The 288358-nt window shown below is 40.4% G+C and overlaps 3 protein-coding genes, 1 long non-coding RNA gene and 1 other non-coding gene across 12 annotated transcripts; 3 read left to right on the forward strand and 2 right to left on the reverse strand.

Moving 5' to 3' along the window:
* The first annotated feature begins 42819 nt into the window (after positions 1–42819).
* rnf44 (ring finger protein 44) lies at positions 42820–201531 on the forward strand. Of its 6 annotated transcripts, none has more exons than XM_073067602.1 (12): positions 42820–43564; positions 80233–80306; positions 165256–165449; positions 171107–171353; positions 173495–173662; positions 176124–176294; positions 184131–184292; positions 188510–188616; positions 190965–191049; positions 191546–191667; positions 193148–193247; positions 200130–201531. In XM_073067602.1, the coding sequence occupies exons 1-12, from the start codon at positions 43303–43305 to the stop codon at positions 200190–200192; spliced, it is 1755 nt and encodes a 584-aa protein (XP_072923703.1). In that variant the 5' UTR covers positions 42820–43302; the 3' UTR covers positions 200193–201531. The 6 variants fall into 6 exon arrangements, with proteins under 6 accessions (XP_072923703.1, XP_072923704.1, XP_072923705.1 ...); XM_073067603.1 differs by having other exon boundaries at positions 42826–43564; positions 171143–171353; XM_073067604.1 differs by lacking the exons at positions 42820–43564; positions 80233–80306 and adding an exon at positions 116563–116713.
* On the reverse strand, positions 96458–116176 carry LOC140739369 (uncharacterized). Its single transcript, XR_012101613.1, has 2 exons — positions 115895–116176; positions 96458–103887 (listed from the first exon to the last, which is right to left on the reverse strand). It is a non-coding gene; the product is annotated as an uncharacterized lncRNA (long non-coding RNA).
* LOC140739636 (U1 spliceosomal RNA) lies at positions 167576–167737 on the forward strand. The gene has a single exon (XR_012101702.1). It is a non-coding gene; the product is annotated as a U1 spliceosomal RNA (small nuclear RNA).
* Positions 201532–223017: 21486 nt separating the features above from the next.
* On the reverse strand, positions 223018–249528 carry faf2 (Fas associated factor family member 2). Of its 2 annotated transcripts, none has more exons than XM_073067610.1 (12): positions 249418–249528; positions 242743–242832; positions 239555–239623; positions 239149–239283; positions 238543–238619; positions 238074–238212; positions 236175–236260; positions 234913–235004; positions 230279–230456; positions 227431–227602; positions 224873–225016; positions 223018–223893 (listed from the first exon to the last, which is right to left on the reverse strand). In XM_073067610.1, the coding sequence occupies exons 2-12, from the start codon at positions 242809–242811 to the stop codon at positions 223711–223713; spliced, it is 1344 nt and encodes a 447-aa protein (XP_072923711.1). In that variant the 5' UTR covers positions 242812–242832; positions 249418–249528; the 3' UTR covers positions 223018–223710. The 2 variants fall into 2 exon arrangements, with proteins under 2 accessions (XP_072923711.1, XP_072923710.1); XM_073067609.1 differs by lacking the exon at positions 249418–249528 and adding an exon at positions 242919–243363.
* Positions 249529–249620: 92 nt separating this feature from the next.
* cltb (clathrin, light chain B) lies at positions 249621–274296 on the forward strand. 2 transcript variants are annotated; one of them, XM_073067611.1, is made up of 6 exons: positions 249621–249878; positions 259305–259351; positions 260451–260568; positions 267318–267429; positions 269073–269126; positions 273741–274296. In XM_073067611.1, the coding sequence occupies exons 1-6, from the start codon at positions 249689–249691 to the stop codon at positions 273910–273912; spliced, it is 693 nt and encodes a 230-aa protein (XP_072923712.1). In that variant the 5' UTR covers positions 249621–249688; the 3' UTR covers positions 273913–274296. The 2 variants fall into 2 exon arrangements, with proteins under 2 accessions (XP_072923712.1, XP_072923714.1); XM_073067613.1 differs by lacking the exon at positions 269073–269126 and having other exon boundaries at positions 249623–249878.
* Positions 274297–288358: the final 14062 nt, after the last annotated feature.

The following is a 288358-nucleotide window of genomic DNA, read 5'->3' on the forward strand; positions in this document are numbered from 1 at the left end:
TGGAGTTCAACTCAGGTAAGTGTGAAGTAGTTCATTTTGGTAGGTCAAATATGATGGCAGAACATAGTATTAATGGTAAGACATTTGGCAGTGTGAAGAATCAGAGGGATCTTGGGGTCCAAGTCCATAGGACACTCAAAACAGCTGCGCAGGTTGACTCTGTGGTTAAGAAGGCATACAGTGTATTGGCCTTCCTCAATCATGGAATTGAATTTAGGAGCCGACAGGTAATGTTACAGCTGTATAGGACCCTGGTCAGACCCCACTTGGAGTACTGTGCTCAGTTCTGATCGCTTCACTACAGGAAGGATGTGGAAACCATAGAAAGGGCGCAGAGGAGATTTACAAGGATGTTGCCTGGATTGGGGAGCATGCCTTATGAGAATAGGTTGAGTGAACTCAGCCTTTTCTCCTTGGAGCGATGGAGGATGAGACATGACCTGACGGAGGTGTGTAAGATGATGAGAGGCATTGATCGTGTGGATATTCAGAGGATTTTTCCCAGGGCTGAAATGGTTGCCACAAAAGGGCACAAGTTTGAGGTGCTGGGAGAAGGTACAGAGGAGATGTTAGGAGTAAGTTTTTTACACAGAGAGTTGTGAGTGTCTGGAATGGGCTGCCAGCAATAGTGGTGGAGGTGGAAACGATAGGGTCTTTTAAGAGACTTTTGGATAGGTACATGGAGTTTAGAAAAATAGAGGGCTATGGATAACCCTAGTAATTTCTAAGGTAGGGACATGTTCAGCACAATTTTGTGGGCTGAAGGGCCTGTATTGTGCCATATATTTTCTATGTTTCTATGTTAAAAAGCCCTGTACTTTTACCATGTAATATAATTTCCCCATTTGATTGACTATGTCATACTAAATGTCACAAGCTGAAAGGCTTTATACTCTATAGCAGGGGTGTCAAACTCATTTTAGGTCACGGGCCGGATTGAGCAAAATGCAGCTTCATGCGGCCCGGATCAGTCGGACGCGTGCGAACGCAGCTTTCGTTGCCTCCGTTTTTTCAGTCTGCTGTCATGTGTCTCAGTCTCTGCTATAACTACAAAGTGTTTCACTTTACAAATTCCGTTTCTTATGAAGAAGACTGCCGAATAAACACTAAAAACCCGAACCTGGTACCTGAATAAACTCAGCATTAGCCATATCATACGCCATAGGCGCTTCGATTACTGGGGCCAGCTTTAATAGTAATTAGATATTATCTCGCGGGCCAAAGATAATTCCACCGCGGGCTGGATTTGGCCCATGGGCCTTGAGTTTGACATGTATGCTCTATTGACTCCAGTGGAGTATTCTGTCTATTGTTGAGTGCTAAGCCAATAGATCCCCTAAAATGTATTCAATATACTACAATCAAAATACCAGTTGAGGTATACAGAAGGTATTTGTGTATGAATATGTAAATAAGTCATGCAGGGTGTAATAAGATATCATAATTTATATGATGTATCATTTGTTGATTGCAATAAATTATACATTCTTGTTCTGAAACTCTTGGTGTGCTTTAGACATTATTAAAATTTAACAGCTCTGCATGAGTCGTTCACAAAACACTTTCAAGTACACTACACCACCTATCTGAGGAATGGAGATGCAGGAAAACACTGCTGTAAAAACAAAATTAATTGTGTGCCTTCTGAGAGATCAGCATTGGTGGTCGGTAAGTGTGCAAGAGAGGATTCACTGAAGTGAACGGAGAAATTTCCACCTGGCCCTAACCCACCTGGACAAAAAAGACACATACGTTCAGATGCTGTTCATAGACTTCAGTTCAGCATTCAACACAATCATCCCTCAGAAACTGATTGGAAAGCTGAGCCTACTGGGCCTGAACACCTCCCTCTGCAACTGGATCCTAGACTTCCTGACTGGGAGAGCTCAGTCAGTCCGGATCGGGAGCAGCATCTCCAACACCATCACACTGAGCACGGGGGCTCCCCAGGGTTGTGTGCTCAGTCCACTGCTGTTCACTCTGCTGACCCATGACTGAGCTGCAACACACAGCTCGAACCATATCATCGAGTTCGCCGATGACACGACCGTGGTGGGTCTCATCAGCAAGAATGACGAGTCAGCTTACAGAGAGGAGCTGCAGCGGTTAACGGACTGGTGCAGAGCCAACAACTTGTCTCTTAATGTGAACAAAACAAAAGAAATGGTTGTTGACTTCAGGAGGACACTGAGCGACCACTCCCCGCTGAACATCGACGGCTCATCGGTAGAGATCATAAAGAGCACCAAATTTCTTGGTGTTCACCTGACGGAGAATCTCATCTGGTCCCTCAACACCAGCTCCATAGCAAAGAAAGCCCAGCAGCGTCTCTACTTTTTGCGAAGGCTGAGGAAAGTCCATCTTCCACCCCCATCCTCATCACATTCTACAGGGGTTGTATTGAGAGCATCCTGAACAGCTGCATCACTGCCTGGTTCGGAAATTGCACCATCTCGGATCACAAGATCCTGCAGCGGATAGTGAGGTCAGCTGAGAAGATCATCGGGGTCTCTCTTCCTGCCATCATGGACATTTACACTACACGCTGCATCCGCAAAGGAAACAGCATTATGAAGGACCCCTTGCACCCCTCATACAATCTCTTCTCCCTCCTGCCGTCTGGGAAAAGGCTCCGAAGCATTCGGGCTCTCACGACCAGACTATGTAACAGTTTCTTCCCCCAAGCTATCAGACTCCTCAATACCCGAAGCCTGGACTGACACCTTGCCCTACTGTCCTGTTTATTATTTATTGTAATGCCTGCACTGTTTTTGTGCACTTTATGCAGTCCAGTGTAGGTCTGTAGTCTAATGCAGCTTTCTCTGTGTTGTTTTTTTACGTAGTTCAGTCTAGTTTTTGTACTGTGTCATGTAACACCATGGTCCTGAAAAACGTTGTCTCATTTTTATTATGCACTGTACCAACAGTTATGGTCAAAATGACAATAAAAGTTGACTTGACCTGAAATGTACAGTAGTTCTATCAGAGCACCCAAATGCTTCTCAGCTGTTTCATTCTCTGTAATTCCACCTACATTCAACCTCCCACCCCCACAACATCCCATCCATAAATCTCCTCACTGCCCCACCACACTAAAACTTAGATGGAAGTCACTTTACTGGGAGTAAAAGTAGAGTGCAGCCAATATTTCTAGTTCTTAACCAGGTTGCCCTCTGGTGGCAGAATATAAAACTACATTGCTCAAAGCTCAGGTTTCACAGGTCTTCAAACTTCTATTAAAGAATTCCCTGAGGGAAGATAGAGACTGTGGATTGTTTACAAATGCAAAATACCAGCTAATAATATTCAGATCTCTGAGTGCCTGTCAGGAAGAGTTTAGTACTGCACTTCATGCATCCTCCATGAACAGGACAACCTATTATTATGGTGGATGAAAGTTCAGAGAGGATTTACTACTATTCAGCTGGTCACAATTCAACTATCCAGCTTGATCTTACTTTCCACTACTTAGCTCCTAACTCTGCATGCTCTTCACTTACTGCTTAATGTGATGAGGATTTCTGCCTCTCCCATTCTTTCAGGCAGTTATCAAGAGTTGTCAAGACAATCAGTGAGAGAGACACCAATTCAGTCGATGACAGTCTATTAGTAACTGACTGCTGGCACCTAAAGGATATGAAACCTGAGGCAGTGTTTACATTTATAATTTTTTTTTATCACATCTGTGGCATAAATGAAAATAATTTACTTTTGAAGCATGGTCTATTCCTATTCAGGCTAATTGCATACAAAGGTAGGTGAATTGACTGATCTTTCTTGCTTGTTGATTTTGGGTAAGGAAATATTGGTTAAGTGATCTAAAGAAGTGGCTGCTCTTCCTTGAATGATGTCAAGCAGGATAATCTGCCTTCACCTGAACAGATAGGACCTCGGTGTATTATTTCATCTGAAAAATACTACTTCGTTCTAAAGCAAGTTGTCAGCCTGAATCATATGCTCATTCTGGAATAGTGATTTAATCATCAGCCTTGTGATTCAGAGGTCACAATACCAATGAAACAAAACTGCCCTTTTGCAGAAATAAGAAAAAAAATTGCTGAAGATACTCAGCACATCAGACAGCATCTGTGGAAAAGAGAAAGGAAGAATATTTCAGGGTGATAATAATTCATCATATTTTTAGAACAACTTGTTTAAATGATATCTCTTTATTTATTCTGATAACTTCATTGGAATAGCCAAGCTGTATGGGAATAAACAGTTTTTATTCATTTCAAAGAACTATTAAACAAAACAAATCTTGAGTCGGTTCTTCAGATTATTTACATTCCTTGATTTCAAGAGTAAACTTTTAAGATGTGCAAATATGTACATATTTTTAACATTTCAAAAATAAACTATTTGCTAAAATGTACAAGAAATAGAAAATAAGTCTTTATATTTATCTTTATATTCATAGTGTTGCTCGGTCTATGTGTTCATAGAGTTTTTGCTTCAATACATTCAGTAGTGTGAGCACATTCTGTGTACAGAGCACATTGCCAGTCATGTGGCTCATTTTGGCAGGACAAAACTTTTAATGTGTGAGGGGCATCTGCACAAGGCTTTAACCTGTCGACGGCCAGTAGACTGGATTCCTTCCCCACAAAACCTTTACGCTGGCTGCACCAAACTCCAGTGCATTCCTCAACATGTACTCCAGCAGCCTGGCATGTGCCAGTTGGCAGTGTTCCTATATGGACATTTTTATTGTACCGGCAGACCAAAGTGATTCTTACACCGAGCTGATAATCTTCTACCAGCACTTCATATTTGTTTTGCTGTGAGTTCCTGGAAACACAGATCAGAGCAGCTCCGCGTTGCTAAGCAGCCTCAAGTTGCTAAGCAGCAGCAAGGGGTGAATGTCAAAAAAGGACTCTTGAATCCTTTTCCAGACCCCAGTCCACAAAGAGCCGGGTGTTTGTCTCCTCCTTAGCACAGTCTCAAGGGCATCAAGTGCTGTGGGTGAGATGCTGACCGTGTAGGAAGGATCTGAGGAGGAGGGCTCCTTTCATTGTCAGCCAAGTAAAGTCTTAATGCTTGTTCTGACAATGAGGTGTGCTGCCAAGTAGTTCTGGCACTCTTCTTGGGAAACTATCGTATCCTATTCGACGGGGCCTGCAGGGCAGTCCATGCTAACCACAGCCTGATGGACATTGTCAAAGGTGTTTTTCTGTAGGAACTTTTCCTCACAGAACATGAGGTGCAGCAATATCCTACTAAACGGGGACAAGTACAACCTCTGCACATAGTGATACTTGGTGCCAACTACTTTGGTTCTATGTCAAGGAGCAAGGATCAGCTTTCTTTGCCATATACGTTTACATGTACATGCTGGAATCACATTCTAGTGTGTTTCAAGAAATCTGTTATTACTCCCATCCCCAAAAATATCAAAGATCTCCGGACTCAATGACAATGGGCCAGATTCACTCACAAGTCATCATGAAGACTTGTGTAAGCCTAGTCATGTCATTTCTTAAATTCATGACTCAAAATTTTCTAGATTCATTGCAGTTTGCCTAGAGATCCAACAGATTAGTAGATGATGCAGCTAATATGGGTCTTGGGTTCATACCACAGCACCTCGACTCCCCTGGTACATATATCTAACAGGCCTTCAGTGATGGGTTAAGTGCAGTGGGAGAGACACAGACACAGAATGAGCAGTTCACAGGGCTTTAATAAGAATTCTACAGAACAAAGAAAAATAATAAACACTAGGCCAATAGGGTCACTAACTAAAACTCTCAAACTAATTAAAAATCAGTATTGTCATTGTGGTTCAAAAGCAGTAACATAGAACTAATTTAATATCCCTCCTTTAACAGCATCTATCGAAAACACTAATCTTCTTTCCAGGAACGTAGACTAAGTTGAGCAGGGAGCATTGTCATTGCTGTGTTTTGATCAAGAATCAGAATCAGGTTTATTATCACCGGCATGTGTCGTGAAATTTGTTAACAGCAGCAGCAGTTCAATTCAATACATAATATAGAAGAAAAATATTATTATTAATAATTAAATAATTAAATCAATTATACATATATTGAATAGATTAAAAATTGTGCAAAACACAGAAATAATATATATTTAAAAAGTGAGGTAGTGTTCATGGGTTCAATGTCCATTTGGGAATCAGAAAGCAGAGGGGAAGAAGCTGTTCCTGAATCGCTGAGTGTGTGCCTTCAGGCTTCTATACCTCATTCTTGGCGGTGAAAAAGACTGAACCAAAAGGAAGAAAGTTAAATACAATTACAAAGAAAAACTGACTGGCTGGAATGCGTGCATCCTCACATGCATGATTGCTGTCTTCTGTAAGTGGCCCACCTTCGAGAGTTCCCAGACTCTGTGGCAGTGTCTGCAGTTGTGACAGGGCCTCCCTCCTGAGGCGCCAGAGGCCTGTGTGTACCGGAAGAACCAGATGAGAAATTTGTCGAGCCGGAACCAAAGGACAATGCTTTGGCCCATACCTCTCCCAGTCAATGAGGTATTAGATACTCACCCACATCCACTGAGATTCCAGGATGCGCTGCACTGAATAGACGAGGGATCTATCCACCAAGTGGGGAGGAAGGGGAGGGAGAGAGACGGGAGCAAGGAGGGGGTGGAAGTCATCCTTGAGCTGGGAAACATGGAACACTGGGTGAACCTTCATGGATGATGGCAGGCACAGATTATAGGAGGCTCTGTTGATAGCTTTCTCCACTATGAATGGTCCCACATAACATGGGGCTAAATTGCAGCTCTCTACTGTCAGGAGCAAGAACTCCCACATCAGTCTCTTGGTCAGTGAAGAGTGTAGTTGGAATCGCTTTTGGCATTCAAAGTGGGGCATGCCAGTGGGGGACAGCTGAAAGTTATTGTGAGCAATCTGTGCCCAAACCAGTTGGGAGCTCTAGGATGCGGATTCGGAACAGGCAAGGCAGCACAGGGCTGTCTCCTGCCCCTGATTCACTCTCTCTGCCTGGCCATTAGGTTGGGGGTGGGAAAGCTGATGAGAGGCTGGCTGCGGCTCCCAAAAGAGAACAGAAAACCTTCCAAAAATGGGACATGAACTGTGGTCCTTGATCAGACACCATGCCCTGTGCAGCATGAACACGTACTGAACCATGAGGGTGGCAGTCTCACGAGCTGATCGGAGCTTTGGAAGAGCAATGAAGTGGGCAGCTTTAGAGAACCGGTCCACAGCTAACAGAACAGTAGTGTTTCCAAGTGACGGAAGCAGACCAGTGATGAAATCCATAAAGAAGTGGGACCAGCGGTGATGAAGCATGGGCTGTGGGCAGAGCAAACCTACAGACTGCTAACCTAACATCATGTCCGAGCACAAGTGGTACAGGCAGAGACAAAGTCGAGGACATCTTGGGACATAGATGGCCACAAAAATCATCTCTCATGAATCCTAGGTCTGCTGAATCCCCGGGTGGCTGACCAGACAGGAAAAGTGACCCCACTCCAACACTCTGGGGTGCACAGTGGAAGGGACAAATAGCCAGTAGTGCAATGTCCAGAGTGTTCTGGAGAGCCACAGTAGAGGTAGCAATCGGTTCAATGCTGATCTTGTTCGTCCAGAGATGGGTGCAGTCCCGCACAAAATGTGTACTGGGTGATGGGAGAGAGAGTGAGTACAGAGGGTAATCTGATCAGTGGGAGGCTTGAGGCTCTCTTGCTGCTGCCTGGTGGTCTATTTCAATGCCGAGATTTATCAGGTATTCAAGGCCATCCTGTTCATCACACACTTCGATTTCATGCTGGACCTCTGTGCTCAGCCCGCGCCGGAGAGCATTGATGAAAGATCTCTTGGTCCACCTTGTCTCAACTGCAAGAGCGCAGAACTTCACTGCGTAGTCTCTCACTGTCCGTCTCCCTTGGCGCAGGTCCACGAGTCAGTGGGGATCTTCCTGACCCTATACTGGAAGGTCAAATACTCTCTCTTGAACTCAATTACAAATTACTGGAAAGACTGGGCTGCAGGCTGTTGAATAGGCTGAGTGGAGGTCCATCTAAGGGATTCACCATGTAATCCAATTTACATGCATCATAACTGAGCTGACTTGGCTTGGCTCACACTGGGTAATGAAGTTTCTGCAGCTGTCCGGATCACCAGAGTATCTGCCCGGTGGAGGATTGCTCGGTTCCGGACCAGAAGTAACCAAGGGAACTGGGCATTAGTGTCTCAGGTTGATGAGACTGCGATGGAGGAGGATGGAGGAGATGGGGCTGTCCTGCCAGAGAGGTGCATAAGAAGAGGCCGTGAGAGCAGTAATGACTGCCATCTGATCCTGGCTGTCTGTAGTGAGCTACTGAACTGTCCATCATCGCGAGTGCAGACATTCGTTCTTCCAGCTTGGACTGAGCTTGCATCTCTGAAATTGGCTGTCACACTGTGGCAGCCATTTCTGCCAGCCTAATCTCCACTGACTTTGAGCTCTCCCCCATCTGACCAACGAAATTCAGGTCCAATTTCAGCTGTTCGCATGCCACTCCATCCACTTTGATGGTCAAGTCTTACTGATAAGAGTTAGGTGATGGCCCAAGGGCAGAGGGAGAGGCACAGAGACGGAATGAACAGTTCACTGGGCTTTAATAAGAACTGCACTGAATTAAGAAAAATAACAAACTCTGGGTCAACAAGCCGGCTAACTAAAAACGCTCAAACCAACTAAAAATTAAAGCCATCACTATGGCTTGAAAGCAGTAACTTTGAACTAAATTAATATTGTTCCTTTAACAGCGTCTATCAAAGTCACTAGTCTTCTCTGCTGGAAAGTGGACTAAGGTGAGCAGGGACCGTTTTCATCACTGTACTTTGATCAAAACTTGACAAGACTGAACCAGAAGAAAGAGAGTTAAATACAATTACAAAAGCTGGAATGTGTGCATTCTCACACGCATGGTCGCCATTTTCTTTCAGCTTCCACCTGTGGGAGCACCCAGAACCCATGTCAGTGTCTGTGGGGGTGTCAACATCAGGATTCTCTTTGCTGATTTCAGTTCAGCCTTCAATACCATCATCCCTGAGCTTCTGAGAGAGAAATTCTCCAAACTTAACCTATCAGACCCAGCTACAGGCAGATGACAATCTTCCTTTCTGAAAGTGTGTGAAACTAGGCAGGCACATCTTCACATCCTGCTCAGTTAGCACTGGTGCTCTCCAGGGTTGCATTCCCTCCCCTCTCCTATTTTCCCCATGCACCAGTGATCCATCAGTTAAACTGATAAAGTTTGTGGATGACACCACTGTCATTGGACTAATCATCAGAGGCGACAAATCCAAGGAAGTAATGATTCGCAAACCCTGCCAGAACCAATGTGCATCTGATTCAGTCTTTAACCACAATCAGATTTGTCTTTTTGCTCTAAATATAACCTTCTGGCGGTCGTACCTTGACTTCTTGTACAGTTACTGGACAATTGGTCTTGATTGCCACAGATCTATCCCTCAGCAGACTATGAATCTCTGGTTCATCCACTGCTTTTAGTTTGGGTATGTCCAGTATGTTCTCAAAGGCACACACTCAATCATACAAGTTTTAATTAAGTCAATGACAATCGTGGCGCATTCATTCAGATTTGAAGATGAGTCCCTCAATACTTTCCAGTACACCCTTTCAAACAGTCTTGTAAGCACTCGTCCACCTCCCTTGATCACATTTTCTTAGTCCTGATAGGGAAGGCATCAGGGAACATTGTTTCGTGCCTGTTAATTATGGGGCTCAGACCTCCAGTGCCAATCTGACATTGGCCTGAGGTGGAATATACACTGCTACCAGGATGATGGCAGAAAATTCCCTTGGCGGATAAAAAGGATGAGGTTTGACCGCTAGATGTGCCAGGCCAGGACTGAGACAGAACCACCACAATTGTGCACGATGAGTTAATCATAAAGCATACTCCACCTGCTATACCTTTAAAAGACTAAGCTGTCCTGACTTTGCACCACCGTCAGTAAGACCGATTGATTGTGGACTTCAGGAAGGGGAAGTCGAGGGAACACACACCAGTCCTCATCGAGGCATCAGCAGTGGAAAGGGTGAGCAGCTTCAAGTTCTTGGATGACAGCATCTACCATGGGCCCAACCTATTCAGGCAAACACGAAAAGAAGACACAACAGAAGCTATATTTCATTAGGAGTTTGAGGAGACTTGGTATGTCACCAAAGACACTTGTAAATTTCTACAGATGTACTGTGGAGATTATCCTAACTAGTTGCATCATCATCTGGTATGGAGGGGCCACTGCACAGGATCTGAAAAAGCGACAGAGAGTTGTAAACTCAGCCAGCTCCATCACAAGCACTGGCCTCCCTGGCATCGAGGACACCTTCAAAAAGCAATACCTCAAAAATGTGGCATCCATCATCAAAGAACTTTATTACTCAGGACATGCCCTCTTCTCATTGCTACCAGCAAGGAGGAGGTACAGGAGCCTGAAAACACGCACTCAGTGGTAAAGGAACAGCTTTTTCTCCTCCACCATCAGATTTCTGAATGGACAATGAACCCACGTACACTACCTCACTATTTTGTTTTCTCTTCTCTTTTTGCACTACTTATTTAATTCAATGTTGATATATACTTTTATTTGTGACTTATATTTTTAATTATTTATTGTAATGTACTGCGGCTGCAAACAACAAATTTCACAACATATTCCAGTGATATTAAAACCTGATTCTGAGATACGTAATATGTATTGCTCGAAACAGCCACATGCAAAAACAGCCATCGGGTGAGAGCAACGTGACTACTTATTTCCCTGGCAAATTGACACATTGGACACATTCATTCTTGGATCCCAGATGAAGTACAAAGTGGCTCAGGTGACAGCCACAGGAGAGGAGTGGAGGAGAACAAAGTACGGGTTGCACCTGCTTCCTGTCCACCAACACTAACACCACCTCACACCTAATGATCATAATCATGCCAATCATCAAGAGGGAGCACCATTCCCACAGTGCAACTTCTTATTTAACTTCATCACTCCACACCAGCCATTTTTTGTTATTGCCTCAACCCTTCCAAAACAGATCCCCATCAAATTCAGGTTGACAGACTGGATGGAGAAACTTGTAAATGTTAAAATATAGTGATATAATTGATTGATGGAAGTGAAGGTGACATCATTCTACAGTGCTGTTATCCCTCATCTTTTCATATCTCTTATTATTTGAGGTAACCAGATTTAGCTTCAATTAATTAAGTACCAAAGGGCAACAACTTTACTGAACATATACTGTTTTACTCTACAAGTCTCTATCAACATAAATAGACAGATAAGATGAGGCGGGGTGGGGGGGCAAAAATGAAGGAAAACTAACAAGTTGAAGGGAAAGATAATTCCTGACCATTTGGATTGAGCTTTGGAGATCCAAAAACTGGTCAGCTGAGAAAAGTGATAATAAGCAAAGTTATTGAGGATGGTTTAAATAAGAAAATATAAACAAATGTACTTCGGAAGTTTTGAGGTCACTGTATAACTTCATTGGAATTGGCAAAACCAGTGTTGCTCACTTAAAAGAATACAAGTTTTCTTTTCCTTAACTTTGAACAACATAATCCTGAAAGGGTCACCAAGAAGCATGAAAAAACAGGAATTCCACTGGAACAAGGTATAAACAGCTTAAGTAAAAGATTAGACGGAACTTCTCAAAATAGCTAACTTGCTGAATATCCTTAAGTTTTTAGTTTATAATTAGCAGCAATGGTGACAGAAAACAGTTTGCCCATTTGTCCAAAGTAGACTGCTGCCTGGGATAAATGCAGACATTGTAAGTACATTGTTCACAGGCTCTGCACCAGACACAAAATCCTGCAGAATTATCTTGTTAGAGTTCTTCATGATTGATTAGTTCAACAGTTTTGCCTCAAGTGCAGTGAGGTAATATCGTGGTGCTATGCAACCCTGGTTAGACCACATTTGAGATATTGTCTTCAGTTCTGGTTGCCTCATTATAGCAAGGATGTGGAAGCTGTAGGGAGGGTGCAGAGGAGACTTGCCAGGATGCTGCCTGGATCGGAGAACATGTGTTATGAGGATAGGTTGAGTGACCCAGGGCCTTTCTCTTTGGAGTGAAAGAAGATGAGAGGTGACTTGATAGAGGTGTACAAGATGATAAGAGACATTGCTGGAGTGGATAGCCAAAGACCCTTTCCCAGGGCAAAATGGCTAATATGAGGGTGTGTAATTTTAAGATGATTGTAAAGATGATGAGGAAAGAATAGGGGATGTCAGAAGCAATATAGCCAAAGTGCTGGAGGAATTCAGCAGGCCAGACAGCATCAATAGAAAAGAAACAATAGTTAATGTTTCGGGCTGAGACCATTCATCAGGAGTCCTGACAAAGGATCTTGGCCCAAAACATTGATTGTTTACTCTATTCCATAGATGCTACTTGGCCTGCTGAGCTCTCCAGCATTTTGTGTGTGTTACTTTGGATTTCCAGCATCTGCAGATTTTCTCATGACGGATGTCAGAAGCAAGTTTTTTCACACAGGGAGTGGTGGGTGAGTGGAAGGTGTTGCTAGGGCTGGTGGTGGAGGCAGATACATTAGGGACATTTAAGAGACTCTTAGATAAGCACGTGGATGATAGAAACATTAATGGTTTTGTGGGAGGGAAGCATTAGATTGATGTTAGAGTAGGTTAAAAGTTTACATCAAAAATGCCTGTACTATGCTTTAGTATTCTATGTTCTACATTCTCAAGTAACCTTTTACTGTTTATAATGGATATGTTAGTAAACTCTATGACAGGTTAGGAATCGGACTGTGAAGATGTGAAGATATGACAAGCATACAAATTTTGTTCCAGTCTGAAGCGCCTATTAAGGTTTCAGCTGCCACTATTTACTTCCAGCTTTCAGGATCAACACGCATTTCTGATTTAATTTATATTTTGCACATCAGCCGAAAAGAGGGTTATGCCTCTGTGTGATCATTCCTCGAGCTGGATGCTCCATCTGGTGGCTAAATTGTAAAAAGGTGCACAAATCCCTGGGGCTGTAGCTGAACCAACATCTTTGTTACTCAGAGCCAACATGACATCAGCTGCCACATGTTTTAAGCCTGGTGGAAGGAGGAGAAGGTGGAGTCAAGAATAAGCAAAAGCCTATATTAAACTTGCTTAAAAAGGGCTAACCACCTTTCATTTTACATTCAGCATAGTTGTACTCATACTAGGTGCACCTCGTGTCTCCAACTAGCTTGGAGGCCATCGCAGTTACCTACGTTCCATGTTTCCAACGTTATTCCTAATGCGGCACGTGCATGCTGTTTAAAGATGATAACTTGAATTCAACCAATGTTTCCATACTTATTCAAATTTGAGCCATTCATCATGAACAAATAATCAGTTTGACAATTTTGGAGCAAAGACAGAGACATTGAGCTGGGATCTGTCAGCGCACCAAGTTTCTGTGAACATATCCATGGAGCATCAAGTAGATGAAGAATACATACCAAAGATGCATGTCTGAACAATTGTTAACATACAACTGCAATGGTAATGAAAGTGGCATGGATACTTGCATGAAGTTATCACCTGCTGCAGCAGCTGGGTGGATGAAGAAACAATTGCATTTGTTTTAGTTCCTCCTAAGAGTAAGCAAGTTAAAATTCAGTGAAGGAGACATTAGGAACTGATCTGCTCACAGGCAGCCATAGGCAGTTAGTGCTACAGCATATCTCAAACTGTAGTTCTGTAAAGGGTTCTGCAAATTTTCATTAGAAACTAATTTCATTTCAGGAGAAAGAATGAGAACAAGAAAGCATTTGATTTCTTGAGAAGTATTATTGGCTGCTAATTAATTCAACAGCATCATAAGCTTTATGGCCATCTTCCCCACTAGTAGTTAACATCAGCTCTCATCACCCAGCTGTTCTCATGCTTGAAGTAACAAAATTAGCAGTTGGTAATGCAGCATAATGATATTAATGGATGTCAGTGCTTCACCTTGCCAGCTTCTAGGCATCCCCAGCTGTGTGCCTCTTTATATGGAGCTTTCTTTGGAAACAGTGTAAAAAAAAGCAAAGGGTATATTAAGAACAGAGTATTTATCTTTTAGGGAGCTGTACAAAATCCAGTTTATGTTTTCTTGTCCAACTGTCACCAATACTTAACCTGCTGACATCCTTGGAGTTTCTTGTTTGGATGAGAACTTCACTTAATAGGTAGCAATAGTTGGATCAGGGGTGTCACCATGCAGTCTTATGCTTATCTCTAGAAAAGGGTATGGGCCAAATTTGGGCAAATGGAGCTTCCTCAGATGGGAAGCTTGGACGAGCTGGGCTGAAGCACCTGCTTCTGTAGTAAGTCACCTGCCTTTGGGAAATACATCAATAAGCTTGAAAGAGTAAGAGAAATCACACAGATGTTCCCCGGAATTGAGGACCTGAGTTACAGGGATAGGGTGAACTCTATTCCCTGGAGTTCATGAGAATGCGGGGAGATCTTATACAAAATTATGGGGGGGGGATATAGATAAAATGAATGCATGCAGGCTTTTTCAATGAGTCTAAAGCTAGAGGTCATAGGTGACATATTTAAGGGGAATCTGAGAGATAACTACTTCATTCAGAGTGTAGTGCAAGTGTGGAACACATAATTTACAAGTCAGCATGCTTCCATTGTGAAATTTCAGCACTGCCTATGGAAGTGGTACTTGCAGGATCAACTGTAACAGGTAAGAGAAGTTTAGTTGGGCACTTGGGTGACAGGTATATGGAGGGCTACATTCTAGGTGCAGGTAGATGGGATTAGGCAAACCAGGCCAGCACAGATCAGATGGGCTGAGTGTCCTCTTTCTGTGCTGCAGTGATCTATGGCTTAAAACAAGGTGTTCCAAGAATCCTACATTCATAAGATCGATCAGTTTGAGAGTGAAAAAATGAGCCAGTAGGTAGGGGTATCTGTACACACAAGTGCTGTGTGTGTGTGTACTAAGATCTACACAGCAGAGCCTTGTCTCCAATTCTCTTCCATCTCCTTCACCAAGATCTCACTTTGTTCAGCCTTTGTGGCAGCCAACGTGAAACCCCATTTAAAGGAAGTCACACACCGACAACTTTCACTTTTTAATATAAAGTTCAGAAACTCAAATATCAGGACCTTAATGAATAACCTCAACAGTGACAGCTGAACATCGCTCAGGAAATGGAACACTTTGATAGTATTACCTTGAGTAAAATGTGGGAAGCAGTAGACGGTCGACTCAAAGAACAACAGCAGATGCTCCTTCCTTTGGAAAGCCAAACATGAAGAGGAACTCTGTCTTCAAGCAGTGAGCAATGGCATGAAAAATAAGCTGATCTGGTTTCTCAGTGGTCTGTCTGTGGGATAAGCAAAGGTTGCATGATCCCCTTCTTCACTGTTACATGCAATCAATATTATAGGCACTATCATAAATACCCAAACCCTGGAAGTCTGGAGGAGGCCACAAAAGACATCAACCTTAAAATATCACACGCTTATATCTGGGAGGAAGACAAGCTGATCACCTTAAATATCTTTAATTATGGGCAGAAAGAATTGTATCTTTAAATTACACCACCCAGAATTATTTCGCCTGAATGATAAATACTTTGTTCAAAAACATACTTAAAATCAGATAAGGCATAAAAATTAAGTGCCAATAAAATCTATTTTGCAGATGTAAGTTGAAAAAGTATTCAGATATATTCCCAAGTTACTGTACAGGAGTTTGTTATGAAATTATTACTTGATCTGCTGCAGTCTAAGCCCAAATTTCAAAGACCATTTATCAATCCTAATGCTTGTCCCCTTTCCTGTGGTAGTTTTGGGCGTTTCAGAATTTTTTTGTGTCTTCTTGTTCATTTACATCGGTGTCTTCTGCTTGAAATTTGTACCAGATTAAGAACAGAACTTCTATGAATCACGTGTATCCTTTCCTTTCAATAAATTGAAAGACAAAATTAAGAGTGTAACTGAGACTTTAATTAATTGATCAGGAAAAAAAGGAAACAGAAAATGTAAGAGTGATATTACAGCATAATTATTCAGCAAAATAAATATTAAATGTGCATTTTGTGGATCAATTCCATTCATGGCATTTCCTGGACACTTGTGCTAAACAATGTTAATTCAACCAAATCCAAAAGAGATTTCCTTCAGCTTTGCTATACTCAGAAGAAGCTGTAGAATCACTTTGTCCTAAAATTCTCATAAGAAATCTGAAACTATTCCACAATAACTTACATGAAACTTCACAAGATAATTAACAAAATTACTGAAGCCAATCAAGGAAAAAAAAACATAATCAGGCTATGTAATTTACAAAGTCAGCATGTTTCCCATTATAAATTTTCACCACTTGTCATTAATTTGCGTTTTCCCACATTTGTGCTTAGGAGTACCATTAGCAGAAAAGAAACCAGAACTCCAAATTAATGTGCCGTAATATTTTGCTGGGTCTTTTCACACACAGCCTTGGCCATGCATCATCTACTCTGTGGCATGAACTACTATCAATTCACACGTTCAAGTATTTTGTAGTGTACTATATTTTATACAAATAGTAACATTTTCAATTTCTGCAAAATATTGGACCTTATATGACATTTTGTGGTCACAAAATGAAACCCGATTAATGGAGTGCATTTCCTTAATAGGATTCAGAGCTCACTTAATAAAGGGTACATTTTAAAGAAATGTGCAATTATCGTAATAATTCACTAATGACATGTTGGTCCATTTTCTTTTGCCGCTTCATTGTAGGCTCCAATGTTATTTCTACAAAATATGAAAAATATGTGGTATGTGCCATCCAAATGAGAGTTATCACACAAGATTAAAGACAAACAAGTGAAAGAGCAGTATTGCTGACATAATGTGTCATTCCCCAATTATGGCTGAATATATAACAAGTTTGTATTGATATTATAAAACTAGTACATCCAACACATATTTCTTCCTTGTAAGAGAGTAGAATAGAGCAGGAATGAGCAAGCAGTCCATCTGAGCAATAATTCTTCCACCCCAATCATACTGAAAATCCCTTAAACCTCCAGTGTCAATCAAAGATGTATCATTCTAATTCTTGAATATGCACATATGCACTACCATCTTTTCCTTTACAGAATGTTGGCTTTTCTGACAAGGAAGACACTTATTTGCCATGCTACATTGTTCTTGAAATTGTGATAGTGAGTGATTGACTCCAAGGTGGAGTTTTCCAAAAAGTTAACAACTTCATGATGAGTAAAATTCCTATTAATCATTGACCTCTTATCCTGAAATGTGCGGCACTTCTCCCCTAACTGGTCAAGTGAAACACTTTCTCAGCATTCACAACTGCCACCCAGTGGCACTGACACCAATCATTAAGAAATGCTTTGAACGGTTGGTATTGGCACATATCAAAAACTCCATTCCTGCCACACTGGACACTCACCAATATGCTCACCGACAGAATCGCTCTAAGACGGATGTCATGCATCTGGCCCTGACTCACCTAGAAAACAAGGTCACATGTCAGAATGCTGTTTCTGGATTTCAGTTTGGCATTCAACACTGTTGTCCCACGAATCTTGGTGAACAACTCTTGCTCCTTGGTCTTAATGCACCGTTGTGCAACTGGGTGTTGGATTTCCTAACCAACAGATGACAGAGACTCAGAATGCACAAATGCTCCTCCCTCCCTATCATCCTCAATATGGGTACCACCAGGGCTGTGTGCTGAGCCTATTGTTGTACACTCCACTCACTCATGAGTGCACGGCCAAACACCCGAGTAATCATTTTGTCAAGTTCGCCAATGCCAGAACCAGTGGTGGGGCTCATCAACAATGATGAGATGGCTTACAGGGAAGAGATGGAAGAGCTCGAGGCCTGGTGCCAGGCAAGTAACCTCTTCCTTAATGTAAGCAGATGGTTATTGACTTCAGGAAGACTTATACTCCTGTTTACATCAGTGGCACAGCAGTGGAAACTATGAGCAGTTTCAAACTCCTGGGAGTGCACTTCTCGTACAACCTCTCATGGTCCCAGAACACATTCCACATAATCAGGAAAGTTCAACAATGCCTCTACTCTCTGAGGAGGCTGAGAGATGGACCATGTGCATCTATATTCACATAGATGTGAGCATCCTAGCAAGCTGCATCAGTGCATGGCACAGAAACTGCACTACGGTGGATAGGAAGGCTCTAGAACGGGCAGTTAAAACTATCCAAAGCATCACTGGCACCAGTCTACTCACTATCAAGGGCATGTATGCAGAAAGGTGGCAGAAACATCATGAAGTATCCCACCCACCTTGCTCATGGTTTGGTTGTCTCACTCCCATCACATAGCATCCATGCCAGGACAATCAAACTCAAAAACTATCTTCCCCAAACGGTAAGGCTGATCAACACCTCCACCTACTAATCCATCCCTCCACAATCCCAACCACCACCACTTCATCATTTCCTGTCAGTCACCTTATGTACAGATACACCTGTGCCTATCATCACTTTATGGACATAAAATCAATCTTATATATTTATACTTAATTATGTTTTTATTATTATTAAGGTGGTTTTATTTTATTGTTTGTGGTTTTGTTTGTGCTGCATCAGATCTGGGATAACAATTATTTTGTTCTCCTTAAACTTATGTACTGGAAATTACATTGAACAACCTCAAATTTTCAAACTTGAATCAAGCCCTCCAAGAAAATTATATGTTTCAATAAGATATGTCCTCATTCCTCTAATTCCTGAGAAAAACTCACCACTCTTATCCAGACATCATTACAGCCGTGTGTAAAAACATAAAACATAACATCAAACATAAAATAGTACAGCACAAACACTGATGTGGAAACTTTTAACATACTCCAAGGTCAATCTAATCCTTCCCTGCCACATAGATCTCCATTTTTCTATCATCTCTGTGCCTATATAGGAATTTTTAAAATGTTTCTAACATATATGCCTCTACCACCTCCCCGGTAGGACATTCCAAACACCCATTACTCTTATCTCTGATATTTCCACCCCCCCCCCCCCACACCTATACCTTTCTCCAAACACCATTATAACCCCTGGTATTAGCCATTTCCATCCTGTGAAAAAATCTCTGACTGTCCACTCTACCAACACCTCTTATCATCTTGTGCACCTCTATCACCTCTCATCCTCCTTAGTGAAAAGCCCTAGCTTGTTCATAAAATTGTCTAATCCAAGCAGCGTCCTGCTAAAATCTCCTCTGCACTCTTCCTAAAGCTTCCAAGCTCTTCCTGCAATGAGGCAAGGAGAAATGAAAATGATACTCTAAGTGTGGTCTAATCAGAGTTATATAGAGCTGCAACGTCACCTCTTGGCTCTTGAACTTAAACCCCTGACTAATGAAGTTCAACAGCCGTGCACTCTATTAACCACCCCAAAATTCCTCTGTTCCTCCACACTGCTAAGAATCCCACCATTAACCCTGTACTCTTCCTTCAACCTTCCAAAGTGTATCACTTCACATTATTCCATCCACCACCTCTCAGCCATCTCTGCGTTCTATCAATGTTCAGTTGTAACCTACGCCAACCTTCTATGCTATTGACAAAACCACCAACCTTCATTCATCTGCAAACTTCGGAAACCACCATTCCATTTCCTTATCTGAGTCATTATAAAAATCACAAATAGCTGGAGTCACAAAACAGGTCCATGTGGAACACGACTGGTCACTGACCTCCAGGCAGAATACATTTCATTTACAACCACCTGTTATATTTTGTAACTCCAAAACATTAAACTAATTGAAATAAATCACAGAGCTAGGAATAATATGTATACTCTAGTTTTGTTTTTACTTTAGTGAGATGCTTAAATACGATGTGGTGGTGTGATCATCTGTACCATTTACATATAACCTGTAATAAAATGCTCAAATATCAATAAAATATTAAATGCACAACACTTGTCTCCAACTGAATATAGAATGAATTTAAACTCAAATATGTAACATACGGGGGGGGGGGGGGTTGTGGTGTGTGTGTGTGTGTGTGTATATATATCTATCTATATATATATAGGGCAATTTGAAATTTACTATGCTGTGGACATCTATATAGTACTTCTATTACATAGTAGATGCAATCGTCCATCTCCGTCTTGAGGTAGGCTTCAGCTAAGTCCACTTTGCTGAAGTGTTTCCCTCCAGAAAGGTGTGCAAAGATATCCTCTGTCCTGCGCAGTGGAAAGTAGTCTACTTTCAGTAATGGGTTGCTGATGATCTTAAAATCACTACACTTCCAGATAGACACAACTCTTCTTGGCAACTGGGTCCACAGTTATTTCCCATGGACTTCTTCACTCAACTTTGGAAAGAATTTCTTCAGCATCAATACGAATCTAGCTCAGTGGATAAAAACACAAAATGCTGGCAGAACTCAGCAGGCCAGACAGCATCTATGGGAGGAGGTAGTGACGATGTTTTAGGCCAAAACCCTTCATCAGGAGTGAAGTAACATGGGATGGTCGAGGGGGGATAAGACGTGGGGGGAGGGATAAAGTAGAGAGCTAGGAAGTGATAGGTTGGAGGGAAATGGGCTGGGGGAAGGTGGAGAATTATGGGAAATAAAAGAGAAAGAAAGGTAGGGCTGGGGGGAGATTATAGTGAGGGGGGAAAAAAGAGAGAGAAAGAGAACCAGACTAAAATAATAGATAGGGATGGGGGTAAGCGGGGGCAGGGGTATCAATGGAGGTCTGTGAGTTGGATGTTCATGCCGGCAGGTAGGAGGCTACCTAGGCAGGAGATAAGGTATTGCTCCATCGACCTGCGTGTGGCCTCATCTTGACGGTAGAGGAGGCCATGGACAGACATGTCGGAGTGGGAGTGGTCTGTGGAATTGAAGTGTGTGGCCACAGGGAGATCCCGCCACTGCTGGAGGACTGAGCGCTTCTCTGCACTCTCTCTATTTTGTTGACATCTTTCCTATAATTCAGTGACCAGAACTGTACACAATACTCCAAATTTGGCCTCACTAATGCCTTGTACAATTTGCCATTCACTTACTTTTACATATAACCCATAATGAATTATGCAAACAACAAAGAATGACTACTCATACAATATATTTACAATTTTACTCAAATATTACTGAAATATTAGATACACAATATCACCCTCTGCTTTCTGTGGGCAAGCCAATTCTGAATCCACACAGCCAGGTTTCCTGGATCGCAAGCCTCCTGACTTTTTGAATGAGCCTTCCATGGAAAACCTTGTCAAATGCCTTACTAAAATCCATGTAACATCCACTGCTCTGCCTTCATCAATATATTTTCTCAAAAAATTCAATCAGTCTCATCAGACATGACCTAACCCTCACAAAGTCATGTTGAATATCCCTCTGGAATGGACAATAAATGCCAACTTTGTCAGCAAAGCCAATATTCTGTAGATAAAATGAATCTTAAAAATTGATTTCCAGTAGGAGTAGTGCAATGTGAGAATATCCTTGACAGTATTTCCTCTCCATACACCAACACATTGACAGCAAAAAGAGCTTCCACCACTGCTGGGAATGACAGCAGCCCAAGAACTGAATGGAGAAGTTCTCTAATCTGTCTGTTTCAATATCACCACAAATAAATGATCCCCGAATTCAACCATCCCCTATGCTCACATGGTATTTCTAAAATTATAGAATCAAATTCACCTGACAAGTGACAACTGTATGACTTGAGATTTGTGCTTTTTTTTGTTAGTGCTGTACTGAGTCAAGTAAACTAAACTGTTTAATTTGGATATTTATACTGAGCTCTCAACTTTTAAAGAACTGGAATATAACTAACTCTTTGTTTCCTATGGAACATGCTGCTGAGGAGGAGACCTTCATATTCGAAATGAACTATGTTAAAGTGCAATTTCTGTCAAATTTTCATGCTGCCACCTGTTTCAAACAATGAAATTGCAATGGGGCAACAGAGTTTGATTAGCTTTCTCTTTTCTCTTTGCAGTGTTCTATTCTGATTTGCTTCGTTCAGACATAGTGAAAATAGTACAGATTTAAAACAGTTTGGCTTGACCGGAACAGGGTATTACCGACATAATGTATTTTAGTTCATGAAATAAACCTACTGGTGATTTCTAGCAAATCAATATATGTAGCCCATTCATTCAAAAAATATACTCCACATTTTCACTGAGAAAAAACAACTTCAATTTAATATTAAATTGGATTATACCCTGGATTGGTATATTATACAATTCATTTTGCTTTCTCAGTCAAACACTGTTTGATATATACAACATCATTCAGGAAAATAGAATGGTTCCCTTGATTATGTATGATGTAGATAGACATTGCAGTCAATATGTCAGTCTTATACTCACTGTTAGGTCACAGGAGACTAAATATATTCAGTGTGGATTTACAATAATGTTAACTGCTAATACTTTAGCGGCAGCTGATCTAAGTTTAATGTTATTGCATGTGTTGTCATTTATTACCAGAGCAAAGAATCATTAATAACTCAGAATTCATTTCTGAAAATGAAGAGGATGTAATAAATATATTTCCTTAACACTTAATGTTCCTTAATTCTATCATCTACATGAAAGCAAAACCAACTTCTTTTTAAAAAGCATGCTCCAGCTAATCTTACTACATTATGGTGCAACAAAAAAAAAGTTTACTTGGCAAACTAAAGCTTGGCAAGCATTAATTAATTCAACTACAAACAAAATGCAATTTAAATTGGTGATCCAATTACTTTGCTCTTGGACTAAAGTTAACAGCAAGGGCAACATTTCCTTCTTTAATGGCCCAGTATTTCCATTCCATTCGGACGGCTATGCTGGTTGGAGAGGGAGCAGGTCTAAGCACACTTCAGGAAGCAGGGAAAGAAAGCTTCTGGGCTACCTTTTGACTGCTTACTGGTATCTCCTTATAAACCCCCTGTTGGCAACGTTTATTTCATAAAGAATATGCAAAATACCTTGCATTAATCATGTCTACTATGTAAATACTGTGCAAGTTGTCCTTACACTGTTAAATTAATCTGGGTTTCAAATTGCACATTCAATGTATCAATTTGTGTGCAGTAACAAAAATGAGTACACAATTTGTCTTCAATCACATCTGCCACACCCTACAATTAGGGCGAATTTAATCATTGTTCCTCACTAAGCATATGCAATTAAATTGCAACAATTCTTCTGACATGTTTGTATCTGTTGATGGGATGGCAAATCATTGGTTTGAATGCTCAGATTTCTGTCAAAAACTAACATTTTTTTATCTCTGTAAAATCATTTTCTACAGAATACTGAAAAATCAGACCCTGTAAACATTCTATAATTAAAGGAATGTTAAGGAACACAGGTAATTAAAATTATCTTTGTTTTTTTGTTAAAGTACAGGACGCACTAAATGGGAGTGCTAATGCAATCCAAAATTTGCTCCAAAGTTGGCAGGAGAAATTGAAATTCTTGATTTATTTCAAACTGGCAAAGTCTTTGCTGAAAATTGTAAGTTATGCCATCTTTTCCTTCATCATTCATGAGGAAGTTGAGATCTCAGCAATTTGATTCTGATTCAAAAGTTTGGGCAGAGCTGAAACACTCGATGTATGAAGAGGCTTTTCACACATTCTGAGCGCATGCACGTTGGCAAGCTCTTGTTCTCGGGAGTAAAATGAATAAATTAAAGCTCTGCCTGAGCAAATATTGATGAGGATTTAAGGTTGATAGTGGAAGACAGACTCCGTATAGCTTAAGTATTTGGACAGATAATTAAACTTTTATGTATGATTCCAGAATAACTCACTTCGTAAATTTTCTTTACTTATAACGTTATATTCTTTTTAAATTACGTCTGACTCGTCAGATAATCTGACAATATATTTTTAACATTGAGCGTTTGCATGTTGCTTGACGCTGAAAATCATCAGTTTAAAACTAATCCCACAACTATCCATCATTACTTTTACCTGTACGATAACGACTCTTGAGTTCTGAAAGCTGGCAACTGTGTTGATACTTACATTATTGGTCCTGCGCTGGTAGCAAAAGTTATACTCTCTTCTGTGTCAGGTAATAGGAGTTTATAATTTGTCTTTAAAACTGCAGGATTAAAATTGAGTATTCATCTCGGTTTTAGATAAATCCATCGCAACTACAGTAGTTTATTTTTAACATAGCATTAGTTGTTGCAGCAATGAATTTACATATCTGGGCCGTTTAAAATATCGGTAACACTTTAACAAGGTGGAAAGGCTCTTAAGGATATCAAAGAGAAAACTGCTCAAGCGTTTACTTCTTGTAAGACTATAAAGACTTAGAATAATTTTTTTTCCGCTAAAAACGTGTGCAAATTGTTGGAATTATGGGGGTTTATTTAAAAACATATCAGTCATTTTTCCTCACAATTGCTTGCAGAAATCACTTTCTGCACCTCCAGTCGTAAACCAGATCCAGTTTCTCAGGAGACTGCATCGTTAAACTGAATAAATAAGCATTTGCAGACGCCACCTCTATCAAACAATATAGGTTGGGGGCAGCTGTCTCGCCTGTTCTCACCCGATTGAATTGCTGAGATTAGAACATCCCACAAATTGTGCTGTGGCTGTAATCAACTACCGTGCCCATCAGAAGATAAATGAGCGGATAGAGACCCACAGATGGTAACCGACCGGCCAGCCTAGAGCAATCTACTGTCAGAGGATCGATCAAAGGCCAGGCCCGGGGCTGGGGGGAATGGATGCATGGGGGAAGTGGTTGGAATGCAGAGGGAATTAAGAAAAACCAGCAGAGAGGTAGCAAACTCCAACTGATTGAAGAAAAGAAACAGGGAAGAATTTTTTCTTTTAAGCTGATGATAGAATTCCCAACGTGCACTATAGGAGTTGAAACACCTGCCATTTTACCTCTTCCCAGAGACCTAAACATGTCTTCCAGGTAAAAGAAAATTCATTTACACTTTTTCCCAAACTATATATGGTTCTGGTGCTTACATTGAAGAATCTAAACTCAGATTGGGCCCTCATTTTGCAAAGCAACTTCATTCAGTTTGCAAGTTGAACTAATAGATGCTTTCATCTTACTTACATATCCAACCCTAATTTCTGCCTTTGGCCTCACAGTGATCCAGTGCAACTCAATGTAAAACATACAATTGCTTATGTAAAACTATCAGCCCATAGCACTAACAGTTTTTCTCTCTGCAGAAATGCCACCTGACCTAAGTATTCTCTTTTATTTCCATAATTCTAGTGATGCACAGTTCATGGTTCCATCTTTCAGGCAGGGAGAAGAGAGGGAAATCTCCCTCTCCCTTTTTATGGTGGATCAACTATGATGACTGAGCCTTTACAACCCTCTCTCAGATGTACAGATATAAATTCCAACATAATCCTCACCTCCACATGCACCATTATCCGAGGACCTAAAGAGTCCTAGGTGAGGGAAAGGTTCACATGCATCTCCTCCAACCTTTTCCATGGCTTTCAGTGGTCCTGATGTGTCATCCTCCTCATCAGGAAGACCAAGCATACAACTGGTGACTGGTTCCCAGGGCAGTTCTGGTCAGTCTGCAATGGGCTTCCCAAGCTCTCAGTTACCAACCATTTTAACTCTTCTCACCACTCCCACGCTGACCCGCCCACCTCTGGCCTTCTCTACTGCCATGACGAAGCCCAACACAAACTGGAAGAGCAATACCTTATATCCCAACTGGGTAGTCTACAACTTCATGGTATGAATATTGAGCTTATAGCCCCCACCCCCTTTATTTCCTCTCCACCACCCATCTACTGATCATCTAGTCATCCCATTTTTGTTCTCTTCCACCCTCTCTCAACCCTCCTCCCACCCATCTTTGTCCCCTTCCCCTCCTCCATCCACCAACTTCACACACTGTTCCCTCTCCACCACATGGTTACATCTGTCCTTTGCCTCCTTTACTTATCAGAATCCACCACAAATTTTCCTGCTCATCTCCCTCCTCCCTCCAGCAAATGTCTCCCATCTTCACATTCCCCTTCCTCCCACCTCCCTCTGTAGCAACACACACAAAAATGCTGGAGGAACTCAGCAGGGCAGGCAGCACCTATGTGAATGAGTAAACAGTCAACGTTTCAGAGCAAGACCATTCTCAGAACTGGAAAAGAAGGAAGAAGATGACAGAACAAAAAGGTGGGGGAGGGGAAGAAGGATAGCAAGTGATAGGTGAAGCCAGGTAGGTGGGAAAGATAAAGGGCTGGAGAGAAAGGAATCTGATAGGAGAGGAAAGTAGAACATAGGAGAAAGGGGAAGAGGAGAGGACCCAGGGAAAAGTAATAGGCAGGTGACAAAAGGTACAGGACCAGAGTGGGGAATAGAAGAAAAGGGGGGGGGGGGTTATTTTTTTTTACCAGAAGGAGAATTTGATATTCATGCCATCAGGTTGGAGGTTACCCAGAGGGAATATAAGATGATGCTTCTTCACCCTGGGGGTGGCACAAGAGGAGGCCGTTATGGCATCACATATTGGAACGGGAATGGGAATTAGAATTAAAATAGTTGGACACCTGGAAATTCCGCTTTTGGTGGATGGAGCGGAGGTGATCGACAAAGTGGTCCCCTAATTTACAATGGGCTTCACCAATGTAGAGGGGAACGCACCAGGGCATCAGTCACAACAGACGACCACAGCAGATTTGCAGCTGAAGTGTCGCCTCACCTGGAAGCACTGTTTGCAGCCCTGAATGGAGGTGAGGGAGGAAGTGAATTGGCAGCTGTAGCACTTTGGCTCCTTGCAGGGATAAGTAGCAGGAGGGAGATTAGTAGGGAGGGAGAAGTAGACAAAGGAGTCACAAGGGAGTGATTACTGGAAAGTGGAGGGGGGGTCAAGATATACTTGGTAGTAGGATCCCTTAGGAGATGGCAGATGTTGTGGAGAATGATGTGTTAGGTGAGGAGGTAGGTAAGAACAAGGGGACTCTATCACTGTTAGGATGGCGGGAAGACTGGGTGAGTGTGGATGGTTGGGAACTGGAGGAGATACAGGTGAGGGCATGGCAGTACATCTGCGTTGCAAGAGATTCTGCAGATGATGCTAGAAATCTAAAGCAATACACACAAATGCTGGAGGAATTCAGCAGGTCAGGCAGCAAATGAATTATCTACGTTTGGGCCAAGACCCTTCATCAGATGCTACCTGGCCTGAGTTGCTCCAGCATTTTGTGTGTTTTACATCTGTTTTTCCCCTCGCTCATTGTCTGCCTCCATCTACCATTCACCTGTGTGGTAGAAATGGTTAAAACTAGTGTATGATGGGATATTTGACGATTCTGGAGCAACTGGGCTTAAGACTGCTGATGTGTGTCGAGAATAACCTTGGATGATAAGCACAGCACCGGGAACTTCAATTAATAGGGTACTAGGCCCCTGGAACCAGGAGAGAGGAAGCGTCTGGGGGTAGATTATGAGCCCTGATAACAGGGAACAAAGAGGACTGTTAGACTCGCACTGAGAGAATAATTGACATGTCTTTTAAGTGATTGATCATGTACTGACTGTGGGATGCCAAACAAAGTTATGTGAAGTTGTTTGTCCTGCAGTATTAATATGAGCTCTGTAGAACCTAGAAATCAGAGTTCTGGTAGTATTGGTAGAGACTGCTGCAGACTCTCCAGGATATCACGTTAATAAACCCCTTAAAACAAAACTCAAAGTCACTCTCAGTGTTCTTAGTTAGTGTTTCCACGACAACCTGCCATCCACACTTCCAACTCCACCCTCATTGCCATCCCCTACCTGGCACTACTTACCAATCATTTTATACCCTTCCTCAATCCCCCAATCACATTGCAGTCTTTTCTTCCACTTCCCTTCACCTCTCAATGTTGACTTTATTGCTTCTCCACTCTCACGTGATGCAGACTTTCAGCCTGAAATATTTCTTTTCTCCCATCAATGCTGCTTGACCCATTCAGTCCTTCCAGCAGGTTATGTGATGCTGTTTATCTCTTTTGATAAGAACCATTTCTAGAATCCACAAAAGGATTTAACAATATTAAAATGTGAACAATGGGTAAAGATGAATATGTTCTTGGGAAGGGAATGTATATTTCATGTATTACATGGGTAGCAGATGGCAAGAACAGAAGTCTGGACTTTTTTTTAGGAGAAGGCTGATAATGACAGATTTGAAGAGGATGAGGCTGGTGGCTAAGTGCTGATATGAGGTCCTGGAAGGGAAGATGCATGGTCATGAAGTGAAAATAGCAGTTGGTGGTTCTCATGAACAGGATGAGCTGAGAAGGCATAAAGAAAGAACTGGAGGAAACTGGGCAAAAATGCAATGGCTGGGTCATACAAGTTTGATGTGAAAAGTGAAATAAGGTAAGCCAAGTGGACGTGACTGTGTAGATAACCCTTAATTTTATGTCTGGAAGAATGTAAGCTCCCTGGATTTGAAATAAAATGATTATTTTATGGATATTGTCATTTAGCCCAGATTAACCAAAGGCATTGATTTTAATCTATTTACTATAGCATGAACATTGTTAATTAAGTCACAAATTTTAAAAATATTAATTTTTTTGTAAAAATGTTTTTTACTGTCCTTATTAACATCCTTAAGGGAATAAACACTCACGTTCTCACCCTGTCTGGTCTACATATGATTCCAGACCCACAGTAATGTCGTTGACCTCTCTCAACAGGCTTAGTGACACTTTTGATATGTCAGACTGGTAACACCTTAATCATCTAGTTCTGAGTACCTGACGTAAATGACCATCTTACAGACATACAGAAAAAGTCATTTAAATATAGGCCTTGCCACCAATTACCACATTCCAGGAGAAAATAGAAGAATAATTTCAAAGAACATTTTCCAATGGCAAAGTGGACTGAGATATTTGAGGCAATGTTGTTAATAAAGTTCATAATATATGGAGAAATTTTACTATGCATTCTTGAATCTAAAGCTGAATGACTGGAGTATTATAAACATTGTCAATATTCAATTAAGACAGGTGCTGAGAATTAAAAGTACTTATGGACTTATAAATGTGCTCAGGCTGATTTTACCCCCTCCCTACATAACAGTAAAGGAAGAATATTTAATCAGGTAAGGTTTCCCCATAAACTTCTGTTAAACTTTAGTTCAATGACCACCATTAAAGTGAAAATTTGTCCAAGTCGGGAAGGTTATCAGATATGTAATGCAGAACAGTATATTTTAAATATGATTGTTTCTGGAAAAGTATATGGGAAGTGAAGGAAAATAAATGTTTATAAGGTCATGTGAAAGTCCAGAGCAAAGTAATACCAGATCTTCAATATAGAAACATATTTCAATTGGTACATTTAATGTCAGAGGAATGTATACAATATACATCCTGAAATTCTTTCTCTTCGCAAACATCCATGAAAGCAGAGGAGTGCCCCAAAGAATGAATGACAGTTAAAACATTAGACAGCAACCCCCCCAGCTCCCCCCTCGTACATACAAGCAGCAGCAAGGTAACAAGCCCCCCACCCCCTTTAGTTTAATCCAGTGTTCCCAACCTTTTCAGCCCAATGCCCCCCTAAAGCACCTTCTTACTTTTTGATGCTCTTCTTAGGCACAATATACTTTCTGGTTCCTCCTTAGTGTAAAAACATATCTACCATATGGTAACAGGAGAAAAATAATTCTACTTTAAATTTTTATTTGACTTTAAACCTAGCTTATACAGAATCTGTGCACTGCACAGCAGCTTCAATATCAATGTGATGTCAGGAACAGGGGGCCGGAAAGGACCCAAATGCAGGACGCAGACACTGAAGTACTAGGGGTAGGACAGGATGGGGATGCCATGGCATGCAAGCAGTAAGGCAGGTGGGGCTGATGATCCCAGCGTTCGGACAAGGCCGACAGGAGGGGCCTAATGTTCAGGCAGGGCAGGGGGATTCCTCATGGTGGGCCACATGGATCCCAGGCAGGGCCACCTCCCAGGCAGAAACAGAGGCCTGGGCCAGTCACAGACACCTGGGCAGGTGCAGGGCACAACCCTTAGGGAGCAATAGGTGGAAGGGGCAGAAACCCCCACCGGCCAACGGCAATCCAGCCAGATCTGCCCAATGGAGGCAACAGATAGGAAGGGGCAGAACCCCCACTAGGCAGCAGCAGTCCAGCCAGATCTGCCCAATAGAGGCAAGGGATCAGAAGGAAACTGGGTCCAGGGTGAGCAGTAGGACTACCATGATACACCGGTAAATTGGGAAAAGCAACCAACAGCATGGCAGCACAAGCAAGACAAATAAGGCTGAACAGCAGGACCAGCACAGAGGAGAGAAGCAGGGGAACAAGACCAACCAGATAGAGCATATACAGAACAGGGCAGAACAGGATTCCAAGCAGGGCAGCAACCAGGGTAGACCAGGATTCAGAGCCAGCAGGACAACCCCACAACTAGGCTCAGTCCCCAAGCCCCTTATAAACACCTGCCCCCTAATAGGCAACAGGTGTACCTCCTTAAGCCAAGATGTTCCAATGGCTCCGTGTGACAGGAGGGCTGGCTGCAAGGCCCGGAGTCCAGAGTCCACAGACCGGAGCAAGACCCGGAAGGCGGGCTCCGGACCGGACCCCAATATGTGATCCTTGGGCTTGATGGTGTTTAGCAAAAGTTGAAATATCTGGTTCAAGTTGTGATAGCAAAAACCTGAAGTCCCCACAGGTAACAATGTCCAAGTGGTTTCTGTTTTTTGTGAGTGTGTGGTTCACTGCACTGAAGCCTCTTTCAACAAGGTAAGAGGATGGAAATGTACTAAAGAATAGTTAGGCTCTTCTTCAAAGACTAGGAAACTTCGTATGACAGTGTAGCTACATACCACAAAAGCTGACATTTTTGAAAAGCATTTTGCAAGCTCTCTTCCTGTCCTTCCACGTTGTGAAGAAATGGGTTAATTTCCCAGTTCTGAATTTCCAGATCATTCCAATCCTTGAAATGATTCTGAAAATCCTTCTTCAGTGACCGCAGGTGTAAGTGGTACTCGTACAGATCACCATCTGTGAAAGAGAGTGCCATTCTTTCCATCCAGGGAAACTGCGCCCATCTTGGGTACTAGCCTATAAAGTACCCAGGACATCTTCAGGGAGCGGTGTCTCAGGAAGGCAGCGTCCATTATTAAGGATTTCCAGCACCCAGGGCATGCCCTTTTCTCATTGTTACCATCAGGTAGTAGGTACAGAAGCCTGAAGACACACATTTAACAATTCAGGGACAGTTTCTTCCCCTCTGCCATCCGATTCCTGAACGGACATTGAAGCTTTGAACACTACCTCACTTTTTTTAATCTACAGTATTTCTGTCTTTGCACATTTTTAAAAATTGATTCATAATATGCAATTGATTTACTTGTTTATTATTATGTTTTATTTTATTTATTTTTTTCTCTCTGCTAGATTATGTATTGCATTGAACTGCTGCTGCTGTTAACAAATTTTGCGTCACATGCCGGTGATAATAAACCTGATTCTGATTCTGTCATTCTTCTCCGTGTGTTTTGCTTACATATTTCCAATCTTCAGATAGAAGTGGACACTGCAATTTTTGCCTGGATTAAATTGAAATTCACACCCTTCATTTTCATATTTAGAATGTTCATTTGTCGTACAGATTGGCTATTTTGCCACATCTCCATGTAGAAGTTCAATGTTGTTTCCCAAGCTCTTGTCAACTTTGAGCAATAATTCAACAACAGTGTCAAAAAGATCAGAGAAACGTTTTCAGCAGCAGCCTTTTGACAGCCGAGCACTTCATTATGAAGAAGCAAGAGTTTAAACTCTTCATCATTATCTTGGCATAAGTGGTGAAATACTCAACTTTTTAATGGATGAGCTTTAATTTTGATGGTAGTCGATATTACAAGAGTCATGCTTGAAAAAAGTCACTGGCTGTGGATTTTGGCTGTGAGATGTTGACGATGAATTACACAATGGATTGCAAGGAGACTCGGAATTTCCACTTTCATAAATGTCATTAAACTAGCATGGCAACCTGTCAAATATGGTGCTCCACATGTTGCGCAAGAAACCATGTTCCTAATTAGAATACTTTTATCCTCAATATACATTTTGTGGTCATTGTAGATTGATTCTCCATTGATATTTATTTTTAACTTCTTACAAAAGATAATCTCTTCATAAACCTTTCCATTTTTGATAAACCGTACATATGCCATTACCAATGCCTCATTGTCTTGCACAGTTGATTCATCCAATTGTATCCCTAATTCTGTTTTTTGTAGCTTTGTGCATAGTTGGTACTCAATGTCTTCACTCATTTTGTCAATACGACGAGCTAGAGTTATAACTCCGAGGAATTGATTTTAAAATACGGGTATCCATTTTGAGAACAGTAGTGAGCACTTCTAATACAGCAGGCATTATTAATCTTCCACGAATTGTATGAGATTTTCCACACTTTGCTATCATTTTTGGAACTGTTATAAGAAGTAATGAGATCACTGTCAAGGTCATTTTTAGCTCCCTTGGCAAATGACTCTAGTGTGCAAAGCTTTTCAGATGCTTCTTTCATCTTCTGGAACTGAGTAATACCATAAGTAGCCTTTTCAAGGTGTCTTTTACGGAAGTATTCCTGCAATCTTGGTGGCTTCATGGCTTCATTAGATAGTAAAGTATTATAGATAAAACACACGGGGCGTTGCTGATCTGATGGGAATGGAATAAAATCATACTCCAGACATGTAACATTGTATTGATGCACTTCCTGTAGTTTCTGTTTCTTAGCAGGATTAGAATTCAAGGCATCACTGCCTTCAGACTCATAGAGGTTGTGCCATATGTATTTATCCATCAAGGCTAAATCAAAATAAAAAATTAATAGAAACAGGGAATGCCTATCAGATGTTGACAATGGCAGTGAGTTGACATGGTCAGTCAGGTCTCGTGCCTCAAGTTAAGGTGCCGTTTACTGCAACCCCTCCCCCCCCCGCCAAGAATTTTGAATACCCCCTGACAACTCCTATTTCCCCTAACCGCCCCCAATGGGAAATCACTGGTTTAATCCATTCTTTATTCTGTTAGAGTTTGTACAATCAATGACCAAACTGCTTTAAAGAGTTAATGTATTGTGTAGTAGAGGAAAAACATAAGGTTAGTTCAAATCAATGAATTATGTGTAAGCTATTAGAAAACAGGAACACTCACAGTTATGACGGATGAGAAAACACTCCCATCAAGGAAATCACTTCACATGCCATTCCATTATACAAGCAGAGTTAAAAATGGTTAAACATATACAAACAAAAATAAAAGTTGAGAATGTCAATGTTCTTATTTTCTGCTTGGTTGACCAGATAATGGTACATTCCTTATTATTGATTTAAATGTGCAAATACCTAACAGAAACCGTCTACTGTGAATAGTTTATTTTTATTGTTTCCGTGATAATATTTGCAGCAAGATATTATTGTAGATATTAAGGTTTTAATGTTCTAAATGCATCTTATATTGATACATTAACCTCATATCAATATAATGAAATTATATCTTATATTGATATTGCTTATTTCCATAAATAGTTAATAGTGTAACAGAATCTTGATCAATTATGTTTACAGCCATTTAACAATGCTAAATTGATTCTCTATACCCAGGTATGAAGAGCAATAAATTATTTTGCAAAATTGTAGTTGATGTGGACTGCTAACAGTAGAGGCAAGGAGCACTCATACTGATCTTCCCAGGCTCTTCTAGAAGTTGGCTTAAAAACCCATCTATTATCTTTTAAAGTTCATTGATGGATGCTGAGGAATTAAGGCTTGATGCCTGTTCTTATCCAATTTCATCGATGCGACCTAGAACGGGTCTTGTGCCCTTCTTTTGTCTAAGGGGCTTAACTCCCACTTCACTCTTCCTCCATGGTTTGATAAATGATTCAGCCCAACTTGTGGTTAACTATCTTTCAGGCATTCGCAAGGTTCCATGGTCCTTGTTTCACTGAAATTCAATGAACAAAGTATAAATCATTTATCTTCCTACCCTCAGTAATAGTAGTCAAATGCCCTAAAATTATGTTTTATTACAAATACTACTGTTAATTAAATGGTAATATTTAGGACATGGATTCTCGTTCTTGGACCATACGGATCTCTTCTGGGGTAGAAGCGAAATGTACAAGAGGATTGTGTTGCACGTGAACCACGGACGGGCTGATATCCTTGCAGGGAAATTTGCTGGTGCTACTGTGGTGAACTACATATACCTGTCTGGACACGCCCCCCTGCTGACTGCTCCTGTGGCTCCTCCCACAGACCCCAGTATAAAGGGGATTGGAGGCACTGCTCCTCCCTCAGTCTCCAGGATGTTGTGTGATGGTCTCTTGCTGCTGACTGCTCTCTTCCAGCTAATAACAGCCTATCTCGCCTCACGTCTCCGAGAGTTATTGATGGTGCATCAATTTTATTAGCTAGAATTTTAAAACATGGAAAGTATTTTACATCCAGAAAAATTGGACATTGATCCTCAAGCTCCAGAAGCAGCTATTGCCTTTGAACTCTGGCTTGCATGCTTCCAATCGTACCTGGAAGAGATTCCCGCAACTGAGCGCTGGTCGGTCAGCAAGGTGAACCTTTTGCTGGCGAGATAGTGCCTCCAGTGCCTAATAGCTTCCACTATGGCCTGGGCTTCTTTCTCCACCGCGGAGTGCCGAATTTCAGGGCCTTGAAGGGTACGAGAGAAGAATGCTACTGGCCTGCCTGCCTGATTGAGGGTAGCAGCCAGCGCGAAGTTGGAGGCGTCACTCTTTATACCCAACTGACACCGCGCACACCAAGCCCTACACAGACTCCTCACAACACTCCCATACCGGGCGCCTCGCACACGCATGAGGGATCACTGACGCCTAATAGGCTGACACCTCAAGTCAGGCCGGAACCAGCACAACCACCATCTCCGGTGCAATCACCACCGTCTCCGGTGCAATCCCTGCCGGTGCTACATAGATCGCAGCGACAGATTTGACCACCCAATAGACTTAACCTGTAAATATACTTGTAAGAAACTTCGCCACCTGGGGACTCTCTTTTAAAACAAAGGGGGGGTGAATGTGGTGAACTACATATACCTGTCTGGACACGCCCCCCTGCTGACTGCTCCTGTGGCTCCTCCCACAGACCCCTGTATAAAAGCGATTGGAGGCACTGCTCCTCCCTCAGTCTCCAGGATGTTGTGTGATGGTCTCTTGCTGCTGACAGTGCTTTCTTCCAGCTAATAAAAGCCTATCTCGCCTCACATCTCCGAGAGGTATTGATGGTGCATCAGCTACATGGGAGGGTTTAAAGTAGTTTGGCAGGGGTTTTGGGTTCTGAGCAGGAATAAGTCATGGGTTAAAGCAGTAGCCTGTGATATCGTTCAATAATCAGGATAGCTGTGGGCGGAGTAATTGCAGAAAAAGGAATAATTGATTAAACTGTATTTATTTAATGAGGATGGGTGCTGCATTTTTGATAAGGGGGGCATAACAGCAGTGCATAGAGATGACTTTGACACTGAAGTTTTGCTCCCAGTGAGGATGAGAGAGGTCGTATAGGAAGGATGAGCATGAATGTAGCAACGTGGTTCAGGAAGCCATGAATTCAAAGGGTGGAGAGAAGAGAAACGTAGTTGTAATTGAGGACAGCGTAGTCAAGGGAATAGACACTATTTTTAATCACAACATTGAGTGTCCCAAAGTCTGTGTTGTCTGCCTGGGTTTGAAACATCTCAACTGACCTACAAAAGAATTTGGATAGATCCAATTGTCAGGGTTCATGTGGGTACCAGCAGTGTAGGAAGAACAAGGAAAGGGGTTATGCTGAAAGGACTTGAGCAGCTGGGGACTAAATTAAAATACAGAACCAAAAAGCCAATAGTCCCTGGATTGTTAAATGTGCCACAGGAAAATTGGCACGGGGTTTATTTATTTATTTGCCTGTGTTTTTCTATATTTATTTGTTTCTTTATTTGCATATTTACATATTTAGAGATACAGCGCAGTAACAAGCCTTCTGCTCAATGAGCTCATGACACCCAACTACACCCATGTGACCAATTAAATAACTAACTCTGGGACATGAAGCACCAGAAGGAAGCCCTAACAATCAGGGAGAGTGTAAAAACTGCTTACAGACAGCAGCAGAAATGCACCTGGGTTGCTGGAACTGTAACAGCATTACACTAACTGTTATACTATGACGCATAAAATCAGAGATAATGCGTGGCTCAAAGACTGGTGTGATAATAGTATGATTAAATTCATGGGATACTGACACCGGTATTGGGGAAGGAGGAAGTTGTTCCAGTTGTTCCTGAACCATACTGAGACCAGGGTCTTGGTGAATTACATCACTGGGGCTATGGATAGCGCTTTAACCTAAATGGAGACAGATTGAAAAGTGTGCTAAATTCAGTGCTGTATGTGTTATATATGAATGCATACAGTATATGAAATAAGGTAGGTGATCTGGAGTGCAGTTAGAAATCGGCAGATATGACATTGAGGCATCACAGAGTCATGGTTGAAAGAAGATCACAGTTGGGAGCATAACATCCAAGGACACACACTGTGTAGAAAAGACAGAAGGATAGGCAGAGGGGTTGGGATGGCTTTTTGGTTAAAAAGATGAAATTAAATCCTTAGAAAGAAGTGTCATAGTATCAGAAAATGTAGAATTCTTGTGAGTAATGTGAAGAGACTACAAGGTTAAAAAGACCCTAATGGGAATTACACACAGACCTCCAAAATGGTAGCTAGGATGTGGGGTACAAATTACCACAGGAGACAGAAAAGGCATATAAAAAAGGGCTACAATATGACAGTCATGGGGGATTTCAATATGCAGGTAGATTGGGAAAATCAGGTTAATGCTGGATCCCAAGAGAAGGAATTTATAGAAGGTCTGTAAGATGGCTTTTTAGAGCAACTTGTGGTTGAGCCTACTAACGAAAAGGCAATTCTGGATGACGGGGTGTTGTGTAATGAACCAGATTTGACTAGCAAGCTTAAAATAAAGGGACAATTAGGAGGCACTGATCATATTGAGGTTGAGGGGGAGAAGCTAAAATTCAATGTATTGGTATTACAGTGGAATAAAGCTAACTACAGAGGCAGGGAAGGGGAACTAGCTGAACTTGATTGGAAGAGGATAGTAGCAGGGATGATGGGAATTTGGAAGACACGGGATCAATTCATCGTGAAGAAGAAGCAGCATTCTGGACAGAGGATGAGTCAATTGTGGCTGATGAGGAGAGTCACAGACAGCATAAAAGCAAAAGAGAGGGCATATAATATAGCAATAATTAGTGGGAATCTAGAGGATTAGGAAGCTGTAAAAAACAACAGAACGCAATTAAGGAAAGAAAAGATTAAATATGAAGGTAAACTAGATAAGATATAAAAGAGGATACCAAATGTTTTTTCAGATATAAGTATAAAGAGTAAAACAGGAAAGACTGGATATTGGACCCTTGGAAAATGATGCTGGAGAGGCTGTAAAAGGGAACAAAGAAATGGTGGACAAACTGAATAGGTATGTTTCACTATAGAAAACAGCTGCAATATAGCAGAAATTCAAGAATAGTCAGGGGGCAGAAGTGAGTGTAGTCACTATTACTAAATAAACTCAACCAGATAAATTAAACCCCAAGGTTCTGAAAGAGGTAGATAAAGAGATTGTGGAAGCATTAGTAGTGATCTTTCAAGAATCACCAGATTTTGGATTTTGGTGGACTTGAAAATCATAAATGTTACTCCACTTTTTAAGAAGGGATGTAGGCAATAGACAGGAAATCATAGGCCAGTTAGCCTGACGTCAGAGGCAAGGTGTTGAAGTCTATTATTAAGGATGAGGTTTTGGGATACTTGGAGACACATGACAAAATAGGCCTAAGTCAGAATGGTTTCATTGAAGTCAAACCGTACCTTACAAATCTGTAGGAATTCTTTGTGGAGATTACAGGCAGAATAGACAGAAGAGAGTCAGTAGATGTTTAGTTGGATTTTCAGAAGGCTTTTGATAATGTGCCACACATGAGGCTACTAAACAAGATAGGGGCCCATGGTGTTACAAGAAATGTACTAACATGGACAAAAGATTAACTGGTTGGCAGAAGGCAGAGTGAGAATAAAAGGTTTTTGTTTTACTGATTGGTCTCTGGTGACTATTGGTGTTCCACAAGGGTCAGCGTTGGGTCTGCTTTTCATGTTGGTAATGATCTGGATAATGGAATCGATGGCTTTGTGGCCAAGTCTGTGGATGATTCAAAGATGGTGTTGAGAAAGCAGGATGTCTCCAGAAATACTTTAACAGATTTGAAGAAACGGCAAAAAAAAATGACAAATGTAGTACAGTGTTGAAAGTGCATTTTGTTAGAAGGAATAAATGCATAGGCTGTTTGAGGAGAAAGAGAAGATTGGTAGCTTGGGTTGGCTGCTTGCCTGTTGACTGATGCTCACTGAGCCTGAAGGTTTGGTCACAAACCTTCCATCACCAGTCAAGGTGACATCATCAGTGTGGAATTGAGTGTTGTTTCTGCTGAGTGCTCGCGTTTATATTGGTCTGACCTGTGATTCTGATTGGTTGGTTGTTGCGTTGCTAGCTAGTCTCCACTGGATCTCGGCCAACCAGATAGCTAAGTGATTTCCGCTGGCCTGTATGCCTGGTTAGCAGTCGTTGTGAACGTTGGGTCCTCTACAAAAATCCTGGAAGAAGCACAACACAAGAAATCAAGAGAATTCTTAGAAGCTTGGTTCTCAACAGAAGATTCTATTAGCAGGCATATTGTGGCATCTTTGGGATCAGTGTTGATAGGTGTGCCGCAGACACTTGTAATACCCTTGTTGAGATATTTGTTTCATTGTTAGCCACATGTGAAGTTCATGCTAATATTGTTCCATTTTTTAAGAAGGGTAAAAAGGACAAGGGAACTACAGGCCATTCAGCCTGACATTGGTCATGAGGAAGTTACTGAAGGGAAAGCTGAGGTACAGGATCTACCAGCATTTGGATAGACATTGTCAGATTAGAAGGAGTCAGCGTGGCTTTGTGCAAAGTTGTGCTTGATGAATATTTTAGAATTTTTTTTAAAAAGGTAACCAAAAAGGTAGATGAGGGTAAGGCAGTAGGTATTGTTTACTTGGACTTTAGCAACGTCTTTGAAAAGTTCCTATAATGGTAGGTGGACTGGAATGTAACGTCCCATGGAATAAAAAGAGGGCTAACTGTTATGAAAATTGCGGGCCTCTGCGGCATACCATAAAGTGTTGGACTTCTAGATTTTTTAAGCACCTGTATTTACTAATTGTCTTAACAAGAGTCATTAAGCCCTTGTGTTTTCCATTTAATCTTGTTGTTAATTGTGATGGGCAGGGGTTTTCTGCTTTTTGTAATTATTTAAAGTGGACTCCCTTTCAGCACTTTTCATGCAGTCCGTGTGTTAGGAATTATTTGTTCAGTCATACCACCAATGTTCTGTTGGCATTCCTCTGTAAAACTTCTTGTTTCTGTCTCTAAGTGGGAGTATGCCATTCTTCCGCACCTGGGTTCAGTCGATGACAGCATTCACCATGACACTAGCTAGGTAGATTCAAAATTGGCTTGGAGGTAGGAAACAGAGATTGGTGGTTGAAGGTTGCTTCTCAGAATGAAGGTATGACTATCCAGTCAAGATGACACCGAGCTGTAATGTCTACCAATGGCTTAGACTTCGTTGTTTTAAGCGTTTATAGTGATGGTTTTGGACACAGCATGGCAGTCAGGGTTTAGGGACAGGGAATGAAGAGTCAGGGGTAGGAGCCTGTGTTTGGAGTTCAGGTCGGAACACTCTATGGTTGAAGGTCAACAATCCTGAAGGGCTGAAGGGATCTGCAATCCACAGGTTAGTGAACTCCAAGTCAGAAGCCTGCTGATCACCCAGGCAACTGTAGTCAGAGGTCCATGTGAATCAGGAAGGCAAGGCCTGAAGCATTCCATGGCCTAAGGTTAGCGATCCTGGAAGTCAGATCGGTGGTGGCAAACCCATGATCAACGAGTCCTGGAATCGATACTTAGAGGTCGGCAAAGGCCAGAGGGCAAAGCAACAGGCTGAAGTCCAAGGCTTGGCAACTCCAGAGGTAGAAAGCCCGAAAGGTTGAAGACTGAATTCGGTGAGACTGGGAATAGAGGTCTGTGGTTGAGTCTTCAATTCTGAGCCAGGGACTGGAGGTGGATGTCCGATACTCAATGTCTGTGAATCTGAGTTTCTGAGGCCAAGGACTTAGCCTGTGCTGGGGCTGGTGGCTCGTCAGTGTGTGTGAGGGGGCGGGTGGGTGAGAAAGGGACTTGTTCTGCTGATCTTGTCTTCTTTTATTCTGTTGTTGTTGTTGCTTGTGTTGTTCTGCAGAATATTGTGGGCGTACTATATTAGAACCAGCAAGTGTGACAACTGCACCTAGCTCATCGTCCATTGTACATGAAGGGAATGGACTAAACACAGGGAATTAGAACTAGCTGGGTCAGAACGGACTGATTGGGCCTCTATCTCTGCTGTTAACTTTATAAGCAATTAAAAAACAAGCCCTAAACTGTCTATGTGTATGGATGTTGTTTGGAGGTGTACACTGTTGATAGGATTTTTTTAAAATATCTAACAGACACAATTAAGCAACATAAATCAGAATGTTCCGGTTTATTTCCCAGTCAGGGCTGGGTTAACTCATGTCAAAGTCATTGAACAGTTTTATGAGTGATACAATGATTCTCTCTGAAATGCCCGTGTGCACAACCTAGATCAACTATAATGTTCCTGTGGATAAAATTGCCTCTCATATAAAATAGTGGCATCAGGAATCAGCAGTTTGAACCACCAGATAGGAAAAAGTAAATTTATGGGTGCAAAGCCACATTTTAGCATACTTAATGAAGCCTCCACATTTCAAATTTCAGAAATTTTAAAGGTATTTTTAAAACATATTTTCCAATAGCTTCCATCTCATATTTTGGATAGCCAACACTGAAACTGCCAAATACAACAGAGTCAGTTTACTGATTTATTTTGGAAAGATTCTTTGTAGTGTCACCAAATTGAACTGAAAAATCAATATATGTGATAGTAAACTGTCTGGCTAAATTAATGAAGCAGTTGTCGAGCTCTTCATCGAAATGGAAAGGTGAACATGATGTTGTCTTAAACATCAGAAAATCAGCTCAAATGTGCAGAAGAAAGAGTAGACTGGTTTGCCTCAGAATCAGAGGAAATCTACCACTGGGGAAATTGCTGGTGGAAATATCCTTTATGCCAGCAGGTTATGTTGCATCTAGAGCTATGGTGTCAATTACTGAACTTATCAAGGTAGAGAGGTGGGTTGGGGAGACAGGCAGAGGTGACCAGAATAAATGTTGTGGCCCGTTTGCGTTACCCATGACCATTTGTTTTTGCTGGCATCTAGTTTGGTGATTGCCAGGGTTCCAGATCAAATGTAGGAAAGGAGGGGGAGAGTTCAAAAACATTCATTGATTTAAATATGCCACGTGTCTCTGCCTCTGTCCCCTTTTCAGACAGTGAGCTCCAAGCCTTCTTCCCCTCCCCCCCCCACCCCAATCTCTCTACCAGTTACCTCAAATGTTCAATGAAATGAGTCACTAGACAACAAATTTATTCAAAAGTGTTGCTTCCTCAGAATTTTTTTTGGTTAAGACAGACTGCTTGAGGTTGAACACAAATATAACTTCAGACTACTTGTATCACATAGGAATTTGAAGAAACAAGTAATTAACTTTTATTGAATATAATGCATTTAATGGCATAATGATGCTGACACTTTGCAACATTTCAACTAAGCTAAAAATGTTTTGTTGATATTTTTCATTAGTACTCAGTGACTGAGGCTTCTCGCTTAAGTGCCCAAAAAATAATCTGCCAGCATTGATGGATTCTAGTTGCCCTGATACCACTTCTCTATGACTGGAATGTCCTGATGAAACCTTTCATCGTGCTCATCACTGACACTGCCAAGATTTGCAGGGAAGAAGTCTAAATGGGAATGCAACAAACGTGAGGAGCCCAGGCCTTGTCTCGGTCACCAATTTTATACCCAAAGTAAAGCTCATAGGTTGTCTTCATTAGAGGAGTTATGCTCTGTCTTGAGATTTAACCATGTATTTGCCACAAATATAACAAAGTATTGTTGCTGTTGCAACATTGATGAGGCATTTTGCTATCACTAATACACCTGAAAATAAAATTACATTGAGTACACACAATACGCTATGAGTGTAGAGCACGCACATCAATGTGATCACAAACTGATATACGTGTAAACATGATGTATAGAACGGTGTGCATGTGATGCTTTTATGGCCTTTCTAAAACCTGCCCTCCCATGCAGCATCCACTCTGTCTGGCAGGGCAAGACAGAAGACTTCAGCCTACATCGTGGGCAACATTTTAATTGACTTGAATTATGAATTGAACAAACATAGATTACAAAAAAAATGGTATGTGATAAGGAAATTTCAGGGTGATTTTAATGATCAACAGTCCAAAATCCATAAAATACGCCCAAAAGTATTCAGGAAGCAAAATCTTTGTTGTCCCATGCTGTTATAGATGAAGGAAAGCACAGGGTACAAGATGAGAGCAGAAGATCAGCCATGACGGGATAGACTGAATAGCTTGCTCCTATTTACTGTTTTCGTTGTGAATCCTTAATAGGGTGAGAGGATGAGGTTTAAAACGGGCGGGCGGTGGGTGGCCTGTCCATATGGAAACTCACCCGGCATCCGGCGATAGAGAATCGATGTGTCGAGTCTGAGAGTGGATCTGAAGCGCTAGTTCCGGGAATGTTTGGCTGAACACAAAGTATCAGCAGAAACGGTGGGATGACTGTCTCCGTCTGAGCCGGCATCCTAGTACAGGCACACTCTGACACACGGATAGCCAGTCCGGTCACGGTGACATTACACATGCCTCCCCAGTAACCGGGCTGTCTCCGGCGGCGCCCTCTGTTTTTACACACACGTACAAGTTATTGGAGTCACCACAAAGTTTCTGGCTAGATTTCCCAGGAGAGAGGCGGAAACTCCCGTCTTTTTCTGAACCGATCGGGTTGTGGTGCGAGACCAGAAGCGGCTGTAAAATGTTGGTGACACTGGATCATTTTGTTTGCACTCGACTCTGAAGTTTGGTTCACGCCAAGGTCCCGGGTTATGTTCCGGAGAGGGGGTCGAAAATACACCGGTTTAATGAGGCAGCGCTGCGGCTGATATGATGGAAAGTTTGACGCCTGCGATTAAAGACTGGCTTTGAATGGGGGGCGGAGTATATTTAAAGCAATTACAAAAATATGCCAAGGATGAGCGGTGCCCAGCCAAACGGAGAGCCCCGGCTGCGCTCCCGCTTCACAACGATGCTCTCAGCCAAGCGTGGTGCACGGTGCCAAGGGCGAAGTATTCTGGCTGGTCAGCAGGAAGCCTCTGACGGCGAGCAGGCGCACCTTCCGATGGAGACTTTAGACGGTGCAGCGGGTCGGCGGCCCCAGAACAGCGCTCCGAGCACCCGCTGTAGCCCTGGGCCGCTGCGGCGGAGCACCAGGCTCTCCTCGCCAGGTAAGCGGGTTGTTTCAATAGCAGTCGCCCGGAGGGGGCTGAAAGGGATGTCAAAATCCACGCTTGTTTATCTCCTTCTGATGGCTACCTTCTCAATTTTGCTCGCAATCCTTGTTTAATACAGTATTATCTTTATATAAATCAAGGCTTAAATGCGAGTCCAGAAACGCAATGGACGCGTCGGCGCTGCTTCCCATGTTTAGGTGTTTTTTATATACATTAAAGTCACCTTTGAACTTCTTACGAAGCCGGGCGTGCAGTGATCGGCTGGGTCTGGCCAGGAATTTTCCACAGATCCCCGGACATGAATTTGTTGGCGTAATGGGTATTTTACATTTGATTTCCAAATATGTTTGGATGATTTCATTGCTGGCAGGTGTAATAATGTAAGAATGCAGTGCCGCGATTACGGTTGCGAAGTTCAGTGTGTTGAGATATTGCCACTGAAAAGTTAAATTCAATATATTTGTGCACAGAGTAAGACAAGTTAGAACGGGGTCAGTAAATTCAAACTTACCACATTAATTGAAGAATTGGTCTAGTTGTGTGGAATACTTTCAGTAGAGCATCTCCACAGCAGACGGACGAATAAAGATTCAAACAGAATGGGACGCAGAATTACAGAAATGCTGGCCAGCGGGGGAATTAGCCCAACATCAAAACTTGAGTTATACATTACCGAGGAAGCAGTAAAGCTCTTTCTCCCTTCAGCCCAACTTGTCGACACGAAGTTACTTCTGATTGTTAGAATAAGTTCCGGTAGTTGTCCGTCCTAGTTCGTAATTCCAACCATAGTTAAACAACTAAGATAATGATATAAAATCAAAGCGTTTGTAAATACTCAGCATCCGGCGAAGCATCTATGGAGAAGTAAATAAAACTGGGTGAAGACTGATAATCTTGCAATGTAACCCGCCATTTCTGATACAGAACTAATCAGCTGGTTATTAGAATTGGTTGCCATGGGGCTACCATGTACCATGATGGGAGATGAATTGCCATTTCTCACGTTCCGGTGGTTCTCATTGGAGCAGTATGGAGAATTGAACTGGCAGTGACTTAGGGTTGCCCTGGCCGACTGAACAAAGTGCTCTTCAAATAGTCATTTCTTTGTTTTGTTTTTTGCATTATAAACAGGACGACATCACCAACACTAAATACAGTCCACTAGATTGTTGGAAGTACAGGTGGATTGCTGCTTACCAACACCGTTTGAGCCCTGTGGATAGTGGGAAAGAATGAGATAAAAGGGCAATGTAATATCAACTCTTCCCACTGCTTCTGTGTTGTGTCCCTCACAGTTCCAGCATGTGATTTAGTTTTCTTATTTTCAAATCACACTCACTCAGTTTTTAAGTAGATGGCCCCAAAAGTTTTTGAAAACTTTTGTTTGAAAACTGAATGTTCTTGAACATTCTTGTGGTGTACCCTTGTAACACATTTGCTAGGTTACCTGTGCTACATCAATCAAAGTTTCTTGTCAACCGTGCCATTGGATTGAATTCATGCTTTTATGTTTCCTGAAATAACAAAACATAGTTACTTAAACTTGAATAATTTGATAAAGCTCCTGCACTTCTGTCCAACCAAAGAGAAACTATTTTTGTAGTAGTTTTTAACATGTGCCTTGGTACCTTAACAGATGGCTGACAACAAAAAAAAGGGATATATTCAGATCATGTAGAAGAGACCTGAAATGCTCATAGAAACATTTTGTGGGTAATATAGCCAATCGTGAATGTTAATTTTACAATTTATTAATTTGTACATCCATATTTTACATCAGTTTTATTCATTTATTCAGAAGGTTGATCAAGTAATTTTATGTTATTGAGCTTGCGGGTGCCTGCTATTTTCAGAGGTGTCATATCTACAGAATGCTTACAATTCTATATGATTTTAAATAGAAATTCAAAAATGAAAACTTAGCAAATAAAAATAGAATTCCCTCTACACTGAAGAAAACGATCTAATGTGGAAAGGAATCACAGAAGCCATGCTACAGCAAAAGATATTGGAATCATTGGGGGAGTAACTTTTTTATAATTCTGCAGCATCTGAAGAGTGATAACTGGGAGCTAAATGGATCCTGGGGCAGCACAAATTGCAGCCAAAAAGAGGCCTCTGCCCAATAACTGTTGCCAAATACCCATCTAGCAATGGTATGGTTTAATGATATAATTTAGTTTAAACCTAAGTGATAACCACTAACAATAATGTATAAAAGATAATTGGTGATTGTGATTTATAATGGGTAATTTTTGTTTGTAAGTTCTAGGCAAGCCACCATGAATAAAGGTGATTCTGTTTTCTTACCAAAAAAAACAAAATTTGATGCTTATTTTCCATGTTTCCTTGAGTTGAATGGCATGGCCTGTGAGCTAATATGTTTTTCTTAGTCATTCTTCCTCCTGACATTATAGATAGTGGCCAGACTCTGAAGAGCACAGGAGTCCTCTGTATAATAACCTCCTGTTGCTATGGCAATGGTTAGCTACTGTGAGATACAACTGGGAAAATTGTGCAGTATCTTAGAACAATAGCCAATTCACATATAACTTTAATTTATTTTCATTTTCAATTTTACATTTTTGTGGAATATTCTAAAGAGTATCTTGAAAGTTGTATGGCTATGGAGTGCTTCAATTCCAACTGGGAGAAGATTGGCAGAAGCTTTGGTGAGCAACTCTATTTCTAAATGTCTGCTTTGCAGAACTCTTTGAGTTATGGGGCCTGGAGAAGTGCAGAGTCCAATAGAATCCTCTCCTCACTGTAAAAGGTAGCAGAATACATGTTGACTTGTATCTTAAGGTCGTGACAATTGGCCGGGATGTAGCAGTTCAAATTTTACTATGACAGCTGGGAAAATTAAATATAATTATTAACCAAAGGAGAGTTTTAGTAAGTTTGAACATGAGTCTGCAGATTTCTTAGTAATACTCTCCACATTTACCACCAGCAGGAAGAACATCTCCACTCCTTACCCACTCTGATCTATCTGTGACCTTAGACCCAGAACAATAGCTTTTAATTCTGATATGGTTGAGTAAGATGCGACATTTAGAGAAAATTAGAAAAGAATACTAGGCAGCAGCCACCATATTCGACAAATTTTTAAAAACATAATTAATGTTTGATGTAGAGTCATTAGTTGGAATGGCCTTGCCAAGGGATGTTTTAAAAATAAATCACATCTTGCACCTTCTCTGGGCATATTTTCCTTCCCTATAGTTTGTCTCATAATGAACCAATAATATTTTCACCTTAACCAAAAACTGAGCAATACACACAAACTACATGAGGAACTCAACAAGTCAGGCAGCATCTACAGAGGGGAATGAACATTTGATGTTTTGGGCCAAGACCATCACGTCACGGTCCTGAATGGTTATTCCCTGGTTCCCTTTAAATTTCCTTTGTGTCATGATCGGGACTGTTGACTCCTTGTTTTCCGTTAATTCAATGTTTCCCTGTGTTTCTTGGGCTCTATAATTAAAGGCACTTGACTCTCAGCTGAACCAGCAGTATATAGTTTCTGGCTTATGGCTTCTCAGTGCTAGCTCGTCATCAGATGTCACCTGACGTCACCGAAGCAAGTGTGAGCAAGTCAAGTCTTCTCCCCGAAGCAAGTCGCCTCTCCTCACTGGAGCCAGCCCATCAAGTTACCGTGCCTGAGCGAGCCTGCTATACTACCTCGCCAGAGCGGGTCCATCGTTAATCTGCCGGAGTGAGTCAAGAGCCACTGTCTGTAGTTCCGAGGCCAAGTTGAGAGCTCGCCGCTACTTGGAGCCAACCCATGCCAAGATAAACAACTGTCTATCGTTGTGTGGTTTTGTCTCCTCATGTCCTTGTCTCTGCTGGGTAGGTCTGGCCGTTTGCCGCTACCCTGAATTGGGAACTGTCTCTTCATGTTCTATGTTCTGTGTCGTGTGGCCAAAAAGAGTCCTAGCTCTGTGTCCGGTGTCCAAGGAAGAGTCCCGGCTCTGTGTCCGGTGTCCAAGGAAGAGTCCCGGCTCTGTGTCCGGTGTCCAAGGAAGAGTCCCGGCTGTGTGTCCGGTGTCCAAGGAAGAGTCCCGGCTCTGTGTCCGGTGTCCAAGGATGAGTCCCGGCTCTGTGTCCGGTGTCCATGAAGAGTCCTGGCTCTGTGTCCGATGTCCATGAAGAGTCCTGGCTCTGTGTCCGATGTCCAAGGAAGAGTCCCGGGTCTGTGTCCCGTGTCCATGAAGAGTCCCGGCTCTGTATCCCGTGTCCAAGGAAAAGTCCCGGCTCTGTGTCCGGTGTCCAAGGAAGAGTCCCGGCTCTGTGTCCGGTGTCCAAGGAAGGGTCCCGGCTCTGTGTCCGGTGTCCATGAAGAGTCCCGGCTCTGTGTCCCGTGTCCAAGGAAGAGTCCCGGCTGTGTGTCCAGTATCCAAGGAAGAGTCCCGGCTCTGTGTCCCGTGTCCATGAAGAGTCCCGGCTCTGTGTCCGATGTCCAAGGAAGAGTCCCGGCTCTGTGTCCGATGTCCAAGGAAGAGTCCCGGCTCTGTGTCCGGTGTCCATGAAGAGTCCCGGCTCTGTGTCCGGTGTCCATGAAGAGTCCCGGCTCTGTGTCCCATGTCCATGAAGAGTCCCGGCTCTGTGTCCGATGTCCATGAAGAGTCCCGGCTCTGTGTCCGGTGTCCATGAAGTGTCCCGGCTCTGTGTCCGGTGTCCATGAAGAGTCCCGGCTCTGTGTCCGGTGTCCATGAAGAGTCCCGGCTCTGTGTCCAGTGTCCAAGGAAGAGTCCCGGCTCTGTGTCCGATGTCCATGAAGAGTCCCGGCTCTGTGTCCGGTGTCCATGAAGAGTCCCGGCTCTGTGTCCGGTGTCCATGAAGAGTCCCGGCTCTGTGTCGGGTGTCCATGAAGAGTCCCGGCTCTGTATCCGATGTCCATGAAGAGACCCGGCTCTGTGTCCGATGTCCATGAAATGTCCCGGGTCTGTGTCCCGTGTCCATGAAGAGTCCCGGCTCTGTGTCCCGTGTCCAAGGAAGAGTCCCGGCTCTGTGTCCGGTGTCCAAGAAGAGTCCCGGCTCTGTGTCCCGTGTCCAAGGAAGAGTCCCGGCTCTGTGTCCCGTGTCCAAGGAAGAGTCCCGGCTCTGTGTCCGGTGTCCAAGAAGAGTCCCGGCTCTGTGTCCCGTGTCCAAGGAAGAGTCCCGGCTGTGTGTCCGGTGTCCATGAAGAGTCCCGGCTGTGTGTCCGGTGTCCATGAAGAGTCCCGGCTGTGTGTCCGGTGTCCATGAAGAGTCCCGGCTGCGTGTCCGGTGTCCATGAAGAGTCCCGGCTGTGTGTCCGGTGTCCATGAAGAGTCCCGGCTCTGTGTCCCGTGTCCATGAAGAGTCCCGGCTCTGTGTCCGGTGTCCATGAAGAGTCCCGGCTGTGTGTCCGGTGTCCAAGGATGAGTCCCGGCTCTGTGTCCGGTGTCCATGAAGAGTCCCAGCTCTGTGTCCGTTGTCCATGAAGAGTCCCGGCTCTGTGTCCGGTGTCCATGAAGAGTCCCGGCTCTGTGTCCGGTGTCCATGAAGAGTCCCGGCTCTGTGTCCGGTGTCCATGAAGAGTCCCGGCTCTGTGTCCGGTGTCCAAGGAAGAGTCCCGGCTCTGTGTCCGGTGTCCATGAAGAGTCCCGGCTCTGTGTCCGGTGTCCATGAAGAGTCCCGGGTCTGTGTCCGGTGTCCAAGGAAGAGTCCCGGCTCTGTGTCCAGTGTCCATGAAGAGTCCCGGCTCTGTGTCCGGTGTCCAAGGAAGAGTCCCGGCTCTGTGTCCAGTGTCCAGGAAGAGTCCCGGCTCTGTGTCCAGTGTCCATGAAGAGTCCCGGCTCTGTGTCCCGTGTCCATGAGGAGTCCTGGCTCTGTGTCCGGTGTCCATGAAGAGTCCCGGCTCTGTGTCCGGTGTCCATGAAGAGTCCCGGCTCTGAGTCCGGTGTCCAAGGAAGAGTCCCGGCTCTGTGTCCCGTGTCCAAGGAAGAGTCCCGGCTCTGTGTCCCGTGTCCATGAGGAGTCCCGGCTCTGTGTTCCAAGGTTCCGAGTTTCAAGTCCCAATTCAAATCCAAGTGCGGGTCGCGAGTCCCAGGCCAAGCCCAGGCGCTGAGTCCCAGTCTAAGTCCAGGGTCCGAGCCCAATTCCAGCCACGCATATTCCTGCTTCCGCTTCATTCACTCCTTGATGTCTCTCTGTACAATCCTTGCTTCCCTGCTTTCCTAGAAACTATTAATAAACTCTGTTTCTGTTAACGCTACAAAACGTGTTTGTGTGCTGCATTTGGGTCTGCCTGTGCTCCACACTTGTGACACATCGAGACTAGAATGAAGGGGGGTAGAAGCCAGAATAAGAAGTTGGAGGGAGGGAAGACTTACAAGCTGGCAGGTGATAAGTGAGGGGGAAGGTGGGTGGGTGGATGAGTGCGAGGGAATGAAGTAGGAAGCTTGGAGGTGATAGGTGGAAGAGGTGAAGGCCGGAAGAAGAAGGAATCTAATAGGAAAGGACCATGGAAGGAGGTGGGTAACCAGAGGCACGTGATGAGCAGGTGAAGAGGAGAGGTTTGAGAGGATAACCAGAATGGGGAGTGAAAAGAGAGGAGAGTAACGTTCACGCCGTGGCATTGAAGGCTTCCCAGGTGGAATGGGAGGTGTTGCATCTCCAACCATTTCCCTCCATTTTCCACACATCTCCCCTCGGCCCATCCTTCCATATGACTCCCTTGCCCCTCCTCACTGATTTCCTTCCTGGCACTTATTCCTGCAAGCTTTTTAAGTGCTACATGTGCCCCTACACCTCCTCATTCACCACCATTCAGGGCCCTAAACAGTCCTTCCAGGTGAGGCAACACTTCACTTGTACATCTATTGCCATCAGTGATTGTATTTGGTGCTCCCAGTGCCCCCCACCCCCAACATCAGGGAGACATGGTGTAGATTGAGGGACCACTTCATTGAACTGCTTCACTCCGTCCACTGTGAAAGCCAGGATCTTCCAGTTGCTACCAATTCAGTATGACGTCCCATTTCCATTCTGACATGTCTGTCCATGGCCTCTTCTACTGCCACAGTGAGGTCAAACTCAGCTTGAGGAGTAATGCCTCCTCTTCCATCTGGGTAGTCTCCAACCTGATAACAAGAACATAGATTTACCTAACTCCTGATAATTACTTCCCCTCTCCCTTCCCTATTTGTCCATTCCCTAGTCTGATTATTCTCTCACCCCTACTCTTCTCCTCACTTGCCCATCATCTCCCTCTGGCACCCCTCCATCTTCCTTTCTGTTCACTGTCCTCTCCTATTAGATTCCCTCTTCTTCAGCCCTTTTTCCTTTTCCACTTATCCCCTCCATTATTCTTACTTCATCTTCCCCCACCTTCCCCTCACTTATCAGCTGCCAGTTTGTATTCCTTCACCTCACCCCGCCTTCAATTTCTGGCTTCTGCCCTTTTCCTTTCCAGACCTGATGAAGCCCAAAGTGTCAACTGTTTATTCTCTCCGTAGATGCTGCCTGGCTTGCCGATTTCTTCAGCATTTTGTGTGTGTTGCTCAATGTTTCCACTTCTGTGTAGGCCACTTCTAAAAATAATATATCGATAGCTTCAAATATCCTGGACTTGTACCAGATGTTGTCTTTTCCTACAAACTTTTTTTCAAGAAGAAATGAGCATCTTCCAATTCATGCTCAACATTATTCAAGATTGCTTAAAGTAATTTTCTATACACAAACGTAAGAACAAAATCATTGTTACCCTAGATCTGATGCAGCACCAAAAACATACAAAATATATAGCACACAATAATAATAATAATAATAATAAACTATAAATATAAATACATAAGATAGCTTGATTGTGCAGTATATCCATAAAGTGATGCTAGGCTGAACATAAGATGACTGCTGGCAAACAATAAAAAAGCAAATGAAGGGAATAAATATTTCTTCCCTTTGTCAATTGATTTGTTGTATAATTTTCATTGACATTTTTGATAATTTGGCAGCAAATCAACACTTACAAATAAGTATCTTCTTAATCACACTACCTTAAAACAATTAAGAGCAAATTGGATCATACTGGATTTTAAAAGAATGAAAGGTGATCTTATTGAAATCTAAAAGATTTTGAGAGGGCTTGACATGTTAGATGCTGTGGGAATGTTTCCTCATATTGGGTAGAGATGGTGGTGGGTTTGGCGGTGGTAGTGCATGTCATTCGAATAAATGGCTGTTTTATTTAAAACTGAGGTAAAATAATATTTTTTCTCTTTAAAAATGGTACAAATCTTTTAATTTTCTACTTCAGGAAGTGGAGTCATTAGTATATTAGCTGAAATGGAGCTTAGAGCAAATCAAGTGTTTGTGGAAGTACAGTTGAGGTCAAAATCATATCAGCCATTACCTTGTTGGTTCAAAGATGGATAGCTTGTTGTTGCTCTCATCTCTAATGTTCCTGCATTAGCTTCAAGCTAGCTTTGACTTATGTGAATCAAAAAAGCATTTAGTATTCTTAACATGTCTAGATGGAAGTAATTTTGTTTTGTTTCATCCCATCTCAAATAAAAAGTTTATTAAAAATCTGTAAGAAAAAAGTGTTCAAAGATATTTTGTGGAACGTCTGTCAACTGAGCAGTACAATGTATAGAGCTGGATTAATATTGTGCTCTATGTGTATTCTATGTATTTTCTCAACAAATTTACACCATGGGACTCGTTCATTATTTCCTTAAGTTATCATGTTGTTTCAAAATATCTCATAATTTTTCATTTAAATAGGAATATATTTTTCACAATCTGTTTACTTTATAATTATAAATTAAAACTTTTTCAAGCTCAGAAGCAAACTCTGAGAATAACTGGACATTTATTCAATGCACTCACTACTATTCAATCTAAAAATTACATGCAAGTCCTCGTGTATTAATGCTAAAACTGTAGTCACACAAATAGGACAGTAAATAACATTTAGGATAATTAATGCAAAAGTGAGTTTCAAACATTGTCCATACTACCCCCCCCCCCACTTAATTTTATGAACCACCTATGAGGCCAAATTTATTTTCCTCATTGATGACATTTGATTAGCTCTTCATTATTGTTCATCATGTCAATAGTGGGTCAAGATATAAATCCAAAATCCAACTTCCATTCTTAATGCACTCTGTATTATGGTATTTATCATAAATACCATAAAACCATTAGATCTTAAGACATAGGAGCCAATCAGCTCATCAAGCCTGCTCTGCTATTCAATCATGGCTGATTTATTTTCCCTCTGAACCGCATTTTTCTGCCTTCTCCCTGGAACCTTTAATGTCTTTATTAATCAAGAACCTATCAGACCCCACTTTAAATATACCTGTTCTCTTGCCTTTCACAGCTGTATATGCCACAGGTTCACCACCCTCTGGCTAAAGAAAGCATCTGTTCTAATGAGATATCCTTCCATTCTGAGACTGCTCCATCTAGTCCTAGTCTCTCCCACCCATTGGAAACAGCCTTTCCACGTCCACTCTATCTTAGCCTTTCAATATTCGATAGGTTTCAGTGAGATTTCCCCTCCTTCTAAACTGCATGAGTACAGGGCCAGAGCCATCAAATGCTCCTCATCCTTTAACCCTTTCATTTATGGGATCATTCTTGTAAATCTCCTCTAAATCCTCTCCAATAGCAGTGCATCCTTTCTTAGATATGGAAACTAAAACTGCTCACAATACTCTAAATATGGTCTCAACAATTCCTTAAGACAGTAAGACATAGGAACAGAAATAGGTCATTTGGCACATCAAGTCTGCTCCACCAATACATCATGGCTGATTTATTATCCCTCTCAACCCCATTCTCCTGTCTTCTCCCTGTACTCTTTGACTCCCTGATTAACTAAGAACTTATCAACCTCTGCACTAAATATACCCAAGCCTTGGCCTGCAGAACTTTTTGTGGTAATAAATTGCACAGAATTACCACTCTCTGGCTAAATATATTTTTCATTATCTGTGCTTAAAATGTATATCGCTTGATTCTAAAGCTGTGCCCTCTGGTCCTAGGCTCCCCCACTAAAGGAAGCATATTCTCCACAATGCTTTATCCAGACTTTTCAATATTTGATAGGTTGCAATAAGATCCCCCAACTCATTTTTCTAAACTCCAGTGAGTTCAGACCCAGAGCTATCAAATGAAACTCATATCTTAACCCTTTCATTCCTGTGATCATTCTTATGAAGTTCATCTGGACCCTCTGCAATGCCTGCACAACTTTACTTAGATAATGGCCCAAAACTGCTCAGAGTACTGTACTCCCAAGTAATGCCTTATAAAATTGCCCCAGCATTATATTCTTGCTTTTGTATTTTAGTCCTATTGAAGTGACTGCTAACATTGTGTTTGCATTTCTTACCACCAACGCAACCAGCAAGTTAACCTTTAGTGAATCCTGCACAAGGACTTTCAAGTACCTCTACCTTTCTGATTCTGGAATTTTGTCCTAGTTTATAAAATAGTCCATGCCTTTATTTTGACACGTACCCCGTAATCATGCACTTCCCTGCACTATATTCAATCTGCCACTGCTTTGCCTGTCCCCCCGATCTGTATAAGTCCTTCCGCAGACACTCTTGCTTCCTCAACACTGCCTGCCTCTCCACCCAGCTTTGTATCATCTGCAAATTTGGCCGCAAAGACATAAATTTCTTCATCCAAATCATTGACATAAAATGTGAAAAGAAGTTGTCCCAACACCAGCCCCTGCAGAACTCTACTATTCACCAGCAGCCAACCAGAAAATGCCCCCTTTATTCCCAGTCTTTGCTTCCTGCTAGTCAGCCAATCTATCCATGGTAATATCTTTCCTGTTACACTATGGGCTCTTATCTTGTTAAGCAGCTTCATGTGTGGCAGCTTGTCAAAGGCCATCTGAAAATCCAAATAAATAGTATCAACTGACTCTCCTTTGTCTATCCTACCTGTTGTTTCCTCAAAGAATTCCAACAAATTTGTCAGGCAAGATTTCCCCTTTAGAAAACCATGCTGACTTTAGCCTACTTTATTGTGTGCCTCCAAGTATACTGAAACCTCATGTTTAATAACAGAGTCCAACATCTTTTCAACCACTTAAGTCAGGCTAACTGGCCTATAATTTCCTTTCTTTTGCCTCCCTCCCTTCATAAAGAGTGGCGTGGCATTTAAAATTTTCTAGCCCTCCAGAACCATTCCGGAATCTAGAGATTTTTGAAAGAACATTACTAATGTCTCCACTATCTCTTCTGCTACCTCTTTCAGAACCCTGTGGTGTAGTCCATCTGTTCAGGTGATTTATCTACCTTCAGATTTTTCAGCTTCCCAGACGCCTTCTCCTTAGTAATAGCAATGACACTCACTTCTGTCCCCTAACACTCGCATTTCTGGCATTCTACTCATGTCTACCACAGTGAAGACTGACACAAAATACTTATTCAGTTTGTCTACCATTTAATTGCCCCCCATTAGTACCTCCCCAGCATCATTTTCCTGCAGTTGGATATCCACGCTCATCTCTCTTTTACTTTTTATATTTCTGAAAAAAACATTATCCTCTTTTATATTATTGGCTAGCTTACCCTCATATTTCTTCTTTTCTCTTTTTATGGGTTTTTAGTTGCCTTCTGCTGGTTTCTAAAACCTTCCCAATCCTCTACCTTCCCACTATTTTTGTTATATTATATGCCCTCTCTTTTGATTTTAAGCTGTCTTTGACTTCCCTTATCAACCACTGTTGCCTCATCCTTCCCTTAGATTACTTCATCTTTGGGATACATCTTTGCTGAGCTTTCCGAAATTCCCCTACAAACACCAGCCATTGCTGTTCTGTCATCAACCCTGCTAGTGTCCCCTTCCAATCATAGAAACATAGAAAACCTACAGCATAATACAGGCCCTTCAGCCCACAAAACTGTGCCAAACACGTCCCTACCTTAGAAATTACTAGGCTTACCTATAGCCCTTATTTTACTAAGCTCCATGAACCTACCTAAAAGTCTCTTAAAAGACCCTATCATATCTGCCTTCACCACCGTTACTGGCAGCCCATTCCATGCATTCACCACTCTCTTGAGTAAAAAGATTACCCCGACATCTCCTCTGTACCTACTCCCCAGCACCTTAAACCTGTGTCCTCTTGTGGCAACCATTTCAGCCCTGGAAAAAAGCCTCTGACTATCCACACGATCAATGCCTTTCATCATCTTGTACACCTCTGTCAGGTCACTTCTCATTCTCCTTCACTCCAAGGAGAAAAGGCTGAGTTCACTCAACCTATTCCCATAAGGCATGCTCCCCAATCCAGGCAACATCCTTATAAGTTTCCTCTGCACCCTTTCTATGGTTTCCACATCCTTCCTCTAGTGAGGCGATCAGAACTGAGCACAGTACTCCAAGTGGGGTCTGACCAGGGTCCTATATAGCTGCAGCATTACCAATCATCCTGGAGCATCTGCTTTTCAGCTTTCTACCTAACTCCCTATATTCTCTTTTCAGGTCCTCATCCTTGTTCCTACATGTGTCATTGATACCAGTATGTACCACAACTTCCAGCTGTTCACCCTCCCCCTTTACAATGCCAGATCCAATCCAAGACATCACTGACCCTGGCACCTGGGAGGCAACATACCGTCAGGGTGTCTCTTTTAAGTCCATAGAATCTGCTTTTTGCAACTCTAATTTTTGCAACCCTATCATTAGAGCACTACTCTTCTACTCCTCCTCTTCTAAGCCGCAGTCAGATTCAAGACCAGAGACCTGGTTGTCACCCAGGGTAGGTCATCACCACCACCCAATTGTTTTCAAAGTGATATACTTACTGAGTGAAACAGCCCTGGGGTACTCTGCACCTGCTGTCCATTTCCCTTTCCCTCTACTGACAGTCACCTAGGTACTTGTCTCCTGCAACTTAGAGGTGACTACTTCGCTGTAGTTCCTATCTGTCACTGTCTTGTTTTGCCATATGAGCCAAAGGTCATCCAGCTGCAGCCCCAGTTCCTTAACATGGTCTTTAAGGAGCCGTAGCTTGGTGGATTTCCTGCGGATATAGTTATCAGGGAGACTGAAGGTCTCCTAAATTTCACACAAGAAACAAACCACTATTTTTGGATCCATTCTCAGCACACTAGCTATGTAATAACAGAGGGGAAAAAGAATTTACTGGAAACTTTCTTGCTTACTTAGGACCTTTGCCTGTTCCCGTCCAAGCCTGTTGAGTCAAAGCTGAACCAATCTAACACTGGAAAACTCGAACAATGTCTGATCCACTTACACCTCCTTTCTTCTTATTGGCCCTTCATTGATGCGTCACCTAACAAATGACCTCTGACTTTGATTTCAGCCTGTCAAAAGAAAGCAGAAAGCTCCCAAGTTCTTTTTAAGCTCTGTGCTGCGTCACCAAAGAACCACCTCTTGTGTTGATTGAAGAGCACCGAAAAGAAATGCCTTGTAAAGACTTAGCGTTACCTCCTTGCTTTTAGATTCTAGTCCTCTAACTAACGACAAAACATGCGGTTAACCTTTTGGAAATCTTGCACCAGGTCTCCCAAGTCCCTTTGCAACTCCAATTTCTGAATTCACCCCACCCCTTTAGAAAATCAGTCTGTGACTTGATTCCATCTACTAAAATGTGTGACCATACAGTTCCCTACACTGTATTTCATCTGCCGTTTCTTTGCCCACTCTCCTAATGTGTCCAAGTCCTTCTACAGACCCTCTGCTTCTTCAATACTACCTGCTTCTTCACCTGTCAACCTAGCCACAAAACCATTAATTCTGTCATCTAGATCATTATCACATAGCTTGAAAAGTAGTGGACAGATTCCCATGAAACACAAATAGTCACTGGCAGAAAAAGGCCCCCTTTATTCCCACTCTTTGCCTTCTACCAGTCAGCTAACCTTCCATCCATGCTGGTATCTCTTCTGTAAAATTGAAGGCTCTTATGTTGTTTAGCAACCTCATGTCCTGCAACTTGTTAAAGGTTTTATGAAAACCCAAGTAAACAGCATCCACTGACTCTCATTTGTCTATCCTGCCTGTTATTTCCCCGAAGAAGTCCAACAGATTTATTAGGCAGCATTTTCCCTTTAGGAAATGATGCTGACCAGCATATTTTATCATGTGCCATCAAATATCCTGTCACTTACCCTGTGAACGGGTTACCGGACCAGCAGAAATGGAATACACATTGGAGTCTGGTATTACTGTAACTAATAGTGTTTATTAGTAAACTAAGTAATACAGTACTATAAAATGTAAATATATGAAACAGGTTAGCAATGATATATACAGTAGTGTGGAAATGAGAATCAAAAACCAAGCTCTTTCAAAGTCTAGGGATAAATGAATAGTCTTATGATGATGCGGAGTTCAGTTTAGTTTAGGTCGAGGTAGTTCTGGTGTAGTGTTGGAGAGAGAGAGAAGTGATGCTGTTGCCGTTGGACCTTCCGTTGTCTTCCTGTCCTGTTATGGTCACCGATTGTGACCCCGTACCAGGCATGACCGTTCTTCAGTGGTAAGCCTGTCACCCAGGGAAGGGTGGACACACAAACAAGCCCCCACCAGTCACACCCCACCTTCACATGGGTGCACAACGCTCTTTCAGTGTCCCGTGGTGTGTCTGCTTGTGTCTCAGCAGACCTACTTTTTATCATCACTTGCAGGGCACTGGCCGTCCATCACCTGGTCCTGCTTTGCTGTCTCAGCAAGAATCTTACAAGCAGGCAAAAGTGTCCTTGGAGCAAAAGTAAATAATCAGCCATGCAGCCATAACTTTAAATCTTTGTCTCTCTCTCTCACATCTGCGCTGGGTGCCTCCCCCCTCTTCTTTCTCTCTCATTAGCAGCATAGTTCACTGGGGGGGGGGGTCAACTCTGGACCCCTCCTCAGCCTGGTTTACTCATCACAATCCCAAAACCTCACCCGTGATAATGGACCACTGAAGTCAGGCTATCTGACCTATAATATCCAATCTTGTGCCTCTCTTCCGTCTTAAAGAATGAAATGATACTTGCAATTTTCCAGTCCTCTGGAACCATTCCAGAATTTAGTGATTCTTGAAAGATCACTATTAATGCCTCTGCAATCTCTTCAGCTACATCTTTCCAAACACTGGGGTGTAGTCCATCTGGTTCAGGTGGCTTGTCTACATTCAGACAATTCAGTTTCCCAAGCATCTCTTCGTTAGTAATAGCCACTACATCCTCTTCTGCCCCCTGACACTCTTGAATTTTTAACACGCTGCTTGTGAAGACTGATGCAAAATACTTTCTGAGTTTGTCTGCCATTCTTTGTTCTCTATTACTCCCTCTGCAGTTTCATTTTCCAACAGTCTGATATCCATTCTTGGCTCTCATTTACTCTTTATATATCTGTAAAAACTTTTGTTTTGTTGCTTTTAAAAGCTTCCCAATCCTCTACCTTCCTGATATATTTTGCTATATTGTCCCCTTTGCTTTTATACTGTCTTTGACTTCCGTTGTCAGTCATGTTGCTTCTTTCTCTCTTTAGAATGCTGCTTCTACTTTGGGATGGACTGATCCTGCATCTTCCAAATTACTCCCAGAAACTTCAGCCATTGTTGCTTTATGGATATCCCTGCTAGGATCTCCTTCCAATCAATTTTGGCCTGTTCCTCGCTCATACCTCTGTAGTTCCCTTCACTCTACTGTAACATTGATTATGAAATTTTAGCTTCCCCTTCTCAAACTACAGGGCAAATTTAATTATATTTCGATCACTGTCTCCTAAGGATTCCTTTAGCTTAAGTTCACTAATCCAATCTGGTTCATTACACAACATCCAATCCAGAATTGCCTTTTCCCTAGTGCATTCAACCATAAGCTGCTCTAAAAAGTTACCTTCTCTTGGGATCCAACACCAACCTGATTTCCTCAATGCACCTGTATATTGAAATCCCCCATGAACTTTTTACATGTCTTTTCCATCTCCCAGTGTAATTTGTACCCCATATCCTAGCCACTGTTCAGAGGCCTGTATCTTATTCCCATCAGCAGACATCCCACCTCTCCCGGAAGTTCCAGGAGTCTCCCACATATTGATAGCAGCTCCCTGATGCCTGAAAATTATACACAATATCCTGGAAATCGATTTTTTTTTTGAGAGAGAAAGCGAGCGAGTGACAGATGTAGTGAGAGAGTGACAGAGAGCATCCTGATTGGTCTCTCTTTGTGCTAAGTAGACCAATCAGTTTTCTCTGTGGACGGGCTTTACAGTCGACCTCTCTCTCTCTTTCATTGTCCATCAGTTCAGTTTAGTGTCCTGCAGTGCTATGGCAGAGTGTTCCAAATAAAGAAAATATAAAACATACTTCACTCCAGACTACGCTAAAGTGTACCACTGCCTAATAGGGGTCAAAAATAATGATGGCGTTGCTCGCTGCTCTGTTTGCAACAGTGACTTTTCTATTGCCCATGGTGGGTTAAATGACTGTAAAAGACGTGTTGAGGTGAGTCTAACAGGTGTCATTCATTTATTAGCATAGCTAACATTATTTAAACTAGCTGACTAGCTGCTAAGGAGCTACTCTACAAGGAATATATATATATATATATATATATATATATATGTGTGTGTGTGTGTGTGTGTGTGCGTGTGTGTGTGTGTGTGTAAATAGTTTCAATATATGATAAAATAAATTGTTGTGTTCTTTCATAATCAAATGTCCTGTATACACATACACACTTGGAGTTCGACCGGGGGATGGGGGATATGGGGTTGTGGGGGGCGGGAATGAAATGAGTTTTTGCAGGGTGAGGTGCCTGCATCAGAGTTTCTTTAACCTTGCAGTTTTTTAACTTACACGGATCCTACATGTTCTGATCCATATCCTGTGTCATTTCTTTCTAAAGATTTGATTTCAAGATTGCGTTACTGGGATGAGTGCATCCATTTAAACCACATGTGAGCTGTTACTTTCAGCCTTCCTAATACAGGGAACTTTCAGACTGGACACACAAATAAGAGAAAATCTGCAGGTGCTAGAAAATGCAAGCAGCACATACCAAACACAATCAATTTCCCAGCTCTTTTCGTCAACCCCCCCCCCCCCAACCCCAGTTTCACCTTTCACCTTGTAGTTCTGCCCCCTCCCCCCACTTTCTTATTGTGACCCCTCATCTTTTTTACCAGTCCTGATGAATGGTCTTGGCCTGAAATCTCAACTGTACTCTTTTCCATAAATGCTGCCTGGGCTGCTGAGTTCTTTTTCTGCAGAATTGTACCCAATACTGAGTCACGCTTATCCATCACACTTGTACTCTTCATGTTTTCTGGGATCTCAAATTTAAATCGCTCACTACTGTGTTTAAGTTTGTTCATGACTTTTTAAACTTCCTGCCTTCTATAATCCCTTTACCTCAACCCTGCTAGTTTTCTGCATTCCTGAAATATTTTGAAGCCCATTAACACAGCTCTGTTAATCTCTCTGTATCATTCTTTCTCCCCCTCCCCCAACCAAGCATTTATTGACATCATCGTGCTAAGCAATAAAGTGCAGAGGGCACCTGACTTGCGACGTTCTGTTTTGCAGCAAACATTGTCAATTTAATGGGGGGAGAAAAGTCAGTTTCAAGAGCGGTAGTGACAGAATTGACAGGAAGTTTTCCCAATAACAGCAGGATAATTATTCAAAAATTGCCGTGAATGGAGGACAGTAATGTATAAATTTAGTGCAAAAATCAATCCGAGTGCCTAGTAATGTCACTCGATGTAGCTTTTGTCAAAAAGAATTCTTTGACTAACATTTTTAGTCTTTCCCTATTTTCTTTTGCTACTTGAGTTTTTATCTGCTGCTTCTGTCAAGTACATTAGGGTGTCCTACCCACCCCCACCCCCTCTACCGCAATGTCTTTTTATTTAAGGAACATTAATGAACTGCAAAATGACAGGCATTTTAACAATTAAAATGCAAATGTACAAAAAGACATGCTTTGACATGAATATTCATTTTTATCTCTCCACTTTCAGAACAAATAAACTTTCACTATTTAATGAATGCTGTGTTGGAAATAAAACATCACAGTAATGAAGATATGTTTAGCAAGCGTTTATGCCACTTGAAATTTCTCGCACAATCTTTCTAATGGCACAATAAGCCAGTCTGCTGCAGCTAACTTTTGTACTTCAGAAATAAATAAATAAATTGTGCATGTACCTTTTGAAAAATACGCTCAGTAGCCACTTTATTAGGTACACCTATACAGCTGCTCATTAAAACAATTATATAATCAGCCAATCACATGGCAGCAACTCAATATGTAAAAGCAGGCAGACATAGTCAAGAGGTTCAGTTGTTGTTCAGATCAAACGTCAGAGTGGGGAAGAAGTGTGATCTAAATTACTTTGACTGTTGAATGATTGTTGGTGCCAGATGGGGTGGTTTGAGTATCCTAGAAACTGCTGCTCTCCTGGGGTTTACATGCACAACAATCTCTAGACTTTACAGAGAATGGTGCGTTAAACATCCAGTGAGCAGCAGTTCTGAGGGTGAAAATGCCTTTTTACTGGGCGAGGTCAGAGGAGAATGGTCAGACTGGTTCAAGCTGTCAAGAAGGTGACAGTACGAGGGGTGTTTGATAAGTTTGTGGCTTAAGGTAGAAGGACATGAATTATACAGTACTCGTTACATGCACATGCAGATCAACTCTGAGTGATTATGCAGAAAGTTTGAATAACTCATCTCCTTCTACCTTAAGCCACAAACTTATCAATCACCCAGATTTGTTATTAACTGATGAGTTATTAACTTCAAACTTTCTGCATAATCACTCAAAGAGTTGAACTGCACGTGCATGTAACAACAGCTGTATAACTGATCTCCTTCTACCTTAGGCCACAAACTTATCAATCACCCATCTGTGCACACTTTCTGGAGGTCCAAGATCCATATGCTCCACAACGCTGGACTAAGTGTTTAAATGTAGGAGGGGACTATGTTGAAAAATAAATGTGCTAGGTTTTCTAAAATAGACTCCTTCTACCTTAGGCCACAAACTTATCGATCACCCCTTGTAACTTGAATAACCACATGTACAACAGTGGTATGCGGAACAGTATCTCTGAATGCACAGCACATCGAACCTTGAAGTGGATGGGTTACAGGAGCAGAAGACCACAAATATTCTCTCAGTGGCCACTTCATCAGGTACAGGAAGTACCTAATAAAGTGACCACTGAATGTATTTCTCTAACAGAGAATGGCTTGGCTACATAGTGATTGAAAATAGTTGGATTCATATTGTAAACCTTGATGTAAAATAGGTTGTATGCAAGTTAAGTTCTTTGTATTTAAGTTCTTGTTTAGATCAGGATGACTATTAAAATTTCTCACATTCCTTGCTTGTTGGAACGTTTAATGGGCCTTGCATGCAAAAAATTATGCCACTTGTGGTACAGCCCATTCTTGGAACTTTGGTTTATCATTGGCCCATGTACTGAGGGGTAGTGAAAAACTTGTAAACCATTTATACAGATCAATTTGCTGCAACAGCACATTGGGATCACACAAGGTAAAACAAGAATAGAGTGCAGAATGAGGTTTTACAGGGGGAATACAGTCTGAGTAGATAATAAGGTGCAAGATCTTTTTTCTTTTTCAATCTTTTTATTAATATCAACATGATAAGATTGATACATAATTATTGGGATTACAAAATGACAAAATTAAAATGAGCATAAAAGGATACATAGCAATAAGTACACTATAGTTAAGTCTTCCCAAATCATACATGATACAAAGATAGTATAGACAAGACAAAAAAAAAACTGGGTATATCAATATAAAAAAAAAACAGAAAAAGAAGAAAATGAGAAAAAGAAAAAAATTATAACCCCCAAAAAAACAAGAACTAATCTAACAAATTGACCACTAACTAATAGAAAAAAAAGAAAAGAGAAAAAAAATAGGCTGTTTACAGTATCTAAGAAAAGACAAAAAATCAATAGTGTCACCAACTCTGATCCTTTCTACCCATATAAAATCAGAACAAGAAAAAAAAATAGGATTGGAACCGGGTCAAATTACATCATGTGAAAATATCGAATGAACGGCCTCCAGGTCTTTTCAAATTTAATAGTAGGATCATATATGACAGTTCTATTTTTTTCCAAATTTAAACATAACATAGTTTGAGAAAACCAATGAAATGTGGTAGGGGATTAATTTCTTTCCAATTCAACAAAATAGATCTTTTAGCCATTAATGTAAGGAATGCAATCATCCGACAAGCAGAAGGAGATAAATGAATTGACTCCATCATTGGAAAACCAAAGATTGCAGTAATAGGATGAGGTTGTAAATCAATATTCAATACCGTGGAAATAATATCAAAAATGTCTTTCCAATATTTTTCCAAGGACGGACATGACCAAAACATATGAGTTAGAGAAGCTATCTCAGAATGACATCTGTCACATATAGGATTTATGTGGGAATTAAAATGAGCTAATTTATCCTTGGACATATGAGCCCTGTGCACAAATTTAAACTGTATCAATGAATGTTTAGAACATATAGAGGACGAATTAACTAATTGAAGAATTTTATCCCAATTCTCAATAGGGATAGTAAAGTTAAGTTCTCTTTCCCAATCATTCTTATTCTTATAAAAGGACTCTGAAAGTATTTTCATAATTATATTGTAAACATTTGATATTACACCTTTCTGAAAAGGATTTAGGCTACAAATTTCTCCAAAATACCCATAGAATCTAGATTTGGAAAGGTAGGAAGTACAGTGTTTAAAAAGTTCCTAATCTGTAAATATCTTTAAAAAAATGAAATCTGGGCAAATTATATTTATTAGATAATTGTTCAAAAGACATGAAACAAGTATCCAAAAATAAATCAGAAAATCATAGTATACCTTTAGTCTTCCAAGCTAAATAAGCTTGGTCTATAATGGAGGGATGAAAAAAGAAATTGGATACGATAGGAATTGCTAAAACAAATTGATTCAACCCAAAAAATTTCCAAAATTGAAACCATATACGTAGAGTGTGTTTAGCTATCGGATTGTCAATTCGTTTATCTAATTTAGAAAGAGCAAAAGGAAGAGAAGTCCCTAAGATAGAACCCAATGAAAATCCTTGTACGGATTTAATTTCCAAATTTACCCAATGAGGGCTAGGAGATAAATCCAAATCCCTTAACCAACATTTCAAATATCGAATATTAATGGCCAGTAATAAAATCTAAAATTTGGCAATCTACCATCCTTTTTTGACTTCCGTAAATATCTTTTACCTAACCTAGGATTTTTATTCTGCCATATATATGAAGAAATTTTGGATTCAACATTGTCAAAAAAGGATTTTGGAATAAAATTTGGTACCGCTTGAAATATATATAAAAACTTAGGTAAAATAATCATCTTAATAGCATTAATCTGACCTATCAATGATAAAGACAATGGTGACCATTTAGTAAACAAACATTTAATCTGATCAATTAAGGGTAAAAAAAATTAACCTTAAATAAATTCTTAGGTTTTTTTTGTGATTTTAATCCCTAAGTATATAAAATAATCATTAACTAATTTAAAAGGTAAATTTCCGTAAATTGGAACCTGCCTATTTAGGGGGAACAATTCACTCTTATTAAGATTCAATTTATACCCGGAAAAATTGCTAAACTGAACCAACAATGATATAACTGCAGGAATGGATTTCTCAGGATCGGAAATGTATAATAACAAGTCGTCTGCATATAATGATAACTTTTGTATATCCATTCTGCGAGTAATGCCAAAAATGTTAGGTGATTCTCTGATAGCAATTGCCAAAGGTTCTAGGGCAATATCAAATAATAATGGACTAAGAGGACAGCCTTGCCTGGTACCCCGAAATAAACGAAAAAAGGGAGATCTTTGATTGTTAGTAAAAACCGAGGCTACTGGAGTATGATATATCAATTTAATCCAGGATATAAATGTTGGACTAAAGTTAAACTTCTCCAGCACAGTAAATAAATATGGTCATTTAACTCTATCAAATGCTTTCTCCGCATCTAATGAAATGACGCATTCTGAGGTGCTATGTGAAAGAGTATAAACAATATTCATTAATCTCCTAACATTGAAAAAAGAATAGTGGTTTTTAATAAAACCAGTTTGATCCTCCGAGATAATTTAAGGTAATACCTTCTCCAGCCTGGACGCCAGTAACTTGGAAAAGATCTTGGAATCTACATTCAACAGGGATATCGGTCTATAGGATGCACAGTCAGTAGGGTCTTTATCTTTTTTCAATATTAAAGAAATGGAAGCTCTATTAAAAGATTGTGGTAGTTTACCTAATCTAATTGCTTCTTCAAAAATACTACATAACCAAGGAGAAAGAGTAAAGGGAAAAAACTTGAAAAATTCCTCTGTATACCCGTCTGGACCTGCTGCTTTTCCAGAGTTCATTGAAGAAATAACACCTTTAATTTCTGCATCCGTAATAGGAGTTTCTAATATTAAATGTTCTTCAGATGATAATTTTGGACAATTCAGTTTCCCTAAAAAATCATGCATGGTATTAAGATCATGAGGAAATTCAGAGTGATACAGAGAAGTATAAAAATCTTGAAAAGATTTGTTTATCTCATCATGCTTAACTGTCAATTCACCATTCTGTTTAGGGATCTTAATAATTTGACATTTAACCGAAGCATTCTTCAGTTGGTTAGCTAACAATTTGCCCTATTTATCACTATGTATGTAAAATTCACTTCTGGTTTTCATTAATTGATTTTCAATCAAAGATGTGAGTAATAAACTGTGTTCCATTTGAAGCTCAACTCCTTGTTTATATAGCTCCTTCCTAGGAGCGATCGAATATTTCTTATCAATTTCTTTAATCTTATCAACCAATAAAAGAGTTTCATTCTTAATACTCTTTTTCTCAAACCAACAGAATAGGAGATAATCTGTCCATGTATATATGCTTTAAAAGTATCCCAAAGTGCTCCACAGGAAATTTCATCCGTGGAGTTAGTTGAAATGAAGAAATCAATCTGTTCCTTCATAAATTTAATAAAATCCGGATCTTGCAGTAAGGTAGAATCAAATCGCCAATGCTTAATACTAGGAGCTGTGTCCATTAATTTAATAGAAGGTTTCATTGGAGCATGATCAGAGATGGCTATAATGTCATAATTACAATCAATTACAGATGGAGTAAGATGAGAGTCAATGAAAAAGTAGTCAATTCTCGAATAAGAATGATAAACATGTGAGAACAATGAAAACTCTTTGTCCTTAGGATGTAGAAATCTCCAAATATCGAAAATTCCAGAGTCAGTCAAAAAAGAATTGATATAAGTGGCCGACTTATTTGGTAAAGTCTGAATGGATATAGATCTATCCAACAAAGGATTCAAATAACAATTAAAGTCACCACCCATTATTAACATGTATTCATTTAGATTAGGTAGAGAAGTAAATAAAGACTTAAAAAATTCAGGATAATCCACGCTTGGAGCATAAACATTAACCATAGCGACCTTATTACTAAAAAGTAACCCAGTAGTTAATAAAAATCTACCATTCAGATCCGAAATAATATCATGTTGAACAAATGTAATAAAGGAGTCAATAAAAATTGAAACTCCTTTTAATTTAGCATTCGAATTCAAATGGTACTTTTGACCCTTCCAAATCCTAAAAAAAACATTGATTGTCCTCTTTCCTCACATGAATTTCTTGTGCAAAAATAATATACGCGTTCAGTCTTTGGAATACAAGATCATAATGAGGTAGATTGTGTGGTTAAGGATCTATTATATTATATGAGGCAACTGTTCCATAGTCCTATACCGACTTGCGGGAATAGAAGCTGGCTTTAGGTCAGTGTCTTCATCGCTTGGTTTTAGTCAGAGATATAGTTGTAGATTCTTTTTAAGTTACAATTTGTTGAAACTTTTAACTTTTCTCATTACACTGCTTTAAGGTACAGTTGCAAGAAAAAGTTTGTGAAGCCTTTGTAATTATCTTTTTTCTACATTAATTATTCATAAAATGTGGCCTGATCTTCACCTAAGTCACAATAACAGACAAACACAATCTGCCTAAATTAATAACATACAAACAATTGTATTTTCATGTCTTTATTGAACACATTGTTTAATCATTCACAGTCCAGGCTGGAAAAAGCATGTGAACCCTTGTACTTAATAGCTGTTAGAACCTCCTTTAGCAGCAATAATCGCCACCAAACGTTTCCTGTTGCTGCTGATCAGACTTTTGCAACAGTGAAGAGGAATGTTAGAACATTCCTCCATACAAAACTGTTTCAGTTCATCAATATTTCCAGTATACTTTGCATGAACAGCCCTCTTGAGGTCATGCCACAGTAAGTCATTTAGGCTAAGGTCTAGACTCTGACTTGGCCATTCCAAAACATGAATTTTCTCCTTTTTCAACCATTCTGTTGTTGATTTATTCTTGTGTTTCAGACCTTTGGTTTGTTGCAACATCCAACTTCTATTAAGCTTCAAGTGATGGAATGCTACACCGATATTCTCCTGTAAAAATGTTTTGATACAATTTTCAATTCATTGTTCCCTCAGCCGTTGTAAGTTGTCCAGGCCCTGAGGCAGCAAAGCTGCCCCAAACCATGATGCTCCTTCCACCGTACTTCACAGTTGAGATGAGGTTTTGGCGTTGGTGTGCAAACATAGTGGTAGGGATTTCCGCCAAAAGGTTCAACTTTTTTCTCATCTGTCCACAGAACATTGTCCCAGAAGTGTTGTGGAACATCCAGGTGGTCTTTTGCAACCTTGAGACATACAGCAATGTGTTTTTTTTTAGAGCAGTGGTTTCCTCCGTGGTGTCTTTCCATGAGCACCATTCTTGTTCAGTGTTTTTCTTATAGTGGACACATGAACAGAGACTTTAGCAAGAGTTAGAGATTTCTGCAGGTCTTTTGCTGTTACCCTTGGTTTCTTTTTCACCTCCTTCAGCATTGCGCATTGTGCTCTTGGTGTGATCTTTGCAGGATGTCCTTTCCTAGGGAGAGGATCAACTGTACGGAATTGCCTCCATTTCTATACAATTTCCATTAATGTGGACTGATGACCACTTGGGTCTTTAGAAATAATTTTATAGCCTTTTCCAGTTTTATGTGTCTCTACGTTGCTTCTTCTTCTAAGATCCTCTGAAAGCTGTTTTGATGGAGGCATGGTGCACATAAACAGATCTGTCTTGAGATGAGCAGGCTCTGTCAGTACCTTGGCTTTATGTGTCTTTTTTATAGGGCAGGGTACCTCTACCACCCACACCTCCAATCTCATCTCATTGATTGGAACTCCTGACTCCAAATAGCTTTTGTAGAAGGCATTACTCCAGAGGTCACATACTTTTTTGAGCCTAGGCTGTGATTGTTTAAATGGTGTACTCAGTATTGACAAGTACAATTGTTTGTGTGTTATTAGTTTAGGCAGTTACTAGTTATTATTTTGTCTATTATTGTAACTTAGATGAAGATCAGACCACATTTTATGACTAATTAGTGAGAAACCAGGTAACTGCAAAGAGTTCACAAACTTTTTCTTGCAACTATAAATAAAAATAGGTGAGAATTTAAATGTGTTTTATATTTTGTGCCTACAAACCTCATATCTTCACTTAAGTCCTTATCGAGTATAATCTAACTAATGTGTTTAAAATGAAGAAGTATTTCGACATGGTATAAAGCACCTTGATGTTCAAGCAAAGCCATTCAAAAGTGAAATCAGGAAGTATATTCTTACTTAAATGAATAGTTGAACCCTGGAACTGTCTTCCCAAAAAGGAGAAGATGAATAACAATATAACAATATTCTCTTATATTAGTAGGTGAATTGTACCAAATTAATTTCAAACAAGAGAAAGCCTGCAGATGCTGGAAATTCAAGCAACAGACACAAAACACTGGAGGAACTCAGCAGGCCAGGCAGCATCTATGGAAAAGAGTACAGTCAACATTTTGGGCCAAGACCCTTCCGCAGGACTGGAGAAAAAAAATGAGGAGTAGATTTAAAAGGTGAGGAGGGGAGAGAGAAAAACAAGGTGACAGGTGAAACCAGGAGGGGGAGGGATGAAGTAAAGAGCTGGGAAGTTGATTGGTGAAAGAGATACAGGATTAGAGATGTGGGAGTCCGATAGGAGAGGACGAAGGCCATGGAAGATAAAAAAGGAGAGAGGAGCATCAGAGGGAGGTGATGGGCAGGCAAGGAGATGAGGTGAGAGAGAGAAAAGGGAGTGGGGAATAGTGAAGGAGAGGTGGGGGGCATTACAGGAAATTAGGGAAATCGATGTTCATGCCATCAGGTTTGGGGCTACGCAGATGCAGTATAAGGTGTGCTCCTCCAACCTGAGTGTGTCCTCATTGTGACAATAGAGCAGGCCACGGATAGACATATCGGAATGGGAAGTGGAATTAAAATGGGTGGCCACTGGGAGATCCCACTTCTTCTGGCGGATGGAATATAGGTGCTCGGCAATATACAGGAAGCCACACCGGGAGCACCAGACACAGTAGATGACCTCAACAGCCTCACCTGGCCCAGTCCCAGTCACTTCCACAACTCTGGGGGAGGTACCTGTTGTCCTTATCCCAGTCACTTCCACAACTCTGGGGGAGGTACCTGTTGCCCTTATCCCAGTCACTCCCACAACTCTGGGGGAGGTATCTGTTGCCCTTATCCCAGTCACTCCCACAACTCTGGGGGAGGTATCTGTTGTCCTTATCCCAGTCACTCCCACAACTCTGGGGGAGGTACCTGTTGCCCTTATCCCAGTCACTCCCACAACTCTGGGGGAGGTATCTGTTGTCCTTATCCCAGTCACTTCCACAACTCTGGGGGAGGTATCTGTTGCCCTTATCCCAGTCACTCCCACAACTCTGGGGGAGGTATCTGTTGTCCTTATCCCATTAACTCCCACACTTCCAGGGAGATACCTGTTGTCCTTATCCCAGTCGCTCTCACAACTCTGGGATTCTCACCCACTGCCTGTAATGGACCTGTCCGCTACTTTATCCTCCACCGGAACCACTCTTTCAATTGCTGGTTCTTTGACCTTCTCATGTCCTACAAGGATTGGAAGATCGCCCGTCTACAGACACTGAACCTGACATCTCCAAAGCCGGGAGGTGCAGCTGTGTCCAGACTGTGATCTTTGCTACCGATCTACAGCTCTAGCGATCCAGAGCAGATTCAATCCGCAGACTTCACTGCCATCAATGTGGTTCCAACGACCTAGGAGACCTCCAAAGTGCTGATTGTGCAATCTCCAACTCTGACTCCAGCCTTGACCTCCAGGCTGGGTCTTCAAGCGCTGCCACTGGACATCAGAGTCAGGTTTATTATCACCAGCATGTGATATGAAATTTGTTAACTTAGTAGCAGTTCAATACGATACATAGTATAGAAGAGAAAAAATACCCAAGATGGAGCTGACTAGGTATACAACCCTCTGCAGCTTCTTTCGGTCCTGTGCAGTAGCCCCTCCATACCAGACAGTGATGCAGCCTGTCAGAATGCTCTCAACGGTACATCTATAGAAGTTTTTGAGTGTATTTGTTGACATGCCAAATCTCTTCAAACTCTTAATATGGTATAGTTGCTGCCTTGCCTTCTTTATAACTACATCAATATGTTGGGACCAGGTTAGGTCCTCAGAGATCTTGACACCCAAGAACCTAAAAATTCTCACTCCCTCCACTTCTGATCCCTCTATGAGGATTGGTATGTGTTCCTTCATCTTACCCTTCCTGAAGTCCACAATCAGCTCTTTCATCTTACTGACATTGAGTGCCAAGTTGTTGCTGCAACACCACTCCAACTAGTTGGCATATCTCACTCCTGTACGCCTTCTCGTCGCCACCTGACCTTCTATCAACCATGGTTGTATCAGCAAATTTATAGATGTTATTTGAGCTATGCCTAGCCACACAGTCCTGTCTCCCCTTCCCCTACCACCATTCTGCAATCCCGTCTCTCTCAGGTCCCACCTCCAGCTTTGGGGCCCTTGGAGACGCCATCTTCCTCTCACCCAGCATTCCCAAACACCCCAAACCTCAGACACTACCAGCCCCCTTACCCCTCTCTGATCCTAGCTCTCATCTGTACTGGGTTTTCACCATCCCCTCTGATCTTACCCTCTCTAAGGCAGAACATTCTGTGCTCAGTAAGGGCCTTACCTTTATCCTTCTGCATCCACCTTCTGCGTGGAACTCTCGCCCACCATGACGCTGAGCTCTGTCCGCTGCCTTCGTTTCTGAGCTTACTTCTTTGACAAGAACTCCCCAGCCCACAGCAATGACCCCTTCTCCCACCTTCAACCCTCCTCTTCCTGGACACTCCGCTCTGGTCTTCTGCCTGCTCTGGATCTTTTCATTGCCAACTGCCGACAGGACATTAGCTGTCTAGACTTTAACACTCCTCTCTCCAATTCTAACCATACTCCTTCTGAACACACTGCTCTCCACTCCTTCCGCACTAATCCTAACCATCAAGCCTGCAGGTGAGGGGGGTGCTGTAGTAGTCTGGCGGACTGACCTCTTTCTTGCTGAGGCCCAGTGACATCTCAGACATTCTTCAAACAGGACCCCATTAAGGGTGACCAGGCCATTGTCACCCACACCATCACTGACCTTATTAGCTCTGGGGATCACCCATCCACTGCCACCAACCACCCCACACCTCCTATTTCAACCTCCCACCCAAGATCCACAAACCCACTTGTCCAGGTAGACCCACTGTTTCAGCTTGTTCCTGCCCCACTGAACTCGTATCTGCATACCTCAACTCTGGTTTATCACCCCCCACCCCCCTGTTCAGTCCCTTCCAACCTACATCCATGACACTTTACATTCTCCAGATCTTTTCAATAAATACAAGTTCCATGGCCCCCATCACCTTATTTTCTTTGTGGATGTCCAGTCCCTGTATATTTCCATCCCCCAACAGGAAGGCCTCAAAGCTCTCCATTTCTTTCTGGACATCAGACCCAACCAGTTCTCCTCCACCACCACTCTCCTCCTTCTAGGGAAGGGAACTTGTCCTTAGTTTTAATCATTTCTCCTTTGGCTCCTCCCACTTCCTTCAAACAAAAGGGGTAGCCATGGGCACTCCCGTGGATCCCATCTAAGCCTGCCTGCTTGTCAGCTACGTGAAAAAGTCTATGTTCTAAGCCTACACTGGTGTCCAAACCACACTTTTCCTACGCTATATCGACTGCCTTGGTGCTGCTTCCTGCAACTATGCGGAGCTCGTTGACTTCATCAACTTTGCCTCCAACTTCTACCCTGCCCTCAAATTTACCTGGTCCATTTCCGACATGTACCTCCCCTTTCTAGATCTCACTGTCTCTATCTCTGGAGACAGTTCTCTACTGATGTCTATTATAAACCCACGGATTTTTACAGCTACCTGAACTATACCACTTCCCACAATGTTACTTGTAAAAATGCCATCCCCTTCTCCCAATTCCTTTGTCTCTGCCACATCTGCTGTCAGGATGAGGCTTTTCAATCTAGAATGAAGGAGATTTCCTCCTTTTTCAAAGAAAGGGCCTTCTGTTCCTCCACCATCTACTCTACCCTCAACTGCATTTCTTCCATTTCATGCATGTCTGCTCTTACCCCATCCTCCCGCCACCCTACCAGGGATAGGGTTCCTCTTGTCCTCACCTACCACCCCAACAGCTTCTGCATTCAGCACATAATTCTTCAGAACTTCCACCACCTTCAATGGAATCCCACCACAAAGAACATCTTTCCTTCCCCCTCCCCCCACAGATTTCTGCTTTCCGCAGGGATTGCTCTCTATGTGACTCCCTTTTCCATATGTCCCTCCCCACTGATCTCCCACCTGCCACTTAACCTTGCAAGTGGAACAAATGTTACACCTCCTCCCTCAATACCATTCAGGACCCTAAACAGTCCTTCCAGGTGAGACGACACTTCACCTGTGAATCAGTTGGGGTGATGTACTGTGTCTGGTGCTCCCGGTGATGTACTGTGTCTGGCCTCCTATATATCAGTGAGACCTGGTGTAGATTGGGAGACCGGTTCGCCAAGCACCTATGCTCCATTTGCCTCCAAGCCGAATATGGCCTCATCGTGACATTAGAGGCGGCCATGGATTGACATATCGGAATAGGAAGTGGAATTAAAATGGGTGGCCACTGGGAGATCCCACTTCTTCTGGCAGATGGAGCGTAGGTGCTTGGCGAAATGCAAATTATTGTAATGTTTAAATTCAAGAACCTGCACACTTTCCCATAAAGTGATGAAATTAGCGTGGAGTAAATTTCTAACATCATAGAGTAGGAAAACTGTGGCTGCATGAATTTATACCTTCATGTTTGGATTGCTCCAGTTTCCACCCACATTCCAAAGGCTTATGGGTTAGGGTTAGTGAACTGTGGTCATGCTGTGTTGGTGCCAGATGCATGGTAATGCTTGCAGGCTGCTCCCAGCACATCCTCGCTGATTTGATTTGAAGCAAAAGATGTAATTCACTGACGCAGGGTCTCGGCCCGAAACGTCGACAGCGCTTCTCCCTATAGATGCTGCCTAGCCTGCTGTGTTCTACCAGCATTTTGTGTGTGTTGTTGTTTGAATTTCCAGCATCTGCAGATTTCCTCGTGATGTAATTCACTGTATGTTTTGATGTGCAGGTGACAAATGAAGCTGATTTTATCTAATCTCAAACGTGACATGCTTATCTTTGTTACCATCATGGTAATGGGGAGTGAGTGAGGTTCTGAGATTTCCTGGCTGGGCAACATTGAAATGATATTATGCCTGAATGGGATCAGAAATCAGTGAACTATCTCACTATTAAATGTGGATTAGAAGATCCTTTTTTCAGGCATTGCTAGCTGAGCTCAGTTTGCCCTGTTGCTGATGGAACAGCTACGTCTTACACTTAAATCATAGCCTCCCTGTACATGAACAACATCACAATCTTCTCAGCTAACTCAAGGTCAACAGATTGGTCAGAATCCTTATCTGGTTTGAAGTAAACTAGGAGTGGTTGAGTCAATTTCAGAAAAAGTGTGTTCATGTTCTTTGGACCATGATTCCCTTCACCATATCCAACTACCTGCAGGTCCCAGCAATCTGGCTAGGAGAAGTTGAGATATGCACCAGGAATTAGCTGGAATGAAACAGAGTTTGGGAAAGTGAGTATGGTGGTCCCTCTCAACGGTGAAAAAATGCTGGTCATCAAGTGTGAGGTCCCCTTGTTCTGGCCCAGGTTTGTTCCATCCTCTGGTGTGGCATTCTCCATTTCTTCTGGAGATTCAAAGTGGATCATATCTGTAGGATTGTGATGTATGGCTTGCCAGAGAAAAAGGTGGGAAAACATGCCTAATTTAGATGGCTTTCAGGATGAGGGCTTTGTGTAATTGCTGTTCATTTATCTGAGGGCACACTGAGTATTGCATCATGCTGAGGATCTATCGATCCCTCGTGTTATGAAAGATGTGCCTGGCCTCTTTTCCATGAAATATTCCATTCAGTTAGATTGTGCTGCACCTTCAATCTGTTGTTGTAAAGTTTCTGTGGAAACAACACTTCTGAATGCAAGTTCTTCAGGCAGTGATATGCACAGAATGTCCTGGAGGCCCCCGCGACATAAGTTGATGATAGATCCTGTCAAATGGATCCCCACATTGACAGTTTAATTCATTTTGTAGAATACCTCATCACCAGAACTCTCAAACAAGCACAAAGACCTCATTTCCAAGGCCTGTGGAAAAATAAGATCTCGAACTATTGAATAGAATAGCATCCATTTATAAAACGTGGAGGCGTTCTGCCACAGTGTCTTCTGTGTTTCTAACTTGAGAAACAGAGCAGAACAGCACCTATGGTTCTTCCCATCTGCAGTGTGGCCTTGTTGCCAAGGTAGTATGTTTTTCTTCGTCAAATGGTATAGACTGATTATCATATCCATTGCTATGCTTGGGACTGACAAGATACGGAGACTCCGGCAAAGCTGGCTGTATTAGAAGTTCTTCCCAACGGAACAAAAATGTTCCCCAAACACTTGTTAGATGCAGATAGTGACAAATTGAGTTGCATATACTTCGATTTATTCAGGCTGATCAGTGTGAAATTTGGTTGATCACTGGCTAGCACACAAAAGTGCCATTAGAATTGGCCATGGTTGCTCTCACATGGGAAAGGGGAAAATTTGAAACTCTTAGTTTTGATAGCTAATTGGCACCCTCTGTTGGTGGTGTACTTGTGTGAAAGTTCAATAGCAAGAGGCTGTTGAGTGGGAAGCTGAGCAACACACGCAAAATGCTGGAGGAACTCAGCAGGCCAGGCAAAATCTGTGGGGAGAAAAGCACAGTCGATGTTTCGGGCCGGAACCCTTCAGTAGGACTGGAGGAAAAAGCTGAGGAGTAGATTTGAAAGGTGGAAGGGAAGGGAGAGAGAATCACCAGGCAATAGGTGTAAGTTGGAGGGGGAGAGATGAAGCAAAGAGCTAGAAAGTTGATTGGTGAAAGAGACAGAAGGCCATGGAAGAAAGAAAAAGGTAGGGAGGAGCACTAGAAGGAGGTTAACATGGGTAAGGAGATAACATGAGAGGGGGTAAAGGGGATGGGAAATGGTGAAGGGGGACAGGGGAGGCATTACCCAGACAGAATATAAGGTGTAGTTCCTCCAGCCTCAGTGTGGCCTTATCATGACAGTAGAGGAGGCCATGGATGGACATATTGGAATGGGAATGGGAAGTGGAATTAAAATGGGTGGCCACTGGGAGATTCTGCTTGTTCTGTACATGACCCCAACAGTGTGTACAGTACTCCTGGTGTGGCCTCCTGTATATCGGTGAGACCCGACATAGATTGGGAAACTACTTCGTCGAGTATCTACGCGCTATCCACCAGAACAAGTGGGATCTCCTAGTGGCCACCCATTTTAATTCCACTTTCCATTCCCTTTCTGATATGTCCACTTAGGTTGGAGGAGCAACACTTCCTATTCTGTTTGGGTAGCCTTCAACCTGATGGCATGAGCATCGATTTCTCAAACTTCCAGTAATGCCTCCCAACCCCTCCCCCACCTGCCACCTTTACCATTTCCCATCCCCTTTTCCCCCTCTCGTTATCTCCTTGCTCACCCTTAACCTCCCTCTGATCCTCCTCTTCTCCCCCCCCCCGTTTTTCCTTTCTTTCACCAATCAACTTCCTAGCTCTTTACTTCATCTCTTTCCCTCCAAGTTTCACCTATCGCCTGGTGTTCCTCTCCCCACTCCCCGCACCTTTCAAATCCACTCCTCAGCTTTTTCTTTCCAGTCCTGCCGAAGGGTTTCGGCCCGAAACATCGACCGTGCTCTTTTCCGTAGATGCTGCCTGGCCTGCTGAGTTCCTCCAGCATTCTGTGTGTGCTGCTCGGATTTCCAGCATCTGCAGATTTTCTCCTGTTTGTGAATGGGAAGCTGTCCTTGGCCAATTGGCATCAAGGCTCTAGCATAAGTAATAGCCACTTAGTGACCTGAGAATGTGGAGCCACCTACCATCAAAGAGGCAATGGCTTCACATTTGGAATAGAGTAGAAAAATGGAATGGTAAAACCAGTAAGAAACATAAAGGAGAACTTAATCCAAGCAGTGAGTATTTGTACAATTCATTTATATGGTTATTTACAAGTATTTAGATCAAACTACTCAGTTTCCACAGGGCTTCACAGATTATTAACTGTTCCAAATGTTAGGTAACCAATGTAACATTCTTTAAATGGAGAAGTCTAAAATATCAATGTGTGTCCTGGCTGTTTTGTTTACAGTTCGTTGAACTGAGACAGCCGATGACTTATGAAGCTTAGTACATTAAAAATATCTGCAATAACTACTTGTTTATCCCTTGGGCTGTAATATTCTTGATGAATAAAAGCAAAGACCTGTGGATTTTGAAATGGTAAACTATTTAAAATTGGAGGGGAGAGGTCTGCCTGGTAAAATATTAAACTATTTTCAGGTCATAAATTACTAACACAGAAATGAAATGAAAATACACATATACCAAGCAACACAAATGTCAGATCAAGTCGATGTTCTACAACAGTTTAAGGAAATTTATAGTCGAATCACTGGGTAAACCTCTTAAATTATGCAAGTTTTAAAGCGTGTTCTTCTGTAATGGATGTCAACATTTACTTTGCTCAGAATACATGGGATATAGGAGCCAATGGGATGATAGAATCATGAATTTAGTATTTTCTTCTCTCTTGATCCAATCCAGTAAACACCATATCAAACAGGATGACTGGAGTCTCAGGAAAAGGTGATCTTGAAAGAACACTTCCCTTCCCCTCGAGCTCATGAGTTCCATGCTCCTGTTCCAATGTGGCTCAATGTGGAATCAGGGATAGCTTTGATCACACAGTGCACACTCACGCACTGTATTTGTTTTATGCCGCGACGGTTAAATCTGCAGGAAAGCATTGTTGTATTCAGATCCATTATGAGTGTGTTAAATCTAGAGCATGGATTCCTGCCATGCTGCTGCAATCTGGATGCATCATCTTATCTATTTTTTGGTCTTTTAATGAGTTTCACATCAATTCAATTAAGATAATTTGTGAAAAGATTCAAACTTGATTTTATGACTTTCAGAACTGATGATCACTGATATAATGTTGCATCCATCCAGATACATTTTTCCCTTTGTACTTCTTGACGGCAATGAATCATGGCAGTGTGCAGTTTTTAAGGGTATTGACAGGTTTTCAGTAATTCTGTCAAAAACTTTGTCACTCAATGTCAACAGCATCAGTCCTGGTATTCATATACAGAGACAATTTAACTCAGAGGCCATGAAATGTGAATCATGCTGCTTATCGTTTTCCCTTTCTACTGACATGGGCATTTTAAACTGAACCGGGGATCACACTGATGGTCTCTGTTGTTTCGTATTGAAAGATAAGCTAACGGCAAAGTAGATCAAACTGAAATGTATTAGAACATTTCACCTAAAATATAACCTTAAATCTCCTCCAAAACTTCAGTGTATTAAATTTGTCCTGACCTGTCTTGATCTCAGCCAAAATGGGCACGGTGACACTTTAATAAGCTTTAGCATCCCCTAGTTATGGAGGGTAGAATCAGATAGGCTAATCTACCCCTTACCCACTCTCCCGCCCTGTGACTATTTTAGTGACCTATGCTGCAAAGTTGTATGTGTGGACATCTGGTTTGGATGGAATCAGGTTTAGCTGTGACAATTCACAAAGTCCGCTGACACTCACTGTCTGGGTGCACACTAAAAACAAGCTGCAGAGTGCCCAGTGATGACTCAATGCCAGCAGCAGAAGAGAAGCACAATGTTTTGTGGGAAGGGGAGGGAAAGAACCATAAATAACCGGAAAGAGAAAAGCTAGGAGACAACAGCTTTGAGGCGAAATGAAACAGTGATTTGCAGTTTGACTTGAGGTTAAACTACCCAGCTATATAAAGTAATTTCTTGAAATCTATATTTTATGTTTTATTTGATTAAAGACCAGTACACACACTAACATCCATTGTGATCTTAATTGGTAAAAAATATCACATATAAAAACAAAATAATTGTTATATTATAATCAAGGATGCTAAGATTGCTAATAACCTGGAAATTGTAAACATTTAACTACTGAATTTAGCAAAGCTGTCTTTGGGAATATTTTTGCTCCACTCTGCAATGACTTTTTAAATTATTTGATGTATCTATTCACAGAATTTCTACTGTGACATGACCGGGGAAAAATTATCCAATGACAGCAGTGCTATTATCTGAAACTGAATGCTAAATGTACCAGTTTTTTCTCTAATCTTTTATTGGAGGTGATGGCAATGATGGGGGTGGGAGGACGTGGTGAACAGGAGGAAGGTGAATGTCTAAACAAGTGCACACTATTTTTTTCATGCATAAGGGTATTGGGTTTTTATTAGTATCAGAAAATTGGGACCTAATTCCTCTAATCCAGTAAGTTCCTTTGTTATCCTAGTGAGCAGAAATGACAGACAATTTAATCAACCTATGATTTGTCACAGAATGCACAACTCCGACACCATGGGGGTGTCCTTTTTTTAGGCTGCAGTTTTTAAAAAATCATATTTATTTGGTGCAAACTCAGAATTCTTATTTCTTTAACCTACTAATTTTTCCAACTCAAAGCATTCTCTTATAAACTGATTATTCTGGAGAAGAAAAGTGATTCTTTAATTAGTTGCTTAATGAATAATGGAGTCTGCCTATCTGCATTATGCCTGAGTATGAATGCATCTGAATTCTTCAGAACTATGAGAATGACTGACACTGGAAAAGCAATTCATTTGAGATGGTGTTTTTTTCTTTTGAGATTTAAAACCATAAAATATTTAGCAACTAAATAGCCAAACCATATATTGGCTGAGATACTCTGTGAAGACAAATTATTTTGAAAGTGCTGGACCTACTCAAGATGAAAAAGTAATTGTCAGTTTTCCAAGGCAAACTGAATCTAATTAAGTTTCAAACAGTATTTTGTAAGATGTGTTAGTTCAGATTGAATACTCTAGTGATTTTTGTTTTACTGTGTATTTACACAACTAACATGAATGATTGCATTGAACAGAACTTTATTTAGATTGATTACAGCTTTATGTGTTCGTACTTTTATCTTTCATTTTGTCTAAACAGGAGAGCTGACTGGATCCTTCCATTACCAGCCAAACCAAGAAACTTATAATTGTAATGAAGGTGGTGATGACAAGGTAGGTGCTTCACAATAATTTTAACAATTAACAATTTCTATCAATAGATAATTTCAAAATGTTGTGAGTGGGGAGGGAAATGACACTCCTGATCACTGTTACTATCAATGCTGTTAAGGACAGGATTTGTTGATGAGAATTCAAAATTTAATGAGAAAAACTGAAGAATAAAATGGTGTAATTGCCATTTGTGTAAAAATTTAAATGCAAGGTCTGACTAAACTTTATTGACAAACTACTGAGAGTAAAATGAAATTTTATGAATGACAATTAATCATCAATTTTAACATTAAGCAGAGAAGAAATCTCTTCGAATCTTCATCACATTTATCTTTATTGATACTTTAATATGATTTTCCATTAACTTTTTCAAAGTCCTATGAATGGACAATGCAATAAACGTTCTGAAGAAGCCTATTCAAGTGCAATGTTCTAATAGTTATACACGAGTGTGTCCATTTCATACACATTTCGATTTAAATTAAATTTGGAGGAAAATTCACAATCTTTCAGTGTAGAAATAAATGTTGGTAATGTAGGAGCATATTAAATAAACACCATTTGAAGCATTAGTATCATCTTCTTGGTATTTTGATTGTGATCGAGTATATACAATTTATTGTTATCCTACTGTTAAAATGGTAAATGAGGGTATAAATATTGATCTTGGATTGTTCAAGTACTAGTTTTTAGTCTGGTACCTCTGCTTTCTCCAGCATTACACATACGAAAATCAATGTTCATTCTGGATTGGAATACCAGTTTCCAGCACTCAAACTATACAAGTGGTGACATTCATTTAGATATTGCTCATCTCAGGTTGTAATTGCAAAGACTTTTTATTACATCAGATGCACAAGTAATGATAATATTTCTGGTGTAACACAACCTTGGACCTGGCCAGGAGAGATTAGATTACTGGGATCCAAACAACACCATTGGGCATTTGTGCAATCTAACCTCACTGCCATGCATTGCACTGCTACTGTAACGTGATTTAAAATGGATTTCCCTGAGAAGGCCCCAGCACAGTGTTTTGGGGAAACTGACTCAGGTGAGCCCCTTTACCTCATTTATAGGACTCCTTCATCCCCACCAGCCCTCGTAGCCACCTAACTGCCTCCCAACTCTTATGTAGGCTCACAATGCTGGACTCACCTTCATATCTCCTAATTCACAAATCTATCTCCACCTTCAGCTTTGAAGTTAATGGACATGGTAGGAGTGAGATCAATTTGCTGTCTGAGTGGTGTCACAATACCAAGCTTGCACTCAACGTGAATAAGAACAAGGAAATGATTGTGGACTTCAGGGAGGGGAAGTCAAGGAAATGCACACCAGTCTTCATTGAGTGATCACCAGTGGAAAGGGTGAGCAGTTTCAAGTTCCCGGGTGTCAACATTGCTGAAAATCTATCTTTGACTCAACATATTGATGCAATTACCAAGAAGGCACAATAGTGGCTATACCTCATTGGGAATTTGAGGAGATTTGGCATATCATCTGCAGATGTGCTATGCTGAGCACTCTTAAGTGATTGCATTTCCATCTGGTATGGAGGGGTCACCACATAGGGTCGCACAAAGCTGCAGAGACTTGAAAACTTAGCCAGCTGCATCATGAGCACTAGCCTCTGCATCATTAAGGACATCCTCAAAAAGTGATGCCTCAAAAAGGCGGCGTCCATCATTGAGGATTCCCATTAATTTATAGTTCTTTTATGAATTGCACTGTACTGCTGCTGCAAAACAACAAATTTCACAACATATGCCGGAGATGTTCAATCTGATTCAGATTCTGATACATGGTGTCATTGCAAAACATTCTAAAGTGAGGAAAGGCCTTTCCTCGTGTGAGTGAAGTTTCAGCTTTACTCAATTTTCACAGAACAGTCATTTGTGCATCGTGCAGTGACTAAATAACACATCATCAGAGGTACCAATGGCTTCCTTATCATGTGTCTGCTGAACCAGAAAATATTCTGAAATCTTCCATACCACCATAGAGCTTTCAAACCTACTGCATGGGACTGTGCCAGGATCCTGAGGATTTGACTGCCCTGCACCTGTTATATATTAAATGATAGGTAAGTGTTGGGAATTAATGGAAAACGGAATCACTTAAGATACCAAATGGGATTTGCATGATTAAGCCAGAAAATGCCACTTCAATTTTCTAATAATTTTAAGGCAGATTTTGGGTCTCCAGATCACAATTTAATAACTAAGTCATGTAAAGGAAGCTTGTGCCATTATGAGTAATTTGATTGTTCTTGTCCATAAGCCAACATCTTGGCAGGCAGATTAAATGGTGGTGTGTCATTAGTCAGATACTACACAGTTAGCTTTTAAAAAGGCACAGCATTTTCTTTAATGATTGTATCTATAAAACTGTTGATTTCCTTGATTATAATTATCTGTATTGGCTGTAAGAAAAAGGAATCATTGATTTATTTCCAAAATCCATATTGTACTGTAGGAATATAATAGCAATATAGGCAGCTACACCAATGCAACAACTTGTACAAGCATCAATGTGAGCATTGTCTGTATGGACTGACTTTCTTTGTCATTAACAATAATAATAACATTGGTCCCTTTAACTCTTTAAAAAAAAATCCCAGTTGCTTTACTGTGGCATTTAAAGAATAGCTACCCAAGCCAGGATGAAAGGTATAAGAAGATATAACCAATGGTCACGTGTAGGTTGGTTCGGATATAAAGAACAATTGGGTAACCTGCTAAAATTGTCGTTTCCCTCTATCTAAATGTCCAAGTTGAAACAACCATCTCTGCTGAAATTTCTAATGTATTTCTCTTTTATTCTTTTACCACGATACAATGGCTGCAGTTCACTTTCAGTAGACTGTATGCAGCTACAAAAAGTAGTTTTATCTCTATTAATCATTTTTTAAATTTCAAAAGTAAACTTCATTCATAAAAGCTGTACATGAAATATGAAACAGTACATGGCTTTCTGTTCATTCACAATGGCATCCAGTCTGTACATTCATAGTGTTGTAACACTACATATTCAGGTTAATACATTCTATTAACAAAGCAATAACGCCAGTCGTGGCTTCTTTGAACAATACAACATTGAAGTGGTTATTGGTCTTTTACATGCACTAAGTCCCTCAGTATCTAGTGCAGACAGGAGTTTAGGTTGTAGTCCTTCTCCATAAAGTCTTTTTGGTAGCTACACCCAAGTTTCCATGCATCCTTGAACAAGTCATCCTGCAGCCGGGAATGTGCCTTCTAGACTGGAATACCAACAAGTTTTGGACAGATCAAAGTGCTGCTTTTACTGAGTTGATGATTTTCCAGCAGCACTTGATGCTTGTCTTGGTCTGACAATGTGGTTGGTGGTGAAGAGGAATGCCGTGGATCTACAGAGGCCATAGGCAATGCAGAAGATCAACGGCCTATAAATTACAAACCTCTCTCAACTGATCAGGACTCTTGCATCTTTTTCTGGACCCTCTTTGCAAATGCACATTCCACAAAAAGGTGAACTTGCCACAGCTGTGTTGCTTTATTCAGATTTAGATTCAATTAAAAAATAGAGGGCAATGTAGAAGGGGAGAGCTAGACTGATTTTAGAGAACTTTAAAAGGTCAGCACCACATCATGGTCGAAAGGCCCGTACTGTGCTATTACGTTTTATGTTCTATTTACTTAAAACATGTATATTGAAATGAAATTACACATTTGAGTGAGACTCCAACTGTGCAGGAGGGATCTGACTGCAAGGGCTACTCTCCATGCTAGCACAGCAAGGTCTTGGTGCTCCATTAATCTCGGCTCAATTTGAGCCCAGAGCTTGCTAATGAAAGGACATTCTGTTCATTTGCAACATAAGCCAGCCTCTCTCCCTCTCTCTTGAGGTTGTAAGTTGACAGTGATTATTTATATTGCTAACAACTTTACTTTCAGAAGGACATCAGTCTGAGTGTTTTAAGCCTAACAATATCTTTTACCTGGGCTGATAAGTATAATCCGATAGCTATGACTGTAAATAAGAACAGATATTTTGAGAAGCATAGCATATGATTGATTGCACCATTATGAAGTGGCCTGCACTAATTAGACTGCTGGGATATACAGTAGCCACTTGGCCCACAACTGCTCTAACATATGCTCTATTGTAAAGCATCAGCAGGTACACAAGAACAAATGGTGAGCTGGTTCTTGCTATTTTTATGTAAAGGCCAAGTAAAACAACGGTTGTAATTTGATAATCAAATCTCAATTAATTATTTTTACTTTGCCATTCTACCTGACCTTTGACTCCATGGTTTGCACTTTGTGGCTGAATCTATATTGAGTTAAAAAGCATTATTCTAATTTTTTTTTAAAATTAACATTTGCTGATCAAGATCAAAGTATTCCGAAGATCCCTGAAATTTATAGAAGGATGCAATTCAGCCCATTCTGCCTGTGCTGGCCCTTAGAGAGAGTTTACAATTTAGTCCCACGCCACAGATTTCACCCTTTCACACTATAAATTACATGCCCACTTGCCTTTGAAATTTTTCATGGCTAGCCCTACATGTACATGTCGGGGTTGGGGGGGGGGTGTGGAATCTACTCATTATATTTCCATACTTCTGCATTCACTTTAAACCTATTGTTACTGGCATAGTTGGCTGGGAAATCCCTTAAATCTTTGAAAGCTATAATCCCTTTAGTCATTCTTCACTTTAATGAGAACAATTCTAACTTCACCAGTCTTCCTGCCAAACTCCTTCTGGACCATACTGCAAATCCATAAGATCAAAAGACATGGGAGCAGAATTAAGCTATTTGGCCCATCAAATCTGCTCCACCATTCCATCATGGCTGATTTTAAGAGAGCTATAATAATGTATGATACTAGAATCTCACAAAATATTTTAGACAAATTGGCTATCTCCTGATTGGCAGGAGATAGCCAACTGACAGAATGTCACTTTTCTACCGATGCTGAAGACGTACCCCCTCCCTGGAGAAAGCAGGCAGTATGTCTTAAGCATCGCCAGAAGTACAACGTTAAAGCACTCAAAGACCTCACAAAGCCAGTCTTTTCTTACACAGTGTGTTCTGGCCATTAGAGGTGCCGTTTGTTTTGTATGAACATCACTTCCTGTGTGTAAGCTGTTTATTGCATCATTTCCTGCGCGGGTTAATTTGGACTTCAACTTGAAGCACAAGGTAGAAAGATGTCGATCTACGTCCTTTCCTTATTTGCCCTTGAAACAGCAATATCTTTTCACAAGTAAGATTATATTAAAACCCAACCCCTAAAGGAAGTTTCGGCCTCGTGTGATCTTTGAGAAGATGTTTAACTCGCTGCACGGCTTCCGAGCTGAGCAATTGCCAAGAGCTGGAACTGAGGTCAGAACGTGGTGCATCGATCGCGTCACGGCAATGCTGGAGTGAATCTACAATTAGCATATCTGCAGCACGAGCTGCAGCAGAGCCAGAACGGCAGCTAATGTTAAATGCAAAGTTAAGAAGCAGACAGAGAAAGCTTGCCTTGGCATGCATAGAGCACGTGTAGGCATAGAGAGAGCGCGTGTTGAGGCTACTCCAAATGCACTCAAGGAAGGGTGTGAAGCTGAGGCAGAGGCAAAGGTGTAGGAAACAGCAGTCATCTTAGACAGTGTTAAGTCTACAACTAGGATCAGTCATGCTTTGCTGTCACGAGAGCCAAATCAGCTTACTAAAGAATATGTCCAAATCCATTTAGGCTACAAAAACATGTTCCAGTTCTACGACGAGTAGATGTGCGCACCACACAGCTAACATGCCTTTCACCGAGTCCAGGTATTGACAGTCAAAGTCTACAACAGCAAAGACATACAACATCCCCTTCTGCAGTTTCATCACAGCAAACACCGCAGTCAAGAGTTGTTACTGATACCAATCCTAACTGCACAGACATGGGCAGACTAAACTTCCACCCACCTCAGCACACACATTTGCTAAACCAGTCTCCACAAAGCCCTCATTCAGGGCATTAGATTTGGTTTGGTATCTGACTTGTTAAGATGTATTCACAGCAGGACTAAAAGTGTTGGACTACCGGTTAACTGTCGTGCAAGTTACACTTCCGCAATGGCATGGAAGAACTAAGTCTCAAACCGAGTGAAGAGCTCGACCTTCGTTGCAAATGGCGGGATGGGGAATTACTGCAACATGTATAAGAAGGTTAGAGCAGTGCATGTTAATAATCCACCTATGGGTATGGACATACTGTGGCGGGTTTGGAAGTGCTTTGCTTCTCCAGAGGCAATCGAAGAATCTCGCTTCAGCAGACTCGATAATTTTGCAAAGCTTTCACACAAAAATCCCAGAAGCTTTACTGAACCTTGCAGATCTGTTGTTGGAATTGCAAGCCGCAAAAAAATGAAGGTGACATACTAGGACTGAGTTTCTTGGACACACCCTATAGTGGAGAAACTACCAAAAACAGTGGATAACTGAAGGGTTCAGGTATAAGGTGAAACATCATGCTCCCTGTCCGCCATTTTCATTCCTTGTGAAATCCATCTGCTATGAAATGCCCCTACTTTATGCACTCAACTTTCAGTACCATGTCATTCAAAGAGAGATCTTCAACAACAGCATGGAAAACCAACACCCCTATCACAGTCAAACAAAACTGGAGTAAAAAACTCCATCATGAACCCAGATAGACAATACTAGTCCATAAGAAACCTCACCCCTTAATGAAATGCAGAAGATTCAGAGAAAGTCCGCTTGCAAACTGGAGACACTTTCTAAAAGAGCACTCAATATGTTTCAAATGTTGTGCTTCAAATGAGCACCAAGCAAAGGACTGTAAAGCTACTATACACTGCACAGAGTGCAACAGTGACCAGCACATATCAGCACTTCATTCACGACCAGCACTTTAGGCTACTACTGGTCCCAGCACACCCGCAGGAAAGCACGGCGGGGGCCAGCTGAGCATCCGCATGCACAGAGGTACAGTATGTGGGAAAAGCTTCCAAGGCAAGTTATGCTCTAAAATTTTTCTAGCCAACATCTACCCAAAAGGACATCCTGAGCAAAAAATAAAGGCTCTGACGTTGGATGATCAGAGTCACGTGCCATTGGCAAAATCAACATTCTTTGACACATTCATTATTCGTGGATCTGTTACCTCACACACTCTACGGACATGTTCTGAGACATCAAAAACTGCCAGATGAAGAGCCAGTGGATTACTCATAGAGTCAAGAGGAGCGGAGGTCTGCTTATCCTTGCCAACTGTCATTGAGTGTGATTCACAACATCAGGGAAGAAATTCCAACTCCGGATGCCACAAGAGGTCTCCAAGCTGATCAGCTCACCCTCTCCTCATGGTTATCTGGCCCAGCATTTCTTGCTGATTCCCACCAGAAACATAATCAAGGCCTATATTTTCGATGTGAGAACAATTAAAGACTGTGTAATAAGACTGTTTTTAAGATTAGTCTCTGAGACTATCTTTCCTTTAGCAAGGACTTAATGAAATGATCATGGCTTTTGTTTTAATAGTTAAGTTTGACATATGGATGCCAAGCGGGAAGTGTTTTGGGGAGCGGAGGTGTAGTTCTTTTTACATGTCCATTACTATCTGTACATAAGAATTTTTTTTATAATTTCCTGTGCGGGTTAATTTGGATTTCAACTTGAAGCATACAGTGGAATGTCATTTATCTCCATCCTCCATCCTCTTTTTATTTACCCTTGTAACAGCAATATCTTTCCTCAAGAAAGATCTCATTAAAAATCCCAAAGGAAGTTTCTGTCTGGGGTGATCTTTTAGAAGGTCTTTAACTCATTGCATCGCTTTGTATATCTGCCCTGCAAGGACAGTGGACGGTATCCCAAAGACAATTTGCCAGCTCCCAGTCCATGAGACCTGCAGGATGCCCGCAGCTTGCGGGCTGCTGTGAAGTCCACCATAATCGACACCTGTTAAGAGGCTCTTGGCTTTGATATTTATGAAGAGCTTGGTCTGGTTTGATGAATGACAGGGGGAATTCAGGGGCTCATTAAGCAACCACAGAGGTACAACTGAAATGACTGATGGACAGACTGAACAAAGGAGTCTCAGTAGCTCACTGACACCCAAGAAGACAAAGCCCATCCACTGGCAAGGCCCCATCCTGCTGACAAACAAGAATGAAGCTGAATTAATCAGGGATTAGGGAGATTGTTAACACCTGTAAGAAGGAACATTTCAAATAATTGTAAATCACTCTTTGATTCCATCCTATAAAGAATTATTATCCAGCATTTCTGCTATTCCTGAAAGGCAGTCAGTCAAGGCTGTGCCTAATTTAAAAAGTATGACAAGGCCTCTAGAGCAGACATTAACCCTGCTGATTTTCTCCCATCCTTGACTTTGGACACCATGTGTACCTAGGATAACCTCTCCTTCAGCTGCATTAGCATAGCTGGTCAACTGACTTAATAACATATTAGCATGCCCTTGTAATTTTACCATAAAGTATTTTTAAAAACCACAAAACAACAAGACAAATTGCTGCTATAAAAACATACCTGGATTTTGCAATATTTGGTGGTCACCATGAAACTGGCAGCAATTTAGTGATTTCCAAACCTGGGACATCCTAATTTTCCAATGAATGATTTAACATGCCTCTACAGGCTATATTCTTCTCCAATGGATCCATGGAATTGCCCTACTAAATACCAAGGAGCAGATGCTGAAAATATCAGATAAAATAGAATGGAAGAAGATTAGGCAACACCTGTGTGGAGGAGAAGGGGGGTTAATGTTCTCTGATCATTACATCTAGTGTTTTGGAGAAAGGTCATTGACCTAAAACTTTGACTCTGTTCTTATTTATTTATGATTAGCCTGAAATATTTGAAATAATCTTATTGAAATTAACTCTGTTGCATACCATCCAATCAAGTGGTTAATTATTACTTTGCTTGGTCATGAAAACTTAATTTTATGTACATAGACTGCAATTCACTTGCTCCTTAAAATATAATTTCTTCAACATGGCGCCGAGTTGTGGTCTCCGTTGAAGTCATGGCTCATAGACAATTAGTTTTTTCAGATTTTTTGATTTTTCAGGGATGGTTTTTGAGGCCAGAGAGGGTAGTTAGAGGTTAATTTAAGATTTGGGGACAGGAATGTGGGGGAACTGGAGGACAGGCCACAATCTACGCTTCCATTCCACATTCAAAGGCCAGCGGCTTGGACGTAGTCAAATGTCAGACTAGCAGAGTGGTGAGAGCATTCAGGGACCTGTCATTAATGAGTCCGGTGATCAGGCTTTCATCCAGGACATTCATCATCAGCTTTGAATTCCGGGTTGACACAGAAGATCAAAGCTCAGAGAATGATAGGAGGCCCCGATCAAAGTCTGAAGGTCGATTGGAAGCTCAGAGTTCACAGCCCAAAGGCCAGAGCCCTACATCTGTGGATCTCTGTGGGTCGGGGCACACTGTTTGTGAATCCACAAGTCCACCGGAGGCTGAAGATAGCCTGTCCTGGGATTAGAGGACTGTGTATGTGTCTGGGTGGGTGGCTGAGTGAGAGAAAAGGGGGAAGTCATTGCTTAGTGTGTTCTGCTTTGTTGTGTTCTGTGATGTTTTGCTGAGCTTTGTGGGCAGGCTAAGTTTGCACTGGAATATACCCCTAACACGTCCTTAGACATATTGGTTGTTAATATAAATGACGTCTTTCACTGTATGTTTCAATGTGATAAATAAATCTGAATTTCACATTTATTTAAAAATGTATTTAGATATTTTTGCTTTTAGCTCAATCATATGTAGTTATCTAGTATTCTATTAAAATTATGAAGATATTTAAAAATGTTTAATTCCATCCCAAAGAAATCTATTAAGTCCCTATTTCGTACATTTCCTGCATGGGAGTTAAGTCAAAGGTCATACCTAATTTCAGAAAAAATAACAAGGACTTGAGAGCAGACGGTATCCCTGCTGATTTGTACTGTTTCTTCATGTTGTGTTGCCTGTGGAAAATATCTTCCATGCAAAAATACAGAAAATTATGGAAACACTCAGCAGGTCAGGCAGCATCTGTGGAAAAAGCAGCTAATGTTTCATGTTGAAGACCCTTCGTCAGTTCTCAAAAAGTATTCTGCAGATGCTGTGATCAAATCAACACATACAAACAAGCTGGATGAACTCAGCAGGTCGTGCAGCATCCGTATACCGCCCGACCTGCTGAGTTCATCCAGCTTGTTTGTATGTGTTGACTTAATCAGTTCTGCCTGATCTACTGTGTGTCTCTTTATTTCAGGTTTCCAGCATCTGCAGATGTTTTTTGTATTTCCATTCACTGATATATATTTGTTTTAAAATTTGATACCCTAAGTGAAGTCCCAGATCCTGTGGTGCAGTTTGGAAGTAGTATTTGAGGTGGTGGGGGGGAAAGCGGGGGAAATCAGCAAAATAGTGGTTGGGTTAGTGGTCCTGCTAAGAATAAATCTTCATAATTTGTATTCCTACTCAATTAGGAAAAAAACCATAAAGAATAAGTTTTACATTTTTGAGATTCGGAGAAAGATTAATTGCAGAGGGGAATGATTCAGAACAGAGCAATTTGGCTGAATGGCCTATTTCTGTGCTGTTTATAGTGTTTTTCCTTGTCTTTATCCCTCATCTGCACCTCCCTAACTCTGACCCAAACTCATTCCTTCCTACTGTGATTTTCACACCTGCCTCTTCACCATTCCTTCCCTTTATTTTCCAGTTTGTTGGAGCTTTTTAAATACCTAATTCCCAGTTCTGATCATTGTGGTGTCATGTGTTTGGGATGGCTTTTAACTCAAGCACGCATTTTGTTATTTGTTGCACTGGTTATGCAATTCTTTTTAAAAAAAATGTCAGCACCTTGAACTTAAAACACAATGTCTTTTCAACGTTTTGACATTTTTCCGTAAACTGACTGACTGTTTAATAATGCACTATCACCATCACACTCAATTCCTTGTCTCACTCTGCTAGTCATTATTTTTGCTTGCACAAATCTTGACTCCTCTCCTGCTACTATGAATAGTTAGTGTAGATAAATTGTAAAGTCGATTACCAGAAATCACTTGTTTCTAAATTTTACTTTCCTAAGATTAGTTACACTATTAATGTTTTAAGATGACCATTATTTCTTCTTCCTTCCCTCCCTTTGAGAGGAGAGGTCGTTAGATTATGGACACCCTCCAGTGCTCCACTCATATTGGCAATTAGTGAGCCTACACACATTATTACATACATAAATCTGCACATCTACACTTTAATAATCAATCTTCAAGAATTTTGATTAGCTTTCCCCTTCCATGACCTAGTCAATGGTAATATTCCTGCTGCCATTTTGAATGACATTTGTTAATCCAGCACAAATCATTTCAAAGTTGGGATGTAGCTGTTTTCAGCTAAATTCACCTTTGCATCGTGTTTCTGGTTTATTTCATATAATGTAGCACTCTCTTGTTCTCTTTCTCTTTCTCCATCTCTCTTTCTTTCCCTGTTGCTCTCTCTCCCTTCAATGTGAAGTTCCTGGATGAAACCTGGACTCGGGATGAGATACTTGGAGAGCAATTGTAGAAATGTATCAAACTGAATGCTGTGTTCTGAATATATGTTAGCAGTACCTATCAGAAAATGACAAGCATTGTAAAATCTACCCTCTGTGCCATCAGATGTTCAATATACACTATGTTTAATTTTAAAAACAATCAGCATCACAGTCAAATAATTAATTGGCACTGTGCTTTAATTTCAGAGAACAGCTTTGAGCAGAAGTGCTTGTGTAACTGAAATTCTCACTGCCAGCTTCCAATTGACATATACAGTGCTTATATTTATGATCCTGTGTAGCTCGCCCTATTGTTCAGATATTGACTGAATTTTAAACCCTTCCAGCCTCTGTTTTCATGAATGATCTAAAGTCTTTGACAACTGAAGGAGTGAATTGATTTTGAAAGCCTTTAAATTGTTCTTCTTTCCTCGTTGAGGTAATAAAATTTATTGCATACTAATGTCCTAATTAGCACAGGGGAAGATGACTTGATTTTTCAGCATTTGAATTGTTGCCTCATTATAACATTCTGGTGTACATGTCTATATTAACAATAGGCATTTCCACTGAATTACTAGCATCCTGCCCAGTTATTTTTATTGCTTGATTGCCCGCCTCAACAATTATCAGAAATAATGATCAGAATCGTTTTGGATTTACGATGGCTTTGCGTTTTCAAGGAACACTGGCTGTCTGAGAAATTATTTTATCTATAATGAATAAAGGGAAATTAAATGAATTAACAAAATTACATTCAAGCAGTACACAAAAAAAACCTGTTTAAAAAAACTAAAGCTACTTTAAGGTTTTATTTTCTAACACACAGATGGGAGACATTCCCTTTGCATCTTGCAGCCTTGTACTGCCACAGCCCTACACTGCCTGCTTTTTCTTTCCCAAGCTCCACAAATAGAAATGTCAGGACAACCCACTATTTCAGTCAGCTTTTGCCCTAATTAATTAATTTCTTCCCCACTTGACTCCATGATTTAATACTGGTTTGCTCCCTCCCAGCTCCATCAATATCACTTCAGATGTGTCTGTCACTTAGTTCCAACAGTCCCTCTATGCCACCTTTCCTTTTCCAGAATGGAGGTCCACACAGTTTTCCTCAATCAATATACTCATTCACTTGGCTAAACACATCCTTGCAATGGACAACTTCTTCAATTTACTCACTTTCCAGATAGAAGATGCAACCATGGGCATTCACATGGGCCCAAGCAATACCCACCTTTTTTTTGATATGGAGTATGTCGAACAGTCTTGATTCAGTAGAAGTTGGGAGCCCTCTAGTCCAGTATTTTGTTTGTCTTGCCTACCCCTTTCCTCACCTTCATTACAACTTCTCCCTCCCTTTCACAATTCAGACAAAGGGTCTACAACTGAAACACCAACTCAGTTTTCCTTTTTTCAGATACTCCCTCACCTAGCATTTTCTGTTTTTGCATCAACTCTCTGAAATCAGTGATTTTCAAAATTTGTTAATTTCCCTGTCTCCAGTTTTAATCACTAGCTTTGATAGTGATACCTACTGCTGGTAAGCCCTGTGCTCTGGAGTATCATGTCTATATTTGTGTCCCTTTGCCTATGTTCCCTCTAAGCTGTGCGCGTGCACACCTTTTTCAACCAGCGCACAAAGGAAATTTAATATGCACAAAAGGTTAGTTACCTAAAATAATGTAGTGATTAATAATTACACTTACTGAAGATAATCTTTTAGCTAAATGTTTCTGTTAACTAGTTAGTCGGTTTTTCAAATACCACAATGCACGTCACTAATTTACGTCACCTCACCTTTCCGGTTTGTACGGCTGCATCACGGCGGCAGCCATCTTTGGCGGACATTGTTCATATTGTAAAGTTTACAAAGATCTGTTTCAATTCCTATAGATAGTGAATCTTTTTTTTTCAAATAAAAACTTAATAAGCTATGTCGAATTCAAAAGAAGTGAAGGGCGTGAAGCGCAAAAGAACTGCAAATTTGTTTAAAGTTGAATGGCTTAACGAAATAGTAGAAACTGCTACACTAAAAGCTTATGAGGTCATGAACGTTCAGCTACCAGAAATATTTATGTATGATTCGGAAACTGGAGTTATCTGTTTGTATTGTCATGATGCGAAAGTTGCTGGAGATTTTGCTAGTGGAAAGAAGTGGGATGATATTTGGAAACTTGACTTTTTGAAGCGTCATTTGGCAAGTAAATTGCATTTGGATGGCGTACAAAAGCTCAGGCAACAGAACCTGTCATTACCCGTTACAGGAGTGCTATGCATGTTACGGTTGAGTGCAGATGAGCAACAGCAAAAACAATCAAACCCAGAGGAGATCAAAGTCTAAAATATCATGATTTTCTAACTGAAAATACTGTAATAGTTAGACAGTTTAATAGACAATAGACAGTAGGTGCAGGAGTAGGCCATTTGGCCCTTCTAGCCAGCACCGCCATTCACTGTGATCATGGCTGATCATACACAATCAGTACCCCGTTCCTGCCCTCTCCCCATATCCCTTGACCCCGCTATCTATAAGAGCTCTATCTACCTCTCTCTTGAATGCATCCAGAGACTTGGCCTCCACTGCCTTCTGGGGCAGAGCATTCCACATATCCACCACTCTCTGGGTGAAAAAGTTCTTCCGCATCTCTGTTCTAAATGGCCTACCCCTTATTCTTAAACTGTGGCCTCTAGGTCTGGACTCACCCATCAGCGGGAACATGCTTCCTGCCTCCAGTGTGTCCAATCCCTTAATAATCTTATATGTTTCAATCAGATCCCCTCTCATCCTTCTAAATTCCAGTGTATACAAGCCCAGTCACTCCAATCTTTCAATATATGACAGTCCCGCCATTCCGGGAATTAACCTTGTTAACCTACGCTACACTCCCTCAATAGCAAGAATAGATAGATAGATAGATAGATAGATAGATAGATACTTTATTCATCCCCATGGGGAAATTCAACTTTTTTTTCCCAATGTCCCATACACTTGTTGTAGCAAAACTAATTACATACAATACTTAACTCAGTAAAAAAAATATGATATGCATCTAAATCACTATCTCAAAAAGCATTAATAATAGCTTTTAAAAAGTTCTTAAGTCCTGGCGGTTGAATTGTAAAGCCTAATGGCATTGGGGAGTATTGACCTCTTCATCCTGTCTGAGGAGCATTGCATCGATAGTAACCTGTCGCTGAAACTGCTTCTCTGTCTCTGGATGGTGCTATGTAGAGGATGTTCAGAGTTTTCCATAATTGACCGTAGCCTACTCAGCGCCCTTCGCTCAGCTACCGATGTTAAACTCTCCAGTACTTTGCCCACGACAGAGCCCGCCTTCCTTACCAGCTTATTAAGACGTGAGGCGTCCCTCTTCTTAATGCTTCCTCCCCAACACGCCACCACAAAGAAGAGGAGGAAGAATGTCCTTCCTCAAATTTGGAGAACAAAACTGCACACAATACTCCAGGTGGGGTCTCACCAGGGCCCTGCACAGCTGCAGAAGGACCTCTTTACTCCTATACTCAATTCCTCTTGTTATAAAAGCCAGCACGCCATTAGCTTTCTTCACTGCCTGCTGTATCTGCATGCTTGCTTTCATTGACTGATGTACAAGAACACCTAGATCTCGTTGTACTTCCCCTTTTCCTAACTTGACTCCATTTAGAGAGTAATCTGCCTTACTGTTCTTGCTACCAAAGTGGATAACCTCACTTTAAACCTTAATGATTTCATATTTTCTGTGCAAGAAAAAATTAAATCCAAACTGATTTCAAACTTTGCTCAAATGGTGGCATTTGTACTTAAAAATGAACAGTTTTGCGACCTTGCACAGTTGATGGACATTGGGGGAAACTTTCTTGTGTCTAGTGCGAACTGTGAGCGAGGTCTTAGCCTAACGAATCAACTCAAAAACAAGCTGAGAAACTGTTTAACATATACAAATGACATTCACCTAATGAGAATCAAAAGCTTATCAATTGGATGGAAGTTCTATTAGTCTAGATAGAGTTTACAAAGAATGGGTAAATGTCAAAGACAGGAGAGAGAAAAAATAACTGAGTGACTTAAATATTGTTATTCTGTGCAGTTTTATGTCAAATATTTTGTAAACCTACATAAACTGTGCCATGTGTGAATTCAGTGCCACATACTTTAGTCACAGGAAAAAAATTTGTACAACATAAGATTTTTGCGCACATAGACTACTAAAAGTTAGAGGGAACATTGCCCTCTACCTACCTTTCCACTTAAAATGTTCCTAGAAAGCTACGACTCTGACAATTCATCAACAACAAAATGAAGTTCTCTGAAATTTGTTTCATTACATTGAAGTAACTCTGCATTTCTTATAAATTTGATCTAGCAATTTTATGTATTAAACTCAGCTTCCACCTGGAATTGAAAAGTAAATAAAGAACTTCCATTAGAGTTTTTCAGCATTTTTGATCATCTATGCCAAGATGAAGAAGTAGGATTTGCTCTCTACCTATCCTAGAAGAGCACCTTGACTTACTTTAAGTGTGTATGTAGCGAGACATCCCTGCTGGCCCTGATCAGTAACACTTTGAAAGCACTTCATGTGCAAATACATATATACAGCATTCAACTTTATTGAAATGTTCAGTGAAAATATTACAACAGGCATTCTACATAGTTTCAGTACTTAATACTATTTCATCTAAATTTTAAATAAAATTATCTTGTCAAAACTAGAAAAAATCAAAGTGGAGAACAGCATGGACTTGGTTTTATGGATTACAGACTGCTAAAATTCTGAAAAAAAATCAGTAATGATATATTCCGTTTATTCAACTGTGAATGGATTCAAAAGTTCTCTAATATAAAACCATTTCAGATTCATACAGGTCAGTATTGGAAAGTGAAACATTATCAAAAGTATGTCAGTGATAATAAACCTGATTCTGATCTGCAGTCTCGTGTCTATTATGATTTTTTTTAGTTTTACAAGAAGGCAAATTTGTTATAAAGCTGATTAATTCTTTAATTGAAGCATAGTAATAGTAAATACATAGAGAAATCTTCTATGTGTTTGCACTTATGACAACCTTGACCTTCTTTGGGTGTCAAAGTATCAGGAATTAATGTTTTAAGTTAGATTATGTCGGAAGTGCAAAAGATTTTCTCTTAGCTCATCGTTAAAGTCCAAGTTCCTAAATAGTTTAAATTTCACTTTAAGCTGCACAGTAAAACAGAACACAAACTTGCACGTGTAAATAATAGTTGATATATTTATCTGCTTGGCCTTGTGCTTATTTTAAAAGAAAAACATAGTCCAAGTTTAATTTGATTTATTTTCTATGCCCCCTGGCTTTTGTTAGAAAAATAAGCAGATGTAATATTAGCAATTGAGAGGGGCATTATAACTGAGCAAGTTTAGATGTCATTAGTGTTCGCTGGGGAATATGTTTACAGCTTATATTGTCAAATCTGCTTTCCCATGTAAAGGCAAATCGGGCTTCAGAAAAATGGTTTTAGGTAAAAACTATAATGAAATAACGTGAAGGCAAGGACAATTCAAGCTAAATTTAACAATTTTACTTCAGCGGTATCTAGTATTGAATTTTGTTTCAACACTGACACAAGATAACATTTTTGTAACAAGTGTGGTAATTCACTTCATCAGGAAAATATTTAGACTTTTGTTTTCGAAGTGATTACTACATGGGCACTGGGGGCACTGATATTTGCTGCAACAGGCTTTGATTACTCTAGTCTAAATTTGTGGAAGAGCAACATTTTACTCCAAATATCAAATCACTGACCTTTCCACTAAAGTTAACACATGGAATTTACATGGTAAATCAATGGCTATTAGAGCACCAGCAAAAGTTGTGCCAAAAATTACTACAATCAAATATAGAGTAATTGCTTAGCTAATGTGCTGGGATTGTTAACCAGAGTAAAATGAGGAGGAAATTATATTTTCAGAAATGGATTTTTGTTAAAATCTTTTCACAGACTGTGGGAGTTGCTGGTACAACTAGCACATTAATCACCATTCCAAAGACTTTGAAGTTGGTGACCTGCCTGTGGCTTTGCATTGAAGGCACTCATGATATAAATGAGCTAGAGCACTGAAGGATTATATACGCATGAATGAACAGTCAAAGTCAACTTTGTCATACTGTATGCAGAATACATGTATGGACAGGCGCAATGAAAAACTAACTTACAACAGCATCATAAGTGGTATTCACAAGAAAAACAAACTGTAGTGACACACACAAAATGCTGGAGGAACTCAGGTTGGGCAGCTTCTATGGAAATGAATAAACAGTCAACATTTCGGGCCAAGACTCTTCGTCAGGACTGGAAAAAAAATTCAGAAGGAGACGGCGAGGGGTAGGAAAGGTGTACAAGGTAAAAGCAATAGGTGAAGCCAGGTGGGTGGGGGGAGGGGGTGAAGAAAGAAGCAAGGAGGTGAGATGTGGAAAAGGTAAAGGGCTGGAGAAGAAGGAATCTGATAGGAGAGTAGACCATGGGAGAAAGGTACAGAGGAGGGGTACAAGAGGGAGGTTGTAGGGAGGTGAGGAGAAGAGATAAGAAGGGGGCCAGAGTGAGGAATTGAAGGGGGACGAGGAAAAATCAGTTGGAGAAATCAAAGTTCATACCATCAGGTTGGAGGCTACCCCAGACGGATTATGTGATGTTCCTCCTCCAACCAGAGAGTGGCCTCATAGTGGCAGTAGAGGAGTCCATGGAATGACATGTCAGAATGGGAATGGGGATTGGAATTAAAATGGTTGGTCACCGGGTAGTTCTGCTTTTTGTGGATGGAATGAGCATGCTCGACAAAATGGTCTCCCAATCTACGTTGTGTCTTACCAATGTAGAGAAGGCCAGATCAGGAGCACCAGGTACAGTAGACAACCCCCAACGGACCACAGGTGAAGTGTTGCCTCACCTGGAAGGATTGTTTTGGGGCACAGAATGGAGGCGAGGGAGGAGATTAACAAGCAAGTATAGCACTTCTTTTGCTTGCAGGAGAGCGATTAGCAGAGAGGGATGAATGGACAAGGGAGGAAGCAATCCTTGCAGAAAGTGAAAATTGGAGAAAGGGAAACACTCTTCTTTGAAGACAGATGACATCTCTGATGTCCTGGAAAGCTTCATCCTGGGAACAGATGCGGCACAGGCAACAGAACTGGGAAAAGGGAGTAGCATTATTACGGGAGACAGGGTGGGAAGAGGAATACAAGATAACAGTGGGAGTGTGTAGGTTTATAAAATATATCGGTGGACAGTTTGCCTCCAGAGATGGAGACAAAGAGACTAAGAAAAGGGTGATAAGGGTCAGAAATGCACTAAGTGAATTGAAGGGCAGGGTGGAAATTGGAGGCAAGGTTGATGAAATTGATGAGCTCAGCATTGGTGCATGAAGCAGCACCAATGCAGCACAGGAAGAGTTGAAGAGCAGCACTGGAGAAGGCTTATCCAGTCTCAGCCCAAAAAGTTGACCGTTTATTCATTGCCATAGATGCTGCCTGACCCGAGTTCCTCCAGCATTTTGTGTGTTGCTCTGGATTTCCAGCATATGCAGAATCTCACGTTTAAAAACTGTACATTTTTCCCCCACAAGAATGAATACAGGGCAAAAGAGAGTCCATTATAAACACCACTCAATCAAAGAGTTGTCCTACTAAGCAGTGATTAGAGTTGTGCAAGTTAGTTCAAGGATAGAATGGTTGAAGGGAAGTAGTTGTTCCTGAACTTGGTAGCGTGGGACTTCATGCTTCCATACCTCTTGCATGATGGTAGCTGTGAGAAGATGGCATGGCCTCATGGTGAGGATTTGTAAGGACAGAAGTTTGCCGCCTTTAGGCAGCATTTCATGCAGATACTACCAACAGCAGGGAGGGATGAGTGTTTAATATGTGGGGCTGAGCTCATTGCTCTCTGCAGCTTCTTTAATCCCTGTGCTTTTGAATTGCTGTACAAACCACAATGCAACCACTCAGGATACTTTCAATAGTACACATGTAGAAGCTAGCTAGTGTTTGATGTCATGACCATTCTCCTAAGAAAGTAAAGATGCTGGCACACCCTCCTGTGATTGCCTTTATGTGCTGGGTCTGGCACAGGTTAACACCCAGGAATTTAAAGCTGCTGACTCTCTCTCATACCAATCCAGTGTCGAGTTGGTGTGCATTCACCCCACTTCTCCTTCCTGATGGCAACAATCAATTCTTTAGGTTTACAGATGCTGTGTGAGTTGTTACAGCACCACTCAACCAGATGTCTTATCTTGCTCCTGTATGCTGATTTATCACCACCTGTGATTTGTCTACTGACTGTGAAGTCATCGGCAAATTTATGGCTGGCATTGGAGCTGTGCTTGGCCACACAGTCATGTTTATAGGGAGTAGAGCGGGGGCTGAGCATCTAGCCTTGAGGTGCACCTTTGTTGATGGTCAGTGGGAAGACGTTGTTACCGGTCCTCATTTTTTCCCCATAGTAGAGGAATTAAGGGTGATATGGAAAAGGCAGGTAGGTGGAGAGGAGTCCATGGCCAGATCAGCCATCATCTTATTGAATGGCAGAGCAGGCTTGACAGGCCAGATGGCCTACTCCTGCCCCTATCTTTTATGTTCTTAATGTTCTCACTCATAGAGTTTTGTGGTGAGAAAGTTGAGGATCCAGATGCAGAGGCCTATGTACTGAAGCTTGATAACAAATTCGGTTGGAATGTTTGTATTGAACATTAAGCTGTTATCAATGAACAAAAGCCTGTTTCATGTTGTTCAAATGGTCCAGAACAGTGAGGAATCAGAGAAATTGCATTGGCAGTTGACCTATTGCAGCAGCAGGCAAATCAAAGCAGATCCAGGTCACCTCAAGACAAAACTGTGCTCTCAAAGCACTTCACTACAATTACTGTAAGTGCTACCAGACAGTAGTCACTGAGGCAGGTCACCATGACAAAGGCTTCAAGCTACCTCGATTAGAATTGCATACCACAATGACACAAGCATCCAGGTACGCTGCTTCACTTTTGCTGATTATACACTCAGTTCCTCAGTGCCAACTTAATGCCCGTCTGAGATGAGACGTAAACTGTAGCCATGTGACGGCAGAGAACTCCCAAGGATTAATTGACTACATCTAATCAAATTGAGCTTGAAATTCATTATTGTACAAATTAATTTTTACAATATCAGAAATATTAAAATTAATAGTTTTACAAATCTGAATTGATCTACTCAATATTTTAAAATTACAAGAAATACAACTGAAAAAGGATCCAGGAGATCTGCAGCTGACTCTTCCTGCTCCTGATTTTGCAATTGTTTATTTTGACTATGGTGAGAGTGTTCAGTCCTAAAATAATACCAACGTTATTTCCAAATTCCAGGAAATGACAGTGTAGAAGTGTTTCTGTAACTTTTTTTTAAATAAAAGGACAGAAATAGAAACTGGAGTAAGCTATTCATTTCCTCCTGTAGCAATCCTATAGTTCCCTTATTTGCTGAGAATCTGGTGATCAGCCCTAATATACTCAGCCACATCTCTAGAGCCTCTTGGGTAGAAAATTGCAAACATTCTCCTCTGTCTGGGTGGAGAAATCTGTCATGCTGTACATCTTGAATGGAGATCACTTATTGAGATCGTCCCATGGTTGTGGCCACTGTAACACACTGTGTCGAAAGAGCTGGTCATTGAATTCAGGAAGTGAGAAGGTGAGGTGGGAAAAAGAGTGCACATGCTCATGTTTACAACAGTGCTGAAGTTAGAGGATTGAGTGCTTCTGGTTCCCAGAAGTGAACATCACCAATAGCGTGTCCTGGTCCAAACATAGAGATGCCAAGGCCAAGAATGCTCAGCAGAACCTCCATTTTGCCAGGAGACTAAAGAAATTTGGACCTCACCAATTTTTTTTTTCAATTGATGCACTACAGAAAACATCCTATCTGGATGCATTATAGTTTGATATGGCAACTGCTCTGCTCATGACCACACAAAAACTGTACAGCGTTGTGTCCGCGTTATAGAAACTAGCCTCGCTTTCATGGACTGTCTAATTGGTAAATTGGTTTACTACTATCAGATATATTGAGGTACAGTCTTGCATGCCATTCATACAGATGAATTCACTGCAACAGCACAGTAAGATCATACACAAGGGAAAACAATAACAGAATGCAGAATAAGTGTTAGCCACAAAAATACAGTGCAGGTAAATAATAAATTCCAATGTCATGAGGTAGATTATGGGGTCAATTGTTTATGGTACTAGGGAACTATTGAAAAGTGTTATATCAATAAAATAGGAACCGTCCTTGAGCTTCGTGACATCTGCTTTTAGGCTTTTGCATCTTCTGCTCAGTGGGAATGGAGAGAAGAGCAAATGTCCTGGTTGGGTGGGTCTTTGATTATGCTGGATGCTTTACTGAGTGAGCAGGAAATACAGTCAGGTCCAGTCACAGGCAGAACAGTTAGCATACCAAGCCTTGATGCACCCAGACGGAATGCTGCATTGAATAGAAATTGGGAAAGGTCAAAACAGGCATGCCAAATTTCTTCAGCCTCTTGAAGAAGTTGTGGTACTGAGGTTCTTTCTTGGTGATGCCTTCAATATGATTGGACTAGGACGGGCTGCTGGTGATGTTCACTCTCAAGAACTTGAAGCTCTTTATCTCAGTGCCGTTGATCTAGACAGCAGCATATACACCACTCCACTTCCTGAAGTCAATGACCAGCTCATTTGTTTCAATGACATTGAGTGAAAGATCGGGGTTATGTCACTAGGCTCTCTATCACTTATCCATACTCAGGCTCATCACTATTTGAGATATGGCCCACTAAGTTGGTATCACCTGCCAATATGTAGATGGAGGAGAATCTGGCCACACTGTCACGTATGTATAGGCAGCAGAGTAGGAGGCAGGGGATGCAGCCTTGTGGGGCACCATAGTTGAGGATAATCATGTTTGAGGTTCTGCTGCCTATGCTTACTGATTACGGTCTGTGGTCAGAAAGTTGAGGATCCCATTGCAAAGAAGATGTTGAGTCCCTGGTCTAGGAGTTTGGAGACAAGTTTGCTTGGAATTATAGCATTGACGGCCAAGCTGTAGTCAATAAACCCGAGTCAACATAGGAGACTTTACTGTCCAGATGCTCCAAGTATGAGTGTAGATCAGGGAATTGTCATCTGCCATAGACCTGTTTCTGCAATCGGCAAATTGAAGTAGGTCGAGGTTGTCTGAGAGGGTGGACTCAGTGTGTTCCATGATCAGTCTCTCGAAGCACTTCATAGTGGCTGTCAGAGCCACTGGACAGTAGTCATTAAGGCAAGTTGCCTTGCTTTTCTTGGGTATTGGTATGATAGTTGTCTTCTAAAAGCAGGTGGGAACTTCAGATTGAAGTATGATAGGTTAAAATAGTCAGGAAATGCCCCCTCAGCTGATCTGCACAGGGTCCAAGAGTACAACCAGGGACACCATCAGGGCCAGATGCTTTCCATAAGGTTCACTCCCCATAAGGCTGATCACACATCCCCAGCAGTGACTGGGGGCCAAAGTGTGTCAGAAGCTGCCAAGATGTGATGTTCCAATCTCCAACTTTCACAAAGTTGCCCTCTGAAGCTTTAAATGTAGCTCAGTAGACCAATAAAGCTTTCATGAAATTACAAGCTCTGGTTTGTTCAAAGGTTTGTTTTTAAGTAAATAAATTAATTACCTAAAATTAATACAAATAATGGTGAATGAGAATTCAGTGTACCAGCATTTCACTGAACTTGAAAGTGAATGTATTATACTGATGAAGGTTGATATCAAGTCAATTACGACAGATGGGTTTCACAACATTTTTGGTTTTAGTTCCCCTAAAACTCTGATGATGATGGTCAAGACTACGTACCTTTCAAGCTTGCGCCACTGTTCAAAGTATTTTAGTTTAAGTCATCAGTTTTTTTCTGGCTTGAGATCGTATTACTTGTCCATTGGCAGACGCTGATGATGAAAATGTGAGTGATGTAATGTGGAGGAATTCATCAGTAACTCGCATCTGTTAAACACATTTGATGATATTAAAAAATTGAGGACGGCTGTTCTTATGTTCTGAAAAGTTTAATTAGAGTCGTACACTGCTTTGGAGAACAATTGGGAACCTGCCAATATGGAATTGGATGACCAAATTATCAGCAAGCCCAAGGTTGGCGTGCATTGTCTTGAAGTTTATGCTTAGTTCCACACACACAATTTCTAAACTCTCCCACAAGCCCAGACAGCAGCAGCCAATAGGAACAAGACTGCTCTAAGAAAAAAAATTAGAAAGCAGAAAAAATGCTGGAAAAGTTTAGCAAGTCAGTTAGTATTTGTGGAAAAGAAATAGCATTTCATGTCCATGACCCTTTGTCACAACACTGACTGCTTCACTTTCTGAAGATGCATCTAAAACCTGCTGGGGTTTCCAGCATTTTCTATTTTTAGTTTCATTAACTGAATGTTCAGTCACTGATGTTAGACCCTTGTGCATCATAATTCCACAGTAGTTTTGTTAAAGACCTAGAATAACCTGCCAATCTGCTTTGATTAAGGAACAGCTATTAAATCACCAAGAGATTCTGGGTGTGCACAGCATCATTTATTTTCTTCAATAAATAGCCATTTGTCTTCCCTCAGGAAATTTAAAGTTTAATAACCTGGACCCATTTCAGTTATTGCCCACCACATATTGTCTTTTCTTTTATCACCACCGAGAGCAAGTTTATTTTCTATCATTCAGAACCCTATCTCGCGGTCAAGCTGTCCTTGATTAGCCTCAAATCTTAACTAAAATTCAAAACAATCCTTTCACTGTGAATAAACATTTTAAAATAGTGGACCCCACCCCCCATAAGTGTGTACATACACACACTTGACCAAGCTCTCAAATTCTTTGCAGTCTCAAACCAATATACAAATTTGTTCCATTCACATCAGGCATTAGTTCACGAACTAATGTTAAAAAACCTTCACAATGATGTGTATCTTTTGCAATTAAAGGTCCCAGCATAAGGTTCTTCAATGGATGTTTATGTAGAGCAACTTTAACCGCCAAGAACATTCTCCCACCTTTCTATCCAGTCTGCCTTTAAACGAGATACTTCTGTCAAACTGCATCCCACTGCTTACTTGATGCACCCACCATTTGAACAATCACAGCTTCTGCGCTTCCCCATAAAATATCCACTCATGCTAAAGCAATACGGTCTATCATCGAAGACCCTGAGACCATTGTGGGCCAATCTAGACTTTGAAAAGTTGCGGTAGTGCTCTGACAGAGTATGACTTCCTCCCCACTCTCTTCCAAAGAATAGAAAGTCATCATCGCATTTGCCAAATCACACCTTGAAATTTACCCCAGTCCACTGCTACTTTCCTTGTTCCATTGCTCTCATCTCCTTAAAAATCATAGTCATAGAACACTGAAACCCAGAAGCAGGCCCTTTGGCCCATGTAGTCTGTGCTGAACTATTAATCTGCCTGCTAGGCCCATCAATCTGCACCCAGACCTTAGCCCTCAATATCCCTCCCATCCATGTACCTATGCAATTATCTCTTAAATGTTGAAATCGACCCTGCATCCACCATTTCCGCAAGCAGCTCGTTCCACACTCCCACCACCCTCTGAGTGAAGAGGCTCCCCCTCATGTTACCCTTTAACATTTCTTCTCCAACCTTAACTTGTGACCTCTGGTGATAGTCTCACTCAACCTTAGTGGGGGGGGGGGGGGAATCTGCATGCATTTACCCTATCTGTACCCCTCATAATTTATCAAATCCCAACCAGTTCAACCTTTCCCTACAATTCAGATCTTCAAGGGCCAGGAACTTCCTTGTAAATTTTCTGTGCACTCCTTCAACCTTATTGACATCTTTCTTGTAGATAGGTGATGAAAACTAGGCACAATTCTCCAAATTGTGCCTCAACATCAACATTTTATGCAATTTCAACATAACATACCAACTCCTGTCATCAGTATATTGATTTATGAGGGCCAATATGCCAAAAGCTTTCTTTACAATCCTATCTACTTGTGATGCCACTTTCAATGAAATATGGACCTGTATTTCCAGATCCCTTTGTTCTACTGCATTCCTTGGTGCCCTAGGACTTACTGTGCAAGAACAACCCTGGTTGGTCCTGCCAAAGTACAACCCTGCACACTTGTCAGCATTAAATTCCATCTGCCATTTTTCAGCCAATTTTTTCAGCTGGTCCAGAATCCTGCTGCAAGCTTTGATGGCCTTCCCAGGTGTCCACTACGTCCCCAATCCTGGCGTCATCCGCAAATCTGCTGATCCAGTTTACCACATTATCATCCAGATCATTGATACAGATTACAAACAACAATGCATCGATCCCTGCAGCACACCACCACTCACAGGCCTCCAGTCAGAGAGACAACCACCTACACCACTCTGTGGCTTCTCCCACAAAGCTAATGTCCAATCAAATTTACTATCTCATCTTGAATGCCAAGCAATTGAACCTTCTTGACCAACATCCCATGCAGGACCTTGTCAAATGCCTTACCTTCAACATCCACTGTCTTGCCTTCACCATCTTTCCTGATAACTTCCTCAAAAAGCTACTAGATTGGTTAGACATGACTTACCATGCACAAAGCCATTTGACTATCCCTAATCAGACCCTATCTATCCAAATACTTGCATACATATCTGGTTGCTTAGTAAAACTTACAATAACTTTGCCACTACTGATGTCAGGCTCACTGGCCTACATTTTACTGGCTTATTCTTGTTCCGCCATCCTCCAATCCTCTGGCATCACATTGTGGCTGTCTGTTTTTAAAATCTCTGCTAGGGCTCCTGCAGTTTCTGCACTAGCCTCCCACAGGGTCTGAGGGATCACATTGTCAGACTCTGGGGATTTATTCACCCCAATTTGCCTCAAAACAGGAAACACCACCTCCTCTGTAATCTTGAAACTTAATGGAATCGTTATCACTAGATGCAAAGTTCTGTCACCTGCCCTGTCTCATTCCCCAATGTGAGATCTAGTATCAGATTCTCTCGAGTTGGGACTTGTATGTACTGATTAAAGAAACTTTTCTGAACACATTTGACAAACTCTTTCCAACTCAGCCCTTTTACAATTTGGGATACTGTCGTGGTTTCTCGTGCCCCACAAACGACCAGGAGATGCAGAAGATACTTCAAGAAGTATTAAAATTTGCAAATCAAAGCTGAGACAGTCATTGAGCTAGTCGCTGATTGCCCACCGATCCTTGTACATAGCATTTTTAATAGCAATCTCCTGGTTTAGTTGCATTAGCATATCCAATCGGTCTACAGTTGCGTATCACAAGTACATCCGCCACTATTGTTTCTACCCATTGACTTAATCCTGTTCTAATCTACATCTCTTAGCTACCTCTCCTTAACACACCATTGTCTTCTACATTCTTAAGATTTCATTCTCCTACTAAATTGGATACATACATAGCAAATAGCAAGTTCAAAGCTGACTACATAGTTTTGGTTACACAGCAAACAATGCAACTTTTACACTCCAATAATACCCAGTCCATAAGTGGAAAGATAAAATCACCTACTATCACAACCTTATGTTTCTTGCAACTGTCTACAATCTCTTTACAAAATTGCTCCTCCAAATCCTGCGTACTGGTGGGTGGTCTATAACACAATTCCATTAACGTGGTCATACCTTTCTTATTCCCTGTTCTGGCCATGGGGTTTCACAATCTCCCCATTCTTTGCTGAATGAGCTAGGCTGTAACATTTTCCCTGACTAGTAATGCCACCCCTCCCCCCCCCCCTTTAATCCCTCTTTCTCTATCATGTCTAAATAACAGAACCCCGGAACATTGCTAGTCCTGCCCCTCCTACAGCCAAGTCTCATTAATGGCTACGTGCTGATCCATGCCCTTCTGAGCCACAGAGTGAGACACAGTGCCAGAGACCTGACCACTGTGGTTTTCCTCTGCTAGGTCATCCCCCCCTCCCCCCAAAACAGCATCAAACAGGTATACCTGTTGCAAGTCAAATGGCCACATTGCCTGCACACCCCCTTTCTCCTGCCTGATGGTCACCCAATTACCTGTGTCCCACATCTAGGGTGTAACTAGGTCCCAGTATGTCCTGTCCATCAACTCCAAATGATCCGCACCTAACTCTTTAACAGTCTGTTAGAAGCTGCCGCTGGATGCATTTCCTGCAAGTTATGTTGTCTGGGATTCTGGAGGTCTCCCTGCCTTCCCACCTCCTGCGAGAGGAATATTTCTGTATCCTGTCTGGCATCCCCACTGCTTTACGTGTGCCATAAGAAAGAAATAAAGAGTAAAGAATGAAATATCTATGTATAGCATACACCTCTCCTAAGCCTAGATAAGCGAAAATCACATCTCCCCACACTAACACTGGTCCACTCACACAATGGCAACTCCACTTAAACCCAACCTCTTTTTATTGGTCCTTGCTAAATATCAAATGATGCACAATCCAATGTCTCCTTGTGAACTGTGGCACCTAGAAAGTACCGGTTGCCTCCACTCGCTTATCTTAAACTCTCCCTTTAAGCAATCTGGTGTCTCCTTGTGACTGTGGCACGCATAAGTGCAAACTGCCCCTGCTTGCTTCAATGATTCATTGATTTTGGATCATTAAATTCCCTCTGCACTGAGCAGCCATGTCAAATCCACTGCATGGAAATCCTTGTTCTGTAACAATATTACTATCAACTTTACTAAAGCTGGATGTGTGTGAATACCTGCAGCATCTGGTGACCCTGTGAGCTCCGTTTCTGAGGCCAACATCAGAACATCTTTCAAGAGAGTGAATCCCCACAAGGCATCAGCCCTGATGGTGTACCTGGTAGGGTTCTGACACCTTCAATCTCACACTGCTACAGTCAGAGTTTCCCACCTGCTTCAAAAGGGTGACCGTCATACCACTGCCCTATACGAGCAGGGTGAGCTGCTTCAATGACTTTCGCCCAGTGGCACTCACATCTACTGTGATGAAGTGCTTTGAGAGGTTGGTCATTGCTAGAATCAACTTCTGACTAAGCAACAACCTGAACCCACTGCAATTTGCCCATCCCCACAATAGGTCTACAGCGGATATAATCTGTCTCTCCACTCAGGCTTTGATCACCTGGACAATAGTAATACCTATGTCAGGTTGCTGTTTATTGACTATAGTTCAGCATTCAACACAATCATACCCTCAGTTCTAATCAACAAGCTCCAAAACCTGGGCCTCTGTACCTCCCTCTGCAACTGGATCCTTGACTTCCTAACAGGGAAACCACAGTCAGTGCAGATCGGAAATAACATCCCCTCCTTTTGACAGCCAACACTGGTACGCCTCAGGGATGCATGCTTAGCCTACTGCTCTGCTCTCTCTATATCCATGATTGTGTGGCTAAGCACAGCTCACACAGCATCTGAAAATATGCAGATGACACAACTATTGGCAGAATTTCAGATGGTGACGAGAAGGTGTGGGAGTGAGAAAGATCAGCTAGTTGAGTGGTGTTGCAGCAACAACCTTGCACTCAATGGCAGTAAGACCAAGGAACGAACTGATTGTGGACTTCAGAAAAGGGAAGGTGAGGGAAGACATACACCTCATCAAGGGATCAGAAGTGGAAAGAGTGCACAGTTTTAAGTTCCTGGTTATCAAATTCTGAGGATCTACCCTGGGCCCAATTACAAATAAGGCACAACAGCAGCTATATTTCATTAAAAGTTTGAGGAGAATTGGCATGATACCAAAGATACTCTCAAATTTCTGCAGATGTACCATTCTAAGTGTTTCCATCATCATCTGGTACAGAGGGGCCACTGCACAGGATTAGAAAAGACTGCAGGAAATTGTAAACTCAGCCAGCTTTATCATGGGCACTAGGCTCCCCAGCATCCAGGACACCTTCAAAAGGTAATGCCTCAAATAAAAAAAGGCAGCATCCATCATTAAGGACCCCATTACCAGGACCTACCCTCTTCTCACTGCTACCATCAAGGAGGGAATAGGGGGTACAGGTGCAGGAAGACACACACTCAATGTTTCAGAAACAGCTTCTTCCCCTTTGCCAACAAATTTACAAATGAGCAATGAACCCATGAATACAACCTCATTATTTTTCCAGTCTCTTCTTGCACTACTTATTTAACTAAATTTTCTTTTTAAAATATGAACTTCTGATTGTAATTTATAGTCTATATTATTATGTATTGCATTGCACTTCTGCTGCAAAACAACAATTTTATCATAGCCAGTGATGTTAATCCTGATATGACAATGTTGATTCATTACAGCTCCCTGAAAAAGCCACTTAATTGAGGTTGAAAAGCAAGCGCTGCCTTTGCCACTGACATCCACAAAGCACGAAAAGAAAAAGCCTCTGTCCCTATTAGTTCCCAGAAAATTTCAGATAATCATCTTCCATCCCCAGTACAAACTTGAGACCAGACCTCTAATTACAATTCACATCTAACCACCATTCGGTAGTTCTGACAAGATATTCTGGTTTCTGATTTTTCAACCATTTTCTGCACTTTACACCACTTTCCCGTGGCCCCTGCCATCAATTTAGTGAAGCATGCCTTCCTTTGCATTATCCCATCACTAAGACAACAGCATACTTCCCTCGGGGCCCACTTTTAATATCACCTCTTTCACCAAACCTTTGATCATGTACTAATCTACCTTAGTACATCTTCTCCCCCAAGATGTGTACATATAAAAATAAACATCATTTCTGGCCATCTGGTTTCATTGCTGGTAGTGCCGATTCCAGAATGCACCATATAATGAAATGACAACATTTAATAGTTATTAATCTTATGCACTAATTTGCAAATCCGCTGAGAACTACTTTAAACCCAAAATGAGATTATGAAACAAGTGAAAGCAAACATGCAGATCCCTTTTAGTATTTGGGTACTTTATCCAGTACACAGCTTGAATTTCTTATTACTTTTCTCAGAAGTGACAGCAACTCAATTTATCCATGCTGGTTCTGGTGCTTTCCTTTGCTGCTCCATGCTGGTTCCCAAGAACGGAACCAATTCAGCATTAAAATAACTAAGTGACAATCAAGATGGTGCTGGTGAACCACGGTGACGGTCTGAGGGCTGCGGAAAATACTTCTAGCTGCATCTTTCAAATTACTCTCACTAAGTAATTTCACTTTAAACAATGTACTTTTAAAACAATTTAATGATCTACAGATTTCATGATCTTCTGTGGGACTCAGCAGAAGCAGCGCCTTTAAATGGACAGAAGTTCATTGCCATGGCCGGAAGCAAGGCAGGAGGAGAGGGGAGGACTCCAACCTAGGCTGAAACGCAGAGGGAAGAGGCACCCTCTACCCAGCATCTTGTTAGCAAATGTGCAGTCGCTGGAGAACAAAATTGAGGAACTGAGGGCAAGATTGCTGTATCAGAGAGAAATGAGGGATTGTTGTATTCTATGTCTCAGGGCATGCCAGGTACAGCAGTCAGACCACAAGGCTTCTCAACTTACTGGATGGATCAAATTGCTGATTCGGAAAAAGGCAAAAGGTGGAGGTGCGTTTTTCATGATGAACTCTGGTGCTCCGATCTGACAGTTTTGTCAAAGTCATGTTTCCTCCCCACCCCCCCCCCCCCAACCTTGAATACCCAATGATCAAATGCCATCCGCCCATTTCACCTAGGGGTTTCTCCTCCATGATCCCGACTGCAGGTTGCACACCACCAGCAGCAGACTATAATCAAGCGCTCGAGATATTGCACGATCCCATCTCCAAACAAGAAGCAGTTCATCCCAGTGTATTTCAAATCATAGTCAGGGACTTCAACCTGGCTTGTTTGAAGAAAACCCTGCCCAGTTACTATTAGCATATAATGTGTAGCACCAGAGGCCTAACACACGAGATCACTGTTTTACCAGGATAAGGGATGCCCACCATACCGTGCCCAGACTGCATTTCAGGAAATCTGATCACTTAGCTGTTTTTCTCCTACCTGCACACAGGCAGAGGCTAAAGAGCAAAGCTCCAAAGATTGGGATATCAAAGAGGTGGTCGCAGGAGGCAGAGGAGTGGCTATGTGATAGCTTTGAGTTGGTGGACTGGGCCCGGTTCAAGGACTCATTTGTGGATCTGAATGAATACGCTATGGTTATCATGGACTTGATTAAAATAATTGTAGACAAGTGCGTCACCATAAAAATCATTCAGTCTTCCTCAGTCAGAAGCCCTGGATGAACCATGAGATCCATAATCTGCTATGGGTCAGACCGGATACATTCTAGTCCAGTCTGGTGACCAAGGAAGTTACAAGAGGTTCATGTACGATCTCTGGAAAGCCATCTCACAGGTTAAGGTGGCAATTCCAGACTAAACTGGAATCAACAAAGGATACTCTACAGTTGTGCCAGGGCTTGAATACCATCAGCTCTTATGAAGTTAAATCAGGTGACATAGGCGACAGCAGGGCTTTGCTTCCAGATGAGCTCAATGCCTTCTATGCCCACTTTGACTGTCAAAACATGAAAAACCATCACAAACTCCCACAGCCCCCGATGATCCTGTGATTTCGGTCTCCGACACCGATGTGCGAATAGCCTTCAGGAGGACGAGCCAACAAAAAGCATCCAGCCCAGACATGGTACCTAGCCAGATACTAAAGACCTGTGCTGATCAACTGGCTGGACCATTCACTGATAAATTCTCACTATGGTAGCCAGAGGCACCCACCTGCTTTAATTTTACCAGTGCCTAAGAAGAACGTGGTGACCTGCCTCAGTGACTATCATCCTGTAGTAGTTATATACACAGAGATGAAGCGCTTTGAGAAATTGATGATGAAACATCAACCATTGCTTGAGAAGCAACTTGGATCCGCTCCAATTTGCCTACCGGAGCAACAGGTCCACAGCTGATGTCACCACATTGGCTCTTCACTCAACACTGGAACATATGGACAGCAAAGGCACATACCTCAGGATGCTCTTTATCGACATCATCTCAGCATTCAATACCACCATCCCTTCAAAACTAATCAGTAAGCTCCAAGGCCTGGGCCTCAATACCTCCTTGTGCAATTGGATCCTCAGTTTCCTCACTTGCAGGACCCCAGTCAATTCAGATTGGCAAGGACATCTCCTTCAAGATCTCTATCAACACAGTTGCACCACAAGTCTTTGTGCTCATCCACCTGCACTAGTCAGTTTACACCTATGACTCTGTGGCTAAGCACAGCTCCAGTGCCATATTGAAGGTTAATGACATCACCGTCAAAGGAGGTGATGAATCAGCATATAGGAGGGAGACTGAAAATCTGGCTGAGTGGCGCCAGAGTAACAACATATTACTCAATATCAGCAAGACCAAGGAGCTGGCTATTGACTTAGGAGAGGGAAACCAGAGGTCCGTGAGCCAATCCTCATTGAAGAATGAGAGGTGGAGAGGGTCAGCAAAATCCTCGGTGTTATTATCGCAGAGACACAGCACACAAGTGCAATTACGAAGAAAGAATGGCAGCACATCTTCCTTAGGAGTTTGCAAAAATTCTGCATGACATCTAAAACTTTGACAAACTTGTATAGATGTGTAGTGAATAGTATATTGACTGGCTGTATCACAGACTGGTATGGAAACATACTGTCCGTGAATGGAAAATCCTGCAAAAAGCAGTGGATACAGCTCAGTCCATCACAGGAAAAGCCCTATCCACACTGAGCGCATCCACACAACGTGCCATTCTCTGAAAGCAACATCGATCATCAGAGACCCCCCCACCTCCCAGGGCATGCTCTCCTCTCACTGCTGCCATCAGGAAGGTGGTACAGGAACCTTAGGACTCACACCATCAGGTTCAGGAACAGTTATTACAATCAGGCTCTTGAAATAATTTCCCTATCCCTGAAATATTCCCACAACCTATAGTCTCACTTTTAAAGACTCTTCATCTCATGTTCTCCATTTATTGCTCATTTGTTTATAATTATTACTTTTTTGTATTTATAGTTTATTGTGCTTTGCCCACTGGTTGAACACTCAAGTTGATGCAGTTATTCTTTGATTCTGTTATGGTTATTATTTTATCGATTTATTGAGTAGATCCGTAACAATGATATCAATGTTGTATATTGTGACATATACACTTTAATAATAAATTTACTTTGAACTTTAAAAGGCAAATCTTTTGGATTTGTCCTTTCTACAACTTTGAGGGGTGGGGTGTTGGAGGAGGAGGGAAGGAGAGCAGAATCTCATGTCTTCTTTGTTGTTTCCAATGACAACAAAACAGATTCCCCTCCCCTGCTCCCAACAAGAAACTCAATTACAATAACCTCCAAGTCAAAAAGCACCAGAAATTCAACTGAACAGTCCAAACAGTATTTATGCTAATGAAGAATTTTGGACATCAAATTTCTCTCCATATAACACCCCTTTAGATGACAGCTGAAAAAAATTAATTCTCATTGTTCTGAAGTGCACCTGTTGCTGGACACTCAGAACAAGACTTTTTTTGACAGCAGCGGTTTGATTTTAAGGGAATCTCCAAAAGCAAATCCATGTCAAGTGCTGGGACTTTCACTTACATAGGTTTTTTTTAAACTCAATATCTTGCTTGTTTTTTAAAATAATGAACCATTCACCTCCTAAACTACAATTCCCCTTCGCAAAAACTGAAGCTTCACTCCCAGACGTACTTACTATTTTCCTGAGTGCATCTGCAGCGGTAGAATTGGAATGCAAGGGGACCATTCAATGACGTTGATGCCACAGACACTAAATGAAAATTAAACCTCAGGCTCATGACCAAATCATTCTGTTCTGCGCAAAGTGGTAAAATTTCTGTGTCAGCATGTGTTTTATTGTAAGATAAAGTTTTGTATTTTGAATTATTTACTCTTTCAACCCTTTCATCTCCAGACATGTGTTTTGTTTAATTTATAGCAATGAAGCTATTGAAGTTTCTTCCAATAAAACATCTGGAAAACTAAAGATATGGTCTTCAATTCCTGCTACAGACAGTACTCCTGGCAACAATTACGGATGAAAAGGCTGTTTACAAACTCAGTATACATTTTAGCTAGGGATAATTATTAGAGCACATATCCTCTCCATCACCAGGATCTTTTGCATGACCTGTTTCATCTTCTTCCTCAATCAATTTTTGGCGGCTGGGGGGGGGGGGGGGGGGGATCGCTTCCATGCCTTTTATCTTTGACTAGGTATTTCCATACTTTGCTAAGCAGCCTCCATAAACTCATCCAAAACTCTTGCTTGTTTGAGTTCTGTGCACTCAAAACCCCTGTGCTCTGGTTATGGTAATTCAAGCAAAGATCCTCACCACCCAGCCTCTGCCATCTTCTTCCGGCTCCCATTGAGCAGGAGGTACAGAAACCACATCAGCACGCTCAAGAACAGTTCCATCCCTTCAATCATTTGGTTCTTGAACCAACTGGCATAACCCTTAATTTGGCAATAGCGACCACGTTACACTAAAATGGGTTTAATTTTTTGCTCTAGCTGTGTTTTTTGTAAAAAGTGTCTAATTTATATTTTTTTGTGAATGCTACAAGTTTTTCGTTGCACCTGTGCATAGGATTATGAACTTAACAATGCTCTGATATTTTGAAATGTTGGTTGTTTTTTTGAAATCCCTACAAGATCGTGATAATCGCAGTCACAGTAATCTCCTCCGATCTGGAAACGCATTTTTGCTGCCCTAATGTGACCATGGCTGCTGTGTATGTCTTTAGCTATCAAGACGTTCAGTTGTGTAACTCCCACCCCGAAACTCCCCTCCCTCCTTCCGTCCTAATTTCTTTAAATGTCGTATTAATCTTTGATAACGAGCGCTTTAGGACGATTTACTACAAGGGCACTAAACATAAATTAAGGTTGCTCGTAGTCAGTCGTAAAGCCTCGTAGCGTCCAACTCCTCTCCGGTAGTTTCCAATGGATATAGAGAATCGCGAATGAACGACGGATGTGCTTTGAAAACCATTGCATAAAATATAATTCAACAATGCGAGCTCACCATTGGACACGCTTAAAGTCGATGTAATGTCAATTTCAAGAGGTTGTGTCGTCTTCGAGTTGCAGGAAGCAACACAATGGGACCAACCCATGTGCAAATCAGATGTTCGAGCTTAATTGCCACTTCTTCAAAATAAGTGCCTCCCACTTGTATTGCTGTTATTCCTCTGCACGACTGAAGGAAATGTTTCAATGCAAAGGTAAACACGACTTTGAAGTAATCTCAACAAACTCACCCGGCTTGTCACAGACTGAGGCACATGACTCATTGGTACAGACATCCAAACATCTCGCCTGATCAATTTTACAGAAGTCCTAGTAAGGTGGAGCTACTATTAGAGCCGTACACGTTGCCGACCATCCGCAATCTCTCTGGAACTCCTCGCTCGCGTTGTGGGCTGTCAATCAGCCGCGCTGTATGTCGTAGTCAAATTCAACGCAAGCAAGCTACACATCGCGGAGGAAGCGAGCCTCTGGCAGCAACCGCAGCCCGTGCCGTCCGGAGCCTTTTCCAGCAGCACCCGCTGACTGGGTCCGCTCACGGCCTCGAACAGGAATTCAGAGTCCTCCTGGGAAAGAAGGATCGGCGAAAGAACCGCATTGGTGTAGAGCGAGCACGATTACTTACCTATTTATGTTTGGTCACGCCCCTGGACGGTTCCATTTTGAGCCTTGGAGGACCAGCAGGGAAAAAAAATCGAGAGAAAGAAAGAGAGCTCTTAGATAATAGAAAAGCACTGAACATGTAGTGAGAGGTGAAGGAGGATGAAGTGGGCAAGATCAGCGGTTAAAGTGATGTCAGATTAAAAACCTAAATCAGGTATACAAGAATGCTCTTAAAGGCTTTTGCATAGTGTTGCGCATATTTCGAATAGCAATATTTGGGCGTATGTTTGCATTGAACGAAGGTTGCAGCAAGCTGGCTTTGCTCCGATTGCATACGAGTCTCCAGCCTTGGCTCGCTTTTGTTTGTGCTTTTTTGTCGTGCACTGCCGTCAGATCGCAGCCCCCGCCTTGTTTTTGTTGGTGCTTCCTTATATTTTTATTTCCTTATTTCCTCCCCCCTCCCACCCCCACCCCCCTTTTCAGTGGTTGCTCGGGCTACGCGGCGACTTTGTACGTCGGTTATTTTTTTGTATTGATCGGGATTATTGCATGGTCAATGTTGGGACGGTTTGCTTTTCTTTAAGATCGTGCCTAGGCCTGAATTGTAACTGTACATTTCTGTCTGCATTGCAAAGGATACAAAGGCTCTCGGCCTTGTACTGTTTGATGTACAGTAATTACAGATGAGCAAGAGTGACGAATTTTAGTGACCCAACAAAGCTTTAGCGCACTGTTTGGCTCTTTATTTATATATTTATTTTAGGAAGGGTGGACATGCTCTTCCGCCTGCAATTGTATCCATTAAAATAATATTTTAGAACTCTTGCATCGTTAGCTCTTTGTAGTTAAAATGCCAGTTCTGGCTGATAGTGTGCGATACAATTTCGTTGCACAGGCTTTCTACGGCCTTTGGGTTTTCACTGCTGATGTTTGGATTCTGTCGGTTTCAGAAACTTTTAAGAGTCCAGATAGAAACCGGAATCTTATCTTTCCATTGGCAGTTTTAGCTTGGACTTTTTATTGCTACGTAGCAAGCAAGCACAAGTTTGTATTCTTCACTCAGGCTCAACTTCTGCAAAAGTACTTTCTCCTCTAAAAATATACTAGATTGTAAATATTAACCTTTACTTCAAAAGTAAATTTTAAAATAGCTGTGATATATTAAAAATATTCCTTTTTTTTTAAGCCAACAGTTTAATGGTACAAAATTAATGTCCAAAAGAATACTGTCCTCCCAGGTGAGAAGATGATTACAAAGGTTGATTAGCTTCAATTCTGCTTTTGAACAATTAAAATAGCATTAAAAGTAGGCATGCATTATCCAAGTACCAGAGGAAGCTCCGTTCGATATTATCATTTATAAATGTTGTCATTTTTTTTCCATTTTCTGGAAAACCTCAATATTTCTCATTTGCTCTGCTCAGGTGTGAACTGATCTTTTCTCCAAAGTCCAACATGTGTCTGGTTTTTCTTAGTTCAGGGAAAGTGGAAGCTAGAGGAATGACTTATTATTTAACAAGAATGAGGGGGTGAGAAGGGGGAACATTGATCAGATAGATGTTATGTATGTTAAAAATTAATAATTTGATAGCAATTTAAGATAAATTCTCAAGTTTTTAACTTGTGGCAAATGTTGGGTCTGGATTTGTGCAATATTGTTTGGACTATTGACCTCTTGCAGTGGGACGAGATTGTTTTTGAAGTTACAGTGGGTATCTGTTGTTTCTCTGTGGAAGTACAGTAATGTAAGTTTAGTTGTATGGCACTGGAAATGCTCATTTGTGTTAATTGATCATTTGAAACAAAGAATCTCTTTGCATACCCTGAGGTGAAACAGGAATACAAGAGAGATGGTCTTGGAGATTTTACGTTCCTGAAATGGACTGCTGAGTAACTCCAACAATCAGTTTGATAAATGATGTAAGGTGTAATATACTCATCATCTGAATAAGAAGTGTGTAGAACTGAACCTTGCAATCTAAGTTTGTAGTTTGACATATGTCCAAGGGAGTAATTTTGCTAAAGGCGTCATGTTCTGTTCCAATAATTCAACTGAATGGTTAGAGTTCCATGGTTTTATTTGTAGTGTTGGGAGCTGTGTGTCAATATCAACTCTTTCAACCAACTCTATATGAACAAGTCAGACATATAATATGATGCTGTGTTTCTCAATGCCAAAACATTTTTTTGAGCATAAGGTGCACATTAAATTTAGATTTGTACTTATTTGCTCATACTGGGTGTTTTATGTTCAAATTGTGCAATCAGATCACAAGCTGAAAAACTCACCATTTTACACATGGTGCATCTCTTGTCTTTTGTGGGCCAAATGTTTGTTCGATGGGTAGATTTGATGGTAATTCTCACAGTGTAATGTGAGAATTAAAAATGACAGTGTGCTTGGTGGATGATTACTTAGAAGTCCGTTCTGTATTCTGTATGACTTTTCAATTCAACTTTAATGTCTGTTCTATTGATTGCACAATAAACAGCAGAACTACCATAGTGCATTCTGCTTTGATTTTACAACTTGGATATGTTTACTTAACCTACTTACCACTTGGAATTTTATTTGAGAAATGTCCCTTTCCACAACTGTCAAATAAAACTATTGTTGGTATAATATGTCGTATTCCTTGTATTGCAATTACTTTTGGTTTAAAAAAAACGAACTGGCAGAGGAATATGTAGCTTCTTGGTTCTCACGTGCTGTAAATTTGTAGGGAAATATCTCAATAGTTTGTTATCAAGAAAGCATTTGGCAGCATTAAAAAAAACTTTTCCCTATAAAATGTATCCATTTAATACTTTAAGACAGGAAGGCAGTTTCCTTTTGTATTTTTCTATTATAATCTTTAATAGTGACATACTTGAATTATCCGCTTAGAGATATAAATCAACAGGGAACAAATCAATATTCCTTATCTAACAAATAATGAACTTAAAGCTTTTTACGCTGATACCTATCAAGGATTATTTTTTTCTGCTGGTGTGAGTTTTGTGCATAGAATATCTTTCTGATATTGGAATGTGCTCCATCTTCCACCTCTTCTGATTTTGCTTTCACTTATCCATTGCTAAATTTTCTCTTTTCAGTTTAAGGCTTTATAAGTTTTTTAAAAAAAAATACGTGTGTCTAATTATTTTCACTATCGATATTCTGAATATTAAAATCCCTTACTAACTAAACATAAATATTTCTATATATATATATTTTAGATGAGTACACAAAACTTAAGGCAAAACAACTGTGAAGCAAAGAAAAAGGATCCAGAACTTTGATATCATTCTGCTTTCATGATCAAGTGTTAACGGCTGTGTTTTAACTGTTCCTAACAAATAATTTAGGGTTCTGCATTCTACAGAATACCTTCCCTCACCTCTCCAAACCTCCTTCACCTCCACCACCTATTCCTTTTGTTTAAGAACATGACAGCACAGGTTTTTTTCCTCTTTGTTGAGTTTATTTAATTGTGAAAGGTTTGGTTTTGGTGGTGGGTGCCTGATAAGTTAATGTATAAATCAGAATGCTCAGAGAATCATGGTATTTTCTCCAAATTTCTACATGTAATGCTTAGTGTCAGTCTTCTGTTGATAAGATCCATCAATTTCATGAACAACATTACTGATGTTGCTTTTGTAAATATACTGTTGTATATCCCTTTAAAGGTTCATCTCTTTTAGAATTCCTTATAATTACTCAATCAAGCTTTTTTCATTTCTTTCTCATTCAAGTTTCTGAACGTTTTTAAAACACTCGATTTTTAAAAAAATCCTGTATCACTGTGTATATAAAGGCTTGTTAATTATTTACCCAGCTAATAGGTGTGTTTCTAATCGATTGTTAAGGTAAACAAATTTTGTATTCTACTGTCTTTTAAATTTTTTTTAGTTTAATTCCTTTTTTGCTGACAACAGCCTCGAAGTCTAGTTTTGCCTTTGCTTGGGGAGATTTCATATCACTGCTAAAGTTCAGGCAGTACATGAAAGAGAGGCCCAATAGGCAGAGTCACCCAAGAGGTCACGTGAGATTTGATCAGAGAATCAGCAGCTGGTTGGGGAAACAAAAGAAATGAGGCCCCAAAATTGTGTGTGTGAGACCTTTGTAGGTTTTTGAACAAACATTAAGAGTCTTGGGCATGTGCAGACTCCAGCAATGTTTTTGCATGGGGTTGTGTAGTTTGAGCGTATTCAGGAAAGTGTGAGATGGATATTTACAAATGTTTACTCATTGGCTCAAATAGCTTTTGTCATGTTTTTTACTTCAGTCCTGGTTGTACATTTCTTATTGTTAGAATTGATGTTGATAAGCTAGCTTACTGTAACTCTCAAGAAAAGAGTACCAACATTATGCAGGGTTGCATTCCTACAAAATGGTCCAGATTGTCATTTTCCATTACACAGGGCTGCTTCACAGGTGTGTGCATCAGGAAATGAAAGTTTAAAAAAAAACAAGATTTTTGTTCCTTTCTTTACACTTTTTTAGAAACATAAATTCTGTGAGAGTGAATTATATTCTATAGCTAAAATTTTTGTGTAGTAATTTGTGAATTCTGTAAGGCTGAATTTTCATTACCTGTGCAGTTGTGATACAGAGGTTGCATGTACTTACAATAATAATTTTAGTTGGTATATCTACTTGAAATGTTTACAATGTTAGTGATAACAGTACACTGAAGTGCACTATTGTTCAGGCATTGTTCCTTAAATATTGGGACTATTTTTTCTCTCGAGCAGACTAATTACTATGAAAGTAAGTTAGACTTGTGTGGCATATTTATGTCCTTGCAATTTGCCTTACAATAACTCTAGAATTTGGAACCTAATGATGTAGCACTAATGGAAATGGGGTTACTGAGTCCTTAGTTTCCAGACAGATGCCAAATACATTGAAAAGTAAAGGAAGGAAGGATTTGGGTAGGAAAGACAAAAGGTTTACATTCTAACCTCTAGTTAGTGTAAAAGCTGGAAGGAATAAGACTCCCCATTCATAACAATTATTTTTCTGATTCAGACATTGAGAGCTAATAATTACACCTTATTAATGGAGCATAAAGCCTGTAATAGAAACGAGTTAACTGTCTGTGGTGTGCTTGTATCTGTAAATGAATAAAAATGGTAAATGGATGGAGAAAATAATTACAAAACTCAATGGCTCTTGTATGACTAACACAGCATGATAGGCCAAGTAACTTTTATATTTGTGATGAAGTTTATGCTGTCAATAGAGCATATGTGATGATTTTACAGTATAGACATGGTTTTAGATTACATTAGTTGTAAGAAATGGGATGTGAAAGGAGACAAACATGCATATGCAATAGCATATGGACAAAGAGTGATGAAGTTACATTACTCAAATAACTAACATACACACAGTGTCAAATGCCACCCCCCCATATACAGTGAGATTCTATTTTACTGTATAACATAGTAAGTAGCTTCATGTTTTTCTGTACAGCAAGGGATGGGATTTCAATTTTGTTAAGATAACAACTCAGAGTCAGAGGCATATCTCCACAGGCTTTTGATTTCTTGGTCTCAGAATCGGGATATTCTCACTGACATGTGTCATGAAATGTGTTGTTTTGCGGCAGCAGTACAGTGCAATATACAATATATACTATACAATAAGAGATGTATATACTCTGCTTACTGAAGTTGTTTATAAACTTCCCATTAGACTTGCTGTTATTTTGACACAAAGTTGTTACCCATTAATCTTGTTGGTGGCCTACACGTTCCTATTGAAAAGTCTGCTAAAATTAGGTTTTGCTGGAATGTTGTATAAAATCAATCTGACACAATGGGGAAGGCCTTCTGATCTTTCCTGCCTTTATATTTCATGTAATTTAGTACTTTGACAAAGGGAAGAAAATTCTGCTGGTAGATCTGACCCACAGCATTCTGTATGCCTTGAAATATCTGGTTTGATACATGAGTAGACACCCTGCATCTACCACACCTGTTGGGAAATTACAGAGGAGAGGCAATAATTTATTAAGCAGTTGAGCAGTAATAAATTTTAAACTTAACAGCATCTTGTAAGAAAGTTATAAAAGCCTCCTGAAGTTCTGTGAAATGATGTGAATTTCATATATAGTTTTGAATGACTGGATTGTTTAAAGCAGAGGTTTTTAATTTTTAGGTCACTGCTCTCTGCTTCAAAGGAATTTGATCTTTCTTGCATACCCTTCCCCATTCTTCTCTTACAGTCATAAAAGCCTTTTTTAAAATAATTACTGTATATCCTGTTTCTAATTTTACCACTACACCCATTTTGGAAGTCTAGAGTTTAGAGTTAATTCTTTGCTCTTAATTCCAACAAGGGATTTCTTTGTCACAAAGGTAGGACAATTCTTTCATCTATCTCTACATCTTCCACCTCTTCCCTTAGACCACCAAATCTATGCTGTCCCATCTCTACCCCTGAGACCTTGTGTCTATTAATATTCTACAGTTTCTTCTCAGGTTCTGTCCAAACACCTTTCTTCAGATGAATTTTCTCACTGAACTCCATTCTCACTCCTTTGAATCCATTTCCACTTGGCACTGGCCATCCATTTTCGTGCTAATTCCTTTGTTATCTGGTACTCTAAATGTTGGACCTAAACTCCCTTCCCTATCACCTTGCTTTGTCCAGTTCAATTTGGAATGTTCTTGGCCTCAGCAATTAAATTGCAACCAGAAGTAGGATGCCTTCTCATTGTCACTCCATTATCTCAAAATGTTTGCAAACCTCAGCAGCCTACATTTCGCCTTTGTAAAGATTGCTATTTCCATCCCAAAAACATCTGTCTATTCTGTCTTTACCTAACTGTTACAGATGTCATTGTCTCAGGATCAGAATCAGGTTAATATCTCTGTCATATATGACTTGAGTTTTTTAAAGTTGCAGCACCAGTGCACTGCAAAGATATAAAAATGCATGTCCCCTCTGTACATTTATCACTTCTAGATTTGACTACTCCCATCCTTTCCTTGATGGTCTTATTTTGTGAAAAGTCCCCGGTGTTGCTGCCCCACATTGGCTCCCTGTTTCCCTGAAGTTTCAGGTTAAAAATTTTAGTCTCTTTGTTTTAAATCTGGAGTTCCCAGATCTTAATAACAGCAGTTACTCCCCAGTTTCATCCTGTACTTTATCTAAGCTCATCTAAGACTTAGGATGTGCTTCAGGTAATTCCATTCCTAATCTTGTTCCCAATTAAAACTATAACTGTAAACCATCTAAACGCTGTTTCTTCTCAACATGCCTTCCTATGGATTTCTTTCTTTCCTCAATGCTCATCCAGCTTTCTAATCCTACTTTCAACTATCCAGATGCTAAGTACCATTTTTCTATATCATTACATCTCTCATCTTTCTTTGCCATTTACTGTCCTTTTTATAGAGTCATAGAATTGCCTCGCATAGAAACAGTCCCCTTGGCTCATAACAGCCATGTCGACCTTTTGCTCCTGTACACAAATCTTATTTTCCCACATGAGGTCCATATCCTTCTATGTAAGTGCCTGTCTAAAGTCTCTCTCATTGAAATGCAGTGATTGTAACTGACTTCATCTTCTCCTCTGGTGGCGAGTTACAGTGTAGCAATTAGTGCAACACTATTACACCTCGGTGTTCCAGATTTGGAGTTCAATTCCTGTGCCATTCGATAAGGAGTCTGTATGTCCTCCCCATGGAGCACATGGGTTTTCCCTGGATGCGCCGATTTCCTCCCACAGTCCTAAGACGTACCGAGTAAATTAATTGGTCGATGCAAATTGTCCCATGATTAGGTTATGGTTAATTGGGTTTGTCGGGGAATGCTGGGCTGGTTTGGCTACTCTCATCCTTTCCTTGATGGTCTTATTTCGTGAAAAGTCCCCCGGTGTTGCTGCCCCACATTGGCTCCTTGTTTCCCTGAAGTTTCAGGTTAAAATTCTTTGTCTCTTTGTTTTAAATCTGGAGTTCCCAGATCTTAATAACAACAGTTACTCCCCAGTTTCATCCTGTACTTTATCTAGGCTCATCTAAGACTTGGGATGTGCTTCAGGTAATTCAGGTAATTCCATTTTTAATCTTGTAGAAGGACCAACTTTGTGTTATAATGTTAAATAAATAAAAACCATTTTCTGTTATTGTTTTCAAAAGAAATTTCTCCTCAAATCCTTTTTAAAATTCATTCTTCTCACTTTCCATAAAGTATAGTAGCAGAATTAAGCCACCAGTCCATTGAGTCTATTCCGCCATTCCATCTGGGCTAATTTGTTGCCTCTCTCAACCCCATTCTCCAGCCTTCACTCTGCAACCTTTGACATCCTTACTAATCAAGAACATATCAACCTCTACCTTGATTGAGCATTCACAGCTGTCTGTGGCAGTGAATTCCACATATTCACTACCCTCGCTAAATAAATTCCTTCTCATCTCTATTCTATTCTGAGACTATGTCCTCTGATCCTAGATGTTCCCACTATAGGAAACATCCTCCATGTCCACTCTTTCCCAGCCTTTCAATATTTGGCAGGTTTCAATGAGGTATCTCCCCACCCCCCATTCTTCTAAACTCCAGCAAGTACCAGCCCAGAGCCATTAAGCGCTCCTCATACATGAAACCTGTCATTCCCAAGATCATTCTCATGGACCTCCTCTGGACCATCTCCAATTCCAGCACATCCTTTCTTAGATAAGGTACCCAAAACCACTCACGACACTCCCAAGTGTGGTCTGACCAATGCTGTGTAGGGCCACAGCATCACATCCTTGCTTTTATATTCTAATTCTCTCAAAATTAATGCTGGCATTGCATTCGCCTTCCTTGCCACTGGCTCAACCTGCAAGTTAACCTTTAGGAAATCCATTAATAGAATATTCACAAAGACCATCATATGTAAATCCCAAAGAAATCTAATCTTGCTTAAAGCAAAAATGCCCAGTTCATAGCTGAGCCTAGGCAGTCAACCTTTGCAGACTGGGCACAGACCGAACTACAGATAATGTGTGCAAATTAAAATGTTCAATTTTTTTAATGCCTTACTGGTTAAAATCATTTTATGAAGGTGCTTAATAACTAAGAGTCAAATCGCTATTATTTGCATCTGATAACATGTGCTTCAAAAAGATACAAAGAATCTCAAAGGCTTTCTTTATGATACCACTTGTAATCAGTGATATAAAGTCACTACCAGTTTGTTCTTTCACCCCATGCTTGAGTGTTTTTTTTAAATTTGACTCAAGTTCAAAATCCTGTTTGTTATCACTGACATATGTCATGAAATTTGTTATGTGGTAGCAGTACAGTGCAAAACAAAAAATTACAAGAAGTTACAAAATAAATAAATAATGCAAAAGAGAAATAACAAGATATTGTTCATGGACCATTCAGACATCTGATGGAGGAAAGCTGTTATTAAAGCATTCAGTGTGGGTCTTTAGGCACCTGTCCCTCCTCCCTGATGGTCATAATTCAAAGAGAGCATATCCCAAATGGTGAAGGGCTTTACTGATGAATGTCGCCTTCTTGAGGCATTGCCTCTCGAAGATATCCTCAACGATGAGGAAGGTTGTGCCCAGGATGAAGCTGGTTATGTCTACAATCCTCTGCAGCCTCTTTTGATCCTGTGCATTGGAGCTTTCATACCAGGTGGTGATGTAAATGCAGCAGAATGCTCTCCACCATACATCTGTAGAAATTTGAAAAAAGCCTTTGGTGATGCACCAAATCTCCTCAAACTTCTAATGAAGGAAAGCTGCTGGCTGGGCCTTCTTCATGACTGCATCAATGTGCTGACCCCAAAGTGGACCCTCCAAGGTGTTGCTGCTCAGACAACTGAAGCTTCTCACCACTTCCACCGCTGTCTCTTCAATGAGAACTGTTGGGTGCTCTCAACTTCCCTTCCTGAAGTCCACAATCAATTTTTGTTTTGCTAATGCTGAGCATGAGATTGTTGTTGCAACACTTCTCAGCCAGTATGATACCATGTTAAGAATCATTAATTTTAATAAAAAGTCAAATACTAATCACAACACCAAATGAAAATAGTCAATTTACAATGTAATACAAACGGTCTGAGTTAAAACCAACCTTTGCCGTCTTCTTTTTGATATCCATTCTATGAGAGAAAGATCCTGGCTGTCTATCCTATCAATGCCTATTACAACTCTATATACAACGTTCAAAGTAAATTTATTTTCGAAGTACATATATGTCACCATATACTGAAAGTGAATCCTGGCGATTCATTTTCTTGCAGGAACAAAGAAATACAACAGAATGGATGAAAAACTACACACAAAGACTGACAAACAATGTGCAAAAGAAGACAAACTGTGCAAATACAAAAAAATAAATAAATTATACTGAGAGCATAAGTTGTAGAATCCTTGAAAGTGAATCCATAGATTGTGGAGGTGACATAGACACTGTCCATAGACAATGTTGAAGTGAGTGATGTTATTCACACTGCTCAGGAGACTAATGGTTACCTTTCAGTGTTTGTTCCAGGGAAAATAAACCCACCCTATCCAATCCTTTCCCATAACTCAAGACCTCCAATCCAGGTAACATCCTGATGAATCCCCTCTCTCTCTTTCCAGAGCAATAACAGTGTTGACAATATTTACACAAAATGTGGTTTAACCAGAGTCTTGTAAAGTTGAAGCTAGAGAAAGTCAAATTTCTTAGACCATTCCAGTGGCACACATCCTTTTTTAAAATCAGTTATGGCTTGTGTTGCGTGTTCTAGGCGGTGAAGAAGCTATACTGGAAACAATTTCTTCCTTTTCTGAAAGATGTGTACTGAACTGCTTTATGGCTAACTTGAGGAAAGCGGGCGACTGATCTAAACTTGCACTATACTCCGAAAAATGTTGGCTCATATAATCGAGTGTTGTTGACGAAGGTATAAGGATGGGCAATTTTTACTGCCATGAATTTTTCTGCAACCACTTAAAAGCAGAGAAGATCTTGTTTTAATTGTCTCATCAAAAAATAATGCTCCCTCATAATTTAAAATAAAAACTGAAAAAGCTGGAAATATTCAGCAGATCAGGCACTTGCCGAGTAGGAGCACAGGTAACATTTGAAGTTGGAAACCCTTAACGAAACAGGATTTCTGACCCATAATATTAACACATTTCCTCACTCTGCACATGTTGCATGACGTGCTGAGTATTTCAGCATTTTCTGTTTTGATTTCACATATCTAGTATCTAAGCTTTTTAATTTTCATTTAATATATTAAAGGATTTCAATTTATAAATATAAATCAAAATATCTCTTCAAATCATTAAAGTGATTTGCAAATTCCTTATTTATTAATAGTGAAAAATATCACCAAATTGGTGTGGGTCAGTCAGTGCAGTAAGTAATTTTTAAGTAAGTAATGGCTGACTATGCATTTGAATAGAAAGTGTTTTTGGTTAATTGTGAGAAAATGTTATTGATCATTTGAGTTAATTCAGTGCAGTGATTGTTTAAGCAGGTATATGATTACAGACGAAAGGCTGAATGACTTCAATATTATAATTTGAAGAGTTTAAGTTTAATTATATAAATAAACTAGTGCCACTTCATTCTGTAAAAATAATGCCACAGCTTTTGAAATTATTGCCTTCATCGCAAACTTTGTTCTTGTGCATTATTTTTGTACCCTATGTGCTAAAGATTTATCTGATTTAACCTTCCTGACCATTTTATTGGAAAAGAATCTGCAGCAGTATTCGCTTTGCAAGGCAGAACTGAACAATGCTGCTGTCCGTATTTTATGGTAGTTGAGCATGGACGTACAGTAAATGAAAGATTCCAGTTAGTTTAAAATCGGATTTTTAGCTAATGTTACAACTTAGCAACATACTTTGACACTCTGGAAGATCCATGCTTCTGTACTGTTCATTGGACACTTATCCTGTTTCGTATTTACACTGTGCTTATCCTATTTCTTATTTGCTCTGTATGCGTTGTATATCAATTTTCTCCAGTGACAATGAATATATGGCAGTATGGAATTGCTTTGAATTTCCGTGAATGCACATACGTGTGTATTTATCTTGCATTGTGTTTAGCATTTGATGCAAGAACTTGGAATAACAATCGGTTATTACAAGGCTTTTTTGATAGTCTACAAGCATGCAGATATATAAAGAGGCTCTACTTCAGTCTAAGTACACGTTGTTCATTTGTATTTGTGATATGTACTTTTATTCAAGTGTGTATTTGCAGTATCAATTAATACTGGAAGCCTCTGCAATCAATTCAATGTAATCTTACACACTAATTCTCTTTATAGCTGAAAACCCAATTACAGGTCAAAGCTGACTTAATATGAATTTGCTATAATCAAATATTCTAAACTAAGTACTTACTTAACATCTGCTATTTTCACCAATTTAATTGAAGGCTACAGATAGAAGCAATAGATTGAAATGTTTCCTCTTTAACCAGTTTAATAACTGCATCACTTCTAAAAATCCTGAAATGTCAAGGTTTTCCCAAAAAATAAACTCCCTTTCCAGCTTTTTCCTGATGCTGGAAAAGAAAATCTATGAGTTGTTTTTGATGAGTGCCCAGTAGCTTTCTTTATAATCCCGATTTAGTTCTGCTTTTAACAAATAGTTTAATAATATTTTAACTTAATTAGATCTATCAGATTCTTCAAATACTAGAGTAATCTAGTAAGTTAATGTGGTCTATTGCAGTCTGAGTTCAGCAACACAAGCAAAAATTTCTGTTTGATCAGCTCCTCTACCAGGTCTGCATTGCTGAAGATTTCGGAGGAATTGGAAAAAGGTGGGATTTACCCTCCTGAAATTCTGGGATAAAGTTACTTTTCTTGTCTTTCCTGTTGCACCTCATTTCTGGCATCAATATTGATGTCCACAGATTGGATAATTCCTCTCATAATTTAAAACAATGTGCTCTTCTTCAATGTGGATTAAATTTGTTTTGGGGAAGATATTGTTGCAGGCAAATAAGTTTGAACATTTTTGTGGCTTAATATCTAGTTAAGTTTTGCTTTACCCATGTTGGACTGGGCTGTATCCACTACGTTTCTGTTTGAGGGCATTGATGTTTCCATACCAGGCTGTGATGAAGCCAGTCAATATGCTCTCCACCGCACATCTATATAAGTTTGTCAGAGTTTTTGATGACTAGCTGAATCTTCACAAACTTCAAAGAAAGCAGAGGCGCTGCTGTGCTTTCTTCCTAATGGCACTTACGAGCTGGACCCGATCAGACCCTTTGAAATGAAAATACTGAAGAATTTGAGGTTGCTGATCCTCTCCTAAGGACTGGCTCATGGGCCTTTGGTTTCTCGGTCTTGCTGTCATTGAGTGAGAGACAATCTCCCTCCTGTATGATGACACATCACCACCTTTGATTCGGCCAATGACAGTGGTATTGTCAGAAAACTTAAATATAGCATTGGTGTTGTGCTTAGCCACACAGCCATAAGTATAAAACCAGCAGAGTAGGAGACTAAGCACACAGTGTTGTGCACCTGTGCTGATCGAAATTCTGGGGGAGATGTTGTTACAAGCCCAAACTGACTGGAGTCTGCAAGTGAGGAAATCGAGGATCCAATTGCACAAGCAGGTATTGAGACCTAGGTCTTAAAACTTATTGATTAATTTTGAGGGGATGTTAGTACTGAATGCTGAACCGTTGTCATTGAAGAGCATCCTGATGTATGCATCTTCACTATCCAGCTGTTCAAGGGTTGAGCAAAGAGCCAATGAAATGGCATCTGCTGTTAACCTGTCGGGATGGTAGGCAAATTGGAGTGGACCAAGTCACTTCTCAGGCAGGAGTTGATATGTTTCATCACCAACCTCTCAAAGCACTTCATCACAGTGGCTGTAAGTGCTGCTGGATGATAGTGAGGTGGGTTACCATGTTCTTATAGGCACTGATATAATTGAAGCATCTGGGTACCCCATACTGCTGAAGCAAGAGGTTAAAGATATCAGTGAACACTCCAGCCAGTTGATCAGCACAGGTCTTTAGTACTTGGCCAGGTACCCTGTCTGGGCTGGGGGACGGATATCACGAGGTTATTGGGGGCTGTTTGAGTTTGTGAAAATGCCTCCATGCTATGACAGTCAAAAAGGTGTTGCGCTCATCTGGGAACAAAACCTTGCTGTCAGCTATGTCACTTGGTTTCACTTTTTAAGCCCTGACACTGCTTCTGAGTGTCCTGAAATGTTTCGGGTTTGGTCCGGAGCTGCCATCTTGCAGGTGAGATGGCTTACCAGAGATCATACCTGGACTGCTTGTATTTTACTTGGTCACCTGATCTGGCCCTCAGCAGATACTGATCTGATGATTCATCCAGGGTTTCTGGTTGGGGAAGCCTGAATGATTTTGTGAGGGCTCTACATGGTGTGGAATGTTAGACTGAACTTGTTTCACCGGAACTGAGAAAGATTGGGAATAATAAGTTTTGAACATGAAGACGGAAGGGAGGAAAAAACTTAAAAGAGTGTTTGTGGAAAGCAGTGGGGAAAACGAAGAGATAATGATGCATTTGTAATAATGAAAATAAATGTCAGAGATACATGTCCAACATTTTTTTTGCTTAAAGATTCAAAAGCTGAGTGCTAAAGAAAGGAAAACAAATAGGAATTACAAAATTGAAATCTAGAAATTTGTTAGGGTGCTTTATAGAATTGAAAAAAGTAACAAACTTAATTTAGATTTTCTATTAGCTTTGTAAAAATTATGAATTTATAACGCTGTAATATAACAGCATTTCATTTGAAACAAACAGTTGCCTACTTTCTTGACGATCTTGCTGCTTTTGTGTGGAAAAAATGGGAGGCAGCAAAACAATCAAAGCCAGAGGATCATGACCCCCATTAGATACTTAAATACGTTCAGAGTGTCGGTGCAAGTGACTGTAGGGAATGACTTCAACTGTAATGTACCGAATCTTCCCTCCTCCCGCTAATATTTGATCATGTCTGACCTGCTTCGGGTACGTACTGTGAGACTGTGACTCCTCCAAACACGCGGCTGGGCTCCTTGAACGCGCTGCGGGAGCGCGCTCGCTCCCGAATGTTGTGAATCAAACTTTTTAAGGTTGTGCCCGTTCGGAGTCGGGAGTTTAATCTTACACGTAGCGACAGCGGGAGAGGGAAGCGGAGCTTGCAAAAATAAAACGCACGGCGTAAATAATAGCCATACCGAGCCAAGTGGGCTGGAGGGAAGTAAGGCGAGCTGAGGTAAGGTTGTTGCGGGCTGGAGAATCCAGAGGCGAGGGAGAGCGCGGGGTTGGATACATTGACCTCGATACATTGTTTCAGCTGGAGCGGCTCTTCCTGATCAGTAACATCAGGTAACAGCGCGGCTTCTTCAAACTGCCCGTCGAGCTGGGCTCGCCTCCGGCGCTCTGTCTCTCTCTGACTGTCGAGGTGTTTATTGTGATGGTTTTTCTTTATTTATTGATCTGCGGTGTGCCTTTGGACGGATAGAGCGTGGTCCATCTGAAACTGAATCCAGTTTATGTTTGTTTTCTGGGGGTGGAGAGGTTGTGGGTAACGGGGTGTTATTCAGACTTCAAACAGCCGATTGGCGAGGGGGATAAAAATCAAGCCCCCTTTTTCCCCCGGCACCGGGAAGGGGGCGGCAGAGGCAGTGGGCTGTCGTTGGTGTTAAGGTTGCTGTTTAACTGAACTCGCAATGATTTGGTGGTGGCTGTTATTTTGACCCATTGTTTGGCTTCTGGATTCGGGAGCGGTTAATAGATTGACACGGAAGGAGCTGGAATGGTCCCGTTTATTACCCTCGCTCCCACCCAGCCCCCCGTGGCCGATGAGACAGTTGGGATTGTTGGCAATCTCGGAGCGTTTCGGCTTTGCCTCCTCCCGTGGATTCATTGTTGCTTTGTTCGGCTGCGAGCACGTGGTGCTCTGGCGGCGCGGCCCTGACTCGCTGCTCCACTTTCATCCTTGCATTGTATATCAAAGCAACCCCACCTGGGGCAAGGGCTTGGGGGGGGGGGGGAGACCCAGCTTTTGTATCTGCTGCAGAATCTAAGCGCAGGCTGATTCCCCCCCCCCCCCCCCCCCGTCCCGTGCTTTACTGTGCTCTATCGCTTAGCAGAGTAACCCGTGTGGTTTTAAGTGGGACATGAAGCAAAGAAACATTGAAACATTGTACCCTTTCGACCGCTGGTTTTCACAAAAATATATATCACGGCCTCAATTGGGAAGATCACCCGGCAGTAAGTTCGCGATCTTCTAAGTTTCGAAATGGATATGAGATGTAAATTGAAAACTTAGTGCATGCAACCTTTTATTCTAGGCGTTAGATCACAGCATATGGCCTTCACCCACAGCCCCAGTGTTAGCCAAATGCTCCCCTTGTCCATCTGCCAGTGGACTTGGCACATCCTAGACAGGGGCGGTGATCCTTTTTTTTGAGAGCGTGCACTCAAATTTAAAATAAAATCTCGTCTGCCATGGTAATTTTAATCAGGGATTATCATTGATAATTAACGTTAATTTGAACTTTTTTAAGGAAAATCGATTACTCCTGTTGCTTTCTTACACGTATCAGTTGTTTTACTATTAAGTATAACAGAGGCAGATTGAAATAAATGAAGCATTTTAGAAAATCCATTCAAATAATTAATATTAATTATTTAAATAGGCAAGAAAAAAATCATCATTTCTAAATAGTACTGTTATTGTACCTCATATATAACATAAGTAATGTGAAATTAAATATTCATGGAGGTGCTAAACTGCTGTATTTACCATTATTACCACGAATATCCAGTGTTCAAGCACAAACGCAGCAGAAAAATTGTAAGCAGAGCTGAATCATTTACTACCCAAATACTGGTGTGTACACCAAGACTGCGAGGATTTCAAGATGCAACTTCCAACGTCACATGTTCTCACAACTGTCTAGTTAGCGGCAAGCTGGTGTGAGACGTTTCCTGTGAAGTCATCTCACTGCTCTTGTGTTGTTTAAAAAAAATCATTCCCTGCTCCATTTGTCCGTAAAGATGATCATTGTGCATGTTATTTTATTATGGGTGGGTTTTAAGAGTCAAGGGCGGCTCTGCAAGCCGCATGTCAATACAATTTATGTGCCTAGGCTCGCCAACCCTGTTCGGCATATCTCTGCACATGTGATAGGGTTAAGGTGAGCCCTCTGTTGATGGATTGTAACTGGTATGTGAATTTAAAGTGTGCTTTATCTTGAAAAAATATTTCCCGTCTGGATGTGAGTGCCTTCTATACTTGAGAGCAGTTAAAAAGCCTGATAGGTCAAAAAGCCTGAGCAATAACTGAGATGGTGAGATATTTTTCCATGTAGTTATTTCTTGGATGGGTTTATGTTTGCTGACATTCTCAACTAGTGGTCAGTTGACAGAACTTGACATTTTGCTTTACAGTCATTATGGTCATTATGTGCCGTGGCGTATGACGTGGACAATCATGGTCCCATGACCATGATTGATCTTTTGCAAATTTTTCTACTGAAGCGGCTTGCCATTGCCTTCTTCTAGGGAGTCTTTACAAGATGGGTGGCCCCCGATCATTATCAAGCAACACACACAAAATGCCTCCAGCACTATGTGTGCATTGCTTGGATTTCCAGCATCTGCATATTTTCTCTTGTTTGTGACCCAACCATTATCAACACTCTTCAGAGACTGTCTGCCTGGCGTCAGTGGTCGCATAACCAGGTCTGGTGATAAGCACCAGCTGCTGGTACGACCATCTACCACCTGCTCTTGTGGCTTCTCGTGACCCTGATCGGTGGGGCCGAGCAGGTGCTACACCTTGCGCAAGGGTGATCTGCAGGCGAGCAGAGGGAAGGAACATCTTCTACCTCCTCCACCTGCCACCCCTGCTTTACAATATGCAATAGTTAAACATACATCTGAAGTATGTCATTTTCCTGTGCTCTAGATGACCAGAAATGAAAGCAAAGGTTTTGGAGAGTTGGAATTCCTGATCCTCTCTGTATCTGTGAAGGTACATAGGACTTCGAACACAATGTAAATAAAACAATCCACTGATAAAGCTCTGGTGCAGGGTTTTCACCCAAAATGTTGATTAAACCCTTCACCCATAGATTCTCCTCAACTTCTTGAGTTCCTCCTCCAGACTGTTAATCCAGATTCTGGCATCTGCAGTCTCTTGTGTCTCCGTTAGTAGTAGAAGTGAGCAGTGCTATTTGCAAATACTCTCAGTAATTGGGAATGGAAATTCTAATTTAGCAAAACTATTTTGTTTTCCATTTGGTAGAACAATGCAACAGTGTAATGGTACTTCTCTTTCACAATACCAATGTAAATAAAGTAAAATTAACTAATTCCAGTTCATTTAAAACATTCCAGGTCATTAATTAATTTGTGCGCATCTTACAAATTGGTTAAAGATTGTACACCATAGTAATGTAACCAAGAAAAAATTGTTCTCATGATATGATTTAGATTTGTTCAACACCAGTATTAAGTTCTGATGATAGGTCAAACACCTTAAAGTTTAAAGTTATGGGTTGCATCTCAGCCACTATTCTGAAATGTACTAAGTGTTGGCTTTCAACAAGGGCTTTCAACATATTCTTCCTAGGAACCAGAGGAGCTTTTCTGGTAAACATCAGTAAAGGGTAGCTTGTCAGTTTAGACATGGAATGGCAATCATTTTTAAAAAAAAAGCTTGGCTTAATCATGGAATGTTAATGGTGGTAAGAAGCAAAGTCTCTTGGGTAACTTTTTTTGTAATGAAAATGTTAGAAATCCGAAATAAAAGCAACAAGTGCTGGAAGGACTCCGCAGGTCGGGCGGTATCTATAGAGGAGGATAATGAGTCAGCTTTGCAGGCTGAGACCGGGCATCTCTTTTGATTCCTAGTTTTGATAAAGGCTTGCATTCCCAGAAACGGCAACTGTTTCTCTTTCCACAGATGCTGCCTTACTTGAGATTTTCTAGCAGTTTACAATTTTTGTTAATGCTTGATGCATCTTTTGGCTTGGTTTAGTCTGGAAGTTCATGCTGAGCAAAAGAACTTGGCTCTGAGTAACATTTCTCGCCTCTAAGAAAGCATCTAAATGCTAAACAGCCTATGAAATGGTGTTGAAACAAAATAACTTTTCTAATAACTATGTAACAAACTGCATTGAGATAAAGATTAGAGTTTCTTAATAAGATTGTTGAAAAATAAATATTAGGCAAAAGATTAGAAGAACTTGTTTCTAGATGGGTCTTGATAAGCTGTGATGTTTTGATTTAATGAAAACAGTGCATGCAGAATTATTTGTAAATATTATGGAAACTTACTTCAAGTTCGCTACTATTTAGAGAAGTGTGGTGTTTGAGAAAGAAAGCCAAACAATCAGAAGAGAAGCAATTTTGTATCATTGGTCCCTTTATCAAGTTTTCATTTTGATGCATTACTTGGAATGGAGGGACAGTGGCTGAGCCTTTCTCCCTGAACTGAGTGCATGGTGCAAATTCATGTCTGTGATTCCTACTATATTACCCGACTGATTGATTCTTGTGGTTATGACCCTAGAAGTTGTTGATTCAAATCCACTCCTGGGATCTGAATCTGTAATCTAGATTTAAACTACAGGAATGAAATACCATATCCTGTAGGCATTGCCAGTGATCCCCTTCTTTCTCAGGCAGACTTTAAAAAAAAACCCATTACATTATTTAAAGATCAGCAGAGGAGTTTTCCAGGTATTTTGATGAACAGTTATCCTCCAACCAAAATTTACCACATTTTGTCGTTTAATCATTGCTGCTTTTGGGGGCACTGATGTTTGAACAGTGGTTTCTGTTGAGCGCTACAGTGCTTTACAATGCACTGCCATCATGAAAAAGTTTTTTTCATTGACTAGACTACATTTCCATATCATCAAATGAATGGTGACTATCCAAGAACAGAATTTCTTTTTAACTTCTAGTTTATATAAGTCAAAGTCTCATCATCGCTCTTAAATTTGAAGTTCTGGTGCTTAAGCCATTGCAGTTATACAATATTTGTATGATAATGGTGCAATATACATAAGGATCGTGTGATCCTCCCCCCCCCAGGTATACTTGGAAAAGTGGGTCTTGGTGAAAGGAGCCTATGGACATGTATCAGAAACTATGCCTATGATTTACACTGTTGTTTCAGAATAGTAATGGGAGTGGCTTGTGAGATACCTTTTGCTCCCTAGCCTAATATCACAACATTTGCCTCTGTAAAATATAATATGAAAATACCAAGTTTTTAAAAAATTTACTTTGACAAACGCTATGAAATTTACAGTCCTACAATTTGAATGGGATATTAAAATGAATCATGTGGTTCTGGTGACCAGTAAGGATGTTTATGATGGGATCTGGAGGAAACCGAGGTAGTTTTCTGGAGCCAGAGTGAATATTCCTTTCTCAAGCGAGAGCACCACAACCACATGAGCTGGTCATTAATTTTCTTGTGGGATGTTCTGTGCTAAATAATGTCAGCATGACATTTACGTGAAAACAATTACTGCAGTTTTAGAATTAGAGTTTTGGGACATTTAGCAGAGAAACATTTATGTAACATCCCCTGTTTACCTGTTTATGTTTTGCATACTTGATATCCAGCAAAGTCTCTATTTTGAAGATTTTCCTCTTTAAATTTAGAATGATTGTTTTTTGGTTACAAGGCTATTAATTTTCATTAACTAGCAGTTATGCTGGCAGACAATGAAGCAACAGCATATTAACAGTCCAGTCTCAGTCAGTTTATCTGAAGACAAAGTGTGTAATCAATCTAAGGAATGTAATGATCAGTTGACCCTATCTGATAATTGTCATTAATAAACTAATTTACCTGTAGTAGATTTGATTTCAGATTTACTTATCACATGGACGTCGAAACATACAGTGAAATGTGACATTTGCTTTAACAACCAATGCACCCAAGGATGTGCTGGAGGTTGTATGCAAATGTTGCCACACATTCCAGCAACAACGTAGCATGCATGCAATCCTCAGCAAAGTACCACAGAACATACCAAGCAACCAAGCAACAAAGCAATAGCAGGGAAAAGAACCCCATTCTTCCCTCCACCCAGCCATGCACATACATGGTCCTCTAACCACAGTACAGGCCATCTTTGGTTTCCAGTCTCCAGCATACTCGTGGCTTTGCAGACATCGGGCCCTGACTCCCCCAGTGGACTTGCAGAGATTCACAGTGGGGTCAGGTCATTGAAACTCGACTGGACGTCTGTTAGATATTTTGGGGTTCAGTCCGGGCCGCCGGCTGCCCTTGCAGCTTTGATCTTTCTTTGGTATCAGGGCTCGCAAATGAGGATGATTGAGGAACCTGGAAGAGTGTCTGAACTCTAGGCCTCAAACGGCGAACTTGCAGATGTGGGGACCCCAAAAACTAGGCCTTGAACTCCAGTCTCACTGCTGGTCTTCAAATGCAGAGTTGGGGCTTAGACTTCACACTCGGGCCTATCCTCCAGTTCCCCCACATCTCTGTCCTTGACCACTAACTCCCCTCTCTATCCCTGTGAAGCTTTCAGAAAAAATCTAAAAAAACTAACTAAATCTGAACCGGAACTGAGCTGGAAACTGCGGCTCAGCACCATCTTGAATGGACATTTACATGTGTCATTACACAAGTTTTCTCTGCAGATAATTTTGTATAATGATCCATGTAAACATCTTGACTTTAGTTTGCTCAGTCATGATTTCATATTTACAGTGCTTAAATAATACAGTGGTTGCATTTTATCTCAATCCTAAGTTGTCTTTGTGATTGAATAACCTGACAAAATATTATGTATCAGGGATTTTGAAACTATGTGATGACCAAGATGCACTAGATTAGGATACAGTCTGGCTTACAAACTCTATCCACCTGATTGCTCAGAACCTTTTCAACTGATCTTCATCTCGTTCCCGGTCCACAATGCGGAATTGTCCTTAATACAACCCAAATTTGGAGATAATTTGGAGATATCTTGGGAAGCTGTTAGTGTGGCTTGTGAAAAGTAGAAAAAAAACACACGATTGCGATAATTACTAGTCAGTCAGATGTGGAGTTGGGTATAGGTGAGAGAATTTTACCACCAGAAATATCTTGCAATCTCCTTTTGCTGCATTTAAATTATTTCTTGTATAGTTCCATGCGTTGTCTTAGAAATTTATTCTGGTATCTCCGTGTGAAAAGGATCTTGGTCGGCCTAAACATGATCTGTTGCTAATTTGAGCATATGCCTCTGTCCTATTCCCATGGTTTAATTAGAAGTAATGTTCTAAACTATCCTTTGTAAAATTATATCTTCTTTCCTGTCCATGATATTGAGCTCAATTCTTTTCTGTCAGATGGGTCCCCAATGCATGCAATCTGTTTTGTGGCTCAGCTTTACTTTGCTTCCAGTATTTGTATGATTCTTTGTCTTAATCACTTCAACTGGATGCAATAGTAAAGATGTTGCTGTTAAGTTCCTCTCTGTACCTTGTGTCGCATTGGGGGGCAACCTTGCTGTTTCTTTAGCATTTGTTTTTTTTTGTGTGAGCGCAAGTTGCCAGCTTGCCACTCAACCCAGTACGGATGGAAAGTGTGCGAGGAGCCGGCTGGATTCGAACCCGGGACCACTCGCCTCGAAGTCTGGTGCAGGTGCCACTGTCTCAGCGGCTGGCTTAATAAAGATGTAGTACATTGTATAAACTCTGTGGTTAACTAGCATAGAATGATTTAAAAAATTCTGAATTGGGTCTTGCTGCATCCTAATCTAGGTGCTAAATTTGAAAAGAAAGCGAGCAAAAAAAGTTCTGTTTCTTAGAACAAAACAGCAGCATTCATTTTGATAAGAAAGATAAAATCAGTTCTCATTATTTCTACTTGTCCACCACACGTAAATAGATGTGGAGATAACACAAAAAACGCTAGTGTTTATTTGTATGAGAAACTTCAATGTTATTTGCATTTATGCAATTTCATTTCAGAATATTGACCTGCTTTGATATTTTCCTCTTTAACTAGTACTGTGTGAAAATGAATGTAACTAAGTATCATGTGTGGGTCAAAATCAATGTATCCAAAAATACTGTAAATGAAGTATTGGTAGTTAGTGCCAAAAATATAGTTTGTTCTTGTGCACAGTGATATTCAAAGTGATTATTTTTTGCCCTTCAACAGGTTTGGGTAAATTGATCAACATGATTTGCAAAACAAATTGTAACTGGCACTGTATATTTTCGGAAGTATCGAGCTCATCTCTCAAAGCCTGTGTACTGCTCATACCTGGCAGTCACTACTAATCTATTTTACACCACCAGGTCAGTACTTGCTTCCTGGAAAAGTTACCTGTGATGTTGCCTTTTTTAAAATCCGTAATTGTGGGTTAGGGCAGTGGAGGCAAGGTAAGAAATTACTTAGTTTGACAAGATAATTCAATTTACCAAAAATGATTATCAGAATATCTGCCCTTTGTAAACTTAACAATCCTGTGGCTCATCTAGTGAGAATTATAGCTCAATTAAAAGCTGTAAAATTCTCTTTTAGAACACTTAATGCAAATTAAAGTGGTTGCAATTTTACGCAAATCACTAGTGTTAAGGGCTAAAGTAATACCTCCTTTTGTGGCAGACCTCGCCCAGAGTGGCTGGAAGCTTTGGGTTCATGACAGTCCCCCGGACCACAAACTGAGTAATTTTCAATTTTTTATTCACTTGCTGTTCTGCAACTCGAAGTCGCTCGAACAGCTGTTCCTCCCACACCACTAGGAGCATGTGCTCCCTTTGTCTGAGTGACAGTTGCATGTACAGTTTGAACAATATGTTTTCCTTCACTTACTTTAAAAAAAAGTGCTCAAGGGTAAATTTAGATTGTTTTTATACAGCATTTCTTGCTTTTGCAAGCTTGGTCCTTTGCAGTTTAATTGGTGCTTGCTTCTTGATGTGAAATTAGCTTTACCTGTGGAATTGAAACCAGAAACCCAACATCATCTCTTTCTCGCTGTAATAATTAATCAGACCATGAAGACTCAAATTTTCTTTCTGCGCACGTGATTCCTTTCCACTGTTGTTCTTTGATTAATACAGGACCTCAGATCTCTGGAATACTTTCAGTTTAAGATTTAACCAGCCGGCAAAAATCAGGTATCATTTCTGATTTTATACTTCCATTCCGGCTGCTCCTTTCCTCCTTTCCAGTCCCAACGAAGGGTGTCAACCCAAAATATCAACTGTCCCATTTCTCCATAGAATCTGCCTGACCCACCGAGCTTCTCCAGCATTTTGTGTGTTGCTCCAGATTTCCAGAATCGGCAGTCTTTTTTTGTGTCTTTATTTTGCTTCTGTACTGTGAAGCGTCTTTGAGGTATGCCTGCCTTGAAGATGTTTCCCTCTTCTCACCAGGAGCTCTGTGAGACCCTCTCACTGCTGCCTAACTCTAACGTCTGTTCTGTTGGGCTCTTCACCACCCTCCCCCACCATTCTATACTAGCTTCTCCCTGTTTTTCATTTCCATTTCTAATGAAGCCCCTCGACCCAAAGCATTGACTGTCCACGCACTTCCGTATATGCTGTCTGACTTGCTGAGCTCCTCCAGTATTTTATGTGTTCAAGATTCAAGATGTCATTTCCTGTGCACAAGTGTAAAGGAGAACAAAACAACTGTAACTCCAGATCTGATGGAGCACAAAATAATCCACTAAAGATAAAGAACACAATAATAAAAAAAACACAAATTTAAATGCATAAGACAGCTTCTGTACATAGATTGATTGTATGTCCATAAAGTGACACTAGGCTGTAAATAAGGTGTTGCTTCACATTTCCAGCTTCTGCAGTCTCTCGCGTCATTTATGATTTCCAAACCTATTTATATTTTAATTGAAAATTCCACAGTATTGTCTTTATAAATCTGTACTGAAATAAAGTACATAACTGATTTGGAAAGATTAAGACACAATTATATTGAGAAATGTTCATTTACAAATGGGTACATTTATGATTTCCAAATCTGATTTTTACTTGCTGGTTTAGCAAATTATATAGTTTAGGTAAGACTAGATCATTCTGGTTACACAATACTCTATTGTTTTAATCTGTTAAGAGGAATTGTGCTGTCAAAAACTCACAAACCTCCAAGGACAGATTTCAAACCACAGTTTGGTCTTTGTGAAGGATTATCATGAGTTTTTAAGTTTTCATAAATCTATAAATGATATCTGAATCCTTTCAAATCATTGCTTCTCTAAAATGTATAAATTGTTTTATGCTTAAGTATGATGCCTCAGGTTTATGAGTTACAGTTGGATAGGACTCCCTGTAAATTAAAAAATGAGTGGATTAACACTCATTTAAAAGTTGCTTTAATAAGTGACTAATGATTCCCTGATCCCTTAGTGCTTTATGATCAAAATTATGATTAGATCTCCAAAGCACACATACCCACTAAAGGGCTGGGTAAAATCTGACCAACAATTCCAGTAGCGTCAAGAAGAGATCCAACGTGAACATCAGTAGTTATCAAAGCTGCTTTTTCTTTCTGTTAGCCGCATTAAGATCCTACCACCCCCACATCTTCCTCTCACCACCCCTTCCCACCTTGACTACCATCCAGTGACCTAAGCAGCCCTTCCACGTGTGGCAAGGATATCTATGTGCACCTCCTCCAGATTCATCTACTGCTTTTGGTTCTCCTGGTGTGTCAAAATCAGGCCAAGAGGCTAAGTAGCAGAACACTTGTGCACTTTCCAGTCTCGTGCTTCCAGTTGCATACCATTTCAGGTCTTGCCATCTCCACATCAACTTGTCTATCCTCTGCCTTCTGCACTGTCAGAGTGAGGCCCAGGGCAGACTGCATGATCTTCTATTCCACTTGTGTAGTCTCCAACATAATGGTATGAACATTGTATTTTCTGACTTTAAGGTAACCTTCACCTTAGACATATTTTCTCCTTCTGTCTCCCTGTTTCGTTCATTCCTGCACCACCACCCTCCCCACCCCGCCACCAGCCAATCTAGTTTTGGCTCCGATGCCCCTCTGTTATCTCCTTTCTGACTGGGAGGTAGCCTGTGTTCTTGCTTATCACCCACTTAACTGCCTCCACCCTCCACTCCCACCACCTGGTTCTATCTGCCTATCTCAAAATGTCTTCCATCTGCATTTGTCTCACACCCCCTCTTCCATTTGCCTCGATATGACCATCATCTCTTGCCCCTTCTTGGTCCCCCAATCATCCACTGGCCTCTGCCTCACTACTGTTTCTTTTATATACTGGTTATCTTCCCTTTCCATTCTTAGTCCTGACGTGAAATATCAGCAATTGCTTTCCAAATCTAGCTGGTACTGCCCAACCAACTGAATTCCACCTGCAGATTGTTTATCGCTCCAGATTCCAGCACTTGTAGTCCCTTGTGTCTCCTTTGTGTCTAATTTGCATATGGATATAACATTCTTTAACCATGAGGAAAAACAGACACACATGAAACCTGAAGGGATAACGGGTAGATTTTTAGAGACCTTTTAGAAAGGTAGTTTGGCATCAGAATGATGCATTCTATTTCATTTTAACTAACCACTACCATTTATATAGAACACAAACAATAAAGATTATTTGAACAGCAAAATGCTTTAAAGTTTAATGTGATACTTCGATTTTCAATTAAATCACAACTTACCTAAATGTTACGTCAAGTGTCAATCATGAACAACCAAGCTTCCCTACTTCAGCTAAAATCTAATCTCTATACCTTCTGCCTTGGTTCAGTGACATTGCCTGATTCAACACAACCATCTTTTTACATCAGTCTTTTACGGGGCATAAGCTTTCCTCATTAATTTATCCTGCCACAAGTCTGCTTCCGCCTGTGTTGAAGATGAGCCTTCATTTTCCATTCCATCTGATGCCGCCATTTCTTTCCCACGGTCATTTTGTCATTCTTGCTTCTACCCTGCCTATACTGCTGTAGATGATAATTGCATTTCTGTAGCCTTGACTCCCATTCGCACCTTTATTTGCCATTCAATTGCATTAACTGCTTTTATTTATGTCGCTGTAGCATGACTGTCTTCACACAATCCAAAGTAGACAAAATTTGACACCTAGCTAAAAGAGGAGTCGTGACAAATGATTGCTAGGGGTTAGATTCCAAAGAGGGTGGGAAAGGATGGGAGGCCTTGAAGAGGAATTCCTGAACCTAAAGACCAAATGCTCCGTGCCAGTGACCGAAGATGCACGTGACCAGAATCTGATGAGGAGGGCTAAGTGACGATAAGAATAAGAATTCTAAAATGGAGTTTTTGATGGTCCGCGAGTAGGTGATGCTAGTGAGTTCAGTTTCAGATTCATTTATTTATCACATTTACATTTAAACATACAGAAAAATGAGTCATTTGCTTTAACAATTAGAACAACCGAAGGGTGTGCTGGGGCCACATGTTCTAGCACCAACATAGCATGCCCACCAGCACTCTGTTCATAGTTCAGAGTAGGTATTAGTGGACAAAGAAGTTTTGATAAAATACATGCGATTCTGCAGATACTGGAAATTCAGAGCAACACACGCTGGAGGGACTCAGCGGGTCAGACAGCATTTCTGAAAGAGAATAAACAGCTGAAGTTTTGGCTGAGACCCTTCCCTTCCATAGATACTGCTTTACCTGCTGAGTCATTGAAACCTGCCTTTTGCATTGTCCTGGAGAGCACAATTCCTGCAGCTGTTGTATTGGACTGCTGCCTTCAGTCTGCACTTTCTAGTAGTAGTCCGGGATTGCTGTATATTATAGGGGAACATAGTATACGAACAATACAGAACAGTATGAGTCATTCAGCCATAGTGACTCCTTTATCGAGCTAACCCTCCCTTCCTACATTGCCCCCTCCATTTTTTTCACCAATGTATCCATCTAAGGGTCTCTTAAAAGTCCCTAACGTATCCGCCTTTACCACCAGCCCTAGCAGTGCATTCCATGCACTTACCAGTGTCCGTGTAAAATAAACGTAATCTGACATATTCCCTATCATTTCTTCCAGTCACCTTAAAATTATGCCCTCTTCTATTAGTCACACCTGCCATAGGAAAAGGGCATTGGCTGCCCACTCCACATAATCTTTTATGTCTCTCATCCTACTATACTCCGATTTAAAAAAAGTTCTAGCTCACTCAACTTTTGCCCATAAAAGATGTTCTATAATCCAGGTACCATTTTAATATACAGCATATCCTCAGCACCCTCTCTAATGCTTCCACATCATACCTGAACAAAGCATAATACTCCCAAGTGTGGTCTGAACAGAGCTTTATAGATCTTCAATATTATCTCGCAGCTCTTGATCTTAATCCCCCAAATAATGAGGCCCAGCACACCATATGCCTTCTGAACCACTCATTTAACTTGTGCAGCTGCTTGGAGGGATCGGTCGATGCGGACCCCCAATATCCATCTGTTCTTCCAGACCGCTAAGAATACGGCCATTAATCTTATAACCTGCCTTCAGATTTGACCATCCAAAGTGAATCACTTCACACTTCTCCAGATCAAACACCATCTGCCACTTCTCAGCCCAGCTTTGTATCCTGTGGATGTCCCATTGTAACCTATGACAACCTTGTACACCGCGAACCTTCGTGTCATCTGCATATTTACTAACCCACCCTTCCACTTGCTCACAAACAGCAGGGGTGTCAGAATAAATCCCTACAGAACATGACTAGTCACGGACCTCTAGGCAGAACTATGCTCCATCCTTAACACCCTCTGCCTTCATGTGGGCAAGCCAATTCAATGCCTCCTAACTTTCTGAATGAGCCAACTGCAGAGAACCTTGTCAAATGCCTTCATAAAATTAAAATACACCACATTCACTGTTCCCCCTTCATTAATTTGTTTTGTCACTTCCTTGAAGAAGTCAGTAAAGTTTGTGAGGAATTATCTACTCGTCACAAAGCCCTGCTAGACTATCCCTAATCAGACCATGCTTCTCCAAATGCTCATTAATCCTGTCTTTTAAGAATCCTCTACAATAGTTTTCCCAAGACTGATGTAAGACTCACTGGTCTGTATTTCCCAGGATTACCTCTGTTACCTTCCTTGAACAAAGGAAAAGCATTTGCCACCTCTGGTACTACTTCTGTGACCAGTGAGTACGTATAGATCATGTCTACTTCTAGCTCTCTTAAGTCCCTTCTTAACCTGCTTCCTGGCTACTGTATAACTCAAGAACTTGCTTCCCAAATCTTCAGTATGCTTCCATCTTCCTATAAGTACTTGAGCAGTGGTCCAAAAGTATCTGCTCTAGAAGTAACAGAAACAGAAGAGCCACACAGCTTGACTTTAGTAATAATGCCAGGAGGGAGGGTGGGTGAGATGGATAGGAATACTGCTCTAATCTAGGCTGATCTTTGTCAGCAACTGCTCGCACTGCCCCACAAAACATTTACTGTCAACAATAAATCTTGCGTTCTTTGCTTATGTGTTCCAAGCAGATGACCAATTTTGAGGCAACAATCATAATTTCATGTAATGCCTTTAAGTACAAGGCCACAGGCATGCTTTCAGAGAAACAACTCTTAGGAAATGGTCCTCTACTTTTATGGAATTTTCTTTTTACAGTAGTAACCAGAGCTAGCATTTCTGTGGGAATTGCTTGTAATTTCGAGTTCAGTTCAGTCTGAGAAGGTTGCTGAGGTTATGTGACGAACGGACAAGAAATTGTATTTGGCTAAATTACACCAAAATAGGATTTGCGAACTTGGAACCCTAATGAAAACTTGTCCATTTGTATTTTGTTTAGTCTAAAGTTGGATTTTATCCAATCTGCTGAGGCAATGAACAATTTGAAAATAGTTTACTGAATTCTGACTTGTGGTGCTGTGATCAGATAATTAATTTTAGAAGGAAGGTCCATTTTTTTTAATGCTTCACTTTTTAAACAAGCATGCATGTAAACACAAACGGGTAATTGTTTAGATTTCAATAAATAATCTAGCTCTTCAGTTTTGTGTGGGGAAATGGGAGATTGGTTTACTTTGTCAGTGTTTGGCAAAAGGCATCTAGGGCAAAAAGGAATGTTAGTTGGAAGACATTGGATCATATTTCTAGAAACCACAGATGTACGTTAGAATTTACAGGGGCACTTGGAAGGAGTCTTCTTTACCACATAGTGGAAAGCTGAATTGAAGTATGAGTCAGTTCTTTGTCATGGGTTTCTGCAGCTCAGAAATAGACCAATGACTGTGACCACCTTCTATCACCTATTATACAAATCTGTTTGCCATTCTCCCCAAATTCCTTTTAGCTCTTCTCCACCCCTCCCCTTTTCATTCTACCTCTTTCTTGTACAATAGGGAAAATTTACAGTGGCCATGTCTTTAGGATGTGGTAGGAAACAGAAGTGCTCAGGGGAAACCCATATGGTCAGAGGGAAAGTGGAGACCAAAGGTAGGGATTAAACGTGGGACTGTGAGGGAGCAGCTCTATTCAAAGTTTAAAATGAGTTTATTGTGAAAGTACATACATGTTTCTATATACCGCCCTGAAACTCATTTTCTTGCAGGCATTCACAGTAAAAAAAAAGAAACGCAATGGAATCAATGAAAAATGCAAACAAGCAGACAAACAACCAATATGCAAAAGACAACAAATTGTGCAAATAAAAAGTACATAATAATAATATATAAACAATAAATACAGAGGACATGAGATGAAGAGTCCTTGAAAGTGAGCCCATAGGTTGTAGGAACAGTTCAGCGATGGGGCAAGTGAAGCTATCTCCTCTGATTCAAGAGCCCGATGATTGAGGGGTAATAACTGTTACGGAACCTGGTGGTGTGGGTCCTGAGGTTTGTGTACCTCCTTCCTGATGGCAGCAGTGAGAAGGGAGCCTGGGTGGTAAGGGTTCTTGATGGAAGCTGCTTTCCTGCTCCAGCTATCCTTGTAGATGTGCTCAATGGTGGGGATGACTTTACCTGTGATGGACTGGATTTTATCCATTACATTTGTAGGCCATTGGCTGTGCTACTGTCCTGCTTTTACTTTCACATTCCAGTGTATATCTGTGCTCACTGATGAGTGAACATCTATGTGTTGTATTGCCAAATACCAATTTGAAGCTGTGGCCCTCCTGTGAAAAGCTGAAGCAGTTTTAAGAAATAATTCCAGAAATGGAATATGTTATTGTAAAGGATTTTTTTTGCTTAAAGAAGCACTATTGTTTACAGATCAGAGTATTGTACAGAATGAAGCAACACCTGAGTTTGGACATCTGTGTATGAAAATAGTCACCGGAAACATGAATGCTTACCTTGGAGATGGGAAGGCACAGGGACTGCTTGCTAAGTTCCCAAGATTCTTTTTGTTCCTGATAATTTATCTCTAAGTCTGCTGACAGTTGTATTATCCGATGAGCATACAAATATTTGGGAAGGGAATATTTCAGCAGCTCAAATCCTAGTGAATCTGAGATGATAATGGAAGAAGAAATTCTTAAAATTTCTAAGAGTAAATGTAAGAGAGAAATAATGGAAATAGTCAATTACACTGAAGGAGTACTTTTGCTATTAATCAGGTGGCCAGCAATTAGAAATGTGGAGAAGACAGAAATATTCTAGTTCCTTATTGCCTGATTTTGTTTTGAAGTTTCAAAGGATCATGTTTCCAAGACAGGAAGTACTCTTGGGTCACATAGTAGCTACATCAGAGGTAACTGAAGATAAGAACCTTCTTGATGCATTGACAATCGTTAAGCATCAGTGTGAGAATGAGCCTTTTTTCTGTTGTCAACAGAAGTTACCTATGTTCCTTTTGAACTTGCTGACCTGGTTGCTGTAGGTTGGTTTGAGTCCATCAGGAATTGGTTGATGTTAATCCTCGTTCACTGCAAGTAAATGTTCAAAACTTAAAGGATCAAGTAGTTCACATTCCATGTGACTCTTTTCATGTCCTTATTAAGCCCAAGCTCATTTCATACCCAGTGAAATATTGTTGTAATATATCAATTTGCAATTTTCATGCAGAAACACTAGACAAAAAGAATGAATTAAATGATCTTTTTTTTCTTAACAGTGGTGCTGATCATTGGCCAATGGTTTGTGACCCGTTTTGCCGCTAAACAGATCTTTTGCATGGACTGAAGAAATAGATGACCTTTAATATTCCTTTTGGAAAGCAACCTCTCCAGTGTTCGCTCAATATGGCAATGAAGTGCTAGTCTTGTATTATGTGCTTCATTCTCTGGGTTTACGCTTAAATCCTTTGATGCTGAGCTAAGACTTCTGCTATAGATGCAAAACTAAACAGAAGGAAGAGCGAACACCATATATTTGTATGTCCAAATTTTGTTGCAGGATTAGCTGATGCATTCTGCAACCTCAAAACATGATCTGAGGTTTTTGCATCAATGATTTTCCTTGGCATCACAACAACAGAACAGCCTTGCAATGGCATCATGATGCTTGGGATGCGTCAAATGGAAGAAAAGGATTGATATTGGGGAAACAGCAGGCCAGGCAGCATCTATAGGAAGAAGCACTGTCGACGTTTCGGGCCGAGACCCTTCGTCAGGACAAAGGGTCTCAGCCCGAAACATCGACAGCACTTCTTCCTATAGATGCTGCCTGGCCTGCTGTGTTCCACCAGCATTTTGTGTGTGTTGTTTGAATTTCCAGCATCTGCAGATTTCCTCATGTTTGATATTGGGGAAACTTCAATTTTAAATGGGAAAACTCATTACTTCATCTGTTTTCAGAAATATGCTGGTACAGCTGTTGGTGTTGCTGACACACCGCTCCAAGGGTTTTATAGGGGGGAGGTAGCCGATGTAAAAAGGTGGAGGGAAGGAATAGAGCATGGACTAGCAAGTGATAAGTAGTTCCTGGGGTGGAGGGGACAACAGAAATAGTGCTAGAGGCTGGCAGGTGATAGGTGGAAGTGACAAAAGGCTGAAAATTATGGAATCTTGATAGGAGAGGAAGATGGAGCATGAAATAAAGGGAGCCAAGTGGAAAGGGCTGATGGCAGTAGTGTAGGAAGGAAACCAGTGTAGGGCGATGGGCAAATGGTGAGTGTGAAGGAGGGGAAATTCTCCCCCTCTGTGCTTTATCCCATGATTCCTGAGCTACCTGGCTTTCATTGCCATCCCTCCCCTGCCCCATCTGCCTATCACCACCACCGCCCTTGATCCCCTCTGTTTTTCAGTCCAGTGAGGGATCTCAACCAAAATATCTTCTATTTGATCCCCTCCATAGATGACTTACTGCGTGCCCCCAGTGCTTTGGGTGCAGCTCCACCTTCGAGCATCTGTAGTCTCCTGCGTCTCCACATTGATCCTTTAAAGGACCTGTTCTCTCCCTAGTCATCATTTTGCTCATAACATACTTCACAAACCTCTTGGGATTCTCCTTCACCTTATCCGACAGAGTTACCTCATTCCTTTTTGCCTTCTGGATTTCCCTTGTGTACTCCTACATTTTGTTTGTATTCCTGAAGGGGTTTATTTAATCCCAGTGCCCTATAGTTGTTGAATGCTTCCTCTTTCTCCCCCTGATCAGAGCATCAGTATCTCCCGTCAACCATTATTTCCTATTCCTACCAGCAATGCCCTTCGCTCTAACTGGAACATGCTCTCACTGACCTCTCCCAATCTTACTTTTAAAAGTCTCCCACTTGCCATATGTATTGCAGTGGCCTTCCCTAATAAGCCCTTGCAAGTTCCTGTCTAATGCCGTCATATTTGCATTGCCCCAATTTAGACTACTGTCTTTCTCCATAACCGTTTTTAAACTAATAGAATGATGGTAACTGGTCCCAAAGTGCTCCCTCAATGCCACTTCCATCATCTGTCTGGCCTCATTTCCCAATAGAACGTGCAGTGTTGCACCCTCCCTGGTAGGGTCACCAACAGATTGTTTGAGAAAACTGTCCATCCCCATCCAAGCCCTTAGCTCAACAGGGGTCTCAGTCCAAATAAAACAAAATCGTTTACCTCCACCTCTGTAATGCTGCGGCATCTGTGCCCTGTAACGTTGAGGTGCCAGTCCTGATCTATGTTTTTGTTATGGTTTAAAAAAAACCCAGTCCCATGTGCAGATTTGTACCTGGAGTTCCTACGCCTTACCTGTCAGGTTTTCTACAATTCGGTCTATTGTACCTCCCTGTCCCATCTACTGAACTTGCTTGCTTTAAAATTGCTATTTGCCTTAACTTTCCCATCTGCAATACTGCTCACCCCTGCCAAACTAGTTTAAACCCTTTTGAGTAGCACTAGCAAAAACCTCTGCCAGGGTACTGGTTTCCCTCCAGTTTAGGTGCAATCTGTCCCTTTTGTACAGGTACCTAACTCTGGAAGAGAGCCCAATGACCTCTGACTTCTGCACTGGTCTCCATGATCATTTATTTTAACTGTACTATGTTCTATTTCTTGTCTCACTAGCTTCTGGCACTGGGTGTAATCCTGAGTTTACTACCCTAGAGGTCCTGTTACAAATGTACTACTCAACAATAAATTCTCTGTGCAGGAACTTGTGTCTCTTTCTGCCTGTGATAATGGCAGCGTTGCAGATCGTGATCTGTATATTATGTGTTGACAACATTGTAACACGTTTGTATGTTCAGCTTAATTATCAGGAGTCAGACTGTAGGAGAATGGAATTTGCTTTGGAATTTTTTTTCCCATATTTGCATCAAAATCCTGTGTTCTGGTGAATCAGGAGCTGCTTCAGCATAGTACTGTCATTTCTGCATATTTATCATTTGTGTGTATAATTTACTGCTCTCACTGCTTCGAGCGAAGGTACCTGCTCAGACTTGGGCTAGATTTTAAAAGCATTCTTCCAAATGGTAACTTTTAAAAAAATATAGTATTGGCATATTTAGTTAAATGCGCCCATACTATGTTTTCGAAAAGAAAAGGTTAATATCTGGAAGAATGTTTTGACCAATTGGCCACATTTGGTCAAAATTTCAACCAGGTGGCTTCACGTATATCTATGGACCAGCTTTGAATTTGCCTCGCTAAGTATTCACAGGGAGCTTGACAAAAGCACAGATTCTTCGCTCTCCACTAAATCTGTTGATTTCTGTTCTCCAAGTCTACGATGTAATGTATTCTCTAGGTCTTCGCAAATCATGTAGCAGGGCACAAGGGAAATGCAAGCTCACGCATACACTCTTACAGACTTGAATGGAGTTGGTTCCGTCATAGAATGAAAGTAAAATTTCTTTCTCCCACCTTTCCATGCTTTCATCAGTGAATACATTTGTGTGTAACAAATCTTGCTGTAAGTATGATTTGTACATAATAATTTGTTTTGGGGGCTCAGGGGTAATGTGCATTGATAAGATCAAGAAATAGATTCATGTGGGAGTTGGAGTTACATAATGAACTTAATTGAGTAGATCTTCAAATGCATACTGAATTTATCCTCTCAATATATCCCAGTGCACCTGCCAGTTTGCTGAGACTGCAAAACAATTCATAAGTTTATCCTAAATCATTTTGCATGACTCTGGAATATCTGAGCATTTGTGAAAACGCTGCTGTAAATGTGTCAATTACAGACAATTGGACAGTCCGCTGCATCATGATTAAAACCTTTGGTGTCCAAACTCATCAATTTTCTGCATACAGGATATCTGATTGGTGCACAAACAGATGAATGTGGCCAGGTTTAAGCATGTACAAAGAGGAATTTTAAAACGATACAAACAGCAAACTGGAAGATCACACAGTCATTCAAGCCTACTCTTCAGTTCAATAAGATTTGACTGTAAGCTCATCTTCTCACCGCCAGCAATCTTTCATTGCTTTATAAGAATATATGGACTTTTTACTTTTAAAAAAAAATTTGGAGACTTTTTGGTTCCTTTTGTGTGAAGTTCAAAGTCTAATGACCTAAAGTAATGATAAGACAGTGATTTTGAGTGTTAGCTGGAATATCACATTCTGGTCTCTGGATATTACCAATAATTTCACTTTTTGAAGATCATGCTAGTAAAGTTGAAAATACAGAGGCTCCCCAATTTACAAATGACTTGACTTGTGGGAATTAAATGATGCACAAATTTTCTGTGACACTTTAAGGCATTTTTGAAGCTAGTATTAGTAATAAAATTTTAATATAATTCATTACTAACTTCATATACACTCAGTGGCCACACTGTTAGGCAGCTCCTATACGTAGTAAAGTGGTCACTGAGTGTACGCTCGTGGTTTTCTGCTGCTATAGCCCAACCACTTCAAGGTTCGATGTGTTGTGCATTTAGAGATGCTCTTCTGCACACCACTGTTGTAATGTGTGGTTATTTGAGTTACTGTCACCTTCCACTCAGCTTGAACCAGTCTGGCCATTCTCCTTTGATTTCTCTCATTAACAATGCTTTTTTGTCTATAGAATTGCTGTTCACTGCATGTTGTTTGTTTTTCATACCATTCTCTGTAAACTTTCTTGTGCGTGAAAATCCCAGGGGAAAAGCAGTTTCTGAATTAGACCGCCCTATCTGGCACCAGCAATCGTGCCGTGGTCAAGGCCACTTTGGTCACATTTCTTCCCCGTTCTGATGTTTGGTCTTAACAACAAATGAACCTCTTGATCATGTCTGCATGTTTTTATGCATTGAGTTGCTGATTTATATATTTGCATTAATAAGCAGGTATGCAGGTGTACTTGATAAAGTTGCCACTGAGTGTGTTCCGTTAGCTCAATAATAGATAATGTTAGGGTGATGAGTCACTAAAATGAAAGAAGTATAACAAGGGTGTGTGGAGTGATATGGTTTGGGTTACAACAGAAAATGGACATTTTTGACTTGTGGAGCAATGTACTGACAGTTCTCAGGATGGAACCCATCCAAAACCCAGGGAATACCCGTATAAGCAACAATTTACAATCTAGTGTTATCACGTCCCCTGGTGCCCCTCCTTCCCTTTCTTCCTATTGTCGTGGTTTCTCATGCCCCACAAATGACCAGGAGATGCAGAAGATTCTTCAAGAAGTATTAAACTTTAATTTGCAAATCAAAGCTGAGACAGTCATTGAGCTCGTCGCCGATTGCCCACCGATCCTTGTACATAGCATTTTTTATAGCAATCTCCTGGTTTAGTTGCATTAGCATATCCAATCGGTCTACAGTTGCGTATCACAAGTACATCCGCCACTAATTGACTTAATCATGTTCTAATCTATATCTCTAAGCTACCTCTCATTAACACCATTGTCTTCTACATTCTTAAGATTTCATTCCCCTTCTAAATTGGATACATGCATAGCAAATAGCAAACTCAAAGCTGACTACATAGTTTTGGTTACACAGAAAACAGTGCAACTTTTATACTCCAATACTATCAGATTCATCTGTATCAGCTCCTTACCTTTTCCGCCTATCACTTCCTAGATCCTTGCTTCATCCCCCCTCCCCCATCCACCTGGCTTCACCTATCACCTTCTAGCTTGTACTCCTTCCTCTCCTCCCACCTTCTCATTCCAGCTTCTTCCCCCTTCCTTTCCAGTCTTGATGAAGGGTCTCAGCCTGAAACATCGACTGTTTATTCCTTTCCATTCATGCTGCCTGGTCCTCTTGAGTTCCTCCAGCATTTTGTATGTTTTACCTACAGTCTAGTTGTATTGCTCTCATAAAGCAACCAGTGAGAATATTTAAAGCCTGTGGAATTATTCTGAAGAGTTCGAACTTCATAGCAAAGTTGTTAGTGTGCAGTAGTATTATGAATGGTATATAAAATATGATCATCTCACTCCATCTTTTGCATTTAAATACAAGTTTCTCCATGCAAGTATATTGTCTTGTTACCGATACTGGCCGCATATACCAGCCATGATATTCACTTTCACAATTAAGCCTATTTTAACATTTTGTGTCTTGAGAATGTAGCTCCTTTTTTCCCTCTGTTCACATCCTAAAATATATTTCGAGAAAGAAAATTTGTCCTGTGCTTTGCCTGTACGTCCATCTGAAACCTTGGTGCAATTTGGCTGTGGGAGCTGAAGGTGATTATCAACTAAACCTAATGCTGCTTTTGCATGACTTTGCATTTGCTCCCTGCTATCGTTTAAGAATTTTCAGCATTGTTATCATCCAGAAAAGATGATAAAGTTACTACGAACATAATAAATGCAGGTAACTGGATGAGTATTGATGTGGACTTAAGGAGAGGTCAGGGACAATTTCAGAATATTGGGAGGTACAAAAACAAGTGTTTGCTATTTATTGGAAGCATCTAACCTATAAAATGACCCTCTGGTGGCAATTCATGAAAGAGATGTATGTGACGAATCTTATTGCAATAGCCCCAAATTCAGGGGCAGTTCATCTCGTGCTGTTAACTTGCAACACTGAGCTCATAAGGTTCAATCCAACCAAGAATATCTTATCAGCAGAAAAATGTGGAGATTTTTAGGTTGCCATTAAATTTCAGTTGATCCAAGCAAATCTCCCCTGCACGTGACTCCAGTCACACACACTGCACAGACAATGCATGTACAGTCGGATTTTCAATCCGTGGACATCCACACCAGTTACCCTGGAGTTTGCTTAACTTGTGCTTGATTTTGTCCTCGTAATTTGTTTCATATGTTTTACAATTTTTACCATCACAAATTTCAGAAGTTCAGTTAATAATGATTTGGTTCAATTCACACTTACTATAAACGAGAACACAGATAAGTCAATTTTAAATTGGTGAGAAATCTCTGCATGTATTTTGGGACCTAGAGTTTGTGGCCCCACTATAACTTAACATGTGCCATATAAATTTAGACTTGTTCTTTTGCATGAACACACACATCAGTACTTTAGTAAATAGTATAGAGTATGTACAAGGAAGGTCATCCTTCTGTCATGTTTATATGAATGCAAGCGTGGCTTACTAATTCATTCCTCTATTGATAGCTGAGGCAGATTTACCTGCATACACAGATATTTTGTGAGGTTGATAATGTTAAATGTACAAAAAAGCTAGATGAACTCAGCAGATCGGGCAGCATCCGTTGAAAGAAGCGGTCAACGTTTCAGCTTGAGACCCTAAACGTTGACTGCTTCTTTCAACGGATGCTGCCCGACCTGCTGAGTTCATCTAGCTTTTTTGTACATCTTGACCACAGCATCTGCAGTGTACTTTGTGTTTAATGTTAAATGTATTGTTTAAAAGGAAAAACTACACTGATGTGTGAAATATGGGCCTTGCAGGTGAGAATTTTTTTTCAGTAGACTGAATGTAGGTTACTGTTGGTTAATTGACATAAAAAGATAAATATAAGATGGGATAAAGCTTGTAATCCCATATTTTTATTAAAGTCAACAGGAGGAAATCTGCAGAAGCTGGAAATTCAAGCAACACACACAAAATGCTGGTGGAACGCAGCAGGCCAGGCAGCATCTATAGGGAGAAGCTCTGTCGACGTTTCGGGCCGAGACCCTTTGTCAGGACTAGTCTCGACCCGGAATGTCGATAGGGAGAAGCACTGTAGATGCTGCCTGGCCTGCTGCGTTCTACCAGCATTTTGTGTGTTTCTTATTAAAGTAGTTATCGTGTGCACTGAAGTCTTAAAAAATAGGAAAACAGAGCAAATTCAAGTTATTTTATTTCAATTAGCAGAACAATCACCATAAGTACTTTTTTTGCAATTTCTTCAGTGCCCTTCCAGTTTAATTTTCTTGCATTCCTGCATAAATTAGTTTGCTCAGTACCATCTTCCTTAACTGTTGACAAAGCTCGAGGCAAATGCATTGATTGTGAGTCTGTTTTTCTTTTTCTCTACTCTCTTGATTCTTCCTTACAGTCTCCTTCCCAACCATCCTCCCCATTCTATTTATCAACCATTCCTTTTTCCATCAACCTTGATTCTTGATATGTTTCTCTTGCTTCTCCTTTTTAAAAACTGAAATTGCAGTAATAACTCCCTGCATTTTTAATTGGACATTGCATTCATGAATGAGAGAACGTGCTGATGGACGTTGCTTCTCCAGACAGTAATCATTGTGCACAAATCGATTTGTCACTTATTGTATTAATCTTTGTCTCTTGTTTCTCCACACATGCACGGACACTATGGATAACTAATGCATCTCAAACTGCATCAAACTGTTCATAATCTTCCCTTTTAAACCGTATATCGTGCTCACAGCTGAGAAATGACCTTTTTCAGCACTCCTTGCCCATGTCAACTGGGATACCCATCTACATTAACCCCATATTCTTCCATGCTTTTCCCACCCAAGCACCTGTCTTAATGCCATTTAAACATCATAATTGACTTCCACCACCTCCTCTGGTACCTCATTTCAGATAGCCCCCATCCTCTTTGTGGAATAAGTTACCTTTAAATTTTTCTCTTCTCACTTTAAACGTGCTTTCTAATTACAGACCTCCCCCCCCCAGCCCTGGGAAAAAGACTGTCTACATCTATCTATCCCCCTCATAATTTTATGGGGGGGTGTGTGTGCGTATATGATATGATATAGAGGCCTACTGCTAGATCCCTGCAATGATTGTAATGAGCATCCAGCAAAGCACAGCTAGAAAATGTCCTCTGCAGAGCAGAACTCCAACAGCTTAGTTACAGTTATATGATGCAATCTTTTCTTTCTGAAACATAAGAAGCAGTTCTTTTTAATGCTGCCTAATGCCTCACCTTTAGCCCACTGCTATGTAACTTTTCTCCCCTTCATGTATTCTATTGTTTTCAAAAGCCGCTTTTTTCACCCACTTCTACCAAGAGGTCAGTCAGTACATTCCAAGTAATGAAAGCTTGCTGAATATTTTTCCCCTTTGTTATCTTTGGTTAAATGCTGTAAATCTCTATTCTCTGTCTGTAATTCTGCAATTCTATCACCTAAAGTGCTTTAGTTTTATCTTACTCTGTCAAAAGTCATGATTTCTTCCAAATCTCCTTCTGAGATCAGCTGTGGCTTCTATTATCTCTGTGCACATTGGAAGTTCTATACACCTAGAGCTGTTTTTTTTAAAAAGTACCTCAGCAAGACATTGATGCCTACATTTTGTCTTGATATGCCAGGTGGGACTTAACCAGCGTTTTCTAAAGGATTTGTTAATATGTGATTCAGTTCATAAAGGCATATATCCCACTTCGCTTGCAAATGCATTCTCATCAAGTATCTAAGTGTTTGGTGAATCTTCACCTGTTGATCTTATTGGTGGCTCTTCATATGATAATGGTTGGTTTTAACACTTAGGAGGGCTCTTGCTTCTGTGCCTTTTTCAGTACCAAATGCTTCAGCTTTTGTTCTGAAAGCTTAGGGTGAGAGGAATATCCAAAATGAAATATTTGTTGTATTTATATAAACGTTGGATTTCTCTGCTGTGTGGAAAAGGACACACCTGTTTCTCTGCACAAATACAATGCCTGAGTCATAACCACAATCTCAGGAAACCCCAAACCCTACAGCAACAATGGAATGATATTGTCTATTTGAAATGACTTAGCGAATGTTTTGTATCAGAACTGCCATTCAAGGTGGCGTCAAAGACTGACAAGCTAGTGCTGATTATTACTTTATCTTCTTTAGACAAAGAAAAGATTAGCACAGATCTGTGGGTGAACATAAAGTGAAAATCTGTTACACGGTACGCCGACGTTTCAGTCGCTGCTCTTGGCTGTTTGAGGATAACTGAAGACCATAAATACTGTACATAGCATATTTTTTAAAACATGGATTCATCCAGACAGTATGTAAATTCATATCCTTGGACAACATATGATGTGACATGAGTAAAGAATAACAGGTTTATTTTTAACTCGTAAGATGCTGACGACTGTCATACTCCAGGTCCTAGTAGGCTTGTCGTGGACTTTCGGCCAAATGTCAACCTAGCCGAGATGGAAGAGCAAGTGAAGTGAAAGACTATTTAGAAGCGTCACTAAATTGATTACTGATGTTTGCTGAGATTGTTCTGTTGATTATCTTCAAGGTTCCTATGTTGGTGCTAAAATCTCATTGACCAGTATCTCTTGTGAAAAGTTTTCCCTGCAGAGATAAATAATACCATTACAGCAATAGTGTGACACATTTCCCAAGGTGCCTGGTCATGAAAGGAACATTGTGAATAATTGAGGATGCTATTCCAGGCTGGTATATGTTTTTATTCTGCAGCGTCCCTCTATAGCAGAGATAAGAATTAAGATGTTATTGTAAAACAGGACCTTCCATTCTAAACTGCAGTGCGTGTTAATGATGCGAGGTAGACAGCACTTCTAACTTTACAATGGAAAGTAATAAAATGTAGTAGTTTCAAAACCAAAACTTGCTCAGTAAATTCATAATGAATGCCCCTCACCATTCACAAGTGATTTTAAACAGTGTAAAATATTACTCTGGTGCCCTTATCGCAAGGTTTTGATAGAAGCTACTTATCCACTCTGTGCTTGCGAACAACTTTATTTGTTTATTGAGATGCGGCACACAATAGGCCCTTCCGGTCCTTCGAGCCAGTCTGCCTAGCAAATCCTGATTTAACCTTAACCTAGATATGGTACAAATTTCAATGACCAGTTAACCTACCAACTGGTACGTCTTTGGACTGTGGGAGGAAACTGAAGCACCCGGAGAAAACCCACACATTCCAAGGGGAGGACGTACAGACAGATGATGTCAGAATTGAACTCTGAGCTCCACTCCGATCTATAATAGCACACTCTAACCGCTACACTACTGTGGCACCCTGTAGAAACAAGCTTTTAAGTTACCTTGTAAAAAGCTGTACGTATTCTGTGGTGGAACATTTTATTGAATTGCTCTCTTGGTTTGTGAGTGAACAGGCCCTGGGATTTTTTTGATGCCTTGTTCTGTTAACACATTAGGTTTAACTTGAACTCAAAGTGAGGTGCTAAAGATTTCACTTGAAATTACAGAGTTATGCAGATATTTTCTGTTTCCATGTTGTTAACTGTGTTTATTCTGTGTGGCCATTGGGGTGGTGACTGCTGAGGTGAAATGAAATGCAAAGAAACCTCACTAAATGATTTTGCAGGTGCCAGGAATCTTTGCTCCCGCGTTCATATTACTTAAGATTTTGACTGGTTATAATAACAACAACTGTGCTCACTCTTGTTTAGACGGGACAATGCTTTTATTAACCTCAGACACCCGATTTCTGAACTGTTATAAACTGTTTGACCAGTCAGTTTTGTTCTGCATTTGTTGTAGCTAATCACTGTACTATGTATGTGCAAAATTCAACTTGATATCACTAATTGTGGTTGACCAACTTATTATTAAACATTGAGGTGGATTAAAATTATTTAAAGACCAGAAGAAGTCTGGATATCCAGCAAGTTAGGCAGCGTCTGTGTGAAGAGAAACATTTAATGTCAGTGAAATAGTTGCCAGTGAACTGTTGTTCTGATTGCTGTCTAATCAATTTTGCGTTTTCCAGTATTTCCTGTGGGTAACTCCAATTTTCAGCTTTTGCTGTTTTTGGGAATTTAAACGATTTATTAAGTTTAATATTTTATTGAGTAGAGAGCAACCTGTGTGTTCACACCAAGGCCAAGAAGTGCACTAGTGGCTCTGCTTCCTCAGGAGGCTAAATAAATTTGTCTTGTCCCCTTAGATCAGGAGTTCCCAGCCTGGGGTCTACAGACCTCTTGCTCAATGGTGTTGGTCCACAGCATGAAGAAGGTTGAGAACCCCTGCCTTAGGTCCTCACCGTTTCATAGTCAGAGCACCATAGAAATCATTCTACCCGGCAGCATCAGGCAGTGTGGTAACTGCTCTGCTCGTGATGCTAGAAGCCACAGAGAGTGTGGGCACAGCCCAGTATATGACAGAAAGCAGCCTCCCCCTCCATCGGATGGACACCTTACCTCGTTTTGGCTTGACGACTTTTAGTCTATCTGCGCTGCATTTGCCTTATAACCGCAACAGTTTATTTTGCATTCTGCTATTGTTGTGCTGCCTCGATACACTGTTGTAATGAATTGATCTATACAGATGATATGCAAGAGAAGTTTTCCAGTGTACCTCAATGACGATCATGAAGTAATATCCCAATTTAAGAGGCCAGGGAGAACATTAACATTGTAAATCTGAAAGATGGGCACTGATAGTGCGTTCATGTCCCACATATGGTTGTTGGTGGAGTGAAAAAACAGATCAGTTTTAGATTTCTGTGATACAAACAGTATTTACATCCGTCAATATTGTATTGGTGCAAGATCTGAACTGGAAAAAAGGAACTTTTTCCTGCTTGATAGTACCTGCCAATTTCCAATCCACTTTGTTCCCTCTGGAACATAATTCCAAGTGGAAGTAAGCTAGGCCAATTAGTTTAGTTCTGTAAGGATTGTAAGAAGTGAAGTTAATGAAGCTGTGTGTGTTTGGGGGGGGGGGCTCCCACAAGCACGCTAAGTTGCATTTTGCCCCTTTACATTTTAACAGAACGGTCTGAGGTGTTTCCTTGGTTACTTCAGCAGAACTGGTGGAAGCCACCTGGTATGGCTGGAAGAACCGCTGACGTGATTGTGGCATCAGTGGTCAAGACTTTGTAGTCTGCTGCTGCCGTGGCAACTTATACCAGCTGTCTTTCCGGCAAGGGATTTATATAGGCTAAGGCTGTGGCTAAGAAGCAGATGAACTGACAACCTGTTATACCATAGTGTGCACTGTGCTGCTGACGCTTCCACTGATCCGCAGTGGTGGAGCAGACAGAAGGCAGGCAATACTTTGAAATGCCCATCCACCAGATCCTAAAGACAGCACTTTGTACCCCTCACTTTGATCATCAGAAATGCATTTTAAAAAAAAGCTCTGGTCTTTCTGTTGTAATTATTATATAAGTGTACTTCATGCAAAATCTGCATTTGTCTCAGCAATGATTTCTACAATATGATACAAAAGAATTGAAAACCAGGAACATGATGTCAGAGATGATAACAGAATTAAGCCTTGAAGGCAAGTGTAACTCTTAGCTTCTAATAGTCAGAGTAATGAATTGATCAATATTGATGATATCAACATGAACAGGGACCTTAGGGAGCGGATAAGCGAGCTAAACTTGAAACAGCAAGGTTAAATTGTCAGGGAGGTATTTGATGACAAATGTTATTGCAAAGTTAATAGGAAGATAGGAAAGTAGGTACATTAAATCCCAATAAGGACTATAGTCTCATAAAAGTTCTAAAGTATGTTTTTCCGAAAACTCAAGTCTAAATTTAAAGTAGTAAAATTAAAATTGTGATTCAATATAAAAGCATATTTCAAAACATGCAAGTTGTTACATGGAGAAAAGATATAAATTCAAAATGGAATAATAACTCTATCAGCAGGTGCCAGAAGTGGTGAGAATAAGAATTAGCTGTGCTTTCAGTAAAGTAATTGGTGAACACATGTACATTACTTGTAGAGATGGTGGGAATTAATGTTAGGAATTGGAAGGAGCTTTTTGTTTTCCATCCTGTGTATTGAAAAATAAATTAGGAAGAGAACTGAGTCAGTGACTAACTGAAAACTGATAATGAATTGAGCATCTCGACAATTAAACTGGCATTTAATTGACATACAAATGTATATTCTGGTGTCTGTTAGTCATTGAGTGCACAATTGGATCTTTGTTCTATTGAGTCCATGCTTATCACCAAGCACCTATTTGCACTAATCCTTTGTTTTCTCCATACTCCCATTGACTCCCTCTAGATTACAAGGCAGTAGCAATTTACATTAATGAATTTACCTAACCATACCCATGATTGTGAGGTGTGAGAAATTCTGAGCACCCACTGCAAGTTGCCTGGCAGAACTTCGCACAGACTTCACCAGAAGTCAGAATTGAAACCAGGTTACTTACGAGCTTGCTGAAATTTTTTGAGTGAAGTAAGTTCACAAAAATAAATGAGGTCATGCTATATCTGTTACCTAAGGAGCATATTCAGAATTGGGTTTATTATCACTGACATACACTCATCGGCCATATTATTTGGTATCGCCTGTACCTAATGTGGCTACTGACTGCATGTTTGTGCTCTTCTGCTGCTGTAGCCCATCCACGATAAAGTACCACCTGCCGTACATTCTTCCACATGCCACTGTTGTAATGTGTGGTTATTTGAGGTACTGTTGCCTTCCTGTCCGCTTGAACCAGTTGATCTCTCTTTGTTAAGAAGATGTTTATGCCCACAGAATCACTCATTGGATGTGTTTGATTTTCGCACCTTTCTCTGTAAACTCTGGAGACCTTTGTATGTGAAAGTCCAAGGAGATCAGCAGTTTCTGAGATACTCAAACCACCCCATATGGCACCAACATTCACTCTGCAGTCAAAGTCACTTAGATCACATTTCTTCCCCCTACTGATGTTTGGTCTGAATGATATCAGAACCTTGTGACAATGTTTGCCTACTTTTATGTATTGAGTTGCTGCCACATGATTGGCAAATTAAATACTTTCATTAATGAGCAGGAGTACAGGTGTACCTAGTACAGTGCATGGGTGAGTACTCTTAGCCAAAGTAAATGACCTCCCATTATTTCTTACTAGACTCACTTTGCTATGTGCTCACCCATTCACCATATCTCCATGCGGCTTCTGTGTCCACCTTACCTCTCACACTTCCAATCAGCTTAGAATCATTGGAGACCTTGCACTTGACCTTCTTATCCAAACATCCACTATTTGCCTGTGCTGCAGCTATATCTAGAACCGTCCCACTTCCTCTTTCCACACCAACCCTTGCACTATATATAAACCTCAGCTGCTTAAGTGAAAGCATACTTTCACTGAAATAATTGAGTTGAACCAATTAAATCAGTAATCAAATGGATAACTAGGATAGCTAAACTAATCTCTTCTGCCTACACAATGTCCATATTCTTCTATTTCCCTCATATACACGTGCCCATCGAAACGTCTCGTAAAAGTCTGTAATCTTTCTGCCTCTGCCATTATCCAGGAACCTCCGCTCTTTGTGTAAAAAAAAAAGCTTGCCACTCACATCTCCTTTGAAATTACCCCCTCTCACCTTAAATGCATAACCTCTGGTGTTAGACATTATAAACCTCGGAAAAAGATATTGCCTGTCTTTTCTGTCAATATCTCTCATAATCTAGGGTTTTATAAAGCTGCAACATAACTTCCTGACTTTTGAACTTAATGCCTCGACTAATAAAGGCAAACATGCAGTATGCCGCCTTAACCACCCTATCAAGCTGTGCAGTCACCTTCAGGGAGCTATAACCTTGCACCTTTGGCTCATCAATGGAGTTATGGACCTTGTCCTTAACAGTGTACTGTACACTTACATTTGACCTACCAAGATGTAACACTTCGCATTTGGCCTGGTTAAACTCCATCTGCCATTTCTTCACCCATGTTTGCAACCAATCTGTATCCCTTTGTATTTGTTGTCAGTCCTCTACGCTGTCCACAACACCACCAATCTTTGTATTATCTGCAAACTTACTAGCCCATCCTTCTGCATTTTCATTCAGGCCATTTATATACATGACAAGCTGCAGAGATCCCAGTACAGATCCCTGTATAACACCTCTAATGACAGTCCGCTAGCTGGAACAAGTCCCTTCTATCACTACTCTCTGTTTTCTATCGGCTAGCCAGTTCTGAATCCAAACAGCCAATTCACTACGGGGGATCCCATGTATCTGAATTTTCTAGATGATCTTCCCATGAGGGACCTTGTCAAACACCTTACTAAAATCCATCTAAACAACATCCACAGCTCTACCTTCATCAATTATCCTCATCACTTCATCAAAAAAAACCTCAAGTTAGTAAGACAAGACTTGCTCCACACAAAGCTGCGCTGATTTTCCCTGATTAGGCCATGGTTTTTCCAAATGCTCATAAATCCTATCCCAAAGAATTCTCTCCAGTAAGTTTTCTACCACTGACATGAGACTGACAGGTCTATAGTTTCCAGAATTATCACTGGTTCCTTTTCTTGAATAATGGAACATATTAGCTGCTTGCCAGTGCTCCAGGAACTCTTCTGTGGCTAGAGAGGACACAAAAATATTGGCCAAGGCCCCAGCAATCTCTTGCCTCTGTCAATAACCTTGGGACCTATCCACCTTACTGCTCTTTAGGAGACCGAACACTACCTCCCCCTTTACCTTGAAATGCCCTAGCCTATTAATATGTTCAGCATTGATCTCCCTATCCTCCACATCCTTCTCCTTGGTAAACACAGATGTAAAGTACTCATTAAGGACCTCACCCACATCCACAGCACCTAGGCAAATGCTCCCCCCCCCCCCCCTTTATCGATGAGTGGTAAGTATTTGCGTTATGTTTCTGATCAGTGATGACCCCAACACAGAGGATGTTGAATGTGCTTCAATGACGTAAATGCTCCTCAATATGAGGGGAAAGTGGATATATGTTATATTTTATCTTGATTGAAATAGCTATTGCCTGGAAAGTGTGGAACAAATTAATGTTAATTGCATGCCTATTTCATTTATTTGCTATGGTCTATGAATTTATGACCAAATTTTCCACCTGTCTTCCTTTTTTGGAAAGATTTAATCCAAGTGATATGTTTTGCAGCTTCACCTACCTAATAATACTCGCTCAAATTTGAAAACAGTGGCTTTGATGTCATTCAAAGACAAAATTAAGAGTAATCACTCAAGCCACATTTCCTTGAATTGAAATAGAATGTATGCTGTCTAACTTTTTTAAAATTCTTTAATGGTCAGCTGATGAAATCTCATCGAAGAACATCTTTGAACATCTATTGCCCTTCTTTTCTTGTCCATGTGTATCTTAAAAGTTTTGTGGTTCTTGGATTACATTGGTGGTTCCTGTGTTGTATATTGCAGAGTGACGAAAGTCCCAGCCCAAAGCGTCGGCGTCTATCTCATTCTGTCCTCGAGATCCAGAGTGCATCTCCTCTCCCGACGCCACCAATGCGACCATGGGAAATAACAGTGAATAGGCGGCCTCCCTCAGCCCCTTTCAACCAGCGACGATTCTCAGGGGAAAGGTGCAACACACCAGCACATCACAGGAGAAGGTAAGTGCTACATTAACAATGGACCTCCAGTATCTCGAGGTATTAGTGGTTGCTGCGGGACTGGTCAGTAAAGGGAAGGGATTAAAAAAAAATAGCATTACTATCAACTTCAATGTCCAAACACAATTGCATTGAGTTTCTTTATTGGCTTACATAGGCATACACCTTAAAGGATATGCTTTCTTCTTTCTGATTTTCTATATTAGTCTGATAAATATTAGCTTGTACCTTAGGAGCAATCTGTGTTTGCTGTATACAATCTTAAATGGGGTACACTATTCAGATGGAGATCAAATAATATTTTGACCTCTATGCCCTTTTTATTACAAGGAATAAAAGCATTGTGGAGTAAAATCTAAAATTGCCTCGTTATTCGTTTGCAAGGTTTTGTGCCTTTACGTAATTCTTCAAGTGAAAGGACGGCATTGGTCCAAGTATTTGATCCAATTGTCTCCAACTTGCTTTTGATTGTGGAACAACTGCTGCTTGTCTTCCCTTTATTGCTTTTAGCTCCCTATGTAAATCTACCTTGGTTTGTCTGTTCCACTGTCCCATTATTAATCTTCCAAAATGTCAAGTCTTTTATGTATTAATGCTCTTATCTAATCAGTGTGCCTTAGCCTTTAAATCATCTTGTTATCTTAATTTTCCTGATCACGAGTTTTCCATGCCCATGAAAATTGGGGAAAAAAATCTTTTCAACCTCTGGCTCCGAGGGCAGTTATCTTTATTCTTATCTTTGTCCTTTGGACTTAGCTGAATCAGAATTAGCTGAAGAGTTCTTTTCTGAGCACATTCAGTGATACTACATCTTTCCAACATTAGATGCATCACGTTTGTAAGTTCACCCCCAGGTGAAAATCTTCAATCTCTGTTCTACTTCCTTAAGCCTGTAGGTCCGTTATATTGCATTTGAGTTTTCTCAATAGCAATAAATTAGCTGACAATAGAGATCTGAAAGACAAAAAGAAATTCTAGAAATACTCAAGAAGATGTAACAGTATTCATGAAGAAGGAAAAGGTTAACGTTTCAGATCAGTGTTCTTTCTTTGGAACTAACATGTTAGAAAGCAAACCTATTTTAAGTTGTAATTGCAGAGAAGGGTGAGGAGGTCATAGGAAATGTCAACAATAGAGCAGAGACTAAGGCACAGGCACGGACACTTGCGCTCGTTCCCCCTCCCTCCCTCTCTCCCTCCCTCACTTAGGACCCTAAATATTGATCATCCCTTTGTTTCCGTGCACTCTGCCAGACCTCCTGAGTTCCTCCAGCAGTTGCATTTTGCTCCAGATTTCAGCATGTACACCTCTTGTTCAAAGTTCAGAATTTTAAAGCAAGTTCATTGTCAATGTACATGAATGTCACCATATGCTACCCTGGGATTCATTTCCTTGCGGGCATTCATAGTAAATAGAAAGAATCACAATCATGTCAATGAAAAATGCACGTGACAGAGACGGATAAACGGCCAATACACAAAAGACAACAAACTGTGCAAATACAAAAGAAAAGAAAAAAATTAGTGAGAATAAATAAATAAACAATAAAAACTCAGAATACAAGTTGTGGAATTCGTAAAAGTGAGTCCGTAGGTAGTGGAATCAGTTCAGTATTGTGGTGAGTGAAGTTATCTCCAGACACACTCTTCACTTCCCGTCTGATCTTCTTTCCAAACAGATGTAAGCCTTCCCCATCCCCTGTCAGCTGGACCCCCACCAGTTCTTTCCATTTAGTTTCTCGATCACAGACACATTCTCTTTGTTCTCTCCTTCCCTGCAGTATAAAGATTGCTTGCTTCCTAACTTGGGTCTTTGGTTTGAAACATCAGCTTTAGTTTCTCCTTCCACAGATGCTAGTGATAGAAACGTTTTCTTTTTATGTACTGACACTGAGAATGGTATCTCTGTATTGCTTGTGGGAAATAGAGTTCAGTGTTGAGTAGGGGGAGGTAAAGTGCTGAGAGGGTGAGGTCAGACAAAGCAACGAATGAGTAGTTGGTATAGAGAAAGGTAAAGACAGTGGGATGGGGCTGCGGAGGGGCTGTTACGCTAAAACAGTATGAAACACGTAGAGCTTATCACGTTGGAAATCAGCGAGGCACTAGAATATGGAGACAACTCATTGCACACTTATCTGCCAGGGAACCAACAGTGATCGGGGGGCCAAGGTTCCAGGACGAGGCTAGCCCATTGCACTTCAGGTGTGCTGATGCCTGCGATATCCTCAGATACAGGATATTGGCTGCAGAATTTGTGGTAGTGGCGGGACTGTGTTCGTGCTACTGTTAAGTGGCAGATGGTGTTCAACCCAGATAAGTATGAAATGGTTCATTTTGGTAGGTCAAATTTGAAGGCAGAATATAGTATTAATGGCACTCTTGGCAGTGTGGAGGATCAGGGGGATCTTGTGGTCCAAGTCTGTAGTACACTCAAAGCTGCTGTGCAGGTTGACAGTGTTGTTAAGAAGGCATAATGTGTAATAGTGAGATTGAGTTCAAGAACCATGAGGTAATGTTAAAGCTATATAAGACCCTGGTCAGATCCCACTTGGAGTACTGTGTTCAGTTCTGGTCACCTCACTACAGGAAGGATATGGATACTATAGAGCAAGTGCAGAGGAGATTTACAAGGATGTTGCCTGGATTGGAGAGCACGCCTTATGAGAATAGGTTGAGTGAACTTGGCCTTTTCTCCTTTTGAGCGACAGAGGATGAGGGGTGACTGATAGAGGTGTATAAAATGATGAGAGGCATTGATCATGTGGACAGCCAGAGGCTTTTTCCCAGGGCTGAAATGGTTAACATGAGGAGGCATAGTTTTAAGGTGCTTGGAAGTAGGTACAAGGGGGATGTCAAATGTAAGTTTTTCACTCAGAGTGGTGGTGTATGGAATGCACTGCCAGTGACCGCAGTAGAGGCAGATACAATAGGGTTTTTTAAGGGACTCTTAGATAGGTACATGGAGCTTAGAAAAATAGAGGGCTATGCAGCAGGGAAATTCTACAGTTTCCAGAGTAGGTTACGTGGTCGGCACAACATTGTGGGCCGAAGGGCCTGGAATGTGCTGTAGAGTTCTATGTTCGATGTTCAGATAGAAAGCGAGGAGCAATCCATTTCCTTGGGGTCTGAAGTTTTTCAAAAATTGAAGAGCATCATAAGTTTCAGGTGGTCAGTTGTGGAAGGAGGAAAGTTGTAGAAGAAAGATAAGAAATGGACTATGGAATATGTTTTAAGGTGCATTGTTTCTGTTCTCTACCACATCAGAAACATTCCCTTTCTCTCTTCATCCCTTACCTGCACTTTGCTCTGATGACAGGTTTATGACATGAAATGTTAACTCCTTTTTCTCCTTCTGCAGACACTGCCTGATCCACAGGTTATTTCAAACATTTTTTGGTTTTGTTTCATGTTTTAACATGTGTCCTTTCCTAAGGCTACGTCCACACTAGACCGGATAAATCCATAACCGAAGCCTTTTCTCTTCGTTTTGACCCTCCCTCCCCACTGAAACGGCATTTTCCTCCCCCGAAAACGGAGCTTTTCTAAAACGCCCTCCAGAGTGTGTAAATTTGAAAACGCCGGATTGGGCAGATCAGTGTGGATGGGGTAACTGGAGAAATCAAAAATCGCTGTCATGACGTGCCGGAACAGATGGTGACGGCAGCACACCATTTCATTGTTTTCTTGAATGCAACCTAACAATTTCAGAACAGACGGCAACGAGACTGAAGCCAGAAGAGTTAGGCTACGTCCGTACTAGACGGGATAATTTTGAAAACACCGGTTTCGCATAAAAACGATAGGCGTCCACACCAAGTGTTTTTGAAAATACCTCTGTCCACATTAAAATGCGTATTTGGGCGAATCTCCTCCTACTGGCCATGCGCAGGACACATCTGCTGAAAACAAGCGACATGCTTAGTGTCGTATCTCGCAGTGAAAGACTTGGTGCACATTTGTCCAGTTACAGATCAGAAAAACTTAAAACGAAATTGCCAAACGACGAACAGCTGTTGGCTCTCGCGCAGGAGAACTTAAAACTGAAAAAACAAATACTGGAGCGTACGGAGGCAACCAACAGGAAGTTCACGGACAGTATGACCCGGCTGATGATGAACATTGAAAAACTGACTAACTCTGTTGCATTAATAAATGTATTAATACCTTGTTAAATGTATAAAACATGTCTGCATCAGTATTGTCTTGTATTTCCATACAATGTTGCATTAGGCTGTTACACATCTATTGTCAGAGAAGTACTTGTATGAAGGTGATTTTCCTATTTATGCAAGCAAGGACAGAAAACAGGGCAAAGTGAGTATACTTATTTATTTAGTAAGTTATGGGTCAAAGTATTTGGTGGGTACGTTTCTAACTCTTCTGGCTTCAGTCTCGTTGCAGCGTTTTTTGATTTCTCCAGTTACCCCATCCACACTGCTCTGCCCAATCCGGAGTTTTCAAATTTACACACTCTGGAGGGCATTTTAGAAAAGCTCCGTTTTCAGGGGAGGGAAACGCCATTTCAGTGTGGACGGAGGGTCAAAACGAAGAGAAAAAGCTTTGGTTACAGATTTATCTGGTCTAGTGTGGACTTAGCCTTAGAATGTACTCACCAAGTACTTTGACCCATAACTTACTGAATAAATAAGTATACCCACTTTGCCCTGTTTTCTGTCCTTGCTCGTATGAAGGTAGTTTACCTATTTATGCAAGTACTTCTCTGACGATAGATGTGTAACAGCCTAATGTAACATTGTATGAAAATACAAGGTAACACTGATGCAGACATATTTTATACATTTAACAAGGGGCTTTATTAATGCAACAGAGTTAGTCAGTTTTTCAATGTTCGTCGTCAGCCGGGTCATACTGTCTGTGAACTCCCTGTCGGTTGCCTCCGTACGCTCCAGTATCTGTTTTTTTTTTAGTTTTAAGTCCTCCTGCGTGAGAGCCAACAGCTGTCTGTCATTTGGCAATTTTGTTTTAAGTTTTTCTGGTCTGTAACTGCAGAAACATGGACTTGCACAGTGAGATTCGACCCCAAACATGTCGCTTGTTTTCTGTAGATGTGTCCTGCGCATGCCCAGTAGGAGGAGATTCGCCCAAATACGCATTTTAATGTAGACGTAGGTATTTTCAAAAACACTTGGTGTGGACTCCTATCGTTTTTACGCAAAACCAGCGTTTTCAAAATTATCCGGTCTAGTGTGGACGTAGCCTCAGTTTATGAGAGGGTATTGCTCGGTTTGGAGAATTTTTGCCATGAGGGAAAATGGGGGTGATCTTCTTTCTAACAGCAGGCAGAGAAAGTGGAAATATTTTATCAAGTGGCCTCCAGAACTGTATATATAGAAGAACTGGAAATTTGAAATTTAATTTGTATTTCGACAGACTTCTTTTTATAGTTAGTAGTTCTGTTCATGCAGTATTGTGAGTTCCGTTGCTAAGATCTTCCCAGCAGGCCAAAGTAGCTAAAAGAAATGATTTAGGGATAGCTAGGTGTTGTGTGCTGGGATTGTGAGTGGGTGGCGTCATAAGACGTCTAAGACAGCAAAATCTTGGGGTGGTGGGTGTGACTATAGATGAGTAAATTTCAGAATGAGATTGTAAAGCTTGTGTAGATTCAGTGTATATTTTAAAAATCTTTTCTCTTTACAGTTTCAGTCTTTTTACATTCTTGCCGGTTTGTTGCAGTCCTCCAGCGCGACGCCAGTGGGGTAGGCGTGACAGACCTTTGCATAATCCCATCAACCAGGATGAAAGCTACCACCACCCTCCATATTTACAACAAATGCCTATAGATGAAAATCGATCTTACAATCATACAAACCTCCCACCACGTATGCTTCACCCAGCTGCTCATCCTCCGCAGCAAAATCCCGTAATGGTGGATCTGCACGAACAGGTTAGAACTGCTCCATTTTCTTCATCGGCTGCTCTTTCGATAATGGCGTGTGTCAGCAAATCCTTTGGCGCCGTTGTGAGTTTTCCGACCGAAAGCACACAGCCTAATATTCTTTAAATGAACGAGGTGTAGGGCGGAATAGCAGTTCATTGTGCAAGTTTCCACAGGCCTTGCTACGTGACCTACCCTGAGCATGTAAAAGGCATCTGATACTTGGGCCAATGCATTCAGTTCGTCAGGTCTGTGCCACCTCGTCGAGGAAGAATCCCATTATCTTCCTGATACCTGCGACCTACTCTTCCCCACGTCTGCCCATGAATCACCACCTCCTTTGATTCTCTCTGCCAGTTAACATGCACAGGTGGGTCATTTACAGTATCCAAATTTACATCCCTGCACGCCTTTAGGATGTGGGGCAAAACTAGAGCGCCCAGCCAAAACCCATGGTCAGGGTCAAGCCCAGATCCCTTGAGGTGTGAGGCATCAGCACTAACCGCTCATATCTACCAAGAAGCTGAAGGTCACGTCCATTTGGTGTGCCGAGCATGCAGTGTGCATAGCGCTAGTGCCTGCCCAAAAGTCCCAGACAAATTCCAGAAACTGGACCAAAGTACATGAAGAGCAGCTCCTTCGCAACGTGCATGCAGACTCCTCAGGAGACTTCGGTTCACAGGTGCCATGTCATTGCTGTGCCAGCTGCTGGAGGGGAGGGAAAATGCAGGATTGGGGTAGGGCGCGTTTCTCCCCAGTGTGACAGAGGAGAAGCCTGAGCCACTCCAGGCTGATGACTGACTGCCTGTAAAGCGAAAGTCTGAGGGAGAAAGACAATGACCGGTGAATGGAGGAGCAGTAAATCGCTGAACATGTGTGACTATAGACCCTTTTATTGCCATCCTACTCCTGAGCCTTGTGCAATATGCCTCTGACCTTATTTTTTTGTTAGATAAGAACAAAGATCATAGGTAACCCTACTATATGAGTGCAATGGAAGAAATGTGGGGCTTGACCTGTGATGTTGTTAGCTGTTTGATGGAAGCAAAACTAACATTAGCTGCATGACAGTGAATTATCTAGGCAAATTTCCTGATTGTTACTAATTGACCCCAAAAATAAATATCTAGTGTGATTTTGTGTGCAGTTGTGCATACAAAGGAGTGTAGAGAATCCAATTTCTTTATAGTTGTGTACATACCAGAACAAAGAATGGAGTTGAGAGCTGGAACCTGAGTCAGAGGATGAAGTCCCTCACCTTCCACTGTGTTTTCACCTGCCAAGTGTGCATTGCCTTTTAGAAACCTTCTTTAAAGTTCCTTCAGTCCCGTTGCCATGACGCTTACTGTCCTGAGAACTGAATCCAGGATTTCTCAGCGTGTTCATTTCTTTCCCCACACTCTACCCTGGGGAAAAAAAATGCCATACTGAGATCGTTGTTACAGTATTGCTAAATCTCAAAGGCCTATTTGCATTGCTTCAGTATCCCAATGCCACCATTTCATTATCAGCATTTCTGATAACAGCGACTGGTGTAAACACACTTTGTCTTATAAACCTCAGGTTTGCAAAAAGCAAAGAGCTCATTATCTCTGTTTACCCGTTGCACAAGATCTTTCATCCCTGATGGTTCAGTTTGTTCGCAGATGCTGGCAGCTGACTTCCTTTGTTGTCCAGTCAGGGATTAACAGTAATATTGGTGTATTGGCTTTTCAGCTAGTGTATTTCAACTTTCTGAGAAGATAATTTATTTTGTGTTGGCAGAAAGAGATGTAATAAATAATAAGATATTGATTACCTACTACTCATAATATAGATAATACCTGATTCTCAGCTGGATTTTGTTAATGGTTATACAGCTACAGGCAATATTTGACAAGAATCCTTGTAGAAATATTTCTAAATAAAGATATTAAAATGCCAATTAAATGTACAGTTTGTACATTGACCAACTTATTAAGATTCTTAGATAAATATTTCATTTCTGATTCTTTCTTCTTGTTGCATGCAATAGGCATGGTATCATTAACTTTACCTAGATATGCAGATGGTCATGAATAGGATGTTCTTGCTGCTGGTGATTTTTTTTTAGAAACACTAAATGCTGTGCTGTTGCGAATAAGAATACTTCCATTTCCGTTGTGTTCTAGATGCATCAAGGAACAGTCCCTGTGTCCTATACTGTTACCACAGTAACGGCTCATGGTTTTCCACTCCACGCGGGGCAACACATTCCAGGGTGCAACACGCAACAGGTCCCAGCATGCTCAGTAATGTTCAGTGGACAGCACTACCCAGTTTGCTGCGTTCCACCACCTGTAAGTTTCATGGTACAATAATCGCTAATCTGTGTAAAGTTGCTCCGAAGAATAAGAATTTTAAAAAATCTTGCAGTGTCCGTAATATTCTTTAGTAAGTGCACAGCTTCCCGAGTTAAAGTTTCAGGTAGTCCTGTTTTCACTGCTGTACACTCATCTAAATTTAGAAACCATTTCCCAGAAGAAATGTCCTGTGAGATAGGAAACCCTGAGTTAAATTCTAGCACTTTTGTTCAATGTGACTTCAGTAAGTTTGTGATGACATCTGAAGGATGCATTGCTATCTGCACAACATATCCATAAGTGAATAGAATTGTTAATTTTGCACGTTATTGTTGAAGTGTGGATGGAGCATGTTTAATGGCCTACATTTATAGAATGCTCCTGAAATCTGGTCTGATACTACAAACCAATAATTTTATATAAATGATTTATTTTCCAATTTTTGTTGTGTTTTCAATTTACTGTAAAAATATTCTACTATCTTTTTACTACAGGACACTGTCTTTTGTGTTTATCTGTGAACTCTATCAATTTTTTTTGTTTACTTTTATCAGAATTACTGAGGCCGAGACACTCAAAACCTTTTAAAAATCGATTTGCTTTGTAGAGATGTCTCCATTTAATGTTTGCATTATGTATTAACAATACGCTGAGTTCAGTGCATGAACTGAAGCTGTTCAAGCAGAGAACATAGTGTAATAGTATTTAACCATTGCTTCTTTTATAAGAACAGCAGTGTAATTAATCCCTTTGCATAAACAAGAGGACAAAAAGTACCACTTCAATCAATTTTCCTTCTGTTTTTTTAAATCCTCAATTTCATTTGCTTTAATTAAGCAGTTTAGGAACATAAGTTACATTATTTTGTAACTTTCCTTTCTGTCTTCAAGTGGGGAAAAAAATTGGCACCATATTCTGCAGAGATACTTTAGCTTTTAAATTTCTATCAGATTCTAAACCAAATGGTAGCTGCAAGGGAGTAATTTTATGGTTAAAGTTTCTAGTTTGACAATCTGTATAAACGATATCTCACTGAAATATGAGAATGGCTTGAAGTTGCTGCAACTATATCATTGGCTAAACTCACCAGGAAAGTATTAGATTAATAAATTTTATTTTTAAAAATGTAGATCAATTTACACTAGTTAATGCCATACGATCTCCATGACACTGAAAATTCACTTGTACAAGTTTGACTTCCATTTTAATTTAATATTTCTTTAATTAATTTTTGCTGCATATCTTTTATCTCTGCCTTTAATAATTCGCTTATATATAATTTAACATTGAAATAAATACTTGTATATGATCAGTGTTGCTCATAAACTATTATTAGTTGGTGTACCAGTTAAAAAGATGCATAGTTACTTAAATTAACAAAATATCATTAATTACTTGCTACTTAGTTAAGACCCTGTTGTTACAGTTTTTCATGGTTAGTGAGGTGCCCAGCAGAATAGCTAGTTTCACTTGGTGCAGATCCCTGAAGGGGGCACTGCACCATTTTAGCTGTATAATCTCCAGTTTGTACTAGAGCAAGATCCATGCGGAAATCTGGGCAAGTGTAATGAATGGTCAGAATAAACCATTCACCCCAAGAACAGAATCTGGTCCTTTACACTTATTGTCCAAAAACAGCAATTTCTTTATGAATGGATTATTTTCCATAGTATTGGTTATTTCTGTAGTGAAGCCACAAATGACTCAGGTTATGTATGCACTTCTTGTAAACGAGTCTATGGAAGATCACATTTAACCAGGTGTGGCTGCAAAAATAAATACTTTAAAAAAAAATGTTAATATAATTTAATATTCTGTGAAGTTTGCCAAACGCCGTGGTTAACAAATAAACCACACAGTCCCAAGTTTGACCTTTGCAGATTTCGCAGTATGTAAATGGCAGTAATGTGAGCATAGAAATAGTCTCATTGGAATGATGAACTTACTGAAGCTTCCCCCTCTAGACTATCTAGTAACTGCTGCTGGAATTGTAGCCTGGAGCATTAATTGGTGATAGTTTTAGACTTGACTGTGATACTCTGTTGAAAGAGCTCACTGCCATCATCCATGTGAGCTCAATACGGATTTGAGTATGGAACTGTAGTATTACTGGTATCATGCACTATGGCAGAAAAGAAAGGAGATTCTTAAACGACTGAAGATCTGCACTATTCTTGAATAACAGGAAAACATGCCAGAATATTGCACTTTGGTCTTCAATAGAAACACTTCAAGCTATGTTTCTCAAATGACACAGAAGAAAATTGTTCAGAATGTATTGTGGAATACGTTGTAAAATGTGTGACTGTTCTATTTAATCAAACTATACACTTTTAACAACTCTACAGATGTTAAAGTTTGATTGCCTCTGTAGCTGTTATCCATCTAATACCATTTGTTTTTCTTCCAGGTATCACTTTTTTCCCCCTAGTAAATGTGTCTTTATTTTGTTTTTCAGCTGATTCATGCATGCACAATGCAGCATCTGCCAGTCTCTTATCAAACCTTCCCCCCTCTTATCTCCAGTGAACATTTTATATTACACCCTCCCCATCTGCCACCTCACCAACATCCTCACCTTCCCCCTTTGAGCCAGTTTGTTCCAATGCAGCCACAGCATCCACGACTGGTAAGTAAAACATTCAAAGAAAGAATGACAAGTTTTTTTTCCATACTGTGTGTTCTGCTGAATTTTATTCATTGAGGTTCTTTCGATGCTTGATTGGTAGTGGGGTTCAACAGTGTGAAGGCAATGAATGATATTGCATCTGTCATCAGGTCTGCATGGCTCTGATATGTAATTGTATTGAAGTTGATCAAGAACAGACTATTAGATAGGATGCTTAACCGGCAGCAACTGCAACACTGCACGTTTTTATTGCCTTGCAAGTTTTAAAAAAATACTGCTTTTGGGATGTGAGGAAATAATACAGTCGGCCCTCCTTATCAGCGGATTCCACATGCGCGGATTCAACCAACCGTGGATCGGGAAAACCCGGAAGTTCTCTCTCTAGCACTCATTGCTTGAGCATGTACAGACTATTTTTTCTTGTCATTATTCCCTAAACAATACAGTATAACAACTATTTACATAGCATTTACATTGTATTGGGTATTATAAGTAATCCAGAAATGACTTAAAAGTACAGGCAGTCCCTGGGTTATGAATGAGTTCTGTTCCTGTGTCTGTCTTTAAGTCGGATTTGAAGTCGGAACAGGTACATCCGGTATTATTTAGCGTCAGTTAGTCAAACATTTTTCTTAGTATATAGTACATATTTTACCTTTCTATGTATATAAAACACTTAAGAAACACATGTATTTCAGTAATTAAACCACTGCGTTGCTTAGTAATAATTGTAGCTTTCATCGGGTCTGTACCTTACACATTCTCCATCAAAATTGTTCCGATCATTGACTGACTGTAGCCTGACGCTTTTCCAATGACCGATGGCGTTTCACCTCTTTCCGGTTGCGTTATTACTTCCACCTTATTTTCAATCGCGATCGTGATTATTTTCATGAACAGAAACACTGTGGATTCAGAGCTGTGCCGCCAGGTCGTAATGTCCACCGCACGGAGCCATGTTAAATAAATTCCGGGGTTCTGCTGGGTCCTAAAGACCACCGCATTGATACATGTTAAATAAGGGACTTGAGCATCCGCGAAGTTTGGTATCCGCGGGGGGTCCCGGAACCAATCCCCCGCGGATAAGGAGGGCCGACTGTATCTATTTACTAGGACTTCTTTTTACATCGACACTTTACTCTTACTGATCCATTGTCAAAGAAATCACATGGTCTCTTTAATAAAAGTGTATTAACTAGCAAGTACTGATTCTAATGGGCAGTCCATTCTGATGAGCTAATCTTGTCAGAATTGATACTTAACAATCTCTGTGCTAGGAAGGCAATGATGGTTGCTTTCGTATTCATCAACTGGAAACTGAGTGTGTGATTCCTTAGCTCGGTCTCCTGGTCATTTTCCTTACTTGGTCAGGAGGACTGGGCATCTGGGTGAATCGTAAGCTGGTTGGAAATAACGCTGGAAAATGTGTAGCTCAGGTAGTTGATGGTTGGGTTGAGTAGTTCTCCCATCTTGACAATCCATTTTTGTGCTGTCTGGAAGTTTGCTTGCATTCGTGGTTCTCTGCAAATAATTCTATAAACAGACACATAGATCTCAATCCCATTTATAAGCCAGTGTAGGCAAAATTCCAGTCAACACACAGAGTTTACCACGCAACCAATCGGCAACGAGACCCCCCCCCCCCCCCCATGTCACAGTGGGGTTTCCATAATGATGACCAATCAACTGATTGTTAAGTATATAAAGGCCAGGCATTTGGAGGATGCACCACAAGTGACAGCTTATTGAGGGTGTTCCCTTGTATGGTGACGTAACGTTTGTCAATGGATTGTAAAATGGTTTCTAACGAACACAGTAGCCGTATCAGGAAGCTAAAAAGGTGCAGATTGTTGCAAACAAAAACCCACTGCTCTTCCATGAGCTTTGTGATCGCAGTGTACATGCCTCCATCGGCCAGCTGTAATCAGCCACTTCCAATACTGCGTGCTGCCGTCACCAAACGAGAAACTGTCCACCCCGATGCATTTCAAATCATGGTCGGGGCTTCAACCAGGCTTATTTGAAGAAATCTCTGCCCGTTTCCCGTCAGCATATAACCTGTAGCACCAGAGGTCCCAACACATTAGATCACTGTTACACTAAGATGAGGAATGGCTACAGTTCCATGCCCAGGGCACACTTCAGGAAATTGGATCATTTGGCTGTCTTGCATACAGGCAGAGGCTATAGAGCAAAGCTCCAGAGATGAAGGCGACAAAGAGGTGTCCTGCGAGGCAGAGGAGCCGCTACAAGATTGCTTTCGTCAGTGGACTGAGCTGAGTTCAAGGACTGATCAGTGGATCTGCATGAATACACCGAGATTGTCACTGACTTCATGAAAACAGTTGTAGGTGTGTGTGTGTCCCCACAAACTCATTCAGGGTCTTCCCCAACCAGAGCCCTGGCCGAATGATAAGATTCGCAAACGGCTGAGGGCCAAATCAGAGACTTTCAGGTCTGGTGACCAAGTAAGATACAAATGGTCCGGGTGTGATCATAGGAGAGTCATCTCACGGGCAAAGTGGCACTTCTGGGCTAAACTTGAATCACTGCAAGATGCTCGACAGCTGTGCCATGGTTTGAATGTTATGACAAAGAGAAATCAAGGAACATAGGTAACAACAGGGCTTCGCTTCCAGGTGGGCTCAAAGCCTTCTATGTTCGCTTTGTCAGTCAAAACGTGGAGAAACCTTTGTGAACTCTAACAGCGTCTGATGACCCAGTGCTGTCAGTCACTGAGGTCAGTGTGAGAGCACCCTTCAGGAGGGTGAACCCACAGAAAGCATCCAGCTCAGATAGGGTACCTGGCTGAGAGCTAAAAACTTGTGCTGATCGACTGGATGGAGTGTTCGCTGATATCTTTAACCTCTCACTTTAGCGGTGTTATGTAACCACCTGCTTCAAGCTGGCCACAATCCTACTGGTCCCTCAGTAGAATATGGTAACCTGCCTCAAAGACTATTGGCCAGAAGCATTTTTATCCACTGTGACGGAGTGTTTTGAGAGGTTGGCGATGAAACACATCGACTCCTGACTGAGAAGCGACTTGGATCTGCTCCAGTTTGCCTACTGGCGCAACAGATCCACACTTGGATGGCGAGATGCTTATAGCAAGATGTTCCTTATCAACTACAACTGAGGAATTAAATAATATCACCCCCTCAAAATTAATCATGGCTTTTGCCTTGATACCCCCTTGTGCAATTGGATCCTCAGTTTCCTCACTTGCGGACGCTATTCATTTTGGGTTGTCAACATCTCCTCCACAGTCTCCGTCAGCACTGGTGCACCACAAGCCCTGTGTGCATAGCCCCCTGACAGTGTGGCCAAGCACAGCTCCAATGCCATATTCAAGTTTGCTGACGACACCACTGTCGTTGGCCAAATCAAGGGTGGTGACGAATCGGCATATAAGAGGGAGATTGAATATCTCTCTGAGTGGTGCTACAGCAACAATCTCTCAATATCAGCAAGACCATGGAGCTGATTATTGACTTCAGGAGGGGGAACTGGAGGTCCATGAGCCAGTCCTCATTGGGGGATCAGAGGTGGAGAGGGTCAGCAACTTTAAATTCCTCAGTGTTTTCATTTCGGAGGACCTGTTCTGGGCCCAGCACTCTCGTGCAATTACAAAGAAAGCACGGCAGTGCCTCTGTTTCTTTTGGAGTTTGCAGAGATTAGGTGTGATTTCTAAAACTTGGACAAACTTCTGTAGATGTGTGGTGCAATGTATATTGGCTGGTTGCAACACAGCCGGGTATGGAAACATCAATGCCCTACAAAAAGTAGTGGATATGGCCCAGTCCATCACTTGCAAAAGCCCTCCCCTCCACTGAGCACATCTACCCGGAGGAAAGCAACATCCATTGTCAGGGACCCCCCACCACCTAGGTCATGCTCTGTTCTCGTTGTTGCTGTCAGGAAGAAGGTACAGCAACCTCAGGACTTACACCACCAGGTTGAAGTACAGTTATTACCCCTCAACCAGCAGGCTTTTAAACCACTAGGGATAACTTCATCCAACTTCATTTGCCCCTTGATCTGTTCCCACAACATATGGAGTCATTTTCAAGGGCTCTTGAACCTCATGTTCTTGATATTGATTGTTTGTTTGTTTGTTAATTAATTAATTATTCTTTTCTCTTTTGTATTTCCACTCTGTCTTTTGCACATTTGTTTTTTGTCCGCACTGTTGGTTGCAGACTTTCATTGATTGGATCTATTATAATTCTTGGGTTTGCTGAGTATTCCTGAGAAACAATGTATCTCAGGGTTTTATATGGTGACGTTTATGTACTTTGATAATAAGTTTAATTTGAACTATGAATTGAGAAACATTCTTCCACAGGAGCCAAATATATACTTGAAAAAGAGAAAATCTCATAACATTGAGGAATGAGCATCAGAGTAGAGAAGAACGCAATAATTGCAAACAACCACCATGGAGTTGACTTCATCATATACAGTTGCAGGAAAAAGTTTGTGAACCCTTTGTGGCCACCTGGTTTTCTGCATTAATTACTCATAAAATATGGTCTGATATTAAACTAAGTCACAATAATAGACAAACAATCTGCCTAAACTAATAACAAACAATTGTACTTTTCATGTCTTCATTGAACACTTTGTTTAATCATTCACAGTCCAGGCTGAAAAAAGTATGTGAGCCGTTGTATTTAATAAGAACCACCTGTAGCAACAATAAACTCCACCAAACATTTCCTGTAGCTGCTGATCAGACTTGCACAATGGCAAGGAGGAACTATAGACCATTCCTCCATACAAAACTGTTTCAACTAATCGGTATCTCTGGGATACCTTGCATGGACAGCCCTCTTCAGATTCACAGCAGGTCGATTGGTTTAAGGTCTGGACTCTGAGTTGGCCATTCCAAAACATGAATTTTCTTCTTTTTAAACCATTCTGTTGTTGATTTACTCTTGTGTTTCGGATCATTCTCTTGTTGTATCATCCAACCTCTTAAGCTTCAGGTGATGGACCACTACCCTAGCATTCTCCTGTAAAAAGTCTTGATACAATTTAAAATTCATTGTTACTACGACGATTGTAAAATGTCTGGGCCCTGAAGCAGCAAAGCAGTAACAACCCATAATACTCCTTCCACCGTGCTTCACAGTTGGGATGAGGTTTTGGTGTTGGTGTGTAGTGCCCCTTTCGCTCAATACATAGCAGTGTGTATTTCTACCAAAAAGTTTAACTTCTGTCTCATCTGTCTACAGAACATTGTCCCAATGTTTTGGAACACCCAGGTGGTCTTTTGCAAACTTGAGACATGTAGCAATGTTTTTTTGGAGAGCAGTGGTACTACTGCGACAACCATTCTCGTTCAGTGTTTTTCTTATAATGGACACATGAACAGAGACTTCAGCAAGTTCGAGGGACTTCTGCAGGTCTTTTGCTGCTACCCTTGAGTTCTTTTTCACTTCCTTCAGCATTGCATTTGTAGCCTTTTCCAGCTTCATGCATCACTACAATTCTTCTTCTAAGGTACTCTGAAAGTAGTTCTGATTGAGTCATGTTGCACATAAACAGATCTTGTCAGTAACCCGACTTTATGTGTCGTTTTTATACTACAGGGCATCTCTACAACCCACGCCTCCAATCTCATCTCATTGATTGGAACACCTGATCCAAATAGCTTTTGTAGAAGGCATTACCCCAAAGTTCATATACTTTGATGAACCCAGATTGATTGTTTAAATGGTGTACTCAGTATTCATAAGAAGAAGTACAATTGCTTGAATGTTATAAGTTTAGACAGGTCGTGTTTGTCTATTATTGTGACTTAAACCACATTTTAAGAGTAATTAATGCAGAAAGCCAGGTAATTGAAAAGAGTTCACAAACTTCTTCTTGCAACTGTAATTGTACGAATTACAAATACCTACAGTGCTTTTATGTTGAGAGCAAGGCCTCCAGTTGGGACGTCCTGCAGAGTATATACACAGATGTTGAGTATTTTCCCCACCTTTGATATATGAAAAAGGTTCAGTGATTCATTGCTGATGAAGTTGCTGAAATTTCTATTTTTTTTTTCTTTCTTCTGTGCCCAACTGCACATGGGTAGTATATATATTTTCTGTTGCTTTACACCCCGGAGGTTACTCTCGGGCTCAGTTTTGTTGTCACACTCACAGGTGCAGTGAGACCTTATGGCAGCAGCCCAGGCACAAGAAAAACATAAGTCATGTCCAGGTTTACAAGAAAATACACAAAGTCCATTTTAGAGCGAAGTAGTCAAGTGATCATAAAGCTGCTCAATTAGTGATTGGTGTTTTGCTGGTTGGTTTAAAAACCGAATGGTTGAATGGAAGTGGCTGTTCCTGATCCTGGTGTTGGGCTACTTCAGGCTTCTGTACCTCCTGTCCAGTGGCAGCTGTGAAACAATGGCATGCCGCAGATGGTAAGGATCTTTGATGATAGTTGTTTCGTTCTTCAAGTAGCGCCTCCTTTAGATACTACCTAATGAAGGACATGCCTGTGATATATTGGGCAGAGTCCACTAATCCCTGCATCTTCTTACTTTCCTGGGCATTGGAATTGCCAAACCAGAAGATGATGTAATTAGTGAAGATGCTTTCAACAGTACATCTGTAGAGGTCTGTTAGAATGTTCAGTGACAAACTGAGCCTCCATAATCTCCCAAGAAAATAAAGATGCTGGTATGCTTCCCTTATTAACAACCTAAGCCCGAATGTGGAGAAGACCAAGGAAGTCATTGTGGACTTTGGGAAAGTGCAGGTGCACCATCTCCCTCTGCAAATACATGGCTCCTCCACAGAGAGAATGAAGTGCACCAGGTTCCTGGGAATTCACATCACAGATGACCTCGCCTGATCCCTTAATACCACCTCCCTGAACAGGAAGGCGCAACAGCACCTCTGCTTCCTAAGAAGATAAAGGCAAGCAAGGCCCCCACCCCCCCCCCCCCCATCTTAACTGCATTTTACGGGAGCATATCGAGAGCAACCTAACAAGTTGTATCTCCACCTAGTATGGGAGCAGTCGAGCATCGGACCAGGACTGTGAGAACAGCTGAGAGGATCACAAGGGTCTCCCCAGCATCCATCGGGAACATTTATCAGGAGCACTGCATAAGTAGGGCCCTTAATATTATTAAGGATCCCACCCGTCCATCCAGCATCCTCTATGACTTTCTACCATCAGGCAGGAGACTACGATGCATAAAAATAAGAATACTCAAGATGGGAAATAATTTCTTTCCCCAGGCTACTAAGCTTCTGAACTCCCGGCCGCATTGTATTCAAAGTGTCACTGGTTAATCTGTTCCATACCATACCATACAATATTTAATATTAATGCTCTTCAGTTTGGTATTTATATGTGATTTATCTGTAGATTTTATCCATATCTTCATAAGTTATCGTGTGCTATGTGTGTTATGTTGTACTACTGTGCTTTACACCCTGGTCTGAAGAACATTGTCTCATTTCTATATACATTATATGGTTCTATATGTTATATACATGTATATAGTTAAAGGACAATAAACTTGACTTGTTGTGTCTGACTGGGCCCAAAACAGGTCATATGATTTTTTGATGGCCAGGAACCAAAAGCTGCTGACTGTCTCAATAACAGAGTTGATCTGTGGGTGGAGAATTGTTGGCCCTGTGGGATCTGGTAATATGGGGTCACTGGTTCATTCCCAATAAGACTTCAAAATACTCTTCAGAGATCAAAGTTATGGTTTTTGTTCAGTAGTCATTTCAAATTTTGTATATCTTTTTTTTTCTGTAAATAATTTTGTTTATGGAAGAAATGCCAATGAGTTTACCACCCATTTCTCCATAGCCCTTGCAGAGGATAGAGAATGAAGTTGAAATGAGAGGGGACCAGCATCCAGTTGGGGGTTTTACATACCCCCCATCACATCATCCCCCTGCCATGCCTACTTCTGTCCCTCTGCAATATCTTCCTCATGACCCTTTACATCAGGAGTTGCCATTTGGAGTGGTGAGTGTTCTCTCCAAGTGCTTATATAGTAGTGTAATTTAGAATTTCAGATTATTTGACAAAGGTCACAGCAAATCAAGAATGATCTAAAGTCACATTACCAGAAAAGTGTGTGATTTCAGAATAAATGCTATTGTTTCTCTGTCTTAATCTGTGCATTATCCATTTGTTGCTGCAATTGTTATCACCATCTCGTTATCTTTTTTAATGAATAGCAGTGACCCATTTAATTTAATTCCAGAATCAACCATTTCCGGGTTGTTGGCAATTAATATAAAGTGAATTGCTTTAAGCTGGTGGCTAGTACATTGTTGGCATTCTCCACTGTTGTGGGCTCATCATAATCGTGTCACCATTCTCCGTAACTAATGAAATTGATGTTATTCAGGAGATGTTTCACACTGCAATTAAGGATCTGATTACACGGGAACTAATTCTTTGTGGCAATCTAATACCAGTGTAGAAGGCAACCATCTGAGGAATAGGAAAAAAATCTAAACATGATAGCAGTATTTTAATAAAAGCAATGATATCACTGATAACTGTAAAATCATGAGTTTTACTTGTTTCTTGCGTGCATCATTTAGAAGTAATATGGATACCACAAAAAAAAGTTTACAAAAATGTCCAGAATATTCAAGGAAAGATAATGTCACAGTTCTTTAACTTTGCCAGCAAAGTGTGTTATCTACTGCAGATAGGAAGAGTATCATGTTCATTTGGCCCTGAGAAAATTCACACAAATACAAATTGGGTTGAGTGACTGAAAATCCATGGCTGCCTCTTTACGAACAGTGTTTTCCTAATTTACTTAATTCATTGCATCAGTATTCTGGTGGTAGACGGAAATGTGGAGGCACAATTGACCACATAGAACTTACTCTTGTACATTATCTAGTGCGGTGAAGTAGAGGGTCAGGACTGCGGAGTTATAGTTAGTACTTGTACTGGACCAGTGCACTTGTTTTCACTTTTATTTGATGTCTATACTCAGATGAAAGATCATTACAAATGACAAATTTGCAGTCTAATAAAATAAAGGGCATTCAGTTCTTCTAGTGGTCAGTGATTTTGTGTATTGTCCAAGTGAATCTCATCTATAAATTGATTTCTGGTTGCAGCCAGGTATTTTTTTGTTTGTGTTTGAGGTTCTTCCAGATTCAGAACCCATAGGTGCGTGATGTGCATTCCCATACAGGTTGCCAGTCATGAAGGATGTCTGTGTGCATTCAAGCCACATAAACTGCTCCGGTTACCCCTACTGAACCAGGCGCTGGCTAGAGAGTTGAGGTCAGCTGCTACTGCTGGGACAAAAATGTCAATATTCAAATATTTCCTTATGTAAATGCATTCTTTGGTCTTCACAACTCTACCACCACCCTGCCTAATCTCAGCTTCCATCTTTACACCAACACCTTGAGGACCTCCACTGCTTCCTGTCGGTTGGCCATCTGCTTCCTGTCTTGGTCTCCGCCATTAAAACCCAACTGATGATCTGGCCTGCACCCTCAGATAGTGTGGTGACCCACTGACCCAAAGCATCTGAAACGCTCCTCTCGCATTGACTGCAGACCTGATGTTGTCTGAACCAGCCGAGCCCCATCCCTGCTGATCCATTTCTCTGTCCAGGTACAAAAACTGACTCTCAACAGTGATTTGTAGTCCCTTATGCTTTAAGTGTAAAGTTTCTGGTGTTTAGTGCTGGAATCCTCCAGAAAACTGCCACACACACAAATGCACGCATGCACACCATTCTCTTCTTTTGATAAAGGTTTTATTTTAAATGGAAATGCACTTTTTTCCCTTACATTTTTCTATTTAAAAGAGTTGTACTATTTTTCAAATGCTTATTGATACACATGCACTTCATTATGTCCAGATACACTGCCCCATTAACATGCTTTCAAACATTTTACTGCAAGGAATCCCATGGTGGTATGCTGAATGGAGATGTGTAAGTATAAGATGTTAGAATGAAGAATGCAGCAGAGGGGAATTGGGTTTTAAGTCCACATCCAGCATATGCTGGCAGGCATCCATGTTTATCCTGATTGGTACTAGTATGCAACTTGTCCCTGAGGTCGGTATTGTTTACATGGATGCTGATTCAGAACTTGTTCTTTGAGTACTAAATGGCAATTTGACAAGAGGAGAGAGGGTGGGTGAAGCTGAATATTGGCAGGAAGCAGTGTCAAGTTTAATCTAATCAGCTGATGCAGTTCACTAAATTGAATGTAAGTAAAACAGGGAAGGTTGTTAATTTAGTCCTCAGCAGCAGCTTGTTGTAAACGCAGGAGGTCATGCAGATGCTGGAAATCTTGAGACACACACACACACAGTACTGCACAAACTCAGCAAATCAAGAGGGGGAGTAGACAAGCCAATGTTTTGGACGGAGACCCTTCATCGGGACTGGAAAGGGAAGGGGAAGAGGTGGTGGGGAAAGGAGTACAAGCTGACTGGCTTCTGCTTATACCCCTCCATTCATGCTGCCCCACGTGCTGAGTTCCTCCAGCACTTTTGTGAGCAGCTTGTGTAACTTCCATACAACGCTGGACAGCTGGAAGGACTGCTGTCTCGTGTCTTTTTAGTGACCTGGGTTCAGTGCAACTTTGAGTGCTCCCCATGTGGAGTTTCCATGTTGTCCCTGTCAGCAGGTGGGTTTTCTCATCTACCAGGGCTCTGAAAGAGGTTATGGAGGCATTAGTAGTGATTGTTCAAGAACCAGGAATTCTGCAAAGGTTTCAGAGGACTGGAAAACTGCAAATGTCAGTCAGTGTTTAAGAAGGGAGAGAGGCAAAGGACAGGAACTGACAGGCAGCATAGACAAAGGGGAGTCAGTGGACGTTCACTTGGATTTTTAGAAGACCTTTGACAAGGTGCCACACGTGAGGATGCTAAACACGATAGGAGTTCATGGTGTTACAGGAAAGGTGTTACACAAACATGAATTTGACAAGAGGAGAGAGGGTGGGTGACTGGCAGAAAGGCATGGGGGGGGGGGGGGGAATAAAAGAGGCCTCTCCAGCTTGGCTGCCAGTGCCTAGTGGTGTTCAGCAGGGGTTGGTGTTAGGTCTGTTACTTTTCAGAGTATATACTAATTATCTGGAAGACAAAATTTATGGCTTTGTGACCAAGTTTGAGGGTGATAGAAAGATAGGTGGAGGGGCAGGTAGTGTTGAGGAAGCAGGGAGTCAGCAGAAGGACTTGGACAGGTTAGGAGAATGAGCAAAGAAATGACAGATGGAGAAAATGTAGGGAAGTTCATTGGAGTTCAGAAGAATGAAGGGGGAATCTCACTGAAACCTACCAAATATTGAGAGGCCAGATATTGTGAACGTGGAGTGGCGGTTTCCAATAGTGGGAGAGTCTAGGACCAGAGGACATAGCCTCAGAATAGAAGGGTATCCCTTTAGATCAGAGATGAGGAATTTCTTTAGCCAGAAGGCGAATCTGTGGAATTCATTGCCACAGACAGCTGTGGAGGCCGAGTCCTTGGGTGTATTTGAAGCGGAGTAGATTTTGATTAGTAAGTGCATGAACGGTTATGGCAAGAAGCTGGAAAAGTTGGTTTGAGAGGGAAAATAAATCAGCCATGATTGAATAACAGAGCAGACACAAAGGACTGAATGGTCTAATTGTATTTCCACGTCTCTTGTTCTTATAGTTTGTGTGTACATTGCTCGTTTAATTGGCTGCCATAAAATGCCCCTAGAGTGTAGGTGAATAGCAGGAACTGGGAGAAGTTGATGAGAATGTGGAAGAATAGGTTTTTAGTGAAAATTAATGAGGAAAAGTGATTGCTTTGTGTGCTAGTATAGATGTAATAGAATGAAGTCTCCTATGTTGCAAAGAAATATGGAATATATAGCTTTAACGTTGATCCTCATTACTTGGTTCTAAATAGAGGGTTTGAATTTGAGCCAGTCAACATTATTTCTGCATTTATAGGACTTGTAGATTTTAAATTTAAATATTTTGTTGCAAGAAGTTACCTGATAACTTAATCATATCATCTGTGTTATATAAATGCTACATTTTCTCTTCAGAGCCACAGTGCCCACTGTTCTTGATCATTGTAGATTGGAAGTGGAATTCTTCTGTTATTATATTGCACTAAGTCATCTGACAGCATTCTGATAATGGTCTGAAATTACTGTCTTACAGGGAGAAGGTTTCAGTGTTTAATTAAACCTACCATGTCTTTATTTCAACAGCCATACCCACATGTTATGCCGCGGAGAATGACTGGACAACGATACCGCTTACAGCAGCCTTTGCCACCACCTCCACCCTATTACCCCAGCTTCCTGCCATATTTCTTGTAAGTGATCCTTTTGTGAAAGCAAAGACAAATGGGTCTCTCCTGAATGCTGCTAGGATTTGAACAGTAAAGTAAAATAACATAAGCCAGAACAGGCGGTGTTCAACGGGGCACCTTTAGTCTATGGATTTATTTTCAGTGTTTTTAGCTACAGCCTGTATTTCTGAACAGTAATGTATACCTAATCTAAGTATGAAAGAGGGGGAAAACTTGATTTGATTAATGTTTATTTTTTATCACAATTTTTAAGGTATTTTGCTGTAGCCGAACCAGTCTTTGAATATGTGTGATGTTTGTTCAGACTGATCTGTTCAGTCTGGTTGGATGTATTTCAATAATTGGCATTGTTTATCTTTGCATCACTGCCAAGATTCTTGTAATTTGTTTTTTAACGTACTTTGATCGTAGAAAGGCAAGGGTTTTGTGGTATCAGGAATATAAATGGAAGTGACAATCCTCAGGCCTTATGCCTGTGAGCTGTAACAGCAATCAACCACACAGCCATTATATTCTTTGAGTACAGTACCACCTTATGTTTTCTGGTCATCATAGCAAGGATCACTTGCGCCTTAATTCGTCTAATCTCATTACTTAGACCTTGCAGCATTTACATAAGTTCTGGTCCAGCAACATTTCTACAGTAACACTTAATAAAAATATCACTGCAGGTAAGGTAGTTAATTAGTAAAGGACTGTAGAAGATTTCTGTACCTGTCATCAAATTTTGCCCTGTAGGCAAAATAAAATCAGACAATTTCAAGAAACATGTTTTGCAGATACTGTTTTTGGAGATCTGCATCCGGGTGGATGATTAGTACATTTATTACACATTTGTCCAGTTGACAGGAGTTGTGCGTACTACAGTTACATAGCAGGGTTTCCTTTGCTCCATGATAACGCGACAATAACTAGAATAGCTGAGGCAACCACCTTCCAGTGTGAATGAAACCGAATAATAAAATGCTCTTCAGTAATCTTCTGGAAACAGCCTTAAACTGTGGTGTTAATTCTATTTAATGTTTGATTTTGATTTGTCTATCCTGTTAGAATTTTCCTTGGTGAGTTTTTTTTTCAGCCTGTCTGCTTTTCTCCCTTTCTCCTCTAGGCTTATCTTAAATTCAGCGAGAATATGGCCCACGGATGTCTTTCTGTGGCTATTTTTATGAAAATTCTCAACCAATAGATCCACTATCTCTGCAGCCACTTCCTTTGAAACCTGAGCATGTCGTCCTGCTGACTTGTTCAGCTTTAGCCCCCTGAGTTTCTCCAGTACTTTACTCCTTATAATTGGGATTTTTACCATATTATTTGAAATTAGCCCATTTGATAACTAATTCAAATTGAGCTGCTATTTCTTTGTTTACACTATTATTTCTTCAGCCACATCTCTAAGGGCCACATGTTAACCCTAGCCGCCTTCCTATGTACAGTATATATCCACTGAAACTTCCACTGGTTATTCTTATGCCTCATGCAAGTTCTCTCTCAAAATTCATTTTCTCTGTTTTTATGTACTAAGTCTTCTGCAGAATCCTGAAAACTTCCCAGTCCCCTATTCTGCTACTAGCCCTCTTATATCCTGGTTTTTAATTTAATCCTTTACTTCCTTAGTTAACCACAGATTGTGTCTCTCTCTTCTTGAATCCCTCTTTTATGTTCCTATGATCCATTAAAGTTCTCCATTTTCCATTTTTATTTAAATGATTCATGACCATTATTGAAAATTTACAAATGGTGGCAAATTAGTGAACATTGTACACTAAGATGTGCAGAAGGGCTTAAGTTCGATGATATTAACAGATGACAGAAGTTCTATACAGATAAATGTCGTTAAATGCATTTTAGCAATAAATCATATACACTAAACATAAGGTTTTTAAGAGCAAAGAAACAGATGTGGTTGGAAATGCAAAGTGTTCGTGAAATAGGAGAGCCATAAATGGGCAAACTTAATTCCACATTTTATTGTAACAATGTCAAAAATAAGGATGTTGTACTGGTCACAAAACGTAATTGTAAATCTGAAGTGAATGACAAAACTACCTTATAAAAAGGTTAATACAACCGCTTTTTTGGTTCACTGACAGAGAAAATAAGGGAAGAGTCCAAACGATCTCAAAATTATAAAGATGTTTCCAAAGATTAAATAATTAAGATTTTTTCTATTGGCTGAAGTATCAGTTATATTTAAGTTTGACTTGCTGGGACCTAAATTCACTGCTTATAGAAGAGGATAAAAGTAAACCCAGAACCACCCTTACAGAAAATCTGTCTTGAAATGAGGGATTTGTTTTGATGCCTGTTTTCATTTGGAAAATCAAATTAAATTCTTGTTTCCTCAAACACAGATCAATGCTTCCAGTGCCTCCTGCTGTGGGACCAGCTATCAGTGTGGAGCTCGAGGTGGAGGATGTGGAAGTTGAAAACTATGAGGTGTGTAATTTCTGCACCGTTAAACTAATCTATTCTCAGATGGGCTTTCAGTTAATTTTCAGTATTTTCTTGTATTGTCAAAGAGGAAGCCTTTGTGGCCTATCGCTGTGCCTAAGGTCTCTCCCTTTTGATAGTGCCGAGGTTTCTGCACGTGTATTTCAGACTATCGATTTTTTTTCCAGTCTTGCGGTTCTTCTACTCTGTAGAAGTCTTGCCGTTCTTTCTCGTTTTTTGTGCAGGGGAGGAGGGAATTGGGGGCCGGTGTTCTCATTGTGTTTCATGCAGGGGGAGGAGGTTCGGGGGGTTGTTGACCAGCTTGGTGGGTTTGCTGTTTCTCTCTGAACTGACTTTCATGGTTTCTCTTTGTTTTGTGGCTATGTGGAGAAGAAGAATCTCGGAGTTGCATACATACTTTGATAATAAATGAACCTTTGTTGTGTTACAGTTCAATCTTTTGACTCTACCTTGTACTATCATTGGCCTTGTATGTTTGCAGGCACTGCTAAACTTGGCCGAGCGACTGGGAGAGGCTAAGCCGCGGGGGCTCACCAAAGCAGACATAGAGCAGCTTCCGTCCTATAGGTTTAATCCTGAAAACCACCAATCAGAACAAACCTTGTAAGTAAAATTTATACTGCTGGCTAGCCTTTCATTCCGATCTGTTTCCCATCCCAGCATACAGGAAAAACGACCATCCATATAGAGTTGGAATAAAGAATTTCCACAGATTTAAAATAAACACCACGTACAGTGCACCATTGCCAGTTTATCTCTATTATGGGAGCAAATAGAACAGTGAGTTTGAGTGGGTCTGTGCTGCTAATAAGGATTCCTATTGTCTCCTGTAACAAAGCAGTTGATTGTAAAGCTTATCTGTAGAAGAATGCTTGATGTTTATTCTGGTACTGTGTTGAAATTCCATCCTTTATCTGTGTCCATTTACACAAAAATCGAAAGGTGTGCCGTTGCTGAAGTAGTATTAGCAATATAAAGAGCAATATCTCTCAAATAGAGAAGTAGCCTGCGTCAGAGTTCAATAGACTCGGCAGAGGTGTATATTGCTTGCCTGCAATGACAGTGTGCTATTAACAAATTAATACAGCTGGCAATTACTGTCTAAACTACTTCCTGAGCCAGGAGAGTTATTTCTGTATTGCTCTTGCTGCACTTTGCTGAGCAAGATGCCTGTCACTTTCCATCATCATCTGTCATGACCTCCAGGAGTTTGTCTGAAATGGGAGCTGTGACCTGACACTGGAAACTCCAACTTCTTGCTCACCTTGGCACAATGCACAGCAGAGGAGAACATCAAGATTTTCCAAGGGTATTTGTAGATCAATGGACGTTCACCTCCACTTTTGTACTTGAGCATTGGAAGTACTTTCCCAGGGTATTGGCCTCATCTCCTATCTCGGCCTCCATCTTGAATCTGGATGTTTCTTGTACTTGGCATAAGCACACTGGAAGTAGATTAGTCATGGGTAAATGGAAACCCAGAGATAAAATTCACTTCCTCTCTGAAGTTCACATACTCATATTGGCAGCATTGATAAAATTGAAATAATAGTGGAGAAATATCTGTGCAGTTAGTTATAGATGTAGTTAAATTCATTTTGGTTAACAAGATATCGGAGGGGGTGGTGTTGGGAATAGTTAAGGGTCTTCATTTATTTTCATCAACAATAGTCAATTAAAAGCATCAATGACATGAAAATTGCAATCTTATCATGTACATATCGTAGCAGCACAGTAGAGTAGTGGTTAGCACAACGCTTTACAGTACCGTCAACACATGTTCAATTCCTGCCACTGTTGATGAGGAGTTTGTACGTTCTCCACGTGACCGCGTGGGTTTCCTCTGGGTGCACCCGTTTCCTCCCACAGTCCAAAGACGTACCGGTTGATAGGCTAATTGGTCATTGTAAATTTCCCATGATTAAGCTAAGGTTACATCAGAGGTTGCTGGGGGGCATGGCTCAAAGGGATGGAAGGGGCTGTTCCAGACTGTTTCTCATAAAGAAGTAAATATCTGTGATTCCAACGGTCACTGTTAATTTAAGCATATTATAACTGCACATTATTTTTATACTCTGTCTAGGTGTGTAGTGTGCTTTAGCGATTTTGAGTCGAGGCAGCTACTTAGAGTCTTACCCTGCAACCATGAGTTCCACGCCAAGTGTGTTGATAAATGGCTGAAGGTAAGAAGATTATTTTGAATGAGCCAAGTGTTTAATGACTGGTGCTTGTTAATTCCTTTAGAACATGTTTGGATCTCTGCTATAATCAAATACAGACTGCTATCATCAATTTTGAGAAAATTATGAAGAATTAGATGCTCATCAAATCATAGACAAGTTAGTCATGTCAATAATTGATCCATTAGCAGCAGAACTTAGATCCGTAAGTCTGTTGTTTTTCAAATTGTCTCAGAATTATTTTTTCAGTTGCATCAATCTGCATTGTCAGATGATGGTTCAATATAAATGGAAAAGTATTAAAAGGGTCTTTTCTTCTGCCTAAGAATGTTGCATTTCTGTTAGAATCTACTTCCATTGACACGTAATGCATTCTGCAATACCTCTACCAAGTAATTATTAATCAGGTTGAATGGTGATCTCCAGCTGGAGGGGCAAAGGGTGAAAATCACAACTTGCTCAACCTTGTTCTTGCCCAACAACTCAGTACAGTCAATAGGCATCACAAAGCTGCAACCAGAAATGGGTGCTGGGGTGATTCTCCTTCTGTGAGAATGGGGATCAAGCTTAGCACCTTCCAAATCTACATGGTGCTAATGTTCCTGTGAACAACAGAACTAGTTTCCTCTCTCTTTCTGTCTGTCTCTCTCTCCACTTTTAGCAATGGTCCTTATCAATCTTGTGTTTTTGATGCCTTTCTTTACAGTGCTATGGGGGTATGGTTACCATACAAGTGATTATTGTGTATTTTTTTACTTGGAGACAAAGTAGACAAGGACATCTGTAAAAACAGAACCTGTTCGTTAACTAGGAATGGCCTGCTAGACATAGAGGGAGCACTTTTTTGTTGTAAAGAACAGCATCCTGTGAATTTAAAGTTGCAATTTAGTTTCAGGGTTTAAAATACACACTTGTGGTTATAACATCATTAGAATTACTTAATTGATTATAACCATTTAATTCTCTGCAGGGGTTCTGCTCTATGTTTGTTGTGAGAGGCTGAGAGACAAGATGATTGCTGCCTATAATAATCATATTTCTTTGAATGATGTTTCCTCTCTCTCCTTTGAGGGGCAATAATTGCTTGATGGTCAAAGAATTTAAAAAATGCACAGCAGAGTTGGCTAGGCATGGGAGATGCGTTCTTCACGTTGAATGTCCTGTAGTGTGCCTCTGCATTTTTAAATTCCCAAGGGTTGTTGTCTATCTGAAACAGTAAATGATTATTATAAATTTCAAAATCTGACTTCTTGGCCCATCTCTGCATGGTAATTCAAAGATTCAGTATTGTGAGAAAATTGCGGAGAGGGTCTTAAGTGCCGTGCAGTGTAGATGTACACAGTAGCTTGAAAGATGCCAGGCTCAATTTTTTCATTGTCAGTGATTAGCATTTTTTAAGTTCTAGTTTATATTCTTGTTATCCCAAATACAGATCATTTTTCACCTGTCTGGAAAGCATTGCTCAGGCATGGTGTCATTGTTACCCATTCTTCATAATGGGATCTAAGTTACATTTGTTTGATTGGAAGTAAATTTTGGAGAAGAGGGTGCATTAGTCTTGCTGTTGTTTAACTCCACACAACTTCTTTTAGACTGGAGTTAACCACGTACAACGGTAGATGCAAACCTCAAGTCTTTTTTGTTTTGAAATCCTCAGTGTTTTATGCTGCAGTTGAGCTCTTCAGACTCTGACCACAGATCAGAACTTGGCAATTCTGTTGTATAAATGGATAAGTAAATACTAGCATGTATTTACAATGTAAACAGCCTTATAAAAAGAGATTTAAAGTATCTACAGTGTAGTGGTAGGGTAATAGATGGGGGGCTAACTAGATTGGTTGATTTGATTAACTGCCTGGGGAAGGAACTTTTAAGATGATCTGCCACATTTGTTACCCTGTGTATGAGTGGGCTGTACTTTTAATTACATCCATCTGTTTGCCTGAGTTTGATTTGCATTGACCTTGGGTGTATTTTGGGGATTGAGTTGATCAGGATCCTGTTATGTAGTGGAATAATTTTGTGTGCATAAGACCACTCCTGGATACAACCTTGTGTGCCAGTTCACTGCTGAGTTCTGTGTTCTGAAGGTTCTTGCCTTCAGAATAGATATGAAATTGAGAATCTCTGCACATTGACAGAGAAACTAATTACTCCATTACACAGCTCCAAAAGGTACAGAAAGGCATGCTGGCTGGAACTTACCCCTCAGTCATATATTTCCTAGGGAAGCAGGTTTACCTTTGGCGGAAATGCTTTTGACTGCACACATGTTGCATCCAAATTTTCACAGAGTAGAGCACCAGAGGGTTAGGGGCATCACATACTACCTTTGCTCGAAACTGGAACAGAAGCAGTTTTCCTCATCCTCATTGGTTGGATAACACTAAAAGGAGAGTCATACAGATGAAATGCTCACTGTCACCAGTCCCAGTGTCTTTCACTCAGTGGCTTCATAGTGAAGGGGGTTATCTGCTGATGACTTGTGTGTAGGACCCTCACAAACATGTGCGTGATCAGATGATGCTGCCACTCAGATCCGATCTATTTCCACCTGCTTGCTAAGCTCATGCTCGGCCAAATGGCCGTGAAAAGCTGTTGGAGCCTGCAGTACCCTGCACAGCCTTGTGATCCTGAGGGGACAGTAACGGCGTCCAACCCCGCACAAAGCAGCCATGGTACGGAAACAAGGGGAAGGAAGGAAGAGCCATACAGATTTGTTTGTCCCACTATGTCTGAAATCCTCGTAAGTCTGAAACGAGCATCTGCAAGCCAGATTTCTCGGGCACCACATAGCTGCATCACAACTACCCACATAGCCACATTGCAAATTTTAGTGTCACCACAACTTAACTTTCCAGACTAAACCTAGGAATGAAATCGTAGCATGTTGCATGTACAAGTCCACTAATTTTCCCAAAAGCCTTTCCCTAGAGCTGGTTTGCCGCTTCCTGTACTCTGCTTTGCCATAACTCGGTGTGACTGGTGGAAGATAGTTGAATATGTGGAGGCAAAGGCAGTTTTTGCTGAAGGTGACGTGTGCAGATCCAGGCATGCTCTGAACTGCAGCACCCGGGCACAAGAAGCAGCATATGGCCGACGGGCAACAGCGAGAGCGGCAGATAGCAGAGTAGGGGACATGCGTGCTGCCCTCCTCAGAGACTTCAGCATGTCTGCATTGCATGAAGCCTCGACCCATGTTCATAGAGACTCATTAAACCTTTGGTCCAGTGGAGGACAGGACGTTGGATTGTTGGCATCCCATGGCTTCTCCACTTTTCGCTATTATCAGAGCCATTCCATCAGTCCCATTTCCCCACTCATTTCTCTAAGCTGTTGTCTCCCCATTCTCAAACAACCACCTACACAAGAGCTCATTTACACTAGTCGTTTAGCCTACCACTCAAATGTGGCAGAAGCCAGAGCACCCAGGGAAACATCCATGGCTGCAGATTTCACAGAGGACAGCGCCAGAGGTTAGGATTCATTTGGGATCACTGGAGCTGTGAGACAAACTCACTACCTGCTAAACCATTGTGCGCCTTCTCGTCTCCTTCCTCCACAGTGGGATTTGCGTGCGCAGGGAGGTTTTCAAAAAAGGTTCACGAAAATGATGCTAGGATTGAGTGACTTGTCATATAAAGATCATTTGATGGCTCTGGGCTTGTATTTACTCGAATTCAGAAGAATGAGGAGTGTCCTAATTGAAATCTATCAAACGGTGAAAGGCCTTGATAGAGTCGATATGGTGGGAGTGCCTAAGAGCAGAGGGCACAGCGTCAAAATAGAGTGGCGTCCTTTTAGAATGGAATGAGGAGAAATAAATAAATAATATTGAGAACATGAGTTGTACAGTGCTTGAAAGTGTGTCCATAGGTTGTGGAATTGTGCATAGGTTCAGGAGCTTGATGGCTGAGGGATAATAACTGTTCCTGAACCTGTTGGTGTGAGTCCTGAGGTTCCTGTACTTTCTTCCTGATGGCAACAGTGAGGAGAGAGCTTGGCCTAGGTGGTGGGGGTCCTTGATGGATCCTGCTGTCCTGCAGCAGCGCTCCATGTAGATGTGCTCAGTGGTGGGGAGGACTTTGTCTGTGAGGGACGGAGGTGTATCCGTTCATGGGCATGGTGTTTCCATACCAGGCCATGATGTAACCATTCAGTATATTCTCCACCTTGTGTTTATAGAAGCTTGTCAAAGTTTTAGATGCAAACTTCTAAGAAAGCAGAGGTGCTATTGTGTATTCTTTGTAATGGCATTTACTTGCTGTTCCCAGGACAGACTTCTGAAATTAGAATGGCAGAGAATTGAAAGTTACTGTCCCTCTCCACCTCTGAACCCTTGCTGAGTACTGGCTCATAGATCTCCAGTTTCCTCGCCCTGCAGTCAATAATCAGCTCTTTGGTTTTGCTGACATTGAGTGAGAGATTGTTGTAGCCAGATTTTCTGTGTACAGATCAGCCAGCAGTTGAAGTGTGCTGTCTGTTCAGTCTAGAAAGGAAAAATAGTGTATCTAAAAGACCATAAGATATAGGAGCAGAATTAGGCCATTTGGCCCATTGAGTCTGCTCTGCTATTTCATCAAGGCTGATCTAATTCCCCCTCTGTCCCAATCTTTTGCCTTCTCCCCGAAACCTTTCATGCCCTGACTAATCAAGAATGTATCGATCTCTGCCTTAAATACATCTAAAAACTTGACTTCCACAGCTGCCTGTGGCAATGAATTCCACAGATTCACTACCTCCTAGCTAAAGGAAGCCCTCCTCATCTCTGTTCTAAATGGACATCTCTCTATGCTGTCTGCACCCTCTGGTCCTAGACACCCCCACCATAGGAAACATCCTCTCCACATACCCACTCTATTGAGAGCTTTCAAAATTCGATGGGTTTCAGTGAGATTTTCCCCCTCATTCTTCTGAATTCCAATGAATGCAGGCCCAGAACCTTCAAATGCTCCTCGTATGATAAGCCCTTCAATCCCAGAATAATTTTCTTGAACCTCCTTTGAACCCTATCCAATGTCAGCAGATCCTGTAGTATCATACAATATGTGTAGATGATTTAGTGCCACTGATTGGACAGCTGCCAGTGTATGCTAACTGAAATATGGGTGTGTGACTTGAGGCTGGGTTCAGTGTATAAGTTCTGGTTGATGGAGGTTGTGGGTAGTGTTAGGGTGGGTTGAGTGGTGATGGGGCCTGACGAGCTGGTTTTGGACTTCAACACACACAAAATGCTGGTGGAACACAGCAGGCCAGGCAGCATCTATAAGGAGAAGCGCTGTCGACGTTTCGGGCCGAGACCCTTCGTCAGGACTAACCAAAAGGAAAGATAGTAAGAAATTTGAAAGTAGTGGGGGGAGGGGGAAATGCGAAATGATAGGAGAAGACCGGAGGGGGTGGGATGAAGCTAAGAGCTGGAAAGATGATTGGTGAAAGTGATACCGAGCTGGAGAAGGGAAAGGATCATGGGACGGGAGGACTTGGGAGAAAGAAAGGTGGGGGGGTGGGGGGGGGGGGGGGGAAGCACCAGAGGGAGATGGAGAACAGGCAAGCAACTAAATATGTCAGGGATGGGGTAAGAAGGGGAGGAGGGGCATTAATGGAAGTTAGAGAAGTCAATGTTCAAGGTTTTGAACTTGCTTGGATGTGCATCATTGAACCTTTTGCATTGAATACGGCCTCCAGGCCCCCAGAAATTGACTTGTGATGGTGGCCACAGTAAGTCTGCACCAGCGCTTCTGAACTGTACTTGGAGGTCTGCCTGGCCCTGTGCTGATAATGGAACATTATTCCCACTTACACCACTTCAGCAAAGCATCTGAAAATCTTGGCGGACAGTTCCTTTGTCATTGTAATTCTCTGCAGTGTTTCCTACACTCCCTTCAAATGGTAACCGTACCTTGTTGAGCTACATGGCTTGATCTAAACAATGCAGCTGATCTTAAATGTTGAGCATGTCTTGAGCTGGCTGGATACTGAAATCCTTGCAAAAAAAAAGTGTCGCAGTTAATGGACTCATATCAATTATTGCAATCCAGGGCTACCGTCTGCCTTGGTCTTCAAGTTACATTGAATCAGCTGCATTTCCCTTTGTCAGCTAACATTTAAATTCTGAGGGCCGAGGGGGAAATATCTGGTAGATTTATCAAACTGGTTCTTACTGTACACCCAGTTGAGATAAGGATCAACTTTATTCACCATATAAATTTTCATGTATTAGGAATTTGCTGTGGTGTGTTGGTGTGACATGCAACAAAAAATCTACAGCATTCAATAAATATAAAGAATGATATAAAAATCAAGTTAGTAGAATGAATATGGAATAAAATGTGCATAAATACTGGCATGTATTTATGAAGTCAACAGCATCATAATAAGTGGGTTAAAGAGTTTACAGTGTGGTGACTGAGAGGGGTGATTAACTAGATTGGTGGATCAGACTTCTGCTGAGATTTAATTCTCTTCCCTGATGCATTCTAGTATTCTTACTCCATTTTAACGTCTAGCATGCATCTACAGATGGATGTTTCCTGCTTTGATGAATTGACATCACATTTGATGCTGTCTGTTGTGTTTCCATATTGTATGTGTAGTGTTATGGTGAATTTCATTTCCTTCATTCCGTGCTCTGCTATTGAACTAGTGGCAGGTTGTAATGTCCTTTAGCCATCGTCTCTCTGTAGATAACATGCCTCTGCAGTTCAGGGAAACATTGGACAGTGTATCCTTCTGAACAGCCATCAGAAGAGTATCCTAAGTTACTGAATTTCTACTATGCTGTCAGTTGTGAAGAATTTGCTGGTTTTTATTAAGCCATGATTTTAGTAAATACGATGCTTGTTCTGCAGTGATCGTAATAACCCATGTAATGTTTTCTTTACCTAGACCAATCGTACATGCCCTATCTGTCGAGCTGACGCTTCTGAAGTTCACCGAGATTTAGAGTAAAGCCATTTCCGCAGCACAATATTGAAGACGTTACCTAGGTGACGTGGGGGGAGCACAATGTTCACCCACGCATCCGTGTTACCTTAAGCCTTCCCCTTGAACAACAGCAATCTAGGATCTTATCTGGAGTCCTGTTACCTCTGTTTGCACCGTGCGATTTGATGACTTCAGCAAACACCTGGTATCTTCGCTTAGAAACAGTTATGGAGTTGTGTTGTACTAACATTGTGTTCCAAACTCCAAAGATTTTAACCTGCGTGTATTTTGATGTGTATTAACATTTTATAGTTTGTACGATCATTCCAAGTATTGACACGAAATTCGAGGGGTTGTGATTTCATCATATGCTCGAAAAGAAACAGTAGGTGGAAGACGATGGGGTACTCTGCCCGATAAACCCTCCAGCATACTGTACTGATGGAGCAAAGTAGGATGGTTGAGATGTATGTGCGCGCGCGTGTGTCTGTATGTTATCCGTATACTGTCTGAATGTACCTATCCATGTTTTCTTGGATTTGAACCATACACTGGTCTAGTTCTCCTGTGTGCCTTTGCACACACTATCCTAACCACTTCCAAAATATTTCCTGTATTGTTTGCATGAACAAAAGTGCGTGAATGTGTTTGAGTGAAAGACTAGAGGAGGGAAAATATTTAATGTGCACATATGCATGCGTGTCCAGCCAGCTTGGACTGGTGATGACTAGCTCTATCCAGCTGTGGGTGGGGGTGGGAATCTGTGCTCAGCTATTACTGCCATGCACTGTACTGCACACATACCTAAGCTCACAGCCTTTGTGGTGCAAAAATTATTCCAAGCAGCTAAATTATTTTAGGATTTGTGGTTGTTGATTGCTCTGTAGATGCCACCAATTGTTTACCAATGATTTATGTGGTGGGATAGTGGATTGTTTACTGTTTTAATTAGTCCTGACCTAAGGGATGGTGGACTCTGTAGGAGACCCATTGGCCAGGGGCCAGGGCCGTGTTCTGTGTTAGGAAGATTTTTGCTTTGGTACTTGCACAGTTACAGTTACCTCATTTTGCCATGTATGTATTTGAAATTTGCTAATATATATATAGGAAATGGTTCTGATGCTAAACATTTTGTGTTTTCATCCCATTTGAATCATATTGTTGTAGCATTTAACATAACTAGTTATAATGTATTATACATCTGTAAACCAAATTGTTTCAGAGACAAAATTTTTAACAGATTTGTACTTTTTTTATGAAAGTTGCTAGTTATGCTTTACCAGGTAGTGCAATCATTTTTTATTGTTGTGGCTGATTTGAGAGGGTTGTTCACTAATAAATGTATGATGTATACCAATATAAACACGTTTCATGGCTTAATTTAATTTTGCAATTTGAGAATTTACAATTGATGCCTTGCCTACAGTAAAGTAAGTTGGTTTAAGCTGTTGATTGACAGCATAAAGCTGAGTCATGGGCATATTATTACAATGTCCTGTGCATATACAGTATGAAAGAACTCTTTACTTCCTCTTCTATTTAGGTTATACGTAGTTATTCATCATTTATACCATTTGCACATTGGCTGCCATAGTTGCTGCAGTACAACAGTGACAGCCTTCCATTTTTATTTATATTTTTCCATTTCAATTGCTTTTAATCATTTAGCCATTCCCCAAGGTCTTCAAACACGCTCATTAAATGTGCGTGTGTTTGAACAATGATCCAGCTTAATCCAGTTTTGATTGATGCCTGTAGACTTCAAGAGCATTTTTCAAGGATGTTTTGAGAACATTGTTGACTGTTTTCCTCAGACAGAGCTCAGAGGAGGTTCTCAAAAGCTCCCAAGCAAAATAATGCAATTACCCCTCCTTGCTCCTGGGAATGTTTTGTCCATGACCACTCAATGTGGAGAAGCGACGTTCAGGATGGCATTGAAAGCCTTGGCCATACATCTACAGCTCACAGAAGTCCACCATGAGCAGTGGAAGGAGCACATCAATTCCCAACCTATTCACCTGCCTGGCCTCTGGGGTAACATCTGCTCCAGCTAGTGAAAGAATCTGCAGTGCCCACATTAGCATCAGAATTCTCCTCACAGGTCCCATGGAAGTGGCATGTAGGCCAGTCAGAAGCATTGGCAGAAATGGTGAGAGCATATGGTAAGTGCTTGCAGACTGTATTGGTACATTAACAACCCAATTGTCACTTGGTAAGATGACTGTTTTATTAATCTGGTTTAACCATATTCTGGCATGATCACATTTTATGTTTCAGTCAAAATGCTCCCAAGTACTTTAAGGTCATTGGTTGATTTTTAGTGGCTGAGCTCAAAAACGTTTGTGATTTTCTTTGATTTTTTTTATTGTTTATGCATGCAATACCAGAAATCGTTACATTCCTCACCAACACCATTTCCCATCATGAATAGATGTATGAAAGTCCCACTGTGAAAGTGATAAATTAGAGCAACACACGCAAAACGCTGGAGGAACTCAGAAAGCATCTATAGAAACAGTCGGGCTGAGACACTTCATCAGGACAAGGAGCAACTTGATAAAATAATAATGAAGGCACAACTGGAGTATTTATCCAGTTATGTACAATTCTGACTGTCACATTACTAGAAGGGCAGTGAGGAGATTGACCAGGATGGTGTCTGGAGTGGAGTGCCTTCATTATAAGTAAAGATTGGATAATCTGCCTTTGCTTTCTTCGATGAAGGGTCTTGGCCCGAAACGTCGACTGTTTATTCTTTTTCATAGATATTGTCTGGCCTGCTGAGTTCCTCAGCATTTTGTGTGTGTTGCTTTGGGTGTGTGGCATCTGCAGATTTTTTTGTGTTTGTGAATTAATTTATCGATGAATTGTCACTATTCTTCGCCTAAGGCTTGGAGCCGTGTCCATGGATCTCTTTATCCATTGTCATCCCCCATAACTCAACCCTTAAATTAGAACAAAAAAATTTGAAATGGCCAATGAGAGCCTGAAATCCACATAAGTGAATAATTGTTGTAAAAATAAACACACGAAACACTCTGAACCTAACTTACTATAAATGAGTAAAGCTTTATTTGCAGAAGAGATTTAACAAATATTTAAATGACCTTGTGCAGATGTCAACAGTTTCTGAAGAAATCCTGACAGAGCCCCAGTGGACATGATGCAGTTACTTCTAAACCACCCTGTTGCTACTGAAAGGAAAATTGTTAGGATTGAAATAATTTTTTTGTCAATTAGGATTTAATAACAAATAATGACTTAGAACTACTAATTTTACTTTCAGGACATCTATTTGCTTCAACTGTGTTTTATCATGTTCCTATTTTCTCTGCACAATTGCTTCCATCCATCACATCAGCCAGAGTATTTCAAATGCTGAATCAGTGCTGAATTATGTAATTGTCGTGCCTTGTTTTTGTAGTGTGATGTCATCATTTTATTTAAATGATGCACTTTACCAGAAACCTGAACCAATATTTGCAATTAATCTTAAAGACATTTTAATCACTACTGTTCTAGTATTTGGACTCAGAATCACAGAATAGCAATGGGTTTTTGAACTAATGGAGTCCACACTTCAATACTTGCCATTCAATATAAGTGAATGCCAGAGAATACAGCCAAACAAAACATTACTCTGGGGCCAAGTTGCAAAACAGTCACACAAAACACACATAGCACATACAAGAAAGCAAGCACACATAAGGTACGGCCACACAATAAGAAAGTAGTGCAGCTCCTGAATACATGAATGCTGCAGAAATCTGCAGTCGACCACAATACAGGATGTCTTTGGCAGAGTGAACACAGGAGGCAGCATGGACTGCAGCCTTAACGCACGCCACACTGCCCCACATTACCCCTTTAGTAACCTAGCTGTTATCATTCCAATGCAAGTTCTTCCCAGTACTTATCCAACTCCATACTGAGTGCCACACATAAATCTGCCTCTACTCCTAGCCCTAGCAGTGTAATCCAGATCCTCAACATTAATTGCATAACAAGTGTTTTCAAGTGTCACTTCTGTTTCTTTCACCTGTCATCTTTTGTTCTATTGTAACACATGGAAAATGCTGGAGGAACTCAGCCGGTCAGGCAGCATATATGGAAAGGAATAAAGAGTCAACATTTTGGGCCGAGGCCCATCATCAGTCCTGACCTGTTGCGTTCCTCCAGCATTTTGTATGTGATACTCTGGATTTCCAGCATTTCAGAATTTCTTGGAATTAAGCTTTATTCTAACTCCTCTTTCTCAACTCTTCACCAATGTGAAGTCTCCATCTACTCTGTCCACTTTTAATTTCAGGTTCCCTCACAGGCTCCTCTTTTCTCGGAACAACTTAAGTCTGTCCACTCTCCTTATGTAATTCATACCTCTTCCCTTGGATTATTACAAAAAATCTCTTCCATGCCTCGTCCGAGGCAATCACATCTTTACAAAAATGTGCCTAGATAAATAAATTGTTAAACTTCAAGCAAGAGGATATTTGTCACCCTTCTCATGAGGCATAACATATTTGATTTCAGGTGTACCCACACATTCTTTGTGGGATGCAATATGTAGATTTAGGACTAAAGTATGAAAGGCATGTAATGTATTTTCATTAACTTAAGTTGTTGACAGAGGGAGTGTTAATACTCCATTAATGAAAGAACACAGAAAAAAAAACACTTTTTCAAATTTCCTAAGTCTGTTCAATAAAAACAGACTACTAAGTAATAACTTGAATAAATAGAGCTTCAGTACTTTTTATGATATCAGGAAATATCATAAACAAGATGTGATCTCTGGCCTAATAAAACAATTAATTTGTACCTCTTTGGAGTTCCTCAACACCTGTTTTGTTTGTGATAGAGCCCACTGTAATTTTTTTGTGACACTGAATATTACAAAGTGTACCAATGTAAATCACTATTCATTAGCCTGGCCTTTTAAGCGAGGTTGTAAGTTTGAAATTGTTTCTATCTGTTCTATTAATGATATGAGTCTCATTATCAACAAAGCAATATTATTTGAAAAATAATGAAAAAACTGTTTAAAGTAAACTAATAAATGTCACCAACAATCATATTTTTAAGTACTTCTGAATAATGTCTTGCATTAAAACTCCATGCTCAGATACTTGGAATGGCATTAACTTTCCCTGCAGGAGGATTTGAACACAAGAGTAAAGACATCATTCCACCTAAGTACAAGGTCATGGTGAGACTATACCTGGAATATTAATGTGCAGGTCTGGTCTCCCTGCCCAAGAAAGTACAATTGCAATAGCTTAAGGAGACATTAAGCAAACTGGGTCTGTGTGCTTTTGAGTTTGGAAGAATGAGAATGTGTCATTGAAACACAATGCATTTTTAGAGGGCTTGGTAGAGCAGATGTAGGGTGGAAATTTCCTCTGGTTTGGATTACTCACATTTGGGGGTCACAGTTTTAAGGGATAAGGCACATATGATAGAAAGTAGTGAGAGGACTCATTATACAGTATGGTATTAAAGGAATCAAAGGGTAAGAAGTTAGTGTTCCTTTGGTAAAAGATCAATCATGGTTTAATTGAGTGGTGGAGCAAGAAGGAGGAGGCAAATAGACACTTCATCTTCTGTTTCCTATCTTCTTTTAATACTTTAGGAAAAATAGAAACACGGGGAGGACTTCGGCTGACTTGATGTAGAGGCGTAAACTAGCTGCTGATCCAGATCAAAGTAGGATGGTCATCATGATGGGTGCAATGACAAACAGGAGAAAATCTGCAGATGCTGGAAATCCGAGCAACACACACACAAAATGCTGCAGAAACTCATCAGGCCGGGCAGCATTTATGGAAAAGAGTATACAGTCGACATTTCGAGCGGAGACCCTTCATCATATGTGTGGCACAGTTGTATAACAGTAACATTGTATAATTCAGCCATGGGCGGTGGCCATGTGACAAGATGGCTATGTAATGGGGGCTCGTCATTGCTTAGGGCAAAGGTAGCAGCTTTGAGCTTTCCAAATTTTAACCAGAGATGCTTAACTTGCCTGAACCTGGATGCAAGCAGAATTAACGAGAGCAGCTAAACTTGTGCATGAATAGATTTAGGTTAGTTATATGGAGCAAGTATTGGGGTTTCAGTGCCATCAGCAGCTCCAGGTCAGTATGTTGGATCCCCCTGTTTTATTCAATGTTCCTTCTCAATTCATCTGACTTTGAAATGAGTTACACTTGAGCATTAGAAATACAATGTTAAACATAGCATTTAATATCCATATGTACATATTATTTCATACTTTTCAATAATGTGGGTGGAATCAAAAAAATTACCATTCTTATCCAGATTATTATCTATTAGTCTAAAATGTTTGTTTTTTTGTAATTCAAATTTTTATTATTTATTCTTATTTTGATCACCACCAGAAAATCAATAAACTTCAACTAAAGTTTATCTTTTAACTTTTTAAGGACTTAAATGTTATTTGTTCTAACGACCTTAAGACAAAGGTAATATGGAAATAATGAGTTTGCAAAAAAATATGCCAGTTCATTGACTTTGAGAAGACAGATCTGACTAGCTTTGATTGGATCAAAATTAATGCTGATTATATAGGATTTTCATAATGTCAACAAAGTCAAACAATATTTTATAGCCAGTAATCCATTTTAAGTGTAGTCACTGTTACTGAAAATAAAACCAGATGGCTAATGATTAAAAGGAGCTATTTGCTGCAGTATGCCATTCAGCAGCATTAAGGCAATATCACTCAGATGAAACTTTAAAATTAGATATTATTTACTGCATGTTTAAATTTAGATCTGTTTTGAAAAAAAAATCTCGTTTGCTGTCTCTGCCAAACAATTTCAAATGTTTGAAGCTTTTAAGTTAGTTTGCAAGCTTTTTGAAAACATTTGTTCCCTTGATACATCAAGAAATAATCTTTAAATACAGCAACAATACTATTGATGTGAAAATCAAATTGAACTTAATTAATTTGATATCAGCAAAGCTTTGATAAAGAAAAATACTGCTATTTACAAAATGAAAAATGTAAGAATACCGTATCCCCTACACCCCCCTCCCCCGAGTCCCAAAGTGAATAATTGGAACATAGGTTTGAACTCCACACAATTTTAGAATATTATTTTTCAAAAGATAAAGGGATTTGCATTTTTCATATTTGTTCCTTGTTTAAATATTGGCTGGCATAAAATTTCACCAAGTTCCAATGTCATGGATACAAATTGGTTTAATTCCAGACTAATTTCTTATTGAATTTAAAAGTTTCTTAATCAATTATTTTAAAAATTAAAGAATTTCAATTATAAAACTCAGTGGCAAATGTAGTACTTAAGTACTCTAAAAAATTTTGCAGATCTCTCTTAATTGTGTATGTTACATTTTAAATGCACAAATACACAAAATAAGTACTATATCATTCAATCTTGATTCAGTCATATCCAAGTAACAGACAAGACCAGAATTTTAGCAATATCTACCTCCAAAAATCAGTCAAACGTCTTTAAATAGGTCAGAACAGGGGTTATATTTCATTAGGAGTTTGAGGAAATATGGTTTGTCACCTAACAGACTTGAAAACTTCAACAGATGTACTGTGGAGAGCATTCTGACAGGCTGCATCACTGTCTGGTATGGGGGTGGGGTCTACTGCACAGGACTGAAAGAAGCTGCAGAAAGTTGTAAAATGAGTCAGTTCAATCATGGGTACTAGCCTCTGTAGTATCCAAGATATCTTCAAGGAGCAGTGCCTCAGAAAGGCGATGTCCTTTATTAAGGGCCCTTATCAAACAGGACATGCCCTCTTCTCATTGCTACCATCAGGTAGGAGATACAGAAGCCTGAAGGCACACACTCAGCATCTTCCCCTGTGCCATCCGATTTCTAAATGAACATCGAACCCATGAGCACCACCTCACTCTTTTTTCTGTTTTTGCACTATTTTAAATTTAACTATTTAGTATACATATATACACTTGTAATCAATTTATTTGTTTTCTGTATTTATCATGTATTGCATTGTACTGCAGGTGATATTAATTCTGATTCTGAACACCACGGTGCTTCTCCACCCTGTCTAGAGGTGTTCTGTCATTCTTGCTGCCAAACTCCAGCTGAATTGCCTGTAAAATACCAAAGGTCTGGTTGGGTTTAGACTCTTATTTCCTGTGGCTTCATCATCATGTCGATCTTCCAACAGTTTACGAGGAAAGCTTGGAGCTAGTGTGAGAAAACCATACAAATGGATCCCACTTGTATAATGCAGCAGTGAATAGAAACATAGAAACCCTACAGCACAATACAGGCCCTTCGGCTCACAAAGTTGTGCCGAACATGTCCCTACCTTAGAAATTACTAGGCTTACCTATAGTCCTCTATTTTACTAAGCTGCATGAACTTATCTAAAAGTCTCTTTAAAAAGTGGCAACCATTTCAGCCCTGGGAAAAAGCCTCTGACTATCCACACGATCAATTCCTCTCATGTTTCTTCAAAAAGTCAGAAGAGACCATTAGTCAAGGTAATATGGCATTTTATTCAAGAAATTAATAGGAACAGGAATAGGCTACTCAATATGATCACAGCAGACCTGCTTAAAATCTAATCTCATAATCTGTTCTTTCCCAAAGTCCTCAATACTCTGATCACTCAAAAGTGTATCTACTTCCTCTTTAAATACCTCTAATCGTCTTGCCTCCACAACCCATTTGAGTTTGAAAATTGCAGAGATTCACTTGTCTTTGAGAGGAATGCATTTCCCTTACATTCTCCTATCCTAATTCCCAGCAGAGTCAGACCTTTTCCAGCTGAGTGGAAGATCTAGTTCTGATGAAGTCCATTCTTTTCATCTATTGTACTGATGAAATAGACTATAGATTGTACGTCTATTACAGTATACATCTTCGTACTTACTGTGCATACGCTTGGTGCTTGAGCTCTATTGAAATTCCATGTGGGGACTAATCCAATAATTTGCTCCAAAATGCCCCTGTATTCCATTATTGAACCAGAATGCTCCAAATAAATCATGATTTTTACACACATGCAGATGTCTTCACTGAGGTTATGAACTAGAATCTATTTCAGTAAAGTTTATATGATACTGATTCAAGTAATTTGAAAGTATATACAAAATAACAACTGGATACAAACACTGGTGAAATTTGGAAGTTTAGAATGTAGAGAATACCACAGCTGTAGGTGAGAGGAGCTACAATCCAAACCCAGTTTGAAGGGAGCTTATTGATTGATGGTCAGTCCTGGTGATTAATAAAATTAAGAAATTTTATGATTAAATAGGCAGGCCAATGGACAGTTCTTGGAGAAAAGGGACCAACGTTCAGTACGGGAGCATTGCTCCTTCTATACAAAAATGACTAGCCCTGATTATGTAGAAGAGGTATAATTTCAAAGGCTGTAGATGAAATAAAACATAACTACAGTAAACCATGAAAAAACTGGTAATATACTTTGAGCAACTGATAACTAACTCAACAGCAGGTTCAGTTCAACATAAAGTGTAAAATTCATATTGTAGGAAGTGTGTTAAAATGAAACATTACCAAATGGTGCAACTTCAAAGAATGTATGAGAATGATGTCATGAGGCACTTGTGTAACAAGTTGACATCATCTTCAGAAATTCTTGCAAGTGGTGGTGGAAGAGTTTAGGTGCTAGACACGAGCTAAGGATTGGGAGTAGTTTGTGTCTGCTTTTGTTGAAGCATATTAAGCATAGGAGCAATTAATTCTGGCAGAATTTGTTCCTCAAGAAATTAAAGCAAGCCTTCCACACAGTTCTGTATTTTTCCACCATCACTAATGCCACAATGGCATCTTACAACTTTTGCAACTACCAACTTGTTCCAGCATTTGAAAAGCAGCCAATCAGAGATCGGGATTCATTTGCAAGGGCAAATTAAAATAAGGTAGGAGCAAACAGACTGGCCTTTGTTGGAGTGGACAGTGTTGGAATGGAGATTTTGAGGCTTTAGCTCTTTGAGGTTTCAGCAAGGAGATGCTTGAGTGAAAGAAGGCTAAAAGCTGTAGGTAGATGTTTTCTCCCAGTTTAATGTTTCCTTCTTCATAATTGCACAGTTAGAGCAATAGGGGTGCCAGGATATTTAAATTCTCCTCTTGCAGGATATGAGAAGGCAGGGTGACCTCCAGTGTCCCTGACAACTTCACCTGCAAGAAATGCATCCTGCTGCAACTTATAACACTCCACGTTATTGAGTTGGAGCTGCAACTGGATGAATTCCAAATCTTTTGGGAGGCTGAGGGTATGATATAGAGAGGTAGTTACACCCAAGGCGCAGGACACAGGAAACTGGGTGAGACAGTGGGGTGAAAGGAGCCAGAGCAGAGTATCCCTGTGGCATCCCCCTTAACAAAAGGTATACAACTTTGCATGCTATTGGGGGATGACCTAGCAGAGGAAAGTCACCGTGGTCAGGTCTCTGGCACTGAGTCTGGCTCTGTGGCTCAGAAGGGAAGAGGGAAGAGGAGGTACACTGTGGTGATAGGGGATTCATTAGTTAGGGGAACAGAAAGGAGGTTTTGTAGATGAGAATAAGATTCCCAGATTGTATGCTGCCTCCCAGATGCTAGTGTCTGAGACATCTTGGATAGAGTCTGCAGCATTCTTAGGTGGGAGGATGAGCAGCCAGGGGTCATGGTCCATATACGTACCATCAACATAGGTAGGAAGAGGAACAAGGTTCTGCAAAGTGAGTTGAGTAAGTTAGGTTCTAAGTTAAAGGACAGGTCCTCTGGGGTTGTGATCTCAGGATTGCCACCTGTACCATCTGCTCATGAGGACAGAAATAGGAAGATCATGCAATTTAACAAGTGACTAATGAGTTTGTGGGTATAGCCACAAGGCAGCGAAGGTTTAAAATTGGAGTTTCCCCTCCCCTAGGCAGGCTGCCATCCATGGCTGATGAGCCCCACCTACCCAAAGCAGTAGTTTTGAGGTGCCAGTGGTCCGCCTTTACCCCTTGTCAGTAGACACAGTTCCACCGTGCCTAGCAGCTAAGCCATACGTGAAGGCCAAGAGTTGGACTTGGTTGTCAGAGGCCGTTAGAGCTGGAGCACTTTATAGGTAGTGGGAGCTTATCCCCACTACCACCCCTGGCTATGACAACCTTAGGAACCTTGTCGACTATGAGCTGGATATCATCCACAAATCCACATACCTGGGCTCCATGATCTCAGATAACCAGTCACTCGAAAGCGAGATCAACAACCGCATCAGAAAAGCGACCACACCTTCTCAAGGTTGACGAAGAGTCTGGACCAACAACAGACTCACCATAAGCACCGAAGTCCAGGTATACACAACAAGTGTGCTGAGCACCTTGCTCTACGCCAGTGAAAAAGCTTTTATAAATATGACTGTAAAAGCTTTTATAGATATGTGAAAAGAAAAAGATTGGTTAAGACAAATGTAGGTCCCTTACAGTCAGAAACAGGTAAATTGATCATGGGGAACAAGGACATGGCAGACCAATTGAATAACTACTTTGGTTCTGTCTTCACTAAGGAGGACATAAATAATCTTCCGGAAATAGTAAGGGACAGAAGGTCTAGTGAGTTGGAGGAACTGAGGGAAATACATGTTAGTAGGGAAGTGGTGTTAGGTAAATTGAAGGGATTAAAGGCAGGTAAATCCCCAGGGCCAGATGGTCTGCATCCCAGAGTGCTTAAGAAAGTAGCCCAAGAAATAGTGGATACATAAGTGATAATTTTTAAAAACTCCTTAGATTCTGGATTAGTTCCTGAGGATTGGAGGGCGGCTAATGTAACCCCACTTTTTAAAAAAGGAGAGAGAAACCGGGGAATTATAGACCAGTTAGCCTGACGTCAGTGGTGGGGAAAATGCTAGAGTCGGTTATCAAAGATGTGATAACAGCACATTTGGAAAGAGGTGAAATCATCGGACAAAGTCAGCATGGATTTGTGAAAGGAAAATCATGTCTGACAAATCTTATAGAATTTTTTGAGGATGTAACTAGTAGAGTAGATAGGGGAGAACCAGTGGATGTGGTATATTTGGATTTTCAAAAGGCTTTTGACAAGGTCCCACACAGGAGATTAGTGTGCAAACTTAAAGCACACGGTACTGGGGGTATGGTATTGATGTGGATAGAGAATTGGTTGGCAAACAAGAAGCAAAGAGTGGGAATAAACGGGACCTTTTCAGATTGGCAGGCGGTGACTAGTGGGGTACTGCAAGGCTCAGTGCTGGGACCCCAGTTGTTTACAATATATTTTAATGATTTAGACGAGGGAAATAAATGCAGCATTTCCAAGTTTGCGGATGAGACGAAGCTGGATGGTGGTGTTAGCTGTGAGGAGGAAGCTAAGAGGATGCAGGGTGACTTGGATAGGTTAGGTGAGTGGGCAAATTCATGGCAGATGGAATTTAATGTGGATAAATGTGAGGTTATCCACTTTGGTTGCAAGAACAGGAAAACAGATTATTATCTGAATGGTGGCTGATTAGGAAAAGGGGAGGTGCAATGAGACCTGGGTGTCATTGTACACCAGTCATTGAAAGTGGGCATACAGGTACAGCAGGCGGTGAAAAAGGCAAATGGTATGTTGGCATTCATAGCAAGAGGATTCGAGTATAGGGGCAGGGAGGTTCTGCTGCAGTTGTACAAGGCCTTGGTGAGACCGCACCTAGAATATTGTGTGCAGTTTTGGTCCCCTAATCTGAGGAAAAACATTCTTGCCATAGAGGGAGTACAAAGGTGGTTCACTAGATTGATTCCTGGGATGGCAGGACTTTCATATGAAGAAAGACTGGATCGACTAGGCTTATACTCACTGGAATTTAGAAGATTGAGGGGGGATCTTATTGAAACGTATAAAATTCTAAAGGGATTGGACAGGCTAGATGCAGGACGATTGTTTCCGATGTTGGGGAAGTCCAGAACGAGGGGTCACAGTTTAAGGATAACGGGGAAGCCTTTTAGGACCAAGATGAGGAAAAACTTCTTCACATGAGTGGTGAATCAGTGGAATTTTCTGCCACGGGAAACAGTTGAGGCCAGTTCATTGGCTATATTTAGGAGGGAGTTCGATATGACCCTTGTGGCTAAAGGGATCAGGGGGTATGGTGAGAAAGCAGGTACAGGGTTCTGAGTTGGGTGATCAGCCATGATCATACTGAATGGTGGTGCAGGCTCAAAGGGCCGAATGGCCTACTCCTGCACCTATTTTCTATGTTTCTATGAAACTTTGACCTGCACACAAAACAAGAGCAGTGACTCAATGCTTTCCACTTGTACTGCCTCAGACACATACTTGGTATCACCTGGGAAGACAAAGTTACCAACAACACAATGCTTGAGAGAGCAGGCACCACCTCCATCTTCACCTTCCTCAAACAGAGCCGTATGCGCTGGCCAGGTCACATCTTGCGCATGGCAGATGGGTGCATACCCAAGGACCTTCTCTTGGGGAGCTGGATTCTGGAAAGTGGCCAACAGGAAGACCACAGCTGTGCTACAAGGACACCTGCAAGTGTTGGTAGTAGCATCAACAGATGGCAGTCACTTGCCTCAGACGGGTGTGCCTGGAAGCTATGACCACTCTAATGTAGCAAGCAGAGGAAAAGAGAGCCCACCAAAAGCTTAGTGCCCAAGCTGTCAGAGCTGCCTCAATGTTCTGATGTACAGAGTGTGAAAAGGACTGTCACTTCCACATTGGACTCCATGGTCACAGCAGACGCTGCTTTACCCAGACCACCAGAGGAATAAACTCGTGTTTCCCTGGGATCGACAGCTGCCTAATGAGTTTGTGTAGGAGGGAGGGCTTCAGAGTTTTGGCTCATTGGGTTCTCTTCCAGGGAAGGTGGGACCTGTACAGAAGAAACAGTTTACACCTAAACTGGAGGGGGACTAATAGCCTCGTGGAAACATTCAATAGTACTGCACAAAAGGGGGGGGGGGGGTGGTGTTAAATTAGAGGTGCAGGGAGATGGAAACCAAAGTCACAGGACAGATAGTGAAGTGGTTGTGGAGACATCAAAGTCAGGGATTAAGGGTGAGGATGGTGGGATTAATATTGCAATGCAAGAAGTATTGTTGGAAAGGCAGAGGAGCTGAGGGCATGGATCAGCAATGGAATTATGATAATGTAGCCATTAGTAAGACTTGGTTGCAGGAGGGGCAGGACTGGCAGCTCATTAATCTAGTGTTCCATTGTTTTAAACATGACGGAGTGGGAGAGATTAAGGGGGGGTGGGTGGTTATTACCAGTTAGGAAAAATGTCATGGCAGATCTCAGTCAGGACATACTGGAGAACTCATCTAGTGAGGCTTTAAGAGTGGAACTGCAGAATAAGAAAGGTATTTCCATGTTATTTGGGCTATATTATAGACCACGCAACACTCCATGGGATTTAGAGGAACAAATCTGTAGAGTGATCACAGAGTGTTGCAAGAAACAAAGGTTGCGGTAATAGGTGATTTTTAACTTTCTACATATTGACAGGGTTTCTCATACTGTGAAAGGTCTAGATGAGATAGAGTTTGTCAAATATGTTCAGAAAAGTTTCCTTAATGAGTGCGTATTAGTCCCAATGTGAGAGTATATAATACCCGGTCTTCTATTAGGGAACGAGACAGGGCAGGTGACTGAAGTTTGTGTAGAGGAATATTTTGCATCTAATGATCATAATAGTTTCAAGGTAATTTTGGAAAAGGATAGGTCTGGTCCTTGGATTGAGATTCTAAATCAGAAAAAGACCAATTTTGATAGTATCAGAAAGGATCAGGCAAGTGTGGACTGGAATAGGCTTTTTTTCCTGGCAAAGGTGTAATTTGTAAGTGGAAGACCTTCAAAATTGAAACTTTGAGAGTACAAAGCTTGTATGTGCCTGTCAGAGTAAAAGGCAAGGGTAACAGGTTTAGGGGACCTTGGTTTTTGAGAGATGGTGAAGGCCTAGTTAAGGAAAAAAAGGGGATGCGTAGCAGGTACAGACTTGTAGGAACAAATGAGGTACTGAGGAGTCTAAGAAATGCAAGAAAACATTTAAAAAATAAATCAGGAGGGCTAAAAGGAGCTTGCTCTAGCAGACAAGGTGAAGGAGAATCAGTAATGGGGAAGTCATTGGAAGATATTCTAAGGAACCAAATATATGAACATTTGAATAGACAGGGACTGATTAGGGATAGTCAACATTGCTTTGTGCATGTCTAACTAATCTTACAGAATATTTTGAGGAAGTTACCAGAAACATTGGAGACAGTGGATGTTGTCTACATGGATTTAGCAAGGCATTTTACAAGGTCCCACATTGGAGGTTGTTCAAGAGGGGTCAGTCACTTGGCATTCAAGACGAGGTAGTAAATTGGATAAGACATTGGCTTTGTGGGAGAAGCCAGTCAGTGGCAGTAGGTAGTTACCTCGCTAACTGGAGGCCTATAATTAGTGGAGAGCCTTACGGTTAGGTGCTAGGTTTCTCAACACTATGTACAATAGATTGCTGTGTCCTTCTTCTTAGAAGTATAACCTCTTGGGTGACTAAGGACATACACATGATGATAAGCAGTAGGAATGAACATGGTGGAATATGGTTTATTCTAGCTTATTTTCAGTATTTCTCCAGTAGAGAAATCAAGACTATTTTCAGTATTTCTCCAGTAGCATTAACAGGTGAAAGCAAACATCTGTGAAACCTTTGCAATTACCTGGTTATCTGTATTAATTGTTCATAAAATATGGTCTGATCTTAATCCAAGTCACAATAATAGACAATCTGCCTAAACTAATAAAAAATCGTACTTCTCATGTCTTCATTGAATATATTGTTTAATCATCCAGTCCAGGCTGGAAAAAGTAAGAGAGCCTTTGTATTTGATATCTAGTAGAAACTCCTTTAGCATCAATAACCTCCACCCAACATTTTCTGTAGCTGCTGAACAGACTTGTACAAGGGCTTACAATTCATCAATATTTCTGGGACACCTTGCCAGAACAGCCTTCTTCAGGTCATGCCACATCATCTCATTCAGGTTAAGGTCTGGACGCTGACTTGGCCATTCCAAACCACTATTTTTCTTCTTTTTAAAGCATTCTGTTGCTGATTTACTCTTGTGTTTCAGATCATTGTCTTGTTGCATCACCTAACTTCTAGTAAGCTTCAGGTGATGGAATGCTACCGACATTCTCCTGCAAAATGTCAATACAATTTTGAGTTCATTGTTCCCTCAATGATTGCAAGCTCTCCAGGCCCAGAAGCAGCAAAGCAGCCCCAAACCATGATGCTCCTTCCACCATGCTTTACAATTAAGATGAGGTTTTTACGTTGGTGTGCAGTGTCCTTTTCCCTCCAAACATAGCAATATGCATTTCTGTCAAAAAGTTCAACTTTTGTCTCATTAATTGTCCCAGAGCATTGTGGAACATCCGGGTGGTCTTCTGCAAACTTGAGACAAGCAGCAATGTTTTTTTTTGTGAGCAGTAGTTTCTTCTGGGGAGTCCTTCCATGAACACCATTCTTGTTCATTTTTTTTTATAGTGGACACATATTCAGAAACTTTAGCAAGTTCTGGAGATTTCTACAGGTCTTTTGCTGTTATCCCCAAGTTCTTTTTCACTTCCTTCCACATTGCATCACATACTTTTTGGAACCTGGACTGTGATTGTTTAATTGGTGTACTCTGTATTGACAAGTAGTAGTAGTACAATTGCTTGTCTGTTATTAATTCAGGCAGATTGTGTTTGTCTATTATTGTGACTTAGATGAAGATCAGACCAGATTTTGAGTAATTAATGCAGAAAACCAGGTAATTGCAAAGGGTTCAAACTTTTCCTTGCAACTGTAAGTACTTCTAATACAGCAGTTCCCAAACTGGTATCCATGAATCTTCAGTTAATGGTAGGGGTCTATGCCATTAAAAAGGTTGGGAACACCTGTTCTAATGGTTCCTGCTGTGCAGAATTTTATGCACTAGTTCTCCCTTACTTGCTTCCAAATAGACTACCACCTTGTTGTAGGGTTTGGAGGCTAGCATGACTCAAATGACCCAGAGAGCTATGTTGGCTGGAGTCAGGGCCATGTGCTTTGGCTCTTGGTAGGGTCACCCTGCCATAAAGGTCAAAGGATAGAAGCCAGACTAAGAATACTCCACTGGTCTTCCAGGGATAACAACCACGACTGGTCAAAAAACAATTGTTACGAAAAGAGAAACGAACAATCCTTCTATACAGACAGAGATGGAGGACCTGTAATGCTGCCCTAAATGCCATCAGCATAATAGGCATTTTGTTTTGTTCTTGTCTCCTTAACTGGGTTAAAAGTGGGATGCTCTTATTCCGTAGTAGCAGCTATAAACTGGGGTTGCTGCTGGCCCTTCACAAGTTGATGATTTAGCTGTATAGTAAAATGCAAGCAAGGTACTGTTGAAAGTGGAGGAAGCTGGTATTTCTGATTATAGCATGTGTCTGAAATGTAAACAAATCTAATGACACATCAATGCCTTTATGACCGAGTTCATATTTTTGTTGGTGGGAAAACTATTTGTTGCACAATGCCCATTTCAAGGTCAAAATTCAACAGAAGCATTAATTAACAGCATGGGCCTTGGTAATCAGAAGCACAAAATATTAAAGCAAGTTAGTTATCTAAACCTTTAGAAAACATTGGCTTAGATTCTGCTACAGTTCTATTAATGCTGGACACTGTACATTTGTCTAAAATAGTGCCACTAGCCCTTTCACAAGAGGAACGATGGACTTAAAGGTCTGACCAAACTGTCCCTCAATCAAATATTATCTGATCACGTTGATCATTGTTGATCACGTGAGCTTGCTGTGCACAAATTGGCTGCCACAGTCTACCAGCAACTACATTTCAAAAAGTATTTCATTCACTGAACTTCTTTGAAAATGTAAATATGTCTTTGTATTAACTAAAACATTTTCCTTTGAAACTTCAGTAATTCTAATCACAGTTTCAGTATCGACTTCATTATTGTATTCCTCCACAAGAAAACTCTATTTAATTTTTTTGTCAAATAAATGGACAAGTGAATTTTAACAAAAATTTAACATGCTATACATAATCAATGTGAGTCTGATATTACAAACCAGAAATAAGCTATTCTTAGTCGGCTAAAATAAATTCAGAATTTTCCTAGCTTCATAAATAATGATAAATATTTTTTACAGTTGAAATAGATAAAACACTCCTCTTTGAATTACCCAAACTGACAGATTCTTAGACAACTGTCATAAAGCATACATAAACAAATTATAGTATTTTAAGCCCTTAAAAAAATCACCATTGCAACTAATTTAGTTAATTTAAAAAATCACAGTTGAAACTTTGGATTTTTTTTTAACAAGTTGAAAATATCTTAAAATAGTTTAAAAGCTCAGCTAATAAGAGAACATTGAGCCAAATAAGGGGTCATTAAATTAACTTATCTTAATGAATACATACTATATACTTTACTGCAGGTACAGTGAGGGATTCTGCTTGGGAACTAATTGTAAAAGTTTTAATTTTGAATACAAGCATGTTGACTTCGCTTCACCAGATGCAAGTAATGATTTAAAACAAGTGTTGCAGGGCTACATGATATAGAAACATTCCTCTCAATCAACCATCTACCCCAATTCCACTTGCCTGTTTGAATTTCGTCTCTCCATACCTGTCCAGATGCATTTTAAATAGTATTACTGTTCCTCCCTTTGTGACCATATCTGGCAGATTATTGCAGGTATGAACTATTATGAAAAAAAACCCATTCATTTCCCCCTTAAACCTCCTCTCTCACACTTCAAACACATGCCCTCTAGTTTGATGCCCCCACCATAGGAAACAGGCTCTGCCTATCTACTTAATATTCCTCGTATACACACATATATGCCTCTATCACGGCAATACTCAGCTTTCTTTGCTCTAGCCCATCCAATCTCTCCTTACAACTCCAGCCACACATCTAGAGAATCTTGAGAATCTCTTCTGCACATCACCTAGCTTAATCACATTTCTCCTATACTGAGGTGACCAGAATAGTACATCATTCTCTAGGTGCAGCCTGTTCATTTTGTATAACTGTAACACCATGCCCCAACTTCTGTACTTAATGCCTCAACTGATGAAGGGAAGCATGCCATATGCTTTCCTCACCACCATACACCTGTTGTCAAAGCTACAAGGCACTTATTGACAAAAACAACCTTGACCACACAACTTTTGGAAACCTTAGATAGATGATACTGCCCTTCCTCTAGCTTTGGAGTCCATTAATATTGTCAAAGAAAAATGAAATGAATTACTTCAAAATCTAAAACTAAACAATTATAATGTAGCTCATTTATAACTTTTTTTACCCCAAATTTCCCAGCCCAGTATCAGAATGTCAAAATCCCTGCTCCATTACTAGACTTCAAAGGAAGCCCTGTAGCAGAATATAGCCAGTGAAGGAAGTTGAAGGAAATACTGATGGACCAAGGCCAACAAGTTTGCAACATACACATTCAAACATGTATCCCTAAACTTGATGGCCTTTAAATATCAGCAACACTTGGGGTATTATATCAGCAAATATGCCTTCTACATTATATATAGTACAGAAGTAATCAGTGAAAGCATAAACATCTAAATAAATCAACTGCAAATATTCATAATACACTTTGGACTAAATTCCTAGTTGCAGATTTTAATTATTACTAGAATGCAGATAATTCCACTCCATCAATGCTGCCAGACCTACTGATTTGCTCCACCATTCTTTGTGTTACTCTGGAGTTCCAGCATCTGCAGAATGTGTTAACAGATTTTAATCCTGCCAGCCTGTACCTCTCTAAAGAATAACCAGCAATTCTCCCAGTATAAATTACCAATTACATGGATGTCTAATATGGGAGAAAATACCTGGTATAATATCCATCATGTCATGCCTCTAACATTCAAATAGGCTTCTGGTGGACATTCACCAACTATATTATTGTCCTTGTAGCAGTGAGCTTAATCAGCCTTCCAATACACTTATTGTTACTTACAAAGACATTCCAGTTACAAAGATAAACTCACTTTTATAACCTTTCACAAACAGAATGTCCCGAAGTACATTAGTCAGTGAGCAACTTCTTAAGTTTAGTTAGTAACATTGCCATAAAGTATGGCAGCCCACAATAATATCCCACAAATAGAGCTGAGATGCTTAATTAATGTAGCAAGGCTAAAAATTATCCCTCTTAATATTACTAAGAAAACCTCCCAACTTCTCTTTAAACCTCTCCCAAATGAGAAGTGAAATTTGTATTGTGTAGATATCATGTCAAAAGTTTGCATTTCTCAGATGGAGCTCAGCGCTGTCAAATACAATTATTTCAGTATTTCTGAATAGAAATGACAATGGAGATACTAGAGACCAATTTTGTGTAAATAGGTTCATCACTGAATCAGACATTTTAAGCATAAAATAAAGTGCCATGAATGAAATTCTAACAGAAGGTGCCACATAAATAAATATCTTAGCTATTGTGAATGTACTGAACCAAATTATAAACATAAAACACAAGAATCTTAAATTACAAATTACTCACACATTCCTCAAGATATTATTATTTTGTATTCATTCAGCTTCAATAAGTTACAAGACAGGGGTCAAGGATCTGAATTTACAGCAATATACATAGCAAATTCAATTTCAGATTGAGCATGGAAACTTATTTTCAGAATTCCATTTCAGATGCACTATCACTCAATGCCCTATTCTTGTTTTATCTTTTGAATCATGGTTTGAAAATGGTAATTTCCAAGTGAACAGAAAACAGTTGCAGGTTTTGGCATTAGTTTGCATTTAGCCTACTTAACTCTCAGTACCTATCACAAATCTATTCACAGTCTGAACAGAAGCAAGTGGTTCAAAAACTTGTTCTATTCAGAGTGATGGAGAAATTAATTTAAACATTTGCAAAGAAAAGCCATGAAAGCCAGGAAGATTATCTTCTGGCAAATTAGCAAGAATAATTGGTTATGTCATTTGAAGAAAATCACTTCCAAAATGGCTTTAAAAATTAATTTTTAATGTTGAGAACTCGATGAATTTGGCGCTTTAAAAAATAAAAGTCTGAGAAACATCAAACTTCAAAAGAAAAACAAATGTGGTCCTTTAAAGAACGTTTGCTTCATCTGTCTCAAATTAGACCATTGGGAATATACTTTCTTACATTTTTACAAAATTATTACAATAATAATCTACATGAGCATTAAAATATCCAAGAAAAAATACTTGCATATTAGTAGACTGATGGGAGTATTTCTGCTAAGGGAAAAGATTCTTAAATCATTCAATCCTAAAACATCAATGCTCATTTCATTGTAGTTTGCCCCAACTCAAATTTAGAACTTTACACCAACTGCATCAAATTGGGAGCCAACATCCTCAGAAGCACTGGACAAAACACAAAGGCAGGCATCAACAGTTATTAAGTTGCAAAATTTTGTGGTAAAATATCTATGATACAAAATAACTTATTCTGCTTGGAAGACATTTGCTCCATATATCCAAATTCCTAATCTATTCAGGCTATGCAATAAGCCTCATACATAAACATTAACGGAGAAGTTCCTTTTTGCAGCTATAATCTGCAGATCCTCATTTGTATAATTATATACAAAACAGATTGTAATTTTTTTTTGCAGATCATTAGCCAATATGAAAACTCAACAACTTTGTCCACATCTACGGAATGTAACAGCAAATACATGAAAAATTCAGTAATTGGCGACACAAGCACATAATATTACTGAAATTATTGTCTATAACGCCAGACAGGTTTTCTAAAATTAAATACAAAAATGAATCAAGATTGGAGTTCCTTCAGTCTAAAGCATTGAAGAAACTTAAAACCAATATTAATCTTTTTGTACACTATTACATTTTCAAACCAACTTGTATGAATGCCTATATTGCATCTGGAAATGCTGACTGCTTTGGATATCAGCCACAAAAGTGATGGTGAATGGTATTATAGATTTATATATAAAAAAAATCAAGGTCAACTAGGCTTTAAACAGAACAAAGATCCTAAATCTGCACACTACTGATTAATAATTGTAAGCAAACTTAAACTGAACACACTTACGTTTACAACACAGAATAAAACTTGGGCATCTAATGTTGGAGTAGTGTATATAGGCACTCCAGAATAATCAAACTTATATTCACAATTCATAAAAAATCTTTAAGTATGTGTATTAAGGAAAAAACAGCTACAAGCACTTTATTTAGAGTATGGACTGACTAAAAAGAGGAAACATCTCAATGGTATCACTTCATTATAATTAAATGAGCCAATATATTATTAAGGCTGATAGTTGTTTAGGTGGTAAAATAATTTCATTATTGGTTACCACCAAATATCCATTCAAGATCAAGAGAGAAGTCATATTGCATTTTGCTGGAACAGCAGAACAAATAACATGCAAATGATTAAGATGCTATTGAGTGAATGAAGTGCAATAATCCTAAACAATATTCCTAATTAAACAGTATTGAAGAAACAGTACATTTACTTGATGCATTGCAACAAACTGAAAAGGAGGAGGTCTTTGAACACATGGTTTAAAAGTAAGGGGGGAGGCGGGGAAGGAGACATGCTCCACTGAAAAACGTTAAATATCCTTGGTCCTATTCTCATAGGAAGCTATAAATATGCATTTTTCTAATAAGATTAAAAACATAGCACTATAAATAGGTGTAACAAATCCAGCAGGAAAAGCTGATATGAATTTGAAGCAACAATATCTGTACATGGAAGTACAGTAGTGGAGAATGACCAAGAACAAGCAAACATTGACTGGAAGCTCAGAAGGAACAAGTGGTGAAGACAATATAGACTTTTAATGCTCATTAAACCTGACTACTTAGCGCACTGTGAACAGCTACTATCAGTTGTAATTAAGTTACAGAAAATGGTTTAAAAACAAATCTATGCATACAAAAATGATTCAACACAATAAAATTCTAAAACAGTTTTAATTTAAACTGTTGGAATAAATTACACCTCGAGGACGACAAGGCTGCTCAGGTATTAAACATGGAGCAAGCTCTAGTTACCACAGGCACTATAGGCTGACAAACTACTTACTGAGGCTTCACCATAGCAAAGGCCATGGTAATAAGAACTTAAACCAATTCAGCTTCCAATAATTCAATAACAGCCAACCCTCCTTTGGTCTATTTTTCATCTTTTTTTAATAGAAATACAACATAAATATAAGTGTGGGGGGAGGGGGACAAAACCAGCAGAAAGGTATTAAGACCTTCCAATGGTGGAGAAATGGGTTCATTTATTTTTTTAATCTTCTGATGGAAAACTGCTCAAGGTTTCAGCTTTTTTGTTTAAAAGTAGAATATTGATGGACAGTGCAGTTCATCCCAGGAAATGTCGAGCAACCTAGCTGCATAGATCTTTGTCAATGTGTGCAGCAGAAACTTGGCTCGTTTGTGAAAAAGTCTCTGCAATCCTTTATACTGTGCAGCTATTGGAACTTATCCCATTACCGGTGTCTGATTCAATCATCAGTAAGATCTTGAACAAACAAGACTTCACAGCGGCTTAATCCTGCCTGCTGCAGAGTGGGGGGGTTCGGCTCCTTCTCTGTGGGCAAGCAAGGAAGCACTCTACGTGGAAAGTTAGCAACTATTTGAAATTTTTCTGGAGTTTCTTTCAAGGAAAACAAAAAGTCATATATTACCTAGAATGAAAGAACAGCATATTAATTTCTAGGAAAAAATATTATAACTTAAAGAAATGCAACAGCCCTTTTCTCCCTTAGATTCCCCCATTCTTGACACAGATTCAATGAATCATAGGTTATGATAGAAGGGCATTTCTATAAGTGCTGGTCCTTCACCAATATCTCTCCAACGTGCCCGCTATTCACTACTTCCACACAAGCCTAATCTTATCCTCCATAACATCCACAATTTCAAGAAGACATTGCAAATAAAAATGAAGAGCAGAAACCCTGACAGCTTTCTCAAGTTTGCCAAGGCCACGTGCAATGTGAATACCATAAGTACAAAATGAGATTATTAACAGAAAGCAGGGAAACTGAGAACCAGTTCAGTTAACTAAATGGGCAAACTCATGCACTTAGCAGGGATCAAATTTTATGGACAAAAAAATGGTAATGGTCTTTGCTACTTCTACATACTGTGCACATCTTCTAAAGCTTTAATTATCAAGTTTCAACAAATGGCATTATTAATGGAACTTTCAATATTAGCATGTAATTGTGAGAAAATGCTAAACATAGAAAAAGGAATGCTTAAACTAACAAAAGACTTTAAAAGACCTAGTTGCAAACTATTCATATCCAAACTGGGAGAACTGAAAGGAAGAAATGTTGCAGAACAACAATGCCAAACAATTGTCCAATTTTGCTCTTGGAACTGCCAAAAAGATCTGTTGCAATACAACAACCAGCATCACATTTTAATGCTTTGACAAACAAGTAACTGCAACTTCAAATTTTTAAAGTTTCCAAAGCAATTTACTAAAAACACTTTTGTTGGAGTGCTAATAAATGAAGCTGTAAAATGTTATGTTATTACATTTTAAACCTGTTATTAGCTTATTTGCATCCATGCCCCAACCATAATCTATCCCAATATTAAAGAAATGCAAAATTACGAGTATTTTATTACACAAGAAGTACAGAAGATACTTACTGTCAATGACTGGGTAAAAAGAAATCGTCGCTCTACTCGAGTATCATTTGGCAACTTAAAGACAATCTTAACACTATCTGGATGGTCTGGAAAAGGCTCAGGGGGAAGACGTTCAGACTTGCGTTCCTTCTCTTCCTGCAAACTCTATAGTCACACAAAAAGTAACAAATATTTTCCCCATTAAATTTATATGCATTGTTACATTTAATGCCAATTTGTGATAATTACTTAGTTTTAGGAGTCAAGTGCTATGTGGATTGAAATGATAGATAGATAGATAGATAGATAGATAGATACTTTATTCAGCCCCATGGGGAAATTCAACTTTTTTTTCCAATGTCCCATACACTTGTTGTAGCAAAACTAATTACATACAATACTTAACTCAGTAAAAAACATGATATACATCTAAATCACTATCTCAAAAAGCATTAATAATAGCTTTTAAAAAGTTCTTAAGTCCTGGCGGTAGAATTGTAAAGCCTAATGGCATTGGGGAGTATTGACCTCTTCATCCTGTCTGAGGAGCATTGCATCGATAGTAACCTGTCGCTGAAACTGCTTCTCTGTCTCTGATGGGAATTGATGGCGTGGTTTGCACATACAATCATTTAACCATGAAAACACGATCAAAATCGCTTCGGCACATGACACAATATGCAGAGGTTCTGGTAACATTGATATCTGTAGAACGAATGAATTTTTATTCAGAGTTCAACGGGCTATTTAGCTATTTAGCCCAAGTTGCCTGAAACTACCTACTTGTTCTGTCTGAGCTGATAGTGTGGCACAGTGGAACCACTAGCAGAGTCACCACTTGCAGCACCAGAGTTATTCTAGGTTCAATCTATCCTGGAAGCTGTCTTCATGGAGTTTGTATGTTCCCCATTACTACATGGTGTTCCTCCCACATCCCAAAGATGTGTGGGTTGCTAAGTTAAATGGTCACTGGCATGTCGTGAGTGGTAGAATCTGTAGGGAAGTTGCCAAGAATGTGGGGAGAATTAAAAAAACTGGAAATAATGTAGGATTAGAGTAACTGGGTGGTTGATAGTTGGGACTGACGTGCCCAAGGGCCTGTATCTGTGCTGTATCTCTATAAATATGAACCTGTTACCAATCCAGTGTAAATATGTTGCTATGTTGCTGAGGATTTGAAGTGATCTGTGGTCTACTCTGACTATACCAAAGGCAAATCAATGTAGAAACTGACGCAAGCCATTCGGTCTCACTAGCCTGTTCCAGAATTCAATACATTTTGGAAAGAGGTTGTAGATATGGCAGTCTGGAACAAACAAAAAGCAAACCGCTGGAGTTCAGAAGGCTGAGCAGCGTGTGTGGAGAAAAGATTAAAGTGTTGACAACTTCTTTTTCCCCTCCACTCCAACCTCGCCTCTCATTGCTGCTTTCTTTACCTGATGAATTCCTCCAACACCTTGTTTTGCTTCAGATAATGATACAGAGCAGGGAGACTAGCTACATTTGTTTTGAACCTGCATCTTAACCAGACATATACTGAGGCCACTTAAACCAAAAATGGTTTGTTAAACATTCCATTAGCAGACTGGCTATCAGGACACCGTGTTTGGTTAGACATTAACATGGAGACAAATACAACATTACACAATGACTCTTAAAATGAATGAAAGTACATAATTTAACTACCGTAGATTCCGGACTACAGAGCGCACCTGATTAAAAGCCGCTGGCTCTAATTTTAGAAATAAAATCAATTTTTTAATTGTAAAGGCCGCACCGGATTTTCGGCCGCAGGTGTCCCACGTTGTAATATGAGATATTTACACAGAAAGATATTACACGTGAGGATTTTTTAACTTTTAATTAAATCCATATGGTAACAAAAACAAATACATATTGCAAATGCTTTTTTTCGAACCGTGCCCGTAACGCGGCTACTTTTAAATATACGTTGCGTATACTTCTTTACTGAACAACATTCCAATATCTCCTAACGACTGGTAAAAAATATATATACTGCAGCCTGCCAGGAAAAGTTATTGATCGCCTTTAACTTAAAAGCAGCATTTCGCTCCGCCGCTCGACCCCCACCTTTCCGTTTATTCGCAAACGGCGTTTTCCCACAAGACACCGCGAAACCGGGTGTGACGTCATAGCATCCCGCGATGTAGTACAGAAAACAAATATAGTTAAAACTCTTCTAACTTTAACTAGAAAATGAATTACTAAGCGAAAATATTATAAACTAAATAACTGCCATAAGGCAGCACAATGCTTCGAGTGTTTTCCATGTTGATGAGGGTGAGTACAAATGACTGATTTACAATAATTTAATTGTGAAAGTGCGCTTGATTTATCGTACAATTTCATTGGACCTCTGTGAACTACTCATCAATTTTATTGGTCTACTGTTATGAGGCAAAATGTTTACGAGGCGGCATGAAAAAAATCATGTATTAGCCGCTCCGTTTTAAAGGCCGCAAAGTTCAAAGCTGTTCAAAATGTGGGAAAAAAGTAGCGGCTTAAAATCCGGAATCTACGGTAAATACTACTGTACATTTTTTTTTAAAAAAGCTTACTTGCTGCCTTCTTTCTTCTGCAAGCATCTGTTGCCTGACGTCCTCTTCTGCCTTTCTCCTTTTTTCTAGTTCTTCCCTCCTCTTCCTTTCTTTCTCCTGATCAGCACGAAGTGAAGCCAAATAAGCTTCATCTTGCTGTTGTCTCAGCACTTGCGTCTGATTCCTCTCCTCTCTGAAACAAAATTATGAGAACAACAAAAATATCAGCATGATCAGCTATCAACGCACACTGTTTACACGTCAACCAGTCAAATATTGGTAATTCAACACATCGATGAAATCATAAAGATGACACACTGGTGCCTCTACTTCATCAGGAGTTTGAGAAGATTCAGTTTGTCACCAGACACTTGCAAATTTCTGTAGATGGGCAGCAGAGAGCATTGGGACTGGCAACATCACATCCTGGTATGGGGAAGCTCCAATGCACAAGGTCGCAAGAGACTGCAGAGGATTGTAGACTTAATTGGCTCCATCAGACACACAACCCTCACCATTATCTAGGATTTCTTTGAGAAGCAGCGTCTCAAGAAAGTTTCATCCATCACTAAGGACCCTTACCATCTGGGTATTGGCCCCTTCTCATTACTATAATCAGGGAGGAGATATAGGAGACTGAAGACTAACACTCAACGATTTAGAAACAGCTTCTGCCTTGATGTTATCAGATTTCTGAACAGTCCACAAACAGTTTTTTTGGTCATTACGCTCGTAATTTATAAAAAGTTGTCTTTATACCGTATTGCCGCAAGATAAGCTTCATGTCAAGTGTCAGTGACAATAAGTCTGATTCTGACTTGAGTGTTTCAGAATTCCAGCATCTACAGCATTTTTGACGTTGTTTAATAAAACTATTTAAACAATAGTTTCCAATGAAAATTAACTACCATTTTAAAATTCATGCCCTACCCCCAAAAGTAGTTCTTGATGCAGTGAGTTCCACACTGTTTTCACTGCCAGACTTTGAAAGCAATTTAACATGATGGTCATTCCAGCTGGGATCACAAAGGGCAAGTGAAACCAAGTTGAATTTATATACAATAGAGCTGTGCTGTATCCAACCCAAAAGTGCTCAATGCCAAAAATTTCAATCGTAGTACTAACTTTATTGACTACAAACAAGTACTAGTACATTTGCAAGAACAAGTTTGCAGTTACCTGGTTTTCTGCATTAATTACTCATAAAATATGGTCTGATCTTCATCCAAGTCACAATAATAGACAAACACGATCTGTCTAAACTAATAACACACAAACAATTGTACTTATCATAATTATTGAGTACACCATTTAAACGATCATAGTCTAGGGTCAAAGAAGTCTGTGAACGACTGCGATAATGCCTTCTACAAAAGCTACTTGGAGTCAGGTGTTCCAATCAGTAAAATGAGATTAGAAGTGAGAGTTGTAGGGGTGCTCTGGCCTAAAAAAAAACACACTAAATCAGGTAATGCTCTTCAAGAAAGATTTGTTTATGTGCACCATGACTTCAACAAAAAAACTTTGAGGACCTTAGAAGAATTGTGGAGATGCACGGAGCTGGGGAAGGCTAGAAATGCATTTCTAAATACCCATGCTCATCAGTCGACAGTAAGACAAATTGTCTACAAATGGAGAAAATTCGGTGCTGTTGCTAGTTTCCCTAGGAGTTGACGCCCTGCAAAGATTACACCAAGAGCACAATGTGCAATGCTAAGGAGGTGAAAAAGACCTGCAGAAATCTCTAGAACTTGCTAAAGTCCCTGTTCATGTGTCCACTATGAGAAAAGCAATGAACAAGAATGGAAGGACACCACAGAGGAAACCACAGCTCTCCAAAAAATTACATTGTGCACTCCTCAAGGTTGCAGAAGATCACCTGGATGTTCCACAATGCTTTCTGGGACAATGTTCTGTGGACAGATGAGAAAAAAGTTGAACTTCTTGGCAGAAATGCACACTGTTATGTTTGGAGGAAAATAGACACTGCACACCAACACCAAAAGCTCATCCAAACTGTGAAGCATAATGGAAGGAGCATCATGGTTTGGGGCTGTTTTACTACCTCTGGGCCTGGACAGTTTGCAATTGTTGAGGGAACAATTAATTCAAAACTATATCAAGACATTTTGCAACAGAATGTCAGGTAGCGTTCTGTCACCCAAAGCTTAATAGAAGTTGAATGATGCAACAAGGCAATGATCCAAAACACAAGAGTAAATGAACAAACGTAATGGCTTAAAAAGAAAATTCGTGTTTTAGAATGGCCAAGTCAGAGTCTAGACATTAACCCAATAGAGATAATGTGGCATGACCTGAAGAGGGTTGCTCATACAAGGTAACCCAGAAATACTGATGAACTGAAACAGTTTTGTATGGACAAATGGTCTAAAATTCCTCCGCACTGTTGTGCAAGTCTGATCAGCAGCTAAAGGAAATTTGCTGCTAATGGAGTTCTACCAGTTATTAAGTACAAGAGTTCACGTACTTTTTCCAGACTGGACTGTGAATGGTTAAGCAATGTGTTCCATAAAGACGTGAAAAGTACAACTGTTTGCATGTTGTTAGTCTAGGATGATCATGTTTGTCTATTATTGAGACAGATGAAAATCAGACCATATTTATAAGTAATTAATGCAGAAAACCAGGAAACTGTAAAGTGCTCACAAACTTTTTCTTACAACTGTATATATTTGGAAAAAGCCCCCTATCTCTCTGAAGAGTCAATGCATTATTTTATGTACTACGTTATGTTATTCCATGCATTCATCCACATCATGGATTTGGTTACATCCACTATAATCTAAATTTGAAAATTAAGGCACACATTCTGTGATTAATGAAATAGTATTTTCCATCTATATCTTACCTATCAAGTCGTTCTGATACCAAATATGTAGCATTAGCATCCATAATAAATGTCAGCTGATTGACAAAGTCTTCTGCCTGAAGAAGACCTTCCAGACGACCGACTACTGTCATCCTTTGCTCTTTCAGCATAATCATCGCCAGAAAAGGGTAGGTATTCTCCCGTAAAGTCTGAGATACTGTAATACATAAACACATATTAGCTCACTTTAGAAGAAATAAAACTTCTCATTATCCAACTTTTTTCCCCAAAGTTCAAAGTAAATTTATTATCAAAGTACACGTCACCAAATACAACCCTGAGATTCATTTACTTGCAGGCATACTCAAATAAATTCAATAACTATGATAGAATCAATGAAAGACCACACCAACTGGCCATACAACCAGTATGAAAAAGACAACAGTGTAAATACAAAAAGAAATAACAAATAATAATTAGAAAACATGAGATGAGTCCTTGAAAGTGAGTCCATAGGTTGAGGAAACAATTCAGTGATGGGGCAAATGTATTTAAATAAAGTTATCCTCTTTGGTTCAACCGCCCAATGGTTGAGGGCTAACAACTGTTCGTGAACCTGGTGGTGTGAGTACGGAGGCTCCTGTATCTTCTTCCTGATGGCAGCAGTGAGAAGAGAATGACCTGGGTGGTAGGGGTCCTTGATGATGCTTTACTGCGTCAACACACCATGTAGATTGGCTCAATGGTGGGGAGGGCTTTACCCATGATGGACTGGGCGGTATCCACCACTTTTTGTAAGCATTTCCATTCAAGGGCAATGGTGTTTCCATACCAGACTGTGGTACAACCATTTAAAATACTCTCCACCACAGAACTACAGAAGTTTCTCAAAGTTTTAAATGCCATGCCAAATCTTCGCAAACTTCTAAGGAAGTAGAGGTGCTGTTGTTCTTTGTTTGTAATTGCACTTGTGTGCTGGGCCCAGGACAGATCCTCTGAAATATCACTGAGGAATATATAATTGCTCCTCCAGTAGTCAAGAAACAACTCCTTGTTGTTGCTGTTGCACCACTCAGCCAAATCTTCCAATCTCCCTCCTATACGCTGATTCATCACTACATTTGATTTAGCCAATGACAGTGATGTCATCAACAAACTTGAATATGACATCGGAGCTGTGTTTAGCCACACAGTCTCCATTCATATATTCACACTTCGGCCTCCCATACAGAGTCACAGACCAGCTGATTTTGTGCTTCCACCGATACAAAGAAGCATCTCCTGAAATGGGCACCAAAACATTTGAATCTTTTTCACCTAGGCAAAAGCTACACAAGAACCCACTAACCATATAGATTCCAAGGCATTTTTGATTAAATTATGATTAAAGAACCTGTAACTGGTTCTTAAGTGGTCAACAAAGCTGTTTCATCAAACTCACGTCTACAGGTCCAAGCTGCCATTTGTAGCTCATGAAAGACTCCCCCCACCCCCAACTCCCCCATACTTCACCTAACCTTCACTTTTACTTCTTTCCTTAAACACCCTTATGTCATTCAGTTCGTCTATTCCTTTCATTGCCACTTCCAGCATGGACCTGATGAAATGTTAACTTGATTTTTTTTCCTCCACATTTGCTGTTTAACCTATCCATCATGTTCTATTTTTCAGCATCTGCAGTTATATTGATAGACTTTAACCTGACTGATTTCCTCCACAAGTGAATACACATTGTGCACAGTCCAACAGCACCAACACAGGCCTGTTGATTTAGCGGTTCTAGACTAACTATCAAACATCCGTCCATACTAATTCCATTTTTTTAAAAACAATAATTTTTAGCAAATTTCATTCAATTCCCCACTACTCTCCTGTATACTAGAGTCAATTTACAGTGTCCACTTAACCATTCCACATTAAAAGCCCCCATCAAATAACTCTTATTCTTTCCCTGGGAAAAGAGCACCACTTTTTTCAACTTTTCCCCCCAGGTAGTTCTAACCATCACTCTAGTAATTTTTTAAACCTTCTCCTGTGGACCCACTATCTTTTTATAGTACACTAACTAGAACTCTTCACAGTACTCCCAGCCCCTTTGTTAAAATCTAATCAGTGTCTAACATGACTTCTCTGCTTTTAAATTCTAACCCTCAAGAAATGAACCCTTGTTTTTCTTAATGACTTTATGAACCTGCACCGTTCTGAGAATCTATTCATTTCCTATCCTTTTTCCATTTGGTTTCCACTTACTTTCTAGAAATGCACTATCCCAACACTTGTGCACTGAAATTCATTCTCCAACTGTATTATTTCCTTTATGTAAATAAAAAATTATTTATTGACATTGGATACACTTCCAATTGTCACGCCCTCTTGCATTTTAATGACATTTAGTAATAACTATTTAAGCTTTAATAGGCAATACAAGTTAAAACTACTACATCTTTCAGTTTTCTCCAGTGATGTAGCTATTGACTGAGACAACAGTATTGTAATCAAGGTCTCTTTCAGAATTTTAAAAAAAGTTTTATACCATTCCCTGCACCCTCTGCCAAGACATGTCACCTTGCATCTTTTTCCATGTCACCTTTTTCCATCTTTCATGTCACTAAGTTCCTGACCACACACCTTTCAACATTCATCCTACACAGGCTCCTTAATTAGTCTGGGTCATTGAATATGAGTTGACCTAAGTCCTTTTTATCTTTTCAATTCTGTTCTTCTATGCCCTTCAAGATTTCTCAAGTAGGGTTTTAAATCCAAAGGTTTTATATTTTCTACTTTGTCAAGTATGTTGCAATCTTAATTAACATTCTGTATAAACACTTAAGAACTTGATTAAAATTGCTCTCTACTTTCAGGTGAGGATTCTTTCATGTGATTGGTTGCCCAGTCAATGTTATCACAGCCATGAGGCATCAGGGATCTCTGAACTGAGGCATGACAGCAACAGGAGTTGATCTAGGGAAGTTTGTCATCACACAGACTGCTGGATCTTTGTCAGGCACTTCTCTCAACATTCCCTGAATCTCTACTTGCAACAAGGTCAACAAGAAATGCCATTACCTTGCCACTGGTGGCATATTGGACCTTCAAAACTGGCCACTAATATTACTAAAAGGAATGAAGAAACTGCACATTGAATAATGTTGAAACACTCCAGGAAGCTACTGAAAGGAATGGAATTGCTCAAGGGAAATAAGTTATCAATGGCATGAGTTTGGGAATTAAGCCACAATAGTCATGCTCCAGCACTGGAAGGCTCCCTGGAACAAGATATCTTTCACTACTCTTGGGCAAAGAAGAAACAGACGTCACTGTAAATAACATAAGTACACACAGAAAGAACAAATATAAACACCAGGGAAGGATTTGCTTTTTAAAAATTTTTTTTTAAAAAATCACATGATGCAGCAAGTCTACCACAAGACTAATTAATCATCCAACTATTATTTGCATCCGTAGTAGTTATTAGGGACAGATCATTTAAAGTTGCAGAGGAATGGGAACCAGTGTGGTAGGGCAGATAGTGCAGCGGTTGTGGGAAAATGATGTTAAGCCTACATACAAGGATAGGAACCGCAAGGTTGAGAATGTTCTTGAGTTGTATTTATTTCAATGCAATAACTATTGTAAGTAAGTGAACTTAGAGCATGGATCAGCACATGAAATAATGACACTGTAGCCATTAGTGAGACAGTGTTGTAGGAAGGCAGGACTAGCAGCTCAATGTTCTGGGATTTCATTGTTTTAGATATGATAGATAGGGGAATATTAAAAGCAGAGGTGGCATGACAAGCCAGGGAAAATGTCACAGTTATGCTCAGGTAGTACAGACTGGAGGGCTTGTCTATTGAGGCTGTATGGATGGAACTGAGAAATAAGAAAGGGATAACCTTTCTTTGGAAGTAGCATCCCAGGTAGATAGGATCATAAAGAGTTCTTGGCATACTGGCCTTCATACAATAAATGTACTGAGTATAGGAGTTGGGATGTTACATTGAATTTCCAAAAGACATTGATGAGACACAATTTGGAGTATTCTGTGCTGTCCTGGTCACCTACCTAGAGGAAAGATATCAATAAAATTGACAACATGCATAGAAAATTTACAAGGATGTTGCCAGGATCTGAGGACCTGAGTTATAGAGAAAGGATGAATTAGTTAGGACTTTACTCCCTGGATTGCACGAGAATGAAGAGAGATTTGATCAAGGTACACAAAATTATGAACTGAACAGATAGGACTAATGCAAGCAGGATGTTTTTCATTGAGGTTGGGTGAGACTAGAACTAGAGGTCATAGGCCAATGGTGAAATATTTAAGGAGAACTTCATGCAGAGAATGGTGCAAGTATGAAGAGCTGCCAGAAGCGGTGAATGCAGGTTCGACTGCAACATCTTAGAGAACTTTGGATAAGTACATGGATGGAAGGGATATTGAGGGCTATAGTCTACATGCAGGTCAATGGGACTAGGCTGAATGATACGGCATAGACTAGATGAGAGAAGAGGCCTGGTTCTGTAGTATTCTATAACTCTATAATAATTTTAGCATTACCATTCATTTAAGGCATACTTTCAGTTTCAGTGCAAATAAGTAACACTGAATTAAAAAAGTAAATTTCTTTAGTATATAAGCAGAGTATTTCTGTAAAGCTATAAACACTTACCCCTATAGCCTTCTGGCTTACTGGTGGAACAGGCCCAGAAAAGCATCCTAGTGTTGATGAAGTTTACTACCTCTGGAGAGCACATTGTATTACTGAGGTAGAAACAAATTGACATTTAGTTATCCAAAGACAGAATTCTCAGGACAGTCACCCTCAATCACACACCCTCTCCACACCACTACCAATATGTAGTGGAGAAACTTCATGATAGGTCAGCATCTTCATGTGGCCATTAGTAAGCTGACGTGATACCCCTGCAGTCAAATATCATTCTTAAGGTCTATCTAGACATGCACATAAAGAACAGCTAACACGAGGAAATCTGCAGATGCTGGAAATCCAAACAACACACACAAAATGCTGGTGGAACACAGCAGGCCAGGCAGCATCTATAAGGAGAAGCACTGTCGACGTTTTGGGCCGAGTCTTGTTGAAGGGTCTCAGCCTGAAATGTCGACAGTGCTTCTCCTTATAGATGCTGCCTGGCCTGCTGTGTTCCACCAATATTTTGTGTGTGTATAAAGAACAGTCACTTTGATTCTTACTGGAGGCATCCTGATTACTGCTCAGCCATATTTCAAAATATTGAAAATTACAAACTGGAAAATAAAGTTGTTCTTCACTGAGCCAATTTACACAGTACAGAATCAGAACTTAATCAAATCAGAATTTCAACAGTTATATATTGAAATCTTCCTCTAAAGTTGTCCAAGATTCTAATTATTATACTATTCCCAAAGGGGCCAAAATGAATCCTTGCCCCAATGAACCTACTGAATAATGAATGCATTCTCCACATTTTCACCCAGAGCTATCACCACTTACACAGTAACAAATATGGAACGATACTTTCCATGGTCTCTGGGATACGCTCATTTAAATATCTACTTTAATTAACAAAAAGTCAATTAACTAGTCAAAAAGTGACACAACCAATTGGTTTGCCATCCTTAATCTACACGCACATGACTGTTAAGGCAAACATCAGCAGCCAAGCGGGTCAAAATCAGAAATGGGCTCTCCAAGGCTTGGCAACTTGATCTATTAAAGCATCAGGCCATCAGCAGCTGCAGACATTTTAAAAACATTAAAGAAAATAATATTTCATACCAAGCTGATAGTAAAGTAGCCAGAAACATGTAAACAATGCCCATGAAGGTAGTTGTAGTATTACTGAAGACACTATATACATACAAAAATGATCAAGCTTGGGTTTTGATGAAATAACAAACCAGAGTTTAGGTACAACACACTGCACTCACCGACAGAACTCATCTGTATCCTGATGGTCATCTCCATGAAGATAAACTAATAAATAACGAAGCTCCCGTTTGGCATCATTCAGTGCCTGGATTCAGTACAAATAATAAACCAGATAAATAATGAGAGCTAAAGCTGTACAATAATCTACCAATTTGAATATGCAAACAGTAAAACTAACTAAACAATTTTGATAAAGGAAAATGTTGAACACTTAAAATTTTGAACTACATTTTACAGAAAATGCTTGGGTAACCTAGAAAGTCTAATCTGTACATTTAGTAGCTCGCGGCAATAAAATAAATGCCACTATTCTTCCTGCAATTCAGCTTATAACGAATAGAACTAAGTTGTTTCCTATATAGGTAGAAAAATTCGGAACAATCTGGCATGACAGGAACACATAATTAGCTTTACTGAAAAACTGGCCATGTTTCTATGCTTAATTACTATGCAAATATGCTCCTCTCTTCTTTGACCATAGCCATATTCCATGTTTTTTTTTTTAAAAAGTATGTATTAGGTAGGTAAAATGTAAAGTATTGTTCCTTTTGGACCAGCATTAGAGTCTCAGCAAATTAATTACATTTAAAAAGAAATACAAATCTTTATCATTTTCTATTAATCTGCAAAAGGCTAGGCCATGTAGCATTCTGTTCACAATGTTGTGCAAGGAATAAATTCACAAATCTTGCTTCATAAAAATGTTGACCTGAAATGGAGATGATAGATCCACATGGAGCCTCATTCCTGCAATTCTTTTGCAGTTTTATTTGTTGTAAAGAAACTATCTGTCCTTTTTTGTTTACTTTCAAACAGATGCTCAATCAGTATGCAAGTCTCACTATTCCAGTGTTCCAACAGCATGTGATGTACAGTGCATAAGCTGCAGTATATTATATATTTAATAGCAGAATACTAATCTTCATTAATATGACACTCATGGACTGGTTTCTTGGATGGAATAGCACTAATATTCAAGTTTATGTGCAGTTTATTGTCATTCAATCACACATGTTTATACTGCCAAACAACATTCTTCTAGATCAACACAGCACAGTTCATACAACTCAGAGACACAACACAAACTAACATTACCACAAATAAATTTACAAAAAAAGGTGCATTTATGACAGAACTTAAAAAGTAAACAGTATAACACTACTGGTACTTCATACACAATGAGACTTGGGTGGTGGCAGGAGGTTCAGAAGTTTTGTGGCCTGGGGAAAGAAATTGTTTCCCTCCATAACAGTTCTTGTCCAAATGCTACAGTACCTCCTGCCTAATAGTAGAGTGTCAAAGAGATTGTTGGATGGATGGGAGGGTTCATTGACAATGTGAAGAGACCTACATATGCAGTGTGCTAGACAAATATTTAATGGGTGGAAGCGAGGCCCTAATGATCCTCTCAACAGTTCTCACAATCCACTGCAGGGGCTCGTGGTCAGGTGCCTTGCAATCCCCATATGACACAACTGGTCAGGACACTCCTGACTGTAAAAGGTGGTTAAAAATGGGGTTAAAGAGCCTCGCTTGCCTCAATCTCTTCCAAGAAGTTAAGATGCTGCCATGCTTTCTTCACCAAAGAGGTGAAGTTGAGGGACCAGAGGAGACTGTCTGATATGTGAACTGCAAGAAACTTGGTACTCTTAACTCTCTTCATGGAGGAGCTGTTTATGTGCAGTGAGAAGTGGTCAGGCTGTATTTTCCTAAAGTTAATAGTCATCCACAAATATTAACAGTGGTGGCTTCAGAAATAGTTTACTATTACAATTCTTGAGGAAATATATCTGCAGAACCAAAAGTGGGTAGAAGTAGTACTTCAAATTATTACAACTGTAGAACACTCTCAACAGCAAACTTCAAAGAAAATAAAAAAACTGGACACTTATACAAACCTGACTGTATGTTCCTTGATAGAAGACTGGATGAATCCTCCCATATTGTTCCTCAAAATTCTGAATGAATGAAACAACATCTCCAACAGGGTCAGTTACGCGGCTCCGAGGATCTGGCCGAATAAATCGTATTGCAAACCTATGTAAAACAAAGAGTTTGTTTATTTATTTACAGATACAGTGCAGAACAAGCCCTACCAGCCCAATGAGCCATGCCACCCTACAATCCTATTTTAACCCTAATCACAGGACAATTTACAATGGCCAATTAACCTACTAACCAGTACATCTTTGGGCTTTGGGACGAAACCGGAGTACCTGGAGGAAACAGGGAGAACATAATAACACCTTATAGACAGCGTCAGAACTAAAACTCCGATGACCCGAAATGTAATAGAGTTGTGCTATCATTAAACTCAAGCTATATTTTTAATAAATATATTTTAAACAAACTATCACAGAATCTCACCTAAAAATGTCCAGTAGCGTGTAATAGGTGAATCGGAATGGAAGCATTATCAAATAATAACTCCATCCTAAGAGACCCTGAAAAATTGAACAGGCATCATTAATACCCACAAAGCGGGAACTCAGAATTCGGTTAAATATCACCAGCATGTCATCAAATTTGTTGTAATCTTAAATAAAGACTTGAATTTCAGTCTAATTTAGCACATAAGGTGATCTACTGCTTCACCATATTATCTACCAACCCAGAAAGTAAACAAAGCTACAATGCAAGATAGAAAGCTTATGTAATTCAAATAAGGGCTGATCTAAGAAATTCCTTTAATATTAAATTACTTTCCAATTTAGCTCATTTCTAATAGCAAATGTCAACCTGTCAGGCTTTTCTGGAAAATTAATACATAGAAAGAAAGTGTGACCTGTTCACAAGATGTGACTATGAAAAATAAGGGACCATTTTATTGACACAAAATTAAAAACTGAGTGCTCGATGCAAAATAAACCAAATGTAGTTATAAACAATTCAAAATACAATAATACAGTACAATTCCAATTGAACTCTAATGAATTTTACAAAATAAATCAAATAACTCTAAAATGTAGTTACCCTGGGCTGTGGTCTTGAAACTACATAACTATAGACTCGGTGGTCAGCTGTGTGGACTTGAAGTGGTCGAGACGAAGGTGGGTTGAAGACGCTGGGAACTCCTTCTTGTTCATTTAACCTATCTTGAACAGCTGCCTAGAAAAGACATGGAGGTGTTTAAGAAACAAAACTGAATCAAGGATAAACCCAATCCTTATAAAAACTCTTAAAATGAACCAATTCATCCAACCATCAAAGTATATGGGTTATAGTAAAAGCACCGTACACTTTATGGCAATGCAACAATATTAACATGCATAGCAAAGAATTTTAAAATTACACATAATTTTAAAGTCAAACAGGAAACATCAATACCATAACCAACGATAACATTTTACACACATATAAGAAAATTTGCTTTCTTTACTTCAATATTCCAATGGTGCTGTTCCAGTGTGCGTCGACATTGGTCCATTGAGTCGATACCAGTCAAATCCTGCAGTGAAATGTAAAGAACACCTTTTTTAAAATCAGTCACTTTTTCATCTTTTAAACAATAACTTTAATGATCTGATTATTAAAGATGTTGACTGATAATTTATTGATTTATGAGTTCTATTAGGCAAGTTTCCTCTATCTTTAGCATTTTCAATGAAAAGTTAACTTCTGCCAGTTCTGGAACTGGCAGAAGAGCTCTGGAACTGGTACACAATGCTCAAAAATACAGAGTTTTGATTCATCTGCATCATTTCAGTATTTAATTGCATTAATTTAGTTGTCTCTACTCTGTATCACTGCTTATACAATATACATTTTGTACAAATATAAATTTCCACCAATATTATAAAATCAAAGGCATTACCTTTGCTAACACCTATACTTTCTGGCTTTTACCATTCCTCTCATTAGTAATTGTCTGAAACTGGGCAAGACCATTTGCAACTTTGGAGATATTCCTCTCCCCAATATGAACTTCCAACCATAACAACTCCAAGACCAAAATTATCGCCACTGATCTGTTTGCATTGAATTATGACCATGTATCAATTCATCCGCTGCCAAAACCCTTGTCTTGACTTTTTCTTGGCAAATGCTGTTTTAAATTGACTTTAAATTGCAAATGCTGCTGTTGACTTGTCCCATATAAACAATTTAATATGACACATACAAGTTTAAAACTGTAATTAAAGTTTAAACTCCAAGCTATCAGCAGCTTAAGAACATAAACATGAATATAATGTCAGAATGGTCTCTTTATTTTCTTGCTCTCCTTATAAGGAATACAGGAAACTGTCCTGCCTCGACAACATTCATTCCACCACCCGATAATGACCGAGAAAACCACAAGTGCATTCAATTTTACCTACTTTTGCATTAGTTTCAGTTACATTGGCATTCTAAAAATACAAAAGATCAAGTGAGATATTTCGTACCACTAAATTGAAACTACTTGAGTTTTGGGTGCAAAGTGATTGAGGCCTTGTTCACTGCAGTTTGTTCTTTTTCCAAATAATTAAAATCTGCCATAGTGCTCTTCCATTTAGTATTTTGATTTCGGGCATTTCCTCAGAATAAAATTATAACAATTTATTTAAACAATTTCTGGATTTAACCATATTTTAATATGGACACAGAACATAGAACAGTACAGCACAGTATAGGCCCTTCAGCCTACAATGCTGTGCTGACATTTTAACTTACTTTACGATCACTCTAAATCTTCCCTCCTACTGAACCCTCCATTTTTCTACACTCTGTGTCTAAGAGTTTCCTAAATGCTTATTTACCTGCCTCTACCAGCACCCCAGCAGAATATTCCACAGACCTAACACAATGTGTGTAAAGAACTTGCCTCTGAAACCCCCTATACTTTCCTCCATTCATTTTAAAATTATGCCTCGTTGTATTAGCCATTTGCAGTTTGGGAAAATGTCTCTGGTTATCCATTCAACCTATGTCTCTAATCATCTTTCACACCTCTATCAAGCAACCTTTCACCCTCCTTTGCTCCAAAAGAAAAAAGCCCTAGCTCACTCAACCTATCTTCAAAAGACATGTCCTTAGTCCATGCACCATTCTGGCAAATCTCCTCCACATTCTCTCTGAAGCTTCTACATCCTTTCCATGAGGTGACTGCAACAGAACACAAGATTCTAAGTGTGTTCTAACCAGGGTTTTATAGAGCTGTAACATTACCTCATGGTTCTTGAACACCTATACATCATAAACTTCTTAACAACCCTATGAACTTGTTTGACAGCTTTGAGGGTTGTATGGCCAAGGTCCCCAAGATCCCTCTATTCCACCACACTGCTAAAGATCCTGCCATTTACCCTGTATTCTGCCTTCAAATTTAACCTTCCAAAATGAATCACTATACACTTTTCCAGCTTGAACTCCATCTTCCCAGCTCTACATCCTGTCAATATTCCATTGCAACCTACGATAACCCTTTACACTATCTATAACTCCACAACCTTCATGTGTTCTCTAACCTTCCCTTCCACTTCATCATCTATGCCATTTATAAAACGCACAAAGAGGAAGAGGACCCAGAACAGTTCCCTGTCATCCAGGCAGAACATTTTCCATCTATTATCAGCAGCAGCCTTCTATAGGTCTATAGGCAAAGTAATTCTATATTCACACAGCCAATTTTCCTTGGATCCCATGCCTCCTGACTTTGTGAATAACTCTATTTATTGAGGGGGAACTTCATCAAACGTCTTATTAAAATTCATATACACCACATCCACTGCTCTATCTGCATCAATGTGCTTCGTCACATCCTCAAATAATTCAATCAGGTTCCTGAGGTATAACCTAACCCTCACAAAGCTACACTGTAATACCCCTAATCAGACTATTGCTTCTCAAAATACTCATAAATCCCTTCTCTAAGAATATTCTCCAATAATTTGCCCACTGCTGAAGTAAGACTCACTGGACTATAATTCCCAGGGTTATCCCTACTCCGTTTCTTGAACAAAGGAATAACATCTGCCACTCTTCAATCACCCAGCACTACAGTACTCCTGTGGTACATCCACGGGATTCCCAATTTCATTTAATCCAAAAACCGGATACAAAATATCCAAAAAGCATTTAAACGGTAAAATCAAATTAATGCTTTTGAATAAGTTTCTGTATAGAATTTTAAGTTAAAGTTTTAATAAAAGTGTAAACACTGTTCTGTGGGTTTACTCCAGCTCTACTTGGATTCTTTAGTAGATTTCATTAAGTCAACATCATCGCGTTTAACTATGCAGTATCTGCAAAATGAATGTTAAATTGGTTACCGTTAACGTTTGTTGCCAGGTAATGTTTATTTTGTACTTAAGGTGAATTAAATCAATTCTACTTTTTCAACCGTAAGCATTTCTACTGTGGAAAATACGTTAAATAATATTGTCACTGATAAATCGAAGCAAGGGTGGAATAATTTGTGTCAGATCGGGCTTTACCATAAAATTTTATGAGTAGGGAAAATGCCACAGGTGCAGAGACTTCAGCGTTTCAGTCTGATTAAATAAATCTAAAAAATGAATTAAAAAGTGGTCTGGAAAAGTAGCCAGTGTCACTTTCAGTAGTATTACTTTGCATTAAGATATTCACCTGAAACTGCAACAGTTTCTCTGTCTGTTCTTGCGTTAGTTCCTCCTCTTCATTGCCAGGCGCCGCCATCTTGGACTTTGCGTTACAGGCCTGTGCGGAAGTAGATGATCTTTGGGTAAAGTCACACTCGTAAAACCCCCCAAAAAACAACAGCTCAAGGATATTCGACTTCTGACCTTGGGTTATGATTCGAGAAGTAGACCAGGCATTTCCGCGGTTGAGGATTTGGATTTCAATGCGCTCGTTCCCTGCCAGTGCGCCAATGCCGAAGGCAGCCGAAGCTATTCGGCAATTGTCGGGCCGTCCCAGTGTCGACCTCAGCCAACTAGGTTAGCGGCGGAGTGGAGGGGCAGGATGAGGGAATTCTGTTTTTCCGAGGCTGAGGCGGTGCGGAGTGGCTCTGCAACACTCGGATACGCTGGTCCAGATCCAGAACGCGGCCGTATCGACTCCGGCCCGGGTTCTAGAACTCGGGCCGCGCCAAAATTCACAGACTACCCCTGTACTTCTAAAGACACGTGTCTTCGTTTTTAAAAAAAAGCTCACCTCCGGAAATATTGGACCACAGAGGCCAATCACCTACAATACTGTGTTTAATCATCGACGTGCATTAGCCAACAGAGTCATTCAAATAAATTTTAAAAAACAGGAAATGCTGGAAACACTCAGCGAATCAAATAGGATCTGGTGTGGTAGGAGCTGCTTAATGTTTCCAGCCTCTTGTGTTTTTTTTTAAATTTGCACTTTATCAACAGCTCTTTGATTTTCATGTACAATTAAAACAAGCACGGTAGGAAAAATTATGCGCATATATTGCTAGCGATTTCAAATTTATCGCCATGTTAATCATGTTCAAAGAACTGAACAACTAATAACATTTTAAAATACTGCTTATATTGATGCGCGTCTTGTTACTTAGAACAAATGCAAGAAATTCCAAAGAAAATGATTCTGGCGAACGAGTAAATCTGCAGATGCTGAAGGGGTTCGGGCCGAAATGTCGACTGTACTCTTTTCCTAAATGCTGCCTGGCCTGTTGAGTTCCTCAAGCATTTTGAGTGTGTCTTTCTGACAAACTGATTGCATTGACATTGCTCTGTATCAGTTGCATGGTTTGCAGTGGGCAGAATATTGTTATTGCTCTCAGTGCTGTTAAACCATAAAGCCAAATCACTCCAGATAAATCGATCAACAGTGAATTCTGACATGAAGGGCACAATTAATGGAATCCCAAGTCAAACAAAACATCCACAATCTTGACATGTTTACAATGTTACAAGGTGTTAACTTCTGAATCTGTACTGTGCACTTCACTGCCCAATGATAACTAAAAGCTTCAAAGGTTTGCAGCTTCAGGGAAACTGTAATGGGGAAAAGAAACAATGTTTCAGAAGTAATAATGATGAACTTCACTATGCCATTGGTTTTCAGTTCTCCAATCATAACCCTGTGATCAGTTGCTGTAGAATATTGAACTAAGGTAGGTAAGTCAACAGTCTGGTTGTGTTTTTGGGCCATGAACAAGGTGGTGGTTCACAGATTCAAACCAGGAATTTTGTTGCTTGTTCTGGCTCTAGCTTAGTAGTGCACCACAATAGACTGTGCTCCAGAGGGGTTGGAGTACATTTTCTGACATGGTGAAGTTGCAAGCTTATATTTCATTTATAATGAGGCATATTGTTTGTAATCAATTAAAATATGGGACTGAACGACTTAAGGGAAAGGCAGCCGGGATGGTCTTTGGTTTCATTGTTTCCAAGCAAAAAAAGAATTACTGAGAGTTTTGTCCACCTAATGGTTATTCTAAGTGGGTAGACACCAAATCAGAGTAGATGTGAAGTGATCTCATTGTTTTGGCAATAAGTCACCATCTAACCACACACCTGGAGAATGAGAGTTTAAACAATTTACTGGAATGTGATGTACATAAAAACAGATCAAATTTCAGATATATGTGGCATCTTGCTAAGCTGTTTCTGTCATACAGCTCTGAGCTCTCATAATTATCAATGTTTTATGTTTTATCATGGCTATATAGCACATAAAGATGATGAAGGTATTTTTGCTTCTTCAGATGAATTGCATTAAATAGGAATATCTTACGGCATCTTTTCAAAGAATTACACATCGCCATTAAATTGATATTTATATGTCAGTAACCATTTTTTATAATGATCACAATTGTAGAATACTCACTATAAAGCAAGTGGAAATGATCTGCGATATAAACTATTGTGGAGACAGAACTTAGAAATTCAACAATAATTTACTTGCAACCTATAATCTAATAAAAAGTCCCAAAGCAATTAACAGGAGCATAATCAGACAGATATTGACCCTGAGCCAATTAATCTGACATTGCTTAAGCATAATCAGGTGCTGTAGACACAACTTGTCTTTTGGTATATACCCAAAACATAATGCTGGAGAAAAATTACACATGAGCAGTAGAAGAATTTCATAATTCAACCCATACTATTCAGGAAAATGTTCAAAGGAGTTTTTTTCTGGTTAAGGTTATAACAGCCAAATCTTAAAGCATTTTGGTAAAGTTATGCCCTTTAAAAGATTTGTCCCATTGGCTTTACATGTTTTTTCCATTTGTAATATTTAATTGGCATAAAACTTCCTGTTTTTATACCATATTTCTACATATTTTCTGAGGAAAAGATGATTCTTCATAATATATAAGTAGAATTAATACAATATTAGTCATAGCTCTTAATTACTATAAGTGGTATAAAAGAAAAATGTTAAATTAATAAAATACTATGATTAGTTACATGTCATCCCTTGGTAAAAGTAGAAATTGATGCTATTAAAGTCCCTAAGTTCTGTAGACATACGGAGAGCAATATTATTTGAATAATAATTAATTGAAGTGGCATAGGAATGGCCTGGTTTTAAGACATTTGAGGTAATTGTAAAATGAGTAATGTCTGGTAATAGTGTAAAGAGATTGATTTTAAGATGGATTTTATTTAAAGGCTTCCAATGGATGAACTTTTTAAAGATTTGTTTGCTGGATACAGAAATTGCCATTCAGGCCTGCAGTTACACGTATGTGGACTTTTCAGAGAGCAGTTAGGATCAATGGTACTATGAATCTCAACTAATAAATAAGCCTGACCTCATTCAGACAACAGGTTTCCTATCCCCAGAGTGCATTCGTTAGACTATTTTTAGAACAATCCATTAGTTTCATGATCACTATTGCTGATATTCACTTTTTACTTACATCTTAATTTTGATTTAATTTATTCACTGAATATAAATCCTCCAACCGTCAGGATAGGTTGTGCATTCAATTCTCCAGATCCTGAGTCCACCATTTGCCCACCATTGCTCCCACACCAGCAGGCACAGGAAGAGCTTCTTCCCTGAGGCTGTGACCCTGCTGAACCTCACATCACAGTGCTAAGCAGTATTGCACCCATATTGTACTGTCTCAGTACTTTTGTATTTGTGTGCTGTAGCACTTACTTTTTATTCACAGTTATTTTGTAAATAACACTATTGTGGTGAACTACATATACCTGTCTGGACTGCTCCTGTGGCTCCTCCCACAGACCCCTGTATAAAGGTGATTAAGGCCTGAGCCCGGCCTCATTCTCCAGGATGTAGTGTTGTTCATTCTTCCAGTCAATAAAAGCCGATATCTCGCTTCTTACGTCTCAGAGTGAGTTATTGATGGTGCATCAACTATTCTTCGCATTTCTGGTTAGTTTTAACTGCATTTCATTGGCTTTGTATCTGTACTTGGCACATTGACAATAAAGTTGTATCTAATCTAAGCCTCTAGATTCCCAGTCCACTAACAAAAATATGCTAGAAGTAGTTAATTGAAGTACGGAAATAAGAGATTGTATTAAAATGCAATTCGAGTTTGAAAGGAGAACCAGTCTGTACACTCTACTGTATATTGTGTACAAAGCAGGCATTTCAAGCAAATACCTCCACATCACTGAGACTGGAGAATGAACACATCATCTGAGAGAATGCGTGAAAAATTTACTAGATTAGCCCAGGAGGAGAGACATAAGTAACCTAGAAAAATAAAATTCTTCATTTCTGCTAAAATTATTACTTCAGTTGAGAAGACTGGAGAGGTGGTTTAAAAAGTTTTCTGCGGCATTTGGGGAAAGCAATGCATAAATTGACATTACTTTCCTTAGGGAAAAGTAGAGAATCAAAGAAAATGGGGAGATAAGAATTGAGTGAAAAAAAAGAAATTTATGAAATAATAATTATGATCTGGACTAGAATTCACTGTTTGAAGGAGTGAATGAAGGAAATTTAGATGAGGCTTTCAAAAAGAAATTAGGCAATGATGTGAAGGAAACTAAGTTCAGAGAAATTGTAAAGTGGCCAGTGAACAGAACAAATTAATGTAAAGTCGAAATGCTGTAAACACAGTGCAGCTCAAGCAGCGCCTGTAGAGCAAGAAATAATTAATGTTTAAGATCAGTAACCCTTTATTAAAATTCTTCTGAGCCTGCAATATGTTAACTGTGTTTCATACTCCGTGACTACTACCTAAGGACTTTTAACTTTATTTCAGGTTTATAAGCCTGCAGCATTTTGCTTATAGGACTAACTGGACTACTCTAACAAAGAGGCAAAGGGACTAATGATCATATTTTCTGCTATTATACGTAATTTTAAAAAGTTAACATTTCCTGTTGAGACCCTGCATCAAGTTAGAGTGCTGATGGAAGGTCTCCACTCAAAACATCCCCTGAATCTGTGTCTTGACTGATTCTGTTAAGGCCACTGATTTCCTCCAGCCGTTTTGTTTTGCTGCTGGTTCCAACATCTGCAGCCTTTTGTGTCTAGTCACTGACCTTCCATCAGAATAAGAGATAGTTAGAAATTTAACATGCATTGCAAAAAAGGAGTGGAGGAAACAACACATATTTAGAATGAGGATCAATGCTGTCTTAAAGAAGGTGATTAACAAGCTCTCACAAGCCTCTGTCAGTCAGCACCTTTATCATTTGTATCAGTTACTCTTGGTTTTGATACAGTATTATAGGTTTAAGATTATTTGTTAATAGACTTGAAGTAACAAGATGATAAACTTGAAATGCTAACTTTGTTTCTCTCAGCAATTTTGACTGGCCTTCTGGGGTGTTTCCAATTTGTCTGTTTATACAGTGTATCAGGTTTTCAGCATCTGCAATTTTTTTGTCTGCTTTCCTTTGCTACATAAAGCTTTATTTTCACTTACTGTCCTGTTTTATTGTCTGAGTTGTTTTTTTGATTTGGCACCTTGAAGAAGCAAGTATTTTTATTAAATTATTTTTAATGATGATAAATGGTTGCCTCATTAATCCACTAGGAAGGATAGGACATTGTTGTTGGCAGATAGCAGAAAAATGAAATGAATACTGCACTGTCTCCACTACCTCTGAAGCAAAATAAAACAGGAAATATTGGAACTACTCAGTAGGTCAGGCAGCATCTACTGAGAAACAAGCTGAGTTAATGCACAAGGTCAATGACTAAACCTCTAGCTAAACTGCAAAATTGTACATTCTGCAACATTACGTCTCAGCAACAAAATTTTGAGCCAGTACATCAATGTCATATGCTATCCCGTACACTAACAATACATATTTAGCTAGAGATCAGATATTTAAGGCAAGAAGGAAAAGATATAAAATGGACTTGTTTCCAATTTTTCACACAGACGGTGTCAGGCATATGGAATGAGAGATGAAGCTGTAGAGGCAGGTAATTTAACAATAGACAGATGCAATGGCAGGAAAAGTTCTCAGGGGTAATGGCCAGATTGGATTAGCTCAGATATACATCTTAGTTGACATGGGTGAATTGGGGCAAAAGGCCTGTTTCCATGATTTATGACTTGATAATGTGCACAGAGAAACTGGCTCCTTTTGGGCCAATCTGGCAAGGAGGCAAAGAGCAATGGCACAAGAGGGAAGCAGACAAAACGGGGATATGCAAATATCTCAGTAAGCAGCTACCAGGCAGTGTGAAAAATGCAAGGTGTAATGGACCATCTACAGAGGTTTTGAAGAATGATCTCAGCCCAAAATGTCACTTATCTATTTATTTCCTTTTATGCTGCCTGGCCTGCGTTCCTCCAGCGTTTTGTGTGTGTTGCCTTTGAGACAGTTAGCCTGATTGGCACAGTCAGTGACACCAGTTCTAGAACTTTAATTGGATTAGGTGTTAGTGTGATATCTTCACCAGCAGAAGTGTAAGAGGGGCACCTCTTTGACCATCATAGGCCCTCGATAAGTGTTGCAACTTATCCCTGACAACTAAGGAAGGATGACAATTGGTTCTCAATGAGATTGTAAGATTATTTTTTTAAAATATAAAAGCGAAAAATGTTCATTTATTTTAAATTGCTTCTCTCACTAATCACCTCTGGAAAAAATATGCCAACTGATTTTGACTTTTGCAAATTAACACTATTAATAAAAAGTGTTTTTGCCCTCTTCTGTAAATCATTTGTTTCCTTAATAGTTCAGCCAATATTATTAAGATGTTACATTACAGTTCATCACAACTCTGCTAAAAGTTATTTACCTGAAATATTAGCCCTATGTCCCTCTTCACAGACACTACCCAACCTCCTGAGTATTTTCTTTTTTTCCCCTGTTTATTTTATATTACATATTTCCAGCATCTGCAGCGTTTTACCTTTGGCTCAGTTCTCCTGAACTGGTTATGACAGTCCTAAAGAACAGTCCCAGCAAACCAATACCGTGCCGGAGAGTCACTCCCTGGAATTTAAGTACTGACATGATAATCAGGCTGGAATGTAACCTTTGCACCGCAGGGGTGGTCACGCGCCGACAGGGCGGGGCTTCGGAGCCGAAGGGGGAATAAAGGTGACGTCAGGTAGCTGGAGTATCTTCCGGTGTGTCGTGGCTCGCTTCCGGTTTCGCACAGTGTCAAGAGCCCGCTGAAGATGGCTGAGGACTTTGGTTTCTTTTCTTCCGACAACGGTACTACAGGCAGCGCCGAGGAGGACCCGGCCGCCGCCTTCCTTGCGCAGCAGGAAAGCGAGATTGCCGGCATCGAGAATGACGAAGGGTTCAGTATCTTGGACGGGGGTGAAGTGCCGTCGGCCTTGCAGCCGCATTCGGACGATGTCGGAGGTGAGCGGGGCGCGGGAGGGCCTGCGGTGGAGTTGCCGCGACTCGTGTTCCAGCCTTGCTCTGGACAGTTGCACCTTGTTTCGCTGGTCCTTCCCTGAGGTGACGTGTTTAGCTGTTGCCATTTGTATTGGGTATCAGTGGATAGTGTTGTTGGTTGAATCCTGTTAAAAACTCCCGTCTCAGTCGGCAAGTAAGCGTCGTATTATTGAGATCGACTTCGGCTTCTCTCTCGGTGATTTGTAAGTTGAGCTCGGTAGCATTAAATATCGCAGCGTCATCGGTCGAGATGACATTGCTTACTCCGTAAAGGAGCTTGTGTTTCTGTGCCGCCTTCCTTACTTTCCGCTTTTGGCGTCGCTAGAGAGAAATTTCGTATTGTTAATCTGTCATTGAGTAGCTGGAAGAACAACTCTAGTGTTATCGTGTTTCCCGCGTACTGTCTCGAGAACTGCTACCGAATGTGCTGATGTTAAAGCTGTAGATTGTCTTTTCCGCTCCGATTTTTGAATGTGTTAATGTGATGCTTCGATTAGTTTTTTAATGTTTTCAAATGAAGTGCATTTTTTTTTGCATCGACTTGTCTGAATTTTGGGTTCAGTGCGCAGCTGAACCCCGAGAGCTTAATTCACCATTTTAATAAGTTGCATTATAAATGTTATCGGGTCTCTGTGTTCGTATTGTTCTGCCACCAATATTAATATCTCGTGCCTTTAGACAAGTGAGTTTCAAATCTCTAGACATTTTTCATGTAATGTTTTAATACTGAGTTCTGGGCCACATTATACATGGGATGCATTATAATTTGCCTGTTTAAGATTGAAATGTTTGTATCTGCTTAATATAGTTGATTGCTTCCATGTTTCACTTCAACTGTTATACGAAGGATGAAGTTTGACATTATTCGTTTGTGTGCAGGGTAACTCAGCAGTCACAGGAAAACTGTTATTTAACTGTCCAATTGGTGCACCACTGATTTGTTGCCCTTCCACTGGTTTAAATCAGTTGTCACCAGTACAGACTGAGCAAGATGTATTCTTCTACACTGAGGGCAGATTATTCATTTAGACAGTAAGGCAGTCAGGAATGGCAAATTCAGCTATAGTAACTATCAATGGCAGAACTGGTTTCACTTTTCTAAGCTCTTCCTATTAAGTCTGGTTTGACACTTAATTTATTTTGAAAAGTTGAGTATACAGCAAAAGAAAGCCCAAGCTTATGAATTTTAATTTGTCCTAGAGCTTACTTACCAATAGAATAAGCTAAATGTACTATATTTCACTGAGATAATCATTAACTTTGACACTTAATTCCATGCTTTCCTTCATCTTCTACTTTGGATATTTCACTGAACTAACCTTGACACTGCATTAGTGTGCTATTCCTGATTGTACAGCAAGGAGAGTGGTTGGCCTATGACACTGTTCAAAATGCGTAATTCAACAGAAAGGAGACACCTAGTCATGTGCTCCTCCTTCCACGCACTGTCCCCTTTTCTCTCCCACCCTCCCCACAGCACTTAAAAGAAATGCTAAATAAAAACTGGCCTTAAATTCTGGTTTGGTGTATTTTGTTTTAGCATTGTTTTTGCATTCTGTTTTGCACATTGAGGATTATGTTAATACAGATTGTTTATATTCTAATGTTCTGATCAGCTTTATAACTGGGTAGGTTACAATTTTCAGTTTGCTGAACAAGCAATTACCGGTAACACTCTAGTTTGAGACTGTTTTAATGTTTAGACTTTGTGCCCTGAAATTGGTACAGCTTACCAGCAAAGTACAGCATATTAAATAGTATATTTTCCTGAAGTGATTCACTGCTGGTGTTAAAATAAACCTATCAATTTCTCATCTTTGTCAAATTGGAACTATAAACTGTTATCACAGCGAAGGGCTGTTTTGACTCTTTAGCCCTCTTGTTCTGTCTCCCTCCAGCTTCACCTGATATGCAGTCTCATGGGGATAACATCATAAGATGGAGTACTGATCTTGTCAAATGATATGTCTAATAGAACTTAAAATGTATGTAATACCTTATTTAAGTCCCTTTTCATCTGCCTCATTAAGCGATTGACGATCTTCAAGACCATACCGACAAGTATTGAAGTTGTTGCAAATAGTAAGTGGTTACTGCATGAGAAAGGAGATTTTGCTAGTGCTACATTTCAATGTAAAATCAATCAATTCATGGCCAATCGTTTGTACTTTCCATGTTACCTTGCAGTTTTCCTTTATGTTCTTCAGCACTTGGCACTGCAGATGAATCTGCCTTTGTTAATGTTATCTTAGGATAGATATCGAAAAACATTAGAATAGTTAAGTTCCTCAGGGCTAGGGTGGGATATACGTCAGGTTAGTGTGGGAAGCAAGTGAAGAGATAACCATGCATCCTCACTGACCTCTGGAGTAGTACTGGGTAAGGTAGCGGCACACTCAGATGCAGCAGCCTCTACAGGGCCAGCCAAAGATAATTGTCTTTTTTACAATTGCAAGACTCTGCTGGACATGAAGAACTTTGAGTACTGCACGCTTGTTCCATCAGCGAGTTGTTCTTTGGTGGAGGAGCTGAACTTGGTGTGGATCGTGTTGCTTGCTGCCTCAGAGAGGCGTCAGAGTCTGTATGAAGGCAGAGTGCAGTCTTAGAGTGATTGTTTTTGTTTTTCTTGTGATCACAAGACCCTGTTGAACACTGGTAATGTGGAATGCTACAAGTGTGATTCACTGGTTTAGTGGAGAGGCAGTGAAGCTGTGTGGCCTTGGTTGTAGTGTAGATTCGGCCTCATGCCATGATATCACTTGTTGCAGCAGTCCAGGAAAGATTATTACACCTGAGGCGGTGTGGTGCAACAGCCACACTGGTGTCTGTGCTGCTCTCCAGTATTCTCCGGTGCTCAGCAGAAAACAAGTTGATTGCATTCTCCTGAAGAGTGCTGTTGCCTTGGTCTTGCCACCAACATCTTTGTGTGTGTGTATGTTTACTGATTTCTTGTATGTGCTAAATGTGCTTTGTGCTGTGTGTGACTGTTGGTACTGTTTTGCAATTTGGTTCTGGAAGAACACTGTTTCACTTTACTGTGTTCATGGGTATTCATGTATGGTTGAATGACAGTTCAACTTGAAGGGCAGTAAATGTTCTTTTTAAGAAAGGGAGTAGGGATAACTGGGAATAGGTTAGTGTGTCTTGGTGGAAAATAATTGGGGAAGTTTCTTAGGATAGTCAGATTAGGAATAGTCGACATGGCTTTGTGAGAGGCAGGTCATGTCTCACAGCTTGATTGAATTCTGAGAGGATGTAACAAACCACATTGAAGGTAACACAGTGGGATATTATGTAAATGGATCATAGTAAGGCACTTGACAAGGTTTCCCATGTTAGGTTTATTCAGAAAGTCAAGAGGCCTGGGATCCAGGGAAATGTGGCTGCTTAGTTCAGAATTGGCTTGGTAGAGGGTGGTAGTAGATGGAGCACATTCTGCCTGGAGGTCTGTTCAGTGTTCTGCAGGGATTTTTTTTTGTGGTTTTTGTAAATGACTTTTGCTGAGGAACTGGAAGGGTGGGTTGGTAAGTTTGCAGATGGCACTAAGGTTGGTGGTGTTGTGGATAGTGTAGAAGGTTGTCTTAGGTTACAATGGGACATTGACAGGATGCAATGGAGCAGATGGAGTTCAACCTGGGAAAAGTATTAGGTGATTTTCTTTGAAAGGTCGAATCTGAAGGCAGCATACTGGGTTAATTGCAGCATTCTTAACAGCATAAAGAAACAGTGGGAACTTGGGGTCCACATCCATAGATCCTTCAAAGTTGGCAAATTGATAGGGTTATTAGGAAGTCATATGGTGTGTTCCCTTCAATAGGAGATTGAGTTCAAGAATTGCAAGGTAATGTTGCAGCCCTTAAAAACAAATCCTGGTTACACCAGACTTGGATTTTTATTCAGTTTTAGTCACTACATAGGAAGGGTGTAGATAGTTTAGAGAGAGAATGTGGGCTTCTAGCACTGTATCTAGCTCTAGTACAGCTACTCTAATTCTGAACACCAACCCCACTTAAAGCCAGCAATCCCATTAACCTGTTACACCTGTACACTAACTTCTGTGCTTTGGCATGAGGGTCCCCGAATCCTTTCTGCAGCTCTCTGCAATCTTTAACCCTGGATCTGCTGTCATTCTTAGGGCAATGGCCTTTTTTATGATCCTTGGTTCTAATCAGCTAATGGCATTGTTAAAGAGTGCAAAAATTTTGTTGGCACATGGTGTTCAGTGCCATCCTTAAATTCTTTAAAATCCCATCCAGAAAAAGATGCCAAACAATTATCTTTACTGCCAGATGAAGAAGCAAATGATTTTTAATGATGCAGGAGTGGTGAGAAGTTTTCACAACAAAATCTAGCTTAGTGCCAGCTAGACAGTTGCTAGAATAGGTGGCATTGCATGATAAGGTTTGAAATTCTTGCCTATCTGGTACACTAATCAGTATTTGGATAGTAAATGGTTATAATAACAATTTAGCAATCTTATTTTTCATAAACAAGATCTGGAAATCCAGAGCAACACAATGCTGCTGGAGCTCAGCAGGTCAGGCAGGATCAATATAAATGAATAAACAGTTGACATTTTGGACCATGACCCTTCATCAGGACGTGAAAGGAACGGTGAAGAAGCTAGAATAAGAAGATGCGGGGTGGGGAGGGGAGATGGAAGAGGAAGGAGGACAGGCCAGAAGGTGATAGGTGAATCTGGGTGGGTGGGGGGGGGGGGTGAAGAAAGAAGCTGGGAGGTGACGATTGGAAGAAGTAAAGGGCTTAGAGAAAGAATCTGATAGGAAGGGAATGTTGATCATAGGAGATGATGGGCAAGAGAAGAGGTAAAAGGTAAGAGTGGCAAAATAAAGGGGGGAGGGGATAAAGTTATCAGAAGTTGGAGCAATCAATGTTCATGCCATCAACTTGGAGACTGCCTGCATGGAATGAGGTGTTGCTTGTCTCAACCTGAGAGTAGCCTCAGAAGAGAAGGCAGAAGACCAACATGTTGGAATGGGGTTAGGAATTCAAATGATTGGCTATTGGAAATTTCACTTTTTGTGGCTGGAGCTGAGGTATCAATAGAGTGGTCCCCCAATCTACGTTGGGTCTCAGCAACATAGAGAAGACCACACTGCTTGCAGTAGATGACCCCAACAGATTTGCAGGTGAAGTGTTGCCTCACCGGAAAGACTGTTTGGGACCCTGGCTGGAGGTGAGGGAGAAGGTTCTCCTTCTGCTTGTAGGAACAGTGTCTGGAGGGAAATTAGTGGGGAGGATCAAGTGGACAAAGGAATCCTGGAGAGCCATCCCTGTGGAAAGCAGAGAGGGGTGGAGGTAAAGGTATTTGATGGTGGGGTCACATTGAAGAGGGCAGAGGTTACGGAGAACAATATATTGGATGCGGAGGGTCATAGGATAGTAGGTAAGGTCAAGAGGAACTCTATCTCTGTTAAGGTGACAGGAAGATGGGGTGAGCTTGGATGTACAAAAAAATCAAGGAGATAAAGTGGGAGGAGCCAAAAGAAATTGTTGAGGGTGAGGACCAGTTCCTTCCCAGGTGGATGAGGGTTATGGTGGAGGGGAACTGATTGGGTTTATTGTCAAGAAAGAAGCGGAGAGCTTTGAGTCCTTCTTGATGGGGGTGGGGTGGGGGGGGAATAGAAGTATACAAGTACAAGACATCCATGGTGAAAGTGAGGCATTAAGGACCAGGAAATTGTAAGTTGTTGAGATTGTAATTTCCGCCATCTTCATTAGGACCCAGCCACTGATCACATCTTTCCTTTCCCACCAACTCTTTAGGACTGGTTTGTCAAACACCTCAACTCCATCCACAAAAAGTGAATTTCCCAGTGTCCAACCATTTCTATTTCATATCTCCATTCTCTGCTGTCCTATCAGATTCCTTTCTCTCCAGCCTTTTCCACATCACCTCCCAGCTTCTAACTTTATTCTCCCTCCCCCACCCATCTGGGGCTTCACTTACCACGTACACAAGAGAGTCTGCTGATGTTAGAATTCTAAAGAAAGACACAAAATGTTGGAGGATTTCAGAAGGTCACACAGCATCTGTGGGGATTATTTTCTCAGTACTAAAAACTATCACTTTCTCGCTGGTGCTCCTTTCTTCCCGATAGCTTTATTTGGCTTTTCCCCCCTCCTTTCCCATTCTGGTGAAGGGCCTCGGCCCAAAACATTGTCTGCTTATTCATTTCCATTGATGCTGTCTGACCTGTTGAGCTCAGCCAGCATTTGTATGTTAATTTTCAATTTTTTAAAAAGATAGTCAATTTTGGATAGGTTTTCTAAAGTGCTTCATTTCAATCTCTTTTACTTTTCATGGTAAAACAGTGAATACACTCAAATAAGCAACAGGACTCCTTTTTCCTTTAACATCCATAATTGTTAATAATTCATTAATGAATAATTTCTGCTCAAAATTATGGCATATTGAGAGAACTTTGAGTTTAGGCGCTTGCTTTCAAAACGTTTGCCACCCTTGGCCTATACCATGTGTATTTGAGTACCTCTTGGATCTATATTCTTGGCTTCAAGAAAATTAAACCAGTTTTTCCTGTATATCCATATAATTAAAGCCTCAACTGGATTTGCTTGCTAGGCAATCAAGAAAATTTCATATGTTGGAAATCCTGAATTTAAAAAGTGCTGTGTCAACTTGGGTCAGGTAACATCAGTGGAAGAGAAACCATTAACCTTGTTTTTTGACTGTTCCATATCTGAAGCATTAGTGGTTCTTTCAAAAGATGCTGCCTGATCTGAATTTTTCCAGCATTGTTTTTGATCACTTTTGGTGACCTAATTTCTCATTTAGATTATAATCTTTTATATCTTAAAAGTACTATCTCAAGCAGGATTCATTAATTCAGTTGTAGCAAAACTATTTTTTGTTCATGATTTTGTTATTAATATTTAGGTCACGTATGTTTATAAACCACTTTCTCAACCTGTCCTGTCTTTACTAAACTCTCGTGTATATCAAAAGTGTATAATCTTCCACACATCCTTCAGAAAGTTAGGCATACATTTCACTCTTCAGTTTCTGACCTTGCACTGTCTAGCATTAACAAGTAATATCATGCTTGTCTTCTGCTGATATTGGTAAGGCTTTACATTGGGGATTACAGTCGGCCATCCTTATCCGCGAATTCAACCAACCGTGAATCGTGAAAACACGGAAGTGCTCTTCCAGCACTTGTTGTTCGAGCATGTGCAGACTATTTCTCTTGTCATTATTCCCTAAAGAATGCAGTATAACAACCATTTTACACCGCATTTACATTGTATTAGGTATTGTAAGTAATCTAGAGATGATTTAAAGTATACAGGAGGATGTGCATGGGTTATCGTGAATCGGGATTGAAAAAAATCGGAAGTTCTCTTATTAAGTAAATCGGAACAGGTACATCTGGTATAATTTAGTGTCAGTCAAACGTTTGTCTTAGTATATAGTATATTACCTTTCTATGCATATAAAACACTTAAGAATGTATGTTTCAGTGCCGGGCTCGGGAACGGAAGTTCTTGGGATTTGGGGCAGACCACTTCTGAGCACACTCTCCACCGTTCCAGGTTGATGTGGAGGATCAAAAACCCAAAACCCAATAATTAAACCACTGCGTTGCTTAGTAATAATTGTAGCTTTCAACGGGGCAGAACCTTTCTCCATTTATTCTTTAAAATTGTTCCGATAATTGACCGACGTAGCCTAACGCTTTTCCAATGACCGACGGCGTTTCACCTCTTTCGAATCGCTTTATTATTTCCTCTTTATTTTCAATCGTGATTATTTTCGCGAACAGAAACACTGCGGATTCAAATCTCTGCCGCCGGGTCTGAATGTCCACCACACTGAGACAGGTTTTTAAATAAGGTCTGGGGTTCCGCTGGGTCCTAAGGTCCACCACATTGAAACAGGTTGAATAAGGGACTTGAGCATCTGCGAATTTTGGTATCCGCAAGGGGTCCCTGAACCAATCCCCTGCGGATAAGGAGGGCCGACTGTATTGAGCAGAAATTTGGGTGCTTCCTGTACCATCATTCCGCCCTCCACCCAATCCAGTGGAGTACAGGAGGTTTTAGCAGTTTTGGTGTCTTCCAAATGTTCGTTTATGTTTTGGCTTCATCTGCTGTCTGTCAATGATTATTAAACTGCGTTTTTTGATATCAAAGCTATTGAATTATATTAAACATTTAAAATTAAAGCTATCTGTGGCAAAACACTACAAACCTGAGTCTTTTACAGATATATTCTGTGCCTTGTGTTGGCTGAGCTTTTTGTCAAAGTAAAATATCTGCATCTTTCAAACTGAATCTTTGGTTTCAGGCCCTCTTTTCTTTTTGAATATTTTAAATCATGTTTTTCTTTCATCAAAATCTTGTGCTTCTCTAGCTTTACACCCCATGTTTGTAAACTTCATCCAAAATTCAGGAATTGCATTTAGAAAGGTGTCTTCTGGGGCTTATGAATCACTGGAGAGCTGAATCATGAATATATTCATGATGAATACACTTTGGGTTGATTTTTTTCCTTATTCAACCTTTATTTTCTCAAGTACTCTTTACTCAGTTTGGGCATATTTCTTCCAAGGCAAAATATTCCCCAAAATGAATATTCTTTAATGTCCTACAATAAGCCAAGCCATTAATTTATCTAACTTCAACAATACTTCTGCAGCCTAAAGGTTTTTGCCACAGGCTGTTCATACTCTATTTAGACACTACTGACATCCTTGAGATTTCAACAATGTCATAGAAGCTGGGGAGAAGGACGTTCAAGGTAAAATGTATGAAACTAGCAAAGGTCAAAATGCTGTCAAACCTTACACTTGTACATGTTATGACCTCAGAATGAAATGTAGCACTGTCTTAAATAATTTATAGGACATCTTGATGACATGGTGTATATTGCATCAGTTTGAATTGTGTTCTGGTGTTGTTTCCTCTTGCTGTTTGTATCTGTTTGCTCAGTGCAAAACATCAAAAATCATCCTGATTTCAGATTTCAATTCTATTGTAGACTGCTTGCTCTCTGCAGGAGAGACAACAGCTTATTTATGTATATCCTTAGGCTTTAATTTGCATAAGTTTAATTTGCAAATGAGCATTGAAATATTTGGGTCAATACTGGCTGGTATCTTTTGGGCAGGGATTTTACAGTAGAACAGTGTCTGACAGACTGTTTGTCATGTCTATACTTGTGTAAATCAGTGACAAGGATGCTTGCACTCTAATTATGTTGGCACATTCACTGAAATTGAATGGCATGATGTTAAAATGCAATGCAACAAGGCTGAAAAAGATTGAGACTTGGCTAATCAGGTCAAATCATAAATGTTGAAGATGCAATGTAATGTTTAATGATCAACACTATTTTTTTCCCCACAGATGGTTTTAAAGATGAATTAGCTGCAGTTAATGGAGACGTATACCAGGTTAGTATGGAAAATTGCAGTAATTTCAATGTGCAGAATCTGCTCAACAGGCTATGCAGATGTGCAGAAATAGTGCCTGCATTCATTTGAATAGAAGTTTGTTCAAGTAATCTAATCCTTTTCCTTTTAATACCTGACATGTTCTTTATTTGAATTATTTCAGCATGTTCTAATTTTGGATGAATTTTAAAGTGATTTGGCAACAGTTTGGCAGCATTTTATACATGGGGGGGGGGGGGGGTTACTACCTCTATCACTGTGAAGGGATTTATGCAATTGAAGTCCTGATGCTATGCAGCCCTGGGAGCGTGAATGGATGCTGGGTGATTTAAAACATGCTAATATAGCACCATGGGTCAGCACTGTTAAGCAAAATTAGGACAATTACATTGGATTCCAGGGTATGGGCCTTACTGTACTGTAATGATTTGAAGTGAACCAGGGCTTCCCTGCTGAGATTTTTGAATCTTGTCTCAATTCTGTTCCAATTGTGAAGCTTGCTTTTCAGAGCAAGATTTTTAAATGTGGCTCCCAAAGCTTTGCCTGAAAGCAGAAACAATTAGAAATTCGGTTAAAATGTTTTTTAACTGATCAGGGAAGTACTCTGCACTTTAATGAATGGAATTATTTTGCACTATACTGTTGCTACAAAACAATTTTCATGACAATAATAAATCCTGATACCTGATTTGCCATAAAGCATGGGAAGAGTGGGCCACAGTTTGTTGCTTGTTCTGAATGTTAATTGCAAGTTAAAAATCATTAATATAACCTTGAATTTTTCTGAAGTGATAGTGATGTGACAAATCATTGGATAGTGATGTCACAAATCACTTAATTTAACACTAGTGGTTTTGGTATTTTCATGCCTCAGACTTAATGGTGTAGTATATGGTGAACTATAATTTAGTGGAGGAAACTCATTTAAACTCCAATGAAGAAAATAAAATCTTTGATTGCACCTATCAAAATGCTCTGGGTACTAATCATACTTAAACTTAATCTAACGATGAAAAACTTAGCAGAATTGACCATATTGTACATTTAAGCAGGCTCATCAATAAAAATTGAGTCGTACTTGTGTAATCTGCTATTACAGGAATCAAATGGTCCAAATGACAGTTATGCAGCAATAGCTCGGGCAGATCGCTTGAGTCAGGAACCAGAAAGCATTCGAAAGTGGAGAGAAGAACAGATAACTCGTCTCGAAAATCTTGGTAAGTACCTTGTATGCATGTTTGTAAACTTGAAAACCAAATGCTTTGCCCCAAATGAAAATGTGAACTAATCCTGTGCAACAGAAGAACTAAAAGCATCTGTTTGTTTTCTACATTTGCTTCCAAGTGGAAGATCAATGTTTTATGAGAATCTTGTACTTAAAGTATTGCTTTTTAAGGATTGTTGTTTCAATGGAAAAGAAATTTGTGTACACACTAAAGAGCATTTGTCTGTTAAGTTAGAGTGCCTTGAAAAATTATTCAGGCCCCACTATCTTCATTTTACTGTCTCATTTTTCTAAATTTAAAATGTGTTGAATTGAGATTTGCTGAGCTAATCTACAAAACATTGGGCATCATGTCAAATCAAAATAAATCAAAGCCTGTCAAAAATTTAAAATTTGGAAACCAAAATTAGGGCTGGAAAATGCATTCATCCCCTTTGTAATTACTACGCTAACTTTACTCAGTAGCAATATATTACCTTACCAACTCACCCACTTTGTTGATGGAGAAAATTGGAGGATCACCTGTTTTCAAGTAATTCATAAAAATGCTCTAAATAACCCTCCACCCTGCTTATGGCAAGCCAAGTCAAAATGAAGACAAAAGACCATTCAAGACTAGTCAGTAAAATGATAATAGAGAAGAACAAATCTGGGGAAGGGTACAAGATTATCTCAAAGGCATTGAATCATGCCTCTGAGCTCAGTGCAGTCCATTGTAAAAATAAAAGAAAGTGGGGGAAAAAAAAATGAAACCTGAGTCACACTGCCTAGGTCAGGTCACCCCTAAACTTAGTCGCCGGAAAAGAATGGCACTTATAAGAGAAGCTACTGTGATGCCAACAGAAACTGAGTGAGCTCCAGATGTCAGTAGCTGCAACTGGAGATGAAGATCATGGTTCCACCCTTGCATAAAATGGGTATTCATTGTAGAGTGGCAAGGAAGAAGCCCTGGTTTAAAAAAAAAACACATTTCCTTGCTCATAAAGACTTTGCAAAGTGTCACTTTGAAGATACTGTAAATATGTGCAAGAAGGTCTTGTAGTCAGATGAGACTAAAGTGGAACTTTTTGGCCTCAATACTGAACAGTATGTGTGGTGTAAATCTAATACAGCCAGCTAATACCATCCCTACTGTGAAGTATAATGGAAGTAGCATCATGTTATGGGAATGCTTTTTCAGCAGCAGGGACTGGATTGACGGGAAGATGAATGCTGCAAAACAGAGATCCTAGATGAGGACTTGCTAGCCTCTGCCAGAAAGCTTAACCTTGGGAGGAAGTTTGTCTTTCAGCAGGACAACAATCCAAAGCACACTGCCAAAGCCACCATGGAGTGGCTTCAAATGAAAAAAATTGATGTCCTAAGTGGCCAATCATAGTCCTGAACTTAACCCAATCTAACATCTCTGGCAAGCCCTCTAGATACACATACCAATCCTCAAAGGGATCAGAAGCAGAGAGAGTGAGCAGTTTCAAGTTCCTGGGTGTCAAGATCTGAGGATCTAACCTGCTCTCAATAATCAATGCAGTTATACAGAAGGCAAGACAGCGACTATACTTCATTAGGAGTTTGAAGAGATTTGGCATGTCAACAAGTACGCTCAAACTTCTTTTGATCTACCGTGGAGAGCATTCTGACAAGCTGCATCACTGTCTGGTATGGAGGGTGGGGGGGGCTACTGCACAGGACTGAAAGGAGCTGCAGAAGGTAGTCAGGTCCATCTTGTACTAGCCTACAAAGTTCTAAGGACATCTTCAAGGAGCGGTGTCTCAGAAAGGTAGCATCCATTATTAAAGAACTCCAGCACCCTGAGCATGCCCTTTTCTCACTTACCATCAGGTAGGAATCCTGAAGGCACACACACAGCGATTCAGGAACAGCTTCTTCCCCTCTTCCATCCGGTTCCTAAATGGATATTAAACCCTTTGGACACTACCTCACTTTTTAATATACTGTATTTCTGTTTTTGCAAGTTTTTTAAAATCTGTTCAATATATGTATACTGTAATTGATTTATATTATTTTTATTTTAGTATTTTGTTCTCTTCTATATTATGCATTCCATTGAACTGTTGCTGCTAAGTTAACAAGTTTCACATCACATGCCAGTGATAATAAACCTGATTCTGATTGCTGTCCACCACCAAGGAGGCATGGACAAACCTTGCTCCATCATGTTGTGTAAAACTAATAGAAACTTATCCAGAAAGAAAAAAACTGTAATAGCTGCAAGAGGTAGTTGAATTAAGGACTGGAGAAAAAAGGGATGAATACTGCTGGCATATCAGTTTTTGAATTTTTAGTTTTTCATGCTTCATAAATTTTCTCTGCTTTTAGTGTTTGGGGGGGGGGGGGGAAGGAGTGAGCATGTAATTCACAAATAAATTCTCAGTTAATTTTATCAAAAATCCCTGGTTCTAATACTCATTTATAAATGTGAACGAGGGGTTGTGGACTGTATACTTTTACAAAGCACCGTAGATGATTGCACAAAACACTTTGCCCTTTGTTTCGGTTGATTGCACAAGCTTGGTGTACTTGGCTAAATCATTTACAGTAACACACAAAATGCTGGAGGAACTTGGCAGGTCAGTCATCTATGGAAAAGAATAGGATTGACATTTTAGGCTGAGACCTTTCAGAACTGGAAAGGAAGGGGGAAGAAGTCAGAATAAATGTGGGAGAGGGGAAGAAGTGCAAGCTAGGATTGCTAGGGGGTGGGAACCAAACTGAAGAGACGGAGGAAGAGGCATTTGGCTCACAAATAGAGAAAGCTTGGAGACAGTGTGAGAGGGGGGATAGGCAAGTGATTGAGAAGGGATGCACTCAGACCGATGGCTTGAGGTGTGTCTATTTTAATGCAAGGAGTATTATAAATAAAGTGGATGAGCTTAGAATGTGGATCAGTACTTGGAGCTATGATGTTATGGCCATTACACAGACTGGGATGGCTCAGGGGCAGGAACTGTTATTTTGAGTGCCAGGCTTTGGATGTTTCAGAAGGGATGTTGGGGGTGGTGGGGGGGTGACACTGTTGATCATAGATAGTGTCACGGCTGTAGAAAAGGAGGAAGACATGGAGGAATTGTCTACGGAGTCTCTGTGGGTGAAAGTTAGGACCAGGAAGGGGTCAATAACTCTACTGGGTGTTTTTTACAGACCACCCAATAGTAACAGGGACATTGAGGAGCAGATAGAAAGACAAATTCTTGAAAAGTGTGATAATAACAGGGTTGTCGTGGTGGGAAATTTTAGTTTCCCAATTATCGATTGGCATGTTCCTAGAGCGAGGGGTTTAGATGGGGTGCAGTTTGTTAGGTGTGTTAAGAAGGTTTCTTGACACAATATGTAGATAAGCTTACAAGAGGAGAGGCTGTACTTGATCTGGTATTGGGAAATGAATCTGGTCAGGTGTCAAATCTCTCAGTGGGAGAGCATTTTGGAGATGGTGATCACAACTCTATCTCCTTTACCATAGCATTGGAGAAGGGTAGGAACAGACAAGTTAGGAAAGCGTTTAATTGGAGTAAGGGGAAATGTGAGGCTCTCAGGCAGGAACTTGAAGCATGAATTGGAAACAGATGATCTTAAGGAAATGTACAGAAGAAATGTGGCAAATGTTCAGGGGATATTTGCATGGAGTTCTGTATAGGTACATTCCAATGAGACAGGGAAAGGATGGTGTACAAAGGCTGTTGTAAATCTAGTCAAGAAGAAAAGAAGAGCTTACGAAAGGTTCAAAAACGAGGCAATGATAGAGATCTAGAAGATTATAAGGCTAGCAGGAACTAGTTCAAGAAAGAAATTAGGAGAGCCAAAAAGGGCCATGAGAAGTCCTTGGCAGACACGATTAAGGAAAACCCCAAGGCATTCTACAAGTATGTGAAGAGCAAGAGGATAAGATGTGAGCGAATAGGACCAATCAAGTGTGACAATGGAAAAGTGTGTATGGAACCAGAGGAGATAGCAGAGATACTTAATGAGTACGTTGCTTCAGTATTCATCAAGGAAAAGGATCTTGGTGATTGTAGGGCTGACTTACAGCAGACTGAAAATCCTGAGCATGTAGATATTAAGACAGGATGTGCAGGAGCTTTTGGAAGGCATCAATTTGGATAAGTTATTGGGACTGGATGAGATGTACCCCAGTCTACTCCGGGAGGTGAGGGAGGAAATTGCTGAGCCTCTGGTGATGATCTTTGCATCATCAATGGGGACGGGAGAGGTTCCGGAGGATTGGAGGGTTGCAGATGTTGTTCCATTATTCAAGAAAGGGAGTAGAGATATCCCAGGAAATTATAGACCAGTGAGTCTTAGTTCAGTGGTTGGTAAGTTGATGTTGAACATCCTGAGTGGCAGGATTTAAGAACATTTGGAGAGGCATAATTTGATTAGGAATAATCAGCATGGCTTTGTCTGAGGCAGGTCATGCCTTATGAGCCTGATTCAATTCTTTTGAGGATGTGACTAAACACATTGATGGTAGAGCAGTAGATGTAGTGAATACAGATTTCAGCAAGGCATTTGACAAGGTACATGCAAGACTTATTGAGAAAATAAGGAGGCATGGGGTCCAAGGGGAAATTGCTTTGTGGATCCAGAACTGGCTTGCCCACAGAAGGCAAAGAGTGGTTGTGGACGGGTCATATTTTGCATGGAGGTTGGTCAGCAGTGGTGTGCCTCAGGGATCTGTTCTGGGAGCCCTGCTCTTCATGATTTTTATAAATGACCTGGATGAAGAAGTGAAGGGATGGGTTAGTAAATTTGCTGATGACACAAAGGTTGGGGGGGTGTTGTGGATAGTGTGGAGGGCTGTCAGAAGTTACAGCAGGACATTGATAGGATGGAAAGCTGGGCTGAGAAGTGGCAGATGGAGTTCAACCCAAATAAGTCTGAGGTGATTCATTTTGGTAGGTCAAATATGATGACAGAATATAGTATTAATGGTAAGACTCTTGGCAGTGTGGAGGATCAGAGGGATCTTTGGGTCCGAGTCCATAGGACGCGCAAAGCAGCTGCGCAGGTTGACTCTGTGATTAAGAAGGCATACAGTGCATTGGCCTTCATCAATTGTGGGATTGAGTTTAGGAGCTGAGAGGGAATGTTGCAGCTATGTAGGACCCTGGTCAGACCCCACTTGGAATACTGTGCTCTGTTTTGGTCGCCTCACTACAGGAAGGATGTGGAAGCCATAGAAAGAGTGCAGAGGAGATTTATAAGGATGTTGCCTGGATTGGGGAGCATGCCTTGTGAGAATAGGTTGAGTGAACTTGACGTTTTCTCCTTGGAGTGATGGAGGATGAGAGGTGACCTGATAGAGGTGTATAAGATGATGAGAGGCATTGATCGTGTGGATAGTCAGAGGCTTTTTCCCAGGGTGGAAATGGATAATATGAGAGGGCACAGTTTTAAGGCGCTTGGAAGTAGGTACAGAGGAGATATCAGGGGTAAGTTTTTTACGCAGAGAGTGGTGAGTGTGTGGAATAGGCTGCAGGCGAAGGTGGTGGAGGTGGATATGATCAGGTCTTTTGAGTGACTCCTGGACAGGTATATGGAACTCAGAAAAATAGAGGGCTATGTGTAATCCTAGATAATTTCTCAGGTAAGGACATGTTCAGCACAACTTAAATAGGCCGAAGGGCCTGTATAGTGCTGTAGGTTTTCTATGTTTAGAATGTGATGGATAAAATCAGGTGAAGGGGAACGTATGTGGGTAAATCATTAACAATTTTATCTGAATGTTGCTTCCAATATTCAAATCTTAGTTTGCCCTGGTTTAGGCTTGACCACGTAGAGTGCTTGACTTATGAGAACTGAGTCTTGAATGTAACTAAGCCAGTTTTGAATCGCTATATAAAGTGCTCTGGAAGTATTCAAGTCATTATATCAGATTTACTGAATGATAAGGTATTTCACTTTAAGCTTCGTTGGCAGTAGGCTGTCCTGCTCATGCACGTTGATTGTCATCTTGGGTTTGTCTCAGAAGTGAAACCTATTTGGAACATGGCAAAATTCATTTTGCATTCACTGTTCACAAGCTACCAATCAACTTGTGCTCCTGGCAGCCAAAACTGAATTGCTGATTAGTAACTACACGAGTTTTGGGTCTGCTTTTTGTGTAAGCATTCAGTAACTGTGCTTCTGCCTCTGCTTTTCAAGTTAGTGAATTCTATCCCCATTGCTCCAGAATATTTTCTTCCTTCTGTTCTTTCAGCTTGCTTTACCAACATAGTCTGGGCCTCCTCTATTCATCTCAAGTGATCTCTCTTCAGTCTTTATACTTCAAATAAAGCAGTCTCAGCATAGTTATTGATCTTATTGTCCCATTTCTGTCAAACTTGCTGAAATCCCTCTGAACTTTATTTGAAAAATAGTTACCACTTGCTATCTTGCTGTGGTCTAGATGTTTTTCTTTTTGTGAATCACTCTGCTAATTTGGCATTTTAGGTAAACTTCTGAATCAGTTTGAGTTGAAGTACTTATTACACAAGTAACTGTGCTAAATCCACCAAACTCCTTTGCATGCATTCTGCAGTTAACATAACTCATTGGTCCTTTGCAATCCTACAGAGCATTTTTAATTTGCCATCTTTTCATGGATCTCATAAAAATCAGACACCCTACTAAAGTAACAAAATGAAACCTAAGAAAAACTTGAGTTTCAAATGGAGCAAGTGTAATCCATTGGTTTTTCAAGTATTTGTAGCTTTATCAAGTCTGTAACAATAATTTCTTTATCAGATGCTGCTTCTCGAAAAGCAGAAATGGAATGGAAAGAGAAGGCAAAAAAGGAACTGGAAGAGTGGTATATTCGGCAGAATGAGCAATTGGAGAAAATCAAGAAAAATAACAGGTATGACAATGTTTGAAGTTTATCTCTTGACCATAAAGTCCTAAATCGTGGAAATCTTGTGCTTGCTGTTATGGAGAGCTTTAGAATGCTTGATAATTTTAAATTCACAAGAGCATTGTAAAGTTATTAGTTATTCATTTTATGATTGCATAATTTTAAGGATAACACTGCAGTAAAGATAAATCTAGTTGTATTTTGTGATTCATTAGGGTTGGGATGAAGCATTTTGTGTTTAACTGGATTGTGTGAGGGATCCAACATTGAATTAAGATGCTACAAACTATTTCCATACAACACACATTTAGCTTGCTCTTCCTATCGCTGGTTATTTCGGGGAGGGGGAACATATTTGAACTATGGTTTTAATTTTCTTAGATTTCTTTTTTCATACAATGATGTGCTTTAAACAAATCAATTTAAATGTCTCCTGTTTACAATGTGATCAAGCCCATTTGTTTTGGTGAGAATTCATTTACAAAACAAGTGGCAATTGCTGAGGAACAGTTGATGTCTCCCGAGTTTAAAATCATATCTTTTTTATAACGAGCCATAACATAATTATAAAAATAATCTTAAGTATTGCACTTTGCATGTCAACTTAAATAAAATGCAATAAGTACTTGAGTGTAATTGAATATTATGCATGATCTTTAGCAACTGGATTTCTAATTCTTCTGTCTGAACTTGTTTATCCTCTGTTAAATTTGGTTTGATTAACTTAGATATTTGTAAACTGTATAAATTTTTAGTCTTAGTGGTGTCATCTTCAGTGGTTTATGCATTTCAAAGTTTAAGAGAAGGCATGAAATGCAAAGAAAGTGCTGGTTAAGCTTCAATTTTGGGCACCCCACTCCACTTTGGAGTATTTGAAGGCTGCAGATATTTTGCTTGTTGAAGTTGGGAGTGGACTAAATTAGATGGAATTGTTCTCCCAAAGAGCAGTGCAGAAGGATTGGTAACTAAAGGGCAGCCTTCTAAAGTGAAGAAAAGAGTGAGTGATTGGAGAGTTTTTTTAAAAGCAGCAAATTCTAATGTGGAATGCACTGCCTGAGTTTTGACATAAACATTTCAGGCAGGGGGTTTAATTGACTGTGTCAGATGGGTTCAGGAACGATATTGACACCTTTAATTGTGAGAAATTGAAACAAGTTTTGAAGGAATTTGATGCCCCAGAATCAGATTTTGCTGTCCTTATTGCAATTGTTTACTGCAGTATGCAGAAATGTTTTTTGTGTTAGGATTACTAGATGTACTAATATTGGGGAAAGTATATAATATTTTTATTTGGAGTATCACAGTTAAAAGACATGCTTGTAGCTTTGGAATGCAGAGATTTGAATGTTAGAGTATGACCACAGGATAGAGATTCATTTAAGTGAAAATCAAGTCCATACGTGTGACTATTGTAAAATTAGATTTGCTTTAGATTGCCCCAACAGTACTTTTCCACTTCAGGTTTGCAGTGGAAATTTTTTTTCTATTTTCCTAGCTTATTCCAGGCAAAGGTAAAATAATTACTAAAAATATTAACACTGTCCTTCCTCTTTTTATCCCTTTTTCTGCACCTACCTTTTACAACTTCTATGCTCCCTTTGCTGTTGATCTGCTGGTTCACTTTCTGGACTAACATGCATGTGCACTAGGATCGCTGATGAAGCTTTCTACAAACAGTCCTTCGCTGATGTGATAGGCTACGTGTATGTTGGCTATTTTCTTTTTAATTGCACATTAGCTGTAGAACACCTTTTCAGAATATTTACATATGAAATTTCAAATCTGAGTTAAGGTTAGTGCTTTGGGACTATCTTGTAATGTCTGATCTTTAGATTAGAACACTGGGCCAATCAATATTTGACAACCAAATAGTAATTTATTTAGCAATCTGATTATTCTGTAGCATTGTAACTTGTAACTTTGAGTGGAAGATGTTAAGACGTTTCCTGTTTTTGACTCTTAATAATCACTGCACCCTTCCGTCCTACCAGTGCCTTAAGCAGCTGTTCAGGTGAGACTAGACCATGTTTTGGAGCTAATATACCAATATCATTTAACCTATATGTAACTGCACAAATAAATCCATATTTTATATTGCTTCGTTATTAATGGATACTAGCTAATTTCTCCTTGTGTTCAGCATAGGCCATTACAGCAATATATGTGAATTTGGTTCAAATTGGGTTATAAAACTGCTGGAGGCACTCGACAGGTAACGCAGCATCTCTGGATGCAAAGGAATAAATTGGCATCTTGGTTCAAGACCCTGCATCAGGATGGGGTCCTGGAGGTACTGTACAAGCTGCAAGGCAAAACATTAGCTGTTCACAAACATTCCCCTCATTTGGAATGCTTGTGACATTAAAACTTGGACAGTAGTTTTTAGAGCACATGTTGTCTTTTGTTGCATTTAGTATTAGTTGTAGGTTGCTTGTTTCATATTTAAGTTTCAACTTCATTGCATTGTTTCCTTGATTCAATACATTTAATGAGAGCAATTCTTTTAATGTTGATCAAGGCGTTGATTTTATTTACTTTCATTTCACATCCACAACAAGCTTGTGTATACATGATGTTTAAAAATAAATAAATAAATCTTGCCATAAATTAAGACCCAAGTCTTCCCGATGATTGTACTTATCAATACTAGGCATTGTTTTTGCACCAATATAAAGCCTTGACTTGCTATAGGTTGGTTTTTGAGGTATTGGAAATCCAGATAAATGGCATGCTTTAAGTAAATATGAACTAAGAAAATTGGGAACTTTAAAGTACCGGTAGATGTATTTAAAATTGTGAAGCAGCAAAATGAAGTTTGAGGGATAACAATGATTATAGATTCACAAGTAAAACTATGATAAATACTCGTTGGTGAATGAAATCGTTGAAACTTTTAAATGAGTGATATAGAACAATAAAAGTAAGTGGACATAAGGGAACACAAAATCCTGGAGGAACTTTGGTCAGGCTGCGGCCATGGCCTTTCTTTAGGTTCTTGGCCTGAGATATTGACTACTCATTTCCATTGATACTGCTTGACCCGTGTTCCTCCAGTATTTTGTGTGTGTTGCTTTGGATTTCTAGCATTTGCAGAATTTCTCATGTTTATAATTTAGTGGAAATACAGGACTTAATTGCTACTTGTGTAGTGTTAGCACCACTGACGATGCATTTTTTAGTGGTATGATTTTCTATTAGTAGTGTTGATCATGGTTATTCAAGACATAGAAATTAAAAAATATCCATGAAAAATGTGTGCTCTTGTATTGCATTTTGTTTTAACTGTAGGATGACTTAAGAAATCAAGTCCAATATATGCACAAGTGGAAAGTATTCATTTTTGAGCTTTTTATTCTGGACTAAAGAATGTCCCATGATGGCAATATAAAATAAACATTAAGTCTACTATAATAAGAACTTGTAAAAAAATAGCTAAACCTTATAGAATTTATTTTGTAAGAGAAAGCAAACTGATATCTAATAACACACAAAATACAGGAGGAATTCAGCTAGTCAGGCAGCATCTATAGAGGGGAATATGCAGTCAATATTGAGCTGAGACTCATCAAGCCAGAAACTAAGACCCTTCATAAAGCAGAATCTGAAGGTGGGGAGGGAAAGGAGTGCAAGCTTTCAGGTGATGGGTGAAAGTGGGTGGGGGGGGGAATGAAGTAAGAAGCTGGAAGATGATCCTGTGGCGACCCACTTTCTGCGCAGGTGAACCGGCTCACAAGTAGCCAGTGCGCGGGGGGGAGACTTTGGTAATGCACCTCTGACGTCATTTCCGCCCGGAGAGGGTGGGCACTAGGGATTAAATGCCAGCGCTGCGAAGTTTGAATAAACTAGTCTCGAAACGACTTACCGACTGCGTGTCGTTATTTCAGCACTGTGTGTAGCACATCGCTACAATCCTACCTTTTGTGACAGACTGAGTGGAGGGGCTCAACAAAGCGGTCCCTTATCGAGGCAGGATCTCCCGGTGACCTCCCATTTTGATTTGACTTCCCATTCTAACATGTCTCAATTGCCACGATGAGGCCACACTTGGGTTGTAGTTACAACACCTCGTATTCCATCTGGATAATGTCCCATCTGATGGCATGAACATCAATTTTTCTCTCTGATAAATTCTCCCCCTCTCCTCTCTCTTCCATTTATCATTCTGGTTCCTCTCTCACCCTTCTCTTCTCACCTGCCCATCATCTCTTTGGTTCCTCTCTCTTTCCCTTTCCCCATGGTCTACTATCCTCTCCTGTCAGAATCCTTCCTCAGCCCTTCATCTCTTCCATCTCTCACCTCTCAGCTTCTTTCTTCATCCCTTTCCATCCACCCACCTTCATCCTCATCTGGTTTTATCTATCGCTTGTACTCACTCCCTCCCCACACTTATTCTGGCTTTTGCCCTTTTTTTTTATTAAGATACAGCATGGAGTAAGTCCTTCCAGCCCTTCAAGTTGTGCCGCCCAGTGACCCTGATTTTAACCCTAGCCTAATCACTGGACAGTTTAATATAATTAGTCTACCAACCAGTATGTTTTTGGATTGTGGGAGGAAGCTGGGGCATCTGAAGGCAGCCCAGGTAGTCATAGGGAGAATGTACTAACTCCTTGTAGACAGCGATGGGAATTGAACCTGGGTTGCTGATACTGTAAAGTGTAGTACTGTGCCACTGTAAAGCATGGTACTATGCTACTGTACTGATGAAGGATCTTGGCCTGAACTGTAGGCTGTTTATTCTCCTCCATAGATGCTGCCTGACTTGCTGAGTTACTCCAGCATTTTTGTGTTTTGCTCAACAGTTCCAGCATCTGCAATGTTTTTTGTTTATGAAATCTGCTAACTTGACGTTTCTCCGAATTTGCTCAATGCAGACATTCCCAGACAAGCTGTGGTCACGTGAAAGCCAAGAAACATCCATTGGTTACATTTAGTCCAATATCTGGTTCAATTTGGCTTTGTTGTCAACTATCAGACTGTCAAGCTTTGAATTTTAAATATTTATGAAGATACTTTTTAAAAAAAAAATCTGACAAGTCATCTCATTTCCTCATTTGTTAGTACATTGCAAGTTAGATTTACATGATCTGTTTGTGTGAAAAGATGTCTTAAACTTCATGGTTTGTTTCTGTTTTTCTGCAATTCTGCTTCTAATCTTAAATCTGTTTTTGGACACATCTAAGTTGATCTGTATCATCGTGATGAATGCAAAGGATATTTGGCTTTGATTTTCTGGAATAACAAGACTAATTTCTTTCAGAATTTGTTTGTTCTTTTGCTTACCTTTTAATTCAGAGCTATGAACTCTGCTGTATGCCTTTTCTAACTTATTTCTGTTTGTTTGGAAATCTAATGGAATGTTCAATCTTTCAAATTGGTAGCATTGTCACTAAAATGAGTATTCAATCCAAGGAATGGAATGTGTACCTTGGAAATTGTTTCCCTGGTAAAACAAAAGATAAAAATGAAAATTTGTCTATTCTAACTGCTCTAGGACCAACCTTTGAAGTAAAGTTCAAACTTGGACTGTGGATTTTGGCAAGTTTGTATGTTTGGCTGTATCTCTGAGAATTGCATGTAACCAATCACTCAGCCATTCAACATTTTTCTCATTCATCATTAGGTTGTAAATATGTTTTTCATCAAGTTTCTCTTTTGACAGCCATTCTTTCATTCACTTTCAATGAATTTTCATAGCAACAGGTGAAATGTAATTAAGAGATTGTGATCTTAAACAGCCAGATGTAGATGTTCATAGACTTGATTCACATATATTTTGGAACAGAAAAATCCTCGAGGCAAATAGGCTAAGAGCATGCTTATTGGATCAGCAAAGACTCTGTAAAACAAGGTAGAACCCTGGATTCTGCTCATTGATTTATTAGAAGAGGAGCAAGTTTAGTTATTTTATGGCTAAATATTAGTTCTGAGACATGCAGCCATCAAGATTCTGGATGCCATCCTTTACCTGATTATTCTAGATAGTTAATAGGGTTATTGCAAATGGCCTCCACCCTTTTCAGTAAAAGATGGGATCACTCTAACCTATCAACATCCAGTGAAGCACTGGGTTGGGGAAAAAAACTAATGTTAAGCTCAGCCACAAAGCTCCAAGTTATTTAATTTGTCTAAACTTGCTGTTGAATAGCTGCTTGGGGTACTGTGAAGTATTATTGCTCCTGTCTAAGCAATTGTGCCCCCATTAAAGACCTATAGAATAGTTAGTGGCAGTAGCTAAAATTTGCATCACTGGTATTTATAATTAAATTCTGTCATCAAATAACATGGTGCTGGATTCTCACCTTTGGCTATCATTTCAGAGCTGCAGAAGAGGCCTTTGTCCAGGACTCTGAAGAAGATACACCGGGAACGGAATGGGAGCGAGTAGCACGTCTTTGTGATTTCAATCCCAAAACCAGCAAGCAATCTAAGGATGTATCGCGTATGCGTTCTGTACTGATATCACTTAAGCAGTCACCATTAGTCCGCTAGACCAATGCGGCATGTGTGGGCTTTCCTGTTACTCTAATCGCGTCCTACAAAATTGATGGCCATTAGAATAGAAGGATGGGTGTTAGTCATTCCAGTTTGGACCAAACCAGTGTAAATTGCAAAATCTGAGTTCGATTATTTTCAGAACTGCGTGTGGTTTGTTGCCAATTTCTTGGGTTATTGGGCAAGCAGATAAAATGGTTGCTCTCATACACTCCTGATTCTCATTAATGTTTAACTTTCTCAATTATTGATATCCCTACACTGTCCTTGTGCTGCATCACATTATTTATGCATGAATTATGAGTGCAATCTATTGGCCCTTGTTTAAGAAAATCATGTTGACTACACTGTTATGCATTAAAGGTTAAATATTAAAACTTATTCAGTTTGTTCATACTATTATTAACTTGCACTTTTTATTCAAATGAACAATGATTTTAGCCTCATCCTATTATAGGTTGGTGAAAGAATAATTGGGTATGTTCAATGTATTGTGTGCAAAACCTTCAGCAATTTGTTTGTTGAGAGTGGACAGGAATACAGTTTTCTAGAGATTCTGTATCCTCCGGACTTCTGCTGTGCTCAAGCACTGAATGTTTTGATGATCATACTATTGTGTGCAATTACTGAGGATGACACTAATTTGAGTCTGCTTTAATCAAAGTCTGTCTTAAACTAAATTCAGAACTACCTTGCTAAGATTAATGAAACAAATGTCCTAGACTTCTCCATTCTACATTCACTACAGATGGTTTATGCATTTCTTGCTACCAAGATGAAGTGGCTTCTTCAAATATATTTTCTGTGGGTTATAATTGAGTTTTTACTTGAGTTTCAGATTAGTTTTTAATTTCTGCTTTTTCATTTAGATGTGCAATTCTTACACAATTTTTTAGGTTGAACATGATCAAAGATTACTCCATGTAATTATTTCCAAAGAACTACACCTTTATAAGAAAGTGATAAGCATGTGGAGTACTTTGTTACCTGGATAAAAGGATTTAAGAGCTATTTCCTTTGAATTTCGGTTATCATTTAAGGTTCCATAGTATCGATAGGAGTGAGTAGTATGTGGAAGGAGTCTTTCTGCTGTTTGCAGAATTTTGGGACCAGGCTTAATATATGAAATTGTATCAGAAATTGTTTTGTAAAAAGTGTTATCCAAGTAATATTTTTCTCAGTACAAGCTTACCTCTGTGGAAGATCCTACAATTGAGATTGTCAAACAATCTGAAGATCAGGATGTTCATTAGCTGACTGCTATCATGAGTTGAAAGATTGCGGGATCAGCAAAATCCCTTGGTGATCATTGTATGCTGTGAGGAAACAGACATTGAATTGGGGTAGGGACTTGATGTACTATCTAGTTTGGGATTAATGAATAAAGGCTACATCTATCCAATGAAATTTACTGCTGTTTTGAATGATCTAGTTAACTGTAGATGAAAATATTTTTTGTACAAAGGTTTGTATCAAAAAAAATCCCCAGTTAAATCATCACCAGACATTTTAAATCAACTATGTTGTGTTGGCTATTTCCTATTCACAATCTGCTTGACCTATAATGCAAGGATATCATGCTGAGGGTTTACAAGGCATTGGTCAGACCACATTTACAATATTGTGAGCAGTTTTGGCCTCCATATCCAAGAAAGGATGTGGCATTGGGGAGAGAGAAGGTAGACCGGAGGACATTCACAAGAATGATACTGGGAATGAAAGGGTTAATGCATGAGGAGCACTTGATGGCTCTGATGCTGTATTCTGACTTTATAAGAAATGGTGGAGGGGGGTGCAAAATCTCTTTGAAACCTGCAGAATACTGAAAGGCCTACATAAAGTGGACATGGTGAGGATGTTTATAATAGTGGGAAGGTTTAGGACCAGTGTGCATGGCTTCAATACAAGGATGTTCATTTAGAACAGATGAGGAATTTCTTCAGCTGGTGAATCTATGGAATTCATTGCTGCAGATGGCTGTGGTGGAAGCCAAGTCATTGGGTATATCTAAAGCAGAAGTTAATTGGTTCTTGATTAGTTAGGGTGTCAGATTATAGAAGGCAGAAGAATGGGGGTTGAAAGGGAAAATAAATCTGCTATGGTTGAAATGCTGAGCAGATTCAATGGGTCAAATGGCCTAATTTTATACATGTCTTGTGGTTTTATGGACATTTCAAATGAATTAAGTGTGGCAATTTCTTGCAATGACTGCCTGGCACCTGGCATGCCAATTTTGTGCATTTGCTTCACTTCACATTTGAGATGTGACTAGTTAGATGTTATTTCAAACATGTTTCAGAAAATTATCAAACTAAATTAAAGCTGCCAACAGTCTTCATGCAAATTGGTGCCGGGATTCAACATTTTCTAATTGAACATTTTCTTACAAACATGAAAAAATCTGTAGATGCCAGAAATCCAAAGCAATTCAAAATACTGGAAGAACTCAACAGACCGGGCAGTATCTGTGGATGGGAATAAACGGTTGACGTTTCAGGCAGAGACCCTTCATCAGGACTGGAAAGGAAGGTGTGTGGGGGGTGGGGAAAGAAGTCTGAGGTGAAGTGAAGAACTGGGACATTGGTGAAAGATAAAGGGCTGGAAGGAGAATCTGTTAGAGGACAGAAGACCGTAGAAGAATGGGAAGAGGGAGGTGATGGACAGGTAAGGAGATGAGGTGAGAGGGGAATGGGTAACGGTGAGGGGGGGGGGGCATTACCAGAAGTTTGAGAAATCACTGTTCATGCCATCAGGTTGGAGGCTACCCAGGCGGAATATGTGTTGTTCCTCCATTCTGAGTGTGGCCTCATCCTGGTAGTAGAGGAGGTCATGGGCTGACATGTCAGAATGAAAATGGGAAGAAAAATTGAAATGGGTGGCAGGACCCCACTAATGAGCATGGAGCCATTGTCTCCTGCACCATCACCAACCTTATCGACTCTGGCGATCTCCCATCCACTACCACCAACCTTATCCTTAACCTTCACCTCCCATTTCTACCTCCTACCCAAGATCCATAAACCTAACTGTCCGGGTAGACCCAATGTTTGTGCCTGCATACCTCAACTCTATTTCAATATTTTATCATCTCCCTCCCCCCCCCCCCCCCCCCCCCCCCCGGTTCAGTCCCTTCCTACCTGCATCTGTGACGTTTCACGTGCTCTTAAACCTTTCAATGGCTTTGTCCTCTCTGGCCCTGATGGTCTCATTTTCACTATGGATGTCCAGTCCCTATACATGTCCATCCCCCATCAGGAGGGCCTTAAAGCTCTCTGCTTTCTGGACAATAGGCTCCTCCACCACCACCACTCTTCTCTGGTGGCACTGGTCCTTGCCCTCACTTTCTCCTTTGGCTCTTCCTGCTTCCTTCAAACTAAAGGACTTGCCATGGACACTTGTGTGGGTCCCAACCCTACACCGGGATCACTCCCCAGCTCTTCCTATGCTACATCAACATCTGCTTCCTGCATCCATACTGAGCTCATCTATTTCAAAAACTTTGCCTCCAAATTCCACCCTGCCCTCGTATCTATTTGGTTCATTTCTGACACTTCTCTCCCCTTTCTCCATCTCTGGAAACGGTCTATCTACTGATAACTTTATAAACCCACTTGACAATTAGAGCTATCTGGACTGTACCTCTTTCCACCCTGTAAGTAAAAATGCCATCTCCTTCTGTCAGTTCCTCCACCTCCACAGCATCTGCTCTCAAGACGAGATTTTTTTTTATTCCAGAGCAACTCAGATGTCCTTCAAAGAAAGAGGCTTCCCTACCTGTGCCTTCCACACTGCCCTCACTTGCATCACTTCCATTTTGCACACATTTGGTCTCATCCCATCCTCCCGCTGCCACACCAAGGATGGGGTTCCTCCTGTCCTCACCTACCAGCCCACTATCCTGTGTTCAGCAAACAATTTGCCATAACTTTTGCCATCTCCAACAGGATCCCATCATCAAGCATGTCATGCCTTTTTTCCCCTCACTCCTGATACCCCCCCCCCCCCCACCCGGGCTTTCTGCTTTCCACATGGATGGTTCTCTACACAACTCCCTTGTCCACTTGTCCCTCACCACATATCTCCCTCCAGGCACTTATCCTTGTTGCACAAGTGCTATACCTGCCCTTAAACCACCTCCCTCACTACCATTCAGGGCCCTAAACAGTGCTTCCAGGTGAAATGACCCATGACCTGTGAGTCTGTTGGGGTCATATACTGTATTTGGTGTTCCTGATGCGGCCTTCTATATAATGGAGAAATCAGATGTTGATCGGGAGACTGCTTTGCAAAGCACCTTCGCTCCGTTCGCCACAAAAAGTGGAATCTCCTGGTGGCCACCCATTTTAATTCCACTTCCCATTCTGAGATGTCAATCCATAACCTTCTCTACTGCCTGCATGAGGCCACACTCAGTTTGGATAAGCAACACCTTGTATTCCATCTGGGTTGCTGCCATCCTGATGGTGTGAACATTGATTTCTTGAACTTCTGGTACTGCTGCGCCCCCGGCCATCTTCACCATTCCCCATTTCTGTTTCACTCACCCTCCTTGTATCATTGCCTGCCCATCATCTCCCTGTGGTGGTGCTCCTCCCCTTTCTTCCATGGTCTTCTGTTTTTCTCTCTTCCCCCCATCATTCACCCTTCTCCAGACCTGGGAAATTGATTTTCACCAATCAACATTTCTCAATCTATATTAGCATAGATTCAGATTTAATATCACTAGCATATGTTAAGTTTATTAACTTTTACAGTAGCAGTGCAATGAATTATATGATAGAGAAAAAACACTTTAAGTGTGTGTGTCCATAATAGTTAAGTTAAAATAACTAGTGCAAAAAAAAAGTAGTGAGTTAGTATTCATGGGTTCAATGTCCATTTAGGAATCAGATGGTAGAGGGGAAGAAGCTATTCCTGAATCGCTGAATGTGTGCCTTCAGGCTTCTGTACCCCCTTCTTGATGGTAACAGTGTGAAGAGGGCATTCTATTAAATCTACTTCATAAGTACTTACAAAATACCAAGCAATTCTCATGAAGTTCGTCAACTGTGCCTCATCAGTCACATGCATTTTTAAAAAAAATCGAACTATAGATCGTAAGGTGGAAACTGCTTGATTGGTATTGGAGAGGGTATTGGTAAGATGTTTCCTCAGCCATACTGTATAATAAATATTTTTCTAACAAATCTGTAATACCTTATAATAAGTAACTGAGAGGAGTTCCTATCAGACAAACATTCAGTCACATTGACTCCCTTTTAGGATAGGGGTTTTGTTGGAAGTAAAAGCTTCAGAATTTGAAACTGTCCCAATTATTCATTGATTATTGTTTGTTTTGTTTGAGCCAGAATTGAAATCTATTCTACATTTTCACCCATTTTACATTATTCATCCAGTAGTAAACTTTTAAACTCCGACAGTTTGGATCATATTTGCTTTCATGATCAAGTACTCCCATTTGTCACACCAAATATTGGAATAATTAAGCACTCTAAGTAAACTTGAACAACCCCCTCCCTTTGAGTGTTTAAACTCTTGATACAAAGCTAAGTCTTGTATTCCTTTTGATTGAACTTTTAGTCAATGTATTGCATTAAAAATTTATCTCTAATTATGTGTTTAAGGAAATTAATTCAGATTAACAAAATAATACTAGTATGAATATTGTTTAATTTTAGAGAACAGGCTTGTAAGTGACTAATTACTTGTCTTTTTCCTTTGTGCCTACTGCCCAGCTCAGTTTTACTATGTAAAAATGTCATTTGGACTTTTGAAAGTGTATATTTTAGTCATTTGCATATGTAGTGCCATCAGACAATATTAAGGCCTCAGTTCATACATTTGAAGTTTTAATTTCCTTTAGTGTTACAGATGTCAGAACTTTAATCTAATCATCCTAAATGCTATGATTGTATTAACATGATGTTAGAAACATTTGGATCAGATGTGTGCCTGTGAGATGCAAAACCTTGCATTTGTGTAAGGAGACCCTTCAACTGTTTAGCTTTACACACACCTGAGCATTTTCGGTATCAGTGGATTTGATTTATTAGATTAGATTCAACTTTATTGTCATTGGGCCGAGTACAGATACAAAGTCAATGAAATGCAGTTAGCATCTAATGAGAATTGCAAAGAATAGTGTTATTTACAAAATAACTGCAAATAAAAAGTAAGTGCTACAGCACACAAATATAAAAGTACTGAGACAGTACAATATGGGTGCAATACTGCTTAGCGCTGTGATGTGAGGTTCAGCAGGGTCACAGCCTCAGGGAAGAAGCTCTTCCTGTGCCTGCTGGTGCAGGAGTGGAGGCTCCTGTAGTGCCTACCAGATGGGAGGAGAGTAAAGAGTCCATGGTTAGGGTGAGATGCATCCTTGATTATGCTTTTTGCCCTGCCCAGGCAGCATTTATGGTAGATGTTCTCAATGGTGGCCAATTGGGTGCCGATAATCCACTGGGCAGTTTTCACTACACGCTGGAGTGCTTTGCGGTCCAATACGGAACAATTGTCATACCACACTGAGATGCAGATGGTGAGTATGCTCTCAATGGTACAGCGGTAAAAGTCCCTCAGTATCCTGGGACAGAGGTGAGCTTTCTTGATGCTCCACAGAAAATAAAGGTGCTGTTGCACCCTTTTTATCAGGAATTATCACAATACATCTTTAGCTTATGATGAGATGCCAAGCTAAAGCTGGAATAGGCAGTGTTCTGATTGTTAGGGCTGCAAAAATATGGTAGTTCAAAATGGGAAATAGTCTTGTAAGCAGAGTTGCTGCTTAATAGATAAAAAGCTGGTGGTGTAGGTTTGGAATCTGAACAGAATTCTGGATGAATATGCATTTGTAACTGGAAGGGATAAGAATTTCATGTTAATATCAAAAAAAAGTGATTTGGTGTTTTGTTTGCCTGATATTTAACTACAAATTTCAACTTGCAGGACTGAATTTTGAAGAAAATGGATTTAAAAATGGCAGAATGGGATTTAAAAACTAGAACACCACAACCAATGCTGGAGGGTCTAATTCAGTACCTGGAGGAAAGAGGACAGTTTGTTTTGGGTCCATGCCATCATCTAGACATCTTGTCAACTGTTGGTTTTACTCCCTTGATGCTGCCTGACCTGCTGAGATCAATAGCATTTTGTGTGTTGCTCCAGATTCCAGCATCTGCAGTCTTGTCTCTTGATTACATTAGTAAGAGGTACAGGGAGGGAAATTATAGAATGAGGTAGGATGGATATGGGGCTCAGCAGTTGGATATATTAAACAAAAATAAATAGTCCTTTTTTGGCCAAAAAAAAAAGGCTGTGAAAGATAGAGTAATCTTAATGCATTTTAGTCTATCTGTGAAACACAAAATTTAGCAAAAGCAGTAAGATGGTGCAGATCCAAAAGTGTTAAAGCAATGGTTCTCCTTTGAATGACTTGGCATGGATTCTGAATCTTCATATTTGTACAACTTTTTCCAAATAGCTCAAGCTATAGTATATACAGTAAACCATCCCTGAGTTATGCACAGGCTCCAATTATGCATATGTCAGAAAATACACAAAACACTTCATCATTCCACAAGCATTGTAATGACTTCAAAGGCACAAGATTCAAAAGAACAATTAAAAGTTGGTAAGTACATGTTTATGAATAGTTTTGAGAGATTTCTGAATTTAACATCGTGGGAGCTCAGTCATATATAAGGATCTCAAGTTTGCTGTTTATAACGAGGGAATAGCTAGGATAACAATTATTCTTGTGCTTAACTCAACAAAAAGATGGAAATCTGAAATTTTGCAAGTACACTATTCTACACACAAGGATATACACTAAGAAAAAACTGCTTCAACAATCTCTTAATTGGGGAAGACTGAACATCTGGCTTTCAAATTCATTTTAAAATGTGGCAACGTTAGCATGTAATATTGGTTAGGGGATGACCCAACCAGTGCTCCTCCATCTGGAGGAAATGGTCCTCGCCTTCAACTATTTCTTTTGGCTTGTCCTACTTTCTCTAAACTCAAGGTGTAGTCATGGTCCCCAGCTAAGCCTACCTTTTTGTTAGCTATGTGGAACCGTCTGTGTTCCAAGCCTTCCCTGGTAATGCTCCCCAAGTCTTTCTATGCTAAATTGATAACTGCATTGGTTCTGCTTCGTGTAGCCATGCTGAGCTAGCAAATATCATCAACTTTGCCTCCAACATCCACCCTGCCCTTAAATTTAGTTGTTCCATATCATATATTTCTATTTTTTTGACCTCTCTATCTTCATCTCTGGAAATGAAGGTGTCTAGCACTCTAGCAATATTTCATATTTTCCATAAACCTACCAACCTCCCACCCTGTCTTCTTTGAAAAGGCTGTAAGATAAAGGAACAGAATTAGTCCATTTGGCCCATTGAGTCTACTCAATTGCTGTTCCAGTTTTCCTCTCAGTCCCAATCGCCTGCCTTCTCTCCATATCCCTTCATGCCCTGACCAATCAAGAATCTATCAACTTCTGCCTTAAATATACATAAAGACTTGGCTCCCACAGCTGAGTGTGGCAAAGAATTCTACAGATTCACTACTATCTGGCTAAAGAAATTCCTCCTTGTCTCAATTCCAAAAGGACTCCCCTGTACTTTGAGGCTGTGTCATCTGATCTTAGACTCTCCCACCATAGGAAACATCCTCTCCACATTCACTCTGTCAAGGCTTTTCACCAATTAATTGGTTTCAATGAGGTCAGCCCTCATTCTTCTGAATTCCAGTAAATACTGGACCAGAGCCATCAAATGTGCTTCGTATAACAAGCCATTCAATCTGGAATCACTTTTCTAAATCTCCTTTGAGCCCAATCCAATTTCAGCACATCCTTTCTAAGATGAGGGCCCAAAACTGCTCACAATACCCCTAGTCAGCCCTCACCAGTGCTTGATAAAGCTTCAACAGCCTTGCTTTTATTTTCTAGTCCTCTTGAAATTAATGTTGACATTGCATTTGACTTCCTCATGCCTCAACCTGCAAACAACTTTTAGGGAACCCTGTACTACTACTCCCTAGTTCCCTTTACACCTTAGTTTTTTTTTGTATTTTGTCACAATCTAGCAAAGAGTCAACACTTTCACTTCTACCAAAGTGCATATCCATCCACTTCCCGACACTGTATTCCATCTGCCATTTCTCCTAATCTGTCCTCCTGTGGCCTCTTCTTCCACAAAACTACCTTCCTCTCCATCTAAATATTGTCTCCAAACTTTGCAACAAAGCCATCATTCAAATATTGACATATAACGTAAAAGGAATCTGTCCCAACACAGGCCCCTGTGGACCACTAATCACTGGCAGCCAGCCAGAAAATACTCACTTTATTCTCACTCTTTGCCTCCTGCCAGTCAGCCACTGCTTTATCCATACTAAAATCTTTCCCTTAACACCATAGGCCTTCTGAAAATCCAAATACACATCATCCAATTCTCCTTTGTCTATTCTGCTTGTTATTTCTTCTAAGAATTCCAACAGATTTGTCAGACAAGATTTTCCTTAGTGGAAACCATGCTGACTATGGCCTATTTACCATGTGTCTTCAAGTGCCTGAGACCTTGAGCTTAATAATCAACTCCCAACATCTGGGATTGCTGAGCCTTTGGCAATGATCTTTGCATCATCAAAGGGGACAGGAGGGGTTCTAGAGGATTGGAGGGTTGCAGATGATGTTCCCTTATCAAGAAAGGGAATAGAGATAGCCTAGGAAATTATAGACCAGTGAGTCTTACTTCAGTGGTTGTTTAAGTTGATGGAGATTTAGGAACATTTGGAGAGGTATAATATGATTAGGAATAGTCAGCATAGCTTTGTCAAAGGCAGGTCGTGCCTTACGAGCCTGATAGAATTTTCTGAGGATGTGACTAAACATATTGATGAAGGTAGAGCAGTAGATGTAGTGTATATAGGTTTCAGCGAGGCATTTGATAAAATACCCCATGCCAAGGCTTATTGAGAAAATAAGGAGGCATGCGATCCAAGGGGGCATTGCTTTGTGGATCCAGAATTGGCTTGCCCACAGAAGGTCATATTCTGCATGGAGTTTGGTGACCAGTGGTATGTCTTGGGGATCTCTTCTGGGACCCCTTTGTGATTTTTATAAATGACCTGGATGAGGAAGTGGAGGGATGGGCTAGTAAATTTGCTGATGACACAAAGGTTGGGGTTGTTGCAGATAGTGTGGAGGGTTGTCAGAGATTACAGCGGGACATACATAGGATGCAAAACTGGGCTGAGAAGTGGCAGATGGAGTTCAACCCAGATAAGTGTGAGGTGGTTCATTTTGGTAGGTCAAATATGATGGCAGAATATAATATTAATAGACTCTTGGCAGTGTGGAGGATCAGGGGGATCTTGGGGTCTGAGTCCATAGGACACTGACTGTGTGGTTAAGAAGGCATATGGTGCATTGGCCTTCACCTGTGGGATTAAGTTCCAGAGCCGAGAGGTAATATTACAGCTTATATAGGACCCTGGTCAGACCCCTCTTGGAGTACTATGCTCAGTTTTGGTCACCTCATTACAGGAAGGATGTGGAAACCATAGAAATGGTGCAGAGGAGATTTACAAGGATGTTACCTGGATTGGGGAGCATGTCTTATGAGAATAGGTTGAGTGAACTTGACCTTTTCTCCTTGGAGTGATGGAGGTTTAGAGGTGTATACAATGATGGAAGGCAATGACCATGCGGATAGTCTGAAGCTTTTTCCCAGGGTTGAGATTGCTAACGCAAGAGGGAACAGTTTTAAGGTGCTTGGAAGTAGGTACAGAAGAGATGTCAGGTAAGTTTTTTATACAAAGAGTGGTGAGTGCGTGGAATAGGCTGCCAGTGATGGTGGTGGAGGTGGATACAATAGGGCCTTTTAAGAGACTCTCGAATAGATACATGGAGCTTAGAAAGATAGAGGGCTATGGGTAATCCAAGGTAATTTCTAACGTAAGTACATGTTTGGTGCAGCATTGTGGGCTGAAGGGCCTCTATTGTGCTGTGTTCTATGTTTCTATTTCTTCCCAATCACTGAGGTGAGACTAACTGTCCTATAGTTTTCTTTCTTCTGCCTCTCTCGCTTCTTGAAGAGTGGAGTGACATTTGCAATTTTCCAGTGTTCTGGAACCATTCCAGAATCTAATGATTCTTTAAAGATCATTACTGATGCCTCCATAATCTCTTCAGCTACTTATTTCTGAACTTCGGGGTGTACACCATCTGGTCCAGGTGACTTAACTACCTTCAGAACTTTCAATTTTCCAGGAAACTAGTTATGGTAACTTCACATACATCATGCCCCCTGTTACCTGGAAATTACACCATACTGATGGTGCCTTCCACTGTGAAGAATGATAGAAAATACTTATTCAGTTCATTTGCCATTTCATTATCCCCAATTATTACCTCTCCAGTATCATTTTCCAGCAGTTTGATATGCAGTCTTGCCTCTTTTACACTTTATGTATCTAAAGAAACTTTGTATTCTATTCAATATTATTGGCTAACTTACTTTTGTATTCCATCTTTACCACCTTAACCATTTTTATTCCCTTCTGTTGGTTTTATAGTTTCCCAATCCTCTAACTTCCCACAGATTGTTGCTCTATTACATTCCTCTCTTTAGCTTTTATGTTGACCTTAGCCACGGTTGTGTCATCTTTCCCTTAGGATATTTCTTCCTATTTGGGATGTATAAATCCTGTGCCTTCTGAATTACTTCCAGAAATTGCAGCCATTGATGCTCTGTCATCATCCCTGCCAGTGTTTTTTTTCTAATCAATTTGATCACTTGCCCCTAGGGGTTCTTTTACCTTATGCTATCTAATAATTCTGGTTCATTGCACAACACCCAGTCCAGAATAGATGATCCTCTCATGGGCTCAACCATGAGCTGCTCTAAAAAGCCATCTGTAGCACTGTAGAAATTCCCCCTCCTGTAATCCTGCACCAACTTTACTTTCCCAATCTATCTGCATATTTGCATATTGAAGTCCACATGACTATTGTAATATTGCCCTTTTGGAATACATTTTCTACCTTACGTAATTTGTAGGCCACATCTTTACTACTGTTTGGGGGCCTGTATATAATTCACATCAGGATCTTTTTGCCCTTGCAGTTCCTTAGCTCTATCCACACTTCAGACCCTATGTCACCTCATTCTAATGATTTGATTTCATTTTGTACCAACAGAGCAACACCATTCCTACTGTCTTCCTGCCTATCCTTTCAATACAAAGTGTATCCTTGGACATTAATCTTCCAGCCATGATTCAGTAATATCTACATCAACATACTTGCCAAACTGCAACTGTGCTGCACATTCATCTACCTTATTCTGTATCCTGCTTGCATTCAGATACAACACCTTCAGTCCTGTATTCACCCTTCTTGATTTTGTTCACCTTTTACATTGCAACTCGTCCTGTTGACTGCAATTTTGCACTATCAATTGCCTCTCCTCAGCACTTGTGGAAGCTTAAGGAAGCTGGGGTCATCACGGAGTCCAGAAACCCCTATGCGTCCCCAGTAGTGGCAGCCAGGAAGAAGAATGAGAAGCTATGGATATGTGTAGACTACAGGACTCTGAACAGGCGCACCCGTCCCTGGTCAGTATACCGTCCCTGTTCGGGTGCCATTGGGACACTCTTGCTCAATTAGTGTGGAGTTAGCAAAAGGCAGCATATCCACATATGCCTCTGTTTGTAAACCAGCTACCTCATTTTCAGTACTATTATCCACCTTTCCTATGATGCTTCTTGCATTCAAACACAGGCAGCTCAGGACACTAGTCACACCATGCTCAACTTTTTCATTTTTCATCTGCCTCCACAACCTCTCCACTAACTGTTCTGGCACTCTGGTCCCATCCCCCTGCAACTCTAGTTTAAACCCCACCATGCAGCATTAACATATCTTGCAACTAGGATATTAGACCCCTTCAGTTCAGGTGCAAACTGTCCCTTCTGTATAGGTCCCACCTTCCCTGGAAAAGCAGCCTCACGATCCAAAAATCTTATACCTCCGCCCCCCCCCCCCCCCCCAACACCAATTCCTTAACCATGTATTAAGCAACTGTATAATCTTCACTTGCACGTGGCATGGTAGCAATACTGAGATCAAAACCTTGAAGGTCCTGCCTTTTACGGCAGCATCTACTCCCTATACAGAACTCGTCACTCATCCTACGCATGGACCCCACCTTCTGGTTATTCATCCTTCCACTAAAAATACTGAGAATTCAGTCCAAGATATCCCGGTCCCTGGCACCCAGGAGGCAACATACCATCAGAAATTTCATTCTTGCCCACAGAATGTCCTGTTCATTCCCCTAACTAATAAATGCCCTAACACCACAGCATGCCTCTTCTCGCCACTTTCCTTCTGAGTCAGAGGCAGACCCAGTGTCAGAGACCCGACCACAGTGATTTTCCTCTATTAGGTCATTCCCCTAACAGTATTCAAAGTGATACAGAATACTGGTTGTTGAGGGAGATGGCGACAGGGGTACTCTGCTTGGCTCCTCAATTCTTTTCCCCTTCCTGACTATCACCTAGTTTCCTGTGTCCTGAACTTTGGGTGCAAATACCTCTATATATCCTATTTATCACCCCTTTAGCTTCCTGAATGATCCAGAATTCATCCAGTTCCAGCTCCTTAATATGGTTTGTGAGAAGCTGCAGGTAGATGCACTTTTTTTTTTTTTTTTTAAACTTTTTTTATTGTTTTCAAATAGTTACAGAATAAAAGTGTATAAGAAAAAAAAATGTTACCCAGCCCCCCTCCCCTTAACCCCTCCCCCCTAACATCCCTAAAAAAAAAAAGAAAGAGAAAAAAAAAAGGGAATGCCTGGATATTGGAAGATCCCCACACGCTCCACGGAGTTCGTAATAACTTTAGTGTATGCATTTATTTCTTTCCCCAAGTAACCAATTATTTCATCTTCGGAGCACCTATATATTTAATCCTGTCTTTTGTAAATAAGGGCGCCAAATTTTCAAAAATGTTTCATATTTATCTCTTAAATTGTAAGTGATTTTTTCAAGTGGAATACAGCCATAAATTTCGTTCTTCCAACGATCTATACTTAGGTATGTATCCAATTTCCAAGTCACTGCAATAGCTTTTTTGGCTACTGCTAATGCAATTTTTATAAATTCTTTCTGATATTTATTCAATCTGGATATCGGTTTTATCCCTTCAATATTACCTAGTAAAAGTAATGTTGGGTTGTGTGGAAGTTGTATTCCAATGATTTGTTCCAGTAAAACTCTTAAATTTGTCCAAAAAGGTTGAATTTTAGAGCAAGACCAAGTAGAATGTAAAAAAGTACCAGTTTCTTGGTTACATCGAAAACACTGATCAGATAGATTTGGGTTTAATTTGTTTATTTTTTGTGGTGTAATATATAGTTGATGTAAAAAATTGTAT

This window comes from Hemitrygon akajei, chromosome 15 (genome assembly GCF_048418815.1).
Source record: "Hemitrygon akajei chromosome 15, sHemAka1.3, whole genome shotgun sequence".
NCBI classification, from domain to species: Eukaryota; Metazoa; Chordata; class Chondrichthyes; order Myliobatiformes; family Dasyatidae; genus Hemitrygon; species Hemitrygon akajei.

Bases quoted from the DNA above. Each gene is read 5' to 3' on its own strand.
- rnf44 (XM_073067602.1), top strand. From the start codon at position 43,303: ATGCCAAGGATGAGCGGTGCCCAGCCAAACGGAGAGCCCCGGCTGCGC. The intron at 176,295-184,130 runs GTAAGTAAAACA...ATTTCTCCATAG, and splicing joins AGCCACAGCATCCACGACTG to CCCTTGCAGAGGATAGAGAA. The intron at 191,050-191,545 runs GTGTGTAATTTC...GTATGTTTGCAG, and splicing joins TGGAAGTTGAAAACTATGAG to GCACTGCTAAACTTGGCCGA.
- faf2 (XM_073067610.1), bottom strand. From the start codon at position 242,811: ATGGCGGCGCCTGGCAATGAAGAGGAGGAACTAACGCAAGAACAGACA. The intron at 230,457-234,912 runs GTAAGTGTTTAT...TATGTATTACAG, and splicing joins TAAGCCAGAAGGCTATAGGG to TATCTCAGACTTTACGGGAG. The intron at 225,017-227,430 runs GTAAGCTTTTTT...GTGTGACTATAG, and splicing joins CAGAAGAAAGAAGGCAGCAA to AGTTTGCAGGAAGAGAAGGA.
- cltb (XM_073067611.1), top strand. From the start codon at position 249,689: ATGGCTGAGGACTTTGGTTTCTTTTCTTCCGACAACGGTACTACAGGC. The intron at 249,879-259,304 runs GTGAGCGGGGCG...TTTTCCCCACAG, and splicing joins GCATTCGGACGATGTCGGAG to ATGGTTTTAAAGATGAATTA. The intron at 259,352-260,450 runs GTTAGTATGGAA...CTGCTATTACAG, and splicing joins TTAATGGAGACGTATACCAG to GAATCAAATGGTCCAAATGA.